The following is a 232779-nucleotide window of genomic DNA, read 5'->3' on the forward strand; positions in this document are numbered from 1 at the left end:
GAAGAGCAGGGTGAAGAACGCAGCGCTGTGCAAATTCCTCTTAAGTCACGCCCGGTGGGCCGTCAAATCACGTCGGAACATTGCGCACTTTGAACGCAGAATCATCCCGGTTTGGAACATTTTCAAAAACATGGTCAAAAAACAAACACATTACAGACTGACGCACGGCGATGCGGACTTCACCCGGCTCTTCATCAGAGACAGCCATCTCCTCTCCCTCAACAGGAGGGGGGAGATTGTGTGGAACTGGTGAGGGAGGGAGGGAGGGAGGGAGGGGAGGAAAAAGTCTGAAATAATGTGAACGGAAAATGATGATTATTGGAAGTGTAAATATAAACAGAGTTAAAGACGCGTTACGGTTTTCTTTTAACTTTCTCTGTTATGTTTTATTGAAGTTAAGGGGAGGATGGGATCATTCTGTTTAATGTGGAATGTGTGTCATTTAAAATCTCAAAGTGGTATTTTAATGTCACTTTCTTTTAAAAACACAGTCTAAGGTTTGTTCAAAAGGGCTGATTTGTTTCATTTTCTGTTCTGATTCCAAAGCGCTGATTTAAGTTGATGATTTGGAAAGCATGGCTTTATTTTATGTATAAAGAGAGACGGATACTATCTTGTGTAAGCGAAACAAAGTGTAAAACAAATGTAACAATGTGGAATTGATGGACAATACATGCAATCAAAAATGTATTTTTGTTCCCAAAAATATATTTTCATAATAAAAGACAAAAAAAAAAAAAAAAAATAACGCCCGATCTCGTCCGATCTCGGAAGCCAAGCAGGGTCGGGCCTGGTTAGTACTTGGATGGGAGACCGCCTGGGAATACCAGGTGCTGTAAGCCTTTTATCCCCCCGCCCCAACTATGATCCACAAAGCAAACGTATAGGAAAAACCAGACATACATTTTGGTCAAAGATCACTACAAGCTACTCAATGGCCACCTCTTATGTTTTAGTCTTATTCTGTCACAGTCTCTCGCCCTTGACATCAAAGCGATCGCCCTTGACACCTGCTGACCCCCCCCCCCCTTCACCGCGGTACACCAGTTGGCCATCAAAGGAATCGCCGCTCACCGTTGACATCAAAGCGATCGCCATCACCCTTAAAAAGCCTCCACTGTGAACCAGTCTGCGCTGGAACGTCGCCTTTCATGGACTTCTGCCTGCCCGCCTGCCTACCAGCCACTGAGCGAACTCCTGCTCTACCCCTGAGATCGGTTACTTCCATAAAGACTTGATTTCTTCCCTTACCTGGTTGTCCCGTCTGCTTTTGGGTTCTTTCCTGACACGTGACATATTCTTACACTTAACACTTGACTCTTTCCACAGCAAACGCAATAAGATGTCACGTAGCTGGTCATAAACGCAGAAACTGGTGAAATAAGCTGATAGCAGAAAGAAGAAGCGCGGAGGCCGAATTATATATAAAAGAGCGGCACGGTGCCGGCTCAACGGCTTACGGCCATACCACTCTGATAACTTCCGGGTTGGCGTGGTGGCGGCGGAGCGGACGAAAAAGACATTAAATCGACGGGGAAACGAGAGCAGTCTCTGAAAATCACGTTTCTAACTCCCCCCCAGCAGCTTTCTGCTGCACGGGGGAAACTTTTGTGGCTTTAGAAGCACGAAAATGGCACAGACGGCAAGGACACTCGGACCGGACAAGACTTACGACGACGGGCAGACGGACAAACAAAATGGAGGTATAGCGGCGGAAACAAAGAAGCCCCAGCAGGACGCGAATCCGACTGAGGCAGAAAGCGTGATGGAGAAGGGGGAGAGAGGAGAATTTGTGGTGGTGGAGAGTCGAGCGGAGAAACGAAAAGAGAGACGAGGTGGAGGGGCCACAGCAATGGGGTTGGTGAAAGAGACGGCGGTCGCAGCGGAAGCGGCGGGGAGGGAGGGGGAAGGGAGAGAGATGGACAGAGACCTGGTGGTTAATGTGGACGTGGAGGGAGAAGACAAAATCTCCATGATGGAGCTTCTGCGTGCGGTTGACAACACGTGTGGGAGAGTATTGGGCTGCAGGTCGAAAAGCGACAAACGATGGGAGCTCACGATGAGTAACCCGAAAGGGAAAACAAGACTGCTGGACGGCTTCAAGATTAGAAACTCCAGAGTGGTGGCATCGGAAGTTACGAGGGACACCAGGATCGTCTCCTTTTTGAACCTTCCCCTGTATGTCACAGACAATCAAATTGTTACTAAACTGGAGCAGTGGGGCGTGGAGCCGGTGTCTCCTATCAAGCGGAGGAAGTGGGCCGGGACGGACGTTTTTGACGGGACGAGATTCCTCAAAGTCCGTTTCAATGAAAATGTCTCCTCTTTACCTTACAGCACCAAATTTGAGACGCTGGAAGGGATTGAATACTTCAGAGTGCTGCACGATAATCAATCTAAAGTTTGCAGGCTGTGCCTCCAGCCCGGACACATCCTACGGGAGTGCCCGGAGTTCAAGTGCTTCAAGTGCGGGGAGATCGGACACTACGCACGAGAATGCGCAGCCATGCCTGGAGCAGATCCCAAAGAGGAGACAGAGAGGGACACCGGCGAGGGAGTAGAGGACGGGGCAGAAGAGACGGAGACAGGAAATCATCCTGATGGCATTGCGACTGATGGCGAAGCAGAGGGGCCCCAGTCAGCTGCACGCCATGAGATGGAGGAGGAGAGCGAGGTCGAGGAGGAAGAGGAGGAGGAGGAGGAGAAAAGAGGAAGCGGCGGTTTGACTGCGGCCTCTGAGAGGGTGGGGAGGATGCCGACGAGCGTCTCCACTCTGGCGCACGGGTCGCTGAGGGGTCAGGCTGTAACAACATCAGGGGACAGGAGCCGCAGCAACCAGAGGGAGGGCAGTTCGGCCAGCCTTGCGTCCTTGCCTTGCGGGCAGCCGGGGCAGAGAGGGCCTCTACACGGGCAGGGGAGTGAGAGACGACAGCCGAACCCTAAGGCTTCGGAATGGGATGGAGTTAGTAAGGGGAGGGAAGAGGGAACAAGCAGAAAGGGCAAGACTAAGAGGGGTAAATAATAATGGACTGAAAAGGGTGTGCATCATGTTTTTTGTTTGGGGATTATTTTTCTCTGTCTTTCCCACTCACCATGGTCAAAATAGCATCATTCAACGTACGTGGACTACGTGACATGGACAAGTTCACTAAAGTCGTAAAAATGTGTGATGCAGAAATAATCTGTCTCCAAGAAACCCACTGGGACACTGACTGTGAAACTCAGTGCAAGAAAAGGTGGCCTGGATCCTACTTTTCAAGCCATGGGACTCAGCGGGCACGAGGAGTAAGCATCATGGTGAGTAGCCACATTGAGGCTGATGCCACTCTAATAGACAAAGACATTGGGGGGAGGTGGGTTAAAGTGGGCTTTGTTTTTGAAGACACTGTCTACAAATTACTGAACATTTATGCGCCCAACCACGAGGGGGACAGGTCTTCTTTCTTTCGAGAATTGAATATCATAGCTAAAGACTGTGACGTCATAGTTGGGGATTTCAATGTCAAGATGAGCAGGCTTGACATTAGCGATAACGGTAGCTATAAACACGACTGTTCCAGAGCGGCCCTGAATCTGTTTATGGCCAAGAATAATTTCTGTGATTTATGGAGAACCAGAAATCCCATAACACGAGAGTACTCGAGAGTACAGCCACAAATGGACACTGTACGGCAAAGTCGGATTGATTTTTGTTTAGTCAAGAAACCGCAGATCGACCTTTTCGATACTGTGCGCTATTGTTTAAATTTCATTAGTGATCATGCCATCCTGCGTGTGGGAATGGGGGGTAAAAGGAGGGGGAGGGGGGGAGGCGTGTGGCACCTTAATGCTAGCCTGCTGAACAGAAGGGATTATGTTGACTGTATCTCTAAATTGATCTCATTTGAATGTTCACAGCCTGAGTTTGGGGAAAATATCATAGAGGGGTGGGAGAAATTAAAAGTGAGAATTAAACAAAAAAGTATTCAGTTTGCGAAAAGATTGAACTTTAAAACTAGAGAAAAAGAAAGATCATTAAGAAATACAATTGCTAAATTAAATGCACAACCGGTTGTCAATGTTGAAAGGCTTGTGAATATTCAAAATGAAATAAATGAAATTGAAAGGATAAAATGTGAAGGTGCTATAGTGAGGAGCCGTGCTCAATATGCAGTAGAAGGGGAGAAAAGTACAGCTTTTTTCCTCAACTTGGAAAAAAGGAAACAAAATCAGTGTTATTTGCAAGAAATCAAAAATAAAGAAGGTAAAGTAGTGACCAATTTCGTAGACATTCTGGAAACAGTACAAACTTTTTATAGTGACTTGTTTAAAACTGAGAGTTCAGACATACAAGCTACAAATGACATATTGGAAGAGATGACTGCTAAATTAAATGATGAGGATAAATCAGCGTGTGAACAGGAAATAACTGAGGAAGATATAGAGTGTGCAATAAATCAAATGATGTCAAATAAAAGCCCAGGTAGTGATGGGTTGACGGCAAACTTCTATAAAGCTTTCTGCAACACGCTCAAACCAACACTACTGAAATTGAATAAAACAATGGAAAAAGAACAGAAGGTACCGGAGTCAATGACTCTAGGCTTGATCACTTTAATTTTTAAGAAAGGGGAGAAGAATAAACTAACAAATTATAGGCCCATTACTCTGTTGAACAATGACTACAAAATACTAATGAAAATATTGGCAAACAGAGTCAAACAAATATTACATACAATAATAGAAGCCACCCAGGCTTATACTGTGCCAGGGAGAGAAGTCACTGACACAGTACGCACCATAAGAGATGTGGTGGAGTATTTAAAAGAGACAGATCAAGCAGGTGTCCTTCTGGCCATTGACTTCAATAAAGCCTTTGACCGAGTAGAGCATCAATTTATGTTTAATGTACTGGAGAAGGTAGGTTTTGGAGACAGATTTCTAACTTGGGTAAAATTATTATATAGCAAAGCTACAGGTAAGGTCAAATGCAACGGTGCAACCACTGATGCGTTTCCTCTGGAAAGGTCGGTCAGACAAGGCTGTCCACTATCCTCAATCCTGTACACAATAATAGCAGAGCCACTAGGAATTCTATTAAAACAAGACAAGGGTATTAGAGGTATTGAGTTACCAGGGGGAGGATCCTGTGTCGTCCAGCAATTTGCTGATGACACCACCCTAACAGTAAAGGACATGGCAAGCATAGAGAGAGCAATGGCAGTAATAAACATGTACGGTCGAGCCTCTGGCTCCCGCATAAATGTAGGTAAGTCAGAAATCATGTTCATTAACATGGCTGAGCCTCAGCAGGAGACCACACCTTTTAAAATACAAAGCAAGCATATAAAAATTCTAGGTACCTACATCGGTAAAGATGTAGTGGCAGCTCGTGATCTGTCATGGACGGAAATTATTAGTAAAATAGAAAAATGTCTAAATTATTGGAAACTGAGAGACCTAAAACTCAAAGGTAGAGTAGTGGTTCTAAACAACTTAATATTGTCAAAACTAAACTATACATTAGCAGTTATAGAACTACCCTTATGGGTATTAAACAGAATAAATGAAATTATAACCAATTTTTTGTGGAGGGCAAAAGTAAGTAAAATAGCACGAAAAACATTAATAAGTAAGTACAGAGAGGGAGGACTTCAATTAGTAGATATAGAAAGCAAAAAAAGGGCGTTCAGGATCAAAACTGTGCAAAAATATCTGTGTGACTCCACAGCCCACGGCTGGAAAAGCCTGATGGCTTACTTCATAAACAAGGTATTTCACATAGGCGATTTTGTGCTGCTGATGCAACTAAAGCGACCGATGATGGCGGGGCTTCCAGGTTTCTATAGAGAAGTCCTGTCCGCTCACGCGGAATTTCTAAAGCATATAGACTATGCATGTGACTCGGTAAACGTCATCAGAGAAATGCCAATCTTTCTAAATAAGAAAATTCAAAAGACAGGTAAGCTTCTATGTAATAATGACATGTTAACAGCAGGTTTGGTCCAGTTGAAGGACGTCATGTATGAACTGATGCCGGGTTTTCTCCCCCCCCAAGCCATATATGACAGTATAAAGGAGATAAACTATGAGGCCAAAATTACGGAGACAACAAGCTATTATAACGACTTAAAGGAAAGCATCCCAAAAGAATGGCGGACAACCATAGAGCGGAGAGTGGTACAGAACAGAGAGGGGGAGCTCCCAGCCATGTTGGTGGAGCAAGGAGGAGAGTGGAGGAGTATACACAGGTTGACAAGCAAACAGATCTATGGAAAGTTTCTGGCACAGGCGTCGCAACGTCCGACCTCTCTGCCGTTCTGGGGCAAAGTTATGCCCAATTTGAATGTGGGACAAATCTGGGGACAATGGAGGGTGAGAGGGAACAGCATTGAGGCAGAAGACAACGACTACAAAATCCGACACAACAAAGTGTTCACGAACGTTATTCTGCACCAATTTGACAAGGGGGTCGGCAGGGAGTGCGACGTCTGTGGCCTGCTGCCTGAAACACTATTGCACATGTACCGCCACTGCTCGGAGCTGGCGAGCTTCTTTGAAACCCTGAAAAAGTGCTTAGTCAACAAACTGGGATTAATTTGGGACAGCGGGGATTCGTGGGATGTATTCTTTGTGTTTGGAGTGTGGGAGAAGAGCAGGGTGAAGAACGCAGCGCTGTGCAAATTCCTCTTAAGTCACGCCCGGTGGGCCGTCAAATCACGTCGGAACATTGCGCACTTTGAACGCAGAATCATCCCGGTTTGGAACATTTTCAAAAACATGGTCAAAAAACAAACACATTACAGACTGACGCACGGCGATGCGGACTTCACCCGGCTCTTCATCAGAGACAGCCATCTCCTCTCCCTCAACAGGAGGGGGGAGATTGTGTGGAACTGGTGAGGGAGGGAGGGAGGGAGGGAGGGGAGGGAAAAAGTCTGAAATGATGTGAACGGAAAATGATGATTATTGGAAGTGTAAATATAAACAAAGTTAAAGACGCGTTACGGTTTTCTTTTAACTTTCTCTGTTATGTTTTATTGAAGTTAAGGGGAGGATGGGATCATTCTGTTTAATGTGGAATGTGTGTCATTTAAAATCTCAAAGTGGTGTTTTAATGTCACTTTCTTTTAAAAACACAGTCTAAGGTTTGTTCAAAAGGGCTGATTTGTTTCATTTTCTGTTCTGATTCCAAAGCGCTGATTTAAGTTGATGATTTGGAAAGCATGGCTTTATTTTATGTATAAAGAGAGACGGATACTATCTTGTGTAAGCGAAACAAAGTGTAAAACAAATGTAACAATGTGGAATTGATGGACAATACATGCAATCAAAAATGTATTTTTGTTCCCAAAAATATATTTTCATAATAAAAGACAAAAAAAAAAATAAAAAAAAAATAACGCCCGATCTCGTCCGATCTCGGAAGCTAAGCAGGGTCGGGCCTGGTTAGTACTTGGATGGGAGACCGCCTGGGAATACCAGGTGCTGTAAGCCTTTTATCCCCCCGCCCCAACTATAATCCACAAAGCAAACGTATAGGAAAAACCAGACATACATTTTGGTCAAAGATCACTACAAGCTACTCAATGGCCACCTCTTATGTTTTAGTCTTATTCTGTCACAGTCTCTCGCCCTTGACATCAAAGCGATCGCCCTTGACACCTGCTGACCCCCCCCCCTTCACCGCGGTACACCAGTTGGCCATCAAAGGAATCGCCGCTCTCCGTTGACATCAAAGCGATCGCCATCACCCTTAAAAAGCCTCCACTGTGAACCAGTCTGCGCTGGAACGTCGCCTTTCATGGACTTCTGCCTGCCCGCCTGCCTACCAGCCACTGAGCGAACTCCTGCTCTACCCCTGAGATCGGTTACTTCCATAAAGACTTGATTTCTTCCCTTACCTGGTTGTCCCGTCTGCTTTTGGGTTCTTTCCTGACACGTGACATATTCTTAAACTTAACACTTGACTCTTTCCACAGCAAACGCAATAAGATGTCACGTAGCTGGTCATAAACGCAGAAACTGGTGAAATAAGCTGATCGCAGAAAGAAGAAGCGCGGAGGCCGAATTATATATAAAAGAGCGGCACGGTGCCGGCTCAATGGCTTACGGCCATACCACTCTGATAACTTCCGGGTTGGCGTGGTGGCGGCGGAGCGGACGAAAAAGACATTAAATCGACGGGGAAACGAGAGCAGTCTCTGAAAATAACGTTTCTAACTTCCCCCCAGCAGCTTTCTGCTGCACGGGGGAAACTTTTGTGGCTTTAGAAGCACGAAAATGGCACAAACGGCAAGGACACTCGGACCGGACAAGACTTACGACGACGGGCAGACGGACAAACAAAATGGAGGTATGGCGGCGGAAACAAAGAAGCCCCAGCAGGACGCGAATCCGACTGAGGCAGATAGCGTGATGGAGAAGGGGGAGAGAGGAGAATTTGTGGTGGTGGAGAGTCGAGCGGAGAAACGAAAAGAGAGACGAGGTGGAGGGGTCACAGCAATGGGGTTGGTGAAAGAGACGGCGGTCGCAGCGGAAGCGGCGGGGAGGGAGGGGGAAGGGAGAGAGTTGGACAGAGACCTGGTGGTTAATGTGGACGTGGAGGGAGAAGACAAAATCTCCATGATGGAGCTTCTGCGTGCGGTTGACAACACGTGTGGGAGAGTATTGGGCTGCAGGTCGAAAAGCGACAAACGATGGGAGCTCACGATGAGTAACCCGAAAGGGAAAACAAGACTGCTGGACGGCTTCAAGATTAGAAACTCCAGAGTGGTGGCATCGGAAGTTACGAGGGACACCAGGATCGTCTCCTTTTTGAACCTTCCCCTGTATGTCACAGACAATCAAATTGTTACTAAACTGGAGCAGTGGGGCGTGGAGCCGGTGTCTCCTATCAAGCGGAGGAAGTGGGCCGGGACGGACGTTTTTGACGGGACGAGATTCCTCAAAGTCCGTTTCAATGAAAATGTCTCCTCTTTACCTTACAGCACCAAATTTGAGACGCTGGAAGGGATTGAATACTTCAGAGTGCTGCACGATAACCAATCTAAAGTTTGCAGGCTGTGCCTCCAGCCCGGACACATCCTACGGGAGTGCCCGGAGTTCAAGTGCTTCAAGTGCGGGGAGATCGGACACTACGCACGAGAATGCGCAGCCATGCCTGGAGCAGATCCCAAAGAGGAGACAGAGAGGGACACCGGCGAGGGAGTGGAGGACGGGGCAGAAGAGACGGAGACAGGAGATCATCCTGATGGCATTGCGACTGATGGCGAAGCAGAGGGGCCCCAGTCAGCTGCACGCCATGAGATGGAGGAGGAGAGCGAGGTCGAGGAGGAAGAGGAGGAGAAAAGAGGAAGCGGCGGTTTGACTGCGGCCTCTGAGAGGGTGGGGAGGATGCCGACGAGCGTCTCCACTCTGGCGCACGGGTCGCTGAGGGGTCAGGCTGTAACAACATCAGGGGACAGGAGCCGCAGCAACCAGAGGGAGGGCAGTTCGGCCAGCCTTGCGTCCTTGCCTTGCGGGCAGCCGGGGCAGAAAGGGCCTCTACACGGGCAGGGGAGTGAGAGACGACAGCCGAACCCTAAGGCTTCGGAATGGGATGGAGTTAGTAAGGGGAGGGAAGAGGGAACAAGCAGAAAGGGCAAGACTAAGAGGGGTAAATAATAATGGACTGAAAAGGGTGTGCATCATGTTTTTTGTTTGGGGATTATTTTTCTCTGTCTTTCCCACTCACCATGGTCAAAATAGCATCATTCAACGTACGTGGACTACGTGACATGGACAAGTTCACTAAAGTCGTAAAAATGTGTGATGCAGAAATAATCTGTCTCCAAGAAACCCACTGGGACACTGACTGTGAAACTCAGTGCAAGAAAAGGTGGCCTGGATCCTACTTTTCAAGCCATGGGACTCAGCGGGCACGAGGAGTAAGCATCATGGTGAGTAGCCACATTGAGGCTGATGCCACTCTAATAGACAAAGACATTGGGGGGAGGTGGGTTAAAGTGGGCTTTGTTTTTGAAGACACTGTCTACAAATTACTGAACATTTATGCGCCCAACCACGAGGGGGACAGGTCTTCTTTCTTTCGAGAATTGAATATCATAGCTAAAGACTGTGACATCATAGTTGGGGATTTCAATGTCAAGATGAGCAGGCTTGACATTAGCGATAACGGTAGCTATAAACACGACTGTTCTAGAGCGGCCCTGAATCTGTTTATGGCCAAGAATAATTTCTGTGATTTATGGAGAACCAGAAATCCCATAACACGAGAGTACTCGAGAGTACAGCCACAAATGGACACTGTACGGCAAAGTCGGATTGATTTTTGTTTAGTCAAGAAACCGCAGATCGACCTTTTCGATACTGTGCGCTATTGTTTAAATTTCATTAGTGATCATGCCATCCTGCGTGTGGGAATGGGGGGTAAAAGGAGGGGGAGGGGGGGAGGCGTGTGGCACCTTAATGCTAGCCTGCTGAACAGAAGGGATTATGTTGAATGCATCTCTAAAGTGATCTCATTTGAATGTTCACAGCCTGAGTTTGGGGAAAATATCATAGAGGGGTGGGAGAAATTAAAAGTGAGAATTAAACAAAAAAGTATTCAGTTTGCGAAAAGATTGAACTTTAAAACTAGAGAAAAAGAAAGATCATTAAGAAATACAATTGCTAAATTAAATGCACAACCGGTTGTCAATGTTGAAAGGCTTGTGAATATTCAAAATGAAATAAATGAAATTGAAAGGATAAAATGTGAAGGTGCTATAGTGAGGAGCCGTGCTCAATATGCAGTAGAAGGGGAGAAAAGTACAGCTTTTTTCCTCAACTTGGAAAAAAGGAAACAAAATCAGTGTTATTTGCAAGAAATCAAAAATAAAGAAGGTAAAGTAGTGACCAATTTCGTAGACATTCTGGAAACAGTACAAACTTTTTATAGTGACTTGTTTAAAACTGAGAGTTCAGACATACAAGCTACAAATGACATATTGGAAGAGATGACTGCTAAATTAAATGATGAGGATAAATCAGCGTGTGAACAGGAAATAACTGAGGAAGATATAGAGTGTGCAATAAATCAAATGATGTCAAATAAAAGCCCAGGTAGTGATGGGTTGACGGCAAACTTCTATAAAGCTTTCTGCAACACGCTCAAACCAACACTACTGAAATTGTATAAAACAATGGAAAAAGAACAGAAGGTACCGGAGTCAATGACTCTAGGCTTGATCACTTTAATTTTTAAGAAAGGGGAGAAGAATAAACTAACAAATTATAGGCCCATTACTCTGTTGAACAATGACTACAAAATACTAATGAAAATATTGGCAAACAGAGTCAAACAAATATTACATACAATAATAGAAGCCACCCAGGCTTATAGTGTGCCAGGGAGAGAAGTCACTGACACAGTACGCACCATAAGAGATGTGGTGGAGTATTTAAAAGAGACAGATCAAGCAGGTGTCCTTATGGCCATTGACTTCAATAAAGCCTTTGACCGAGTAGAGCATCAATTTATGTTTAATGTACTGGAGAAGGTAGGTTTTGGAGACAGATTTCTAACTTGGGTAAAATTATTATATAGCAAAGCTACAGGTAAGGTCAAATGCAACGGTGCAACCACTGATGCGTTTCCTCTGGAAAGGTCGGTCAGACAAGGCTGTCCACTATCCTCAATCCTGTACACAATAATAGCAGAGCCACTAGGAATTCTATTAAAACAAGACAAGGGTATTAGAGGTATTGAGTTACCAGGGGGAGGATCCTGTGTCGTCCAGCAATTTGCTGATGACACCACCCTAACAGTAAAGGACATGGCAAGCATAGAGAGAGCAATGGCAGTAATAAACATGTACGGTCGAGCCTCTGGCTCCCGCATAAATGTAGGTAAGTCAGAAATCATGTTCATTAACATGGCTGAGCCTCAGCAGGAGACCACACCTTTTAAAATACAAAGCAAGCATATAAAAATTCTAGGTACCTACATCGGTAAAGATGTAGTGGCAGCTCGTGATCTGTCATGGACGGAAATTATTAGTAAAATAGAAAAATGTCTAAATTATTGGAAACTGAGAGACCTAAAACTCAAAGGTAGAGTAGTGGTTCTAAACAACTTAATATTGTCAAAACTAAACTATACATTAGCAGTTATAGAACTACCCTTATGGGTATTAAACAGAATAAATGAAATTATAACCAATTTTTTGTGGAGGGCAAAAGTAAGTAAAATAGCACGAAAAACATTAATAAGTAAGTACAGAGAGGGAGGACTTCAATTAGTAGATATAGAAAGCAAAAAAAGGGCGTTCAGGATCAAAACTGTGCAAAAATATCTGTGTGACTCCACAGCCCACGGCTGGAAAAGCCTGATGGCTTACTTCATAAACAAGGTATTTCACATAGGCGATTTTGTGCTGCTGATGCAACTAAAGCGACCGATGATGGCGGGGCTTCCAGGTTTCTATAGAGAAGTCCTGTCCGCTCACGCGGAATTTCTAAAGCATATAGACTATGCATGTGACTCGGTAAACGTCATCAGAGAAATGCCAATCTTTCTAAATAAGAAAATTCAAAAGACAGGTAAGCTTCTATGTAATAATGACATGTTAACAGCAGGTTTGGTCCAGTTGAAGGACGTCATGTATGAACTGATGCCGGGTTTTCTCCCCCCCCAAGCCATATATGACAGTATAAAGGAGATAAACTATGAGGCCAAAATTACGGAGACAACAAGCTATTATAACGACTTAAAGGAAAGCATCCCAAAAGAATGGCGGACAACCATAGAGCGGAGAGTGGTACAGAACAGAGAGGGGAAGCTCCCAGCCATGTTGGTGGAGCAAGGAGGAGAGTGGAGGAGTATACACAGGTTGACAAGCAAACAGATCTATGGAAAGTTTCTGGCACAGGCGTCGCAACGTCCGACCTCTCTGCCGTTCTGCGGCAAAGTTATGCCCAATTTGAATGTGGGACAAATCTGGGGACAATGGAGGGTGAGAGGGAACAGCATTGAGGCAGAAGACAACGACTACAAAATCCGACACAACAAAGTGTTCACTAACGTTATTCTGCACCAATTTGACAAGGGGGTCGGCAGGGAGTGCGACGTCTGTGGCCTGCTGCCTGAAACACTATTGCACATGTACCGCCACTGCTCGGAGCTGGCGAGCTTCTTTGAAACCCTGAAAAAGTGCTTAGTCAACAAACTGGGATTAATTTGGGACAGCGGGGATTCGTGGGATGTATTCTTTGTGTTTGGAGTGTGGGAGAAGAGCAGGGTGAAGAACGCAGCGCTGTGCAAATTCCTCTTAAGTCACGCCCGGTGGGCCGTCAAATCACGTCGGAACATTGCGCACTTTGAACGCAGAATCATCCCGGTTTGGAACATTTTCAAAAACATGGTCAAAAAACAAACACATTACAGACTGACGCACGGCGATGCGGACTTCACCCGGCTCTTCATCAGAGACAGCCATCTCCTCTCCCTCAACAGGAGGGGGGAGATTGTGTGGAACTGGTGAGGGAGGGAGGGAGGGAGGGAGGGAGGGGAGGAAAAAGTCTGAAATGATGTGAACGGAAAATGATGATTATTGGAAGTGTAAATATAAACAGAGTTAAAGACGCGTTACGGTTTTCTTTGAACTTTCTCTGTTATGTTTTATTGAAGTTAAGGGGAGGATGGGATCATTCTGTTTAATGTGGAATGTGTGTCATTTAAAATCTCAAAGTGGTGTTTTAATGTCACTTTCTTTTAAAAACACAGTCTAAGGTTTGTTCAAAAGGGCTGATTTGTTTCATTTTCTGTTCTGGTTCCAAAGCGCTGATTTAAGTTGATGATTTGGAAAGCATGGCTTTATTTTATGTATAAAGAGAGACGGATACTATCTTGTGTAAGCGAAACAAAGTGTAAAACAAATGTAACAATGTGGAATTGATGGACAATACATGCAATCAAAAATGTATTTTTGTTCCCAAAAATATATTTTCATAATAAAAGACAAAAAAAAAAAAAAAAAATAACGCCCGATCTCGTCCGATCTCGGAAGCTAAGCAGGGTCGGGCCTTGTTAGTACTTGGATGGGAGACCGCCTGGGAATACCAGGTGCTGTAAGCCTTTTATCCCCCCGCCCCAACTATAATCCACAAAGCAAACGTATAGGAAAAACCAGACATACATTTTGGTCAAAGATCACTACAAGCTACTCAATGGCCACCTCTTATGTTTTAGTCTTATTCTGTCACAGTCTCTCGCCCTTGACATCAAAGCGATCGCCCTTGACACCTGCTGACCCCCCCCCCCTTCACCGCGGTACACCAGTTGGCCATCAAAGGAATCGCCGCTCTCCGTTGACATCAAAGCGATCGCCATCACCCTTAAAAAGCCTCCACTGTGAACCAGTCTGCGCTGGAACGTCGCCTTTCATGGACTTCTGCCTGCCCGCCTGCCTACCAGCCACTGAGCGAACTCCTGCTCTACCCCTGAGATCGGTTACTTCCATAAAGACTTGATTTCTTCCCTTACCTGGTTGTCCCGTCTGCTTTTGGGTTCTTTCCTGACACGTGACATATTCTTACACTTAACACTTGACTCTTTCCACAGCAAACGCAATAAGATGTCACGTAGCTGGTCATAAACGCAGAAACTGGTGAAATAAGCTGATAGCAGAAAGAAGAAGCGCGGAGGCCGAATTATATATAAAAGAGCGGCACGGTGCCGGCTCAACGGCTTACGGCCATACCACTCTGATAACGCCCGATCTCGTCCGATCTCGGAAGCTAAGCAGGGTCGGGCCTGGTTAGTACTTGGATGGGAGACCGCCTGGGAATACCAGGTGCTGTAAGCCTTTTATCCCCCCGCCCCAACTATAATCCACAAAGCAAACGTATAGGAAAAACCAGACATACATTTTGGTCAAAGATCACTACAAGCTACTCAATGGCCACCTCTTATGTTTTAGTCTTATTCTTAAACTTAACACTTGACTCTTTCCACAGCAAACGCAATAAGATGTCACGTAGCTGGTCATAAACGCAGAAACTGGTGAAATAAGCTGATCGCAGAAAGAAGAAGCGCGGAGGCCGAATTATATATAAAAGAGCGGCACGGTGCCGGCTCAACGGCTTACGGCCATACCACTCTGATAACTTCCGGGTTGGCGTGGTGGCGGCGGAGCGGACGAAAAAGACATTAAATCGACGGGGAAACGAGAGCAGTCTCTGAAAATCACGTTTCTAACTCCCCCCCAGCAGCTTTCTGCTGCACGGGGGAAACTTTTGTGGCTTTAGAAGCACGAAAATGGCACAGACGGCAAGGACACTCGGACCGGACAAGACTTACGACGACGGGCAGACGGACAAACAAAATGGAGGTATAGCGGCGGAAACAAAGAAGCCCCAGCAGGACGCGAATCCGACTGAGGCAGAAAGCGTGATGGAGAAGGGGGAGAGAGGAGAATTTGTGGTGGTGGAGAGTCGAGCGGAGAAACGAAAAGAGAGACGAGGTGGAGGGGCCACAGCAATGGGGTTGGTGAAAGAGACGGCGGTCGCAGCGGAAGCGGCGGGGAGGGAGGGGGAAGGGAGAGAGATGGATAGAGACCTGGTGGTTAATGTGGACGTGGAGGGAGAAGACAAAATCTCCATGATGGAGCTTCTGCGTGCGGTTGACAACACGTGTGGGAGAGTATTGGGCTGCAGGTCGAAAAGCGACAAGCGATGGGAGCTCACGATGAGTAACCCGAAAGGGAAAACAAGACTGCTGGACGGCTTCAAGATTAGAAACTCCAGAGTGGTGGCATCGGAAGTTACGAGGGACACCAGGATCGTCTCCTTTTTGAACCTTCCCCTGTATGTCACAGACAATCAAATTGTTACTAAACTGAAGCAGTGGGGCGTGGAGCCGGTGTCTCCTATCAAGCGGAGGAAGTGGGCCGGGACGGACGTTTTTGACGGGACGAGATTCCTCAAAGTCCGTTTCAATGAAAATGTCTCCTCTTTACCTTACAGCACCAAATTTGAGACGCTGGAAGGGATTGAATACTTCAGAGTGCTGCACGATAATCAATCTAAAGTTTGCAGGCTGTGCCTCCAGCCCGGACACATCCTACGGGAGTGCCCGGAGTTCAAGTGCTTCAAGTGCGGGGAGATCGGACACTACGCACGAGAATGCGCAGCCATGCCTGGAGCAGATCCCAAAGAGGAGACAGAGAGGGACACCGGCGAGGGAGTGGAGGACGGGGCAGAAGAGACGGAGACAGGAAATCATCCTGATGGCATTGCGACTGATGGCGAAGCAGAGGGGCCCCAGTCAGCTGCACGCCATGAGATGGAGGAGGAGAGCGAGGTCGAGGAGGAAGAGGAGGAGGAGGAGGAGAAAAGAGGAAGCGGCGGTTTGACTGCGGCCTCTGAGAGGGTGGGGAGGATGCCGACGAGCGTCTCCACTCTGGCGCACGGGTCGCTGAGGGGTCAGGCTGTAACAACATCAGGGGACAGGAGCCGCAGCAACCAGAGGGAGGGCAGTTCGGCCAGCCTTGCGTCCTTGCCTTGCGGGCAGCCGGGGCAGAGAGGGCCTCTACACGGGCAGGGGAGTGAGAGACGACAGCCGAACCCTAAGGCTTCGGAATGGGATGGAGTCAGTAAGGGGAGGGAAGAGGGAACAAGCAGAAAGGGCAAGACTAAGAGGGGTAAATAATAATGGACTGAAAAGGGTGTGCATCATGTTTTTTGTTTGGGGATTATTTTTCTCTGTCTTTCCCACTCACCATGGTCAAAATAGCATCATTCAACGTACGTGGACTACGTGACATGGACAAGTTCACTAAAGCCGTAAAAATGTGTGATGCAGAAATAATCTGTCTCCAAGAAACCCACTGGGACACTGACTGTGAAACTCAGTGCAAGAAAAGGTGGCCTGGATCCTACTTTTCAAGCCATGGGACTCAGCGGGCACGAGGAGTAAGCATCATGGTGAGTAGCCACATTGAGGCTGATGCCACTCTAATAGACAAAGACATTGGGGGGAGGTGGGTTAAAGTGGGCTTTGTTTTTGAAGACACTGTCTACAAATTACTGAACATTTATGCGCCCAACCACGAAGGGGACAGGTCTTCTTTCTTTCGAGAATTGAATATCATAGCTAAAGACTGTGACATCATAGTTGGGGATTTCAATGTCAAGATGAGCAGGCTTGACATTAGCGATAACGGTAGCTATAAACACGACTGTTCCAGAGCGGCCCTGAATCTGTTTATGGCCAAGAATAATTTCTGTGATTTATGGAGAACCAGAAATCCCATAACACGAGAGTACTCGAGAGTACAGCCACAAATGGACACTGTACGGCAAAGTCGGATTGATTTTTGTTTAGTCAAGAAACCGCAGATCGACCTTTTCGATACTGTGCGCTATTGTTTAAATTTCATTAGTGATCATGCCATCCTGCGTGTGGGAATGGGGGGTAAAAGGAGGGGGAGGGGGGGAGGCGTGTGGCACCTTAATGCTAGCCTGCTGAACAGAAGGGATTATGTTGAATGCATCTCTAAATTGATCTCATTTGAATGTTCACAGCCTGAGTTTGGGGAAAATATCATAGAGGGGTGGGAGAAATTAAAAGTGAGAATTAAACAAAAAAGTATTCAGTTTGCGAAAAGATTGAACTTTACAACTAGAGAAAAAGAAAGATCATTAAGAAATACAATTGCTAAATTAAATGCACAACCGGTTGTCAATGTTGAAAGGCTTGTGAATATTCAAAATGAAATAAATGAAATTGAAAGGATAAAATGTGAAGGTGCTATAGTGAGGAGCCGTGCTCAATATGCAGTAGAAGGGGAGAAAAGTACAGCTTTTTTCCTCAACTTGGAAAAAAGGAAACAAAATCAGTGTTATTTGCAAGAAATCAAAAATAAAGAAGGTAAAGTAGTGACCAATTTCGTAGACATTCTGGAAACAGTACAAACTTTTTATAGTGACTTGTTTAAAACTGAGAGTTCAGACATACAAGCTACAAATGACATATTGGAAGAGATGACTGCTAAATTAAATGATGAGGATAAATCAGCGTGTGAACAGGAAATAACTGAGGAAGATATAGAGTGTGCAATAAATCAAATGATGTCAAATAAAAGCCCAGGTAGTGATGGGTTGACGGCAAACTTCTATAAAGCTTTCTGCAACACGCTCAAACCAACACTACTGAAATTGTACAAAACAATGGAAAAAGAACAGAAGGTACCGGAGTCAATGACTCTAGGCTTGATCACTTTAATTTTTAAGAAAGGGGACAAGGATGAACTAACAAATTATAGGCCCATTACTCTGTTGAACAATGACTACAAAATACTAATGAAAATATTGGCAAACAGAGTCAAACAAATATTACATACAATAATAGAAGCCACCCAGGCTTATAGTGTGCCAGGGAGAGAAGTCACTGACACAGTACGCACCATAAGAGATGTGGTGGAGTATTTAAAAGAGACAGATCAAGCAGGTGTCCTTCTGGCCATTGACTTCAATAAAGCCTTTGACCGAGTAGAGCATCAATTTATGTTTAATGTACTGGAGAAGGTAGGTTTTGGAGACAGATTTCTAACTTGGGTAAAATTGTTATATAGCAAAGCTACAGGTAAGGTCAAATGCAACGGTGCAACCACTGATGCGTTTCCTCTGGAAAGGTCGGTCAGACAAGGCTGTCCACTATCCTCAATCCTGTACACAATAATAGCAGAGCCACTAGGAATTCTATTAAAACAAGACAAGGGTATTAGAGGTATTGAGTTACCAGGGGGAGGATCCTGTGTCGTCCAGCAATTTGCTGATGACACCACCCTAACAGTAAAGGACATGGCAAGCATAGAGAGAGCAATGGCAGTAATAAACATGTACGGTCGAGCCTCTGGCTCCCGCATAAATGTAGGTAAGTCAGAAATCATGTTCATTAACATGGCTGAGCCTCAGCAGGAGACCACACCTTTTAAAATACAAAGCAAGCATATAAAAATTCTAGGTACCTACATCGGTAAAGATGTAGTGGCAGCTCGTGATCTGTCATGGACGGAAATTATTAGTAAAATAGAAAAATGTCTAAATTATTGGAAACTGAGAGACCTAAAACTCAAAGGTAGAGTAGTGGTTCTAAACAACTTAATATTGTCAAAACTAAACTATACATTAGCAGTTATAGAACTACCCTTATGGGTATTAAACAGAATAAATGAAATTATAACCAATTTTTTGTGGAGGGCAAAAGTAAGTAAAATAGCACGAAAAACATTAATAAGTAAGTACAGAGAGGGAGGACTTCAATTAGTAGATATAGAAAGCAAAAAAAGGGCGTTCAGGATCAAAACTGTGCAAAAATATCTGTGTGACTCCACAGCCCACGGCTGGAAAAGCCTGATGGCTTACTTCATAAACAAGGTACTTCACATAGGCGATTTTGTGCTGCTGATGCAACTAAAGAGACCGATGATGGCGGGGCTTCCAGGTTTCTATAGAGAAGTCCTGTCCGCTCACGCGGAATTTCTAAAGCATATAGACTATGCATGTGACTCGGTAAACGTCATCAGAGAAATGCCAATCTTTCTAAATAAGAAAATTCAAAAGACAGGTAAGCTTCTATGTAATAATGACATGTTAACAGCAGGTTTGGTCCAGTTGAAGGACGTCATGTATGAACTGATGCCGGGTTTTCTCCCCCCCCAAGCCATATATGACAGTATAAAGGAGATAAACTATGAGGCCAAAATTACGGAGACAACAAGCTATTATAACGATTTAAAGGAAAGCATCCCAAAAGAATGGCGGACAACCATAGAGCAGAGAGTGGTACAGAACAGAGAGGGGAAGCTCCCAGCCATGTTGGTGGAGCAAGGAGGAGAGTGGAGGAGTATACACAGGTTGACAAGCAAACAGATCTATGAAAAGTTTCTGGCACAGGCGTCGCAACGTCCGACCTCTCTGCCGTTCTGGGGCAAAGTTATGCCCAATTTGAATGTGGGACAAATCTGGGGACAATGGAGGGTGAGAGGGAACAGCATTGAGGCAGAAGACAACGACTACAAAATCCGACACAACAAAGTGTTCACTAACGTTATTCTGCACCAGTTTGACAAGGGGGTCGGCAGGGAGTGCGACGTCTGTGGCCTGCTGCCTGAAACACTATTGCACATGTACCGCCACTGCTCGGAGCTGGCGAGCTTCTTTGAAACCCTGAAAAAGTGCTTAGTCAACAAACTGGGATTAATTTGGGACAGCGGGGATTCGTGGGATGTATTCTTTGTGTTTGGAGTGTGGGAGAAGAGCAGGGTGAAGAACGCAGCGCTGTGCAAATTGCTCTTAAGTCACGCCCGGTGGGCCGTCAAATCACGTCGGAACATTGCGCACTTTGAACGCAGAATCATCCCGGTTTGGAACATTTTCAAAAACATGGTCAAAAAACAAACACATTACAGACTGACGCACGGCGATGCGGACTTCACCCGGCTCTTCATCAGAGACAGCCATCTCCTCTCCCTCAACAGGAGGGGGGAGATTGTGTGGAACTGGTGAGGGAGGGAGGGAGGGGAGGAAAAAGTCTGAAATGATGTGAACGGAAAATGATGATTATTGGAAGTGTAAATATAAACAGAGTTAAAGACGCGTTACGGTTTTCTTTTAACTTTCTCTGTTATGTTTTATTGAAGTTAAGGGGAGGATGGGATCATTCTGTTTAATGTGGAATGTGTGTCATTTAAAATCTCAAAGTGGTGTTTTAATGTCACTTTCTTTTAAAAACACAGTCTAAGGTTTGTTCAGAAGGGCTGATTTGTTTCATTTTCTGTTCTGATTCCAAAGCGCTGATTTAAGTTGATGATTTGGAAAGCATGGCTTTATTTTATGTATAAAGAGAGACGGATACTATCTTGTGTAAGCGAAACAAAGTGTAAAACAAATGTAACAATGTGGAATTGATGGACAATACATGCAATCAAAAATGTATTTTTGTTCCCAAAAATATATTTTCATAATAAAAGACAAAAAAATAAAATAAAAAAATAACGCCCGATCTCGTCCGATCTCGGAAGCTAAGCAGGGTCGGGCCTGGTTAGTACTTGGATGGGAGACCGCCTGGGAATACCAGGTGCTGTAAGCCTTTTATCCCCCCGCCCCAACTATAATCCACAAAGCAAACGTATAGGAAAAACCAGACATACATTTTGGTCAAAGATCACTACAAGCTACTCAATGGCCACCTCTTATGTTTTAGTCTTATTCTTAAACTTAACACTTGACTCTTTCCACAGCAAACGCAATAAGATGTCACGTAGCTGGTCATAAACGCAGAAACTGGTGAAATAAGCTGATCGCAGAAAGAAGAAGCGCGGAGGCCGAATTATATATAAAAGAGCGGCACGGTGCCGGCTCAACGGCTTACGGCCATACCACTCCGATAACGCCCGATCTCGTCCGATCTCGGAAGCCAAGCAGGGTCGGGCCTGGTTAGTACTTGGATGGGAGACCGCCTGGGAATACCAGGTGCTGTAAGCCTTTTATCCCCCCGCCCCAACTATAATCCACAAAGCAAACGTATAGGAAAAACCAGACATACATTTTGGTCAAAGATCACTACAAGCTACTCAATGGCCACCTCTTATGTTTTAGTCTTATTCTGTCACAGTCTCTCGCCCTTGACATCAAAGCGATCGCCCTTGACACCTGCTGACCCCCCCCCCCTTCACCGCGGTACACCAGTTGGCCATCAAAGGAATCGCCGCTCTCCCTTGACATCAAAGCGATCGCCATCACCCTTAAAAAGCCTCCACTGTGAACCAGTCTGCGCTGGAACGTCGCCTTTCATGGACTTCTGCCTGCCCGCCTGCCTACCAGCCACTGAGCGAACTCCTGCTCTACCCCTGAGATCGGTTACTTCCATAAAGACTTGATTTCCTCCCTTACCTGGTTGTCCCGTCTGCTTTTGGGTTCTTTCCTGACACGTGACATATTCTTACACTTAACACTTGACTCTTTCCACAGCAAACGCAATAAGATGTCACGTAGCTGGTCATAAACGCAGAAACTGGTGAAATAAGCTGATAGCAGAAAGAAGAAGCGCGGAGGCCGAATTATATATAAAAGAGCGGCACGGTGCCGGCTCAACGGCTTACGGCCATACCACTCTGATAACGCCCGATCTGATAACTTCCGGGTTGGCGTGGTGGCGGCGGAGCGGACGAAAAAGACATTAAATCGACGGGGAAACGAGAGCAGTCTCTGAAAATAACGTTTCTAACTTCCCCCCAGCAGCTTTCTGCTGCACGGGGGAAACTTTTGTGGCTTTAGAAGCACGAAAATGGCACAAACGGCAAGGACACTCGGACCGGACAAGACTTACGACGACGGGCAGACGGACAAACAAAATGGAGGTATGGAGGCGGAAACAAAGAAGCCCCAGCAGGACGCGAATCCGACTGAGGCAGAAAGCGTGATGGAGAAGGGGGAGAGAGGAGAATTTGTGGTGGTGGAGAGTCGAGCGGAGAAACGAAAAGAGAGACGAGGTGGAGGGGTCACAGCAATGGGGTTGGTGAAAGAGACGGCGGTCGCAGCGGAAGCGGCGGGGAGGGAGGGGGAAGGGAGAGAGATGGACAGAGACCTGGTGGTTAATGTGGACGTGGAGGGAGAAGACAAAATCTCCATGATGGAGCTTCTGCGTGCGGTTGACAACACGTGTGGGAGAGTATTGGGCTGCAGGTCGAAAAGCGACAAACGATGGGAGCTCACGATGAGTAACCCGAAAGGGAAAACAAGACTGCTGGACGGCTTCAAGATTGGAAACTCCAGAGTGGTGGCATCGGAAGTTACGAGGGACACCAGGATCGTCTCCTTTTTGAACCTTCCCCTGTATGTCACAGACAATCAAATTGTTACTAAACTGGAGCAGTGGGGCGTGGAGCCGGTGTCTCCTATCAAGCGGAGGAAGTGGGCCGGGACGGACGTTTTTGACGGGACGAGATTCCTCAAAGTCCGTTTCAATGAAAATGTCTCCTCTTTACCTTACAGCACCAAATTTGAGACGCTGGAAGGGATTGAATACTTCAGAGTGCTGCACGATAACCAATCTAAAGTTTGCAGGCTGTGCCTCCAGCCCGGACACATCCTACGGGAGTGCCCGGAGTTCAAGTGCTTCAAGTGCGGGGAGATCGGACACTACGCACGAGAATGCGCAGCCATGCCTGGAGCAGATCCCAAAGAGGAGACAGAGAGGGACACCGGCGAGGGAGTGGAGGACGGGGCAGAAGAGACGGAGACAGGAAATCATCCTGATGGCATTGCGACTGATGGCGAAGCAGAGGGGCCCCAGTCAGCTGCACGCCATGAGATGGAGGAGGAGAGCGAGGTCGAGGAGGAAGAGGAGGAGAAAAGAGGAAGCGGCGGTTTGACTGCGGCCTCTGAGAGGGTGGGGAGGATGCCGACGAGCGTCTCCACTCTGGCGCACGGGTCGCTGAGGGGTCAGGCTGTAACAACATCAGGGGACAGGAGCCGCAGCAACCAGAGGGAGGGCAGTTCGGCCAGCCTTGCGTCCTTGCCTTGCGGGCAGCCGGGGCAGAAAGGGCCTCTACACGGGCAGGGGAGTGAGAGACGACAGCCGAACCCTAAGGCTTCGGAATGGGATGGAGTTAGTAAGGGGAGGGAAGAGGGAACAAGCAGAAAGGGCAAGACTAAGAGGGGAAAATAATAATGGACTGAAAAGGGTGTGCATCATGTTTTTTGTTTGGGGATTATTTTTCTCTGTCTTTCCCACTCACCATGGTCAAAATAGCATCATTCAACGTACGTGGACTACGTGACATGGACAAGTTCACTAAAGTCGTAAAAATGTGTGATGCAAAAATAATCTGTCTCCAAGAAACCCACTGGGACACTGACTGTGAAACTCAGTGCAAGAAAAGGTGGCCTGGATCCTACTTTTCAAGCCATGGGACTCAGCGGGCACGAGGAGTAAGCATCATGGTGAGTAGCCACATTGAGGCTGATGCCACTCTAATAGACAAAGACATTGGGGGGAGGTGGGTTAAAGTGGGCTTTGTTTTTGAAGACACTGTCTACAAATTACTGAACATTTATGCGCCCAACCACGAGGGGGACAGGTCTTCTTTCTTTCGAGAATTGAATATCATAGCTAAAGACTGTGACGTCATAGTTGGGGATTTCAATGTCAAGATGAGCAGGCTTGACATTAGCGATAACGGTAGCTATAAACACGACTGTTCCAGAGCGGCCCTGAATCTGTTTATGGCCAAGAATAATTTCTGTGATTTATGGAGAACCAGAAATCCCATAACACGAGAGTACTCGAGAGTACAGCCACAAATGGACACTGTACGGCAAAGTCGGATTGATTTTTGTTTAGTCAAGAAACCGCAGATCGACCTTTTCGATACTGTGCGCTATTGTTTAAATTTCATTAGTGATCATGCCATCCTGCGTGTGGGAATGGGGGGTAAAAGGAGGGGGAGGGGGGGAGGCGTGTGGCACCTTAATGCTAGCCTGCTGAACAGAAGGGATTATGTTGACTGTATCTCTAAATTGATCTCATTTGAATGTTCACAGCCTGAGTTTGGGGAAAATATCATAGAGGGGTGGGAGAAATTAAAAGTGAGAATTAAACAAAAAAGTATTCAGTTTGCGAAAAGATTGAACTTTAAAACTAGAGAAAAAGAAAGATCATTAAGAAATACAATTGCTAAATTAAATGCACAACCGGTTGTCAATGTTGAAAGGCTTGTGAATATTCAAAATGAAATAAATGAAATTGAAAGGATAAAATGTGAAGGTGCTATAGTGAGGAGCCGTGCTCAATATGCAGTAGAAGGGGAGAAAAGTACAGCTTTTTTCCTCAACTTGGAAAAAAGGAAACAAAATCAGTGTTATTTGCAAGAAATCAAAAATAAAGAAGGTAAAGTAGTGACCAATTTCGTAGACATTCTGGAAACAGTACAAACTTTTTATAGTGACTTGTTTAAAACTGAGAGTTCAGACATACAAGCTACAAATGACATATTGGAAGAGATGACTGCTAAATTAAATGATGAGGATAAATCAGCGTGTGAACAGGAAATAACTGAGGAAGATATAGAGTGTGCAATAAATCAAATGATGTCAAATAAAAGCCCAGGTAGTGATGGGTTGACGGCAAACTTCTATAAAGCTTTCTGCAACACGCTCAAACCAACACTACTGAAATTGTATAAAACAATGGAAAAAGAACAGAAGGTACCGGAGTCAATGACTCTAGGCTTGATCACTTTAATTTTTAAGAAAGGGGAGAAGAATAAACTAACAAATTATAGGCCCATTACTCTGTTGAACAATGACTACAAAATACTAATGAAAATATTGGCAAACAGAGTCAAACAAATATTACATACAATAATAGAAGCCACCCAGGCTTATAGTGTGCCAGGGAGAGAAGTCACTGACACAGTACGCACCATAAGAGATGTGGTGGAGTATTTAAAAGAGACAGATCAAGCAGGTGTCCTTCTGGCCATTGACTTCAATAAAGCCTTTGACCGAGTAGAGCATCAATTTATGTTTAATGTACTGGAGAAGGTAGGTTTTGGAGACAGATTTCTAACTTGGGTAAAATTATTATATAGCAAAGCTACAGGTAAGGTCAAATGCAACGGTGCAACCACTGATGCGTTTCCTCTGGAAAGGTCGGTCAGACAAGGCTGTCCACTATCCTCAATCCTGTACACAATAATAGCAGAGCCACTAGGAATTCTATTAAAACAAGACAAGGGTATTAGAGGTATTGAGTTACCAGGGGGAGGATCCTGTGTCGTCCAGCAATTTGCTGATGACACCACCCTAACAGTAAAGGACATGGCAAGCATAGAGAGAGCAATGGCAGTAATAAACATGTACGGTCGAGCCTCTGGCTCCCGCATAAATGTAGGTAAGTCAGAAATCATGTTCATTAACATGGCTGAGCCTCAGCAGGAGACCACACCTTTTAAAATACACAGCAAGCATATAAAAATTCTAGGTACCTACATCGGTAAAGATGTAGTGGCAGCTCGTGATCTGTCATGGACGGAAATTATTAGTAAAATAGAAAAATGTCTAAATTATTGGAAACTGAGAGACCTAAAACTCAAAGGTAGAGTAGTGGTTCTAAACAACTTAATATTGTCAAAACTAAACTATACATTAGCAGTTATAGAACTACCCTTATGGGTATTAAACAGAATAAATGAAATTATAACCAATTTTTTGTGGAGGGCAAAAGTAAGTAAAATAGCACGAAAAACATTAATAAGTAAGTACAGAGAGGGAGGACTTCAATTAGTAGATATAGAAAGCAAAAAAAGGGCGTTCAGGATCAAAACTGTGCAAAAATATCTGTGTGACTCCACAGCCCACGGCTGGAAAAGCCTGATGGCTTACTTCATAAACAAGGTATTTCACATAGGTGATTTTGTGCTGCTGATGCAACTAAAGCGACCGATGATGGCGGGGCTTCCAGGTTTCTATAGAGAAGTCCTGTCCGCTCACGCGGAATTTCTAAAGCATATAGACTATGCATGTGACTCGGTAAACGTCATCAGAGAAATGCCAATCTTTCTAAATAAGAAAATTCAAAAGACAGGTAAGCTTCTATGTAATAATGACATGTTAAGAGCAGGTTTGGTCCAGTTGAAGGACGTCATGTATGAACTGATGCCGGGTTTTCTCCCCCCCCAAGCCATATATGACAGTATAAAGGAGATAAACTATGAGGCCAAAATTACGGAGACAACAAGCTATTATAACGACTTAAAGGAAAGCATCCCAAAAGAATGGCGGACAACCATAGAGCGGAGAGTGGTACAGAACAGAGAGGGGAAGCTCCCAGCCATGTTGGTGGAGCAAGGAGGAGAGTGGAGGAGTATACACAGGTTGACAAGCAAACAGATCTATGGAAAGTTTCTGGCACAGGCGTCGCAACGTCCGACCTCTCTGCCGTTCTGGGGCAAAGTTATGCCCAATTTGAATGTGGGACAAATCTGGGGACAATGGAGGGTGAGAGGGAACAGCATTGAGGCAGAAGACAACGACTACAAAATCCGACACAACAAAGTGTTCACTAACGTTATTCTGCACCAATTTGACAAGGGGGTCGGCAGGGAGTGCGACGTCTGTGGCCTGCTGCCTGAAACACTATTGCACATGTACCGCCACTGCTCGGAGCTGGCGAGCTTCTTTGAAACCCTGAAAAAGTGCTTAGTCAACAAACTGGGATTAATTTGGGACAGCGGGGATTCGTGGGATGTATTCTTTGTGTTTGGAGTGTGGGAGAAGAGCAGGGTGAAGAACGCAGCGCTGTGCAAATTCCTCTTAAGTCACGCCCGGTGGGCCGTCAAATCACGTCGGAACATTGCGCACTTTGAACGCAGAATCATCCCGGTTTGGAACATTTTCAAAAACATGGTCAAAAAACAAACACATTACAGACTGACGCACGGCGATGCGGACTTCACCCGGCTCTTCATCAGAGACAGCCATCTCCTCTCCCTCAACAGGAGGGGGGAGATTGTGTGGAACTGGTGAGGGAGGGAGGGAGGGAGGGAGGGGAGGAAAAAGTCTGAAATAATGTGAACGGAAAATGATGATTATTGGAAGTGTAAATATAAACAGAGTTAAAGACGCGTTACGGTTTTCTTTTAACTTTCTCTGTTATGTTTTATTGAAGTTAAGGGGAGGATGGGATCATTCTGTTTAATGTGGAATGTGTGTCATTTAAAATCTCAAAGTGGTATTTTAATGTCACTTTCTTTTAAAAACACAGTCTAAGGTTTGTTCAAAAGGGCTGATTTGTTTCATTTTCTGTTCTGATTCCAAAGCGCTGATTTAAGTTGATGATTTGGAAAGCATGGCTTTATTTTATGTATAAAGAGAGACGGATACTATCTTGTGTAAGCGAAACAAAGTGTAAAACAAATGTAACAATGTGGAATTGATGGACTTTACATGCAATCAAAAATGTATTTTTGTTCCCAAAAATATATTTTCATAATAAAAGACAAAAAAAAAAAAAAAAAAAAAAATAACGCCCGATCTCGTCCGATCTCGGAAGCCAAGCAGGGCCGGGCCTGGTTAGTACTTGGATGGGAGACCGCCTGGGAATACCAGGTGCTGTAAGCCTTTTATCCCCCCGCCCCAACTATAATCCACAAAGCAAACGTATAGGAAAAACCAGACATACATTTTGGTCAAAGATCACTACAAGCTACTCAATGGCCACCTCTTATGTTTTAGTCTTATTCTTAAACTTAACACTTGACTCTTTCCACAGCAAACGCAATAAGATGTCACGTAGCTGGTCATAAACGCAGAAACTGGTGAAATAAGCTGATCGCAGAAAGAAGAAGCGCGGAGGCCGAATTATATATAAAAGAGCGGCACGGTGCCGGCTCAATGGCTTACGGCCATACCACTCTGATAACGCCCGATCTCGTCCGATCTCGGAAGCCAAGCAGGGTCGGGCCTGGTTAGTACTTGGATGGGAGACCGCCTGGGAATACCAGGTGCTGTAAGCCTTTTATCCCCCCGCCCCAACTATGATCCACAAAGCAAACGTATAGGAAAAGCCAGACATACATTTTGGTCAAATATCACTACAAGCTACTCAATGGCCACCTCTTATGTTTTAGTCTTATTCTGTCACAGTCTCTCGCCCTTGACATCAAAGCGATCGCCCTTGACACCTGCTGACCCCCCCCCTTCACCGCGGTACACCAGTTGGCCATCAAAGGAATCGCCGCTCTCCCTTGACATCAAAGCGATCGCCATCACCCTTAAAAAGCCTCCACTGTGAACCAGTCTGCGCTGGAACGTCGCCTTTCATGGACTTCTGCCTGCCCGCCTGCCTACCAGCCACTGAGCGAACTCCTGCTCTACCCCTGAGATCGGTTACTTCCATAAAGACTTGATTTCTTCCCTTACCTGGTTGTCCCGTCTGCTTTTGGGTTCTTTCCTGACACGTGACATATTCTTACACTTAACACTTGACTCTTTCCACAGCAAACGCAATAAGATGTCACGTAGCTGGTCATAAACGCAGAAACTGGTGAAATAAGCTGATAGCAGAAAGAAGAAGCGCGGAGGCCGAATTATATATAAAAGAGCGGCACGGTGCCGGCTCAACGGCTTACGGCCATACCACTCTGATAACTTCCGGGTTGGCGTGGTGGCGGCGGAGCGGACGAAAAAGACATTAAATCGACGGGGAAACGAGAGCAGTCTCTGAAAATCACGTTTCTAACTCCCCCCCAGCAGCTTTCTGCTGCACGGGGGAAACTTTTGTGGCTTTAGAAGCACGAAAATGGCACAGACGGCAAGGACACTCGGACCGGACAAGACTTACGACGACGGGCAGACGGACAAACAAAATGGAGGTATAGCGGCGGAAACAAAGAAGCCCCAGCAGGACGCGAATCCGACTGAGGCAGAAAGCGTGATGGAGAAGGGGGAGAGAGGAGAATTTGTGGTGGTGGAGAGTCGAGCGGAGAAACGAAAAGAGAGACGAGGTGGAGGGGCCACAGCAATGGGGTTGGTGAAAGAGACGGCGGTCGCAGCGGAAGCGGCGGGGAGGGAGGGGGAAGGGAGAGAGATGGATAGAGACCTGGTGGTTAATGTGGACGTGGAGGGAGAAGACAAAATCTCCATGATGGAGCTTCTGCGTGCGGTTGACAACACGTGTGGGAGAGTATTGGGCTGCAGGTCGAAAAGCGACAAGCGATGGGAGCTCACGATGAGTAACCCGAAAGGGAAAACAAGACTGCTGGACGGCTTCAAGATTAGAAACTCCAGAGTGGTGGCATCGGAAGTTACGAGGGACACCAGGATCGTCTCCTTTTTGAACCTTCCCCTGTATGTCACAGACAATCAAATTGTTACTAAACTGAAGCAGTGGGGCGTGGAGCCGGTGTCTCCTATCAAGCGGAGGAAGTGGGCCGGGACGGACGTTTTTGACGGGACGAGATTCCTCAAAGTCCGTTTCAATGAAAATGTCTCCTCTTTACCTTACAGCACCAAATTTGAGACGCTGGAAGGGATTGAATACTTCAGAGTGCTGCACGATAATCAATCTAAAGTTTGCAGGCTGTGCCTCCAGCCCGGACACATCCTACGGGAGTGCCCGGAGTTCAAGTGCTTCAAGTGCGGGGAGATCGGACACTACGCACGAGAATGCGCAGCCATGCCTGGAGCAGATCCCAAAGAGGAGACAGAGAGGGACACCGGCGAGGGAGTGGAGGACGGGGCAGAAGAGACGGAGACAGGAAATCATCCTGATGGCATTGCGACTGATGGCGAAGCAGAGGGGCCCCAGTCAGCTGCACGCCATGAGATGGAGGAGGAGAGCGAGGTCGAGGAGGAAGAGGAGGAGGAGGAGAAAAGAGGAAGCGGCGGTTTGACTGCGGCCTCTGAGAGGGTGGGGAGGATGCCGACGAGCGTCTCCACTCTGGCGCACGGGTCGCTGAGGGGTCAGGCTGTAACAACATCAGGGGACAGGAGCCGCAGCAACCAGAGGGAGGGCAGTTCGGCCAGCCTTGCGTCCTTGCCTTGCGGGCAGCCGGGGCAGAGAGGGCCTCTACACGGGCAGGGGAGTGAGAGACGACAGCCGAACCCTAAGGCTTCGGAATGGGATGGAGTTAGTAAGGGGAGGGAAGAGGGAACAAGCAGAAAGGGCAAGACTAAGAGGGGTAAATAATAATGGACTGAAAAGGGTGTGCATCATGTTTTTTGTTTGGGGATTATTTTTCTCTGTCTTTCCCACTCACCATGGTCAAAATAGCATCATTCAACGTACGTGGACTACGTGACATGGACAAGTTCACTAAAGTCGTAAAAATGTGTGATGCAGAAATAATCTGTCTCCAAGAAACCCACTGGGACACTGACTGTGAAACTCAGTGCAAGAAAAGGTGGCCTGGATCCTACTTTTCAAGCCATGGGACTCAGCGGGCACGAGGAGTAAGCATCATGGTGAGTAGCCACATTGAGGCTGATGCCACTCTAATAGACAAAGACATTGGGGGGAGGTGGGTTAAAGTGGGCTTTGTTTTTGAAGACACTGTCTACAAATTACTGAACATTTATGCGCCCAACCACGAGGGGGACAGGTCTTCTTTCTTTCGAGAATTGAATATCATAGCTAAAGACTGTGACATCATAGTTGGGGATTTCAATGTCAAGATGAGCAGGCTTGACATTAGCGATAACGGTAGCTATAAACACGACTGTTCTAGAGCGGCCCTGAATCTGTTTATGGCCAAGAATAATTTCTGTGATTTATGGAGAACCAGAAATCCCATAACACGAGAGTACTCGAGAGTACAGCCACAAATGGACACTGTACGGCAAAGTCGGATTGATTTTTGTTTAGTCAAGAAACCGCAGATCGACCTTTTCGATACTGTGCGCTATTGTTTAAATTTCATTAGTGATCATGCCATCCTGCGTGTGGGAATGGGGGGGTAAAAGGAGGGGGAGGGGGGGAGGCGTGTGGCACCTTAATGCTAGCCTGCTGAACAGAAGGGATTATGTTGAATGCATCTCTAAAGTGATCTCATTTGAATGTTCACAGCCTGAGTTTGGGGAAAATATCATAGAGGGGTGGGAGAAATTAAAAGTGAGAATTAAACAAAAAAGTATTCAGTTTGCGAAAAGATTGAACTTTAAAACTAGAGAAAAAGAAAGATCATTAAGAAATACAATTGCTAAATTAAATGCACAACCGGTTGTCAATGTTGAAAGGCTTGTGAATATTCAAAATGAAATAAATGAAATTGAAAGGATAAAATGTGAAGGTGCTATAGTGAGGAGCCGTGCTCAATATGCAGTAGAAGGGGAGAAAAGTACAGCTTTTTTCCTCAACTTGGAAAAAAGGAAACAAAATCAGTGTTATTTGCAAGAAATCAAAAATAAAGAAGGTAAAGTAGTGACCAATTTCGTAGACATTCTGGAAACAGTACAAACTTTTTATAGTGACTTGTTTAAAACTGAGAGTTCAGACATACAAGCTACAAATGACATATTGGAAGAGATGACTGCTAAATTAAATGATGAGGATAAATCAGCGTGTGAACAGGAAATAACTGAGGAAGATATAGAGTGTGCAATAAATCAAATGATGTCAAATAAAAGCCCAGGTAGTGATGGGTTGACGGCAAACTTCTATAAAGCTTTCTGCAACACGCTCAAACCAACACTACTGAAATTGTATAAAACAATGGAAAAAGAACAGAAGGTACCGGAGTCAATGACTCTAGGCTTGATCACTTTAATTTTTAAGAAAGGGGAGAAGAATAAACTAACAAATTATAGGCCCATTACTCTGTTGAACAATGACTACAAAATACTAATGAAAATATTGGCAAACAGAGTCAAACAAATATTACATACAATAATAGAAGCCACCCAGGCTTATAGTGTGCCAGGGAGAGAAGTCACTGACACAGTACGCACCATAAGAGATGTGGTGGAGTATTTAAAAGAGACAGATCAAGCAGGTGTCCTTCTGGCCATTGACTTCAATAAAGCCTTTGACCGAGTAGAGCATCAATTTATGTTTAATGTACTGGAGAAGGTAGGTTTTGGAGACAGATTTCTAACTTGGGTAAAATTATTATATAGCAAAGCTACAGGTAAGGTCAAATGCAACGGTGCAACCACTGATGCGTTTCCTCTGGAAAGGTCGGTCAGACAAGGCTGTCCACTATCCTCAATCCTGTACACAATAATAGCAGAGCCACTAGGAATTCTATTAAAACAAGACAAGGGTATTAGAGGTATTGAGTTACCAGGGGGAGGATCCTGTGTCGTCCAGCAATTTGCTGATGACACCACCCTAACAGTAAAGGACATGGCAAGCATAGAGAGAGCAATGGCAGTAATAAACATGTACGGTCGAGCCTCTGGCTCCCGCATAAATGTAGGTAAGTCAGAAATCATGTTCATTAACATGGCTGAGCCTCAGCAGGAGACCACACCTTTTAAAATACAAAGCAAGCATATAAAAATTCTAGGTACCTACATCGGTAAAGATGTAGTGGCAGCTCGTGATCTGTCATGGACGGAAATTATTAGTAAAATAGAAAAATGTCTAAATTATTGGAAACTGAGAGACCTAAAACTCAAAGGTAGAGTAGTGGTTCTAAACAACTTAATATTGTCAAAACTAAACTATACATTAGCAGTTATAGAACTACCCTTATGGGTATTAAACAGAATAAATGAAATTATAACCAATTTTTTGTGGAGGGCAAAAGTAAGTAAAATAGCACGAAAAACATTAATAAGTAAGTACAGAGAGGGAGGACTTCAATTAGTAGATATAGAAAGCAAAAAAAGGGCGTTCAGGATCAAAACTGTGCAAAAATATCTGTGTGACTCCACAGCCCACGGCTGGAAAAGCCTGATGGCTTACTTCATAAACAAGGTATTTCACATAGGCGATTTTGTGCTGCTGATGCAACTAAAGCGACCGATGATGGCGGGGCTTCCAGGTTTCTATAGAGAAGTCCTGTCCGCTCACGCGGAATTTCTAAAGCATATAGACTATGCATGTGACTCGGTAAACGTCATCAGAGAAATGCCAATCTTTCTAAATAAGAAAATTCAAAAGACAGGTAAGCTTCTATGTAATAATGACATGTTAACAGCAGGTTTGGTCCAGTTGAAGGACGTCATGTATGAACTGATGCCGGGTTTTCTCCCCCCCCAAGCCATATATGACAGTATAAAGGAGATAAACTATGAGGCCAAAATTACGGAGACAACAAGCTATTATAACGACTTAAAGGAAAGCATCCCAAAAGAATGGCGGACAACCATAGAGCGGAGAGTGGTACAGAACAGAGAGGGGGAGCTCCCAGCCATGTTGGTGGAGCAAGGAGGAGAGTGGAGGAGTATACACAGATTGACAAGCAAACAGATCTATGGAAAGTTTCTGGCACAGGCGTCGCAACGTCCGACCTCTCTGCCGTTCTGGGGCAAAGTTATGCCCAATTTGAATGTGGGACAAATCTGGGGACAATGGAGGGTGAGAGGGAACAGCATTGAGGCAGAAGACAACGACTACAAAATCCGACACAACAAAGTGTTCACTAACGTTATTCTGCACCAATTTGACAAGGGGGTCGGCAGGGAGTGCGACGTCTGTGGCCTGCTGCCTGAAACACTATTGCACATGTACCGCCACTGCTCGGAGCTGGCGAGCTTCTTTGAAACCCTGAAAAAGTGCTTAGTCAACAAACTGGGATTAATTTGGGACAGCGGGGATTCGTGGGATGTATTCTTTGTGTTTGGAGTGTGGGAGAAGAGCAGGGTGAAGAACGCAGCGCTGTGCAAATTCCTCTTAAGTCACGCCCGGTGGGCCGTCAAATCACGTCGGAACATTGCGCACTTTGAACGCAGAATCATCCCGGTTTGGAACATTTTCAAAAACATGGTCAAAAAACAAACACATTACAGACTGACGCACGGCGATGCGGACTTCACCCGGCTCTTCATCAGAGACAGCCATCTCCTCTCCCTCAACAGGAGGGGGGAGATTGTGTGGAACTGGTGAGGGAGGGAGGGAGGGAGGGAGGGAGGGGAGGGAAAAAGTCTGAAATGATGTGAACGGAAAATGATGATTATTGGAAGTGTAAATATAAACAAAGTTAAAGACGCGTTACGGTTTTCTTTTAACTTTCTCTGTTATGTTTTATTGAAGTTAAGGGGAGGATGGGATCATTCTGTTTAATGTGGAATGTGTGTCATTTAAAATCTCAAAGTGGTGTTTTAATGTCACTTTCTTTTAAAAACACAGTCTAAGGTTTGTTCAAAAGGGCTGATTTGTTTCATTTTCTGTTCTGATTCCAAAGCGCTGATTTAAGTTGATGATTTGGAAAGCATGGCTTTATTTTATGTATAAAGAGAGACGGATACTATCTTGTGTAAGCGAAACAAAGTGTAAAACAAATGTAACAATGTGGAATTGATGGACAATACATGCAATCAAAAATGTATTTTTGTTCCCAAAAATATATTTTCATAATAAAAGACAAAAAAAAAAAAAAAAAAAAAATAACGCCCGATCTCGTCCGATCTCGGAAGCCAAGCAGGGTCGGGCCTGGTTAGTACTTGGATGGGAGACCGCCTGGGAATACCAGGTGCTGTAAGCCTTTTATCCCCCCGCCCCAACTATAATCCACAAAGCAAACGTATAGGAAAAACCAGACATACATTTTGGTCAAAGATCACTACAAGCTACTCAATGGCCACCTCTTATGTTTTAGTCTTATTCTTAAACTTAACACTTGACTCTTTCCACAACAAACGCAATAAGATGTCACGTAGCTGGTCATAAACGCAGAAACTGGTGAAATAAGCTGATCGCAGAAAGAAGAAGCGCGGAGGCCGAATTATATATAAAAGAGCGGCACGGTGCCGGCTCAATGGCTTACGGCCATACCACTCTGATAACGCCCGATCTCGTCCGATCTCGGAAGCCAAGCAGGGTCGGGCCTGGTTAGTACTTGGATGGGAGACCGCCTGGGAATACCAGGTGCTGTAAGCCTTTTATCCCCCCGCCCCAACTATGATCCACAAAGCAAACGTATAGGAAAAGCCAGACATACATTTTGGTCAAAGATCACTACAAGCTACTCAATGGCCACCTCTTATGTTTTAGTCTTATTCTGTCACAATCTCTCGCCCTTGACATCAAAGCGATCGCCCTTGACACCTGCTGACCCCCCCCCCTTCACCGCGGTACACCAGTTGGCCATCAAAGGAATCGCCGCTCTCCCTTGACATCAAAGCGATCGCCATCACCCTTAAAAAGCCTCCACTGTGAACCAGTCTGCGCTGGAACGTCGCCTTTCATGGACTTCTGCCTGCCCGCCTGCCTACCAGCCACTGAGCGAACTCCTACTCTACCCCTGAGATCGGTTACTTCCATAAAGATTGATTTCTTCCCTTACCTGGTTGTCCCGTCTGCTTTTGGGTTCTTTCCTGACACGTGACATATTCTTACACTTAACACTTGACTCTTTCCACAGCAAACGCAATAAGATGTCACGTAGCTGGTCATAAACGCAGAAACTGGTGAAATAAGCTGATAGCAGAAAGAAGAAGCGCGGAGGCCGAATTATATATAAAAGAGCGGCACGGTGCCGGCTCAACGGTTTACGGCCATACCACTCTGATAACGCCCGATCTCGTCCGATCTCGGAAGCCAAGCAGGGTCGGGCCTGGTTAGTACTTGGATGGGAGACCGCCTGGGAATACCAGGTGCTGTAAGCCTTTTATCCCCCCGCCCCAACTATAATCCACAAAGCAAACGTATAGGAAAAATCAGACATACATTTTGGTCAAAGATCACTACAAGCTACTCAATGGCCACCTCTTATGTTTTAGTCTTATTCTTAAACTTAACACTTGACTCTTTCCACAGCAAACGCAATAAGATGTCACGTAGCTGGTCATAAACGCAGAAACTGGTGAAATAAGCTGATCGCAGAAAGAAGAAGCGCGGAGGCCGAATTATATATAAAAGAGCGGCACGGTGCCGGCTCAATGGCTTACGGCCATACCACTCTGATAACGCCCGGGTTGGCGTGGTGGCGGCGGAGCGGACGAAAAAGACATTAAATCGACGGGGAAACGAGAGCAGTCTCTGAAAATAACGTTTCTAACATCCCCCCAGCAGCTTTCTGCTGCACGGGGGAAACTTTTGTGGCTTTAGAAGCACGAAAATGGCACAGACGGCAAGGACACTCGGACCGGACAAGACTTACGACGACGGGCAGACGGACAAACAAAATGGACGTATAGCGGCGGAAACAAAGAAGCCCCAGCAGGACGCGAATCCGACTGAGGCAGAAAGCGTGATGGAGAAGGGGGAGAGAGGAGAATTTGTGGTGGTGGAGAGTCGAGCGGAGAAACGAAAAGAGAGACGAGGTGGAGGGGCCACAGCAATGGGGTTGGTGAAAGAGACGGCGGTCGCAGCGGAAGCGGCGGGGAGGGAGGGGGAAGGGAGAGAGATGGATAGAGACCTGGTGGTTAATGTGGACGTGGAGGGAGAAGACAAAATCTCCATGATGGAGCTTCTGCGTGCGGTTGACAACACGTGTGGGAGAGTATTGGGCTGCAGGTCGAAAAGCGACAAGCGATGGGAGCTCACGATGAGTAACCCGAAAGGGAAAACAAGACTGCTGGACGGCTTCAAGATTAGAAACTCCAGAGTGGTGGCATCGGAAGTTACGAGGGACACCAGGATCGTCTCCTTTTTGAACCTTCCCCTGTATGTCACAGACAATCAAATTGTTACTAAACTGAAGCAGTGGGGCGTGGAGCCGGTGTCTCCTATCAAGCGGAGGAAGTGGGCCGGGACGGACGTTTTTGACGGGACGAGATTCCTCAAAGTCCGTTTCAATGAAAATGTCTCCTCTTTACCTTACAGCACCAAATTTGAGACGCTGGAAGGGATTGAATACTTCAGAGTGCTGCACGATAATCAATCTAAAGTTTGCAGGCTGTGCCTCCAGCCCGGACACATCCTACGGGAGTGCCCGGAGTTCAAGTGCTTCAAGTGCGGGGAGATCGGACACTACGCACGAGAATGCGCAGCCATGCCTGGAGCAGATCCCAAAGAGGAGACAGAGAGGGACACCGGCGAGGGAGTGGAGGACGGGGCAGAAGAGACGGAGACAGGAAATCATCCTGATGGCATTGCGACTGATGGCGAAGCAGAGGGGCCCCAGTCAGCTGCACGCCATGAGATGGAGGAGGAGAGCGAGGTCGAGGAGGAAGAGGAGGAGGAGGAGAAAAGAGGAAGCGGCGGTTTGACTGCGGCCTCTGAGAGGGTGGGGAGGATGCCGACGAGCGTCTCCACTCTGGCGCACGGGTCGCTGAGGGGTCAGGCTGTAACAACATCAGGGGACAGGAGCCGCAGCAACCAGAGGGAGGGCAGTTCGGCCAGCCTTGCGTCCTTGCCTTGCGGGCAGCCGGGGCAGAGAGGGCCTCTACACGGGCAGGGGAGTGAGAGACGACAGCCGAACCCTAAGGCTTCGGAATGGGATGGAGTTAGTAAGGGGAGGGAAGAGGGAACAAGCAGAAAGGGCAAGACTAAGAGGGGTAAATAATAATGGACTGAAAAGGGTGTGCATCATGTTTTTTGTTTGGGGATTATTTTTCTCTGTCTTTCCCACTCACCATGGTCAAAATAGCATCATTCAACGTACGTGGACTACGTGACATGGACAAGTTCACTAAAGTCGTAAAAATGTGTGATGCAGAAATAATCTGTCTCCAAGAAACCCACTGGGACACTGACTGTGAAACTCAGTGCAAGAAAAGGTGGCCTGGATCCTACTTTTCAAGCCATGGGACTCAGCGGGCACGAGGAGTAAGCATCATGGTGAGTAGCCACATTGAGGCTGATGCCACTCTAATAGACAAAGACATTGGGGGGAGGTGGGTTAAAGTGGGCTTTGTTTTTGAAGACACTGTCTACAAATTACTGAACATTTATGCGCCCAACCACGAGGGGGACAGGTCTTCTTTCTTTCGAGAATTGAATATCATAGCTAAAGACTGTGACATCATAGTTGGGGATTTCAATGTCAAGATGAGCAGGCTTGACATTAGCGATAACGGTAGCTATAAACACGACTGTTCTAGAGCGGCCCTGAATCTGTTTATGGCCAAGAATAATTTCTGTGATTTATGGAGAACCAGAAATCCCATAACACGAGAGTACTCGAGAGTACAGCCACAAATGGACACTGTACGGCAAAGTCGGATTGATTTTTGTTTAGTCAAGAAACCGCAGATCGACCTTTTCGATACTGTGCGCTATTGTTTAAATTTCATTAGTGATCATGCCATCCTGCGTGTGGGAATGGGGGGTAAAAGGAGGGGGAGGGGGGGAGGCGTGTGGCACCTTAATGCTAGCCTGCTGAACAGAAGGGATTATGTTGAATGCATCTCTAAAGTGATCTCATTTGAATGTTCACAGCCTGAGTTTGGGGAAAATATCATAGAGGGGTGGGAGAAATTAAAAGTGAGAATTAAACAAAAAAGTATTCAGTTTGCGAAAAGATTGAACTTTAAAACTAGAGAAAAAGAAAGATCATTAAGAAATACAATTGCTAAATTAAATGCACAACCGGTTGTCAATGTTGAAAGGCTTGTGAATATTCAAAATGAAATAAATGAAATTGAAAGGATAAAATGTGAAGGTGCTATAGTGAGGAGCCGTGCTCAATATGCAGTAGAAGGGGAGAAAAGTACAGTTTTTTTCCTCAACTTGGAAAAAAGGAAACAAAATCAGTGTTATTTGCAAGAAATCAAAAATAAAGAAGGTAAAGTAGTGACCAATTTCGTAGACATTCTGGAAACAGTACAAACTTTTTATAGTGACTTGTTTAAAACTGAGAGTTCAGACATACAAGCTACAAATGACATATTGGAAGAGATGACTGCTAAATTAAATGATGAGGATAAATCAGCGTGTGAACAGGAAATAACTGAGGAAGATATAGAGTGTGCAATAAATCAAATGATGTCAAATAAAAGCCCAGGTAGTGATGGGTTGACGGCAAACTTCTATAAAGCTTTCTGCAACACGCTCAAACCAACACTACTGAAATTGTATAAAACAATGGAAAAAGAACAGAAGGTACCGGAGTCAATGACTCTAGGCTTGATCACTTTAATTTTTAAGAAAGGGGAGAAGGATGACCTAACAAATTATAGGCCCATTACTCTGTTGAACAATGACTACAAAATACTAATGAAAATATTGGCAAACAGAGTCAAACAAATATTACATACAATAATAGAAGCCACCCAGGCTTATAGTGTGCCAGGGAGAGAAGTCACTGACACAGTACGCACCATAAGAGATGTGGTGGAGTATTTAAAAGAGACAGATCAAGCAGGTGTCCTTCTGGCCATTGACTTCAATAAAGCCTTTGACCGAGTAGAGCATCAATTTATGTTTAATGTACTGGAGAAGGTAGGTTTTGGAGACAGATTTCTAACTTGGGTAAAATTATTATATAGCAAAGCTACAGGTAAGGTCAAATGCAACGGTGCAACCACTGATGCGTTTCCTCTGGAAAGGTCGGTCAGACAAGGCTGTCCACTATCCTCAATCCTGTACACAATAATAGCAGAGCCACTAGGAATTCTATTAAAACAAGACAAGGGTATTAGAGGTATTGAGTTACCAGGGGGAGGATCCTGTGTCGTCCAGCAATTTGCTGATGACACCACCCTAACAGTAAAGGACATGGCAAGCATAGAGAGAGCAATGGCAGTAATAAACATGTACGGTCGAGCCTCTGGCTCCCGCATAAATGTAGGTAAGTCAGAAATCATGTTCATTAACATGGCTGAGCCTCAGCAGGAGACCACACCTTTTAAAATACAAAGCAAGCATATAAAAATTCTAGGTACCTACATCGGTAAAGATGTAGTGGCAGCTCGTGATCTGTCATGGACGGAAATTATTAGTAAAATAGAAAAATGTCTAAATTATTGGAAACTGAGAGACCTAAAACTCAAAGGTAGAGTAGTGGTTCTAAACAACTTAATATTGTCAAAACTAAACTATACATTAGCAGTTATAGAACTACCCTTATGGGTATTAAACAGAATAAATGAAATTATAACCAATTTTTTGTGGAGGGCAAAAGTAAGTAAAATAGCACGAAAAACATTAATAAGTAAGTACAGAGAGGGAGGACTTCAATTAGTAGATATAGAAAGCAAAAAAAGGGCGTTCAGGATCAAAACTGTGCAAAAATATCTGTGTGACTCCACAGCCCACGGCTGGAAAAGCCTGATGGCTTACTTCATAAACAAGGTATTTCACATAGGCGATTTTGTGCTGCTGATGCAACTAAAGCGACCGATGATGGCGGGGCTTCCAGGTTTCTATAGAGAAGTCCTGTCCGCTCACGCGGAATTTCTAAAGCATATAGACTATGCATGTGACTCGGTAAACGTCATCAGAGAAATGCCAATCTTTCTAAATAAAAAAATTCAAAAGACAGGTAAGCTTCTATGTAATAATGACATGTTAACAGCAGGTTTGGTCCAGTTGAAGGACGTCATGTATGAACTGATGCCGGGTTTTCTCCCCCCCCAAGCCATATATGACAGTATAAAGGAGATAAACTATGAGGCCAAAATTACGGAGACAACAAGCTATTATAACGACTTAAAGGAAAGCATCCCAAAAGAATGGCGGACAACCATAGAGCGGAGAGTGGTACAGAACAGAGAGGGGGAGCTCCCAGCCATGTTGGTGGAGCAAGGAGGAGAGTGGAGGAGTATACACAGATTGACAAGCAAACAGATCTATGGAAAGTTTCTGGCACAGGCGTCGCAACGTCCGACCTCTCTGCCGTTCTGGGGCAAAGTTATGCCCAATTTGAATGTGGGACAAATCTGGGGACAATGGAGGGTGAGAGGGAACAGCATTGAGGCAGAAGACAACGACTACAAAATCCGACACAACAAAGTGTTCACTAACGTTATTCTGCACCAATTTGACAAGGGGGTCGGCAGGGAGTGCGACGTCTGTGGCCTGCTGCCTGAAACACTATTGCACATGTACCGCCACTGCTCGGAGCTGGCGAGCTTCTTTGAAACCCTGAAAAAGTGCTTAGTCAACAAACTGGGATTAATTTGGGACAGCGGGGATTCGTGGGATGTATTCTTTGTGTTTGGAGTGTGGGAGAAGAGCAGGGTGAAGAACGCAGCGCTGTGCAAATTGCTCTTAAGTCACGCCCGGTGGGCCGTCAAATCACGTCGGAACATTGCGCACTTTGAACGCAGAATCATCCCGGTTTGGAACATTTTCAAAAACATGGTCAAAAAACAAACACATTACAGACTGACGCACGGCGATGCGGACTTCACCCGGCTCTTCATCAGAGACAGCCATCTCCTCTCCCTCAACAGGAGGGGGGAGATTGTGTGGAACTGGTGAGGGAGGGAGGGAGGGAGGGAGGGGAGGGAAAAAGTCTGAAATGATGTGAACGGAAAATGATGATTATTGGAAGTGTAAATATAAACAAAGTTAAAGACGCGTTACGGTTTTCTTTTAACTTTCTCTGTTATGTTTTATTGAAGTTAAGGGGAGGATGGGATCATTCTGTTTAATGTGGAATGTGTGTCATTTAAAATCTCAAAGTGGTGTTTTAATGTCACTTTCTTTTAAAAACACAGTCTAAGGTTTGTTCAAAAGGGCTGATTTGTTTCATTTTCTGTTCTGATTCCAAAGCGCTGATTTAAGTTGATGATTTGGAAAGCATGGCTTTATTTTATGTATAAAGAGAGACGGATACTATCTTGTGTAAGCGAAACAAAGTGTAAAACAAATGTAACAATGTGGAATTGATGGACAATACATGCAATCAAAAATGTATTTTTGTTCCCAAAAATATATTTTCATAATAAAAGACAAAAAAAAAAAAATAACGCCCGATCTCGTCCGATCTCGGAAGCCAAGCAGGGTCGGGCCTGGTTAGTACTTGGATGGGAGACCGCCTGGGAATACCAGGTGCTGTAAGCCTTTATCCCCCCGCCCCAACTATGATCCACAAAGCAAACGTATAGGAAAAACCAGACATACATTTTGGTCAAAGATCACTACAAGCTACTCAATGGCCACCTCTTATGTTTTAGTCTTATTCTGTCACAGTCTCTCGCCCTTGACATCAAAGCGATCGCCCTTGACACCTGCTGACCCCCCCCCCTTCACCGCGGTACACCAGTTGGCCATCAAAGGAATCGCCGCTCTCCGTTGACATCAAAGCGATCGCCATCACCCTTAAAAAGCCTCCACTGTGAACCAGTCTGCGCTGGAACGTCGCCTTTCATGGACTTCTGCCTGCCCGCCTGCCTACCAGCCACTGAGCGAACTCCTGCTCTACCCCTGAGATCGGTTACTTCCATAAAGACTTGATTTCTTCCCTTACCTGGTTGTCCCGTCTGCTTTTGGGTTCTTTCCTGACACGTGACATATTCTTACACTTAACACTTGACTCTTTCCACAGCAAACGCAATAAGATGTCACGTAGCTGGTCATAAACGCAGAAACTGGTGAAATAAGCTGATAGCAGAAAGAAGAAGCGCGGAGGCCGAATTATATATAAAAGAGCGGCACGGTGCCGGCTCAACGGCTTACGGCCATACCACTCTGATAACGCCCGATCTCGTCCGATCTCGGAAGCTAAGCAGGGTCGGGCCTGGTTAGTACTTGGATGGGAGACCGCCTGGGAATACCAGGTGCTGTAAGCCTTTTATCCCCCCGCCCCAACTATAATCCACAAAGCAAACGTATAGGAAAAACCAGACATACATTTTGGTCAAAGATCACTACAAGCTACTCAATGGCCACCTCTTATGTTTTAGTCTTATTCTTAAACTTAACACTTGACTCTTTCCACAGCAAACGCAATAAGATGTCACGTAGCTGGTCATAAACGCAGAAACTGGTGAAATAAGCTGATCGCAGAAAGAAGAAGCGCGGAGGCCGAATTATATATAAAAGAGCGGCACGGTGCCGGCTCAACGGCTTACGGCCATACCACTCCGATAACGCCCGATCTCGTCCGATCTCGGAAGCCAAGCAGGGCCGGGCCTGGTTAGTACTTGGATGGGAGACCGCCTGGGAATACCAGGTGCTGTAAGCCTTTTATCCCCCCGCCCCAACTATAATCCACAAAGCAAACGTATAGGAAAAACCAGACATACATTTTGGTCAAAGATCACTACAAGCTACTCAATGGCCACCTCTTATGTTTTAGTCTTATTCTGTCACAGTCTCTCGCCCTTGACATCAAAGCGATCGCCCTTGACACCTGCTGACCCCCCCCCCTTCACCGCGGTACACCAGTTGGCCATCAAAGGAATCGCCGCTCTCCGTTGACATCAAAGCGATCGCCATCACCCTTAAAAAGCCTCCACTGTGAACCAGTCTGCGCTGGAACGTCGCCTTTCATGGACTTCTGCCTGCCCGCCTGCCTACCAGCCACTGAGCGAACTCCTGCTCTACCCCTGAGATCGGTTACTTCCATAAAGACTTGATTTCTTCCCTTACCTGGTTGTCCCGTCTGCTTTTGGGTTCTTTCCTGACACGTGACATATTCTTACACTTAACACTTGACTCTTTCCACAGCAAACGCAATAAGATGTCACGTAGCTGGTCATAAACGCAGAAACTGGTGAAATAAGCTGATAGCAGAAAGAAGAAGCGCGGAGGCCGAATTATATATAAAAGAGCGGCACGGTGCCGGCTCAACGGCTTACGGCCATACCACTCTGATAACTTCCGGGTTGGCGTGGTGGCGGCGGAGCGGACGAAAAAGACATTAAATCGACGGGGAAACGAGAGCAGTCTCTGAAAATCACGTTTCTAACTCCCCCCCAGCAGCTTTCTGCTGCACGGGGGAAACTTTTGTGGCTTTAGAAGCACGAAAATGGCACAGACGGCAAGGACACTCGGACCGGACAAGACTTACGACGACGGGCAGACGGACAAACAAAATGGAGGTATAGCGGCGGAAACAAAGAAGCCCCAGCAGGACGCGAATCCGACTGAGGCAGAAAGCGTGATGGAGAAGGGGGAGAGAGGAGAATTTGTGGTGGTGGAGAGTCGAGCGGAGAAACGAAAAGAGAGACGAGGTGGAGGGGCCACAGCAATGGGGTTGGTGAAAGAGACGGCGGTCGCAGCGGAAGCGGCGGGGAGGGAGGGGGAAGGGAGAGAGATGGACAGAGACCTGGTGGTTAATGTGGACGTGGAGGGAGAAGACAAAATCTCCATGATGGAGCTTCTGCGTGCGGTTGACAACACGTGTGGGAGAGTATTGGGCTGCAGGTCGAAAAGCGACAAGCGATGGGAGCTCACGATGAGTAACCCGAAAGGGAAAACAAGACTGCTGGACGGCTTCAAGATTAGAAACTCCAGAGTGGTGGCATCGGAAGTTACGAGGGACACCAGGATCGTCTCCTTTTTGAACCTTCCCCTGTATGTCACAGACAATCAAATTGTTACTAAACTGAAGCAGTGGGGCGTGGAGCCGGTGTCTCCTATCAAGCGGAGGAAGTGGGCCGGGACGGACGTTTTTGACGGGACGAGATTCCTCAAAGTCCGTTTCAATGAAAATGTCTCCTCTTTACCTTACAGCACCAAATTTGAGACGCTGGAAGGGATTGAATACTTCAGAGTGCTGCACGATAATCAATCTAAAGTTTGCAGGCTGTGCCTCCAGCCCGGACACATCCTACGGGAGTGCCCGGAGTTCAAGTGCTTCAAGTGCGGGGAGATCGGACACTACGCACGAGAATGCGCAGCCATGCCTGGAGCAGATCCCAAAGAGGAGACAGAGAGAGACACCGGCGAGGGAGTGGAGGACGGGGCAGAAGAGACGGAGACAGGAAATCATCCTGATGGCATTGCGACTGATGGCGAAGCAGAGGGGCCCCAGTCAGCTGCACGCCATGAGATGGAGGAGGAGAGCGAGGTCGAGGAGGAAGAGGAGGAGGAGGAGAAAAGAGGAAGCGGCGGTTTGACTGCGGCCTCTGAGAGGGTGGGGAGGATGCCGACGAGCGTCTCCACTCTGGCGCACGGGTCGCTGAGGGGTCAGGCTGTAACAACATCAGGGGACAGGAGCCGCAGCAACCAGAGGGAGGGCAGTTCGGCCAGCCTTGCGTCCTTGCCTTGCGGGCAGCCGGGGCAGAGAGGGCCTCTACACGGGCAGGGGAGTGAGAGACGACAGCCGAACCCTAAGGCTTCGGAATGGGATGGAGTTAGTAAGGGGAGGGAAGAGGGAACAAGCAGAAAGGGCAAGACTAAGAGGGGTAAATAATAATGGACTGAAAAGGGTGTGCATCATGTTTTTTGTTTGGGGATTATTTTTCTCTGTCTTTCCCACTCACCATGGTCAAAATAGCATCATTCAACGTACGTGGACTACGTGACATGGACAAGTTCACTAAAGTCGTAAAAATGTGTGATGCAGAAATAATCTGTCTCCAAGAAACCCACTGGGACACTGACTGTGAAACTCAGTGCAAGAAAAGGTGGCCTGGATCCTACTTTTCAAGCCATGGGACTCAGCGGGCACGAGGAGTAAGCATCATGGTGAGTAGCCACATTGAGGCTGATGCCACTCTAATAGACAAAGACATTGGGGGGAGGTGGGTTAAAGTGGGCTTTGTTTTTGAAGACACTGTCTACAAATTACTGAACATTTATGCGCCCAACCACGAGGGGGACAGGTCTTCTTTCTTTCGAGAATTGAATATCATAGCTAAAGACTGTGACATCATAGTTGGGGATTTCAATGTCAAGATGAGCAGGCTTGACATTAGCGATAACGGTAGCTATAAACACGACTGTTCCAGAGCGGCCCTGAATCTGTTTATGGCCAAGAATAATTTCTGTGATTTATGGAGAACCAGAAATCCCATAACACGAGAGTACTCGAGAGTACAGCCACAAATGGACACTGTACGGCAAAGTCGGATTGATTTTTGTTTAGTCAAGAAACCGCAGATCGACCTTTTCGATACTGTGCGCTATTGTTTAAATTTCATTAGTGATCATGCCATCCTGCGTGTGGGAATGGGGGGTAAAAGGAGGGGGAGGGGGGGAGGCGTGTGGCACCTTAATGCTAGCCTGCTGAACAGAAGGGATTATGTTGAATGCATCTCTAAAGTGATCTCATTTGAATGTTCACAGCCTGAGTTTGGGGAAAATATCATAGAGGGGTGGGAGAAATTAAAAGTGAGAATTAAACAAAAAAGTATTCAGTTTGCGAAAAGATTGAACTTTAAAACTAGAGAAAAAGAAAGATCATTAAGAAATACAATTGCTAAATTAAATGCACAACCGGTTGTCAATGTTGAAAGGCTTGTGAATATTCAAAATGAAATAAATGAAATTGAAAGGATAAAATGTGAAGGTGCTATAGTGAGGAGCCGTGCTCAATATGCAGTAGAAGGGGAGAAAAGTACAGCTTTTTTCCTCAACTTGGAAAAAAGGAAACAAAATCAGTGTTATTTGCAAGAAATCAAAAATAAAGAAGGTAAAGTAGTGACCAATTTCGTAGACATTCTGGAAACAGTACAAACTTTTTATAGTGACTTGTTTAAAACTGAGAGTTCAGACATACAAGCTACAAATGACATATTGGAAGAGATGACTGCTAAATTAAATGATGAGGATAAATCAGCGTGTGAACAGGAAATAACTGAGGAAGATATAGAGTGTGCAATAAATCAAATGATGTCAAATAAAAGCCCAGGTAGTGATGGGTTGACGGCAAACTTCTATAAAGCTTTCTGCAACACGCTCAAACCAACACTACTGAAATTGTATAAAACAATGGAAAAAGAACAGAAGGTACCGGAGTCAATGACTCTAGGCTTGATCACTTTAATTTTTAAGAAAGGGGAGAAGAATAAACTAACAAATTATAGGCCCATTACTCTGTTGAACAATGACTACAAAATACTAATGAAAATATTGGCAAACAGAGTCAAACAAATATTACATACAATAATAGAAGCCACCCAGGCTTATAGTGTGCCAGGGAGAGAAGTCACTGACACAGTACGCACCATAAGAGATGTGGTGGAGTATTTAAAAGAGACAGATCAAGCAGGTGTCCTTCTGGCCATTGACTTCAATAAAGCCTTTGACCGAGTAGAGCATCAATTTATGTTTAATGTACTGGAGAAGGTAGGTTTTGGAGACAGATTTCTAACTTGGGTAAAATTATTATATAGCAAAGCTACAGGTAAGGTCAAATGCAACGGTGCAACCACTGATGCGTTTCCTCTGGAAAGGTCGGTCAGACAAGGCTGTCCACTATCCTCAATCCTGTACACAATAATAGCAGAGCCACTAGGAATTCTATTAAAACAAGACAAGGGTATTAGAGGTATTGAGTTACCAGGGGGAGGATCCTGTGTCGTCCAGCAATTTGCTGATGACACCACCCTAACAGTAAAGGACATGGCAAGCATAGAGAGAGCAATGGCAGTAATAAACATGTACGGTCGAGCCTCTGGCTCCCGCATAAATGTAGGTAAGTCAGAAATCATGTTCATTAACATGGCTGAGCCTCAGCAGGAGACCACACCTTTTAAAATACAAAGCAAGCATATAAAAATTCTAGGTACCTACATCGGTAAAGATGTAGTGGCAGCTCGTGATCTGTCATGGACGGAAATTATTAGTAAAATAGAAAAATGTCTAAATTATTGGAAACTGAGAGACCTAAAACTCAAAGGTAGAGTAGTGGTTCTAAACAACTTAATATTGTCAAAACTAAACTATACATTAGCAGTTATAGAACTACCCTTATGGGTATTAAACAGAATAAATGAAATTATAACCAATTTTTTGTGGAGGGCAAAAGTAAGTAAAATAGCACGAAAAACATTAATAAGTAAGTACAGAGAGGGAGGACTTCAATTAGTAGATATAGAAAGCAAAAAAAGGGCGTTCAGGATCAAAACTGTGCAAAAATATCTGTGTGACTCCACAGCCCACGGCTGGAAAAGCCTGATGGCTTACTTCATAAACAAGGTATTTCACATAGGCGATTTTGTGCTGCTGATGCAACTAAAGCGACCGATGATGGCGGGGCTTCCAGGTTTCTATAGAGAAGTCCTGTCCGCTCACGCGGAATTTCTAAAGCATATAGACTATGCATGTGACTCGGTAAACGTCATCAGAGAAATGCCAATCTTTCTAAATAAGAAAATTCAAAAGACAGGTAAGCTTCTATGTAATAATGACATGTTAACAGCAGGTTTGGTCCAGTTGAAGGACGTCATGTATGAACTGATGCCGGGTTTTCTCCCCCCCCAAGCCATATATGACAGTATAAAGGAGATAAACTATGAGGCCAAAATTACGGAGACAACAAGCTATTATAACGACTTAAAGGAAAGCATCCCAAAAGAATGGCGGACAACCATAGAGCGGAGAGTGGTACAGAACAGAGAGGGGAAGCTCCCAGCCATGTTGGTGGAGCAAGGAGGAGAGTGGAGGAGTATACACAGGTTGACAAGCAAACAGATCTATGGAAAGTTTCTGGCACAGGCGTCGCAACGTCCGACCTCTCTGCCGTTCTGGGGCAAAGTTATGCCCAATTTGAATGTGGGACAAATCTGGGGACAATGGAGGGTGAGAGGGAACAGCATTGAGGCAGAAGACAACGACTACAAAATCCGACACAACAAAGTGTTCACTAACGTTATTCTGCACCAATTTGACAAGGGGGTCGGCAGGGAGTGCGACGTCTGTGGCCTGCTGCCTGAAACACTATTGCACATGTACCGCCACTGCTCGGAGCTGGCGAGCTTCTTTGAAACCCTGAAAAAGTGCTTAGTCAACAAACTGGGATTAATTTGGGACAGCGGGGATTCGTGGGATGTATTCTTTGTGTTTGGAGTGTGGGAGAAGAGCAGGGTGAAGAACGCAGCGCTGTGCAAATTCCTCTTAAGTCACGCCCGGTGGGCCGTCAAATCACGTCGGAACATTGCGCACTTTGAACGCAGAATCATCCCGGTTTGGAACATTTTCAAAAACATGGTCAAAAAACAAACACATTACAGACTGACGCACGGCGATGCGGACTTCACCCGGCTCTTCATCAGAGACAGCCATCTCCTCTCCCTCAACAGGAGGGGGGAGATTGTGTGGAACTGGTGAGGGAGGGAGGGAGGGGAGGAAAAAGTCTGAAATGATGTGAACGGAAAATGATGATTATTGGAAGTGTAAATATAAACAGAGTTAAAGACGCGTTACGGTTTTCTTTGAACTTTCTCTGTTATGTTTTATTGAAGTTAAGGGGAGGATGGGATCATTCTGTTTAATGTGGAATGTGTGTCATTTAAAATCTCAAAGTGGTGTTTTAATGTCACTTTCTTTTAAAAACACAGTCTAAGGTTTGTTCAAAAGGGCTGATTTGTTTCATTTTCTGTTCTGATTCCAAAGCGCTGATTTAAGTTGATGATTTGGAAAGCATGGCTTTATTTTATGTATAAAGAGAGACGGATACTATCTTGTGTAAGCGAAACAAAGTGTAAAACAAATGTAACAATGTGGAATTGATGGACAATACATGCAATCAAAAATGTATTTTTGTTCCCAAAAATATATTTTCATAATAAAAGACAAAAAAAAAAAAAAAATAAAAAATAACGCCCGATCTCGTCCGATCTCGGAAGCTAAGCAGGGTCGGGCCTGGTTAGTACTTGGATGGGAGACCGCCTGGGAATACCAGGTGCTGTAAGCCTTTTATCCCCCCGCCCCAACTATAATCCACAAAGCAAACGTATAGGAAAAACCAGACATACATTTTGGTCAAAGATCACTACAAGCTACTCAATGGCCACCTCTTATGTTTTAGTCTTATTCTTAAACTTAACACTTGACTCTTTCCACAGCAAACGCAATAAGATGTCACGTAGCTGGTCATAAACGCAGAAACTGGTGAAATAAGCTGATCGCAGAAAGAAGAAGCGCGGAGGCCGAATTATATATAAAAGAGCGGCACGGTGCCGGCTCAACGGCTTACGGCCATACCACTCCGATAACGCCCGATCTCGTCCGATCTCGGAAGCCAAGCAGGGCCGGGCCTGGTTAGTACTTGGATGGGAGACCGCCTGGGAATACCAGGTGCTGTAAGCCTTTTATCCCCCCGCCCCAACTATAATCCACAAAGCAAACGTATAGGAAAAACCAGACATACATTTTGGTCAAAGATCACTACAAGCTACTCAATGGCCACCTCTTATGTTTTAGTCTTATTCTGTCACAGTCTCTCGCCCTTGACATCAAAGCGATCGCCCTTGACACCTGCTGACCCCCCCCCCTTCACCGCGGTACACCAGTTGGCCATCAAAGGAATCGCCGCTCTCCCTTGACATCAAAGCGATCGCCATCACCCTTAAAAAGCCTCCACTGTGAACCAGTCTGCGCTGGAACGTCGCCTTTCATGGACTTCTGCCTGCCCGCCTGCCTACCAGCCACTGAGCGAACTCCTGCTCTACCCCTGAGATCGGTTACTTCCATAAAGACTTGATTTCTTCCCTTACCTGGTTGTCCCGTCTGCTTTTGGGTTCTTTCCTGACACGTGACATATTCTTACACTTAACACTTGACTCTTTCCACAGCAAACGCAATAAGATGTCACGTAGCTGGTCATAAACGCAGAAACTGGTGAAATAAGCTGATAGCAGAAAGAAGAAGCGCGGAGGCCGAATTATATATAAAAGAGCGGCACGGTGCCGGCTCAACGGCTTACGGCCATACCACTCTGATAACGCCCGATCTCGTCCGATCTCGGAAGCCAAGCAGGGCCGGGCCTGGTTAGTACTTGGATGGGAGACCGCCTGGGAATACCAGGTGCTGTAAGCCTTTTATCCCCCCGCCCCAACTATAATCCACAAAGCAAACGTATAGGAAAAACCAGACATACATTTTGGTCAAAGATCACTACAAGCTACTCAATGGCCACCTCTTATGTTTTAGTCTTATTCTTAAACTTAACACTTGACTCTTTCCACAGCAAACGCAATAAGATGTCACGTAGCTGGTCATAAACGCAGAAACTGGTGAAATAAGCTGATCGCAGAAAGAAGAAGCGCGGAGGCCGAATTATATATAAAAGAGCGGCACGGTGCCGGCTCAACGGCTTACGGCCATACCACTCCGATAACGCCCGATCTCGTCCGATCTCGGAAGCCAAGCAGGGCCGGGCCTGGTTAGTACTTGGATGGGAGACCGCCTGGGAATACCAGGTGCTGTAAGCCTTTTATCCCCCCGCCCCAACTATAATCCACAAAGCAAACGTATAGGAAAAACCAGACATACATTTTGGTCAAAGATCACTACAAGCTACTCAATGGCCACCTCTTATGTTTTAGTCTTATTCTGTCACAGTCTCTCGCCCTTGACATCAAAGCGATCGCCCTTGACACCTGCTGACCCCCCCCCCTTCACCGCGGTACACCAGTTGGCCATCAAAGGAATCGCCGCTCTCCGTTGACATCAAAGCGATCGCCATCACCCTTAAAAAGCCTCCACTGTGAACCAGTCTGCGCTGGAACGTCGCCTTTCATGGACTTCTGCCTGCCCGCCTGCCTACCAGCCACTGAGCGAACTCCTGCTCTACCCCTGAGATCGGTTACTTCCATAAAGACTTGATTTCTTCCCTTACCTGGTTGTCCCGTCTGCTTTTGGGTTCTTTCCTGACACGTGACATATTCTTACACTTAACACTTGACTCTTTCCACAGCAAACGCAATAAGATGTCACGTAGCTGGTCATAAACGCAGAAACTGGTGAAATAAGCTGATAGCAGAAAGAAGAAGCGCGGAGGCCGAATTATATATAAAAGAGCGGCACGGTGCCGGCTCAACGGCTTACGGCCATACCACTCTGATAACGCCCGATCTCGTCCGATCTCGGAAGCCAAGCAGGGCCGGGCCTGGTTAGTACTTGGATGGGAGACCGCCTGGGAATACCAGGTGCTGTAAGCCTTTTATCCCCCCGCCCCAACTATAATCCACAAAGCAAACGTATAGGAAAAACCAGACATACATTTTGGTCAAAGATCACTACAAGCTACTCAATGGCCACCTCTTATGTTTTAGTCTTATTCTTAAACTTAACACTTGACTCTTTCCACAGCAAACGCAATAAGATGTCACGTAGCTGGTCATAAACGCAGAAACTGGTGAAATAAGCTGATCGCAGAAAGAAGAAGCGCGGAGGCCGAATTATATATAAAAGAGCGGCACGGTGCCGGCTCAACGGCTTACGGCCATACCACTCCGATAACGCCCGATCTCGTCCGATCTCGGAAGCCAAGCAGGGTCGGGCCTGGTTAGTACTTGGATGGGAGACCGCCTGGGAATACCAGGTGCTGTAAGCCTTTTATCCCCCCGCCCCAACTATAATCCACAAAGCAAACGTATAGGAAAAACCAGACATACATTTTGGTCAAAGATCACTACAAGCTACTCAATGGCCACCTCTTATGTTTTAGTCTTATTCTGTCACAGTCTCTCGCCCTTGACATCAAAGCGATCGCCCTTGACACCTGCTGACCCCCCCCCCTTCACCGCGGTACACCAGTTGGCCATCAAAGGAATCGCCGCTCTCCGTTGACATCAAAGCGATCGCCATCACCCTTAAAAAGCCTCCACTGTGAACCAGTCTGCGCTGGAACGTCGCCTTTCATGGACTTCTGCCTGCCCGCCTGCCTACCAGCCACTGAGCGAACTCCTGCTCTACCCCTGAGATCGGTTACTTCCATAAAGACTTGATTTCTTCCCTTACCTGGTTGTCCCGTCTGCTTTTGGGTTCTTTCCTGACACGTGACATATTCTTACACTTAACACTTGACTCTTTCCACAGCAAACGCAATAAGATGTCACGTAGCTGGTCATAAACGCAGAAACTGGTGAAATAAGCTGATAGCAGAAAGAAGAAGCGCGGAGGCCGAATTATATATAAAAGAGCGGCACGGTGCCGGCTCAACGGCTTACGGCCATACCACTCTGATAACGCCCGATCTCGTCCGATCTCGGAAGCTAAGCAGGGTCGGGCCTGGTTAGTACTTGGATGGGAGACCGCCTGGGAATACCAGGTGCTGTAAGCCTTTTATCCCCCCGCCCCAACTATAATCCACAAAGCAAACGTATAGGAAAAACCAGACATACATTTTGGTCAAAGATCACTACAAGCTACTCAATGGCCACCTCTTATGTTTTAGTCTTATTCTTAAACTTAACACTTGACTCTTTCCACAGCAAACGCAATAAGATGTCACGTAGCTGGTCATAAACGCAGAAACTGGTGAAATAAGCTGATCGCAGAAAGAAGAAGCGCGGAGGCCGAATTATATATAAAAGAGCGGCACGGTGCCGGCTCAACGGCTTACGGCCATACCACTCCGATAACGCCCGATCTCGTCCGATCTCGGAAGCCAAGCAGGGCCGGGCCTGGTTAGTACTTGGATGGGAGACCGCCTGGGAATACCAGGTGCTGTAAGCCTTTTATCCCCCCGCCCCAACTATAATCCACAAAGCAAACGTATAGGAAAAACCAGACATACATTTTGGTCAAAGATCACTACAAGCTACTCAATGGCCACCTCTTATGTTTTAGTCTTATTCTGTCACAGTCTCTCGCCCTTGACATCAAAGCGATCGCCCTTGACACCTGCTGACCCCCCCCCCTTCACCGCGGTACACCAGTTGGCCATCAAAGGAATCGCCGCTCTCCGTTGACATCAAAGCGATCGCCATCACCCTTAAAAAGCCTCCACTGTGAACCAGTCTGCGCTGGAACGTCGCCTTTCATGGACTTCTGCCTGCCCGCCTGCCTACCAGCCACTGAGCGAACTCCTGCTCTACCCCTGAGATCGGTTACTTCCATAAAGACTTGATTTCTTCCCTTACCTGGTTGTCCCGTCTGCTTTTGGGTTCTTTCCTGACACGTGACATATTCTTACACTTAACACTTGACTCTTTCCACAGCAAACGCAATAAGATGTCACGTAGCTGGTCATAAACGCAGAAACTGGTGAAATAAGCTGATAGCAGAAAGAAGAAGCGCGGAGGCCGAATTATATATAAAAGAGCGGCACGGTGCCGGCTCAACGGCTTACGGCCATACCACTCTGATAACTTCCGGGTTGGCGTGGTGGCGGCGGAGCGGACGAAAAAGACATTAAATCGACGGGGAAACGAGAGCAGTCTCTGAAAATCACGTTTCTAACTCCCCCCCAGCAGCTTTCTGCTGCACGGGGGAAACTTTTGTGGCTTTAGAAGCACGAAAATGGCACAGACGGCAAGGACACTCGGACCGGACAAGACTTACGACGACGGGCAGACGGACAAACAAAATGGAGGTATAGCGGCGGAAACAAAGAAGCCCCAGCAGGACGCGAATCCGACTGAGGCAGAAAGCGTGATGGAGAAGGGGGAGAGAGGAGAATTTGTGGTGGTGGAGAGTCGAGCGGAGAAACGAAAAGAGAGACGAGGTGGAGGGGCCACAGCAATGGGGTTGGTGAAAGAGACGGCGGTCGCAGCGGAAGCGGCGGGGAGGGAGGGGGAAGGGAGAGAGATGGACAGAGACCTGGTGGTTAATGTGGACGTGGAGGGAGAAGACAAAATCTCCATGATGGAGCTTCTGCGTGCGGTTGACAACACGTGTGGGAGAGTATTGGGCTGCAGGTCGAAAAGCGACAAGCGATGGGAGCTCACGATGAGTAACCCGAAAGGGAAAACAAGACTGCTGGACGGCTTCAAGATTAGAAACTCCAGAGTGGTGGCATCGGAAGTTACGAGGGACACCAGGATCGTCTCCTTTTTGAACCTTCCCCTGTATGTCACAGACAATCAAATTGTTACTAAACTGAAGCAGTGGGGCGTGGAGCCGGTGTCTCCTATCAAGCGGAGGAAGTGGGCCGGGACGGACGTTTTTGACGGGACGAGATTCCTCAAAGTCCGTTTCAATGAAAATGTCTCCTCTTTACCTTACAGCACCAAATTTGAGACGCTGGAAGGGATTGAATACTTCAGAGTGCTGCACGATAATCAATCTAAAGTTTGCAGGCTGTGCCTCCAGCCCGGACACATCCTACGGGAGTGCCCGGAGTTCAAGTGCTTCAAGTGCGGGGAGATCGGACACTACGCACGAGAATGCGCAGCCATGCCTGGAGCAGATCCCAAAGAGGAGACAGAGAGAGACACCGGCGAGGGAGTGGAGGACGGGGCAGAAGAGACGGAGACAGGAAATCATCCTGATGGCATTGCGACTGATGGCGAAGCAGAGGGGCCCCAGTCAGCTGCACGCCATGAGATGGAGGAGGAGAGCGAGGTCGAGGAGGAAGAGGAGGAGGAGGAGAAAAGAGGAAGCGGCGGTTTGACTGCGGCCTCTGAGAGGGTGGGGAGGATGCCGACGAGCGTCTCCACTCTGGCGCACGGGTCGCTGAGGGGTCAGGCTGTAACAACATCAGGGGACAGGAGCCGCAGCAACCAGAGGGAGGGCAGTTCGGCCAGCCTTGCGTCCTTGCCTTGCGGGCAGCCGGGGCAGAGAGGGCCTCTACACGGGCAGGGGAGTGAGAGACGACAGCCGAACCCTAAGGCTTCGGAATGGGATGGAGTTAGTAAGGGGAGGGAAGAGGGAACAAGCAGAAAGGGCAAGACTAAGAGGGGTAAATAATAATGGACTGAAAAGGGTGTGCATCATGTTTTTTGTTTGGGGATTATTTTTCTCTGTCTTTCCCACTCACCATGGTCAAAATAGCATCATTCAACGTACGTGGACTACGTGACATGGACAAGTTCACTAAAGTCGTAAAAATGTGTGATGCAGAAATAATCTGTCTCCAAGAAACCCACTGGGACACTGACTGTGAAACTCAGTGCAAGAAAAGGTGGCCTGGATCCTACTTTTCAAGCCATGGGACTCAGCGGGCACGAGGAGTAAGCATCATGGTGAGTAGCCACATTGAGGCTGATGCCACTCTAATAGACAAAGACATTGGGGGGAGGTGGGTTAAAGTGGGCTTTGTTTTTGAAGACACTGTCTACAAATTACTGAACATTTATGCGCCCAACCACGAGGGGGACAGGTCTTCTTTCTTTCGAGAATTGAATATCATAGCTAAAGACTGTGACATCATAGTTGGGGATTTCAATGTCAAGATGAGCAGGCTTGACATTAGCGATAACGGTAGCTATAAACACGACTGTTCTAGAGCGGCCCTGAATCTGTTTATGGCCAAGAATAATTTCTGTGATTTATGGAGAACCAGAAATCCCATAACACGAGAGTACTCGAGAGTACAGCCACAAATGGACACTGTACGGCAAAGTCGGATTGATTTTTGTTTAGTCAAGAAACCGCAGATCGACCTTTTCGATACTGTGCGCTATTGTTTAAATTTCATTAGTGATCATGCCATCCTGCGTGTGGGAATGGGGGGTAAAAGGAGGGGGAGGGGGGGAGGCGTGTGGCACCTTAATGCTAGCCTGCTGAACAGAAGGGATTATGTTGAATGCATCTCTAAAGTGATCTCATTTGAATGTTCACAGCCTGAGTTTGGGGAAAATATCATAGAGGGGTGGGAGAAATTAAAAGTGAGAATTAAACAAAAAAGTATTCAGTTTGCGAAAAGATTGAACTTTAAAACTAGAGAAAAAGAAAGATCATTAAGAAATACAATTGCTAAATTAAATGCACAACCGGTTGTCAATGTTGAAAGGCTTGTGAATATTCAAAATGAAATAAATGAAATTGAAAGGATAAAATGTGAAGGTGCTATAGTGAGGAGCCGTGCTCAATATGCAGTAGAAGGGGAGAAAAGTACAGCTTTTTTCCTCAACTTGGAAAAAAGGAAACAAAATCAGTGTTATTTGCAAGAAATCAAAAATAAAGAAGGTAAAGTAGTGACCAATTTCGTAGACATTCTGGAAACAGTACAAACTTTTTATAGTGACTTGTTTAAAACTGAGAGTTCAGACATACAAGCTACAAATGACATATTGGAAGAGATGACTGCTAAATTAAATGATGAGGATAAATCAGCGTGTGAACAGGAAATAACTGAGGAAGATATAGAGTGTGCAATAAATCAAATGATGTCAAATAAAAGCCCAGGTAGTGATGGGTTGACGGCAAACTTCTATAAAGCTTTCTGCAACACGCTCAAACCAACACTACTGAAATTGTATAAAACAATGGAAAAAGAACAGAAGGTACCGGAGTCAATGACTCTAGGCTTGATCACTTTAATTTTTAAGAAAGGGGAGAAGAATAAACTAACAAATTATAGGCCCATTACTCTGTTGAACAATGACTACAAAATACTAATGAAAATATTGGCAAACAGAGTCAAACAAATATTACATACAATAATAGAAGCCACCCAGGCTTATAGTGTGCCAGGGAGAGAAGTCACTGACACAGTACGCACCATAAGAGATGTGGTGGAGTATTTAAAAGAGACAGATCAAGCAGGTGTCCTTCTGGCCATTGACTTCAATAAAGCCTTTGACCGAGTAGAGCATCAATTTATGTTTAATGTACTGGAGAAGGTAGGTTTTGGAGACAGATTTCTAACTTGGGTAAAATTATTATATAGCAAAGCTACAGGTAAGGTCAAATGCAACGGTGCAACCACTGATGCGTTTCCTCTGGAAAGGTCGGTCAGACAAGGCTGTCCACTATCCTCAATCCTGTACACAATAATAGCAGAGCCACTAGGAATTCTATTAAAACAAGACAAGGGTATTAGAGGTATTGAGTTACCAGGGGGAGGATCCTGTGTCGTCCAGCAATTTGCTGATGACACCACCCTAACAGTAAAGGACATGGCAAGCATAGAGAGAGCAATGGCAGTAATAAACATGTACGGTCGAGCCTCTGGCTCCCGCATAAATGTAGGTAAGTCAGAAATCATGTTCATTAACATGGCTGAGCCTCAGCAGGAGACCACACCTTTTAAAATACAAAGCAAGCATATAAAAATTCTAGGTACCTACATCGGTAAAGATGTAGTGGCAGCTCGTGATCTGTCATGGACGGAAATTATTAGTAAAATAGAAAAATGTCTAAATTATTGGAAACTGAGAGACCTAAAACTCAAAGGTAGAGTAGTGGTTCTAAACAACTTAATATTGTCAAAACTAAACTATACATTAGCAGTTATAGAACTGCCCTTATGGGTATTAAACAGAATAAATGAAATTATAACCAATTTTTTGTGGAGGGCAAAAGTAAGTAAAATAGCACGAAAAACATTAATAAGTAAGTACAGAGAGGGAGGACTTCAATTAGTAGATATAGAAAGCAAAAAAAGGGCGTTCAGGATCAAAACTGTGCAAAAATATCTGTGTGACTCCACAGCCCACGGCTGGAAAAGCCTGATGGCTTACTTCATAAACAAGGTATTTCACATAGGCGATTTTGTGCTGCTGATGCAACTAAAGCGACCGATGATGGCGGGGCTTCCAGGTTTCTATAGAGAAGTCCTGTCCGCTCACGCGGAATTTCTAAAGCATATAGACTATGCATGTGACTCGGTAAACGTCATCAGAGAAATGCCAATCTTTCTAAATAAGAAAATTCAAAAGACAGGTAAGCTTCTATGTAATAATGACATGTTAACAGCAGGTTTGGTCCAGTTGAAGGACGTCATGTATGAACTGATGCCGGGTTTTCTCCCCCCCCAAGCCATATATGACAGTATAAAGGAGATAAACTATGAGGCCAAAATTACGGAGACAACAAGCTATTATAACGACTTAAAGGAAAGCATCCCAAAAGAATGGCGGACAACCATAGAGCGGAGAGTGGTACAGAACAGAGAGGGGGAGCTCCCAGCCATGTTGGTGGAGCAAGGAGGAGAGTGGAGGAGTATACACAGATTGACAAGCAAACAGATCTATGGAAAGTTTCTGGCACAGGCGTCGCAACGTCCGACCTCTCTGCCGTTCTGGGGCAAAGTTATGCCCAATTTGAATGTGGGACAAATCTGGGGACAATGGAGGGTGAGAGGGAACAGCATTGAGGCAGAAGACAACGACTACAAAATCCGACACAACAAAGTGTTCACTAACGTTATTCTGCACCAATTTGACAAGGGGGTCGGCAGGGAGTGCGACGTCTGTGGCCTGCTGCCTGAAACACTATTGCACATGTACCGCCACTGCTCGGAGCTGGCGAGCTTCTTTGAAACCCTGAAAAAGTGCTTAGTCAACAAACTGGGATTAATTTGGGACAGCGGGGATTCGTGGGATGTATTCTTTGTGTTTGGAGTGTGGGAGAAGAGCAGGGTGAAGAACGCAGCGCTGTGCAAATTCCTCTTAAGTCACGCCCGGTGGGCCGTCAAATCACGTCGGAACATTGCGCACTTTGAACGCAGAATCATCCCGGTTTGGGACATTTTCAAAAACATGGTCAAAAAACAAACACATTACAGACTGACGCACGGCGATGCGGACTTCACCCGGCTCTTCATCAGAGACAGCCATCTCCTCTCCCTCAACAGGAGGGGGGAGATTGTGTGGAACTGGTGAGGGAGGGAGGGAGGGAGGGAGGGAGGGAGGGAGGGGAGGGAAAAAGTCTGAAATGATGTGAACGGAAAATGATGATTATTGGAAGTGTAAATATAAACAAAGTTAAAGACGCGTTACGGTTTTCTTTTAACTTTCTCTGTTATGTTTTATTGAAGTTAAGGGGAGGATGGGATCATTCTGTTTAATGTGGAATGTGTGTCATTTAAAATCTCAAAGTGGTGTTTTAATGTCACTTTCTTTTAAAAACACAGTCTAAGGTTTGTTCAAAAGGGCTGATTTGTTTCATTTTCTGTTCTGATTCCAAAGCGCTGATTTAAGTTGATGATTTGGAAAGCATGGCTTTATTTTATGTATAAAGAGAGACGGATACTATCTTGTGTAAGCGAAACAAAGTGTAAAACAAATGTAACAATGTGGAATTGATGGACAATACATGCAATCAAAAATGTATTTTTGTTCCCAAAAATATATTTTCATAATAAAAGACAAAAAAAAATAACGCCCGATCTCGTCCGATCTCGGAAGCCAAGCAGGGCCGGGCCTGGTTAGTACTTGGATGGGAGACCGCCTGGGAATACCAGGTGCTGTAAGCCTTTTATCCCCCCGCCCCAACTATAATCCACAAAGCAAACGTATAGGAAAAACCAGACATACATTTTGGTCAAAGATCACTACAAGCTACTCAATGGCCACCTCTTATGTTTTAGTCTTATTCTTAAACTTAACACTTGACTCTTTCCACAGCAAACGCAATAAGATGTCACGTAGCTGGTCATAAACGCAGAAACTGGTGAAATAAGCTGATCGCAGAAAGAAGAAGCGCGGAGGCCGAATTATATATAAAAGAGCGGCACGGTGCCGGCTCAACGGCTTACGGCCATACCACTCCGATAACGCCCGATCTCGTCCGATCTCGGAAGCCAAGCAGGGTCGGGCCTGGTTAGTACTTGGATGGGAGACCGCCTGGGAATACCAGGTGCTGTAAGCCTTTTATCCCCCCGCCCCAACTATAATCCACAAAGCAAACGTATAGGAAAAACCAGACATACATTTTGGTCAAAGATCACTACAAGCTACTCAATGGCCACCTCTTATGTTTTAGTCTTATTCTGTCACAGTCTCTCGCCCTTGACATCAAAGCGATCGCCCTTGACACCTGCTGACCCCCCCCCCTTCACCGCGGTACACCAGTTGGCCATCAAAGGAATCGCCGCTCTCCGTTGACATCAAAGCGATCGCCATCACCCTTAAAAAGCCTCCACTGTGAACCAGTCTGCGCTGGAACGTCGCCTTTCATGGACTTCTGCCTGCCCGCCTGCCTACCAGCCACTGAGCGAACTCCTGCTCTACCCCTGAGATCGGTTACTTCCATAAAGACTTGATTTCTTCCCTTACCTGGTTGTCCCGTCTGCTTTTGGGTTCTTTCCTGACACGTGACATATTCTTACACTTAACACTTGACTCTTTCCACAGCAAACGCAATAAGATGTCACGTAGCTGGTCATAAACGCAGAAACTGGTGAAATAAGCTGATAGCAGAAAGAAGAAGCGCGGAGGCCGAATTATATATAAAAGAGCGGCACGGTGCCGGCTCAACGGCTTACGGCCATACCACTCTGATAACGCCCGATCTCGTCCGATCTCGGAAGCTAAGCAGGGTCGGGCCTGGTTAGTACTTGGATGGGAGACCGCCTGGGAATACCAGGTGCTGTAAGCCTTTTATCCCCCCGCCCCAACTATAATCCACAAAGCAAACGTATAGGAAAAACCAGACATACATTTTGGTCAAAGATCACTACAAGCTACTCAATGGCCACCTCTTATGTTTTAGTCTTATTCTTAAACTTAACACTTGACTCTTTCCACAGCAAACGCAATAAGATGTCACGTAGCTGGTCATAAACGCAGAAACTGGTGAAATAAGCTGATAGCAGAAAGAAGAAGCGCGGAGGCCGAATTATATATAAAAGAGCGGCACGGTGCCGGCTCAATGGCTTACGGCCATACCACTCTGATAACGCCCGATCTCGTCCGATCTCGGAAGCCAAGCAGGGTCGGGCCTGGTTAGTACTTGGATGGGAGACCGCCTGGGAATACCAGGTGCTGTAAGCCTTTATCCCCCCGCCCCAACTATGATCCACAAAGCAAACGTATAGGAAAAACCAGACATACATTTTGGTCAAAGATCACTACAAGCTACTCAATGGCCACCTCTTATGTTTTAGTCTTATTCTGTCACAGTCTCTCGCCCTTGACATCAAAGCGATCGCCCTTGACACCTGCTGACCCCCCCCCCCTTCACCGCGGTACACCAGTTGGCCATCAAAGGAATCGCCGCTCTCCCTTGACATCAAAGCGATCGCCATCACCCTTAAAAAGCCTCCACTGTGAACCAGTCTGCGCTGGAACGTCGCCTTTCATGGACTTCTGCCTGCCCGCCTGCCTACCAGCCACTGAGCGAACTCCTGCTCTACCCCTGAGATCGGTTACTTCCATAAAGACTTGATTTCTTCCCTTACCTGGTTGTCCCGTCTGCTTTTGGGTTCTTTCCTGACACGTGACATATTCTTACACTTAACACTTGACTCTTTCCACAGCAAACGCAATAAGATGTCACGTAGCTGGTCATAAACGCAGAAACTGGTGAAATAAGCTGATAGCAGAAAGAAGAAGCGCGGAGGCCGAATTATATATAAAAGAGCGGCACGGTGCCGGCTCAACGGCTTACGGCCATACCACTCTGATAACTTCCGGGTTGGCGTGGTGGCGGCGGAGCGGACGAAAAAGACATTAAATCGACGGGGAAACGAGAGCAGTCTCTGAAAATCACGTTTCTAACTCCCCCCCAGCAGCTTTCTGCTGCACGGGGGAAACTTTTGTGGCTTTAGAAGCACGAAAATGGCACAGACGGCAAGGACACTCGGACCGGACAAGACTTACGACGACGGGCAGACGGACAAACAAAATGGAGGTATAGCGGCGGAAACAAAGAAGCCCCAGCAGGACGCGAATCCGACTGAGGCAGAAAGCGTGATGGAGAAGGGGGAGAGAGGAGAATTTGTGGTGGTGGAGAGTCGAGCGGAGAAACGAAAAGAGAGACGAGGTGGAGGGGTCACAGCAATGGCGTTGGTGAAAGAGACGGCGGTCGCAGCGGAAGCGGCGGGGAGGGAGGGGGAAGGGAGAGAGATGGATAGAGACCTGGTGGTTAATGTGGACGTGGAGGGAGAAGACAAAATCTCCATGATGGAGCTTCTGCGTGCGGTTGACAACACGTGTGGGAGAGTATTGGGCTGCAGGTCGAAAAGCGACAAGCGATGGGAGCTCACGATGAGTAACCCGAAAGGGAAAACAAGACTGCTGGACGGCTTCAAGATTAGAAACTCCAGAGTGGTGGCATCGGAAGTTACGAGGGACACCAGGATCGTCTCCTTTTTGAACCTTCCCCTGTATGTCACAGACAATCAAATTGTTACTAAACTGAAGCAGTGGGGCGTGGAGCCGGTGTCTCCTATCAAGCGGAGGAAGTGGGCCGGGACGGACGTTTTTGACGGGACGAGATTCCTCAAAGTCCGTTTCAATGAAAATGTCTCCTCTTTACCTTACAGCACCAAATTTGAGACGCTGGAAGGGATTGAATACTTCAGAGTGCTGCACGATAATCAATCTAAAGTTTGCAGGCTGTGCCTCCAGCCCGGACACATCCTACGGGAGTGCCCGGAGTTCAAGTGCTTCAAGTGCGGGGAGATCGGACACTACGCACGAGAATGCGCAGCCATGCCTGGAGCAGATCCCAAAGAGGAGACAGAGAGGGACACCGGCGAGGGAGTGGAGGACGGGGCAGAAGAGACGGAGACAGGAAATCATCCTGATGGCATTGCGACTGATGGCGAAGCAGAGGGGCCCCAGTCAGCTGCACGCCATGAGATGGAGGAGGAGAGCGAGGTCGAGGAGGAAGAGGAGGAGGAGGAGAAAAGAGGAAGCGGCGGTTTGACTGCGGCCTCTGAGAGGGTGGGGAGGATGCCGACGAGCGTCTCCACTCTGGCGCACGGGTCGCTGAGGGGTCAGGCTGTAACAACATCAGGGGACAGGAGCCGCAGCAACCAGAGGGAGGGCAGTTCGGCCAGCCTTGCGTCCTTGCCTTGCGGGCAGCCGGGGCAGAGAGGGCCTCTACACGGGCAGGGGAGTGAGAGACGACAGCCGAACCCTAAGGCTTCGGAATGGGATGGAGTTAGTAAGGGGAGGGAAGAGGGAACAAGCAGAAAGGGCAAGACTAAGAGGGGTAAATAATAATGGACTGAAAAGGGTGTGCATCATGTTTTTTGTTTGGGGATTATTTTTCTCTGTCTTTCCCACTCACCATGGTCAAAATAGCATCATTCAACGTACGTGGACTACGTGACATGGACAAGTTCACTAAAGTCGTAAAAATGTGTGATGCAGAAATAATCTGTCTCCAAGAAACCCACTGGGACACTGACTGTGAAACTCAGTGCAAGAAAAGGTGGCCTGGATCCTACTTTTCAAGCCATGGGACTCAGCGGGCACGAGGAGTAAGCATCATGGTGAGTAGCCACATTGAGGCTGATGCCACTCTAATAGACAAAGACATTGGGGGGAGGTGGGTTAAAGTGGGCTTTGTTTTTGAAGACACTGTCTACAAATTACTGAACATTTATGCGCCCAACCACGAGGGGGACAGGTCTTCTTTCTTTCGAGAATTGAATATCATAGCTAAAGACTGTGACATCATAGTTGGGGATTTCAATGTCAAGATGAGCAGGCTTGACATTAGCGATAACGGTAGCTATAAACACGACTGTTCTAGAGCGGCCCTGAATCTGTTTATGGCCAAGAATAATTTCTGTGATTTATGGAGAACCAGAAATCCCATAACACGAGAGTACTCGAGAGTACAGCCACAAATGGACACTGTACGGCAAAGTCGGATTGATTTTTGTTTAGTCAAGAAACCGCAGATCGACCTTTTCGATACTGTGCGCTATTGTTTAAATTTCATTAGTGATCATGCCATCCTGCGTGTGGGAATGGGGGGTAAAAGGAGGGGGAGGGGGGGAGGCGTGTGGCACCTTAATGCTAGCCTGCTGAACAGAAGGGATTATGTTGAATGCATCTCTAAAGTGATCTCATTTGAATGTTCACAGCCTGAGTTTGGGGAAAATATCATAGAGGGGTGGGAGAAATTAAAAGTGAGAATTAAACAAAAAAGTATTCAGTTTGCGAAAAGATTGAACTTTAAAACTAGAGAAAAAGAAAGATCATTAAGAAATACAATTGCTAAATTAAATGCACAACCGGTTGTCAATGTTGAAAGGCTTGTGAATATTCAAAATGAAATAAATGAAATTGAAAGGATAAAATGTGAAGGTGCTATAGTGAGGAGCCGTGCTCAATATGCAGTAGAAGGGGAGAAAAGTACAGCTTTTTTCCTCAACTTGGAAAAAAGGAAACAAAATCAGTGTTATTTGCAAGAAATCAAAAATAAAGAAGGTAAAGTAGTGACCAATTTCGTAGACATTCTGGAAACAGTACAAACTTTTTATAGTGACTTGTTTAAAACTGAGAGTTCAGACATACAAGCTACAAATGACATATTGGAAGAGATGACTGCTAAATTAAATGATGAGGATAAATCAGCGTGTGAACAGGAAATAACTGAGGAAGATATAGAGTGTGCAATAAATCAAATGATGTCAAATAAAAGCCCAGGTAGTGATGGGTTGACGGCAAACTTCTATAAAGCTTTCTGCAACACGCTCAAACCAACACTACTGAAATTGTATAAAACAATGGAAAAAGAACAGAAGGTACCGGAGTCAATGACTCTAGGCTTGATCACTTTAATTTTTAAGAAAGGGGAGAAGAATAAACTAACAAATTATAGGCCCATTACTCTGTTGAACAATGACTACAAAATACTAATGAAAATATTGGCAAACAGAGTCAAACAAATATTACATACAATAATAGAAGCCACCCAGGCTTATAGTGTGCCAGGGAGAGAAGTCACTGACACAGTACGCACCATAAGAGATGTGGTGGAGTATTTAAAAGAGACAGATCAAGCAGGTGTCCTTCTGGCCATTGACTTCAATAAAGCCTTTGACCGAGTAGAGCATCAATTTATGTTTAATGTACTGGAGAAGGTAGGTTTTGGAGACAGATTTCTAACTTGGGTAAAATTATTATATAGCAAAGCTACAGGTAAGGTCAAATGCAACGGTGCAACCACTGATGCGTTTCCTCTGGAAAGGTCGGTCAGACAAGGCTGTCCACTATCCTCAATCCTGTACACAATAATAGCAGAGCCACTAGGAATTCTATTAAAACAAGACAAGGGTATTAGAGGTATTGAGTTACCAGGGGGAGGATCCTGTGTCGTCCAGCAATTTGCTGATGACACCACCCTAACAGTAAAGGACATGGCAAGCATAGAGAGAGCAATGGCAGTAATAAACATGTACGGTCGAGCCTCTGGCTCCCGCATAAATGTAGGTAAGTCAGAAATCATGTTCATTAACATGGCTGAGCCTCAGCAGGAGACCACACCTTTTAAAATACAAAGCAAGCATATAAAAATTCTAGGTACCTACATCGGTAAAGATGTAGTGGCAGCTCGTGATCTGTCATGGACGGAAATTATTAGTAAAATAGAAAAATGTCTAAATTATTGGAAACTGAGAGACCTAAAACTCAAAGGTAGAGTAGTGGTTCTAAACAACTTAATATTGTCAAAACTAAACTATACATTAGCAGTTATAGAACTACCCTTATGGGTATTAAACAGAATAAATGAAATTATAACCAATTTTTTGTGGAGGGCAAAAGTAAGTAAAATAGCACGAAAAACATTAATAAGTAAGTACAGAGAGGGAGGACTTCAATTAGTAGATATAGAAAGCAAAAAAAGGGCGTTCAGGATCAAAACTGTGCAAAAATATCTGTGTGACTCCACAGCCCACGGCTGGAAAAGCCTGATGGCTTACTTCATAAACAAGGTATTTCACATAGGCGATTTTGTGCTGCTGATGCAACTAAAGCGACCGATGATGGCGGGGCTTCCAGGTTTCTATAGAGAAGTCCTGTCCGCTCACGCGGAATTTCTAAAGCATATAGACTATGCATGTGACTCGGTAAACGTCATCAGAGAAATGCCAATCTTTCTAAATAAGAAAATTCAAAAGACAGGTAAGCTTCTATGTAATAATGACATGTTAACAGCAGGTTTGGTCCAGTTGAAGGACGTCATGTATGAACTGATGCCGGGTTTTCTCCCCCCCCAAGCCATATATGACAGTATAAAGGAGATAAACTATGAGGCCAAAATTACGGAGACAACAAGCTATTATAACGACTTAAAGGAAAGCATCCCAAAAGAATGGCGGACAACCATAGAGCGGAGAGTGGTACAGAACAGAGAGGGGAAGCTCCCAGCCATGTTGGTGGAGCAAGGAGGAGAGTGGAGGAGTATACACAGATTGACAAGCAAACAGATCTATGGAAAGTTTCTGGCACAGGCGTCGCAACGTCCGACCTCTCTGCCGTTCTGGGGCAAAGTTATGCCCAATTTGAATGTGGGACAAATCTGGGGACAATGGAGGGTGAGAGGGAACAGCATTGAGGCAGAAGACAACGACTACAAAATCCGACACAACAAAGTGTTCACTAACGTTATTCTGCACCAATTTGACAAGGGGGTCGGCAGGGAGTGCGACGTCTGTGGCCTGCTGCCTGAAACACTATTGCACATGTACCGCCACTGCTCGGAGCTGGCGAGCTTCTTTGAAACCCTGAAAAAGTGCTTAGTCAACAAACTGGGATTAATTTGGGACAGCGGGGATTCGTGGGATGTATTCTTTGTGTTTGGAGTGTGGGAGAAGAGCAGGGTGAAGAACGCAGCGCTGTGCAAATTGCTCTTAAGTCACGCCCGGTGGGCCGTCAAATCACGTCGGAACATTGCGCACTTTGAACGCAGAATCATCCCGGTTTGGAACATTTTCAAAAACATGGTCAAAAAACAAACACATTACAGACTGACGCACGGCGATGCGGACTTCACCCGGCTCTTCATCAGAGACAGCCATCTCCTCTCCCTCAACAGGAGGGGGGAGATTGTGTGGAACTGGTGAGGGAGGGAGGGAGGGAGGGGAGGGAAAAAGTCTGAAATGATGTGAACGGAAAATGATGATTATTGGAAGTGTAAATATAAACAAAGTTAAAGACGCGTTACGGTTTTCTTTTAACTTTCTCTGTTATGTTTTATTGAAGTTAAGGGGAGGATGGGATCATTCTGTTTAATGTGGAATGTGTGTCATTTAAAATCTCAAAGTGGTGTTTTAATGTCACTTTCTTTTAAAAACACAGTCTAAGGTTTGTTCAAAAGGGCTGATTTGTTTCATTTTCTGTTCTGATTCCAAAGCGCTGATTTAAGTTGATGATTTGGAAAGCATGGCTTTATTTTATGTATAAAGAGAGACGGATACTATCTTGTGTAAGCGAAACAAAGTGTAAAACAAATGTAACAATGTGGAATTGATGGACAATACATGCAATCAAAAATGTATTTTTGTTCCCAAAAATATATTTTCATAATAAAAGACAAAAAAAAAAAAAAAAAAAAAAAATAACGCCCGATCTCGTCCGATCTCGGAAGCTAAGCAGGGTCGGGCCTGGTTAGTACTTGGATGGGAAACCGCCTGGGAATACCAGGTGCTGTAAGCCTTTTATCCCCCCGCCCCAACTATAATCCACAAAGCAAACGTATAGGAAAAACCAGACATACATTTTGGTCAAAGATCACTACAAGCTACTCAATGGCCACCTCTTATGTTTTAGTCTTATTCTTAAACTTAACACTTGACTCTTTCCACAGCAAACGCAATAAGATGTCACGTAGCTGGTCATAAACGCAGAAACTGGTGAAATAAGCTGATCGCAGAAAGAAGAAGCGCGGAGGCCGAATTATATATAAAAGAGCGGCACGGTGCCGGCTCAACGGCTTACGGCCATACCACTCCGATAACGCCCGATCTCGTCCGATCTCGGAAGCCAAGCAGGGTCGGGCCTGGTTAGTACTTGGATGGGAGACCGCCTGGGAATACCAGGTGCTGTAAGCCTTTTATCCCCCCGCCCCAACTATAATCCACAAAGCAAACGTATAGGAAAAACCAGACATACATTTTGGTCAAAGATCACTACAAGCTACTCAATGGCCACCTCTTATGTTTTAGTCTTATTCTGTCACAGTCTCTCGCCCTTGACATCAAAGCGATCGCCCTTGACACCTGCTGACCCCCCCCCCTTCACCGCGGTACACCAGTTGGCCATCAAAGGAATCGCCGCTCTCCGTTGACATCAAAGCGATCGCCATCACCCTTAAAAAGCCTCCACTGTGAACCAGTCTGCGCTGGAACGTCGCCTTTCATGGACTTCTGCCTGCCCGCCTGCCTACCAGCCACTGAGCGAACTCCTGCTCTACCCCTGAGATCGGTTACTTCCATAAAGACTTGATTTCTTCCCTTACCTGGTTGTCCCGTCTGCTTTTGGGTTCTTTCCTGACACGTGACATATTCTTACACTTAACACTTGACTCTTTCCACAGCAAACGCAATAAGATGTCACGTAGCTGGTCATAAACGCAGAAACTGGTGAAATAAGCTGATAGCAGAAAGAAGAAGCGCGGAGGCCGAATTATATATAAAAGAGCGGCACGGTGCCGGCTCAACGGCTTACGGCCATACCACTCTGATAACTTCCGGGTTGGCGTGGTGGCGGCGGAGCGGACGAAAAAGACATTAAATCGACGGGGAAACGAGAGCAGTCTCTGAAAATCACGTTTCTAACTCCCCCCCAGCAGCTTTCTGCTGCACGGGGGAAACTTTTGTGGCTTTAGAAGCACGAAAATGGCACAGACGGCAAGGACACTCGGACCGGACAAGACTTACGACGACGGGCAGACGGACAAACAAAATGGAGTTATAGCGGCGGAAACAAAGAAGCCCCAGCAGGACGCGAATCCGACTGAGGCAGATAGCGTGATGGAGAAGGGGGAGAGAGGAGAATTTGTGGTGGTGGAGAGTCGAGCGGAGAAACGAAAAGAGAGACGAGGTGGAGGGGCCACAGCAATGGGGTTGGTGAAAGAGACGGCGGTCGCAGCGGAAGCGGCGGGGAGGGAGGGGGAAGGGAGAGAGATGGATAGAGACCTGGTGGTTAATGTGGACGTGGAGGGAGAAGACAAAATCTCCATGATGGAGCTTCTGCGTGCGGTTGACAACACGTGTGGGAGAGTATTGGGCTGCAGGTCGAAAAGCGACAAGCGATGGGAGCTCACGATGAGTAACCCGAAAGGGAAAACAAGACTGCTGGACGGCTTCAAGATTAGAAACTCCAGAGTGGTGGCATCGGAAGTTACGAGGGACACCAGGATCGTCTCCTTTTTGAACCTTCCCCTGTATGTCACAGACAATCAAATTGTTACTAAACTGAAGCAGTGGGGCGTGGAGCCGGTGTCTCCTATCAAGCGGAGGAAGTGGGCCGGGACGGACGTTTTTGACGGGACGAGATTCCTCAAAGTCCGTTTCAATGAAAATGTCTCCTCTTTACCTTACAGCACCAAATTTGAGACGCTGGAAGGGATTGAATACTTCAGAGTGCTGCACGATAATCAATCTAAAGTTTGCAGGCTGTGCCTCCAGCCCGGACACATCCTACGGGAGTGCCCGGAGTTCAAGTGCTTCAAGTGCGGGGAGATCGGACACTACGCACGAGAATGCGCAGCCATGCCTGGAGCAGATCCCAAAGAGGAGACAGAGAGGGACACCGGCGAGGGAGTGGAGGACGGGGCAGAAGAGACGGAGACAGGAAATCATCCTGATGGCATTGCGACTGATGGCGAAGCAGAGGGGCCCCAGTCAGCTGCACGCCATGAGATGGAGGAGGAGAGCGAGGTCGAGGAGGAAGAGGAGGAGGAGGAGAAAAGAGGAAGCGGCGGTTTGACTGCGGCCTCTGAGAGGGTGGGGAGGATGCCGACGAGCGTCTCCACTCTGGCGCACGGGTCGCTGAGGGGTCAGGCTGTAACAACATCAGGGGACAGGAGCCGCAGCAACCAGAGGGAGGGCAGTTCGGCCAGCCTTGCGTCCTTGCCTTGCGGGCAGCCGGGGCAGAGAGGGCCTCTACACGGGCAGGGGAGTGAGAGACGACAGCCGAACCCTAAGGCTTCGGAATGGGATGGAGTTAGTAAGGGGAGGGAAGAGGGAACAAGCAGAAAGGGCAAGACTAAGAGGGGTAAATAATAATGGACTGAAAAGGGTGTGCATCATGTTTTTTGTTTGGGGATTATTTTTCTCTGTCTTTCCCACTCACCATGGTCAAAATAGCATCATTCAACGTACGTGGACTACGTGACATGGACAAGTTCACTAAAGTCGTAAAAATGTGTGATGCAGAAATAATCTGTCTCCAAGAAACCCACTGGGACACTGACTGTGAAACTCAGTGCAAGAAAAGGTGGCCTGGATCCTACTTTTCAAGCCATGGGACTCAGCGGGCACGAGGAGTAAGCATCATGGTGAGTAGCCACATTGAGGCTGATGCCACTCTAATAGACAAAGACATTGGGGGGAGGTGGGTTAAAGTGGGCTTTGTTTTTGAAGACACTGTCTACAAATTACTGAACATTTATGCGCCCAACCACGAGGGGGACAGGTCTTCTTTCTTTCGAGAATTGAATATCATAGCTAAAGACTGTGACATCATAGTTGGGGATTTCAATGTCAAGATGAGCAGGCTTGACATTAGCGATAACGGTAGCTATAAACACGACTGTTCTAGAGCGGCCCTGAATCTGTTTATGGCCAAGAATAATTTCTGTGATTTATGGAGAACCAGAAATCCCATAACACGAGAGTACTCGAGAGTACAGCCACAAATGGACACTGTACGGCAAAGTCGGATTGATTTTTGTTTAGTCAAGAAACCGCAGATCGACCTTTTCGATACTGTGCGCTATTGTTTAAATTTCATTAGTGATCATGCCATCCTGCGTGTGGGAATGGGGGGTAAAAGGAGGGGGAGGGGGGGAGGCGTGTGGCACCTTAATGCTAGCCTGCTGAACAGAAGGGATTATGTTGAATGCATCTCTAAAGTGATCTCATTTGAATGTTCACAGCCTGAGTTTGGGGAAAATATCATAGAGGGGTGGGAGAAATTAAAAGTGAGAATTAAACAAAAAAGTATTCAGTTTGCGAAAAGATTGAACTTTAAAACTAGAGAAAAAGAAAGATCATTAAGAAATACAATTGCTAAATTAAATGCACAACCGGTTGTCAATGTTGAAAGGCTTGTGAATATTCAAAATGAAATAAATGAAATTGAAAGGATAAAATGTGAAGGTGCTATAGTGAGGAGCCGTGCTCAATATGCAGTAGAAGGGGAGAAAAGTACAGCTTTTTTCCTCAACTTGGAAAAAAGGAAACAAAATCAGTGTTATTTGCAAGAAATCAAAAATAAAGAAGGTAAAGTAGTGACCAATTTCGTAGACATTCTGGAAACAGTACAAACTTTTTATAGTGACTTGTTTAAAACTGAGAGTTCAGACATACAAGCTACAAATGACATATTGGAAGAGATGACTGCTAAATTAAATGATGAGGATAAATCAGCGTGTGAACAGGAAATAACTGAGGAAGATATAGAGTGTGCAATAAATCAAATGATGTCAAATAAAAGCCCAGGTAGTGATGGGTTGACGGCAAACTTCTATAAAGCTTTCTGCAACACGCTCAAACCAACACTACTGAAATTGTATAAAACAATGGAAAAAGAACAGAAGGTACCGGAGTCAATGACTCTAGGCTTGATCACTTTAATTTTTAAGAAAGGGGAGAAGGATGACCTAACAAATTATAGGCCCATTACTCTGTTGAACAATGACTACAAAATACTAATGAAAATATTGGCAAACAGAGTCAAACAAATATTACATACAATAATAGAAGCCACCCAGGCTTATAGTGTGCCAGGGAGAGAAGTCACTGACACAGTACGCACCATAAGAGATGTGGTGGAGTATTTAAAAGAGACAGATCAAGCAGGTGTCCTTCTGGCCATTGACTTCAATAAAGCCTTTGACCGAGTAGAGCATCAATTTATGTTTAATGTACTGGAGAAGGTAGGTTTTGGAGACAGATTTCTAACTTGGGTAAAATTATTATATAGCAAAGCTACAGGTAAGGTCAAATGCAACGGTGCAACCACTGATGCGTTTCCTCTGGAAAGGTCGGTCAGACAAGGCTGTCCACTATCCTCAATCCTGTACACAATAATAGCAGAGCCACTAGGAATTCTATTAAAACAAGACAAGGGTATTAGAGGTATTGAGTTACCAGGGGGAGGATCCTGTGTCGTCCAGCAATTTGCTGATGACACCACCCTAACAGTAAAGGACATGGCAAGCATAGAGAGAGCAATGGCAGTAATAAACATGTACGGTCGAGCCTCTGGCTCCCGCATAAATGTAGGTAAGTCAGAAATCATGTTCATTAACATGGCTGAGCCTCAGCAGGAGACCACACCTTTTAAAATACAAAGCAAGCATATAAAAATTCTAGGTACCTACATCGGTAAAGATGTAGTGGCAGCTCGTGATCTGTCATGGACGGAAATTATTAGTAAAATAGAAAAATGTCTAAATTATTGGAAACTGAGAGACCTAAAACTCAAAGGTAGAGTAGTGGTTCTAAACAACTTAATATTGTCAAAACTAAACTATACATTAGCAGTTATAGAACTACCCTTATGGGTATTAAACAGAATAAATGAAATTATAACCAATTTTTTGTGGAGGGCAAAAGTAAGTAAAATAGCACGAAAAACATTAATAAGTAAGTACAGAGAGGGAGGACTTCAATTAGTAGATATAGAAAGCAAAAAAAGGGCGTTCAGGATCAAAACTGTGCAAAAATATCTGTGTGACTCCACAGCCCACGGCTGGAAAAGCCTGATGGCTTACTTCATAAACAAGGTATTTCACATAGGCGATTTTGTGCTGCTGATGCAACTAAAGCGACCGATGATGGCGGGGCTTCCAGGTTTCTATAGAGAAGTCCTGTCCGCTCACGCGGAATTTCTAAAGCATATAGACTATGCATGTGACTCGGTAAACGTCATCAGAGAAATGCCAATCTTTCTAAATAAGAAAATTCAAAAGACAGGTAAGCTTCTATGTAATAATGACATGTTAACAGCAGGTTTGGTCCAGTTGAAGGACGTCATGTATGAACTGATGCCGGGTTTTCTCCCCCCCCAAGCCATATATGACAGTATAAAGGAGATAAACTATGAGGCCAAAATTACGGAGACAACAAGCTATTATAACGACTTAAAGGAAAGCATCCCAAAAGAATGGCGGACAACCATAGAGCGGAGAGTGGTACAGAACAGAGAGGGGGAGCTCCCAGCCATGTTGGTGGAGCAAGGAGGAGAGTGGAGGAGTATACACAGATTGACAAGCAAACAGATCTATGGAAAGTTTCTGGCACAGGCGTCGCAACGTCCGACCTCTCTGCCGTTCTGGGGCAAAGTTATGCCCAATTTGAATGTGGGACAAATCTGGGGACAATGGAGGGTGAGAGGGAACAGCATTGAGGCAGAAGACAACGACTACAAAATCCGACACAACAAAGTGTTCACTAACGTTATTCTGCACCAGTTTGACAAGGGGGTCGGCAGGGAGTGCGACGTCTGTGGCCTGCTGCCTGAAACACTATTGCACATGTACCGCCACTGCTCGGAGCTGGCGAGCTTCTTTGAAACCCTGAAAAAGTGCTTAGTCAACAAACTGGGATTAATTTGGGACAGCGGGGATTCGTGGGATGTATTCTTTGTGTTTGGAGTGTGGGAGAAGAGCAGGGTGAAGAACGCAGCGCTGTGCAAATTGCTCTTAAGTCACGCCCGGTGGGCCGTCAAATCACGTCGGAACATTGCGCACTTTGAACGCAGAATCATCCCGGTTTGGAACATTTTCAAAAACATGGTCAAAAAACAAACACATTACAGACTGACGCACGGCGATGCGGACTTCACCCGGCTCTTCATCAGAGACAGCCATCTCCTCTCCCTCAACAGGAGGGGGGAGATTGTGTGGAACTGGTGAGGGAGGGAGGGAGGGAGGGAGGGGAGGGAAAAAGTCTGAAATGATGTGAACGGAAAATGATGATTATTGGAAGTGTAAATATAAACAAAGTTAAAGACGCGTTACGGTTTTCTTTTAACTTTCTCTGTTATGTTTTATTGAAGTTAAGGGGAGGATGGGATCATTCTGTTTAATGTGGAATGTGTGTCATTTAAAATCTCAAAGTGGTGTTTTAATGTCACTTTCTTTTAAAAACACAGTCTAAGGTTTGTTCAAAAGGGCTGATTTGTTTCATTTTCTGTTCTGATTCCAAAGCGCTGATTTAAGTTGATGATTTGGAAAGCATGGCTTTATTTTATGTATAAAGAGAGACGGATACTATCTTGTGTAAGCGAAACAAAGTGTAAAACAAATGTAACAATGTGGAATTGATGGACAATACATGCAATCAAAAATGTATTTTTGTTCCCAAAAATATATTTTCATAATAAAAGACAAAAAAAAAAATAACGCCCGATCTCGTCCGATCTCGGAAGCCAAGCAGGGCCGGGCCTGGTTAGAACTTGGATGGGAGACCGCCTGGGAATACAAGGTGCTGTAAGCCTTTTATCCCCCCGCCCCAACTATAATCCACAAAGCAAACGTATAGGAAAAACCAGACATACATTTTGGTCAAAGATCACTACAAGCTACTCAATGGCCACCTCTTATGTTTTAGTCTTATTCTTAAACTTAACACTTGACTCTTTCCACAGCAAACGCAATAAGATGTCACGTAGCTGGTCATAAACGCAGAAACTGGTGAAATAAGCTGATCGCAGAAAGAAGAAGCGCGGAGGCCGAATTATATATAAAAGAGCGGCACGGTGCCGGCTCAACGGCTTACGGCCATACCACTCCGATAACGCCCGATCTCGTCCGATCTCGGAAGCCAAGCAGGGTCGGGCCTGGTTAGTACTTGGATGGGAGACCGCCTGGGAATACCAGGTGCTGTAAGCCTTTTATCCCCCCGCCCCAACTATAATCCACAAAGCAAACGTATAGGAAAAACCAGACATACATTTTGGTCAAAGATCACTACAAGCTACTCAATGGCCACCTCTTATGTTTTAGTCTTATTCTGTCACAGTCTCTCGCCCTTGACATCAAAGCGATCGCCCTTGACACCTGCTGACCCCCCCCCTTCACCGCGGTACACCAGTTGGCCATCAAAGGAATCGCCGCTCTCCCTTGACATCAAAGCGATCGCCATCACCCTTAAAAAGCCTCCACTGTGAACCAGTCTGCGCTGGAACGTCGCCTTTCATGGACTTCTGCCTGCCCGCCTGCCTACCAGCCACTGAGCGAACTCCTGCTCTACCCCTGAGATCGGTTACTTCCATAAAGACTTGATTTCTTCCCTTACCTGGTTGTCCCGTCTGCTTTTGGGTTCTTTCCTGACACGTGACATATTCTTACACTTAACACTTGACTCTTTCCACAGCAAACGCAATAAGATGTCACGTAGCTGGTCATAAACGCAGAAACTGGTGAAATAAGCTGATAGCAGAAAGAAGAAGCGCGGAGGCCGAATTATATATAAAAGAGCGGCACGGTGCCGGCTCAACGGCTTACGGCCATACCACTCTGATAACGCCCGATCTCGTCCGATCTCGGAAGCCAAGCAGGGCCGGGCCTGGTTAGTACTTGGATGGGAGACCGCCTGGGAATACCAGGTGCTGTAAGCCTTTTATCCCCCCGCCCCAACTATAATCCACAAAGCAAACGTATAGGAAAAACCAGACATACATTTTGGTCAAAGATCACTACAAGCTACTCAATGGCCACCTCTTATGTTTTAGTCTTATTCTTAAACTTAACACTTGACTCTTTCCACAGCAAACGCAATAAGATGTCACGTAGCTGGTCATAAACGCAGAAACTGGTGAAATAAGCTGATCGCAGAAAGAAGAAGCGCGGAGGCCGAATTATATATAAAAGAGCGGCACGGTGCCGGCTCAATGGCTTACGGCCATACCACTCTGATAACGCCCGATCTCGTCCGATCTCGGAAGCCAAGCAGGGTCGGGCCTGGTTAGTACTTGGATGGGAGACCGCCTGGGAATACCAGGTGCTGTAAGCCTTTTATCCCCCCGCCCCAACTATAATCCACAAAGCAAACGTATAGGAAAAACCAGACATACATTTTGGTCAAAGATCACTACAAGCTACTCAATGGCCACCTCTTATGTTTTAGTCTTATTCTGTCACAGTCTCTCGCCCTTGACATCAAAGCGATCGCCCTTGACACCTGCTGACCCCCCCCCCCTTCACCGCGGTACACCAGTTGGCCATCAAAGGAATCGCCGCTCTCCGTTGACATCAAAGCGATCGCCATCACCCTTAAAAAGCCTCCACTGTGAACCAGTCTGCGCTGGAACGTCGCCTTTCATGGACTTCTGCCTGCCCGCCTGCCTACCAGCCACTGAGCGAACTCCTGCTCTACCCCTGAGATCGGTTACTTCCATAAAGACTTGATTTCTTCCCTTACCTGGTTGTCCCGTCTGCTTTTGGGTTCTTTCCTGACACGTGACATATTCTTACACTTAACACTTGACTCTTTCCACAGCAAACGCAATAAGATGTCACGTAGCTGGTCATAAACGCAGAAACTGGTGAAATAAGCTGATAGCAGAAAGAAGAAGCGCGGAGGTAGAATTATATATAAACGAGCGGCACGGTGCCGGCTCAACGGCTTACGGCCATACCACTCTGATAACGCCCGATCTCGTCCGATCTCGGAAGCTAAGCAGGGTCGGGCCTGGTTAGTACTTGGATGGGAGACCGCCTGGGAATACCAGGTGCTGTAAGCCTTTTATCCCCCCGCCCCAACTATAATCCACAAAGCAAACGTATAGGAAAAACCAGACATACATTTTGGTCAAAGATCACTACAAGCTACTCAATGGCCACCTCTTATGTTTTAGTCTTATTCTTAAACTTAACACTTGACTCTTTCCACAGCAAACGCAATAAGATGTCACGTAGCTGGTCATAAACGCAGAAACTGGTGAAATAAGCTGATCGCAGAAAGAAGAAGCGCGGAGGCCGAATTATATATAAAAGAGCGGCACGGTGCCGGCTCAACGGCTTACGGCCATACCACTCCGATAACGCCCGATCTCGTCCGATCTCGGAAGCCAAGCAGGGTCGGGCCTGGTTAGTACTTGGATGGGAGACCGCCTGGGAATACCAGGTGCTGTAAGCCTTTTATCCCCCCGCCCCAACTATGATCCACAAAGCAAACGTATAGGAAAAGCCAGACATACATTTTGGTCAAAGATCACTACAAGCTACTCAATGGCCACCTCTTATGTTTTAGTCTTATTCTGTCACAGTCTCTCGCCCTTGACATCAAAGCGATCGCCCTTGACACCTGCTGACCCCCCCCCCCTTCACCGCGGTACACCAGTTGGCCATCAAAGGAATCGCCGCTCTCCGTTGACATCAAAGCGATCGCCATCACCCTTAAAAAGCCTCCACTGTGAACCAGTCTGCGCTGGAACGTCGCCTTTCATGGACTTCTGCCTGCCCGCCTGCCTACCAGCCACTGAGCGAACTCCTACTCTACCCCTGAGATCGGTTACTTCCATAAAGATTGATTTCTTCCCTTACCTGGTTGTCCCGTCTGCTTTTGGGTTCTTTCCTGATACGTGACATATTCTTACACTTAACACTTGACTCTTTCCACAGCAAACGCAATAAGATGTCACGTAGCTGGTCATAAACGCAGAAACTGGTGAAATAAGCTGATAGCAGAAAGAAGAAGCGCGGAGGCCGAATTATATATAAAAGAGCGGCACGGTGCCGGCTCAACGGCTTACGGCCATACCACTCTGATAACTTCCGGGTTGGCGTGGTGGCGGCGGAGCGGACGAAAAAGACATTAAATCGACGGGGAAACGAGAGCAGTCTCTGAAAATCACGTTTCTAACACCCCCCAGCAGCTTTCTGCTGCACGGGGGAAACTTTTGTGGCTTTAGAAGCACGAAAATGGCACAGACGGCAAGGACACTCGGACCGGACAAGACTTACGACGACGGGCAGACGGACAAACAAAATGGAGGTATAGCGGCGGAAACAAAGAAGCCCCAGCAGGACGCGAATCCGACTGAGGCAGAAAGCGTGATGGAGAAGGGGGAGAGAGGAGAATTTGTGGTGGTGGAGAGTCGAGCGGAGAAACGAAAAGAGAGACGAGGTGGAGGGGCCACAGCAATGGGGTTGGTGAAAGAGACGGCGGTCGCAGCGGAAGCGGCGGGGAGGGAGGGGGAAGGGAGAGAGATGGATAGAGACCTGGTGGTTAATGTGGACGTGGAGGGAGAAGACAAAATCTCCATGATGGAGCTTCTGCGTGCGGTTGACAACACGTGTGGGAGAGTATTGGGCTGCAGGTCGAAAAGCGACAAGCGATGGGAGCTCACGATGAGTAACCCGAAAGGGAAAACAAGACTGCTGGACGGCTTCAAGATTAGAAACTCCAGAGTGGTGGCATCGGAAGTTACGAGGGACACCAGGATCGTCTCCTTTTTGAACCTTCCCCTGTATGTCACAGACAATCAAATTGTTACTAAACTGAAGCAGTGGGGCGTGGAGCCGGTGTCTCCTATCAAGCGGAGGAAGTGGGCCGGGACGGACGTTTTTGACGGGACGAGATTCCTCAAAGTCCGTTTCAATGAAAATGTCTCCTCTTTACCTTACAGCACCAAATTTGAGACGCTGGAAGGGATTGAATACTTCAGAGTGCTGCACGATAATCAATCTAAAGTTTGCAGGCTGTGCCTCCAGCCCGGACACATCCTACGGGAGTGCCCGGAGTTCAAGTGCTTCAAGTGCGGGGAGATCGGACACTACGCACGAGAATGCGCAGCCATGCCTGGAGCAGATCCCAAAGAGGAGACAGAGAGGGACACCGGCGAGGGAGTGGAGGACGGGGCAGAAGAGACGGAGACAGGAAATCATCCTGATGGCATTGCGACTGATGGCGAAGCAGAGGGGCCCCAGTCAGCTGCACGCCATGAGATGGAGGAGGAGAGCGAGGTCGAGGAGGAAGAGGAGGAGGAGGAGAAAAGAGGAAGCGGCGGTTTGACTGCGGCCTCTGAGAGGGTGGGGAGGATGCCGACGAGCGTCTCCACTCTGGCGCACGGGTCGCTGAGGGGTCAGGCTGTAACAACATCAGGGGACAGGAGCCGCAGCAACCAGAGGGAGGGCAGTTCGGCCAGCCTTGCGTCCTTGCCTTGCGGGCAGCCGGGGCAGAGAGGGCCTCTACACGGGCAGGGGAGTGAGAGACGACAGCCGAACCCTAAGGCTTCGGAATGGGATGGAGTTAGTAAGGGGAGGGAAGAGGGAACAAGCAGAAAGGGCAAGACTAAGAGGGGTAAATAATAATGGACTGAAAAGGGTGTGCATCATGTTTTTTGTTTGGGGATTATTTTTCTCTGTCTTTCCCACTCACCATGGTCAAAATAGCATCATTCAACGTACGTGGACTACGTGACATGGACAAGTTCACTAAAGTCGTAAAAATGTGTGATGCAGAAATAATCTGTCTCCAAGAAACCCACTGGGACACTGACTGTGAAACTCAGTGCAAGAAAAGGTGGCCTGGATCCTACTTTTCAAGCCATGGGACTCAGCGGGCACGAGGAGTAAGCATCATGGTGAGTAGCCACATTGAGGCTGATGCCACTCTAATAGACAAAGACATTGGGGGGAGGTGGGTTAAAGTGGGCTTTGTTTTTGAAGACACTGTCTACAAATTACTGAACATTTATGCGCCCAACCACGAGGGGGACAGGTCTTCTTTCTTTCGAGAATTGAATATCATAGCTAAAGACTGTGACATCATAGTTGGGGATTTCAATGTCAAGATGAGCAGGCTTGACATTAGCGATAACGGTAGCTATAAACACGACTGTTCTAGAGCGGCCCTGAATCTGTTTATGGCCAAGAATAATTTCTGTGATTTATGGAGAACCAGAAATCCCATAACACGAGAGTACTCGAGAGTACAGCCACAAATGGACACTGTACGGCAAAGTCGGATTGATTTTTGTTTAGTCAAGAAACCGCAGATCGACCTTTTCGATACTGTGCGCTATTGTTTAAATTTCATTAGTGATCATGCCATCCTGCGTGTGGGAATGGGGGGTAAAAGGAGGGGGAGGGGGGGAGGCGTGTGGCACCTTAATGCTAGCCTGCTGAACAGAAGGGATTATGTTGAATGCATCTCTAAAGTGATCTCATTTGAATGTTCACAGCCTGAGTTTGGGGAAAATATCATAGAGGGGTGGGAGAAATTAAAAGTGAGAATTAAACAAAAAAGTATTCAGTTTGCGAAAAGATTGAACTTTAAAACTAGAGAAAAAGAAAGATCATTAAGAAATACAATTGCTAAATTAAATGCACAACCGGTTGTCAATGTTGAAAGGCTTGTGAATATTCAAAATGAAATAAATGAAATTGAAAGGATAAAATGTGAAGGTGCTATAGTGAGGAGCCGTGCTCAATATGCAGTAGAAGGGGAGAAAAGTACAGCTTTTTTCCTCAACTTGGAAAAAAGGAAACAAAATCAGTGTTATTTGCAAGAAATCAAAAATAAAGAAGGTAAAGTAGTGACCAATTTCGTAGACATTCTGGAAACAGTACAAACTTTTTATAGTGACTTGTTTAAAACTGAGAGTTCAGACATACAAGCTACAAATGACATATTGGAAGAGATGACTGCTAAATTAAATGATGAGGATAAATCAGCGTGTGAACAGGAAATAACTGAGGAAGATATAGAGTGTGCAATAAATCAAATGATGTCAAATAAAAGCCCAGGTAGTGATGGGTTGACGGCAAACTTCTATAAAGCTTTCTGCAACACGCTCAAACCAACACTACTGAAATTGTATAAAACAATGGGAAAAGAACAGAAGGTACCGGAGTCAATGACTCTAGGCTTGATCACTTTAATTTTTAAGAAAGGGGAGAAGAATAAACTAACAAATTATAGGCCCATTACTCTGTTGAACAATGACTACAAAATACTAATGAAAATATTGGCAAACAGAGTCAAACAAATATTACATACAATAATAGAAGCCACCCAGGCTTATAGTGTGCCAGGGAGAGAAGTCACTGACACAGTACGCACCATAAGAGATGTGGTGGAGTATTTAAAAGAGACAGATCAAGCAGGTGTCCTTCTGGCCATTGACTTCAATAAAGCCTTTGACCGAGTAGAGCATCAATTTATGTTTAATGTACTGGAGAAGGTAGGTTTTGGAGACAGATTTCTAACTTGGGTAAAATTATTATATAGCAAAGCTACAGGTAAGGTCAAATGCAACGGTGCAACCACTGATGCGTTTCCTCTGGAAAGGTCGGTCAGACAAGGCTGTCCACTATCCTCAATCCTGTACACAATAATAGCAGAGCCACTAGGAATTCTATTAAAACAAGACAAGGGTATTAGAGGTATTGAGTTACCAGGGGGAGGATCCTGTGTCGTCCAGCAATTTGCTGATGACACCACCCTAACAGTAAAGGACATGGCAAGCATAGAGAGAGCAATGGCAGTAATAAACATGTACGGTCGAGCCTCTGGCTCCCGCATAAATGTAGGTAAGTCAGAAATCATGTTCATTAACATGGCTGAGCCTCAGCAGGAGACCACACCTTTTAAAATACAAAGCAAGCATATAAAAATTCTAGGTACCTACATCGGTAAAGATGTAGTGGCAGCTCGTGATCTGTCATGGACGGAAATTATTAGTAAAATAGAAAAATGTCTAAATTATTGGAAACTGAGAGACCTAAAACTCAAAGGTAGAGTAGTGGTTCTAAACAACTTAATATTGTCAAAACTAAACTATACATTAGCAGTTATAGAACTACCCTTATGGGTATTAAACAGAATAAATGAAATTATAACCAATTTTTTGTGGAGGGCAAAAGTAAGTAAAATAGCACGAAAAACATTAATAAGTAAGTACAGAGAGGGAGGACTTCAATTAGTAGATATAGAAAGCAAAAAAAGGGCGTTCAGGATCAAAACTGTGCAAAAATATCTGTGTGACTCCACAGCCCACGGCTGGAAAAGCCTGATGGCTTACTTCATAAACAAGGTATTTCACATAGGCGATTTTGTGCTGCTGATGCAACTAAAGCGACCGATGATGGCGGGGCTTCCAGGTTTCTATAGAGAAGTCCTGTCCGCTCACGCGGAATTTCTAAAGCATATAGACTATGCATGTGACTCGGTAAACGTCATCAGAGAAATGCCAATCTTTCTAAATAAGAAAATTCAAAAGACAGGTAAGCTTCTATGTAATAATGACATGTTAACAGCAGGTTTGGTCCAGTTGAAGGACGTCATGTATGAACTGATGCCGGGTTTTCTCCCCCCCCAAGCCATATATGACAGTATAAAGGAGATAAACTATGAGGCCAAAATTACGGAGACAACAAGCTATTATAACGACTTAAAGGAAAGCATCCCAAAAGAATGGCGGACAACCATAGAGCGGAGAGTGGTACAGAACAGAGAGGGGGAGCTCCCAGCCATGTTGGTGGAGCAAGGAGGAGAGTGGAGGAGTATACACAGATTGACAAGCAAACAGATCTATGGAAAGTTTCTGGCACAGGCGTCGCAACGTCCGACCTCTCTGCCGTTCTGGGGCAAAGTTATGCCCAATTTGAATGTGGGACAAATCTGGGGACAATGGAGGGTGAGAGGGAACAGCATTGAGGCAGAAGACAACGACTACAAAATCCGACACAACAAAGTGTTCACTAACGTTATTCTGCACCAATTTGACAAGGGGGTCGGCAGGGAGTGCGACGTCTGTGGCCTGCTGCCTGAAACACTATTGCACATGTACCGCCACTGCTCGGAGCTGGCGAGCTTCTTTGAAACCCTGAAAAAGTGCTTAGTCAACAAACTGGGATTAATTTGGGACAGCGGGGATTCGTGGGATGTATTCTTTGTGTTTGGAGTGTGGGAGAAGAGCAGGGTGAAGAACGCAGCGCTGTGCAAATTGCTCTTAAGTCACGCCCGGTGGGCCGTCAAATCACGTCGGAACATTGCGCACTTTGAACGCAGAATCATCCCGGTTTGGAACATTTTCAAAAACATGGTCAAAAAACAAACACATTACAGACTGACGCACGGCGATGCGGACTTCACCCGGCTCTTCATCAGAGACAGCCATCTCCTCTCCCTCAACAGGAGGGGGGAGATTGTGTGGAACTGGTGAGGGAGGGAGGGAGGGAGGGAGGGGAGGGAAAAAGTCTGAAATGATGTGAACGGAAAATGATGATTATTGGAAGTGTAAATATAAACAAAGTTAAAGACGCGTTACGGTTTTCTTTGAACTTTCTCTGTTATGTTTTATTGAAGTTAAGGGGAGGATGGGATCATTCTGTTTAATGTGGAATGTGTGTCATTTAAAATCTCAAAGTGGTGTTTTAATGTCACTTTCTTTTAAAAACACAGTCTAAGGTTTGTTCAAAAGGGCTGATTTGTTTCATTTTCTGTTCTGATTCCAAAGCGCTGATTTAAGTTGATGATTTGGAAAGCATGGCTTTATTTTATGTATAAAGAGAGACGGATACTATCTTGTGTAAGCGAAACAAAGTGTAAAACAAATGTAACAATGTGGAATTGATGGACAATACATGCAATCAAAAATGTATTTTTGTTCCCAAAAATATATTTTCATAATAAAAGACAAAAAAAAAAAAAAAATAACGCCCGATCTCGTCCGATCTCGGAAGCTAAGCAGGGTCGGGCCTGGTTAGTACTTGGATGGGAGACCGCCTGGGAATACCAGGTGCTGTAAGCCTTTTATCCCCCCGCCCCAACTATAATCCACAAAGCAAACGTATAGGAAAAACCAGACATACATTTTGGTCAAAGATCACTACAAGCTACTCAATGGCCACCTCTTATGTTTTAGTCTTATTCTTAAACTTAACACTTGACTCTTTCCACAGCAAACGCAATAAGATGTCACGTAGCTGGTCATAAACGCAGAAACTGGTGAAATAAGCTGATCGCAGAAAGAAGAAGCGCGGAGGCCGAATTATATATAAAAGAGCGGCACGGTGCCGGCTCAATGGCTTACGGCCATACCACTCTGATAACGTCCGATCTCGGAAGCCAAGCAGGGTCGGGCCTGGTTAGTACTTGGATGGGAGACCGCCTGGGAATACCAGGTGCTGTAAGCCTTTTATCCCCCCGCCCCAACTATGATCCACAAAGCAAACGTATAGGAAAAACCAGACATACATTTTGGTCAAAGATCACTACAAGCTACTCAATGGCCACCTCTTATGTTTTAGTCTTATTCTGTCACAGTCTCTCGCCCTTGACATCAAAGCGATCGCCCTTGACACCTGCTGACCCCCCCCCCTTCACCGCGGTACACCAGTTGGCCATCAAAGGAATCGCCGCTCTCCCTTGACATCAAAGCGATCGCCATCACCCTTAAAAAGCCTCCACTGTGAACCAGTCTGCGCTGGAACGTCGCCTTTCATGGACTTCTGCCTGCCCGCCTGCCTACCAGCCACTGAGCGAACTCCTGCTCTACCCCTGAGATCGGTTACTTCCATAAAGACTTGATATCTTCCCTTACCTGGTTGTCCCGTCTGCTTTTGGGTTCTTTCCTGACACGTGACATATTCTTACACTTAACACTTGACTCTTTCCACAGCAAACGCAATAAGATGTCACGTAGCTGGTCATAAACGCAGAAACTGGTGAAATAAGCTGATAGCAGAAAGAAGAAGCGCGGAGGCCGAATTATATATAAAAGAGCGGCACGGTGCCGGCTCAACGGCTTACGGCCATACCACTCTGATAACGCCCGATCTCGTCCGATCTCGGAAGCTAAGCAGGGTCGGGCCTGGTTAGTACTTGGATGGGAGACCGCCTGGGAATACCAGGTGCTGTAAGCCTTTTATCCCCCCGCCCCAACTATAATCCACAAAGCAAACGTATAGGAAAAACCAGACATACATTTTGGTCAAAGATCACTACAAGCTACTCAATGGCCACCTCTTATGTTTTAGTCTTATTCTGTCACAGTCTCTCGCCCTTGACATCAAAGCGATCGCCCTTGACACCTGCTGACCCCCCCCCCCTTCACCGCGGTACACCAGTTGGCCATCAAAGGAATCGCCGCTCTCCGTTGACATCAAAGCGATCGCCATCACCCTTAAAAAGCCTCCACTGTGAACCAGTCTGCGCTGGAACGTCGCCTTTCATGGACTTCTGCCTGCCCGCCTGCCTACCAGCCACTGAGCGAACTCCTGCTCTACCCCTGAGATCGGTTACTTCCATAAAGACTTGATTTCTTCCCTTACCTGGTTGTCCCGTCTGCTTTTGGGTTCTTTCCTGACACGTGACATATTCTTACACTTAACACTTGACTCTTTCCACAGCAAACGCAATAAGATGTCACGTAGCTGGTCATAAACGCAGAAACTGGTGAAATAAGCTGATAGCAGAAAGAAGAAGCGCGGAGGCCGAATTATATATAAAAGAGCGGCACGGTGCCGGCTCAACGGCTTACGGCCATACCACTCTGATAACTTCCGGGTTGGCGTGGTGGCGGCGGAGCGGACGAAAAAGACATTAAATCGACGGGGAAACGAGAGCAGTCTCTGAAAATAACGTTTCTAACTTCCCCCCAGCAGCTTTCTGCTGCACGGGGGAAACTTTTGTGGCTTTAGAAGCACGAAAATGGCACAAACGGCAAGGACACTCGGACCGGACAAGACTTACGACGACGGGCAGACGGACAAACAAAATGGACGTATAGCGGCGGAAACAAAGAAGCCCCAGCAGGACGCGAATCCGACTGAGGCAGAAAGCGTGATGGAGAAGGGGGAGAGAGGAGAATTTGTGGTGGTGGAGAGTCGAGCGGAGAAACGAAAAGAGAGACGAGGTGGAGGGGCCACAGCAATGGGGTTGGTGAAAGAGACGGCGGTCGCAGCGGAAGCGGCGGGGAGGGAGGGGGAAGGGAGAGAGATGGACAGAGACCTGGTGGTTAATGTGGACGTGGAGGGAGAAGACAAAATCTCCATGATGGAGCTTCTGCGTGCGGTTGACAACACGTGTGGGAGAGTATTGGGCTGCAGGTCGAAAAGCGACAAACGATGGGAGCTCACGATGAGTAACCCGAAAGGGAAAACAAGACTGCTGGACGGCTTCAAGATTAGAAACTCCAGAGTGGTGGCATCGGAAGTTACGAGGGACACCAGGATCGTCTCCTTTTTGAACCTTCCCCTGTATGTCACAGACAATCAAATTGTTACTAAACTGGAGCAGTGGGGCGTGGAGCCGGTGTCTCCTATCAAGCGGAGGAAGTGGGCCGGGACGGACGTTTTTGACGGGACGAGATTCCTCAAAGTCCGTTTCAATGAAAATGTCTCCTCTTTACCTTACAGCACCAAATTTGAGACGCTGGAAGGGATTGAATACTTCAGAGTGCTGCACGATAATCAATCTAAAGTTTGCAGGCTGTGCCTCCAGCCCGGACACATCCTACGGGAGTGCCCGGAGTTCAAGTGCTTCAAGTGCGGGGAGATCGGACACTACGCACGAGAATGCGCAGCCATGCCTGGAGCAGATCCCAAAGAGGAGACAGAGAGGGACACCGGCGAGGGAGTGGAGGACGGGGCAGAAGAGACGGAGACAGGAAATCATCCTGATGGCATTGCGACTGATGGCGAAGCAGAGGGGCCCCAGTCAGCAGCACGCCATGAGATGGAGGAGGAGAGCGAGGTCGAGGAGGAGGAGGAGAAAAGAGGAAGCGGCGGTTTGACTGCGGCCTCTGAGAGGGTGGGGAGGATGCCGACGAGCGTCTCCACTCTGGCGCACGGGTCGCTGAGGGGTCAGGCTGTAACAACATCAGGGGACAGGAGCCGCAGCAACCAGAGGGAGGGCAGTTCGGCCAGCCTGGCGTCCTTGCCTTGCGGGCAGCCGGGGCAGAGAGGGCCTCTACACGGGCAGGGGAGTGAGAGACGACAGCCGAACCCTAAGGCTTCGGAATGGGATGGAGTTAGTAAGGGGAGGGAAGAGGGAACAAGCAGAAAGGGCAAGACTAAGAGGGGTAAATAATAATGGACTGAAAAGGGTGTGCATCATGTTTTTTGTTTGGGGATTATTTTTCTCTGTCTTTCCCACTCACCATGGTCAAAATAGCATCATTCAACGTACGTGGACTACGTGACATGGACAAGTTCACTAAAGTCGTAAAAATGTGTGATGCAGAAATAATCTGTCTCCAAGAAACCCACTGGGACACTGACTGTGAAACTCAGTGCAAGAAAAGGTGGCCTGGATCCTACTTTTCAAGCCATGGGACTCAGCGGGCACGAGGAGTAAGCATCATGGTGAGTAGCCACATTGAGGCTGATGCCACTCTAATAGACAAAGACATTGGGGGGAGGTGGGTTAAAGTGGGCTTTGTTTTTGAAGACACTGTCTACAAATTACTGAACATTTATGCGCCCAACCACGAGGGGGACAGGTCTTCTTTCTTTCGAGAATTGAATATCATAGCTAAAGACTGTGACATCATAGTTGGGGATTTCAATGTCAAGATGAGCAGGCTTGACATTAGCGATAACGGTAGCTATAAACACGACTGTTCTAGAGCGGCCCTGAATCTGTTTATGGCCAAGAATAATTTCTGTGATTTATGGAGAACCAGAAATCCCATAACACGAGAGTACTCGAGAGTACAGCCACAAATGGACACTGTACGGCAAAGTCGGATTGATTTTTGTTTAGTCAAGAAACCGCAGATCGACCTTTTCGATACTGTGCGCTATTGTTTAAATTTCATTAGTGATCATGCCATCCTGCGTGTGGGAATGGGGGGTAAAAGGAGGGGGAGGGGGGGAGGCGTGTGGCACCTTAATGCTAGCCTGCTGAACAGAAGGGATTATGTTGAATGCATCTCTAAATTGATCTCATTTGAATGTTCACAGCCTGAGTTTGGGGAAAATATCATAGAGGGGTGGGAGAAATTAAAAGTGAGAATTAAACAAAAAAGTATTCAGTTTGCGAAAAGATTGAACTTTAAAACTAGAGAAAAAGAAAGATCATTAAGAAATACAATTGCTAAATCAAATGCACAACCGGTTGTCAATGTTGAAAGGCTTGTGAATATTCAAAATGAAATAAATGAAATTGAAAGGATAAAATGTGAAGGTGCTATAGTGAGGAGCCGTGCTCAATATGCAGTAGAAGGGGAGAAAAGTACAGCTTTTTTCCTCAACTTGGAAAAAAGGAAACAAAATCAGTGTTATTTGCAAGAAATCAAAAATAAAGAAGGTAAAGTAGTGACCAATTTCGTAGACATTCTGGAAACAGTACAAACTTTTTATAGTGACTTGTTTAAAACTGAGAGTTCAGACATACAAGCTACAAATGACATATTGGAAGAGATGACTGCTAAATTAAATGATGAGGATAAATCAGCGTGTGAACAGGAAATAACTGAGGAAGATATAGAGTGTGCAATAAATCAAATGATGTCAAATAAAAGCCCAGGTAGTGATGGGTTGACGGCAAACTTCTATAAAGCTTTCTGCAACACGCTCAAACCAACACTACTGAAATTGTATAAAACAATGGAAAAAGAACAGAAGGTACCGGAGTCAATGACTCTAGGCTTGATCACTTTAATTTTTAAGAAAGGGGAGAAGAATAAACTAACAAATTATAGGCCCATTACTCTGTTGAACAATGACTACAAAATACTAATGAAAATATTGGCAAACAGAGTCAAACAAATATTACATACAATAATAGAAGCCACCCAGGCTTATAGTGTGCCAGGGAGAGAAGTCACTGACACAGTACGCACCATAAGAGATGTGGTGGAGTATTTAAAAGAGACAGATCAAGCAGGTGTCCTTCTGGCCATTGACTTCAATAAAGCCTTTGACCGAGTAGAGCATCAATTTATGTTTAATGTACTGGAGAAGGTAGGTTTTGGAGACAGATTTCTAACTTGGGTAAAATTATTATATAGCAAAGCTACAGGTAAGGTCAAATGCAACGGTGCAACCACTGATGCGTTTCCTCTGGAAAGGTCGGTCAGACAAGGCTGTCCACTATCCTCAATCCTGTACACAATAATAGCAGAGCCACTAGGAATTCTATTAAAACAAGACAAGGGTATTAGAGGTATTGAGTTACCAGGGGGAGGATCCTGTGTCGTCCAGCAATTTGCTGATGACACCACCCTAACAGTAAAGGACATGGCAAGCATAGAGAGAGCAATGGCAGTAATAAACATGTACGGTCGAGCCTCTGGCTCCCGCATAAATGTAGGTAAGTCAGAAATCATGTTCATTAACATGGCTGAGCCTCAGCAGGAGACCACACCTTTTAAAATACAAAGCAAGCATATAAAAATTCTAGGTACCTACATCGGTAAAGATGTAGTGGCAGCTCGTGATCTGTCATGGACGGAAATTATTAGTAAAATAGAAAAATGTCTAAATTATTGGAAACTGAGAGACCTAAAACTCAAAGGTAGAGTAGTGGTTCTAAACAACTTAATATTGTCAAAACTAAACTATACATTAGCAGTTATAGAACTACCCTTATGGGTATTAAACAGAATAAATGAAATTATAACCAATTTTTTGTGGAGGGCAAAAGTAAGTAAAATAGCACGAAAAACATTAATAAGTAAGTACAGAGAGGGAGGACTTCAATTAGTAGATATAGAAAGCAAAAAAAGGGCGTTCAGGATCAAAACTGTGCAAAAATATCTGTGTGACTCCACAGCCCACGGCTGGAAAAGCCTGATGGCTTACTTCATAAACAAGGTATTTCACATAGGCGATTTTGTGCTGCTGATGCAACTAAAGCGACCGATGATGGCGGGGCTTCCAGGTTTCTATAGAGAAGTCCTGTCCGCTCACGCGGAATTTCTAAAGCATATAGACTATGCATGTGACTCGGTAAACGTCATCAGAGAAATGCCAATCTTTCTAAATAAGAAAATTCAAAAGACAGGTAAGCTTCTATGTAATAATGACATGTTAACAGCAGGTTTGGTCCAGTTGAAGGACGTCATGTATGAACTGATGCCGGGTTTTCTCCCCCCCCAAGCCATATATGACAGTATAAAGGAGATAAACTATGAGGCCAAAATTACGGAGACAACAAGCTATTATAACGACTTAAAGGAAAGCATCCCAAAAGAATGGCGGACAACCATAGAGCGGAGAGTGGTACAGAACAGAGAGGGGGAGCTCCCAGCCATGTTGGTGGAGCAAGGAGGAGAGTGGAGGAGTATACACAGATTGACAAGCAAACAGATCTATGGAAAGTTTCTGGCACAGGCGTCGCAACGTCCGACCTCTCTGCCGTTCTGGGGCAAAGTTATGCCCAATTTGAATGTGGGACAAATCTGGGGACAATGGAGGGTGAGAGGGAACAGCATTGAGGCAGAAGACAACGACTACAAAATCCGACACAACAAAGTGTTCACTAACGTTATTCTGCACCAATTTGACAAGGGGGTCGGCAGGGAGTGCGACGTCTGTGGCCTGCTGCCTGAAACACTATTGCACATGTACCGCCACTGCTCGGAGCTGGCGAGCTTCTTTGAAACCCTGAAAAAGTGCTTAGTCAACAAACTGGGATTAATTTGGGACAGCGGGGATTCGTGGGATGTATTCTTTGTGTTTGGAGTGTGGGAGAAGAGCAGGGTGAAGAACGCAGCGCTGTGCAAATTGCTCTTAAGTCACGCCCGGTGGGCCGTCAAATCACGTCGGAACATTGCGCACTTTGAACGCAGAATCATCCCGGTTTGGAACATTTTCAAAAACATGGTCAAAAAACAAACACATTACAGACTGACGCACGGCGATGCGGACTTCACCCGGCTCTTCATCAGAGACAGCCATCTCCTCTCCCTCAACAGGAGGGGGGAGATTGTGTGGAACGAGGGAGGGAGGGAGGGAGGGGAGGGAAAAAGTCTGAAATGATGTGAACGGAAAATGATGATTATTGGAAGTGTAAATATAAACAAAGTTAAAGACGCGTTACGGTTTTCTTTTAACTTTCTCTGTTATGTTTTATTGAAGTTAAGGGGAGGATGGGATCATTCTGTTTAATGTGGAATGTGTGTCATTTAAAATCTCAAAGTGGTGTTTTAATGTCACTTTCTTTTAAAAACACAGTCTAAGGTTTGTTCAAAAGGGCTGATTTGTTTCATTTTCTGTTCTGATTCCAAAGCGCTGATTTAAGTTGATGATTTGGAAAGCATGGCTTTATTTTATGTATAAAGAGAGACGGATACTATCTTGTGTAAGCGAAACAAAGTGTAAAACAAATGTAACAATGTGGAATTGATGGACAATACATGCAATCAAAAATGTATTTTTGTTCCCAAAAATATATTTTCATAATAAAAGACAAAAAAAAAAAAAAAAAAAAAAAAAATAACGCCCGATCTCGTCCGATCTCGGAAGCTAAGCAGGGTCGGGCCTGGTTAGTACTTGGATGGGAGACCGCCTGGGAATACCAGGTGCTGTAAGCCTTTTATCCCCCCGCCCCAACTATAATCCACAAAGCAAACGTATAGGAAAAACCAGACATACATTTTGGTCAAAGATCACTACAAGCTACTCAATGGCCACCTCTTATGTTTTAGTCTTATTCTTAAACTTAACACTTGACTCTTTCCACAGCAAACGCAATAAGATGTCACGTAGCTGGTCATAAACGCAGAAACTGGTGAAATAAGCTGATCGCAGAAAGAAGAAGCGCGGAGGCCGAATTATATATAAAAGAGCGGCACGGTGCCGGCTCAATGGCTTACGGCCATACCACTCTGATAACTTCCGGGTTGGCGTGGTGGCGGCGGAGCGGACGAAAAAGACATTAAATCGACGGGGAAACGAGAGCAGTCTCTGAAAATAACGTTTCTAACTTCCCCCCAGCAGCTTTCTGCTGCACGGGGGAAACTTTTGTGGCTTTAGAAGCACGAAAATGGCACAAACGGCAAGGACACTCGGACCGGACAAGACTTACGACGACGGGCAGACGGACAAACAAAATGGAGGTATGGCGGCGGAAACAAAGAAGCCCCAGCAGGACGCGAATCCGACTGAGGCAGATAGCGTGATGGAGAAGGGGGAGAGAGGAGAATTTGTGGTGGTGGAGAGTCGAGCGGAGAAACGAAAAGAGAGACGAGGTGGAGGGGTCACAGCAATGGGGTTGGTGAAAGAGACGGCGGTCGCAGCGGAAGCGGCGGGGAGGGAGGGGGAAGGGAGAGAGTTGGACAGAGACCTGGTGGTTAATGTGGACGTGGAGGGAGAAGACAAAATCTCCATGATGGAGCTTCTGCGTGCGGTTGACAACACGTGTGGGAGAGTATTGGGCTGCAGGTCGAAAAGCGACAAACGATGGGAGCTCACGATGAGTAACCCGAAAGGGAAAACAAGACTGCTGGACGGCTTCAAGATTAGAAACTCCAGAGTGGTGGCATCGGAAGTTACGAGGGACACCAGGATCGTCTCCTTTTTGAACCTTCCCCTGTATGTCACAGACAATCAAATTGTTACTAAACTGGAGCAGTGGGGCGTGGAGCCGGTGTCTCCTATCAAGCGGAGGAAGTGGGCCGGGACGGACGTTTTTGACGGGACGAGATTCCTCAAAGTCCGTTTCAATGAAAATGTCTCCTCTTTACCTTACAGCACCAAATTTGAGACGCTGGAAGGGATTGAATACTTCAGAGTGCTGCACGATAACCAATCTAAAGTTTGCAGGCTGTGCCTCCAGCCCGGACACATCCTACGGGAGTGCCCGGAGTTCAAGTGCTTCAAGTGCGGGGAGATCGGACACTACGCACGAGAATGCGCAGCCATGCCTGGAGCAGATCCCAAAGAGGAGACAGAGAGGGACACCGGCGAGGGAGTGGAGGACGGGGCAGAAGAGACGGAGACAGGAGATCATCCTGATGGCATTGCGACTGATGGCGAAGCAGAGGGGCCCCAGTCAGCTGCACGCCATGAGATGGAGGAGGAGAGCGAGGTCGAGGAGGAAGAGGAGGAGAAAAGAGGAAGCGGCGGTTTGACTGCGGCCTCTGAGAGGGTGGGGAGGATGCCGACGAGCGTCTCCACTCTGGCGCACGGGTCGCTGAGGGGTCAGGCTGTAACAACATCAGGGGACAGGAGCCGCAGCAACCAGAGGGAGGGCAGTTCGGCCAGCCTTGCGTCCTTGCCTTGCGGGCAGCCGGGGCAGAGAGGGCCTCTACACGGGCAGGGGAGTGAGAGACGACAGCCGAACCCTAAGGCTTCGGAATGGGATGGAGTTAGTAAGGGGAGGGAAGAGGGAACAAGCAGAAAGGGCAAGACTAAGAGGGGTAAATAATAATGGACTGAAAAGGGTGTGCATCATGTTTTTTGTTTGGGGATTATTTTTCTCTGTCTTTCCCACTCACCATGGTCAAAATAGCATCATTCAACGTACGTGGACTACGTGACATGGACAAGTTCACTAAAGTCGTAAAAATGTGTGATGCAGAAATAATCTGTCTCCAAGAAACCCACTGGGACACTGACTGTGAAACTCAGTGCAAGAAAAGGTGGCCTGGATCCTACTTTTCAAGCCATGGGACTCAGCGGGCACGAGGAGTAAGCATCATGGTGAGTAGCCACATTGAGGCTGATGCCACTCTAATAGACAAAGACATTGGGGGGAGGTGGGTTAAAGTGGGCTTTGTTTTTGAAGACACTGTCTACAAATTACTGAACATTTATGCGCCCAACCACGAGGGGGACAGGTCTTCTTTCTTTCGAGAATTGAATATCATAGCTAAAGACTGTGACATCATAGTTGGGGATTTCAATGTCAAGATGAGCAGGCTTGACATTAGCGATAACGGTAGCTATAAACACGACTGTTCTAGAGCGGCCCTGAATCTGTTTATGGCCAAGAATAATTTCTGTGATTTATGGAGAACCAGAAATCCCATAACACGAGAGTACTCGAGAGTACAGCCACAAATGGACACTGTACGGCAAAGTCGGATTGATTTTTGTTTAGTCAAGAAACCGCAGATCGACCTTTTCGATACTGTGCGCTATTGTTTAAATTTCATTAGTGATCATGCCATCCTGCGTGTGGGAATGGGGGGTAAAAGGAGGGGGAGGGGGGGAGGCGTGTGGCACCTTAATGCTAGCCTGCTGAACAGAAGGGATTATGTTGAATGCATCTCTAAAGTGATCTCATTTGAATGTTCACAGCCTGAGTTTGGGGAAAATATCATAGAGGGGTGGGAGAAATTAAAAGTGAGAATTAAACAAAAAAGTATTCAGTTTGCGAAAAGATTGAACTTTAAAACTAGAGAAAAAGAAAGATCATTAAGAAATACAATTGCTAAATTAAATGCACAACCGGTTGTCAATGTTGAAAGGCTTGTGAATATTCAAAATGAAATAAATGAAATTGAAAGGATAAAATGTGAAGGTGCTATAGTGAGGAGCCGTGCTCAATATGCAGTAGAAGGGGAGAAAAGTACAGCTTTTTTCCTCAACTTGGAAAAAAGGAAACAAAATCAGTGTTATTTGCAAGAAATCAAAAATAAAGAAGGTAAAGTAGTGACCAATTTCGTAGACATTCTGGAAACAGTACAAACTTTTTATAGTGACTTGTTTAAAACTGAGAGTTCAGACATACAAGCTACAAATGACATATTGGAAGAGATGACTGCTAAATTAAATGATGAGGATAAATCAGCGTGTGAACAGGAAATAACTGAGGAAGATATAGAGTGTGCAATAAATCAAATGATGTCAAATAAAAGCCCAGGTAGTGATGGGTTGACGGCAAACTTCTATAAAGCTTTCTGCAACACGCTCAAACCAACACTACTGAAATTGTATAAAACAATGGGAAAAGAACAGAAGGTACCGGAGTCAATGACTCTAGGCTTGATCACTTTAATTTTTAAGAAAGGGGAGAAGAATAAACTAACAAATTATAGGCCCATTACTCTGTTGAACAATGACTACAAAATACTAATGAAAATATTGGCAAACAGAGTCAAACAAATATTACATACAATAATAGAAGCCACCCAGGCTTATAGTGTGCCAGGGAGAGAAGTCACTGACACAGTACGCACCATAAGAGATGTGGTGGAGTATTTAAAAGAGACAGATCAAGCAGGTGTCCTTCTGGCCATTGACTTCAATAAAGCCTTTGACCGAGTAGAGCATCAATTTATGTTTAATGTACTGGAGAAGGTAGGTTTTGGAGACAGATTTCTAACTTGGGTAAAATTATTATATAGCAAAGCTACAGGTAAGGTCAAATGCAACGGTGCAACCACTGATGCGTTTCCTCTGGAAAGGTCGGTCAGACAAGGCTGTCCACTATCCTCAATCCTGTACACAATAATAGCAGAGCCACTAGGAATTCTATTAAAACAAGACAAGGGTATTAGAGGTATTGAGTTACCAGGGGGAGGATCCTGTGTCGTCCAGCAATTTGCTGATGACACCACCCTAACAGTAAAGGACATGGCAAGCATAGAGAGAGCAATGGCAGTAATAAACATGTACGGTCGAGCCTCTGGCTCCCGCATAAATGTAGGTAAGTCAGAAATCATGTTCATTAACATGGCTGAGCCTCAGCAGGAGACCACACCTTTTAAAATACAAAGCAAGCATATAAAAATTCTAGGTACCTACATCGGTAAAGATGTAGTGGCAGCTCGTGATCTGTCATGGACGGAAATTATTAGTAAAATAGAAAAATGTCTAAATTATTGGAAACTGAGAGACCTAAAACTCAAAGGTAGAGTAGTGGTTCTAAACAACTTAATATTGTCAAAACTAAACTATACATTAGCAGTTATAGAACTACCCTTATGGGTATTAAACAGAATAAATGAAATTATAACCAATTTTTTGTGGAGGGCAAAAGTAAGTAAAATAGCACGAAAAACATTAATAAGTAAGTACAGAGAGGGAGGACTTCAATTAGTAGATATAGAAAGCAAAAAAAGGGCGTTCAGGATCAAAACTGTGCAAAAATATCTGTGTGACTCCACAGCCCACGGCTGGAAAAGCCTGATGGCTTACTTCATAAACAAGGTATTTCACATAGGCGATTTTGTGCTGCTGATGCAACTAAAGCGACCGATGATGGCGGGGCTTCCAGGTTTCTATAGAGAAGTCCTGTCCGCTCACGCGGAATTTCTAAAGCATATAGACTATGCATGTGACTCGGTAAACGTCATCAGAGAAATGCCAATCTTTCTAAATAAGAAAATTCAAAAGACAGGTAAGCTTCTATGTAATAATGACATGTTAACAGCAGGTTTGGTCCAGTTGAAGGACGTCATGTATGAACTGATGCCGGGTTTTCTCCCCCCCCAAGCCATATATGACAGTATAAAGGAGATAAACTATGAGGCCAAAATTACGGAGACAACAAGCTATTATAACGACTTAAAGGAAAGCATCCCAAAAGAATGGCGGACAACCATAGAGCGGAGAGTGGTACAGAACAGAGAGGGGGAGCTCCCAGCCATGTTGGTGGAGCAAGGAGGAGAGTGGAGGAGTATACACAGATTGACAAGCAAACAGATCTATGGAAAGTTTCTGGCACAGGCGTCGCAACGTCCGACCTCTCTGCCGTTCTGGGGCAAAGTTATGCCCAATTTGAATGTGGGACAAATCTGGGGACAATGGAGGGTGAGAGGGAACAGCATTGAGGCAGAAGACAACGACTACAAAATCCGACACAACAAAGTGTTCACTAACGTTATTCTGCACCAATTTGACAAGGGGGTCGGCAGGGAGTGCGACGTCTGTGGCCTGCTGCCTGAAACACTATTGCACATGTACCGCCACTGCTCGGAGCTGGCGAGCTTCTTTGAAACCCTGAAAAAGTGCTTAGTCAACAAACTGGGATTAATTTGGGACAGCGGGGATTCGTGGGATGTATTCTTTGTGTTTGGAGTGTGGGAGAAGAGCAGGGTGAAGAACGCAGCGCTGTGCAAATTGCTCTTAAGTCACGCCCGGTGGGCCGTCAAATCACGTCGGAACATTGCGCACTTTGAACGCAGAATCATCCCGGTTTGGAACATTTTCAAAAACATGGTCAAAAAACAAACACATTACAGACTGACGCACGGCGATGCGGACTTCACCCGGCTCTTCATCAGAGACAGCCATCTCCTCTCCCTCAACAGGAGGGGGGAGATTGTGTGGAACTGGTGAGGGAGGGAGGGAGGGAGGGAGGGGAGGGAAAAAGTCTGAAATGATGTGAACGGAAAATGATGATTATTGGAAGTGTAAATATAAACAAAGTTAAAGACGCGTTACGGTTTTCTTTTAACTTTCTCTGTTATGTTTTATTGAAGTTAAGGGGAGGATGGGATCATTCTGTTTAATGTGGAATGTGTGTCATTTAAAATCTCAAAGTGGTGTTTTAATGTCACTTTCTTTTAAAAACACAGTCTAAGGTTTGTTCAAAAGGGCTGATTTGTTTCATTTTCTGTTCTGATTCCAAAGCGCTGATTTAAGTTGATGATTTGGAAAGCATGGCTTTATTTTATGTATAAAGAGAGACGGATACTATCTTGTGTAAGCGAAACAAAGTGTAAAACAAATGTAACAATGTGGAATTGATGGACAATACATGCAATCAAAAATGTATTTTTGTTCCCAAAAATATATTTTCATAATAAAAGACAAAAAAAAAAAAAAAATAACGCCCGATCTCGTCCGATCTCGGAAGCTAAGCAGGGTCGGGCCTGGTTAGTACTTGGATGGGAGACCGCCTGGGAATACCAGGTGCTGTAAGCCTTTTATCCCCCCGCCCCAACTATAATCCACAAAGCAAACGTATAGGAAAAACCAGACATACATTTTGGTCAAAGATCACTACAAGCTACTCAATGGCCACCTCTTATGTTTTAGTCTTATTCTTAAACTTAACACTTGACTCTTTCCACAGCAAACGCAATAAGATGTCACGTAGCTGGTCATAAACGCAGAAACTGGTGAAATAAGCTGATCGCAGAAAGAAGAAGCGCGGAGGCCGAATTATATATAAAAGAGCGGCACGGTGCCGGCTCAATGGCTTACGGCCATACCACTCTGATAACGTCCGATCTCGGAAGCCAAGCAGGGTCGGGCCTGGTTAGTACTTGGATGGGAGACCGCCTGGGAATACCAGGTGCTGTAAGCCTTTTATCCCCCCGCCCCAACTATGATCCACAAAGCAAACGTATAGGAAAAACCAGACATACATTTTGGTCAAAGATCACTACAAGCTACTCAATGGCCACCTCTTATGTTTTAGTCTTATTCTGTCACAGTCTCTCGCCCTTGACATCAAAGCGATCGCCCTTGACACCTGCTGACCCCCCCCCCTTCACCGCGGTACACCAGTTGGCCATCAAAGGAATCGCCGCTCTCCCTTGACATCAAAGCGATCGCCATCACCCTTAAAAAGCCTCCACTGTGAACCAGTCTGCGCTGGAACGTCGCCTTTCATGGACTTCTGCCTGCCCGCCTGCCTACCAGCCACTGAGCGAACTCCTGCTCTACCCCTGAGATCGGTTACTTCCATAAAGACTTGATATCTTCCCTTACCTGGTTGTCCCGTCTGCTTTTGGGTTCTTTCCTGACACGTGACATATTCTTACACTTAACACTTGACTCTTTCCACAGCAAACGCAATAAGATGTCACGTAGCTGGTCATAAACGCAGAAACTGGTGAAATAAGCTGATAGCAGAAAGAAGAAGCGCGGAGGCCGAATTATATATAAAAGAGCGGCACGGTGCCGGCTCAACGGCTTACGGCCATACCACTCTGATAACGCCCGATCTCGTCCGATCTCGGAAGCTAAGCAGGGTCGGGCCTGGTTAGTACTTGGATGGGAGACCGCCTGGGAATACCAGGTGCTGTAAGCCTTTTATCCCCCCGCCCCAACTATAATCCACAAAGCAAACGTATAGGAAAAACCAGACATACATTTTGGTCAAAGATCACTACAAGCTACTCAATGGCCACCTCTTATGTTTTAGTCTTATTCTGTCACAGTCTCTCGCCCTTGACATCAAAGCGATCGCCCTTGACACCTGCTGACCCCCCCCCCCTTCACCGCGGTACACCAGTTGGCCATCAAAGGAATCGCCGCTCTCCGTTGACATCAAAGCGATCGCCATCACCCTTAAAAAGCCTCCACTGTGAACCAGTCTGCGCTGGAACGTCGCCTTTCATGGACTTCTGCCTGCCCGCCTGCCTACCAGCCACTGAGCGAACTCCTGCTCTACCCCTGAGATCGGTTACTTCCATAAAGACTTGATTTCTTCCCTTACCTGGTTGTCCCGTCTGCTTTTGGGTTCTTTCCTGACACGTGACATATTCTTACACTTAACACTTGACTCTTTCCACAGCAAACGCAATAAGATGTCACGTAGCTGGTCATAAACGCAGAAACTGGTGAAATAAGCTGATAGCAGAAAGAAGAAGCGCGGAGGCCGAATTATATATAAAAGAGCGGCACGGTGCCGGCTCAACGGCTTACGGCCATACCACTCTGATAACTTCCGGGTTGGCGTGGTGGCGGCGGAGCGGACGAAAAAGACATTAAATCGACGGGGAAACGAGAGCAGTCTCTGAAAATAACGTTTCTAACTTCCCCCCAGCAGCTTTCTGCTGCACGGGGGAAACTTTTGTGGCTTTAGAAGCACGAAAATGGCACAAACGGCAAGGACACTCGGACCGGACAAGACTTACGACGACGGGCAGACGGACAAACAAAATGGACGTATAGCGGCGGAAACAAAGAAGCCCCAGCAGGACGCGAATCCGACTGAGGCAGAAAGCGTGATGGAGAAGGGGGAGAGAGGAGAATTTGTGGTGGTGGAGAGTCGAGCGGAGAAACGAAAAGAGAGACGAGGTGGAGGGGCCACAGCAATGGGGTTGGTGAAAGAGACGGCGGTCGCAGCGGAAGCGGCGGGGAGGGAGGGGGAAGGGAGAGAGATGGACAGAGACCTGGTGGTTAATGTGGACGTGGAGGGAGAAGACAAAATCTCCATGATGGAGCTTCTGCGTGCGGTTGACAACACGTGTGGGAGAGTATTGGGCTGCAGGTCGAAAAGCGACAAACGATGGGAGCTCACGATGAGTAACCCGAAAGGGAAAACAAGACTGCTGGACGGCTTCAAGATTAGAAACTCCAGAGTGGTGGCATCGGAAGTTACGAGGGACACCAGGATCGTCTCCTTTTTGAACCTTCCCCTGTATGTCACAGACAATCAAATTGTTACTAAACTGGAGCAGTGGGGCGTGGAGCCGGTGTCTCCTATCAAGCGGAGGAAGTGGGCCGGGACGGACGTTTTTGACGGGACGAGATTCCTCAAAGTCCGTTTCAATGAAAATGTCTCCTCTTTACCTTACAGCACCAAATTTGAGACGCTGGAAGGGATTGAATACTTCAGAGTGCTGCACGATAATCAATCTAAAGTTTGCAGGCTGTGCCTCCAGCCCGGACACATCCTACGGGAGTGCCCGGAGTTCAAGTGCTTCAAGTGCGGGGAGATCGGACACTACGCACGAGAATGCGCAGCCATGCCTGGAGCAGATCCCAAAGAGGAGACAGAGAGGGACACCGGCGAGGGAGTGGAGGACGGGGCAGAAGAGACGGAGACAGGAAATCATCCTGATGGCATTGCGACTGATGGCGAAGCAGAGGGGCCCCAGTCAGCAGCACGCCATGAGATGGAGGAGGAGAGCGAGGTCGAGGAGGAGGAGGAGAAAAGAGGAAGCGGCGGTTTGACTGCGGCCTCTGAGAGGGTGGGGAGGATGCCGACGAGCGTCTCCACTCTGGCGCACGGGTCGCTGAGGGGTCAGGCTGTAACAACATCAGGGGACAGGAGCCGCAGCAACCAGAGGGAGGGCAGTTCGGCCAGCCTGGCGTCCTTGCCTTGCGGGCAGCCGGGGCAGAGAGGGCCTCTACACGGGCAGGGGAGTGAGAGACGACAGCCGAACCCTAAGGCTTCGGAATGGGATGGAGTTAGTAAGGGGAGGGAAGAGGGAACAAGCAGAAAGGGCAAGACTAAGAGGGGTAAATAATAATGGACTGAAAAGGGTGTGCATCATGTTTTTTGTTTGGGGATTATTTTTCTCTGTCTTTCCCACTCACCATGGTCAAAATAGCATCATTCAACGTACGTGGACTACGTGACATGGACAAGTTCACTAAAGTCGTAAAAATGTGTGATGCAGAAATAATCTGTCTCCAAGAAACCCACTGGGACACTGACTGTGAAACTCAGTGCAAGAAAAGGTGGCCTGGATCCTACTTTTCAAGCCATGGGACTCAGCGGGCACGAGGAGTAAGCATCATGGTGAGTAGCCACATTGAGGCTGATGCCACTCTAATAGACAAAGACATTGGGGGGAGGTGGGTTAAAGTGGGCTTTGTTTTTGAAGACACTGTCTACAAATTACTGAACATTTATGCGCCCAACCACGAGGGGGACAGGTCTTCTTTCTTTCGAGAATTGAATATCATAGCTAAAGACTGTGACATCATAGTTGGGGATTTCAATGTCAAGATGAGCAGGCTTGACATTAGCGATAACGGTAGCTATAAACACGACTGTTCTAGAGCGGCCCTGAATCTGTTTATGGCCAAGAATAATTTCTGTGATTTATGGAGAACCAGAAATCCCATAACACGAGAGTACTCGAGAGTACAGCCACAAATGGACACTGTACGGCAAAGTCGGATTGATTTTTGTTTAGTCAAGAAACCGCAGATCGACCTTTTCGATACTGTGCGCTATTGTTTAAATTTCATTAGTGATCATGCCATCCTGCGTGTGGGAATGGGGGGTAAAAGGAGGGGGAGGGGGGGAGGCGTGTGGCACCTTAATGCTAGCCTGCTGAACAGAAGGGATTATGTTGAATGCATCTCTAAATTGATCTCATTTGAATGTTCACAGCCTGAGTTTGGGGAAAATATCATAGAGGGGTGGGAGAAATTAAAAGTGAGAATTAAACAAAAAAGTATTCAGTTTGCGAAAAGATTGAACTTTACAACTAGAGAAAAAGAAAGATCATTAAGAAATACAATTGCTAAATCAAATGCACAACCGGTTGTCAATGTTGAAAGGCTTGTGAATATTCAAAATGAAATAAATGAAATTGAAAGGATAAAATGTGAAGGTGCTATAGTGAGGAGCCGTGCTCAATATGCAGTAGAAGGGGAGAAAAGTACAGCTTTTTTCCTCAACTTGGAAAAAAGGAAACAAAATCAGTGTTATTTGCAAGAAATCAAAAATAAAGAAGGTAAAGTAGTGACCAATTTCGTAGACATTCTGGAAACAGTACAAACTTTTTATAGTGACTTGTTTAAAACTGAGAGTTCAGACATACAAGCTACAAATGACATATTGGAAGAGATGACTGCTAAATTAAATGATGAGGATAAATCAGCGTGTGAACAGGAAATAACTGAGGAAGATATAGAGTGTGCAATAAATCAAATGATGTCAAATAAAAGCCCAGGTAGTGATGGGTTGACGGCAAACTTCTATAAAGCTTTCTGCAACACGCTCAAACCAACACTACTGAAATTGTATAAAACAATGGAAAAAGAACAGAAGGTACCGGAGTCAATGACTCTAGGCTTGATCACTTTAATTTTTAAGAAAGGGGAGAAGAATAAACTAACAAATTATAGGCCCATTACTCTGTTGAACAATGACTACAAAATACTAATGAAAATATTGGCAAACAGAGTCAAACAAATATTACATACAATAATAGAAGCCACCCAGGCTTATAGTGTGCCAGGGAGAGAAGTCACTGACACAGTACGCACCATAAGAGATGTGGTGGAGTATTTAAAAGAGACAGATCAAGCAGGTGTCCTTCTGGCCATTGACTTCAATAAAGCCTTTGACCGAGTAGAGCATCAATTTATGTTTAATGTACTGGAGAAGGTAGGTTTTGGAGACAGATTTCTAACTTGGGTAAAATTATTATATAGCAAAGCTACAGGTAAGGTCAAATGCAACGGTGCAACCACTGATGCGTTTCCTCTGGAAAGGTCGGTCAGACAAGGCTGTCCACTATCCTCAATCCTGTACACAATAATAGCAGAGCCACTAGGAATTCTATTAAAACAAGACAAGGGTATTAGAGGTATTGAGTTACCAGGGGGAGGATCCTGTGTCGTCCAGCAATTTGCTGATGACACCACCCTAACAGTAAAGGACATGGCAAGCATAGAGAGAGCAATGGCAGTAATAAACATGTACGGTCGAGCCTCTGGCTCCCGCATAAATGTAGGTAAGTCAGAAATCATGTTCATTAACATGGCTGAGCCTCAGCAGGAGACCACACCTTTTAAAATACAAAGCAAGCATATAAAAATTCTAGGTACCTACATCGGTAAAGATGTAGTGGCAGCTCGTGATCTGTCATGGACGGAAATTATTAGTAAAATAGAAAAATGTCTAAATTATTGGAAACTGAGAGACCTAAAACTCAAAGGTAGAGTAGTGGTTCTAAACAACTTAATATTGTCAAAACTAAACTATACATTAGCAGTTATAGAACTACCCTTATGGGTATTAAACAGAATAAATGAAATTATAACCAATTTTTTGTGGAGGGCAAAAGTAAGTAAAATAGCACGAAAAACATTAATAAGTAAGTACAGAGAGGGAGGACTTCAATTAGTAGATATAGAAAGCAAAAAAAGGGCGTTCAGGATCAAAACTGTGCAAAAATATCTGTGTGACTCCACAGCCCACGGCTGGAAAAGCCTGATGGCTTACTTCATAAACAAGGTATTTCACATAGGCGATTTTGTGCTGCTGATGCAACTAAAGCGACCGATGATGGCGGGGCTTCCAGGTTTCTATAGAGAAGTCCTGTCCGCTCACGCGGAATTTCTAAAGCATATAGACTATGCATGTGACTCGGTAAACGTCATCAGAGAAATGCCAATCTTTCTAAATAAGAAAATTCAAAAGACAGGTAAGCTTCTATGTAATAATGACATGTTAACAGCAGGTTTGGTCCAGTTGAAGGACGTCATGTATGAACTGATGCCGGGTTTTCTCCCCCCCCAAGCCATATATGACAGTATAAAGGAGATAAACTATGAGGCCAAAATTACGGAGACAACAAGCTATTATAACGACTTAAAGGAAAGCATCCCAAAAGAATGGCGGACAACCATAGAGCGGAGAGTGGTACAGAACAGAGAGGGGGAGCTCCCAGCCATGTTGGTGGAGCAAGGAGGAGAGTGGAGGAGTATACACAGATTGACAAGCAAACAGATCTATGGAAAGTTTCTGGCACAGGCGTCGCAACGTCCGACCTCTCTGCCGTTCTGGGGCAAAGTTATGCCCAATTTGAATGTGGGACAAATCTGGGGACAATGGAGGGTGAGAGGGAACAGCATTGAGGCAGAAGACAACGACTACAAAATCCGACACAACAAAGTGTTCACTAACGTTATTCTGCACCAATTTGACAAGGGGGTCGGCAGGGAGTGCGACGTCTGTGGCCTGCTGCCTGAAACACTATTGCACATGTACCGCCACTGCTCGGAGCTGGCGAGCTTCTTTGAAACCCTGAAAAAGTGCTTAGTCAACAAACTGGGATTAATTTGGGACAGCGGGGATTCGTGGGATGTATTCTTTGTGTTTGGAGTGTGGGAGAAGAGCAGGGTGAAGAACGCAGCGCTGTGCAAATTGCTCTTAAGTCACGCCCGGTGGGCCGTCAAATCACGTCGGAACATTGCGCACTTTGAACGCAGAATCATCCCGGTTTGGAACATTTTCAAAAACATGGTCAAAAAACAAACACATTACAGACTGACGCACGGCGATGCGGACTTCACCCGGCTCTTCATCAGAGACAGCCATCTCCTCTCCCTCAACAGGAGGGGGGAGATTGTGTGGAACTGGTGAGGGAGGGAGGGAGGGAGGGAGGGAGGGGAGGGAAAAAGTCTGAAATGATGTGAACGGAAAATGATGATTATTGGAAGTGTAAATATAAACAAAGTTAAAGACGCGTTACGGTTTTCTTTTAACTTTCTCTGTTATGTTTTATTGAAGTTAAGGGGAGGATGGGATCATTCTGTTTAATGTGGAATGTGTGTCATTTAAAATCTCAAAGTGGTGTTTTAATGTCACTTTCTTTTAAAAACACAGTCTAAGGTTTGTTCAAAAGGGCTGATTTGTTTCATTTTCTGTTCTGATTCCAAAGCGCTGATTTAAGTTGATGATTTGGAAAGCATGGCTTTATTTTATGTATAAAGAGAGACGGATACTATCTTGTGTAAGCGAAACAAAGTGTAAAACAAATGTAACAATGTGGAATTGATGGACAATACATGCAATCAAAAATGTATTTTTGTTCCCAAAAATATATTTTCATAATAAAAGACAAAAAAAAAAAAAAAAAAAAAAAAAATAACGCCCGATCTCGTCCGATCTCGGAAGCTAAGCAGGGTCGGGCCTGGTTAGTACTTGGATGGGAGACCGCCTGGGAATACCAGGTGCTGTAAGCCTTTTATCCCCCCGCCCCAACTATAATCCACAAAGCAAACGTATAGGAAAAACCAGACATACATTTTGGTCAAAGATCACTACAAGCTACTCAATGGCCACCTCTTATGTTTTAGTCTTATTCTTAAACTTAACACTTGACTCTTTCCACAGCAAACGCAATAAGATGTCACGTAGCTGGTCATAAACGCAGAAACTGGTGAAATAAGCTGATCGCAGAAAGAAGAAGCGCGGAGGCCGAATTATATATAAAAGAGCGGCACGGTGCCGGCTCAATGGCTTACGGCCATACCACTCTGATAACTTCCGGGTTGGCGTGGTGGCGGCGGAGCGGACGAAAAAGACATTAAATCGACGGGGAAACGAGAGCAGTCTCTGAAAATAACGTTTCTAACTTCCCCCCAGCAGCTTTCTGCTGCACGGGGGAAACTTTTGTGGCTTTAGAAGCACGAAAATGGCACAAACGGCAAGGACACTCGGACCGGACAAGACTTACGACGACGGGCAGACGGACAAACAAAATGGAGGTATGGCGGCGGAAACAAAGAAGCCCCAGCAGGACGCGAATCCGACTGAGGCAGATAGCGTGATGGAGAAGGGGGAGAGAGGAGAATTTGTGGTGGTGGAGAGTCGAGCGGAGAAACGAAAAGAGAGACGAGGTGGAGGGGTCACAGCAATGGGGTTGGTGAAAGAGACGGCGGTCGCAGCGGAAGCGGCGGGGAGGGAGGGGGAAGGGAGAGAGTTGGACAGAGACCTGGTGGTTAATGTGGACGTGGAGGGAGAAGACAAAATCTCCATGATGGAGCTTCTGCGTGCGGTTGACAACACGTGTGGGAGAGTATTGGGCTGCAGGTCGAAAAGCGACAAACGATGGGAGCTCACGATGAGTAACCCGAAAGGGAAAACAAGACTGCTGGACGGCTTCAAGATTAGAAACTCCAGAGTGGTGGCATCGGAAGTTACGAGGGACACCAGGATCGTCTCCTTTTTGAACCTTCCCCTGTATGTCACAGACAATCAAATTGTTACTAAACTGGAGCAGTGGGGCGTGGAGCCGGTGTCTCCTATCAAGCGGAGGAAGTGGGCCGGGACGGACGTTTTTGACGGGACGAGATTCCTCAAAGTCCGTTTCAATGAAAATGTCTCCTCTTTACCTTACAGCACCAAATTTGAGACGCTGGAAGGGATTGAATACTTCAGAGTGCTGCACGATAACCAATCTAAAGTTTGCAGGCTGTGCCTCCAGCCCGGACACATCCTACGGGAGTGCCCGGAGTTCAAGTGCTTCAAGTGCGGGGAGATCGGACACTACGCACGAGAATGCGCAGCCATGCCTGGAGCAGATCCCAAAGAGGAGACAGAGAGGGACACCGGCGAGGGAGTGGAGGACGGGGCAGAAGAGACGGAGACAGGAGATCATCCTGATGGCATTGCGACTGATGGCGAAGCAGAGGGGCCCCAGTCAGCTGCACGCCATGAGATGGAGGAGGAGAGCGAGGTCGAGGAGGAAGAGGAGGAGAAAAGAGGAAGCGGCGGTTTGACTGCGGCCTCTGAGAGGGTGGGGAGGATGCCGACGAGCGTCTCCACTCTGGCGCACGGGTCGCTGAGGGGTCAGGCTGTAACAACATCAGGGGACAGGAGCCGCAGCAACCAGAGGGAGGGCAGTTCGGCCAGCCTTGCGTCCTTGCCTTGCGGGCAGCCGGGGCAGAGAGGGCCTCTACACGGGCAGGGGAGTGAGAGACGACAGCCGAACCCTAAGGCTTCGGAATGGGATGGAGTTAGTAAGGGGAGGGAAGAGGGAACAAGCAGAAAGGGCAAGACTAAGAGGGGTAAATAATAATGGACTGAAAAGGGTGTGCATCATGTTTTTTGTTTGGGGATTATTTTTCTCTGTCTTTCCCACTCACCATGGTCAAAATAGCATCATTCAACGTACGTGGACTACGTGACATGGACAAGTTCACTAAAGTCGTAAAAATGTGTGATGCAGAAATAATCTGTCTCCAAGAAACCCACTGGGACACTGACTGTGAAACTCAGTGCAAGAAAAGGTGGCCTGGATCCTACTTTTCAAGCCATGGGACTCAGCGGGCACGAGGAGTAAGCATCATGGTGAGTAGCCACATTGAGGCTGATGCCACTCTAATAGACAAAGACATTGGGGGGAGGTGGGTTAAAGTGGGCTTTGTTTTTGAAGACACTGTCTACAAATTACTGAACATTTATGCGCCCAACCACGAGGGGGACAGGTCTTCTTTCTTTCGAGAATTGAATATCATAGCTAAAGACTGTGACATCATAGTTGGGGATTTCAATGTCAAGATGAGCAGGCTTGACATTAGCGATAACGGTAGCTATAAACACGACTGTTCTAGAGCGGCCCTGAATCTGTTTATGGCCAAGAATAATTTCTGTGATTTATGGAGAACCAGAAATCCCATAACACGAGAGTACTCGAGAGTACAGCCACAAATGGACACTGTACGGCAAAGTCGGATTGATTTTTGTTTAGTCAAGAAACCGCAGATCGACCTTTTCGATACTGTGCGCTATTGTTTAAATTTCATTAGTGATCATGCCATCCTGCGTGTGGGAATGGGGGGTAAAAGGAGGGGGAGGGGGGGAGGCGTGTGGCACCTTAATGCTAGCCTGCTGAACAGAAGGGATTATGTTGAATGCATCTCTAAAGTGATCTCATTTGAATGTTCACAGCCTGAGTTTGGGGAAAATATCATAGAGGGGTGGGAGAAATTAAAAGTGAGAATTAAACAAAAAAGTATTCAGTTTGCGAAAAGATTGAACTTTAAAACTAGAGAAAAAGAAAGATCATTAAGAAATACAATTGCTAAATTAAATGCACAACCGGTTGTCAATGTTGAAAGGCTTGTGAATATTCAAAATGAAATAAATGAAATTGAAAGGATAAAATGTGAAGGTGCTATAGTGAGGAGCCGTGCTCAATATGCAGTAGAAGGGGAGAAAAGTACAGCTTTTTTCCTCAACTTGGAAAAAAGGAAACAAAATCAGTGTTATTTGCAAGAAATCAAAAATAAAGAAGGTAAAGTAGTGACCAATTTCGTAGACATTCTGGAAACAGTACAAACTTTTTATAGTGACTTGTTTAAAACTGAGAGTTCAGACATACAAGCTACAAATGACATATTGGAAGAGATGACTGCTAAATTAAATGATGAGGATAAATCAGCGTGTGAACAGGAAATAACTGAGGAAGATATAGAGTGTGCAATAAATCAAATGATGTCAAATAAAAGCCCAGGTAGTGATGGGTTGACGGCAAACTTCTATAAAGCTTTCTGCAACACGCTCAAACCAACACTACTGAAATTGTATAAAACAATGGGAAAAGAACAGAAGGTACCGGAGTCAATGACTCTAGGCTTGATCACTTTAATTTTTAAGAAAGGGGAGAAGAATAAACTAACAAATTATAGGCCCATTACTCTGTTGAACAATGACTACAAAATACTAATGAAAATATTGGCAAACAGAGTCAAACAAATATTACATACAATAATAGAAGCCACCCAGGCTTATAGTGTGCCAGGGAGAGAAGTCACTGACACAGTACGCACCATAAGAGATGTGGTGGAGTATTTAAAAGAGACAGATCAAGCAGGTGTCCTTCTGGCCATTGACTTCAATAAAGCCTTTGACCGAGTAGAGCATCAATTTATGTTTAATGTACTGGAGAAGGTAGGTTTTGGAGACAGATTTCTAACTTGGGTAAAATTATTATATAGCAAAGCTACAGGTAAGGTCAAATGCAACGGTGCAACCACTGATGCGTTTCCTCTGGAAAGGTCGGTCAGACAAGGCTGTCCACTATCCTCAATCCTGTACACAATAATAGCAGAGCCACTAGGAATTCTATTAAAACAAGACAAGGGTATTAGAGGTATTGAGTTACCAGGGGGAGGATCCTGTGTCGTCCAGCAATTTGCTGATGACACCACCCTAACAGTAAAGGACATGGCAAGCATAGAGAGAGCAATGGCAGTAATAAACATGTACGGTCGAGCCTCTGGCTCCCGCATAAATGTAGGTAAGTCAGAAATCATGTTCATTAACATGGCTGAGCCTCAGCAGGAGACCACACCTTTTAAAATACAAAGCAAGCATATAAAAATTCTAGGTACCTACATCGGTAAAGATGTAGTGGCAGCTCGTGATCTGTCATGGACGGAAATTATTAGTAAAATAGAAAAATGTCTAAATTATTGGAAACTGAGAGACCTAAAACTCAAAGGTAGAGTAGTGGTTCTAAACAACTTAATATTGTCAAAACTAAACTATACATTAGCAGTTATAGAACTACCCTTATGGGTATTAAACAGAATAAATGAAATTATAACCAATTTTTTGTGGAGGGCAAAAGTAAGTAAAATAGCACGAAAAACATTAATAAGTAAGTACAGAGAGGGAGGACTTCAATTAGTAGATATAGAAAGCAAAAAAAGGGCGTTCAGGATCAAAACTGTGCAAAAATATCTGTGTGACTCCACAGCCCACGGCTGGAAAAGCCTGATGGCTTACTTCATAAACAAGGTATTTCACATAGGCGATTTTGTGCTGCTGATGCAACTAAAGCGACCGATGATGGCGGGGCTTCCAGGTTTCTATAGAGAAGTCCTGTCCGCTCACGCGGAATTTCTAAAGCATATAGACTATGCATGTGACTCGGTAAACGTCATCAGAGAAATGCCAATCTTTCTAAATAAGAAAATTCAAAAGACAGGTAAGCTTCTATGTAATAATGACATGTTAACAGCAGGTTTGGTCCAGTTGAAGGACGTCATGTATGAACTGATGCCGGGTTTTCTCCCCCCCCAAGCCATATATGACAGTATAAAGGAGATAAACTATGAGGCCAAAATTACGGAGACAACAAGCTATTATAACGACTTAAAGGAAAGCATCCCAAAAGAATGGCGGACAACCATAGAGCGGAGAGTGGTACAGAACAGAGAGGGGGAGCTCCCAGCCATGTTGGTGGAGCAAGGAGGAGAGTGGAGGAGTATACACAGATTGACAAGCAAACAGATCTATGGAAAGTTTCTGGCACAGGCGTCGCAACGTCCGACCTCTCTGCCGTTCTGGGGCAAAGTTATGCCCAATTTGAATGTGGGACAAATCTGGGGACAATGGAGGGTGAGAGGGAACAGCATTGAGGCAGAAGACAACGACTACAAAATCCGACACAACAAAGTGTTCACTAACGTTATTCTGCACCAATTTGACAAGGGGGTCGGCAGGGAGTGCGACGTCTGTGGCCTGCTGCCTGAAACACTATTGCACATGTACCGCCACTGCTCGGAGCTGGCGAGCTTCTTTGAAACCCTGAAAAAGTGCTTAGTCAACAAACTGGGATTAATTTGGGACAGCGGGGATTCGTGGGATGTATTCTTTGTGTTTGGAGTGTGGGAGAAGAGCAGGGTGAAGAACGCAGCGCTGTGCAAATTGCTCTTAAGTCACGCCCGGTGGGCCGTCAAATCACGTCGGAACATTGCGCACTTTGAACGCAGAATCATCCCGGTTTGGAACATTTTCAAAAACATGGTCAAAAAACAAACACATTACAGACTGACGCACGGCGATGCGGACTTCACCCGGCTCTTCATCAGAGACAGCCATCTCCTCTCCCTCAACAGGAGGGGGGAGATTGTGTGGAACTGGTGAGGGAGGGAGGGAGGGAGGGAGGGAGGGGAGGGAAAAAGTCTGAAATGATGTGAACGGAAAATGATGATTATTGGAAGTGTAAATATAAACAAAGTTAAAGACGCGTTACGGTTTTCTTTTAACTTTCTCTGTTATGTTTTATTGAAGTTAAGGGGAGGATGGGATCATTCTGTTTAATGTGGAATGTGTGTCATTTAAAATCTCAAAGTGGTGTTTTAATGTCACTTTCTTTTAAAAACACAGTCTAAGGTTTGTTCAAAAGGGCTGATTTGTTTCATTTTCTGTTCTGATTCCAAAGCGCTGATTTAAGTTGATGATTTGGAAAGCATGGCTTTATTTTATGTATAAAGAGAGACGGATACTATCTTGTGTAAGCGAAACAAAGTGTAAAACAAATGTAACAATGTGGAATTGATGGACAATACATGCAATCAAAAATGTATTTTTGTTCCCAAAAATATATTTTCATAATAAAAGACAAAAAAAAAAAATAAATAACGCCCGATCTCGTCCGATCTCGGAAGCCAAGCAGGGTCGGGCCTGGTTAGTACTTGGATGGGAGACCGCCTGGGAATACCAGGTGCTGTAAGCCTTTTATCCCCCCGCCCCAACTATAATCCACAAAGCAAACGTATAGGAAAAGCCAGACATACATTTTGGTCAAAGATCACTACAAGCTACTCAATGGCCACCTCTTATGTTTTAGTCTTATTCTGTCACAGTCTCTCGCCCTTGACATCAAAGCGATCGCCCTTGACACCTGCTGACCCCCCCCCCTTCACCGCGGTACACCAGTTGGCCATCAGAGGAATCGCCGCTCTCCGTTGACATCAAAGCGATCGCCATCACCCTTAAAAAGCCTCCACTGTGAACCAGTCTGCGCTGGAACGTCGCCTTTCATGGACTTCTGCCTGCCCGCCTGCCTACCAGCCACTGAGCGAACTCCTGCTCTACCCCTGAGATCGGTTACTTCCATAAAGACTTGATTTCTTCCCTTACCTGGTTGTCCCGTCTGCTTTTGGGTTCTTTCCTGACACGTGACATATTCTTACACTTAACACTTGACTCTTTCCACAGCAAACGCAATAAGATGTCACGTAGCTGGTCATAAACGCAGAAACTGGTGAAATAAGCTGATAGCAGAAAGAAGAAGCGCGGAGGTAGAATTATATATAAACGAGCGGCACGGTGCCGGCTCAACGGCTTACGGCCATACCACTCTGATAACTTCCGGGTTGGCGTGGTGGCGGCGGAGCGGACGAAAAAGACATTAAATCGACGGGGAAACGAGAGCAGTCTCTGAAAATCACGTTTCTAACTCCCCCCCAGCAGCTTTCTGCTGCACGGGGGAAACTTTTGTGGCTTTAGAAGCACGAAAATGGCACAGACGGCAAGGACACTCGGACCGGACAAGACTTACGACGACGGGCAGACGGACAAACAAAATGGAGGTATAGCGGCGGAAACAAAGAAGCCCCAGCAGGACGCGAATCCGACTGAGGCAGAAAGCGTGATGGAGAAGGGGGAGAGAGGAGAATTTGTGGTGGTGGAGAGTCGAGCGGAGAAACGAAAAGAGAGACGAGGTGGAGGGGCCACAGCAATGGGGTTGGTGAAAGAGACGGCGGTCGCAGCGGAAGCGGCGGGGAGGGAGGGGGAAGGGAGAGAGATGGATAGAGACCTGGTGGTTAATGTGGACGTGGAGGGAGAAGACAAAATCTCCATGATGGAGCTTCTGCGTGCGGTTGACAACACGTGTGGGAGAGTATTGGGCTGCAGGTCGAAAAGCGACAAGCGATGGGAGCTCACGATGAGTAACCCGAAAGGGAAAACAAGACTGCTGGACGGCTTCAAGATTAGAAACTCCAGAGTGGTGGCATCGGAAGTTACGAGGGACACCAGGATCGTCTCCTTTTTGAACCTTCCCCTGTATGTCACAGACAATCAAATTGTTACTAAACTGAAGCAGTGGGGCGTGGAGCCGGTGTCTCCTATCAAGCGGAGGAAGTGGGCCGGGACGGACGTTTTTGACGGGACGAGATTCCTCAAAGTCCGTTTCAATGAAAATGTCTCCTCTTTACCTTACAGCACCAAATTTGAGACGCTGGAAGGGATTGAATACTTCAGAGTGCTGCACGATAATCAATCTAAAGTTTGCAGGCTGTGCCTCCAGCCCGGACACATCCTACGGGAGTGCCCGGAGTTCAAGTGCTTCAAGTGCGTGGAGATCGGACACTACGCACGAGAATGCGCAGCCATGCCTGGAGCAGATCCCAAAGAGGAGACAGAGAGGGACACCGGCGAGGGAGTGGAGGACGGGGCAGAAGAGACGGAGACAGGAAATCATCCTGATGGCATTGCGACTGATGGCGAAGCAGAGGGGCCCCAGTCAGCTGCACGCCATGAGATGGAGGAGGAGAGCGAGGTCGAGGAGGAAGAGGAGGAGGAGGAGGAGAAAAGAGGAAGCGGCGGTTTGACTGCGGCCTCTGAGAGGGTGGGGAGGATGCCGACGAGCGTCTCCACTCTGGCGCACGGGTCGCTGAGGGGTCAGGCTGTAACAACATCAGGGGACAGGAGCCGCAGCAACCAGAGGGAGGGCAGTTCGGCCAGCCTTGCGTCCTTGCCTTGCGGGCAGCCGGGGCAGAGAGGGCCTCTACACGGGCAGGGGAGTGAGAGACGACAGCCGAACCCTAAGGCTTCGGAATGGGATGGAGTCAGTAAGGGGAGGGAAGAGGGAACAAGCAGAAAGGGCAAGACTAAGAGGGGTAAATAATAATGGACTGAAAAGGGTGTGCATCATGTTTTTTGTTTGGGGATTATTTTTCTCTGTCTTTCCCACTCACCATGGTCAAAATAGCATCATTCAACGTACGTGGACTACGTGACATGGACAAGTTCACTAAAGCCGTAAAAATGTGTGATGCAGAAATAATCTGTCTCCAAGAAACCCACTGGGACACTGACTGTGAAACTCAGTGCAAGAAAAGGTGGCCTGGATCCTACTTTTCAAGCCATGGGACTCAGCGGGCACGAGGAGTAAGCATCATGGTGAGTAGCCACATTGAGGCTGATGCCACTCTAATAGACAAAGACATTGGGGGGAGGTGGGTTAAAGTGGGCTTTGTTTTTGAAGACACTGTCTACAAATTACTGAACATTTATGCGCCCAACCACGAAGGGGACAGGTCTTCTTTCTTTCGAGAATTGAATATCATAGCTAAAGACTGTGACATCATAGTTGGGGATTTCAATGTCAAGATGAGCAGGCTTGACATTAGCGATAACGGTAGCTATAAACACGACTGTTCCAGAGCGGCCCTGAATCTGTTTATGGCCAAGAATAATTTCTGTGATTTATGGAGAACCAGAAATCCCATAACACGAGAGTACTCGAGAGTACAGCCACAAATGGACACTGTACGGCAAAGTCGGATTGATTTTTGTTTAGTCAAGAAACCGCAGATCGACCTTTTCGATACTGTGCGCTATTGTTTAAATTTCATTAGTGATCATGCCATCCTGCGTGTGGGAATGGGGGGTAAAAGGAGGGGGAGGGGGGGAGGCGTGTGGCACCTTAATGCTAGCCTGCTGAACAGAAGGGATTATGTTGAATGCATCTCTAAATTGATCTCATTTGAATGTTCACAGCCTGAGTTTGGGGAAAATATCATAGAGGGGTGGGAGAAATTAAAAGTGAGAATTAAACAAAAAAGTATTCAGTTTGCGAAAAGATTGAACTTTACAACTAGAGAAAAAGAAAGATCATTAAGAAATACAATTGCTAAATTAAATGCACAACCGGTTGTCAATGTTGAAAGGCTTGTGAATATTCAAAATGAAATAAATGAAATTGAAAGGATAAAATGTGAAGGTGCTATAGTGAGGAGCCGTGCTCAATATGCAGTAGAAGGGGAGAAAAGTACAGCTTTTTTCCTCAACTTGGAAAAAAGGAAACAAAATCAGTGTTATTTGCAAGAAATCAAAAATAAAGAAGGTAAAGTAGTGACCAATTTCGTAGACATTCTGGAAACAGTACAAACTTTTTATAGTGACTTGTTTAAAACTGAGAGTTCAGACATACAAGCTACAAATGACATATTGGAAGAGATGACTGCTAAATTAAATGATGAGGATAAATCAGCGTGTGAACAGGAAATAACTGAGGAAGATATAGAGTGTGCAATAAATCAAATGATGTCAAATAAAAGCCCAGGTAGTGATGGGTTGACGGCAAACTTCTATAAAGCTTTCTGCAACACGCTCAAACCAACACTACTGAAATTGTACAAAACAATGGAAAAAGAACAGAAGGTACCGGAGTCAATGACTCTAGGCTTGATCACTTTAATTTTTAAGAAAGGGGACAAGGATGAACTAACAAATTATAGGCCCATTACTCTGTTGAACAATGACTACAAAATACTAATGAAAATATTGGCAAACAGAGTCAAACAAATATTACATACAATAATAGAAGCCACCCAGGCTTATAGTGTGCCAGGGAGAGAAGTCACTGACACAGTACGCACCATAAGAGATGTGGTGGAGTATTTAAAAGAGACAGATCAAGCAGGTGTCCTTCTGGCCATTGACTTCAATAAAGCCTTTGACCGAGTAGAGCATCAATTTATGTTTAATGTACTGGAGAAGGTAGGTTTTGGAGACAGATTTCTAACTTGGGTAAAATTGTTATATAGCAAAGCTACAGGTAAGGTCAAATGCAACGGTGCAACCACTGATGCGTTTCCTCTGGAAAGGTCGGTCAGACAAGGCTGTCCACTATCCTCAATCCTGTACACAATAATAGCAGAGCCACTAGGAATTCTATTAAAACAAGACAAGGGTATTAGAGGTATTGAGTTACCAGGGGGAGGATCCTGTGTCGTCCAGCAATTTGCTGATGACACCACCCTAACAGTAAAGGACATGGCAAGCATAGAGAGAGCAATGGCAGTAATAAACATGTACGGTCGAGCCTCTGGCTCCCGCATAAATGTAGGTAAGTCAGAAATCATGTTCATTAACATGGCTGAGCCTCAGCAGGAGACCACACCTTTTAAAATACAAAGCAAGCATATAAAAATTCTAGGTACCTACATCGGTAAAGATGTAGTGGCAGCTCGTGATCTGTCATGGACGGAAATTATTAGTAAAATAGAAAAATGTCTAAATTATTGGAAACTGAGAGACCTAAAACTCAAAGGTAGAGTAGTGGTTCTAAACAACTTAATATTGTCAAAACTAAACTATACATTAGCAGTTATAGAACTACCCTTATGGGTATTAAACAGAATAAATGAAATTATAACCATTTTTTTGTGGAGGGCAAAAGTAAGTAAAATAGCACGAAAAACATTAATAAGTAAGTACAGAGAGGGAGGACTTCAATTAGTAGATATAGAAAGCAAAAAAAGGGCGTTCAGGATCAAAACTGTGCAAAAATATCTGTGTGACTCCACAGCCCACGGCTGGAAAAGCCTGATGGCTTACTTCATAAACAAGGTACTTCACATAGGCGATTTTGTGCTGCTGATGCAACTAAAGAGACCGATGATGGCGGGGCTTCCAGGTTTCTATAGAGAAGTCCTGTCCGCTCACGCGGAATTTCTAAAGCATATAGACTATGCATGTGACTCGGTAAACGTCATCAGAGAAATGCCAATCTTTCTAAATAAGAAAATTCAAAAGACAGGTAAGCTTCTATGTAATAATGACATGTTAACAGCAGGTTTGGTCCAGTTGAAGGACGTCATGTATGAACTGATGCCGGGTTTTCTCCCCCCCCAAGCCATATATGACAGTATAAAGGAGATAAACTATGAGGCCAAAATTACGGAGACAACAAGCTATTATAACGATTTAAAGGAAAGCATCCCAAAAGAATGGCGGACAACCATAGAGCAGAGAGTGGTACAGAACAGAGAGGGGAAGCTCCCAGCCATGTTGGTGGAGCAAGGAGGAGAGTGGAGGAGTATACACAGGTTGACAAGCAAACAGATCTATGAAAAGTTTCTGGCACAGGCGTCGCAACGTCCGACCTCTCTGCCGTTCTGGGGCAAAGTTATGCCCAATTTGAATGTGGGACAAATCTGGGGACAATGGAGGGTGAGAGGGAACAGCATTGAGGCAGAAGACAACGACTACAAAATCCGACACAACAAAGTGTTCACTAACGTTATTCTGCACCAGTTTGACAAGGGGGTCGGCAGGGAGTGCGACGTCTGTGGCCTGCTGCCTGAAACACTATTGCACATGTACCGCCACTGCTCGGAGCTGGCGAGCTTCTTTGAAACCCTGAAAAAGTGCTTAGTCAACAAACTGGGATTAATTTGGGACAGCGGGGATTCGTGGGATGTATTCTTTGTGTTTGGAGTGTGGGAGAAGAGCAGGGTGAAGAACGCAGCGCTGTGCAAATTGCTCTTAAGTCACGCCCGGTGGGCCGTCAAATCACGTCGGAACATTGCGCACTTTGAACGCAGAATCATCCCGGTTTGGAACATTTTCAAAAACATGGTCAAAAAACAAACACATTACAGACTGACGCACGGCGATGCGGACTTCACCCGGCTCTTCATCAGAGACAGCCATCTCCTCTCCCTCAACAGGAGGGGGGAGATTGTGTGGAACTGGTGAGGGAGGGAGGGAGGGGAGGAAAAAGTCTGAAATGATGTGAACGGAAAATGATGATTATTGGAAGTGTAAATATAAACAGAGTTAAAGACGCGTTACGGTTTTCTTTTAACTTTCTCTGTTATGTTTTATTGAAGTTAAGGGGAGGATGGGATCATTCTGTTTAATGTGGAATGTGTGTCATTTAAAATCTCAAAGTGGTGTTTTAATGTCACTTTCTTTTAAAAACACAGTCTAAGGTTTGTTCAGAAGGGCTGATTTGTTTCATTTTCTGTTCTGATTCCAAAGCGCTGATTTAAGTTGATGATTTGGAAAGCATGGCTTTATTTTATGTATAAAGAGAGACGGATACTATCTTGTGTAAGCGAAACAAAGTGTAAAACAAATGTAACAATGTGGAATTGATGGACAATACATGCAATCAAAAATGTATTTTTGTTCCCAAAAATATATTTTCATAATAAAAGACAAAAAAAAAAAAAAAAAAAAAAATAACGCCCGATCTCGTCCGATCTCGGAAGCTAAGCAGGGTCGGGCCTGGTTAGTACTTGGATGGGAGACCGCCTGGGAATACCAGGTGCTGTAAGCCTTTTATCCCCCCGCCCCAACTATAATCCACAAAGCAAACGTATAGGAAAAACCAGACATACATTTTGGTCAAAGATCACTACAAGCTACTCAATGGCCACCTCTTATGTTTTAGTCTTATTCTTAAACTTAACACTTGACTCTTTCCACAGCAAACGCAATAAGATGTCACGTAGCTGGTCATAAACGCAGAAACTGGTGAAATAAGCTGATCGCAGAAAGAAGAAGCGCGGAGGCCGAATTATATATAAAAGAGCGGCACGGTGCCGGCTCAATGGCTTACGGCCATACCACTCTGATAACGTCCGATCTCGGAAGCCAAGCAGGGTCGGGCCTGGTTAGTACTTGGATGGGAGACCGCCTGGGAATACCAGGTGCTGTAAGCCTTTTATCCCCCCGCCCCAACTATGATCCACAAAGCAAACGTATAGGAAAAACCAGACATACATTTTGGTCAAAGATCACTACAAGCTACTCAATGGCCACCTCTTATGTTTTAGTCTTATTCTGTCACAGTCTCTCGCCCTTGACATCAAAGCGATCGCCCTTGACACCTGCTGACCCCCCCCCCTTCACCGCGGTACACCAGTTGGCCATCAAAGGAATCGCCGCTCTCCGTTGACATCAAAGCGATCGCCATCACCCTTAAAAAGCCTCCACTGTGAACCAGTCTGCGCTGGAACGTCGCCTTTCATGGACTTCTGCCTGCCCGCCTGCCTACCAGCCACTGAGCGAACTCCTGCTCTACCCCTGAGATCGGTTACTTCCATAAAGACTTGATATCTTCCCTTACCTGGTTGTCCCGTCTGCTTTTGGGTTCTTTCCTGACACGTGACATACTCTTACACTTAACACTTCACTCTTTCCACAGCAAACGCAATAAGATGTCACGTAGCTGGTCATAAACGCAGAAACTGGTGAAATAAGCTGATAGCAGAAAGAAGAAGCGCGGAGGCCGAATTATATATAAAAGAGCGGCACGGTGCCGGCTCAACGGCTTACGGCCATACCACTCTGATAACGCCCGATCTCGTCCGATCTCGGAAGCTAAGCAGGGTCGGGCCTGGTTAGTACTTGGATGGGAGACCGCCTGGGAATACCAGGTGCTGTAAGCCTTTTATCCCCCCGCCCCAACTATAATCCACAAAGCAAACGTATAGGAAAAACCAGACATACATTTTGGTCAAAGATCACTACAAGCTACTCAATGGCCACCTCTTATGTTTTAGTCTTATTCTGTCACAGTCTCTCGCCCTTGACATCAAAGCGATCGCCCTTGACACCTGCTGACCCCCCCCCCCTTCACCGCGGTACACCAGTTGGCCATCAAAGGAATCGCCGCTCTCCGTTGACATCAAAGCGATCGCCATCACCCTTAAAAAGCCTCCACTGTGAACCAGTCTGCGCTGGAACGTCGCCTTTCATGGACTTCTGCCTGCCCGCCTGCCTACCAGCCACTGAGCGAACTCCTGCTCTACCCCTGAGATCGGTTACTTCCATAAAGACTTGATTTCTTCCCTTACCTGGTTGTCCCGTCTGCTTTTGGGTTCTTTCCTGACACGTGACATATTCTTACACTTAACACTTGACTCTTTCCACAGCAAACGCAATAAGATGTCACGTAGCTGGTCATAAACGCAGAAACTGGTGAAATAAGCTGATAGCAGAAAGAAGAAGCGCGGAGGCCGAATTATATATAAAAGAGCGGCACGGTGCCGGCTCAATGGCTTACGGCCATACCACTCTGATAACGCCCGATCTCGTCCGATCTCGGAAGCTAAGCAGGGTCGGGCCTGGTTAGTACTTGGATGGGAGACCGCCTGGGAATACCAGGTGCTGTAAGCCTTTTATCCCCCCGCCCCAACTATAATCCACAAAGCAAACGTATAGGAAAAACCAGACATACATTTTGGTCAAAGATCACTACAAGCTACTCAATGGCCACCTCTTATGTTTTAGTCTTATTCTTAAACTTAACACTTGACTCTTTCCACAGCAAACGCAATAAGATGTCACGTAGCTGGTCATAAACGCAGAAACTGGTGAAATAAGCTGATCGCAGAAAGAAGAAGCGCGGAGGCCGAATTATATATAAAAGAGCGGCACGGTGCCGGCTCAATGGCTTACGGCCATACCACTCTGATAACTTCCGGGTTGGCGTGGTGGCGGCGGAGCGGACGAAAAAGACATTAAATCGACGGGGAAACGAGAGCAGTCTCTGAAAATAACGTTTCTAACTTCCCCCCAGCAGCTTTCTGCTGCACGGGGGAAACTTTTGTGGCTTTAGAAGCACGAAAATGGCACAAACGGCAAGGACACTCGGACCGGACAAGACTTACGACGACGGGCAGACGGACAAACAAAATGGAGGTATGGCGGCGGAAACAAAGAAGCCCCAGCAGGACGCGAATCCGACTGAGGCAGATAGCGTGATGGAGAAGGGGGAGAGAGGAGAATTTGTGGTGGTGGAGAGTCGAGCGGAGAAACGAAAAGAGAGACGAGGTGGAGGGGTCACAGCAATGGGGTTGGTGAAAGAGACGGCGGTCGCAGCGGAAGCGGCGGGGAGGGAGGGGGAAGGGAGAGAGTTGGACAGAGACCTGGTGGTTAATGTGGACGTGGAGGGAGAAGACAAAATCTCCATGATGGAGCTTCTGCGTGCGGTTGACAACACGTGTGGGAGAGTATTGGGCTGCAGGTCGAAAAGCGACAAACGATGGGAGCTCACGATGAGTAACCCGAAAGGGAAAACAAGACTGCTGGACGGCTTCAAGATTAGAAACTCCAGAGTGGTGGCATCGGAAGTTACGAGGGACACCAGGATCGTCTCCTTTTTGAACCTTCCCCTGTATGTCACAGACAATCAAATTGTTACTAAACTGGAGCAGTGGGGCGTGGAGCCGGTGTCTCCTATCAAGCGGAGGAAGTGGGCCGGGACGGACGTTTTTGACGGGACGAGATTCCTCAAAGTCCGTTTCAATGAAAATGTCTCCTCTTTACCTTACAGCACCAAATTTGAGACGCTGGAAGGGATTGAATACTTCAGAGTGCTGCACGATAACCAATCTAAAGTTTGCAGGCTGTGCCTCCAGCCCGGACACATCCTACGGGAGTGCCCGGAGTTCAAGTGCTTCAAGTGCGGGGAGATCGGACACTACGCACGAGAATGCGCAGCCATGCCTGGAGCAGATCCCAAAGAGGAGACAGAGAGGGACACCGGCGAGGGAGTGGAGGACGGGGCAGAAGAGACGGAGACAGGAAATCATCCTGATGGCATTGCGACTGATGGCGAAGCAGAGGGGCCCCAGTCAGCAGCACGCCATGAGATGGAGGAGGAGAGCGAGGTCGAGGAGGAGGAGGAGAAAAGAGGAAGCGGCGGTTTGACTGCGGCCTCTGAGAGGGTGGGGAGGATGCCGACGAGCGTCTCCACTCTGGCGCACGGGTCGCTGAGGGGTCAGGCTGTAACAACATCAGGGGACAGGAGCCGCAGCAACCAGAGGGAGGGCAGTTCGGCCAGCCTTGCGTCCTTGCCTTGCGGGCAGCCGGGGCAGAGAGGGCCTCTACACGGGCAGGGGAGTGAGAGACGACAGCCGAACCCTAAGGCTTCGGAATGGGATGGAGTTAGTAAGGGGAGGGAAGAGGGAACAAGCAGAAAGGGCAAGACTAAGAGGGGTAAATAATAATGGACTGAAAAGGGTGTGCATCATGTTTTTTGTTTGGGGATTATTTTTCTCTGTCTTTCCCACTCACCATGGTCAAAATAGCATCATTCAACGTACGTGGACTACGTGACATGGACAAGTTCACTAAAGTCGTAAAAATGTGTGATGCAGAAATAATCTGTCTCCAAGAAACCCACTGGGACACTGACTGTGAAACTCAGTGCAAGAAAAGGTGGCCTGGATCCTACTTTTCAAGCCATGGGACTCAGCGGGCACGAGGAGTAAGCATCATGGTGAGTAGCCACATTGAGGCTGATGCCACTCTAATAGACAAAGACATTGGGGGGAGGTGGGTTAAAGTGGGCTTTGTTTTTGAAGACACTGTCTACAAATTACTGAACATTTATGCGCCCAACCACGAGGGGGACAGGTCTTCTTTCTTTCGAGAATTGAATATCATAGCTAAAGACTGTGACATCATAGTTGGGGATTTCAATGTCAAGATGAGCAGGCTTGACATTAGCGATAACGGTAGCTATAAACACGACTGTTCTAGAGCGGCCCTGAATCTGTTTATGGCCAAGAATAATTTCTGTGATTTATGGAGAACCAGAAATCCCATAACACGAGAGTACTCGAGAGTACAGCCACAAATGGACACTGTACGGCAAAGTCGGATTGATTTTTGTTTAGTCAAGAAACCGCAGATCGACCTTTTCGATACTGTGCGCTATTGTTTAAATTTCATTAGTGATCATGCCATCCTGCGTGTGGGAATGGGGGGTAAAAGGAGGGGGAGGGGGGGAGGCGTGTGGCACCTTAATGCTAGCCTGCTGAACAGAAGGGATTATGTTGACTGCATCTCTAAAGTGATCTCATTTGAATGTTCACAGCCTGAGTTTGGGGAAAATATCATAGAGGGGTGGGAGAAATTAAAAGTGAGAATTAAACAAAAAAGTATTCAGTTTGCGAAAAGATTGAACTTTAAAACTAGAGAAAAAGAAAGATCATTAAGAAATACAATTGCTAAATTAAATGCACAACCGGTTGTCAATGTTGAAAGGCTTGTGAATATTCAAAATGAAATAAATGAAATTGAAAGGATAAAATGTGAAGGTGCTATAGTGAGGAGCCGTGCTCAATATGCAGTAGAAGGGGAGAAAAGTACAGCTTTTTTCCTCAACTTGGAAAAAAGGAAACAAAATCAGTGTTATTTGCAAGAAATCAAAAATAAAGAAGGTAAAGTAGTGACCAATTTCGTAGACATTCTGGAAACAGTACAAACTTTTTATAGTGACTTGTTTAAAACTGAGAGTTCAGACATACAAGCTACAAATGACATATTGGAAGAGATGACTGCTAAATTAAATGATGAGGATAAATCAGCGTGTGAACAGGAAATAACTGAGGAAGATATAGAGTGTGCAATAAATCAAATGATGTCAAATAAAAGCCCAGGTAGTGATGGGTTGACGGCAAACTTCTATAAAGCTTTCTGCAACACGCTCAAACCAACACTACTGAAATTGTATAAAACAATGGAAAAAGAACAGAAGGTACCGGAGTCAATGACTCTAGGCTTGATCACTTTAATTTTTAAGAAAGGGGAGAAGAATAAACTAACAAATTATAGGCCCATTACTCTGTTGAACAATGACTACAAAATACTAATGAAAATATTGGCAAACAGAGTCAAACAAATATTACATACAATAATAGAAGCCACCCAGGCTTATAGTGTGCCAGGGAGAGAAGTCACTGACACAGTACGCACCATAAGAGATGTGGTGGAGTATTTAAAAGAGACAGATCAAGCAGGTGTCCTTCTGGCCATTGACTTCAATAAAGCCTTTGACCGAGTAGAGCATCAATTTATGTTTAATGTACTGGAGAAGGTAGGTTTTGGAGACAGATTTCTAACTTGGGTAAAATTATTATATAGCAAAGCTACAGGTAAGGTCAAATGCAACGGTGCAACCACTGATGCGTTTCCTCTGGAAAGGTCGGTCAGACAAGGCTGTCCACTATCCTCAATCCTGTACACAATAATAGCAGAGCCACTAGGAATTCTATTAAAACAAGACAAGGGTATTAGAGGTATTGAGTTACCAGGGGGAGGATCCTGTGTCGTCCAGCAATTTGCTGATGACACCACCCTAACAGTAAAGGACATGGCAAGCATAGAGAGAGCAATGGCAGTAATAAACATGTACGGTCGAGCCTCTGGCTCCCGCATAAATGTAGGTAAGTCAGAAATCATGTTCATTAACATGGCTGAGCCTCAGCAGGAGACCACACCTTTTAAAATACAAAGCAAGCATATAAAAATTCTAGGTACCTACATCGGTAAAGATGTAGTGGCAGCTCGTGATCTGTCATGGACGGAAATTATTAGTAAAATAGAAAAATGTCTAAATTATTGGAAACTGAGAGACCTAAAACTCAAAGGTAGAGTAGTGGTTCTAAACAACTTAATATTGTCAAAACTAAACTATACATTAGCAGTTATAGAACTACCCTTATGGGTATTAAACAGAATAAATGAAATTATAACCAATTTTTTGTGGAGGGCAAAAGTAAGTAAAATAGCACGAAAAACATTAATAAGTAAGTACAGAGAGGGAGGACTTCAATTAGTAGATATAGAAAGCAAAAAAAGGGCGTTCAGGATCAAAACTGTGCAAAAATATCTGTGTGACTCCACAGCCCACGGCTGGAAAAGCCTGATGGCTTACTTCATAAACAAGGTATTTCACATAGGCGACTTTGTGCTGCTGATGCAACTAAAGCGACCGATGATGGCGGGGCTTCCAGGTTTCTATAGAGAAGTCCTGTCCGCTCACGCGGAATTTCTAAAGCATATAGACTATGCATGTGACTCGGTAAACGTCATCAGAGAAATGCCAATCTTTCTAAATAAGAAAATTCAAAAGACAGGTAAGCTTCTATGTAATAATGACATGTTAACAGCAGGTTTGGTCCAGTTGAAGGACGTCATGTATGAACTGATGCCGGGTTTTCTCCCCCCCCAAGCCATATATGACAGTATAAAGGAGATAAACTATGAGGCCAAAATTACGGAGACAACAAGCTATTATAACGACTTAAAGGAAAGCATCCCAAAAGAATGGCGGACAACCATAGAGCGGAGAGTGGTACAGAACAGAGAGGGGGAGCTCCCAGCCATGTTGGTGGAGCAAGGAGGAGAGTGGAGGAGTATACACAGATTGACAAGCAAACAGATCTATGGAAAGTTTCTGGCACAGGCGTCGCAACGTCCGACCTCTCTGCCGTTCTGGGGCAAAGTTATGCCCAATTTGAATGTGGGACAAATCTGGGGACAATGGAGGGTGAGAGGGAACAGCATTGAGGCAGAAGACAACGACTACAAAATCCGACACAACAAAGTGTTCACTAACGTTATTCTGCACCAATTTGACAAGGGGGTCGGCAGGGAGTGCGACGTCTGTGGCCTGCTGCCTGAAACACTATTGCACATGTACCGCCACTGCTCGGAGCTGGCGAGCTTCTTTGAAACCCTGAAAAAGTGCTTAGTCAACAAACTGGGATTAATTTGGGACAGCGGGGATTCGTGGGATGTATTCTTTGTGTTTGGAGTGTGGGAGAAGAGCAGGGTGAAGAACGCAGCGCTGTGCAAATTCCTCTTAAGTCACGCCCGGTGGGCCGTCAAATCACGTCGGAACATTGCGCACTTTGAACGCAGAATCATCCCGGTTTGGAACATTTTCAAAAACATGGTCAAAAAACAAACACATTACAGACTGACGCACGGCGATGCGGACTTCACCCGGCTCTTCATCAGAGACAGCCATCTCCTCTCCCTCAACAGGAGGGGGGAGATTGTGTGGAACTGGTGAGGGAGGGAGGGAGGGAGGGAGGGAGGGAGGGAGGGGAGGGAAAAAGTCTGAAATGATGTGAACGGAAAATGATGATTATTGGAAGTGTAAATATAAACAAAGTTAAAGACGCGTTACGGTTTTCTTTTAACTTTCTCTGTTATGTTTTATTGAAGTTAAGGGGAGGATGGGATCATTCTGTTTAATGTGGAATGTGTGTCATTTAAAATCTCAAAGTGGTGTTTTAATGTCACTTTCTTTTAAAAACACAGTCTAAGGTTTGTTCAAAAGGGCTGATTTGTTTCATTTTCTGTTCTGATTCCAAAGCGCTGATTTAAGTTGATGATTTGGAAAGCATGGCTTTATTTTATGTATAAAGAGAGACGGATACTATCTTGTGTAAGCGAAACAAAGTGTAAAACAAATGTAACAATGTGGAATTGATGGACAATACATGCAATCAAAAATGTATTTTTGTTCCCAAAAATATATTTTCATAATAAAAGACAAAAAAAAAATAACGCCCGATCTCGTCCGATCTCGGAAGCCAAGCAGGGTCGGGCCTGGTTAGTACTTGGATGGGAGACCGCCTGGGAATACCAGGTGCTGTAAGCCTTTTATCCCCCCGCCCCAACCATGATCCACAAAGCAAACGTATAGGAAAAACCAGACATACATTTTGGTCAAAGATCACTACAAGCTACTCAATGGCCACCTCTTATGTTTTAGTCTTATTCTGTCACAGTCTCTCGCCCTTGACATCAAAGCGATCGCCCTTGACACCTGCTGACCCCCCCCCCCTTCACCGCGGTACACCAGTTGGCCATCAAAGGAATCGCCGCTCTCCGTTGACATCAAAGCGATCGCCATCACCCTTAAAAAGCCTCCACTGTGAACCAGTCTGCGCTGGAACGTCGCCTTTCATGGACTTCTGCCTGCCCGCCTGCCTACCAGCCACTGAGCGAACTCCTGCTCTACCCCTGAGATCGGTTACTTCCATAAAGACTTGATTTCTTCCCTTACCTGGTTGTCCCGTCTGCTTTTGGGTTCTTTCCTGACACGTGACATATTCTTACACTTAACACTTGACTCTTTCCACAGCAAACGCAATAAGATGTCACGTAGCTGGTCATAAACGCAGAAACTGGTGAAATAAGCTGATAGCAGAAAGAAGAAGCGCGGAGGCCGAATTATATATAAAAGAGCGGCACGGTGCCGGCTCAACGGCTTACGGCCATACCACTCTGATAACGTCCGATCTCGGAAGCTAAGCAGGGTCGGGCCTGGTTAGTACTTGGATGGGAGACCGCCTGGGAATACTAGGTGCTGTAAGCCTTTTATCCCCCCGCCCCAACTATAATCCACAAAGCAAACGTATAGGAAAAACCAGACATACATTTTGGTCAAAGATCACTACAAGCTACTCAATGGCCACCTCTTATGTTTTAGTCTTATTCTTAAACTTAACACTTGACTCTTTCCACAGCAAACGCAATAAGATGTCACGTAGCTGGTCATAAACGCAGAAACTGGTGAAATAAGCTGATCGCAGAAAGAAGAAGCGCGGAGGCCGAATTATATATAAAAGAGCGGCACGGTGCCGGCTCAATGGCTTACGGCCATACCACTCTGATAACGCCCGATCTCGTCCGATCTCGGAAGCCAAGCAGGGTCGGGCCTGGTTAGTACTTGGATGGGAGACCGCCTGGGAATACCAGGTGCTGTAAGCCTTTTATCCCCCCGCCCCAACTATAATCCACAAAGCAAACGTATAGGAAAAACCAGACATACATTTTGGTCAAAGATCACTACAAGCTACTCAATGGCCACCTCTTATGTTTTAGTCTTATTCTGTCACAGTCTCTCGCCCTTGACATCAAAGCGATCGCCCTTGACACCTGCTGACCCCCCCCCCTTCACCGCGGTACACCAGTTGGCCATCAAAGGAATCGCCGCTCTCCCTTGACATCAAAGCGATCGCCATCACCCTTAAAAAGCCTCCACTGTGAACCAGTCTGCGCTGGAACGTCGCCTTTCATGGACTTCTGCCTGCCTGCCTGCCTACCAGCCACTGAGCGAACTCCTGCTCTACCCCTGAGATCGGTTACTTCCATAAAGACTTGATTTCTTCCCTTACCTGGTTGTCCCGTCTGCTTTTGGGTTCTTTCCTGACACGTGACATATTCTTACACTTAACACTTGACTCTTTCCACAGCAAACGCAATAAGATGTCACGTAGCTGGTCATAAACGCAGAAACTGGTGAAATAAGCTGATAGCAGAAAGAAGAAGCGCGGAGGCCGAATTATATATAAAAGAGCGGCACGGTGCCGGCTCAACGGCTTACGGCCATACCACTCTGATAACGCCCGATCTCGTCCGATCTCGGAAGCCAAGCAGGGTCGGGCCTGGTTAGTACTTGGATGGGAGACCGCCTGGGAATACCAGGTGCTGTAAGCCTTTTATCCCCCCGCCCCAACTATAATCCACAAAGCAAACGTATAGGAAAAGCCAGACATACATTTTGGTCAAAGATCACTACAAGCTACTCAATGGCCACCTCTTATGTTTTAGTCTTATTCTGTCACAGTCTCTCGCCCTTGACATCAAAGCGATCGCCCTTGACACCTGCTGACCCCCCCCCCTTCATCGCGGTACACCAGTTGGCCATCAAAGGAATCGCCGCTCTCCGTTGACATCAAAGCGATCGCCATCACCCTTAAAAAGCCTCCACTGTGAACCAGTCTGCGCTGGAACGTCGCCTTTCATGGACTTCTGCCTGCCCGCCTGCCTACCAGCCACTGAGCGAACTCCTGCTCTACCCCTGAGATCGGTTACTTCCATAAAGACTTGATTTCTTCCCTTACCTGGTTGTCCCGTCTGCTTTTGGGTTCTTTCCTGACACGTGACATATTCTTACACTTAACACTTGACTCTTTCCACAGCAAACGCAATAAGATGTCACGTAGCTGGTCATAAACGCAGAAACTGGTGAAATAAGCTGATAGCAGAAAGAAGAAGCGCGGAGGCCGAATTATATATAAAAGAGCGGCACGGTGCCGGTTCAACGGCTTACGGCCATACCACTCTGATAACTTCCGGGTTGGCGTGGTGGCGGCGGAGCGGACGAAAAAGACATTAAATCGACGGGGAAACGAGAGCAGTCTCTGAAAATCACGTTTCTAACTCCCCCCCAGCAGCTTTCTGCTGCACGGGGGAAACTTTTGTGGCTTTAGAAGCACGAAAATGGCACAGACGGCAAGGACACTCGGACCGGACAAGACTTACGACGACGGGCAGACGGACAAACAAAATGGAGGTATAGCGGCGGAAACAAAGAAGCCCCAGCAGGACGCGAATCCGACTGAGGCAGAAAGCGTGATGGAGAAGGGGGAGAGAGGAGAATTTGTGGTGGTGGAGAGTCGAGCGGAGAAACGAAAAGAGAGACGAGGTGGAGGGGTCACAGCAATGGCGTTGGTGAAAGAGACGGCGGTCGCAGCGGAAGCGGCGGGGAGGGAGGGGGAAGGGAGAGAGATGGATAGAGACCTGGTGGTTAATGTGGACGTGGAGGGAGAAGACAAAATCTCCATGATGGAGCTTCTGCGTGCGGTTGACAACACGTGTGGGAGAGTATTGGGCTGCAGGTCGAAAAGCGACAAGCGATGGGAGCTCACGATGAGTAACCCGAAAGGGAAAACAAGACTGCTGGACGGCTTCAAGATTAGAAACTCCAGAGTGGTGGCATCGGAAGTTACGAGGGACACCAGGATCGTCTCCTTTTTGAACCTTCCCCTGTATGTCACAGACAATCAAATTGTTACTAAACTGAAGCAGTGGGGCGTGGAGCCGGTGTCTCCTATCAAGCGGAGGAAGTGGGCCGGGACGGACGTTTTTGACGGGACGAGATTCCTCAAAGTCCGTTTCAATGAAAATGTCTCCTCTTTACCTTACAGCACCAAATTTGAGACGCTGGAAGGGATTGAATACTTCAGAGTGCTGCACGATAATCAATCTAAAGTTTGCAGGCTGTGCCTCCAGCCCGGACACATCCTACGGGAGTGCCCGGAGTTCAAGTGCTTCAAGTGCGGGGAGATCGGACACTACGCACGAGAATGCGCAGCCATGCCTGGAGCAGATCCCAAAGAGGAGACAGAGAGGGACACCGGCGAGGGAGTGGAGGACGGGGCAGAAGAGACGGAGACAGGAAATCATCCTGATGGCATTGCGACTGATGGCGAAGCAGAGGGGCCCCAGTCAGCTGCACGCCATGAGATGGAGGAGGAGAGCGAGGTCGAGGAGGAAGAGGAGGAGGAGGAGAAAAGAGGAAGCGGCGGTTTGACTGCGGCCTCTGAGAGGGTGGGGAGGATGCCGACGAGCGTCTCCACTCTGGCGCACGGGTCGCTGAGGGGTCAGGCTGTAACAACATCAGGGGACAGGAGCCGCAGCAACCAGAGGGAGGGCAGTTCGGCCAGCCTTGCGTCCTTGCCTTGCGGGCAGCCGGGGCAGAGAGGGCCTCTACACGGGCAGGGGAGTGAGAGACGACAGCCGAACCCTAAGGCTTCGGAATGGGATGGAGTTAGTAAGGGGAGGGAAGAGGGAACAAGCAGAAAGGGCAAGACTAAGAGGGGTAAATAATAATGGACTGAAAAGGGTGTGCATCATGTTTTTTGTTTGGGGATTATTTTTCTCTGTCTTTCCCACTCACCATGGTCAAAATAGCATCATTCAACGTACGTGGACTACGTGACATGGACAAGTTCACTAAAGTCGTAAAAATGTGTGATGCAGAAATAATCTGTCTCCAAGAAACCCACTGGGACACTGACTGTGAAACTCAGTGCAAGAAAAGGTGGCCTGGATCCTACTTTTCAAGCCATGGGACTCAGCGGGCACGAGGAGTAAGCATCATGGTGAGTAGCCACATTGAGGCTGATGCCACTCTAATAGACAAAGACATTGGGGGGAGGTGGGTTAAAGTGGGCTTTGTTTTTGAAGACACTGTCTACAAATTACTGAACATTTATGCGCCCAACCACGAGGGGGACAGGTCTTCTTTCTTTCGAGAATTGAATATCATAGCTAAAGACTGTGACATCATAGTTGGGGATTTCAATGTCAAGATGAGCAGGCTTGACATTAGCGATAACGGTAGCTATAAACACGACTGTTCTAGAGCGGCCCTGAATCTGTTTATGGCCAAGAATAATTTCTGTGATTTATGGAGAACCAGAAATCCCATAACACGAGAGTACTCGAGAGTACAGCCACAAATGGACACTGTACGGCAAAGTCGGATTGATTTTTGTTTAGTCAAGAAACCGCAGATCGACCTTTTCGATACTGTGCGCTATTGTTTAAATTTCATTAGTGATCATGCCATCCTGCGTGTGGGAATGGGGGGTAAAAGGAGGGGGAGGGGGGGAGGCGTGTGGCACCTTAATGCTAGCCTGCTGAACAGAAGGGATTATGTTGAATGCATCTCTAAAGTGATCTCATTTGAATGTTCACAGCCTGAGTTTGGGGAAAATATCATAGAGGGGTGGGAGAAATTAAAAGTGAGAATTAAACAAAAAAGTATTCAGTTTGCGAAAAGATTGAACTTTAAAACTAGAGAAAAAGAAAGATCATTAAGAAATACAATTGCTAAATTAAATGCACAACCGGTTGTCAATGTTGAAAGGCTTGTGAATATTCAAAATGAAATAAATGAAATTGAAAGGATAAAATGTGAAGGTGCTATAGTGAGGAGCCGTGCTCAATATGCAGTAGAAGGGGAGAAAAGTACAGCTTTTTTCCTCAACTTGGAAAAAAGGAAACAAAATCAGTGTTATTTGCAAGAAATCAAAAATAAAGAAGGTAAAGTAGTGACCAATTTCGTAGACATTCTGGAAACAGTACAAACTTTTTATAGTGACTTGTTTAAAACTGAGAGTTCAGACATACAAGCTACAAATGACATATTGGAAGAGATGACTGCTAAATTAAATGATGAGGATAAATCAGCGTGTGAACAGGAAATAACTGAGGAAGATATAGAGTGTGCAATAAATCAAATGATGTCAAATAAAAGCCCAGGTAGTGATGGGTTGACGGCAAACTTCTATAAAGCTTTCTGCAACACGCTCAAACCAACACTACTGAAATTGTATAAAACAATGGAAAAAGAACAGAAGGTACCGGAGTCAATGACTCTAGGCTTGATCACTTTAATTTTTAAGAAAGGGGAGAAGAATAAACTAACAAATTATAGGCCCATTACTCTGTTGAACAATGACTACAAAATACTAATGAAAATATTGGCAAACAGAGTCAAACAAATATTACATACAATAATAGAAGCCACCCAGGCTTATAGTGTGCCAGGGAGAGAAGTCACTGACACAGTACGCACCATAAGAGATGTGGTGGAGTATTTAAAAGAGACAGATCAAGCAGGTGTCCTTCTGGCCATTGACTTCAATAAAGCCTTTGACCGAGTAGAGCATCAATTTATGTTTAATGTACTGGAGAAGGTAGGTTTTGGAGACAGATTTCTAACTTGGGTAAAATTATTATATAGCAAAGCTACAGGTAAGGTCAAATGCAACGGTGCAACCACTGATGCGTTTCCTCTGGAAAGGTCGGTCAGACAAGGCTGTCCACTATCCTCAATCCTGTACACAATAATAGCAGAGCCACTAGGAATTCTATTAAAACAAGACAAGGGTATTAGAGGTATTGAGTTACCAGGGGGAGGATCCTGTGTCGTCCAGCAATTTGCTGATGACACCACCCTAACAGTAAAGGACATGGCAAGCATAGAGAGAGCAATGGCAGTAATAAACATGTACGGTCGAGCCTCTGGCTCCCGCATAAATGTAGGTAAGTCAGAAATCATGTTCATTAACATGGCTGAGCCTCAGCAGGAGACCACACCTTTTAAAATACAAAGCAAGCATATAAAAATTATAGGTACCTACATCGGTAAAGATGTAGTGGCAGCTCGTGATCTGTCATGGACGGAAATTATTAGTAAAATAGAAAAATGTCTAAATTATTGGAAACTGAGAGACCTAAAACTCAAAGGTAGAGTAGTGGTTCTAAACAACTTAATATTGTCAAAACTAAACTATACATTAGCAGTTATAGAACTACCCTTATGGGTATTAAACAGAATAAATGAAATTATAACCAATTTTTTGTGGAGGGCAAAAGTAAGTAAAATAGCACGAAAAACATTAATAAGTAAGTACAGAGAGGGAGGACTTCAATTAGTAGATATAGAAAGCAAAAAAAGGGCGTTCAGGATCAAAACTGTGCAAAAATATCTGTGTGACTCCACAGCCCACGGCTGGAAAAGCCTGATGGCTTACTTCATAAACAAGGTATTTCACATAGGCGATTTTGTGCTGCTGATGCAACTAAAGCGACCGATGATGGCGGGGCTTCCAGGTTTCTATAGAGAAGTCCTGTCCGCTCACGCGGAATTTCTAAAGCATATAGACTATGCATGTGACTCGGTAAACGTCATCAGAGAAATGCCAATCTTTCTAAATAAGAAAATTCAAAAGACAGGTAAGCTTCTATGTAATAATGACATGTTAACAGCAGGTTTGGTCCAGTTGAAGGACGTCATGTATGAACTGATGCCGGGTTTTCTCCCCCCCCAAGCCATATATGACAGTATAAAGGAGATAAACTATGAGGCCAAAATTACGGAGACAACAAGCTATTATAACGACTTAAAGGAAAGCATCCCAAAAGAATGGCGGACAACCATAGAGCGGAGAGTGGTACAGAACAGAGAGGGGAAGCTCCCAGCCATGTTGGTGGAGCAAGGAGGAGAGTGGAGGAGTATACACAGATTGACAAGCAAACAGATCTATGGAAAGTTTCTGGCACAGGCGTCGCAACGTCCGACCTCTCTGCCGTTCTGGGGCAAAGTTATGCCCAATTTGAATGTGGGACAAATCTGGGGACAATGGAGGGTGAGAGGGAACAGCATTGAGGCAGAAGACAACGACTACAAAATCCGACACAACAAAGTGTTCACTAACGTTATTCTGCACCAATTTGACAAGGGGGTCGGCAGGGAGTGCGACGTCTGTGGCCTGCTGCCTGAAACACTATTGCACATGTACCGCCACTGCTCGGAGCTGGCGAGCTTCTTTGAAACCCTGAAAAAGTGCTTAGTCAACAAACTGGGATTAATTTGGGACAGCGGGGATTCGTGGGATGTATTCTTTGTGTTTGGAGTGTGGGAGAAGAGCAGGGTGAAGAACGCAGCGCTGTGCAAATTGCTCTTAAGTCACGCCCGGTGGGCCGTCAAATCACGTCGGAACATTGCGCACTTTGAACGCAGAATCATCCCGGTTTGGAACATTTTCAAAAACATGGTCAAAAAACAAACACATTACAGACTGACGCACGGCGATGCGGACTTCACCCGGCTCTTCATCAGAGACAGCCATCTCCTCTCCCTCAACAGGAGGGGGGAGATTGTGTGGAACTGGTGAGGGAGGGAGGGAGGGAGGGAGGGGAGGGAAAAAGTCTGAAATGATGTGAACGGAAAATGATGATTATTGGAAGTGTAAATATAAACAAAGTTAAAGACGCGTTACGGTTTTCTTTTAACTTTCTCTGTTATGTTTTATTGAAGTTAAGGGGAGGATGGGATCATTCTGTTTAATGTGGAATGTGTGTCATTTAAAATCTCAAAGTGGTGTTTTAATGTCACTTTCTTTTAAAAACACAGTCTAAGGTTTGTTCAAAAGGGCTGATTTGTTTCATTTTCTGTTCTGATTCCAAAGCGCTGATTTAAGTTGATGATTTGGAAAGCATGGCTTTATTTTATGTATAAAGAGAGACGGATACTATCTTGTGTAAGCGAAACAAAGTGTAAAACAAATGTAACAATGTGGAATTGATGGACAATACATGCAATCAAAAATGTATTTTTGTTCCCAAAAATATATTTTCATAATAAAAGACAAAAAAAAAAAAATAACGCCCGATCTCGTCCGATCTCGGAAGCCAAGCAGGGTCGGGCCTGGTTAGTACTTGGATGGGAGACCGCCTGGGAATACCAGGTGCTGTAAGCCTTTTATCCCCCCGCCCCAACTATAATCCACAAAGCAAACGTATAGGAAAAACCAGACATACATTTTGGTCAAAGATCACTACAAGCTACTCAATGGCCACCTCTTATGTTTTAGTCTTATTCTTAAACTTAACACTTGACTCTTTCCACAGCAAACGCAATAAGATGTCACGTAGCTGGTCATAAACGCAGAAACTGGTGAAATAAGCTGATCGCAGAAAGAAGAAGCGCGGAGGCCGAATTATATATAAAAGAGCGGCACGGTGCCGGCTCAATGGCTTACGGCCATACCACTCTGATAACGCCCGATCTCGTCCGATCTCGGAAGCCAAGCAGGGTCGGGCCTGGTTAGTACTTGGATGGGAGACCGCCTGGGAATACCAGGTGCTGTAAGCCTTTTATCCCCCCGCCCCAACTATGATCCACAAAGCAAACGTATAGGAAAAACCAGACATACATTTTGGTCAAAGATCACTACAAGCTACTCAATGGCCAACTCTTATGTTTTAGTCTTATTCTGTCACAGTCTCTCGCCCTTGACATCAAAGCGATCGCCCTTGACACCTGCTGACCCCCCCCCCCCTTCACCGCGGTACACCAGTTGGCCATCAAAGGAATCGCCGCTCTCCGTTGACATCAAAGCGATCGCCATCACCCTTAAAAAGCCTCCACTGTGAACCAGTCTGCGCTGGAACGTCGCCTTTCATGGACTTCTGCCTGCCCGCCTGCCTACCAGCCACTGAGCGAACTCCTGCTCTACCCCTGAGATCGGTTACTTCCATAAAGACTTGATTTCTTCCCTTACCTGGTTGTCCCGTCTGCTTTTGGGTTCTTTCCTGACACGTGACATATTCTTACACTTAACACTTGACTCTTTCCACAGCAAACGCAATAAGATGTCACGTAGCTGGTCATAAACGCAGAAACTGGTGAAATAAGCTGATAGCAGAAAGAAGAAGCGCGGAGGCCGAATTATATATAAAAGAGCGGCACGGTGCCGGCTCAACGGCTTACGGCCATTCCACTCTGATAACGTCCGATCTCGGAAGCTAAGCAGGGTCGGGCCTGGTTAGTACTTGGATGGGAGACCGCCTGGGAATACTAGGTGCTGTAAGCCTTTTATCCCCCCGCCCCAACTATAATCCACAAAGCAAACGTATAGGAAAAACCAGACATACATTTTGGTCAAAGATCACTACAAGCTACTCAATGGCCACCTCTTATGTTTTAGTCTTATTCTTAAACTTAACACTTGACTCTTTCCACAGCAAACGCAATAAGATGTCACGTAGCTGGTCATAAACGCAGAAACTGGTGAAATAAGCTGATCGCAGAAAGAAGAAGCGCGGAGGCCGAATTATATATAAAAGAGCGGCACGGTGCCGGCTCAATGGCTTACGGCCATACCACTCTGATAACGCCCGATCTCGTCCGATCTCGGAAGCCAAGCAGGGTCGGGCCTGGTTAGTACTTGGATGGGAGACCGCCTGGGAATACCAGGTGCTGTAAGCCTTTTATCCCCCCGCCCCAACTATAATCCACAAAGCAAACGTATAGGAAAAACCAGACATACATTTTGGTCAAAGATCACTACAAGCTACTCAATGGCCACCTCTTATGTTTTAGTCTTATTCTGTCACAGTCTCTCGCCCTTGACATCAAAGCGATCGCCCTTGACACCTGCTGACCCCCCCCCTTCACCGCGGTACACCAGTTGGCCATCAAAGGAATCGCCGCTCTCCGTTGACATCAAAGCGATCGCCATCACCCTTAAAAAGCCTCCACTGTGAACCAGTCTGCGCTGGAACGTCGCCTTTCATGGACTTCTGCCTGCCCGCCTGCCTACCAGCCACTGAGCGAACTCCTGCTCTACCCCTGAGATCGGTTACTTCCATAAAGACTTGATTTCTTCCCTTACCTGGTTGTCCCGTCTGCTTTTGGGTTCTTTCCTGACACGTGACATATTCTTACACTTAACACTTGACTCTTTCCACAGCAAACGCAATAAGATGTCACGTAGCTGGTCATAAACGCAGAAACTGGTGAAATAAGCTGATAGCAGAAAGAAGAAGCGCGGAGGCCGAATTATATATAAAAGAGCGGCACGGTGCCGGCTCAACGGCTTACGGCCATACCACTCTGATAACGTCCGATCTGATAACTTCCGGGTTGGCGTGGTGGCGGCGGAGCGGACGAAAAAGACATTAAATCGACGGGGAAACGAGAGCAGTCTCTGAAAATAACGTTTCTAACTTCCCCCCAGCAGCTTTCTGCTGCACGGGGGAAACTTTTGTGGCTTTAGAAGCACGAAAATGGCACAAACGGCAAGGACACTCGGACCGGACAAGACTTACGACGACGGGCAGACGGACAAACAAAATGGAGGTATGGAGGCGGAAACAAAGAAGCCCCAGCAGGACGCGAATCCGACTGAGGCAGAAAGCGTGATGGAGAAGGGGGAGAGAGGAGAATTTGTGGTGGTGGAGAGTCGAGCGGAGAAACGAAAAGAGAGACGAGGTGGAGGGGTCACAGCAATGGGGTTGGTGAAAGAGACGGCGGTCGCAGCGGAAGCGGCGGGGAGGGAGGGGGAAGGGAGAGAGATGGACAGAGACCTGGTGGTTAATGTGGACGTGGAGGGAGAAGACAAAATCTCCATGATGGAGCTTCTGCGTGCGGTTGACAACACGTGTGGGAGAGTATTGGGCTGCAGGTCGAAAAGCGACAAACGATGGGAGCTCACGATGAGTAACCCGAAAGGGAAAACAAGACTGCTGGACGGCTTCAAGATTGGAAACTCCAGAGTGGTGGCATCGGAAGTTACGAGGGACACCAGGATCGTCTCCTTTTTGAACCTTCCCCTGTATGTCACAGACAATCAAATTGTTACTAAACTGGAGCAGTGGGGCGTGGAGCCGGTGTCTCCTATCAAGCGGAGGAAGTGGGCCGGGACGGACGTTTTTGACGGGACGAGATTCCTCAAAGTCCGTTTCAATGAAAATGTCTCCTCTTTACCTTACAGCACCAAATTTGAGACGCTGGAAGGGATTGAATACTTCAGAGTGCTGCACGATAACCAATCTAAAGTTTGCAGGCTGTGCCTCCAGCCCGGACACATCCTACGGGAGTGCCCGGAGTTCAAGTGCTTCAAGTGCGGGGAGATCGGACACTACGCACGAGAATGCGCAGCCATGCCTGGAGCAGATCCCAAAGAGGAGACAGAGAGGGACACCGGCGAGGGAGTGGAGGACGGGGCAGAAGAGACGGAGACAGGAAATCATCCTGATGGCATTGCGACTGATGGCGAAGCAGAGGGGCCCCAGTCAGCTGCACGCCATGAGATGGAGGAGGAGAGCGAGGTCGAGGAGGAAGAGGAGGAGAAAAGAGGAAGCGGCGGTTTGACTGCGGCCTCTGAGAGGGTGGGGAGGATGCCGACGAGCGTCTCCACTCTGGCGCACGGGTCGCTGAGGGGTCAGGCTGTAACAACATCAGGGGACAGGAGCCGCAGCAACCAGAGGGAGGGCAGTTCGGCCAGCCTTGCGTCCTTGCCTTGCGGGCAGCCGGGGCAGAAAGGGCCTCTACACGGGCAGGGGAGTGAGAGACGACAGCCGAACCCTAAGGCTTCGGAATGGGATGGAGTTAGTAAGGGGAGGGAAGAGGGAACAAGCAGAAAGGGCAAGACTAAGAGGGGAAAATAATAATGGACTGAAAAGGGTGTGCATCATGTTTTTTGTTTGGGGATTATTTTTCTCTGTCTTTCCCACTCACCATGGTCAAAATAGCATCATTCAACGTACGTGGACTACGTGACATGGACAAGTTCACTAAAGTCGTAAAAATGTGTGATGCAAAAATAATCTGTCTCCAAGAAACCCACTGGGACACTGACTGTGAAACTCAGTGCAAGAAAAGGTGGCCTGGATCCTACTTTTCAAGCCATGGGACTCAGCGGGCACGAGGAGTAAGCATCATGGTGAGTAGCCACATTGAGGCTGATGCCACTCTAATAGACAAAGACATTGGGGGGAGGTGGGTTAAAGTGGGCTTTGTTTTTGAAGACACTGTCTACAAATTACTGAACATTTATGCGCCCAACCACGAGGGGGACAGGTCTTCTTTCTTTCGAGAATTGAATATCATAGCTAAAGACTGTGACGTCATAGTTGGGGATTTCAATGTCAAGATGAGCAGGCTTGACATTAGCGATAACGGTAGCTATAAACACGACTGTTCCAGAGCGGCCCTGAATCTGTTTATGGCCAAGAATAATTTCTGTGATTTATGGAGAACCAGAAATCCCATAACACGAGAGTACTCGAGAGTACAGCCACAAATGGACACTGTACGGCAAAGTCGGATTGATTTTTGTTTAGTCAAGAAACCGCAGATCGACCTTTTCGATACTGTGCGCTATTGTTTAAATTTCATTAGTGATCATGCCATCCTGCGTGTGGGAATGGGGGGTAAAAGGAGGGGGAGGGGGGGAGGCGTGTGGCACCTTAATGCTAGCCTGCTGAACAGAAGGGATTATGTTGACTGTATCTCTAAATTGATCTCATTTGAATGTTCACAGCCTGAGTTTGGGGAAAATATCATAGAGGGGTGGGAGAAATTAAAAGTGAGAATTAAACAAAAAAGTATTCAGTTTGCGAAAAGATTGAACTTTAAAACTAGAGAAAAAGAAAGATCATTAAGAAATACAATTGCTAAATTAAATGCACAACCGGTTGTCAATGTTGAAAGGCTTGTGAATATTCAAAATGAAATAAATGAAATTGAAAGGATAAAATGTGAAGGTGCTATAGTGAGGAGCCGTGCTCAATATGCAGTAGAAGGGGAGAAAAGTACAGCTTTTTTCCTCAACTTGGAAAAAAGGAAACAAAATCAGTGTTATTTGCAAGAAATCAAAAATAAAGAAGGTAAAGTAGTGACCAATTTCGTAGACATTCTGGAAACAGTACAAACTTTTTATAGTGACTTGTTTAAAACTGAGAGTTCAGACATACAAGCTACAAATGACATATTGGAAGAGATGACTGCTAAATTAAATGATGAGGATAAATCAGCGTGTGAACAGGAAATAACTGAGGAAGATATAGAGTGTGCAATAAATCAAATGATGTCAAATAAAAGCCCAGGTAGTGATGGGTTGACGGCAAACTTCTATAAAGCTTTCTGCAACACGCTCAAACCAACACTACTGAAATTGTATAAAACAATGGAAAAAGAACAGAAGGTACCGGAGTCAATGACTCTAGGCTTGATCACTTTAATTTTTAAGAAAGGGGAGAAGAATAAACTAACAAATTATAGGCCCATTACTCTGTTGAACAATGACTACAAAATACTAATGAAAATATTGGCAAACAGAGTCAAACAAATATTACATACAATAATAGAAGCCACCCAGGCTTATAGTGTGCCAGGGAGAGAAGTCACTGACACAGTACGCACCATAAGAGATGTGGTGGAGTATTTAAAAGAGACAGATCAAGCAGGTGTCCTTCTGGCCATTGACTTCAATAAAGCCTTTGACCGAGTAGAGCATCAATTTATGTTTAATGTACTGGAGAAGGTAGGTTTTGGAGACAGATTTCTAACTTGGGTAAAATTATTATATAGCAAAGCTACAGGTAAGGTCAAATGCAACGGTGCAACCACTGATGCGTTTCCTCTGGAAAGGTCGGTCAGACAAGGCTGTCCACTATCCTCAATCCTGTACACAATAATAGCAGAGCCACTAGGAATTCTATTAAAACAAGACAAGGGTATTAGAGGTATTGAGTTACCAGGGGGAGGATCCTGTGTCGTCCAGCAATTTGCTGATGACACCACCCTAACAGTAAAGGACATGGCAAGCATAGAGAGAGCAATGGCAGTAATAAACATGTACGGTCGAGCCTCTGGCTCCCGCATAAATGTAGGTAAGTCAGAAATCATGTTCATTAACATGGCTGAGCCTCAGCAGGAGACCACACCTTTTAAAATACAAAGCAAGCATATAAAAATTCTAGGTACCTACATCGGTAAAGATGTAGTGGCAGCTCGTGATCTGTCATGGACGGAAATTATTAGTAAAATAGAAAAATGTCTAAATTATTGGAAACTGAGAGACCTAAAACTCAAAGGTAGAGTAGTGGTTCTAAACAACTTAATATTGTCAAAACTAAACTATACATTAGCAGTTATAGAACTACCCTTATGGGTATTAAACAGAATAAATGAAATTATAACCAATTTTTTGTGGAGGGCAAAAGTAAGTAAAATAGCACGAAAAACATTAATAAGTAAGTACAGAGAGGGAGGACTTCAATTAGTAGATATAGAAAGCAAAAAAAGGGCGTTCAGGATCAAAACTGTGCAAAAATATCTGTGTGACTCCACAGCCCACGGCTGGAAAAGCCTGATGGCTTACTTCATAAACAAGGTATTTCACATAGGTGATTTTGTGCTGCTGATGCAACTAAAGCGACCGATGATGGCGGGGCTTCCAGGTTTCTATAGAGAAGTCCTGTCCGCTCACGCGGAATTTCTAAAGCATATAGACTATGCATGTGACTCGGTAAACGTCATCAGAGAAATGCCAATCTTTCTAAATAAGAAAATTCAAAAGACAGGTAAGCTTCTATGTAATAATGACATGTTAAGAGCAGGTTTGGTCCAGTTGAAGGACGTCATGTATGAACTGATGCCGGGTTTTCTCCCCCCCCAAGCCATATATGACAGTATAAAGGAGATAAACTATGAGGCCAAAATTACGGAGACAACAAGCTATTATAACGACTTAAAGGAAAGCATCCCAAAAGAATGGCGGACAACCATAGAGCGGAGAGTGGTACAGAACAGAGAGGGGAAGCTCCCAGCCATGTTGGTGGAGCAAGGAGGAGAGTGGAGGAGTATACACAGGTTGACAAGCAAACAGATCTATGGAAAGTTTCTGGCACAGGCGTCGCAACGTCCGACCTCTCTGCCGTTCTGGGGCAAAGTTATGCCCAATTTGAATGTGGGACAAATCTGGGGACAATGGAGGGTGAGAGGGAACAGCATTGAGGCAGAAGACAACGACTACAAAATCCGACACAACAAAGTGTTCACTAACGTTATTCTGCACCAATTTGACAAGGGGGTCGGCAGGGAGTGCGACGTCTGTGGCCTGCTGCCTGAAACACTATTGCACATGTACCGCCACTGCTCGGAGCTGGCGAGCTTCTTTGAAACCCTGAAAAAGTGCTTAGTCAACAAACTGGGATTAATTTGGGACAGCGGGGATTCGTGGGATGTATTCTTTGTGTTTGGAGTGTGGGAGAAGAGCAGGGTGAAGAACGCAGCGCTGTGCAAATTCCTCTTAAGTCACGCCCGGTGGGCCGTCAAATCACGTCGGAACATTGCGCACTTTGAACGCAGAATCATCCCGGTTTGGAACATTTTCAAAAACATGGTCAAAAAACAAACACATTACAGACTGACGCACGGCGATGCGGACTTCACCCGGCTCTTCATCAGAGACAGCCATCTCCTCTCCCTCAACAGGAGGGGGGAGATTGTGTGGAACTGGTGAGGGAGGGAGGGAGGGAGGGAGGGGAGGAAAAAGTCTGAAATAATGTGAACGGAAAATGATGATTATTGGAAGTGTAAATATAAACAGAGTTAAAGACGCGTTACGGTTTTCTTTTAACTTTCTCTGTTATGTTTTATTGAAGTTAAGGGGAGGATGGGATCATTCTGTTTAATGTGGAATGTGTGTCATTTAAAATCTCAAAGTGGTATTTTAATGTCACTTTCTTTTAAAAACACAGTCTAAGGTTTGTTCAAAAGGGCTGATTTGTTTCATTTTCTGTTCTGATTCCAAAGCGCTGATTTAAGTTGATGATTTGGAAAGCATGGCTTTATTTTATGTATAAAGAGAGACGGATACTATCTTGTGTAAGCGAAACAAAGTGTAAAACAAATGTAACAATGTGGAATTGATGGACTTTACATGCAATCAAAAATGTATTTTTGTTCCCAAAAATATATTTTCATAATAAAAGACAAAAAAAAAAAAAAAGATAACGTCCGATCTCGGAAGCTAAGCAGGGTCGGGCCTGGTTAGTACTTGGATGGGAGACCGCCTGGGAATACCAGGTGCTGTAAGCCTTTTATCCCCCCGCCCCAACTATAATCCACAAAGCAAACGTATAGGAAAAACCAGACATACATTTTGGTCAAAGATCACTACAAGCTACTCAATGGCCACCTCTTATGTTTTAGTCTTATTCTTAAACTTAACACTTGACTCTTTCCACAGCAAACGCAATAAGATGTCACGTAGCTGGTCATAAACGCAGAAACTGGTGAAATAAGCTGATCGCAGAAAGAAGAAGCGCGGAGGCCGAATTATATATAAAAGAGCGGCACGGTGCCGGCTCAATGGCTTACGGCCATACCACTCTGATAACGCCCGATCTCGGAAGCCAAGCAGGGTCGGGCCTGGTTAGTACTTGGATGGGAGACCGCCTGGGAATACCAGGTGCTGTAAGCCTTTTATCCCCCCGCCCCAACTATGATCCACAAAGCAAACGTATAGGAAAAACCAGACATACATTTTGGTCAAAGATCACTACAAGCTACTCAATGGCCACCTCTTATGTTTTAGTCTTATTCTGTCACAGTCTCTCGCCCTTGACATCAAAGCGATCGCCCTTGACACCTGCTGACCCCCCCCCCTTCACCGCGGTACACCAGTTGGCCATCAAAGGAATCGCCGCTCTCCGTTGACATCAAAGCGATCGCCATCACCCTTAAAAAGCCTCCACTGTGAACCAGTCTGCGCTGGAACGTCGCCTTTCATGGACTTCTGCCTGCCCGCCTGCCTACCAGCCACTGAGCGAACTCCTGCTCTACCCCTGAGATCGGTTACTTCCATAAAGACTTGATTTCTTCCCTTACCTGGTTGTCCCGTCTGCTTTTGGGTTCTTTCCTGACACGTGACATATTCTTACACTTAACACTTGACTCTTTCCACAGCAAACGCAATAAGATGTCACGTAGCTGGTCATAAACGCAGAAACTGGTGAAATAAGCTGATAGCAGAAAGAAGAAGCGCGGAGGCCGAATTATATATAAAAGAGCGGCACGGTGCCGGCTCAACGGCTTACGGCCATACCACTCTGATAACGTCCGATCTCGGAAGCTAAGCAGGGTCGGGCCTGGTTAGTACTTGGATGGGAGACCGCCTGGGAATACTAGGTGCTGTAAGCCTTTTATCCCCCCGCCCCAACTATAATCCACAAAGCAAACGTATAGGAAAAACCAGACATACATTTTGGTCAAAGATCACTACAAGCTACTCAATGGCCACCTCTTATGTTTTAGTCTTATTCTTAAACTTAACACTTGACTCTTTCCACAGCAAACGCAATAAGATGTCACGTAGCTGGTCATAAACGCAGAAACTGGTGAAATAAGCTGATCGCAGAAAGAAGAAGCGCGGAGGCCGAATTATATATAAAAGAGCGGCACGGTGCCGGCTCAATGGCTTACGGCCATACCACTCTGATAACGCCCGATCTCGTCCGATCTCGGAAGCCAAGCAGGGTCGGGCCTGGTTAGTACTTGGATGGGAGACCGCCTGGGAATACCAGGTGCTGTAAGCCTTTTATCCCCCCGCCCCAACTATAATCCACAAAGCAAACGTATAGGAAAAACCAGACATACATTTTGGTCAAAGATCACTACAAGCTACTCAATGGCCACCTCTTATGTTTTAGTCTTATTCTGTCACAGTCTCTCGCCCTTGACATCAAAGCGATCGCCCTTGACACCTGCTGACCCCCCCCCTTCACCGCGGTACACCAGTTGGCCATCAAAGGAATCGCCGCTCTCCCTTGACATCAAAGCGATCGCCATCACCCTTAAAAAGCCTCCACTGTGAACCAGTCTGCGCTGGAACGTCGCCTTTCATGGACTTCTGCCTGCCCGCCTGCCTACCAGCCACTGAGCGAACTCCTGCTCTACCCCTGAGATCGGTTACTTCCATAAAGACTTGATTTCTTCCCTTACCTGGTTGTCCCGTCTGCTTTTGGGTTCTTTCCTGACACGTGACATATTCTTACACTTAACACTTGACTCTTTCCACAGCAAACGCAATAAGATGTCACGTAGCTGGTCATAAACGCAGAAACTGGTGAAATAAGCTGATAGCAGAAAGAAGAAGCGCGGAGGCCGAATTATATATAAAAGAGCGGCACGGTGCCGGCTCAACGGCTTACGGCCATACCACTCTGATAACGCCCGATCTCGTCCGATCTCGGAAGCCAAGCAGGGTCGGGCCTGGTTAGTACTTGGATGGGAGACCGCCTGGGAATACCAGGTGCTGTAAGCCTTTTATCCCCCCGCCCCAACTATAATCCACAAAGCAAACGTATAGGAAAAGCCAGACATACATTTTGGTCAAAGATCACTACAAGCTACTCAATGGCCACCTCTTATGTTTTAGTCTTATTCTGTCACAGTCTCTCGCCCTTGACATCAAAGCGATCGCCCTTGACACCTGCTGACCCCCCCCCCTTCATCGCGGTACACCAGTTGGCCATCAAAGGAATCGCCGCTCTCCGTTGACATCAAAGCGATCGCCATCACCCTTAAAAAGCCTCCACTGTGAACCAGTCTGCGCTGGAACGTCGCCTTTCATGGACTTCTGCCTGCCCGCCTGCCTACCAGCCACTGAGCGAACTCCTGCTCTACCCCTGAGATCGGTTACTTCCATAAAGACTTGATTTCTTCCCTTACCTGGTTGTCCCGTCTGCTTTTGGGTTCTTTCCTGACACGTGACATATTCTTACACTTAACACTTGACTCTTTCCACAGCAAACGCAATAAGATGTCACGTAGCTGGTCATAAACGCAGAAACTGGTGAAATAAGCTGATAGCAGAAAGAAGAAGCGCGGAGGCCGAATTATATATAAAAGAGCGGCACGGTGCCGGTTCAACGGCTTACGGCCATACCACTCTGATAACTTCCGGGTTGGCGTGGTGGCGGCGGAGCGGACGAAAAAGACATTAAATCGACGGGGAAACGAGAGCAGTCTCTGAAAATCACGTTTCTAACTCCCCCCCAGCAGCTTTCTGCTGCACGGGGGAAACTTTTGTGGCTTTAGAAGCACGAAAATGGCACAGACGGCAAGGACACTCGGACCGGACAAGACTTACGACGACGGGCAGACGGACAAACAAAATGGAGGTATAGCGGCGGAAACAAAGAAGCCCCAGCAGGACGCGAATCCGACTGAGGCAGAAAGCGTGATGGAGAAGGGGGAGAGAGGAGAATTTGTGGTGGTGGAGAGTCGAGCGGAGAAACGAAAAGAGAGACGAGGTGGAGGGGCCACAGCAATGGGGTTGGTGAAAGAGACGGCGGTCGCAGCGGAAGCGGCGGGGAGGGAGGGGGAGGGGAGAGAGATGGACAGAGACCTGGTGGTTAATGTGGACGTGGAGGGAGAAGACAAAATCTCCATGATGGAGCTTCTGCGTGCGGTTGACAACACGTGTGGGAGAGTATTGGGCTGCAGGTCGAAAAGCGACAAACGATGGGAGCTCACGATGAGTAACCCGAAAGGGAAAACAAGACTGCTGGACGGCTTCAAAATTAGAAACTCCAGAGTGGTGGCATCGGAAGTTACGAGGGACACCAGGATCGTCTCCTTTTTGAACCTTCCCCTGTATGTCACAGACAATCAAATTGTTACTAAACTGGAGCAGTGGGGCGTGGAGCCGGTGTCTCCTATCAAGCGGAGGAAGTGGGCCGGGACGGACGTTTTTGACGGGACGAGATTCCTCAAAGTCCGTTTCAATGAAAATGTCTCCTCTTTACCTTACAGCACCAAATTTGAGACGCTGGAAGGGATTGAATACTTCAGAGTGCTGCACGATAACCAATCTAAAGTTTGCAGGCTGTGCCTCCAGCCCGGACACATCCTACGGGAGTGCCCGGAGTTCAAGTGCTTCAAGTGCGGGGAGATCGGACACTACGCACGAGAATGCGCAGCCATGCCTGGAGCAGATCCCAAAGAGGAGACAGAGAGGGACACCGGCGAGGGAGTGGAGGACGGGGCAGAAGAGACGGAGACAGGAAATCATCCTGATGGCATTGCGACTGATGGCGAAGCAGAGGGGCCCCAGTCAGCTGCACGCCATGAGATGGAGGAGGAGAGCGAGGTCGAGGAGGAAGAGGAGGAGGAGGAGAAAAGAGGAAGCGGCGGTTTGACTGCGGCCTCTGAGAGGGTGGGGAGGATGCCGACGAGCGTCTCCACTCTGGCGCACGGGTCGCTGAGGGGTCAGGCTGTAACAACATCAGGGGACAGGAGCCGCAGCAACCAGAGGGAGGGCAGTTCGGCCAGCCTTGCGTCCTTGCCTTGCGGGCAGCCGGGGCAGAGAGGGCCTCTACACGGGCAGGGGAGTGAGAGACGACAGCCGAACCCTAAGGCTTCGGAATGGGATGGAGTTAGTAAGGGGAGGGAAGAGGGAACAAGCAGAAAGGGCAAGACTAAGAGGGGTAAATAATAATGGACTGAAAAGGGTGTGCATCATGTTTTTTGTTTGGGGATTATTTTTCTCTGTCTTTCCCACTCACCATGGTCAAAATAGCATCATTCAACGTACGTGGACTACGTGACATGGACAAGTTCACTAAAGTCGTAAAAATGTGTGATGCAGAAATAATCTGTCTCCAAGAAACCCACTGGGACACTGACTGTGAAACTCAGTGCAAGAAAAGGTGGCCTGGATCCTACTTTTCAAGCCATGGGACTCAGCGGGCACGAGGAGTAAGCATCATGGTGAGTAGCCACATTGAGGCTGATGCCACTCTAATAGACAAAGACATTGGGGGGAGGTGGGTTAAAGTGGGCTTTGTTTTTGAAGACACTGTCTACAAATTACTGAACATTTATGCGCCCAACCACGAGGGGGACAGGTCTTCTTTCTTTCGAGAATTGAATATCATAGCTAAAGACTGTGACATCATAGTTGGGGATTTCAATGTCAAGATGAGCAGGCTTGACATTAGCGATAACGGTAGCTATAAACACGACTGTTCCAGAGCGGCCCTGAATCTGTTTATGGCCAAGAATAATTTCTGTGATTTATGGAGAACCAGAAATCCCATAACACGAGAGTACTCGAGAGTACAGCCACAAATGGACACTGTACGGCAAAGTCGGATTGATTTTTGTTTAGTCAAGAAACCGCAGATCGACCTTTTCGATACTGTGCGCTATTGTTTAAATTTCATTAGTGATCATGCCATCCTGCGTGTGGGAATGGGGGGTAAAAGGAGGGGGAGGGGGGGAGGCGTGTGGCACCTTAATGCTAGCCTGCTGAACAGAAGGGATTATGTTGAATGCATCTCTAAAGTGATCTCATTTGAATGTTCACAGCCTGAGTTTGGGGAAAATATCATAGAGGGGTGGGAGAAATTAAAAGTGAGAATTAAACAAAAAAGTATTCAGTTTGCGAAAAGATTGAACTTTAAAACTAGAGAAAAAGAAAGATCATTAAGAAATACAATTGCTAAATTAAATGCACAACCGGTTGTCAATGTTGAAAGGCTTGTGAATATTCAAAATGAAATAAATGAAATTGAAAGGATAAAATGTGAAGGTGCTATAGTGAGGAGCCGTGCTCAATATGCAGTAGAAGGGGAGAAAAGTACAGCTTTTTTCCTCAACTTGGAAAAAAGGAAACAAAATCAGTGTTATTTGCAAGAAATCAAAAATAAAGAAGGTAAAGTAGTGACCAATTTCGTAGACATTCTGGAAACAGTACAAACTTTTTATAGTGACTTGTTTAAAACTGAGAGTTCAGACATACAAGCTACAAATGACATATTGGAAGAGATGACTGCTAAATTAAATGATGAGGATAAATCAGCGTGTGAACAGGAAATAACTGAGGAAGATATAGAGTGTGCAATAAATCAAATGATGTCAAATAAAAGCCCAGGTAGTGATGGGTTGACGGCAAACTTCTATAAAGCTTTCTGCAACACGCTCAAACCAACACTACTGAAATTGTATAAAACAATGGAAAAAGAACAGAAGGTACCGGAGTCAATGACTCTAGGCTTGATCACTTTAATTTTTAAGAAAGGGGAGAAGAATAAACTAACAAATTATAGGCCCATTACTCTGTTGAACAATGACTACAAAATACTAATGAAAATATTGGCAAACAGAGTCAAACAAATATTACATACAATAATAGAAGCCACCCAGGCTTATAGTGTGCCAGGGAGAGAAGTCACTGACACAGTACGCACCATAAGAGATGTGGTGGAGTATTTAAAAGAGACAGATCAAGCAGGTGTCCTTCTGGCCATTGACTTCAATAAAGCCTTTGACCGAGTAGAGCATCAATTTATGTTTAATGTACTGGAGAAGGTAGGTTTTGGAGACAGATTTCTAACTTGGGTAAAATTATTATATAGCAAAGCTACAGGTAAGGTCAAATGCAACGGTGCAACCACTGATGCGTTTCCTCTGGAAAGGTCGGTCAGACAAGGCTGTCCACTATCCTCAATCCTGTACACAATAATAGCAGAGCCACTAGGAATTCTATTAAAACAAGACAAGGGTATTAGAGGTATTGAGTTACCAGGGGGAGGATCCTGTGTCGTCCAGCAATTTGCTGATGACACCACCCTAACAGTAAAGGACATGGCAAGCATAGAGAGAGCAATGGCAGTAATAAACATGTACGGTCGAGCCTCTGGCTCCCGCATAAATGTAGGTAAGTCAGAAATCATGTTCATTAACATGGCTGAGCCTCAGCAGGAGACCACACCTTTTAAAATACAAAGCAAGCATATAAAAATTCTAGGTACCTACATCGGTAAAGATGTAGTGGCAGCTCGTGATCTGTCATGGACGGAAATTATTAGTAAAATAGAAAAATGTCTAAATTATTGGAAACTGAGAGACCTAAAACTCAAAGGTAGAGTAGTGGTTCTAAACAACTTAATATTGTCAAAACTAAACTATACATTAGCAGTTATAGAACTACCCTTATGGGTATTAAACAGAATAAATGAAATTATAACCAATTTTTTGTGGAGGGCAAAAGTAAGTAAAATAGCACGAAAAACATTAATAAGTAAGTACAGAGAGGGAGGACTTCAATTAGTAGATATAGAAAGCAAAAAAAGGGCGTTCAGGATCAAAACTGTGCAAAAATATCTGTGTGACTCCACAGCCCACGGCTGGAAAAGCCTGATGGCTTACTTCATAAACAAGGTATTTCACATAGGCGATTTTGTGCTGCTGATGCAACTAAAGCGACCGATGATGGCGGGGCTTCCAGGTTTCTATAGAGAAGTCCTGTCCGCTCACGCGGAATTTCTAAAGCATATAGACTATGCATGTGACTCGGTAAACGTCATCAGAGAAATGCCAATCTTTCTAAATAAGAAAATTCAAAAGACAGGTAAGCTTCTATGTAATAATGACATGTTAACAGCAGGTTTGGTCCAGTTGAAGGACGTCATGTATGAACTGATGCCGGGTTTTCTCCCCCCCCAAGCCATATATGACAGTATAAAGGAGATAAACTATGAGGCCAAAATTACGGAGACAACAAGCTATTATAACGACTTAAAGGAAAGCATCCCAAAAGAATGGCGGACAACCATAGAGCGGAGAGTGGTACAGAACAGAGAGGGGAAGCTCCCAGCCATGTTGGTGGAGCAAGGAGGAGAGTGGAGGAGTATACACAGGTTGACAAGCAAACAGATCTATGGAAAGTTTCTGGCACAGGCGTCGCAACGTCCGACCTCTCTGCCGTTCTGGGGCAAAGTTATGCCCAATTTGAATGTGGGACAAATCTGGGGACAATGGAGGGTGAGAGGGAACAGCATTGAGGCAGAAGACAACGACTACAAAATCCGACACAACAAAGTGTTCACGAACGTTATTCTGCACCAATTTGACAAGGGGGTCGGCAGGGAGTGCGACGTCTGTGGCCTGCTGCCTGAAACACTATTGCACATGTACCGCCACTGCTCGGAGCTGGCGAGCTTCTTTGAAACCCTGAAAAAGTGCTTAGTCAACAAACTGGGATTAATTTGGGACAGCGGGGATTCGTGGGATGTATTCTTTGTGTTTGGAGTGTGGGAGAAGAGCAGGGTGAAGAACGCAGCGCTGTGCAAATTCCTCTTAAGTCACGCCCGGTGGGCCGTCAAATCACGTCGGAACATTGCGCACTTTGAACGCAGAATCATCCCGGTTTGGAACATTTTCAAAAACATGGTCAAAAAACAAACACATTACAGACTGACGCACGGCGATGCGGACTTCACCCGGCTCTTCATCAGAGACAGCCATCTCCTCTCCCTCAACAGGAGGGGGGAGATTGTGTGGAACTGGTGAGGGAGGGAGGGAGGGAGGGAGGGGAGGAAAAAGTCTGAAATGATGTGAACGGAAAATGATGATTATTGGAAGTGTAAATATAAACAGAGTTAAAGACGCGTTACGGTTTTCTTTTAACTTTCTCTGTTATGTTTTATTGAAGTTAAGGGGAGGATGGGATCATTCTGTTTAATGTGGAATGTGTGTCATTTAAAATCTCAAAGTGGTGTTTTAATGTCACTTTCTTTTAAAAACACAGTCTAAGGTTTGTTCAAAAGGGCTGATTTGTTTCATTTTCTGTTCTGATTCCAAAGCGCTGATTTAAGTTGACGATTTGGAAAGCATGGCTTTATTTTATGTATAAAGAGAGACGGATACTATCTTGTGTAAGCCAAACAAAGTGTAAAACAAATGTAACAATGTGGAATTGATGGACAATACATGCAATCAAAAATGTATTTTTGTTCCCAAAAATATATTTTCATAATAAAAGACAAAAAAAAAAAAAAAAAAAAAAATAACGCCCGATCTCGTCCGATCTCGGAAGCCAAGCAGGGTCGGGCCTGGTTAGTACTTGGATGGGAGACCGCCTGGGAATACCAGGTGCTGTAAGCCTTTTATCCCCCCGCCCCAACTATAATCCACAAAGCAAACGTATAGGAAAAACCAGACATACATTTTGGTCAAAGATCACTACAAGCTACTCAATGGCCACCTCTTATGTTTTAGTCTTATTCTGTCACAGTCTCTCGCCCTTGACATCAAAGCGATCGCCCTTGACACCTGCTGACCCCCCCCCTTCACCGCGGTACACCAGTTGGCCATCAAAGGAATCGCCGCTCTCCCTTGACATCAAAGCGATCGCCATCACCCTTAAAAAGCCTCCACTGTGAACCAGTCTGCGCTGGAACGTCGCCTTTCATGGACTTCTGCCTGCCCGCCTGCCTACCAGCCACTGAGCGAACTCCTGCTCTACCCCTGAGATCGGTTACTTCCATAAAGACTTGATTTCTTCCCTTACCTGGTTGTCCCGTCTGCTTTTGGGTTCTTTCCTGACACGTGACATATTCTTACACTTAACACTTGACTCTTTCCACAGCAAACGCAATAAGATGTCACGTAGCTGGTCATAAACGCAGAAACTGGTGAAATAAGCTGATAGCAGAAAGAAGAAGCGCGGAGGCCGAATTATATATAAACGAGCGGCACGGTGCCGGCTCAACGGCTTACGGCCATACCACTCTGATAACGCCCGATCTCGTCCGATCTCGGAAGCCAAGCAGGGTCGGGCCTGGTTAGTACTTGGATGGGAGACCGCCTGGGAATACCAGGTGCTGTAAGCCTTTTATCCCCCCGCCCCAACTATAATCCACAAAGCAAACGTATAGGAAAAGCCAGACATACATTTTGGTCAAAGATCACTACAAGCTACTCAATGGCCACCTCTTATGTTTTAGTCTTATTCTGTCACAGTCTCTCGCCCTTGACATCAAAGCGATCGCCCTTGACACCTGCTGACCCCCCCCCCTTCATCGCGGTACACCAGTTGGCCATCAAAGGAATCGCCGCTCTCCGTTGACATCAAAGCGATCGCCATCACCCTTAAAAAGCCTCCACTGTGAACCAGTCTGCGCTGGAACGTCGCCTTTCATGGACTTCTGCCTGCCCGCCTGCCTACCAGCCACTGAGCGAACTCCTGCTCTACCCCTGAGATCGGTTACTTCCATAAAGACTTGATTTCTTCCCTTACCTGGTTGTCCCGTCTGCTTTTGGGTTCTTTCCTGACACGTGACATATTCTTACACTTAACACTTGACTCTTTCCACAGCAAACGCAATAAGATGTCACGTAGCTGGTCATAAACGCAGAAACTGGTGAAATAAGCTGATAGCAGAAAGAAGAAGCGCGGAGGCCGAATTATATATAAAAGAGCGGCACGGTGCCGGTTCAACGGCTTACGGCCATACCACTCTGATAACTTCCGGGTTGGCGTGGTGGCGGCGGAGCGGACGAAAAAGACATTAAATCGACGGGGAAACGAGAGCAGTCTCTGAAAATCACGTTTCTAACTCCCCCCCAGCAGCTTTCTGCTGCACGGGGGAAACTTTTGTGGCTTTAGAAGCACGAAAATGGCACAGACGGCAAGGACACTCGGACCGGACAAGACTTACGACGACGGGCAGACGGACAAACAAAATGGAGGTATAGCGGCGGAAACAAAGCAGCCCCAGCAGGACGCGAATCCGACTGAGGCAGAAAGCGTGATGGAGAAGGGGGAGAGAGGAGAATTTGTGGTGGTGGAGAGTCGAGCGGAGAAACGAAAAGAGAGACGAGGTGGAGGGGCCACAGCAATGGGGTTGGTGAAAGAGACGGCGGTCGCAGCGGAAGCGGCGGGGAGGGAGGGGGAAGGGAGAGAGATGGATAGAGACCTGGTGGTTAATGTGGACGTGGAGGGAGAAGACAAAATCTCCATGATGGAGCTTCTGCGTGCGGTTGACAACACGTGTGGGAGAGTATTGGGCTGCAGGTCGAAAAGCGACAAGCGATGGGAGCTCACGATGAGTAACCCGAAAGGGAAAACAAGACTGCTGGACGGCTTCAAGATTAGAAACTCCAGAGTGGTGGCATCGGAAGTTACGAGGGACACCAGGATCGTCTCCTTTTTGAACCTTCCCCTGTATGTCACAGACAATCAAATTGTTACTAAACTGAAGCAGTGGGGCGTGGAGCCGGTGTCTCCTATCAAGCGGAGGAAGTGGGCCGGGACGGACGTTTTTGACGGGACGAGATTCCTCAAAGTCCGTTTCAATGAAAATGTCTCCTCTTTACCTTACAGCACCAAATTTGAGACGCTGGAAGGGATTGAATACTTCAGAGTGCTGCACGATAATCAATCTAAAGTTTGCAGGCTGTGCCTCCAGCCCGGACACATCCTACGGGAGTGCCCGGAGTTCAAGTGCTTCAAGTGCGGGGAGATCGGACACTACGCACGAGAATGCGCAGCCATGCCTGGAGCAGATCCCAAAGAGGAGACAGAGAGGGACACCGGCGAGGGAGTGGAGGACGGGGCAGAAGAGACGGAGACAGGAAATCATCCTGATGGCATTGCGACTGATGGCGAAGCAGAGGGGCCCCAGTCAGCTGCACGCCATGAGATGGAGGAGGAGAGCGAGGTCGAGGAGGAAGAGGAGGAGAAAAGAGGAAGCGGCGGTTTGACTGCGGCCTCTGAGAGGGTGGGGAGGATGCCGACGAGCGTCTCCACTCTGGCGCACGGGTCGCTGAGGGGTCAGGCTGTAACAACATCAGGGGACAGGAGCCGCAGCAACCAGAGGGAGGGCAGTTCGGCCAGCCTTGCGTCCTTGCCTTGCGGGCAGCCGGGGCAGAGAGGGCCTCTACACGGGCAGGGGAGTGAGAGACGACAGCCGAACCCTAAGGCTTCGGAATGGGATGGAGTTAGTAAGGGGAGGGAAGAGGGAACAAGCAGAAAGGGCAAGACTAAGAGGGGTAAATAATAATGGACTGAAAAGGGTGTGCATCATGTTTTTTGTTTGGGGATTATTTTTCTCTGTCTTTCCCACTCACCATGGTCAAAATAGCATCATTCAACGTACGTGGACTACGTGACATGGACAAGTTCACTAAAGTCGTAAAAATGTGTGATGCAGAAATAATCTGTCTCCAAGAAACCCACTGGGACACTGACTGTGAAACTCAGTGCAAGAAAAGGTGGCCTGGATCCTACTTTTCAAGCCATGGGACTCAGCGGGCACGAGGAGTAAGCATCATGGTGAGTAGCCACATTGAGGCTGATGCCACTCTAATAGACAAAGACATTGGGGGGAGGTGGGTTAAAGTGGGCTTTGTTTTTGAAGACACTGTCTACAAATTACTGAACATTTATGCGCCCAACCACGAGGGGGACAGGTCTTCTTTCTTTCGAGAATTGAATATCATAGCTAAAGACTGTGACATCATAGTTGGGGATTTCAATGTCAAGATGAGCAGGCTTGACATTAGCGATAACGGTAGCTATAAACACGACTGTTCTAGAGCGGCCCTGAATCTGTTTATGGCCAAGAATAATTTCTGTGATTTATGGAGAACCAGAAATCCCATAACACGAGAGTACTCGAGAGTACAGCCACAAATGGACACTGTACGGCAAAGTCGGATTGATTTTTGTTTAGTCAAGAAACCGCAGATCGACCTTTTCGATACTGTGCGCTATTGTTTAAATTTCATTAGTGATCATGCCATCCTGCGTGTGGGAATGGGGGGTAAAAGGAGGGGGAGGGGGGGAGGCGTGTGGCACCTTAATGCTAGCCTGCTGAACAGAAGGGATTATGTTGAATGCATCTCTAAAGTGATCTCATTTGAATGTTCACAGCCTGAGTTTGGGGAAAATATCATAGAGGGGTGGGAGAAATTAAAAGTGAGAATTAAACAAAAAAGTATTCAGTTTGCGAAAAGATTGAACTTTAAAACTAGAGAAAAAGAAAGATCATTAAGAAATACAATTGCTAAATTAAATGCACAACCGGTTGTCAATGTTGAAAGGCTTGTGAATATTCAAAATGAAATAAATGAAATTGAAAGGATAAAATGTGAAGGTGCTATAGTGAGGAGCCGTGCTCAATATGCAGTAGAAGGGGAGAAAAGTACAGCTTTTTTCCTCAACTTGGAAAAAAGGAAACAAAATCAGTGTTATTTGCAAGAAATCAAAAATAAAGAAGGTAAAGTAGTGACCAATTTCGTAGACATTCTGGAAACAGTACAAACTTTTTATAGTGACTTGTTTAAAACTGAGAGTTCAGACATACAAGCTACAAATGACATATTGGAAGAGATGACTGCTAAATTAAATGATGAGGATAAATCAGCGTGTGAACAGGAAATAACTGAGGAAGATATAGAGTGTGCAATAAATCAAATGATGTCAAATAAAAGCCCAGGTAGTGATGGGTTGACGGCAAACTTCTATAAAGCTTTCTGCAACACGCTCAAACCAACACTACTGAAATTGTATAAAACAATGGAAAAAGAACAGAAGGTACCGGAGTCAATGACTCTAGGCTTGATCACTTTAATTTTTAAGAAAGGGGAGAAGGATGACCTAACAAATTATAGGCCCATTACTCTGTTGAACAATGACTACAAAATACTAATGAAAATATTGGCAAACAGAGTCAAACAAATATTACATACAATAATAGAAGCCACCCAGGCTTATAGTGTGCCAGGGAGAGAAGTCACTGACACAGTACGCACCATAAGAGATGTGGTGGAGTATTTAAAAGAGACAGATCAAGCAGGTGTCCTTCTGGCCATTGACTTCAATAAAGCCTTTGACCGAGTAGAGCATCAATTTATGTTTAATGTACTGGAGAAGGTAGGTTTTGGAGACAGATTTCTAACTTGGGTAAAATTATTATATAGCAAAGCTACAGGTAAGGTCAAATGCAACGGTGCAACCACTGATGCGTTTCCTCTGGAAAGGTCGGTCAGACAAGGCTGTCCACTATCCTCAATCCTGTACACAATAATAGCAGAGCCACTAGGAATTCTATTAAAACAAGACAAGGGTATTAGAGGTATTGAGTTACCAGGGGGAGGATCCTGTGTCGTCCAGCAATTTGCTGATGACACCACCCTAACAGTAAAGGACATGGCAAGCATAGAGAGAGCAATGGCAGTAATAAACATGTACGGTCGAGCCTCTGGCTCCCGCATAAATGTAGGTAAGTCAGAAATCATGTTCATTAACATGGCTGAGCCTCAGCAGGAGACCACACCTTTTAAAATACAAAGCAAGCATATAAAAATTCTAGGTACCTACATCGGTAAGGATGTAGTGGCAGCTCGTGATCTGTCATGGACGGAAATTATTAATAAAATAGAAAAATGTCTAAATTATTGGAAACTGAGAGACCTAAAACTCAAAGGTAGAGTAGTGGTTCTAAACAACTTAATATTGTCAAAACTAAACTATACATTAGCAGTTATAGAACTACCCTTATGGGTATTAAACAGAATAAATGAAATTATAACCAATTTTTTGTGGAGGGCAAAAGTAAGTAAAATAGCACGAAAAACATTAATAAGTAAGTACAGAGAGGGAGGACTTCAATTAGTAGATATAGAAAGCAAAAAAAGGGCGTTCAGGATCAAAACTGTGCAAAAATATCTGTGTGACTCCACAGCCCACGGCTGGAAAAGCCTGATGGCTTACTTCATAAACAAGGTATTTCACATAGGCGATTTTGTGCTGCTGATGCAACTAAAGCGACCGATGATGGCGGGGCTTCCAGGTTTCTATAGAGAAGTCCTGTCCGCTCACGCGGAATTTCTAAAGCATATAGACTATGCATGTGACTCGGTAAACGTCATCAGAGAAATGCCAATCTTTCTAAATAAGAAAATTCAAAAGACAGGTAAGCTTCTATGTAATAATGACATGTTAACAGCAGGTTTGGTCCAGTTGAAGGACGTCATGTATGAACTGATGCCGGGTTTTCTCCCCCCTCAAGCCATATATGACAGTATAAAGGAGATAAACTATGAGGCCAAAATTACGGAGACAACAAGCTATTATAACGACTTAAAGGAAAGCATCCCAAAAGAATGGCGGACAACCATAGAGCGGAGAGTGGTACAGAACAGAGAGGGGGAGCTCCCAGCCATGTTGGTGGAGCAAGGAGGAGAGTGGAGGAGTATACACAGATTGACAAGCAAACAGATCTATGGAAAGTTTCTGGCACAGGCGTCGCAACGTCCGACCTCTCTGCCGTTCTGGGGCAAAGTTATGCCCAATTTGAATGTGGGACAAATCTGGGGACAATGGAGGGTGAGAGGGAACAGCATTGAGGCAGAAGACAACGACTACAAAATCCGACACAACAAAGTGTTCACTAACGTTATTCTGCACCAATTTGACAAGGGGGTCGGCAGGGAGTGCGACGTCTGTGGCCTGCTGCCTGAAACACTATTGCACATGTACCGCCACTGCTCGGAGCTGGCGAGCTTCTTTGAAACCCTGAAAAAGTGCTTAGTCAACAAACTGGGTTTAATTTGGGACAGCGGGGATTCGTGGGATGTATTCTTTGTGTTTGGAGTGTGGGAGAAGAGCAGGGTGAAGAACGCAGCGCTGTGCAAATTGCTCTTAAGTCACGCCCGGTGGGCCGTCAAATCACGTCGGAACATTGCGCACTTTGAACGCAGAATCATCCCGGTTTGGAACATTTTCAAAAACATGGTCAAAAAACAAACACATTACAGACTGACGCACGGCGATGCGGACTTCACCCGGCTCTTCATCAGAGACAGCCATCTCCTCTCCCTCAACAGGAGGGGGGAGATTGTGTGGAACTGGTGAGGGAGGGAGGGAGGGAGGGAGGGAGGGAGGGGAGGGAAAAAGTCTGAAATGATGTGAACGGAAAATGATGATTATTGGAAGTGTAAATATAAACAAAGTTAAAGACGCGTTACGGTTTTCTTTTAACTTTCTCTGTTATGTTTTATTGAAGTTAAGGGGAGGATGGGATCATTCTGTTTAATGTGGAATGTGTGTCATTTAAAATCTCAAAGTGGTGTTTTAATGTCACTTTCTTTTAAAAACACAGTCTAAGGTTTGTTCAAAAGGGCTGATTTGTTTCATTTTCTGTTCTGATTCCAAAGCGCTGATTTAAGTTGATGATTTGGAAAGCATGGCTTTATTTTATGTATAAAGAGAGACGGATACTATCTTGTGTAAGCCAAACAAAGTGTAAAACAAATGTAACAATGTGGAATTGATGGACAATACATGCAATCAAAAATGTATTTTTGTTCCCAAAAATATATTTTCATAATAAAAGACAAAAAAAAAAAAAAAAAAAAAAAAATAACGCCCGATCTCGTCCGATCTCGGAAGCCAAGCAGGGTCGGGCCTGGTTAGTACTTGGATGGGAGACCGCCTGGGAATACCAGGTGCTGTAAGCCTTTTATCCCCCCGCCCCAACTATAATCCACAAAGCAAACGTATAGGAAAAACCAGACATACATTTTGGTCAAAGATCACTACAAGCTACTCAATGGCCACCTCTTATGTTTTAGTCTTATTCTGTCACAGTCTCTCGCCCTTGACATCAAAGCGATCGCCCTTGACACCTGCTGACCCCCCCCCTTCACCGCGGTACACCAGTTGGCCATCAAAGGAATCGCCGCTCTCCCTTGACATCAAAGCGATCGCCATCACCCTTAAAAAGCCTCCACTGTGAACCAGTCTGCGCTGGAACGTCGCCTTTCATGGACTTCTGCCTGCCCGCCTGCCTACCAGCCACTGAGCGAACTCCTGCTCTACCCCTGAGATCGGTTACTTCCATAAAGACTTGATTTCTTCCCTTACCTGGTTGTCCCGTCTGCTTTTGGGTTCTTTCCTGACACGTGACATATTCTTACACTTAACACTTGACTCTTTCCACAGCAAACGCAATAAGATGTCACGTAGCTGGTCATAAACGCAGAAACTGGTGAAATAAGCTGATAGCAGAAAGAAGAAGCGCGGAGGCCGAATTATATATAAAAGAGCGGCACGGTGCCGGCTCAACGGCTTACGGCCATACCACTCTGATAACTTCCGGGTTGTCGTGGTGGCGGCGGAGCGGACGAAAAAGACATTAAATCGACGGGGAAACGAGAGCAGTCTCTGAAAATCACGTTTCTAACTCCCCCCCAGCAGCTTTCTGCTGCACGGGGGAAACTTTTGTGGCTTTAGAAGCACGAAAATGGCACAGACGGCAAGGACACTCGGACCGGACAAGACTTACGACGACGGGCAGACGGACAAACAAAATGGAGGTATAGCGGCGGAAACAAAGAAGCCCCAGCAGGACGCGAATCCGACTGAGGCAGAAAGCGTGATGGAGAAGGGGGAGAGAGGAGAATTTGTGGTGGTGGAGAGTCGAGCGGAGAAACGAAAAGAGAGACGAGGTGGAGGGGCCACAGCAATGGGGTTGGTGAAAGAGACGGCGGTCGCAGCGGAAGCGGCGGGGAGGGAGGGGGAAGGGAGAGAGATGGATAGAGACCTGGTGGTTAATGTGGACGTGGAGGGAGAAGACAAAATCTCCATGATGGAGCTTCTGCGTGCGGTTGACAACACGTGTGGGAGAGTATTGGGCTGCAGGTCGAAAAGCGACAAGCGATGGGAGCTCACGATGAGTAACCCGAAAGGGAAAACAAGACTGCTGGACGGCTTCAAGATTAGAAACTCCAGAGTGGTGGCATCGGAAGTTACGAGGGACACCAGGATCGTCTCCTTTTTGAACCTTCCCCTGTATGTCACAGACAATCAAATTGTTACTAAACTGGAGCAGTGGGGCGTGGAGCCGGTGTCTCCTATCAAGCGGAGGAAGTGGGCCGGGACGGACGTTTTTGACGGGACGAGATTCCTCAAAGTCCGTTTCAATGAAAATGTCTCCTCTTTACCTTACAGCACCAAATTTGAGACGCTGGAAGGGATTGAATACTTCAGAGTGCTGCACGATAATCAATCTAAAGTTTGCAGGCTGTGCCTCCAGCCCGGACACATCCTACGGGAGTGCCCGGAGTTCAAGTGCTTCAAGTGCGGGGAGATCGGACACTACGCACGAGAATGCGCAGCCATGCCTGGAGCAGATCCCAAAGAGGAGACAGAGAGGGACACCGGCGAGGGAGTGGAGGACGGGGCAGAAGAGACGGAGACAGGAAATCATCCTGATGGCATTGCGACTGATGGCGAAGCAGAGGGGCCCCAGTCAGCAGCACGCCATGAGATGGAGGAGGAGAGCGAGGTCGAGGAGGAGGAGGAGAAAAGAGGAAGCGGCGGTTTGACTGCGGCCTCTGAGAGGGTGGGGAGGATGCCGACGAGCGTCTCCACTCTGGCGCACGGGTCGCTGAGGGGTCAGGCTGTAACAACATCAGGGGACAGGAGCCGCAGCAACCAGAGGGAGGGCAGTTCGGCCAGCCTGGCGTCCTTGCCTTGCGGGCAGCCGGGGCAGAGAGGGCCTCTACACGGGCAGGGGAGTGAGAGACGACAGCCGAACCCTAAGGCTTCGGAATGGGATGGAGTTAGTAAGGGGAGGGAAGAGGGAACAAGCAGAAAGGGCAAGACTAAGAGGGGTAAATAATAATGGACTGAAAAGGGTGTGCATCATGTTTTTTGTTTGGGGATTATTTTTCTCTGTCTTTCCCACTCACCATGGTCAAAATAGCATCATTCAACGTACGTGGACTACGTGACATGGACAAGTTCACTAAAGTCGTAAAAATGTGTGATGCAGAAATAATCTGTCTCCAAGAAACCCACTGGGACACTGACTGTGAAACTCAGTGCAAGAAAAGGTGGCCTGGATCCTACTTTTCAAGCCATGGGACTCAGCGGGCACGAGGAGTAAGCATCATGGTGAGTAGCCACATTGAGGCTGATGCCACTCTAATAGACAAAGACATTGGGGGGAGGTGGGTTAAAGTGGGCTTTGTTTTTGAAGACACTGTCTACAAATTACTGAACATTTATGCGCCCAACCACGAGGGGGACAGGTCTTCTTTCTTTCGAGAATTGAATATCATAGCTAAAGACTGTGACATCATAGTTGGGGATTTCAATGTCAAGATGAGCAGGCTTGACATTAGCGATAACGGTAGCTATAAACACGACTGTTCTAGAGCGGCCCTGAATCTGTTTATGGCCAAGAATAATTTCTGTGATTTATGGAGAACCAGAAATCCCATAACACGAGAGTACTCGAGAGTACAGCCACAAATGGACACTGTACGGCAAAGTCGGATTGATTTTTGTTTAGTCAAGAAACCGCAGATCGACCTTTTCGATACTGTGCGCTATTGTTTAAATTTCATTAGTGATCATGCCATCCTGCGTGTGGGAATGGGGGGTAAAAGGAGGGGGAGGGGGGGAGGCGTGTGGCACCTTAATGCTAGCCTGCTGAACAGAAGGGATTATGTTGAATGCATCTCTAAAGTGATCTCATTTGAATGTTCACAGCCTGAGTTTGGGGAAAATATCATAGAGGGGTGGGAGAAATTAAAAGTGAGAATTAAACAAAAAAGTATTCAGTTTGCGAAAAGATTGAACTTTAAAACTAGAGAAAAAGAAAGATCATTAAGAAATACAATTGCTAAATTAAATGCACAACCGGTTGTCAATGTTGAAAGGCTTGTGAATATTCAAAATGAAATAAATGAAATTGAAAGGATAAAATGTGAAGGTGCTATAGTGAGGAGCCGTGCTCAATATGCAGTAGAAGGGGAGAAAAGTACAGCTTTTTTCCTCAACTTGGAAAAAAGGAAACAAAATCAGTGTTATTTGCAAGAAATCAAAAATAAAGAAGGTAAAGTAGTGACCAATTTCGTAGACATTCTGGAAACAGTACAAACTTTTTATAGTGACTTGTTTAAAACTGAGAGTTCAGACATACAAGCTACAAATGACATATTGGAAGAGATGACTGCTAAATTAAATGATGAGGATAAATCAGCGTGTGAACAGGAAATAACTGAGGAAGATATAGAGTGTGCAATAAATCAAATGATGTCAAATAAAAGCCCAGGTAGTGATGGGTTGACGGCAAACTTCTATAAAGCTTTCTGCAACACGCTCAAACCAACACTACTGAAATTGTATAAAACAATGGAAAAAGAACAGAAGGTACCGGAGTCAATGACTCTAGGCTTGATCACTTTAATTTTTAAGAAAGGGGAGAAGGATGACCTAACAAATTATAGGCCCATTACTCTGTTGAACAATGACTACAAAATACTAATGAAAATATTGGCAAACAGAGTCAAACAAATATTACATACAATAATAGAAGCCACCCAGGCTTATAGTGTGCCAGGGAGAGAAGTCACTGACACAGTACGCACCATAAGAGATGTGGTGGAGTATTTAAAAGAGACAGATCAAGCAGGTGTCCTTCTGGCCATTGACTTCAATAAAGCCTTTGACCGAGTAGAGCATCAATTTATGTTTAATGTACTGGAGAAGGTAGGTTTTGGAGACAGATTTCTAACTTGGGTAAAATTATTATATAGCAAAGCTACAGGTAAGGTCAAATGCAACGGTGCAACCACTGATGCGTTTCCTCTGGAAAGGTCGGTCAGACAAGGCTGTCCACTATCCTCAATCCTGTACACAATAATAGCAGAGCCACTAGGAATTCTATTAAAACAAGACAAGGGTATTAGAGGTATTGAGTTACCAGGGGGAGGATCCTGTGTCGTCCAGCAATTTGCTGATGACACCACCCTAACAGTAAAGGACATGGCAAGCATAGAGAGAGCAATGGCAGTAATAAACATGTACGGTCGAGCCTCTGGCTCCCGCATAAATGTAGGTAAGTCAGAAATCATGTTCATTAACATGGCTGAGCCTCAGCAGGAGACCACACCTTTTAAAATACAAAGCAAGCATATAAAAATTCTAGGTACCTACATCGGTAAAGATGTAGTGGCAGCTCGTGATCTGTCATGGACGGAAATTATTAGTAAAATAGAAAAATGTCTAAATTATTGGAAACTGAGAGACCTAAAACTCAAAGGTAGAGTAGTGGTTCTAAACAACTTAATATTGTCAAAACTAAACTATACATTAGCAGTTATAGAACTACCCTTATGGGTATTAAACAGAATAAATGAAATTATAACCAATTTTTTGTGGAGGGCAAAAGTAAGTAAAATAGCACGAAAAACATTAATAAGTAAGTACAGAGAGGGAGGACTTCAATTAGTAGATATAGAAAGCAAAAAAAGGGCGTTCAGGATCAAAACTGTGCAAAAATATCTGTGTGACTCCACAGCCCACGGCTGGAAAAGCCTGATGGCTTACTTCATAAACAAGGTATTTCACATAGGCGATTTTGTGCTGCTGATGCAACTAAAGCGACCGATGATGGCGGGGCTTCCAGGTTTCTATAGAGAAGTCCTGTCCGCTCACGCGGAATTTCTAAAGCATATAGACTATGCATGTGACTCGGTAAACGTCATCAGAGAAATGCCAATCTTTCTAAATAAGAAAATTCAAAAGACAGGTAAGCTTCTATGTAATAATGACATGTTAACAGCAGGTTTGGTCCAGTTGAAGGACGTCATGTATGAACTGATGCCGGGTTTTCTCCCCCCCCAAGCCATATATGACAGTATAAAGGAGATAAACTATGAGGCCAAAATTACGGAGACAACAAGCTATTATAACGACTTAAAGGAAAGCATCCCAAAAGAATGGCGGACAACCATAGAGCGGAGAGTGGTACAGAACAGAGAGGGGGAGCTCCCAGCCATGTTGGTGGAGCAAGGAGGAGAGTGGAGGAGTATACACAGATTGACAAGCAAACAGATCTATGGAAAGTTTCTGGCACAGGCGTCGCAACGTCCGACCTCTCTGCCGTTCTGGGGCAAAGTTATGCCCAATTTGAATGTGGGACAAATCTGGGGACAATGGAGGGTGAGAGGGAACAGCATTGAGGCAGAAGACAACGACTACAAAATCCGACACAACAAAGTGTTCACTAACGTTATTCTGCACCAATTTGACAAGGGGGTCGGCAGGGAGTGCGACGTCTGTGGCCTGCTGCCTGAAACACTATTGCACATGTACCGCCACTGCTCGGAGCTGGCGAGCTTCTTTGAAACCCTGAAAAAGTGCTTAGTCAACAAACTGGGATTAATTTGGGACAGCGGGGATTCGTGGGATGTATTCTTTGTGTTTGGAGTGTGGGAGAAGAGCAGGGTGAAGAACGCAGCGCTGTGCAAATTGCTCTTAAGTCACGCCCGGTGGGCCGTCAAATCACGTCGGAACATTGCGCACTTTGAACGCAGAATCATCCCGGTTTGGAACATTTTCAAAAACATGGTCAAAAAACAAACACATTACAGACTGACGCACGGCGATGCGGACTTCACCCGGCTCTTCATCAGAGACAGCCATCTCCTCTCCCTCAACAGGAGGGGGGAGATTGTGTGGAACTGGTGAGGGAGGGAGGGAGGGGAGGAAAAAGTCTGAAATGATGTGAACGGAAAATGATGATTATTGGAAGTGTAAATATAAACAGAGTTAAAGACGCGTTACGGTTTTCTTTTAACTTTCTCTGTTATGTTTTATTGAAGTTAAGGGGAGGATGGGATCATTCTGTTTAATGTGGAATGTGTGTCATTTAAAATCTCAAAGTGGTGTTTTAATGTCACTTTCTTTTAAAAACACAGTCTAAGGTTTGTTCAAAAGGGCTGATTTGTTTCATTTTCTGTTCTGGTTCCAAAGCGCTGATTTAAGTTGACGATTTGGAAAGCATGGCTTTATTTTATGTATAAAGAGAGACGGATACTATCTTGTGTAAGCCAAACAAAGTGTAAAACAAATGTAACAATGTGGAATTGATGGACAATACATGCAATCAAAAATGTATTTTTGTTCCCAAAAATATATTTTCATAATAAAAGACAAAAAAAAAAAAATAACGCCCGATCTCGGAAGCTAAGCAGGGTCGGGCCTGGTTAGTACTTGGATGGGAGACCGCCTGGGAATACCAGGTGCTGTAAGCCTTTTATCCCCCCGCCCCAACTATAATCCACAAAGCAAACGTATAGGAAAAACCAGACATACATTTTGGTCAAAGATCACTACAAGCTACTCAATGGCCACCTCTTATGTTTTAGTCTTATTCTTAAACTTAACACTTGACTCTTTCCACAGCAAACGCAATAAGATGTCACGTAGCTGGTCATAAACGCAGAAACTGGTGAAATAAGCTGATCGCAGAAAGAAGAAGCGCGGAGGCCGAATTATATATAAAAGAGCGGCACGGTGCCGGCTCAATGGCTTACGGCCATACCACTCTGATAACGCCCGATCTGATAACTTCCGGGTTGGCGTGGTGGCGGCGGAGCGGACGAAAAAGACATTAAATCGACGGGGAAACGAGAGCAGTCTCTGAAAATAACGTTTCTAACTTCCCCCCAGCAGCTTTCTGCTGCACGGGGGAAACTTTTGTGGCTTTAGAAGCACGAAAATGGCACAAACGGCAAGGACACTCGGACCGGACAAGACTTACGACGACGGGCAGACGGACAAACAAAATGGACGTATAGCGGCGGAAACAAAGAAGCCCCAGCAGGACGCGAATCCGACTGAGGCAGAAAGCGTGATGGAGAAGGGGGAGAGAGGAGAATTTGTGGTGGTGGAGAGTCGAGCGGAGAAACGAAAAGAGAGACGAGGTGGAGGGGCCACAGCAATGGGGTTGGTGAAAGAGACGGCGGTCGCAGCGGAAGCGGCGGGGAGGGAGGGGGAAGGGAGAGAGATGGACAGAGACCTGGTGGTTAATGTGGACGTGGAGGGAGAAGACAAAATCTCCATGATGGAGCTTCTGCGTGCGGTTGACAACACGTGTGGGAGAGTATTGGGCTGCAGGTCGAAAAGCGACAAACGATGGGAGCTCACGATGAGTAACCCGAAAGGGAAAACAAGACTGCTGGACGGCTTCAAGATTAGAAACTCCAGAGTGGTGGCATCGGAAGTTACGAGGGACACCAGGATCGTCTCCTTTTTGAACCTTCCCCTGTATGTCACAGACAATCAAATTGTTACTAAACTGGAGCAGTGGGGCGTGGAGCCGGTGTCTCCTATCAAGCGGAGGAAGTGGGCCGGGACGGACGTTTTTGACGGGACGAGATTCCTCAAAGTCCGTTTCAATGAAAATGTCTCCTCTTTACCTTACAGCACCAAATTTGAGACGCTGGAAGGGATTGAATACTTCAGAGTGCTGCACGATAATCAATCTAAAGTTTGCAGGCTGTGCCTCCAGCCCGGACACATCCTACGGGAGTGCCCGGAGTTCAAGTGCTTCAAGTGCGGGGAGATCGGACACTACGCACGAGAATGCGCAGCCATGCCTGGAGCAGATCCCAAAGAGGAGACAGAGAGGGACACCGGCGAGGGAGTGGAGGACGGGGCAGAAGAGACGGAGACAGGAAATCATCCTGATGGCATTGCGACTGATGGCGAAGCAGAGGGGCCCCAGTCAGCAGCACGCCATGAGATGGAGGAGGAGAGCGAGGTCGAGGAGGAGGAGGAGAAAAGAGGAAGCGGCGGTTTGACTGCGGCCTCTGAGAGGGTGGGGAGGATGCCGACGAGCGTCTCCACTCTGGCGCACGGGTCGCTGAGGGGTCAGGCTGTAACAACATCAGGGGACAGGAGCCGCAGCAACCAGAGGGAGGGCAGTTCGGCCAGCCTGGCGTCCTTGCCTTGCGGGCAGCCGGGGCAGAGAGGGCCTCTACACGGGCAGGGGAGTGAGAGACGACAGCCGAACCCTAAGGCTTCGGAATGGGATGGAGTTAGTAAGGGGAGGGAAGAGGGAACAAGCAGAAAGGGCAAGACTAAGAGGGGTAAATAATAATGGACTGAAAAGGGTGTGCATCATGTTTTTTGTTTGGGGATTATTTTTCTCTGTCTTTCCCACTCACCATGGTCAAAATAGCATCATTCAACGTACGTGGACTACGTGACATGGACAAGTTCACTAAAGTCGTAAAAATGTGTGATGCAGAAATAATCTGTCTCCAAGAAACCCACTGGGACACTGACTGTGAAACTCAGTGCAAGAAAAGGTGGCCTGGATCCTACTTTTCAAGCCATGGGACTCAGCGGGCACGAGGAGTAAGCATCATGGTGAGTAGCCACATTGAGGCTGATGCCACTCTAATAGACAAAGACATTGGGGGGAGGTGGGTTAAAGTGGGCTTTGTTTTTGAAGACACTGTCTACAAATTACTGAACATTTATGCGCCCAACCACGAGGGGGACAGGTCTTCTTTCTTTCGAGAATTGAATATCATAGCTAAAGACTGTGACATCATAGTTGGGGATTTCAATGTCAAGATGAGCAGGCTTGACATTAGCGATAACGGTAGCTATAAACACGACTGTTCTAGAGCGGCCCTGAATCTGTTTATGGCCAAGAATAATTTCTGTGATTTATGGAGAACCAGAAATCCCATAACACGAGAGTACTCGAGAGTACAGCCACAAATGGACACTGTACGGCAAAGTCGGATTGATTTTTGTTTAGTCAAGAAACCGCAGATCGACCTTTTCGATACTGTGCGCTATTGTTTAAATTTCATTAGTGATCATGCCATCCTGCGTGTGGGAATGGGGGGTAAAAGGAGGGGGAGGGGGGGAGGCGTGTGGCACCTTAATGCTAGCCTGCTGAACAGAAGGGATTATGTTGAATGCATCTCTAAATTGATCTCATTTGAATGTTCACAGCCTGAGTTTGGGGAAAATATCATAGAGGGGTGGGAGAAATTAAAAGTGAGAATTAAACAAAAAAGTATTCAGTTTGCGAAAAGATTGAACTTTAAAACTAGAGAAAAAGAAAGATCATTAAGAAATACAATTGCTAAATTAAATGCACAACCGGTTGTCAATGTTGAAAGGCTTGTGAATATTCAAAATGAAATAAATGAAATTGAAAGGATAAAATGTGAAGGTGCTATAGTGAGGAGCCGTGCTCAATATGCAGTAGAAGGGGAGAAAAGTACAGCTTTTTTCCTCAACTTGGAAAAAAGGAAACAAAATCAGTGTTATTTGCAAGAAATCAAAAATAAAGAAGGTAAAGTAGTGACCAATTTCGTAGACATTCTGGAAACAGTACAAACTTTTTATAGTGACTTGTTTAAAACTGAGAGTTCAGACATACAAGCTACAAATGACATATTGGAAGAGATGACTGCTAAATTAAATGATGAGGATAAATCAGCGTGTGAACAGGAAATAACTGAGGAAGATATAGAGTGTGCAATAAATCAAATGATGTCAAATAAAAGCCCAGGTAGTGATGGGTTGACGGCAAACTTCTATAAAGCTTTCTGCAACACGCTCAAACCAACACTACTGAAATTGTATAAAACAATGGAAAAAGAACAGAAGGTACCGGAGTCAATGACTCTAGGCTTGATCACTTTAATTTTTAAGAAAGGGGAGAAGAATAAACTAACAAATTATAGGCCCATTACTCTGTTGAACAATGACTACAAAATACTAATGAAAATATTGGCAAACAGAGTCAAACAAATATTACATACAATAATAGAAGCCACCCAGGCTTATAGTGTGCCAGGGAGAGAAGTCACTGACACAGTACGCACCATAAGAGATGTGGTGGAGTATTTAAAAGAGACAGATCAAGCAGGTGTCCTTCTGGCCATTGACTTCAATAAAGCCTTTGACCGAGTAGAGCATCAATTTATGTTTAATGTACTGGAGAAGGTAGGTTTTGGAGACAGATTTCTAACTTGGGTAAAATTATTATATAGCAAAGCTACAGGTAAGGTCAAATGCAACGGTGCAACCACTGATGCGTTTCCTCTGGAAAGGTCGGTCAGACAAGGCTGTCCACTATCCTCAATCCTGTACACAATAATAGCAGAGCCACTAGGAATTCTATTAAAACAAGACAAGGGTATTAGAGGTATTGAGTTACCAGGGGGAGGATCCTGTGTCGTCCAGCAATTTGCTGATGACACCACCCTAACAGTAAAGGACATGGCAAGCATAGAGAGAGCAATGGCAGTAATAAACATGTACGGTCGAGCCTCTGGCTCCCGCATAAATGTAGGTAAGTCAGAAATCATGTTCATTAACATGGCTGAGCCTCAGCAGGAGACCACACCTTTTAAAATACAAAGCAAGCATATAAAAATTCTAGGTACCTACATCGGTAAAGATGTAGTGGCAGCTCGTGATCTGTCATGGACGGAAATTATTAGTAAAATAGAAAAATGTCTAAATTATTGGAAACTGAGAGACCTAAAACTCAAAGGTAGAGTAGTGGTTCTAAACAACTTAATATTGTCAAAACTAAACTATACATTAGCAGTTATAGAACTACCCTTATGGGTATTAAACAGAATAAATGAAATTATAACCAATTTTTTGTGGAGGGCAAAAGTAAGTAAAATAGCACGAAAAACATTAATAAGTAAGTACAGAGAGGGAGGACTTCAATTAGTAGATATAGAAAGCAAAAAAAGGGCGTTCAGGATCAAAACTGTGCAAAAATATCTGTGTGACTCCACAGCCCACGGCTGGAAAAGCCTGATGGCTTACTTCATAAACAAGGTATTTCACATAGGCGATTTTGTGCTGCTGATGCAACTAAAGCGACCGATGATGGCGGGGCTTCCAGGTTTCTATAGAGAAGTCCTGTCCGCTCACGCGGAATTTCTAAAGCATATAGACTATGCATGTGACTCGGTAAACGTCATCAGAGAAATGCCAATCTTTCTAAATAAGAAAATTCAAAAGACAGGTAAGCTTCTATGTAATAATGACATGTTAACAGCAGGTTTGGTCCAGTTGAAGGACGTCATGTATGAACTGATGCCGGGTTTTCTCCCCCCCCAAGCCATATATGACAGTATAAAGGAGATAAACTATGAGGCCAAAATTACGGAGACAACAAGCTATTATAACGACTTAAAGGAAAGCATCCCAAAAGAATGGCGGACAACCATAGAGCGGAGAGTGGTACAGAACAGAGAGGGGGAGCTCCCAGCCATGTTGGTGGAGCAAGGAGGAGAGTGGAGGAGTATACACAGATTGACAAGCAAACAGATCTATGGAAAGTTTCTGGCACAGGCGTCGCAACGTCCGACCTCTCTGCCGTTCTGGGGCAAAGTTATGCCCAATTTGAATGTGGGACAAATCTGGGGACAATGGAGGGTGAGAGGGAACAGCATTGAGGCAGAAGACAACGACTACAAAATCCGACACAACAAAGTGTTCACTAACGTTATTCTGCACCAATTTGACAAGGGGGTCGGCAGGGAGTGCGACGTCTGTGGCCTGCTGCCTGAAACACTATTGCACATGTACCGCCACTGCTCGGAGCTGGCGAGCTTCTTTGAAACCCTGAAAAAGTGCTTAGTCAACAAACTGGGATTAATTTGGGACAGCGGGGATTCGTGGGATGTATTCTTTGTGTTTGGAGTGTGGGAGAAGAGCAGGGTGAAGAACGCAGCGCTGTGCAAATTGCTCTTAAGTCACGCCCGGTGGGCCGTCAAATCACGTCGGAACATTGCGCACTTTGAACGCAGAATCATCCCGGTTTGGAACATTTTCAAAAACATGGTCAAAAAACAAACACATTACAGACTGACGCACGGCGATGCGGACTTCACCCGGCTCTTCATCAGAGACAGCCATCTCCTCTCCCTCAACAGGAGGGGGGAGATTGTGTGGAACTGGTGAGGGAGGGAGGGAGGGAGGGAGGGGAGGGAAAAAGTCTGAAATGATGTGAACGGAAAATGATGATTATTGGAAGTGTAAATATAAACAAAGTTAAAGACGCGTTACGGTTTTCTTTTAACTTTCTCTGTTATGTTTTATTGAAGTTAAGGGGAGGATGGGATCATTCTGTTTAATGTGGAATGTGTGTCATTTAAAATCTCAAAGTGGTGTTTTAATGTCACTTTCTTTTAAAAACACAGTCTAAGGTTTGTTCAAAAGGGCTGATTTGTTTCATTTTCTGTTCTGATTCCAAAGCGCTGATTTAAGTTGATGATTTGGAAAGCATGGCTTTATTTTATGTATAAAGAGAGACGGATACTATCTTGTGTAAGCGAAACAAAGTGTAAAACAAATGTAACAATGTGGAATTGATGGACAATACATGCAATCAAAAATGTATTTTTGTTCCCAAAAATATATTTTCATAATAAAAGACAAAAAAAAAAAATAACGCCCGATCTCGTCCGATCTCGGAAGCCAAGCAGGGTCGGGCCTGGTTAGTACTTGGATGGGAGACCGCCTGGGAATACCAGGTGCTGTAAGCCTTTTATCCCCCCGCCCCAACTATGATCCACAAAGCAAACGTATAGGAAAAGCCAGACATACATTTTGGTCAAAGATCACTACAAGCTACTCAATGGCCACCTCTTATGTTTTAGTCTTATTCTGTCACAGTCTCTCGCCCTTGACATCAAAGCGATCGCCCTTGACACCTGCTGACCCCCCCCCCCCTTCACCGCGGTACACCAGTTGGCCATCAAAGGAATCGCCGCTCTCCGTTGACATCAAAGCGATCGCCATCACCCTTAAAAAGCCTCCACTGTGAACCAGTCTGCGCTGGAACGTCGCCTTTCATGGACTTCTGCCTGCCCGCCTGCCTACCAGCCACTGAGCGAACTCCTACTCTACCCCTGAGATCGGTTACTTCCATAAAGATTGATTTCTTCCCTTACCTGGTTGTCCCGTCTGCTTTTGGGTTCTTTCCTGATACGTGACATATTCTTACACTTAACACTTGACTCTTTCCACAGCAAACGCAATAAGATGTCACGTAGCTGGTCATAAACGCAGAAACTGGTGAAATAAGCTGATAGCAGAAAGAAGAAGCGCGGAGGCCGAATTATATATAAAAGAGCGGCACGGTGCCGGCTCAACGGCTTACGGCCATACCACTCTGATAACGCCCGATCTCGTCCGATCTCGGAAGCCAAGCAGGGTCGGGCCTGGTTAGTACTTGGATGGGAGACCGCCTGGGAATACCAGGTGCTGTAAGCCTTTTATCCCCCCGCCCCAACTATAATCCACAAAGCAAACGTATAGGAAAAACCAGACATACATTTTGGTCAAAGATCACTACAAGCTACTCAATGGCCACCTCTTATGTTTTAGTCTTATTCTTAAACTTAACACTTGACTCTTTCCACAGCAAACGCAATAAGATGTCACGTAGCTGGTCATAAACGCAGAAACTGGTGAAATAAGCTGATCGCAGAAAGAAGAAGCGCGGAGGCCGAATTATATATAAAAGAGCGGCACGGTGCCGGCTCAATGGCTTACGGCCATACCACTCTGATAACGCCCGATCTCGTCCGATCTCGGAAGCCAAGCAGGGTCGGGCCTGGTTAGTACTTGGATGGGAGACCGCCTGGGAATACCAGGTGCTGTAAGCCTTTTATCCCCCCGCCCCAACTATGATCCACAAAGCAAACGTATAGGAAAAGCCAGACATACATTTTGGTCAAAGATCACTACAAGCTACTCAATGGCCACCTCTTATGTTTTAGTCTTATTCTGTCACAGTCTCTCGCCCTTGACATCAAAGCGATCGCCCTTGACACCTGCTGACCCCCCCCCCCTTCACCGCGGTACACCAGTTGGCCATCAAAGGAATCGCCGCTCTCCGTTGACATCAAAGCGATCGCCATCACCCTTAAAAAGCCTCCACTGTGAACCAGTCTGCGCTGGAACGTCGCCTTTCATGGACTTCTGCCTGCCCGCCTGCCTACCAGCCACTGAGCGAACTCCTACTCTACCCCTGAGATCGGTTACTTCCATAAAGATTGATTTCTTCCCTTACCTGGTTGTCCCGTCTGCTTTTGGGTTCTTTCCTGATACGTGACATATTCTTACACTTAACACTTGACTCTTTCCACAGCAAACGCAATAAGATGTCACGTAGCTGGTCATAAACGCAGAAACTGGTGAAATAAGCTGATAGCAGAAAGAAGAAGCGCGGAGGCCGAATTATATATAAAAGAGCGGCACGGTGCCGGCTCAACGGCTTACGGCCATACCACTCTGATAACGCCCGATCTCGTCCGATCTCGGAAGCCAAGCAGGGTCGGGCCTGGTTAGTACTTGGATGGGAGACCGCCTGGGAATACCAGGTGCTGTAAGCCTTTTATCCCCCCGCCCCAACTATAATCCACAAAGCAAACGTATAGGAAAAGCCAGACATACATTTTGGTCAAAGATCACTACAAGCTACTCAATGGCCACCTCTTATGTTTTAGTCTTATTCTGTCACAGTCTCTCGCCCTTGACATCAAAGCGATCGCCCTTGACACCTGCTGACCCCCCCCCTTCACCGCGGTACACCAGTTGGCCATCAAAGGAATCGCCGCTCTCCGTTGACATCAAAGCGATCGCCATCACCCTTAAAAAGCCTCCACTGTGAACCAGTCTGCGCTGGAACGTCGCCTTTCATGGACTTCTGCCTGCCCGCCTGCCTACCAGCCACTGAGCGAACTCCTGCTCTACCCCTGAGATCGGTTACTTCCATAAAGACTTGATTTCTTCCCTTACCTGGTTGTCCCGTCTGCTTTTGGGTTCTTTCCTGACACGTGACATATTCTTACACTTAACACTTGACTCTTTCCACAGCAAACGCAATAAGATGTCACGTAGCTGGTCATAAACGCAGAAACTGGTGAAATAAGCTGATAGCAGAAAGAAGAAGCGCGGAGGTAGAATTATATATAAACGAGCGGCACGGTGCCGGCTCAACGGCTTACGGCCATACCACTCTGATAACTTCCGGGTTGGCGTGGTGGCGGCGGAGCGGACGAAAAAGACATTAAATCGACGGGGAAACGAGAGCAGTCTCTGAAAATCACGTTTCTAACTCCCCCCCAGCAGCTTTCTGCTGCACGGGGGAAACTTTTGTGGCTTTAGAAGCACGAAAATGGCACAGACGGCAAGGACACTCGGACCGGACAAGACTTACGACGACGGGCAGACGGACAAACAAAATGGAGGTATAGCGGCGGAAACAAAGAAGCCCCAGCAGGACGCGAATCCGACTGAGGCAGAAAGCGTGATGGAGAAGGGGGAGAGAGGAGAATTTGTGGTGGTGGAGAGTCGAGCGGAGAAACGAAAAGAGAGACGAGGTGGAGGGGCCACAGCAATGGGGTTGGTGAAAGAGACGGCGGTCGCAGCGGAAGCGGCGGGGAGGGAGGGGGAAGGGAGAGAGATGGATAGAGACCTGGTGGTTAATGTGGACGTGGAGGGAGAAGACAAAATCTCCATGATGGAGCTTCTGCGTGCGGTTGACAACACGTGTGGGAGAGTATTGGGCTGCAGGTCGAAAAGCGACAAGCGATGGGAGCTCACGATGAGTAACCCGAAAGGGAAAACAAGACTGCTGGACGGCTTCAAGATTAGAAACTCCAGAGTGGTGGCATCGGAAGTTACGAGGGACACCAGGATCGTCTCCTTTTTGAACCTTCCCCTGTATGTCACAGACAATCAAATTGTTACTAAACTGAAGCAGTGGGGCGTGGAGCCGGTGTCTCCTATCAAGCGGAGGAAGTGGGCCGGGACGGACGTTTTTGACGGGACGAGATTCCTCAAAGTCCGTTTCAATGAAAATGTCTCCTCTTTACCTTACAGCACCAAATTTGAGACGCTGGAAGGGATTGAATACTTCAGAGTGCTGCACGATAATCAATCTAAAGTTTGCAGGCTGTGCCTCCAGCCCGGACACATCCTACGGGAGTGCCCGGAGTTCAAGTGCTTCAAGTGCGGGGAGATCGGACACTACGCACGAGAATGCGCAGCCATGCCTGGAGCAGATCCCAAAGAGGAGACAGAGAGGGACACCGGCGAGGGAGTGGAGGACGGGGCAGAAGAGACGGAGACAGGAAATCATCCTGATGGCATTGCGACTGATGGCGAAGCAGAGGGGCCCCAGTCAGCTGCACGCCATGAGATGGAGGAGGAGAGCGAGGTCGAGGAGGAAGAGGAGGAGGAGGAGAAAAGAGGAAGCGGCGGTTTGACTGCGGCCTCTGAGAGGGTGGGGAGGATGCCGACGAGCGTCTCCACTCTGGCGCACGGGTCGCTGAGGGGTCAGGCTGTAACAACATCAGGGGACAGGAGCCGCAGCAACCAGAGGGAGGGCAGTTCGGCCAGCCTTGCGTCCTTGCCTTGCGGGCAGCCGGGGCAGAGAGGGCCTCTACACGGGCAGGGGAGTGAGAGACGACAGCCGAACCCTAAGGCTTCGGAATGGGATGGAGTTAGTAAGGGGAGGGAAGAGGGAACAAGCAGAAAGGGCAAGACTAAGAGGGGTAAATAATAATGGACTGAAAAGGGTGTGCATCATGTTTTTTGTTTGGGGATTATTTTTCTCTGTCTTTCCCACTCACCATGGTCAAAATAGCATCATTCAACGTACGTGGACTACGTGACATGGACAAGTTCACTAAAGTCGTAAAAATGTGTGATGCAGAAATAATCTGTCTCCAAGAAACCCACTGGGACACTGACTGTGAAACTCAGTGCAAGAAAAGGTGGCCTGGATCCTACTTTTCAAGCCATGGGACTCAGCGGGCACGAGGAGTAAGCATCATGGTGAGTAGCCACATTGAGGCTGATGCCACTCTAATAGACAAAGACATTGGGGGGAGGTGGGTTAAAGTGGGCTTTGTTTTTGAAGACACTGTCTACAAATTACTGAACATTTATGCGCCCAACCACGAGGGGGACAGGTCTTCTTTCTTTCGAGAATTGAATATCATAGCTAAAGACTGTGACATCATAGTTGGGGATTTCAATGTCAAGATGAGCAGGCTTGACATTAGCGATAACGGTAGCTATAAACACGACTGTTCTAGAGCGGCCCTGAATCTGTTTATGGCCAAGAATAATTTCTGTGATTTATGGAGAACCAGAAATCCCATAACACGAGAGTACTCGAGAGTACAGCCACAAATGGACACTGTACGGCAAAGTCGGATTGATTTTTGTTTAGTCAAGAAACCGCAGATCGACCTTTTCGATACTGTGCGCTATTGTTTAAATTTCATTAGTGATCATGCCATCCTGCGTGTGGGAATGGGGGGTAAAAGGAGGGGGAGGGGGGGAGGCGTGTGGCACCTTAATGCTAGCCTGCTGAACAGAAGGGATTATGTTGAATGCATCTCTAAAGTGATCTCATTTGAATGTTCACAGCCTGAGTTTGGGGAAAATATCATAGAGGGGTGGGAGAAATTAAAAGTGAGAATTAAACAAAAAAGTATTCAGTTTGCGAAAAGATTGAACTTTAAAACTAGAGAAAAAGAAAGATCATTAAGAAATACAATTGCTAAATTAAATGCACAACCGGTTGTCAATGTTGAAAGGCTTGTGAATATTCAAAATGAAATAAATGAAATTGAAAGGATAAAATGTGAAGGTGCTATAGTGAGGAGCCGTGCTCAATATGCAGTAGAAGGGGAGAAAAGTACAGCTTTTTTCCTCAACTTGGAAAAAAGGAAACAAAATCAGTGTTATTTGCAAGAAATCAAAAATAAAGAAGGTAAAGTAGTGACCAATTTCGTAGACATTCTGGAAACAGTACAAACTTTTTATAGTGACTTGTTTAAAACTGAGAGTTCAGACATACAAGCTACAAATGACATATTGGAAGAGATGACTGCTAAATTAAATGATGAGGATAAATCAGCGTGTGAACAGGAAATAACTGAGGAAGATATAGAGTGTGCAATAAATCAAATGATGTCAAATAAAAGCCCAGGTAGTGATGGGTTGACGGCAAACTTCTATAAAGCTTTCTGCAACACGCTCAAACCAACACTACTGAAATTGTATAAAACAATGGAAAAAGAACAGAAGGTACCGGAGTCAATGACTCTAGGCTTGATCACTTTAATTTTTAAGAAAGGGGAGAAGAATAAACTAACAAATTATAGGCCCATTACTCTGTTGAACAATGACTACAAAATACTAATGAAAATATTGGCAAACAGAGTCAAACAAATATTACATACAATAATAGAAGCCACCCAGGCTTATAGTGTGCCAGGGAGAGAAGTCACTGACACAGTACGCACCATAAGAGATGTGGTGGAGTATTTAAAAGAGACAGATCAAGCAGGTGTCCTTCTGGCCATTGACTTCAATAAAGCCTTTGACCGAGTAGAGCATCAATTTATGTCTAATGTACTGGAGAAGGTAGGTTTTGGAGACAGATTTCTAACTTGGGTAAAATTATTATATAGCAAAGCTACAGGTAAGGTCAAATGCAACAGTGCAACCACTGATGCGTTTCCTCTGGAAAGGTCGGTCAGACAAGGCTGTCCACTATCCTCAATCCTGTACACAATAATAGCAGAGCCACTAGGAATTCTATTAAAACAAGACAAGGGTATTAGAGGTATTGAGTTACCAGGGGGAGGATCCTGTGTCGTCCAGCAATTTGCTGATGACACCACCCTAACAGTAAAGGACATGGCAAGCATAGAGAGAGCAATGGCAGTAATAAACATGTACGGTCGAGCCTCTGGCTCCCGCATAAATGTAGGTAAGTCAGAAATCATGTTCATTAACATGGCTGAGCCTCAGCAGGAGACCACACCTTTTAAAATACAAAGCAAGCATATAAAAATTCTAGGTACCTACATCGGTAAAGATGTAGTGGCAGCTCGTGATCTGTCATGGACGGAAATTATTAGTAAAATAGAAAAATGTCTAAATTATTGGAAACTGAGAGACCTAAAACTCAAAGGTAGAGTAGTGGTTCTAAACAACTTAATATTGTCAAAACTAAACTATACATTAGCAGTTATAGAACTACCCTTATGGGTATTAAACAGAATAAATGAAATTATAACCAATTTTTTGTGGAGGGCAAAAGTAAGTAAAATAGCACGAAAAACATTAATAAGTAAGTACAGAGAGGGAGGACTTCAATTAGTAGATATAGAAAGCAAAAAAAGGGCGTTCAGGATCAAAACTGTGCAAAAATATCTGTGTGACTCCACAGCCCACGGCTGGAAAAGCCTGATGGCTTACTTCATAAACAAGGTATTTCACATAGGCGATTTTGTGCTGCTGATGCAACTAAAGCGACCGATGATGGCGGGGCTTCCAGGTTTCTATAGAGAAGTCCTGTCCGCTCACGCGGAATTTCTAAAGCATATAGACTATGCATGTGACTCGGTAAACGTCATCAGAGAAATGCCAATCTTTCTAAATAAGAAAATTCAAAAGACAGGTAAGCTTCTATGTAATAATGACATGTTAACAGCAGGTTTGGTCCAGTTGAAGGACGTCATGTATGAACTGATGCCGGGTTTTCTCCCCCCCCAAGCCATATATGACAGTATAAAGGAGATAAACTATGAGGCCAAAATTACGGAGACAACAAGCTATTATAACGACTTAAAGGAAAGCATCCCAAAAGAATGGCGGAAAACCATAGAGCGGAGAGTGGTACAGAACAGAGAGGGGAAGCTCCCAGCCATGTTGGTGGAGCAAGGAGGAGAGTGGAGGAGTATACACAGGTTGACAAGCAAACAGATCTATGGAAAGTTTCTGGCACAGGCGTCGCAACGTCCGACCTCTCTGCCGTTCTGGGGCAAAGTTATGCCCAATTTGAATGTGGGACAAATCTGGGGACAATGGAGGGTGAGAGGGAACAGCATTGAGGCAGAAGACAACGACTACAAAATCCGACACAACAAAGTGTTCACTAACGTTATTCTGCACCAATTTGACAAGGGGGTCGGCAGGGAGTGCGACGTCTGTGGCCTGCTGCCTGAAACACTATTGCACATGTACCGCCACTGCTCGGAGCTGGCGAGCTTCTTTGAAACCCTGAAAAAGTGCTTAGTCAACAAACTGGGATTAATTTGGGACAGCGGGGATTCGTGGGATGTATTCTTTGTGTTTGGAGTGTGGGAGAAGAGCAGGGTGAAGAACGCAGCGCTGTGCAAATTGCTCTTAAGTCACGCCCGGTGGGCCGTCAAATCACGTCGGAACATTGCGCACTTTGAACGCAGAATCATCCCGGTTTGGAACATTTTCAAAAACATGGTCAAAAAACAAACACATTACAGACTGACGCACGGCGATGCGGACTTCACCCGGCTCTTCATCAGAGACAGCCATCTCCTCTCCCTCAACAGGAGGGGGGAGATTGTGTGGAACTGGTGAGGGAGGGAGGGAGGGAGGGAGGGGAGGGAAAAAGTCTGAAATGATGTGAACGGAAAATGATGATTATTGGAAGTGTAAATATAAACAAAGTTAAAGACGCGTTACGGTTTTCTTTTAACTTTCTCTGTTATGTTTTATTGAAGTTAAGGGGAGGATGGGATCATTCTGTTTAATGTGGAATGTGTGTCATTTAAAATCTCAAAGTGGTGTTTTAATGTCACTTTCTTTTAAAAACACAGTCTAAGGTTTGTTCAAAAGGGCTGATTTGTTTCATTTTCTGTTCTGATTCCAAAGCGCTGATTTAAGTTGATGATTTGGAAAGCATGGCTTTATTTTATGTATAAAGAGAGACGGATACTATCTTGTGTAAGCGAAACAAAGTGTAAAACAAATGTAACAATGTGGAATTGATGGACAATACATGCAATCAAAAATGTATTTTTGTTCCCAAAAATATATTTTCATAATAAAAGACAAAAAAAAAATAACGCCCGATCTCGTCCGATCTCGGAAGCCAAGCAGGGTCGGGCCTGGTTAGTACTTGGATGGGAGACCGCCTGGGAATACCAGGTGCTGTAAGCCTTTTATCCCCCCGCCCCAACTATAATCCACAAAGCAAACGTATAGGAAAAACCAGACATACATTTTGGTCAAAGATCACTACAAGCTACTCAATGGCCACCTCTTATGTTTTAGTCTTATTCTTAAACTTAACACTTGACTCTTTCCACAGCAAACGCAATAAGATGTCACGTAGCTGGTCATAAACGCAGAAACTGGTGAAATAAGCTGATCGCAGAAAGAAGAAGCGCGGAGGCCGAATTATATATAAAAGAGCGGCACGGTGCCGGCTCAATGGCTTACGGCCATACCACTCTGATAACTTCCGGGTTGGCGTGGTGGCGGCGGAGCGGACGAAAAAGACATTAAATCGACGGGGAAACGAGAGCAGTCTCTGAAAATAACGTTTCTAACTTCCCCCCAGCAGCTTTCTGCTGCACGGGGGAAACTTTTGTGGCTTTAGAAGCACGAAAATGGCACAAACGGCAAGGACACTCGGACCGGACAAGACTTACGACGACGGGCAGACGGACAAACAAAATGGAGGTATGGCGGCGGAAACAAAGAAGCCCCAGCAGGACGCGAATCCGACTGAGGCAGATAGCGTGATGGAGAAGGGGGAGAGAGGAGAATTTGTGGTGGTGGAGAGTCGAGCGGAGAAACGAAAAGAGAGACGAGGTGGAGGGGTCACAGCAATGGGGTTGGTGAAAGAGACGGCGGTCGCAGCGGAAGCGGCGGGGAGGGAGGGGGAAGGGAGAGAGTTGGACAGAGACCTGGTGGTTAATGTGGACGTGGAGGGAGAAGACAAAATCTCCATGATGGAGCTTCTGCGTGCGGTTGACAACACGTGTGGGAGAGTATTGGGCTGCAGGTCGAAAAGCGACAAACGATGGGAGCTCACGATGAGTAACCCGAAAGGGAAAACAAGACTGCTGGACGGCTTCAAGATTAGAAACTCCAGAGTGGTGGCATCGGAAGTTACGAGGGACACCAGGATCGTCTCCTTTTTGAACCTTCCCCTGTATGTCACAGACAATCAAATTGTTACTAAACTGGAGCAGTGGGGCGTGGAGCCGGTGTCTCCTATCAAGCGGAGGAAGTGGGCCGGGACGGACGTTTTTGACGGGACGAGATTCCTCAAAGTCCGTTTCAATGAAAATGTCTCCTCTTTACCTTACAGCACCAAATTTGAGACGCTGGAAGGGATTGAATACTTCAGAGTGCTGCACGATAACCAATCTAAAGTTTGCAGGCTGTGCCTCCAGCCCGGACACATCCTACGGGAGTGCCCGGAGTTCAAGTGCTTCAAGTGCGGGGAGATCGGACACTACGCACGAGAATGCGCAGCCATGCCTGGAGCAGATCCCAAAGAGGAGACAGAGAGGGACACCGGCGAGGGAGTGGAGGACGGGGCAGAAGAGACGGAGACAGGAGATCATCCTGATGGCATTGCGACTGATGGCGAAGCAGAGGGGCCCCAGTCAGCTGCACGCCATGAGATGGAGGAGGAGAGCGAGGTCGAGGAGGAAGAGGAGGAGAAAAGAGGAAGCGGCGGTTTGACTGCGGCCTCTGAGAGGGTGGGGAGGATGCCGACGAGCGTCTCCACTCTGGCGCACGGGTCGCTGAGGGGTCAGGCTGTAACAACATCAGGGGACAGGAGCCGCAGCAACCAGAGGGAGGGCAGTTCGGCCAGCCTTGCGTCCTTGCCTTGCGGGCAGCCGGGGCAGAAAGGGCCTCTACACGGGCAGGGGAGTGAGAGACGACAGCCGAACCCTAAGGCTTCGGAATGGGATGGAGTTAGTAAGGGGAGGGAAGAGGGAACAAGCAGAAAGGGCAAGACTAAGAGGGGTAAATAATAATGGACTGAAAAGGGTGTGCATCATGTTTTTTGTTTGGGGATTATTTTTCTCTGTCTTTCCCACTCACCATGGTCAAAATAGCATCATTCAACGTACGTGGACTACGTGACATGGACAAGTTCACTAAAGTCGTAAAAATGTGTGATGCAGAAATAATCTGTCTCCAAGAAACCCACTGGGACACTGACTGTGAAACTCAGTGCAAGAAAAGGTGGCCTGGATCCTACTTTTCAAGCCATGGGACTCAGCGGGCACGAGGAGTAAGCATCATGGTGAGTAGCCACATTGAGGCTGATGCCACTCTAATAGACAAAGACATTGGGGGGAGGTGGGTTAAAGTGGGCTTTGTTTTTGAAGACACTGTCTACAAATTACTGAACATTTATGCGCCCAACCACGAGGGGGACAGGTCTTCTTTCTTTCGAGAATTGAATATCATAGCTAAAGACTGTGACATCATAGTTGGGGATTTCAATGTCAAGATGAGCAGGCTTGACATTAGCGATAACGGTAGCTATAAACACGACTGTTCTAGAGCGGCCCTGAATCTGTTTATGGCCAAGAATAATTTCTGTGATTTATGGAGAACCAGAAATCCCATAACACGAGAGTACTCGAGAGTACAGCCACAAATGGACACTGTACGGCAAAGTCGGATTGATTTTTGTTTAGTCAAGAAACCGCAGATCGACCTTTTCGATACTGTGCGCTATTGTTTAAATTTCATTAGTGATCATGCCATCCTGCGTGTGGGAATGGGGGGTAAAAGGAGGGGGAGGGGGGGAGGCGTGTGGCACCTTAATGCTAGCCTGCTGAACAGAAGGGATTATGTTGAATGCATCTCTAAATTGATCTCATTTGAATGTTCACAGCCTGAGTTTGGGGAAAATATCATAGAGGGGTGGGAGAAATTAAAAGTGAGAATTAAACAAAAAAGTATTCAGTTTGCGAAAAGATTGAACTTTAAAACTAGAGAAAAAGAAAGATCATTAAGAAATACAATTGCTAAATTAAATGCACAACCGGTTGTCAATGTTGAAAGGCTTGTGAATATTCAAAATGAAATAAATGAAATTGAAAGGATAAAATGTGAAGGTGCTATAGTGAGGAGCCGTGCTCAATATGCAGTAGAAGGGGAGAAAAGTACAGCTTTTTTCCTCAACTTGGAAAAAAGGAAACAAAATCAGTGTTATTTGCAAGAAATCAAAAATAAAGAAGGTAAAGTAGTGACCAATTTCGTAGACATTCTGGAAACAGTACAAACTTTTTATAGTGACTTGTTTAAAACTGAGAGTTCAGACATACAAGCTACAAATGACATATTGGAAGAGATGACTGCTAAATTAAATGATGAGGATAAATCAGCGTGTGAACAGGAAATAACTGAGGAAGATATAGAGTGTGCAATAAATCAAATGATGTCAAATAAAAGCCCAGGTAGTGATGGGTTGACGGCAAACTTCTATAAAGCTTTCTGCAACACGCTCAAACCAACACTACTGAAATTGTATAAAACAATGGAAAAAGAACAGAAGGTACCGGAGTCAATGACTCTAGGCTTGATCACTTTAATTTTTAAGAAAGGGGAGAAGAATAAACTAACAAATTATAGGCCCATTACTCTGTTGAACAATGACTACAAAATACTAATGAAAATATTGGCAAACAGAGTCAAACAAATATTACATACAATAATAGAAGCCACCCAGGCTTATAGTGTGCCAGGGAGAGAAGTCACTGACACAGTACGCACCATAAGAGATGTGGTGGAGTATTTAAAAGAGACAGATCAAGCAGGTGTCCTTCTGGCCATTGACTTCAATAAAGCCTTTGACCGAGTAGAGCATCAATTTATGTTTAATGTACTGGAGAAGGTAGGTTTTGGAGACAGATTTCTAACTTGGGTAAAATTATTATATAGCAAAGCTACAGGTAAGGTCAAATGCAACGGTGCAACCACTGATGCGTTTCCTCTGGAAAGGTCGGTCAGACAAGGCTGTCCACTATCCTCAATCCTGTACACAATAATAGCAGAGCCACTAGGAATTCTATTAAAACAAGACAAGGGTATTAGAGGTATTGAGTTACCAGGGGGAGGATCCTGTGTCGTCCAGCAATTTGCTGATGACACCACCCTAACAGTAAAGGACATGGCAAGCATAGAGAGAGCAATGGCAGTAATAAACATGTACGGTCGAGCCTCTGGCTCCCGCATAAATGTAGGTAAGTCAGAAATCATGTTCATTAACATGGCTGAGCCTCAGCAGGAGACCACACCTTTTAAAATACAAAGCAAGCATATAAAAATTATAGGTACCTACATCGGTAAAGATGTAGTGGCAGCTCGTGATCTGTCATGGACGGAAATTATTAGTAAAATAGAAAAATGTCTAAATTATTGGAAACTGAGAGACCTAAAACTCAAAGGTAGAGTAGTGGTTCTAAACAACTTAATATTGTCAAAACTAAACTATACATTAGCAGTTATAGAACTACCCTTATGGGTATTAAACAGAATAAATGAAATTATAACCAATTTTTTGTGGAGGGCAAAAGTAAGTAAAATAGCACGAAAAACATTAATAAGTAAGTACAGAGAGGGAGGACTTCAATTAGTAGATATAGAAAGCAAAAAAAGGGCGTTCAGGATCAAAACTGTGCAAAAATATCTGTGTGACTCCACAGCCCACGGCTGGAAAAGCCTGATGGCTTACTTCATAAACAAGGTATTTCACATAGGCGATTTTGTGCTGCTGATGCAACTAAAGCGACCGATGATGGCGGGGCTTCCAGGTTTCTATAGAGAAGTCCTGTCCGCTCACGCGGAATTTCTAAAGCATATAGACTATGCATGTGACTCGGTAAACGTCATCAGAGAAATGCCAATCTTTCTAAATAAGAAAATTCAAAAGACAGGTAAGCTTCTATGTAATAATGACATGTTAACAGCAGGTTTGGTCCAGTTGAAGGACGTCATGTATGAACTGATGCCGGGTTTTCTCCCCCCCCAAGCCATATATGACAGTATAAAGGAGATAAACTATGAGGCCAAAATTACGGAGACAACAAGCTATTATAACGACTTAAAGGAAAGCATCCCAAAAGAATGGCGGACAACCATAGAGCGGAGAGTGGTACAGAACAGAGAGGGGAAGCTCCCAGCCATGTTGGTGGAGCAAGGAGGAGAGTGGAGGAGTATACACAGGTTGACAAGCAAACAGATCTATGGAAAGTTTCTGGCACAGGCGTCGCAACGTCCGACCTCTCTGCCGTTCTGGGGCAAAGTTATGCCCAATTTGAATGTGGGACAAATCTGGGGACAATGGAGGGTGAGAGGGAACAGCATTGAGGCAGAAGACAACGACTACAAAATCCGACACAACAAAGTGTTCACTAACGTTATTCTGCACCAATTTGACAAGGGGGTCGGCAGGGAGTGCGACGTCTGTGGCCTGCTGCCTGAAACACTATTGCACATGTACCGCCACTGCTCGGAGCTGGCGAGCTTCTTTGAAACCCTGAAAAAGTGCTTAGTCAACAAACTGGGATTAATTTGGGACAGCGGGGATTCGTGGGATGTATTCTTTGTGTTTGGAGTGTGGGAGAAGAGCAGGGTGAAGAACGCAGCGCTGTGCAAATTCCTCTTAAGTCACGCCCGGTGGGCCGTCAAATCACGTCGGAACATTGCGCACTTTGAACGCAGAATCATCCCGGTTTGGAACATTTTCAAAAACATGGTCAAAAAACAAACACATTACAGACTGACGCACGGCGATGCGGACTTCACCCGGCTCTTCATCAGAGACAGCCATCTCCTCTCCCTCAACAGGAGGGGGGAGATTGTGTGGAACTGGTGAGGGAGGGAGGGAGGGGAGGAAAAAGTCTGAAATGATGTGAACGGAAAATGATGATTATTGGAAGTGTAAATATAAACAGAGTTAAAGACGCGTTACGGTTTTCTTTGAACTTTCTCTGTTATGTTTTATTGAAGTTAAGGGGAGGATGGGATCATTCTGTTTAATGTGGAATGTGTGTCATTTAAAATCTCAAAGTGGTGTTTTAATGTCACTTTCTTTTAAAAACACAGTCTAAGGTTTGTTCAAAAGGGCTGATTTGTTTCATTTTCTGTTCTGATTCCAAAGCGCTGATTTAAGTTGATGATTTGGAAAGCATGGCTTTATTTTATGTATAAAGAGAGACGGATACTATCTTGTGTAAGCGAAACAAAGTGTAAAACAAATGTAACAATGTGGAATTGATGGACAATACATGCAATCAAAAATGTATTTTTGTTCCCAAAAATATATTTTCATAATAAAAGACAAAAAAAAAAAAAAAAAAAAAAAATAACGCCCGATCTCGTCCGATCTCGGAAGCCAAGCAGGGTCGGGCCTGGTTAGTACTTGGATGGGAGACCGCCTGGGAATACCAGGTGCTGTAAGCCTTTTATCCCCCCGCCCCAACTATGATCCACAAAGCAAACGTATAGGAAAAACCAGACATACATTTTGGTCAAAGATCACTACAAGCTACTCAATGGCCACCTCTTATGTTTTAGTCTTATTCTGTCACAGTCTCTCGCCCTTGACATCAAAGCGATCGCCCTTGACACCTGCTGACCCCCCCCCCTTCACCGCGGTACACCAGTTGGCCATCAAAGGAATCGCCGCTCTCCGTTGACATCAAAGCGATCGCCATCACCCTTAAAAAGCCTCCACTGTGAACCAGTCTGCGCTGGAACGTCGCCTTTCATGGACTTCTGCCTGCCCGCCTGCCTACCAGCCACTGAGCGAACTCCTGCTCTACCCCTGAGATCGGTTACTTCCATAAAGACTTGATTTCTTCCCTTACCTGGTTGTCCCGTCTGCTTTTGGGTTCTTTCCTGACACGTGACATATTCTTACACTTAACACTTGACTCTTTCCACAGCAAACGCAATAAGATGTCACGTAGCTGGTCATAAACGCAGAAACTGGTGAAATAAGCTGATAGCAGAAAGAAGAAGCGCGGAGGCCGAATTATATATAAAAGAGCGGCACGGTGCCGGCTCAACGGCTTACGGCCATACCACTCTGATAACGCCCGATCTCGTCCGATCTCGGAAGCCAAGCAGGGTCGGGCCTGGTTAGTACTTGGATGGGAGACCGCCTGGGAATACCAGGTGCTGTAAGCCTTTTATCCCCCCGCCCCAACTATAATCCACAAAGCAAACGTATAGGAAAAACCGGACATACATTTTGGTCAAAGATCACTACAAGCTACTCAATGGCCACCTCTTATGTTTTAGTCTTATTCTTAAACTTAACACTTGACTCTTTCCACAGCAAACGCAATAAGATGTCACGTAGCTGGTCATAAACGCAGAAACTGGTGAAATAAGCTGATCGCAGAAAGAAGAAGCGCGGAGGCCGAATTATATATAAAAGAGCGGCACGGTGCCGGCTCAACGGCTTACGGCCATACCACTCCGATAACGCCCGATCTCGTCCGATCTCGGAAGCCAAGCAGGGTCGGGCCTGGTTAGTACTTGGATGGGAGACCGCCTGGGAATACCAGGTGCTGTAAGCCTTTTATCCCCCCGCCCCAACTATAATCCACAAAGCAAACGTATAGGAAAAACCAGACATACATTTTGGTCAAAGATCACTACAAGCTACTCAATGGCCACCTCTTATGTTTTAGTCTTATTCTGTCACAGTCTCTCGCCCTTGACATCAAAGCGATCGCCCTTGACACCTGCTGACCCCCCCCCCTTCACCGCGGTACACCAGTTGGCCATCAAAGGAATCGCCGCTCTCCGTTGACATCAAAGCGATCGCCATCACCCTTAAAAAGCCTCCACTGTGAACCAGTCTGCGCTGGAACGTCGCCTTTCATGGACTTCTGCCTGCCCGCCTGCCTACCAGCCACTGAGCGAACTCCTGCTCTACCCCTGAGATCGGTTACTTCCATAAAGACTTGATTTCTTCCCTTACCTGGTTGTCCCGTCTGCTTTTGGGTTCTTTCCTGACACGTGACATATTCTTACACTTAACACTTGACTCTTTCCACAGCAAACGCAATAAGATGTCACGTAGCTGGTCATAAACGCAGAAACTGGTGAAATAAGCTGATAGCAGAAAGAAGAAGCGCGGAGGCCGAATTATATATAAAAGAGCGGCACGGTGCCGGCTCAACGGCTTACGGCCATACCACTCTGATAACGCCCGATCTCGTCCGATCTCGGAAGCCAAGCAGGGTCGGGCCTTGTTAGTACTTGGATGGGAGACCGCCTGGGAATACCAGGTGCTGTAAGCCTTTTATCCCCCCGCCCCAACTATAATCCACAAAGCAAACGTATAGGAAAAGCCAGACATACATTTTGGTCAAAGATCACTACAAGCTACTCAATGGCCACCTCTTATGTTTTAGTCTTATTCTGTCACAGTCTCTCGCCCTTGACATCAAAGCGATCGCCCTTGACACCTGCTGACCCCCCCCCTTCATCGCGGTACACCAGTTGGCCATCAAAGGAATCGCCGCTCTCCGTTGACATCAAAGCGATCGCCATCACCCTTAAAAAGCCTCCACTGTGAACCAGTCTGCGCTGGAACGTCGCCTTTCATGGACTTCTGCCTGCCCGCCTGCCTACCAGCCACTGAGCGAACTCCTGCTCTACCCCTGAGATCGGTTACTTCCATAAAGACTTGATTTCTTCCCTTACCTGGTTGTCCCGTCTGCTTTTGGGTTCTTTCCTGACACGTGACATATTCTTACACTTAACACTTGACTCTTTCCACAGCAAACGCAATAAGATGTCACGTAGCTGGTCATAAACGCAGAAACTGGTGAAATAAGCTGATAGCAGAAAGAAGAAGCGCGGAGGCCGAATTATATATAAAAGAGCGGCACGGTGCCGGCTCAACGGCTTACGGCCATACCACTCTGATAACGCCCGATCTCGTCCGATCTCGGAAGCTAAGCAGGGTCGGGCCTGGTTAGTACTTGGATGGGAGACCGCCTGGGAATACCAGGTGCTGTAAGCCTTTTATCCCCCCGCCCCAACTATAATCCACAAAGCAAACGTATAGGAAAAACCAGACATACATTTTGGTCAAAGATCACTACAAGCTACTCAATGGCCACCTCTTATGTTTTAGTCTTATTCTTAAACTTAACACTTGACTCTTTCCACAGCAAACGCAATAAGATGTCACGTAGCTGGTCATAAACGCAGAAACTGGTGAAATAAGCTGATAGCAGAAAGAAGAAGCGCGGAGGCCGAATTATATATAAAAGAGCGGCACGGTGCCGGCTCAACGGCTTACGGCCATACCACTCTGATAACTTCCGGGTTGGCGTGGTGGCGGCGGAGCGGACGAAAAAGACATTAAATCGACGGGGAAACGAGAGCAGTCTCTGAAAATCACGTTTCTAACTCCCCCCCAGCAGCTTTCTGCTGCACGGGGGAAACTTTTGTGGCTTTAGAAGCACGAAAATGGCACAGACGGCAAGGACACTCGGACCGGACAAGACTTACGACGACGGGCAGACGGACAAACAAAATGGAGGTATAGCGGCGGAAACAAAGAAGCCCCAGCAGGACGCGAATCCGACTGAGGCAGAAAGCGTGATGGAGAAGGGGGAGAGAGGAGAATTTGTGGTGGTGGAGAGTCGAGCGGAGAAACGAAAAGAGAGACGAGGTGGAGGGGCCACAGCAATGGGGTTGGTGAAAGAGACGGCGGTCGCAGCGGAAGCGGCGGGGAGGGAGGGGGAAGGGAGAGAGATGGATAGAGACCTGGTGGTTAATGTGGACGTGGAGGGAGAAGACAAAATCTCCATGATGGAGCTTCTGCGTGCGGTTGACAACACGTGTGGGAGAGTATTGGGCTGCAGGTCGAAAAGCGACAAGCGATGGGAGCTCACGATGAGTAACCCGAAAGGGAAAACAAGACTGCTGGACGGCTTCAAGATTAGAAACTCCAGAGTGGTGGCATCGGAAGTTACGAGGGACACCAGGATCGTCTCCTTTTTGAACCTTCCCCTGTATGTCACAGACAATCAAATTGTTACTAAACTGAAGCAGTGGGGCGTGGAGCCGGTGTCTCCTATCAAGCGGAGGAAGTGGGCCGGGACGGACGTTTTTGACGGGACGAGATTCCTCAAAGTCCGTTTCAATGAAAATGTCTCCTCTTTACCTTACAGCACCAAATTTGAGACGCTGGAAGGGATTGAATACTTCAGAGTGCTGCACGATAATCAATCTAAAGTTTGCAGGCTGTGCCTCCAGCCCGGACACATCCTACGGGAGTGCCCGGAGTTCAAGTGCTTCAAGTGCGGGGAGATCGGACACTACGCACGAGAATGCGCAGCCATGCCTGGAGCAGATCCCAAAGAGGAGACAGAGAGGGACACCGGCGAGGGAGTGGAGGACGGGGCAGAAGAGACGGAGACAGGAAATCATCCTGATGGCATTGCGACTGATGGCGAAGCAGAGGGGCCCCAGTCAGCTGCACGCCATGAGATGGAGGAGGAGAGCGAGGTCGAGGAGGAAGAGGAGGAGGAGGAGAAAAGAGGAAGCGGCGGTTTGACTGCGGCCTCTGAGAGGGTGGGGAGGATGCCGACGAGCGTCTCCACTCTGGCGCACGGGTCGCTGAGGGGTCAGGCTGTAACAACATCAGGGGACAGGAGCCGCAGCAACCAGAGGGAGGGCAGTTCGGCCAGCCTTGCGTCCTTGCCTTGCGGGCAGCCGGGGCAGAGAGGGCCTCTACACGGGCAGGGGAGTGAGAGACGACAGCCGAACCCTAAGGCTTCGGAATGGGATGGAGTTAGTAAGGGGAGGGAAGAGGGAACAAGCAGAAAGGGCAAGACTAAGAGGGGTAAATAATAATGGACTGAAAAGGGTGTGCATCATGTTTTTTGTTTGGGGATTATTTTTCTCTGTCTTTCCCACTCACCATGGTCAAAATAGCATCATTCAACGTACGTGGACTACGTGACATGGACAAGTTCACTAAAGTCGTAAAAATGTGTGATGCAGAAATAATCTGTCTCCAAGAAACCCACTGGGACACTGACTGTGAAACTCAGTGCAAGAAAAGGTGGCCTGGATCCTACTTTTCAAGCCATGGGACTCAGCGGGCACGAGGAGTAAGCATCATGGTGAGTAGCCACATTGAGGCTGATGCCACTCTAATAGACAAAGACATTGGGGGGAGGTGGGTTAAAGTGGGCTTTGTTTTTGAAGACACTGTCTACAAATTACTGAACATTTATGCGCCCAACCACGAGGGGGACAGGTCTTCTTTCTTTCGAGAATTGAATATCATAGCTAAAGACTGTGACATCATAGTTGGGGATTTCAATGTCAAGATGAGCAGGCTTGACATTAGCGATAACGGTAGCTATAAACACGACTGTTCCAGAGCGGCCCTGAATCTGTTTATGGCCAAGAATAATTTCTGTGATTTATGGAGAACCAGAAATCCCATAACACGAGAGTACTCGAGAGTACAGCCACAAATGGACACTGTACGGCAAAGTCGGATTGATTTTTGTTTAGTCAAGAAACCGCAGATCGACCTTTTCGATACTGTGCGCTATTGTTTAAATTTCATTAGTGATCATGCCATCCTGCGTGTGGGAATGGGGGGTAAAAGGAGGGGGAGGGGGGGAGGCGTGTGGCACCTTAATGCTAGCCTGCTGAACAGAAGGGATTATGTTGAATGCATCTCTAAAGTGATCTCATTTGAATGTTCACAGCCTGAGTTTGGGGAAAATATCATAGAGGGGTGGGAGAAATTAAAAGTGAGAATTAAACAAAAAAGTATTCAGTTTGCGAAAAGATTGAACTTTAAAACTAGAGAAAAAGAAAGATCATTAAGAAATACAATTGCTAAATTAAATGCACAACCGGTTGTCAATGTTGAAAGGCTTGTGAATATTCAAAATGAAATAAATGAAATTGAAAGGATAAAATGTGAAGGTGCTATAGTGAGGAGCCGTGCTCAATATGCAGTAGAAGGGGAGAAAAGTACAGCTTTTTTCCTCAACTTGGAAAAAAGGAAACAAAATCAGTGTTATTTGCAAGAAATCAAAAATAAAGAAGGTAAAGTAGTGACCAATTTCGTAGACATTCTGGAAACAGTACAAACTTTTTATAGTGACTTGTTTAAAACTGAGAGTTCAGACATACAAGCTACAAATGACATATTGGAAGAGATGACTGCTAAATTAAATGATGAGGATAAATCAGCGTGTGAACAGGAAATAACTGAGGAAGATATAGAGTGTGCAATAAATCAAATGATGTCAAATAAAAGCCCAGGTAGTGATGGGTTGACGGCAAACTTCTATAAAGCTTTCTGCAACACGCTCAAACCAACACTACTGAAATTGTATAAAACAATGGAAAAAGAACAGAAGGTACCGGAGTCAATGACTCTAGGCTTGATCACTTTAATTTTTAAGAAAGGGGAGAAGAATAAACTAACAAATTATAGGCCCATTACTCTGTTGAACAATGACTACAAAATACTAATGAAAATATTGGCAAACAGAGTCAAACAAATATTACATACAATAATAGAAGCCACCCAGGCTTATAGTGTGCCAGGGAGAGAAGTCACTGACACAGTACGCACCATAAGAGATGTGGTGGAGTATTTAAAAGAGACAGATCAAGCAGGTGTCCTTCTGGCCATTGACTTCAATAAAGCCTTTGATCGAGTAGAGCATCAATTTATGTTTAATGTACTGGAGAAGGTAGGTTTTGGAGACAGATTTCTAACTTGGGTAAAATTATTATATAGCAAAGCTACAGGTAAGGTCAAATGCAACGGTGCAACCACTGATGCGTTTCCTCTGGAAAGGTCGGTCAGACAAGGCTGTCCACTATCCTCAATCCTGTACACAATAATAGCAGAGCCACTAGGAATTCTATTAAAACAAGACAAGGGTATTAGAGGTATTGAGTTACCAGGGGGAGGATCCTGTGTCGTCCAGCAATTTGCTGATGACACCACCCTAACAGTAAAGGACATGGCAAGCATAGAGAGAGCAATGGCAGTAATAAACATGTACGGTCGAGCCTCTGGCTCCCGCATAAATGTAGGTAAGTCAGAAATCATGTTCATTAACATGGCTGAGCCTCAGCAGGAGACCACACCTTTTAAAATACAAAGCAAGCATATAAAAATTCTAGGTACCTACATCGGTAAAGATGTAGTGGCAGCTCGTGATCTGTCATGGACGGAAATTATTAGTAAAATAGAAAAATGTCTAAATTATTGGAAACTGAGAGACCTAAAACTCAAAGGTAGAGTAGTGGTTCTAAACAACTTAATATTGTCAAAACTAAACTATACATTAGCAGTTATAGAACTACCCTTATGGGTATTAAACAGAATAAATGAAATTATAACCAATTTTTTGTGGAGGGCAAAAGTAAGTAAAATAGCACGAAAAACATTAATAAGTAAGTACAGAGAGGGAGGACTTCAATTAGTAGATATAGAAAGCAAAAAAAGGGCGTTCAGGATCAAAACTGTGCAAAAATATCTGTGTGACTCCACAGCCCACGGCTGGAAAAGCCTGATGGCTTACTTCATAAACAAGGTATTTCACATAGGCGATTTTGTGCTGCTGATGCAACTAAAGCGACCGATGATGGCGGGGCTTCCAGGTTTCTATAGAGAAGTCCTGTCCGCTCACGCGGAATTTCTAAAGCATATAGACTATGCATGTGACTCGGTAAACGTCATCAGAGAAATGCCAATCTTTCTAAATAAGAAAATTCAAAAGACAGGTAAGCTTCTATGTAATAATGACATGTTAACAGCAGGTTTGGTCCAGTTGAAGGACGTCATGTATGAACTGATGCCGGGTTTTCTCCCCCCCCAAGCCATATATGACAGTATAAAGGAGATAAACTATGAGGCCAAAATTACGGAGACAACAAGCTATTATAACGACTTAAAGGAAAGCATCCCAAAAGAATGGCGGACAACCATAGAGCGGAGAGTGGTACAGAACAGAGAGGGGGAGCTCCCAGCCATGTTGGTGGAGCAAGGAGGAGAGTGGAGGAGTATACACAGATTGACAAGCAAACAGATCTATGGAAAGTTTCTGGCACAGGCGTCGCAACGTCCGACCTCTCTGCCGTTCTGGGGCAAAGTTATGCCCAATTTGAATGTGGGACAAATCTGGGGACAATGGAGGGTGAGAGGGAACAGCATTGAGGCAGAAGACAACGACTACAAAATCCGACACAACAAAGTGTTCACTAACGTTATTCTGCACCAATTTGACAAGGGGGTCGGCAGGGAGTGCGACGTCTGTGGCCTGCTGCCTGAAACACTATTGCACATGTACCGCCACTGCTCGGAGCTGGCGAGCTTCTTTGAAACCCTGAAAAAGTGCTTAGTCAACAAACTGGGATTAATTTGGGACAGCGGGGATTCGTGGGATGTATTCTTTGTGTTTGGAGTGTGGGAGAAGAGCAGGGTGAAGAACGCAGCGCTGTGCAAATTGCTCTTAAGTCACGCCCGGTGGGCCGTCAAATCACGTCGGAACATTGCGCACTTTGAACGCAGAATCATCCCGGTTTGGAACATTTTCAAAAACATGGTCAAAAAACAAACACATTACAGACTGACGCACGGCGATGCGGACTTCACCCGGCTCTTCATCAGAGACAGCCATCTCCTCTCCCTCAACAGGAGGGGGGAGATTGTGTGGAACTGGTGAGGGAGGGAGGGAGGGAGGGAGGGAGGGGAGGGAAAAAGTCTGAAATGATGTGAACGGAAAATGATGATTATTGGAAGTGTAAATATAAACAAAGTTAAAGACGCGTTACGGTTTTCTTTTAACTTTCTCTGTTATGTTTTATTGAAGTTAAGGGGAGGATGGGATCATTCTGTTTAATGTGGAATGTGTGTCATTTAAAATCTCAAAGTGGTGTTTTAATGTCACTTTCTTTTAAAAACACAGTCTAAGGTTTGTTCAAAAGGGCTGATTTGTTTCATTTTCTGTTCTGATTCCAAAGCGCTGATTTAAGTTGATGATTTGGAAAGCATGGCTTTATTTTATGTATAAAGAGAGACGGATACTATCTTGTGTAAGCGAAACAAAGTGTAAAACAAATGTAACAATGTGGAATTGATGGACAATACATGCAATCAAAAATGTATTTTTGTTCCCAAAAATATATTTTCATAATAAAAGACAAAAAAAAAAAAAAAAAAATAACGCCCGATCTCGTCCGATCTCGGAAGCCAAGCAGGGTCGGGCCTGGTTAGTACTTGGATGGGAGACCGCCTGGGAATACCAGGTGCTGTAAGCCTTTTATCCCCCCGCCCCAACTATAATCCACAAAGCAAACGTATAGGAAAAACCAGACATACATTTTGGTCAAAGATCACTACAAGCTACTCAATGGCCACCTCTTATGTTTTAGTCTTATTCTTAAACTTAACACTTGACTCTTTCCACAGCAAACGCAATAAGATGTCACGTAGCTGGTCATAAACGCAGAAACTGGTGAAATAAGCTGATCGCAGAAAGAAGAAGCGCGGAGGCCGAATTATATATAAAAGAGCGGCACGGTGCCGGCTCAATGGCTTACGGCCATACCACTCTGATAACGCCCGGGTTGGCGTGGTGGCGGCGGAGCGGACGAAAAAGACATTAAATCGACGGGGAAACGAGAGCAGTCTCTGAAAATAACGTTTCTAACTCCCCCCCAGCAGCTTTCTGCTGCACGGGGGAAACTTTTGTGGCTTTAGAAGCACGAAAATGGCACAAACGGCAAGGACACTCGGACCGGACAAGACTTACGACGACGGGCAGACGGACAAACAAAATGGAGGTATGGCGGCGGAAACAAAGAAGCCCCAGCAGGACGCGAATCCGACTGAGGCAGAAAGCGTGATGGAGAAGGGGGAGAGAGGAGAATTTGTGGTGGTGGAGAGTCGAGCGGAGAAACGAAAAGAGAGACGAGGTGGAGGGGCCACAGCAATGGGGTTGGTGAAAGAGACGGCGGTCGCAGCGGAAGCGGCGGGGAGGGAGGGGGAAGGGAGAGAGATGGACAGAAACCTGGTGGTTAATGTGGACGTGGAGGGAGAAGACAAAATCTCCATGATGGAGCTTCTGCGTGCGGTTGACAACACGTGTGGGAGAGTATTGGGCTGCAGGTCGAAAAGCGACAAACGATGGGAGCTCACGATGAGTAACCCGAAAGGGAAAACAAGACTGCTTGACGGCTTCAAGATTAGAAACTCCAGAGTGGTGGCATCGGAAGTTACGAGGGACACCAGGATCGTCTCCTTTTTGAACCTTCCCCTGTATGTCACAGACAATCAAATTGTTACTAAACTGGAGCAGTGGGGCGTGGAGCCGGTGTCTCCTATCAAGCGGAGGAAGTGGGCCGGGACGGACGTTTTTGACGGGACGAGATTCCTCAAAGTCCGTTTCAATGAAAATGTCTCCTCTTTACCTTACAGCACCAAATTTGAGACGCTGGAAGGGATTGAATACTTCAGAGTGCTGCACGATAACCAATCTAAAGTTTGCAGGCTGTGCCTCCAGCCCGGACACATCCTACGGGAGTGCCCGGAGTTCAAGTGCTTCAAGTGCGGGGAGATCGGACACTACGCACGAGAATGCGCAGCCATGCCTGGAGCAGATCCCAAAGAGGAGACAGAGAGGGACACCGGCGAGGGAGTGGAGGACGGGGCAGAAGAGACGGAGACAGGAAATCATCCTGATGGCATTGCGACTGATGGCGAAGCAGAGGGGCCCCAGTCAGCTGCACGCCATGAGATGGAGGAGGAGAGCGAGGTCGAGGAGGAAGAGGAGGAGGAGGAGAAAAGAGGAAGCGGCGGTTTGACTGCGGCCTCTGAGAGGGTGGGGAGGATGCCGACGAGCGTCTCCACTCTGGCGCACGGGTCGCTGAGGGGTCAGGCTGTAACAACATCAGGGGACAGGAGCCGCAGCAACCAGAGGGAGGGCAGTTCGGCCAGCCTTGCGTCCTTGCCTTGCGGGCAGCCGGGGCAGAGAGGGCCTCTACACGGGCAGGGGAGTGAGAGACGACAGCCGAACCCTAAGGCTTCGGAATGGGATGGAGTTAGTAAGGGGAGGGAAGAGGGAACAAGCAGAAAGGGCAAGACTAAGAGGGGTAAATAATAATGGACTGAAAAGGGTGTGCATCATGTTTTTTGTTTGGGGATTATTTTTCTCTGTCTTTCCCACTCACCATGGTCAAAATAGCATCATTCAACGTACGTGGACTACGTGACATGGACAAGTTCACTAAAGTCGTAAAAATGTGTGATGCAGAAATAATCTGTCTCCAAGAAACCCACTGGGACACTGACTGTGAAACTCAGTGCAAGAAAAGGTGGCCTGGATCCTACTTTTCAAGCCATGGGACTCAGCGGGCACGAGGAGTAAGCATCATGGTGAGTAGCCACATTGAGGCTGATGCCACTCTAATAGACAAAGACATTGGGGGGAGGTGGGTTAAAGTGGGCTTTGTTTTTGAAGACACTGTCTACAAATTACTGAACATTTATGCGCCCAACCACGAGGGGGACAGGTCTTCTTTCTTTCGAGAATTGAATATCATAGCTAAAGACTGTGACATCATAGTTGGGGATTTCAATGTCAAGATGAGCAGGCTTGACATTAGCGATAACGGTAGCTATAAACACGACTGTTCTAGAGCGGCCCTGAATCTGTTTATGGCCAAGAATAATTTCTGTGATTTATGGAGAACCAGAAATCCCATAACACGAGAGTACTCGAGAGTACAGCCACAAATGGACACTGTACGGCAAAGTCGGATTGATTTTTGTTTAGTCAAGAAACCGCAGATCGACCTTTTCGATACTGTGCGCTATTGTTTAAATTTCATTAGTGATCATGCCATCCTGCGTGTGGGAATGGGGGGTAAAAGGAGGGGGAGGGGGGGAGGCGTGTGGCACCTTAATGCTAGCCTGCTGAACAGAAGGGATTATGTTGAATGCATCTCTAAAGTGATCTCATTTGAATGTTCACAGCCTGAGTTTGGGGAAAATATCATAGAGGGGTGGGAGAAATTAAAAGTGAGAATTAAACAAAAAAGTATTCAGTTTGCGAAAAGATTGAACTTTAAAACTAGAGAAAAAGAAAGATCATTAAGAAATACAATTGCTAAATTAAATGCACAACCGGTTGTCAATGTTGAAAGGCTTGTGAATATTCAAAATGAAATAAATGAAATTGAAAGGATAAAATGTGAAGGTGCTATAGTGAGGAGCCGTGCTCAATATGCAGTAGAAGGGGAGAAAAGTACAGCTTTTTTCCTCAACTTGGAAAAAAGGAAACAAAATCAGTGTTATTTGCAAGAAATCAAAAATAAAGAAGGTAAAGTAGTGACCAATTTCGTAGACATTCTGGAAACAGTACAAACTTTTTATAGTGACTTGTTTAAAACTGAGAGTTCAGACATACAAGCTACAAATGACATATTGGAAGAGATGACTGCTAAATTAAATGATGAGGATAAATCAGCGTGTGAACAGGAAATAACTGAGGAAGATATAGAGTGTGCAATAAATCAAATGATGTCAAATAAAAGCCCAGGTAGTGATGGGTTGACGGCAAACTTCTATAAAGCTTTCTGCAACACGCTCAAACCAACACTACTGAAATTGTATAAAACAATGGAAAAAGAACAGAAGGTACCGGAGTCAATGACTCTAGGCTTGATCACTTTAATTTTTAAGAAAGGGGAGAAGAATAAACTAACAAATTATAGGCCCATTACTCTGTTGAACAATGACTACAAAATACTAATGAAAATATTGGCAAACAGAGTCAAACAAATATTACATACAATAATAGAAGCCACCCAGGCTTATAGTGTGCCAGGGAGAGAAGTCACTGACACAGTACGCACCATAAGAGATGTGGTGGAGTATTTAAAAGAGACAGATCAAGCAGGTGTCCTTCTGGCCATTGACTTCAATAAAGCCTTTGACCGAGTAGAGCATCAATTTATGTTTAATGTACTGGAGAAGGTAGGTTTTGGAGACAGATTTCTAACTTGGGTAAAATTATTATATAGCAAAGCTACAGGTAAGGTCAAATGCAACGGTGCAACCACTGATGCGTTTCCTCTGGAAAGGTCGGTCAGACAAGGCTGTCCACTATCCTCAATCCTGTACACAATAATAGCAGAGCCACTAGGAATTCTATTAAAACAAGACAAGGGTATTAGAGGTATTGAGTTACCAGGGGGAGGATCCTGTGTCGTCCAGCAATTTGCTGATGACACCACCCTAACAGTAAAGGACATGGCAAGCATAGAGAGAGCAATGGCAGTAATAAACATGTACGGTCGAGCCTCTGGCTCCCGCATAAATGTAGGTAAGTCAGAAATCATGTTCATTAACATGGCTGAGCCTCAGCAGGAGACCACACCTTTTAAAATACAAAGCAAGCATATAAAAATTATAGGTACCTACATCGGTAAAGATGTAGTGGCAGCTCGTGATCTGTCATGGACGGAAATTATTAGTAAAATAGAAAAATGTCTAAATTATTGGAAACTGAGAGACCTAAAACTCAAAGGTAGAGTAGTGGTTCTAAACAACTTAATATTGTCAAAACTAAACTATACATTAGCAGTTATAGAACTACCCTTATGGGTATTAAACAGAATAAATGAAATTATAACCAATTTTTTGTGGAGGGCAAAAGTAAGTAAAATAGCACGAAAAACATTAATAAGTAAGTACAGAGAGGGAGGACTTCAATTAGTAGATATAGAAAGCAAAAAAAGGGCGTTCAGGATCAAAACTGTGCAAAAATATCTGTGTGACTCCACAGCCCACGGCTGGAAAAGCCTGATGGCTTACTTCATAAACAAGGTATTTCACATAGGCGATTTTGTGCTGCTGATGCAACTAAAGCGACCGATGATGGCGGGGCTTCCAGGTTTCTATAGAGAAGTCCTGTCCGCTCACGCGGAATTTCTAAAGCATATAGACTATGCATGTGACTCGGTAAACGTCATCAGAGAAATGCCAATCTTTCTAAATAAGAAAATTCAAAAGACAGGTAAGCTTCTATGTAATAATGACATGTTAACAGCAGGTTTGGTCCAGTTGAAGGACGTCATGTATGAACTGATGCCGGGTTTTCTCCCCCCCCAAGCCATATATGACAGTATAAAGGAGATAAACTATGAGGCCAAAATTACGGAGACAACAAGCTATTATAACGACTTAAAGGAAAGCATCCCAAAAGAATGGCGGACAACCATAGAGCGGAGAGTGGTACAGAACAGAGAGGGGGAGCTCCCAGCCATGTTGGTGGAGCAAGGAGGAGAGTGGAGGAGTATACACAGATTGACAAGCAAACAGATCTATGGAAAGTTTCTGGCACAGGCGTCGCAACGTCCGACCTCTCTGCCGTTCTGGGGCAAAGTTATGCCCAATTTGAATGTGGGACAAATCTGGGGACAATGGAGGGTGAGAGGGAACAGCATTGAGGCAGAAGACAACGACTACAAAATCCGACACAACAAAGTGTTCACTAACGTTATTCTGCACCAATTTGACAAGGGGGTCGGCAGGGAGTGCGACGTCTGTGGCCTGCTGCCTGAAACACTATTGCACATGTACCGCCACTGCTCGGAGCTGGCGAGCTTCTTTGAAACCCTGAAAAAGTGCTTAGTCAACAAACTGGGATTAATTTGGGACAGCGGGGATTCGTGGGATGTATTCTTTGTGTTTGGAGTGTGGGAGAAGAGCAGGGTGAAGAACGCAGCGCTGTGCAAATTCCTCTTAAGTCACGCCCGGTGGGCCGTCAAATCACGTCGGAACATTGCGCACTTTGAACGCAGAATCATCCCGGTTTGGAACATTTTCAAAAACATGGTCAAAAAACAAACACATTACAGACTGACGCACGGCGATGCGGACTTCACCCGGCTCTTCATCAGAGACAGCCATCTCCTCTCCCTCAACAGGAGGGGGGAGATTGTGTGGAACTGGTGAGGGAGGGAGGGAGGGAGGGAGGGGAGGGAAAAAGTCTGAAATGATGTGAACGGAAAATGATGATTATTGGAAGTGTAAATATAAACAAAGTTAAAGACGCGTTACGGTTTTCTTTTAACTTTCTCTGTTATGTTTTATTGAAGTTAAGGGGAGGATGGGATCATTCTGTTTAATGTGGAATGTGTGTCATTTAAAATCTCAAAGTGGTGTTTTAATGTCACTTTCTTTTAAAAACACAGTCTAAGGTTTGTTCAAAAGGGCTGATTTGTTTCATTTTCTGTTCTGATTCCAAAGCGCTGATTTAAGTTGATGATTTGGAAAGCATGGCTTTATTTTATGTATAAAGAGAGACGGATACTATCTTGTGTAAGCGAAACAAAGTGTAAAACAAATGTAACAATGTGGAATTGATGGACAATACATGCAATCAAAAATGTATTTTTGTTCCCAAAAATATATTTTCATAATAAAAGACAAAAAAAAAAAAAAAAAAAAAAATAACGCCCGATCTCGTCCGATCTCGGAAGCCAAGCAGGGTCGGGCCTGGTTAGTACTTGGATGGGAGACCGCCTGGGAATACCAGGTGCTGTAAGCCTTTATCCCCCCGCCCCAACTATGATCCACAAAGCAAACGTATAGGAAAAACCAGACATACATTTTGGTCAAAGATCACTACAAGCTACTCAATGGCCACCTCTTATGTTTTAGTCTTATTCTGTCACAGTCTCTCGCCCTTGACATCAAAGCGATCGCCCTTGACACCTGCTGACCCCCCCCCCTTCACCGCGGTACACCAGTTGGCCATCAAAGGAATCGCCGCTCTCCCTTGACATCAAAGCGATCGCCATCACCCTTAAAAAGCCTCCACTGTGAACCAGTCTGCGCTGGAACGTCGCCTTTCATGGACTTCTGCCTGCCCGCCTGCCTACCAGCCACTGAGCGAACTCCTGCTCTACCCCTGAGATCGGTTACTTCCATAAAGACTTGATTTCTTCCCTTACCTGGTTGTCCCGTCTGCTTTTGGGTTCTTTCCTGACACGTGACATATTCTTACACTTAACACTTGACTCTTTCCACAGCAAACGCAATAAGATGTCACGTAGCTGGTCATAAACGCAGAAACTGGTGAAATAAGCTGATAGCAGAAAGAAGAAGCGCGGAGGCCGAATTATATATAAAAGAGCGGCACGGTGCCGGCTCAACGGCTTACGGCCATACCACTCTGATAACTTCCGGGTTGGCGTGGTGGCGGCGGAGCGGACGAAAAAGACATTAAATCGACGGGGAAACGAGAGCAGTCTCTGAAAATAACGTTTCTAACTTCCCCCCAGCAGCTTTCTGCTGCACGGGGGAAACTTTTGTGGCTTTAGAAGCACGAAAATGGCACAAACGGCAAGGACACTCGGACCGGACAAGACTTACGACGACGGGCAGACGGACAAACAAAATGGAGGTATGGCGGCGGAAACAAAGAAGCCCCAGCAGGACGCGAATCCGACTGAGGCAGATAGCGTGATGGAGAAGGGGGAGAGAGGAGAATTTGTGGTGGTGGAGAGTCGAGCGGAGAAACGAAAAGAGAGACGAGGTGGAGGGGTCACAGCAATGGGGTTGGTGAAAGAGACGGCGGTCGCAGCGGAAGCGGCGGGGAGGGAGGGGGAAGGGAGAGAGTTGGACAGAGACCTGGTGGTTAATGTGGACGTGGAGGGAGAAGACAAAATCTCCATGATGGAGCTTCTGCGTGCGGTTGACAACACGTGTGGGAGAGTATTGGGCTGCAGGTCGAAAAGCGACAAACGATGGGAGCTCACGATGAGTAACCCGAAAGGGAAAACAAGACTGCTGGACGGCTTCAAGATTAGAAACTCCAGAGTGGTGGCATCGGAAGTTACGAGGGACACCAGGATCGTCTCCTTTTTGAACCTTCCCCTGTATGTCACAGACAATCAAATTGTTACTAAACTGGAGCAGTGGGGCGTGGAGCCGGTGTCTCCTATCAAGCGGAGGAAGTGGGCCGGGACGGACGTTTTTGACGGGACGAGATTCCTCAAAGTCCGTTTCAATGAAAATGTCTCCTCTTTACCTTACAGCACCAAATTTGAGACGCTGGAAGGGATTGAATACTTCAGAGTGCTGCACGATAACCAATCTAAAGTTTGCAGGCTGTGCCTCCAGCCCGGACACATCCTACGGGAGTGCCCGGAGTTCAAGTGCTTCAAGTGCGGGGAGATCGGACACTACGCACGAGAATGCGCAGCCATGCCTGGAGCAGATCCCAAAGAGGAGACAGAGAGGGACACCGGCGAGGGAGTGGAGGACGGGGCAGAAGAGACGGAGACAGGAGATCATCCTGATGGCATTGCGACTGATGGCGAAGCAGAGGGGCCCCAGTCAGCTGCACGCCATGAGATGGAGGAGGAGAGCGAGGTCGAGGAGGAAGAGGAGGAGAAAAGAGGAAGCGGCGGTTTGACTGCGGCCTCTGAGAGGGTGGGGAGGATGCCGACGAGCGTCTCCACTCTGGCGCACGGGTCGCTGAGGGGTCAGGCTGTAACAACATCAGGGGACAGGAGCCGCAGCAACCAGAGGGAGGGCAGTTCGGCCAGCCTTGCGTCCTTGCCTTGCGGGCAGCCGGGGCAGAAAGGGCCTCTACACGGGCAGGGGAGTGAGAGACGACAGCCGAACCCTAAGGCTTCGGAATGGGATGGAGTTAGTAAGGGGAGGGAAGAGGGAACAAGCAGAAAGGGCAAGACTAAGAGGGGTAAATAATAATGGACTGAAAAGGGTGTGCATCATGTTTTTTGTTTGGGGATTATTTTTCTCTGTCTTTCCCACTCACCATGGTCAAAATAGCATCATTCAACGTACGTGGACTACGTGACATGGACAAGTTCACTAAAGTCGTAAAAATGTGTGATGCAGAAATAATCTGTCTCCAAGAAACCCACTGGGACACTGACTGTGAAACTCAGTGCAAGAAAAGGTGGCCTGGATCCTACTTTTCAAGCCATGGGACTCAGCGGGCACGAGGAGTAAGCATCATGGTGAGTAGCCACATTGAGGCTGATGCCACTCTAATAGACAAAGACATTGGGGGGAGGTGGGTTAAAGTGGGCTTTGTTTTTGAAGACATTGTCTACAAATTACTGAACATTTATGCGCCCAACCACGAGGGGGACAGGTCTTCTTTCTTTCGAGAATTGAATATCATAGCTAAAGACTGTGACATCATAGTTGGGGATTTCAATGTCAAGATGAGCAGGCTTGACATTAGCGATAACGGTAGCTATAAACACGACTGTTCTAGAGCGGCCCTGAATCTGTTTATGGCCAAGAATAATTTCTGTGATTTATGGAGAACCAGAAATCCCATAACACGAGAGTACTCGAGAGTACAGCCACAAATGGACACTGTACGGCAAAGTCGGATTGATTTTTGTTTAGTCAAGAAACCGCAGATCGACCTTTTCGATACTGTGCGCTATTGTTTAAATTTCATTAGTGATCATGCCATCCTGCGTGTGGGAATGGGGGGTAAAAGGAGGGGGAGGGGGGGAGGCGTGTGGCACCTTAATGCTAGCCTGCTGAACAGAAGGGATTATGTTGAATGCATCTCTAAATTGATCTCATTTGAATGTTCACAGCCTGAGTTTGGGGAAAATATCATAGAGGGGTGGGAGAAATTAAAAGTGAGAATTAAACAAAAAAGTATTCAGTTTGCGAAAAGATTGAACTTTAAAACTAGAGAAAAAGAAAGATCATTAAGAAATACAATTGCTAAATTAAATGCACAACCGGTTGTCAATGTTGAAAGGCTTGTGAATATTCAAAATGAAATAAATGAAATTGAAAGGATAAAATGTGAAGGTGCTATAGTGAGGAGCCGTGCTCAATATGCAGTAGAAGGGGAGAAAAGTACAGCTTTTTTCCTCAACTTGGAAAAAAGGAAACAAAATCAGTGTTATTTGCAAGAAATCAAAAATAAAGAAGGTAAAGTAGTGACCAATTTCGTAGACATTCTGGAAACAGTACAAACTTTTTATAGTGACTTGTTTAAAACTGAGAGTTCAGACATACAAGCTACAAATGACATATTGGAAGAGATGACTGCTAAATTAAATGATGAGGATAAATCAGCGTGTGAACAGGAAATAACTGAGGAAGATATAGAGTGTGCAATAAATCAAATGATGTCAAATAAAAGCCCAGGTAGTGATGGGTTGACGGCAAACTTCTATAAAGCTTTCTGCAACACGCTCAAACCAACACTACTGAAATTGTATAAAACAATGGAAAAAGAACAGAAGGTACCGGAGTCAATGACTCTAGGCTTGATCACTTTAATTTTTAAGAAAGGGGAGAAGAATAAACTAACAAATTATAGGCCCATTACTCTGTTGAACAATGACTACAAAATACTAATGAAAATATTGGCAAACAGAGTCAAACAAATATTACATACAATAATAGAAGCCACCCAGGCTTATAGTGTGCCAGGGAGAGAAGTCACTGACACAGTACGCACCATAAGAGATGTGGTGGAGTATTTAAAAGAGACAGATCAAGCAGGTGTCCTTCTGGCCATTGACTTCAATAAAGCCTTTGACCGAGTAGAGCATCAATTTATGTTTAATGTACTGGAGAAGGTAGGTTTTGGAGACAGATTTCTAACTTGGGTAAAATTATTATATAGCAAAGCTACAGGTAAGGTCAAATGCAACGGTGCAACCACTGATGCGTTTCCTCTGGAAAGGTCGGTCAGACAAGGCTGTCCACTATCCTCAATCCTGTACACAATAATAGCAGAGCCACTAGGAATTCTATTAAAACAAGACAAGGGTATTAGAGGTATTGAGTTACCAGGGGGAGGATCCTGTGTCGTCCAGCAATTTGCTGATGACACCACCCTAACAGTAAAGGACATGGCAAGCATAGAGAGAGCAATGGCAGTAATAAACATGTACGGTCGAGCCTCTGGCTCCCGCATAAATGTAGGTAAGTCAGAAATCATGTTCATTAACATGGCTGAGCCTCAGCAGGAGACCACACCTTTTAAAATACAAAGCAAGCATATAAAAATTCTAGGTACCTACATCGGTAAAGATGTAGTGGCAGCTCGTGATCTGTCATGGACGGAAATTATTAGTAAAATAGAAAAATGTCTAAATTATTGGAAACTGAGAGACCTAAAACTCAAAGGTAGAGTAGTGGTTCTAAACAACTTAATATTGTCAAAACTAAACTATACATTAGCAGTTATAGAACTACCCTTATGGGTATTAAACAGAATAAATGAAATTATAACCAATTTTTTGTGGAGGGCAAAAGTAAGTAAAATAGCACGAAAAACATTAATAAGTAGGTACAGAGAGGGAGGACTTCAATTAGTAGATATAGAAAGCAAAAAAAGGGCGTTCAGGATCAAAACTGTGCAAAAATATCTGTGTGACTCCACAGCCCACGGCTGGAAAAGCCTGATGGCTTACTTCATAAACAAGGTATTTCACATAGGCGATTTTGTGCTGCTGATGCAACTAAAGCGACCGATGATGGCGGGGCTTCCAGGTTTCTATAGAGAAGTCCTGTCCGCTCACGCGGAATTTCTAAAGCATATAGACTATGCATGTGACTCGGTAAACGTCATCAGAGAAATGCCAATCTTTCTAAATAAGAAAATTCAAAAGACAGGTAAGCTTCTATGTAATAATGACATGTTAACAGCAGGTTTGGTCCAGTTGAAGGACGTCATGTATGAACTGATGCCGGGTTTTCTCCCCCCCCAAGCCATATATGACAGTATAAAGGAGATAAACTATGAGGCCAAAATTACGGAGACAACAAGCTATTATAACGACTTAAAGGAAAGCATCCCAAAAGAATGGCGGACAACCATAGAGCGGAGAGTGGTACAGAACAGAGAGGGGAAGCTCCCAGCCATGTTGGTGGAGCAAGGAGGAGAGTGGAGGAGTATACACAGGTTGACAAGCAAACAGATCTATGGAAAGTTTCTGGCACAGGCGTCGCAACGTCCGACCTCTCTGCCGTTCTGGGGCAAAGTTATGCCCAATTTGAATGTGGGACAAATCTGGGGACAATGGAGGGTGAGAGGGAACAGCATTGAGGCAGAAGACAACGACTACAAAATCCGACACAACAAAGTGTTCACTAACGTTATTCTGCACCAATTTGACAAGGGGGTCGGCAGGGAGTGCGACGTCTGTGGCCTGCTGCCTGAAACACTATTGCACATGTACCGCCACTGCTCGGAGCTGGCGAGCTTCTTTGAAACCCTGAAAAAGTGCTTAGTCAACAAACTGGGATTAATTTGGGACAGCGGGGATTCGTGGGATGTATTCTTTGTGTTTGGAGTGTGGGAGAAGAGCAGGGTGAAGAACGCAGCGCTGTGCAAATTCCTCTTAAGTCACGCCCGGTGGGCCGTCAAATCACGTCGGAACATTGCGCACTTTGAACGCAGAATCATCCCGGTTTGGAACATTTTCAAAAACATGGTCAAAAAACAAACACATTACAGACTGACGCACGGCGATGCGGACTTCACCCGGCTCTTCATCAGAGACAGCCATCTCCTCTCCCTCAACAGGAGGGGGGAGATTGTGTGGAACTGGTGAGGGAGGGAGGGAGGGGAGGAAAAAGTCTGAAATGATGTGAACGGAAAATGATGATTATTGGAAGTGTAAATATAAACAGAGTTAAAGACGCGTTACGGTTTTCTTTGAACTTTCTCTGTTATGTTTTATTGAAGTTAAGGGGAGGATGGGATCATTCTGTTTAATGTGGAATGTGTGTCATTTAAAATCTCAAAGTGGTGTTTTAATGTCACCTTCTTTTAAAAACACAGTCTAAGGTTTGTTCAAAAGGGCTGATTTGTTTCATTTTCTGTTCTGATTCCAAAGCGCTGATTTAAGTTGATGATTTGGAAAGCATGGCTTTATTTTATGTATAAAGAGAGACGGATACTATCTTGTGTAAGCGAAACAAAGTGTAAAACAAATGTAACAATGTGGAATTGATGGACAATACATGCAATCAAAAATGTATTTTTGTTCCCAAAAATATATTTTCATAATAAAAGACAAAAAAAAAAAAAAAAATAACGCCCGATCTCGTCCGATCTCGGAAGCTAAGCAGGGTCGGGCCTGGTTAGTACTTGGATGGGAGACCGCCTGGGAATACCAGGTGCTGTAAGCCTTTTATCCCCCCGCCCCAACTATAATCCACAAAGCAAACGTATAGGAAAAACCAGACATACATTTTGGTCAAAGATCACTACAAGCTACTCAATGGCCACCTCTTATGTTTTAGTCTTATTCTTAAACTTAACACTTGACTCTTTCCACAGCAAACGCAATAAGATGTCACGTAGCTGGTCATAAACGCAGAAACTGGTGAAATAAGCTGATCGCAGAAAGAAGAAGCGCGGAGGCCGAATTATATATAAAAGAGCGGCACGGTGCCGGCTCAACGGCTTACGGCCATACCACTCCGATAACTTCCGGGTTGGCGTGGTGGCGGCGGAGCGGACGAAAAAGACATTAAATCGACGGGGAAACGAGAGCAGTCTCTGAAAATAACGTTTCTAACTTCCCCCCAGCAGCTTTCTGCTGCACGGGGGAAACTTTTGTGGCTTTAGAAGCACGAAAATGGCACAAACGGCAAGGACACTCGGACCGGACAAGACTTACGACGACGGGCAGACGGACAAACAAAATGGAGGTATGGCGGCGGAAACAAAGAAGCCCCAGCAGGACGCGAATCCGACTGAGGCAGATAGCGTGATGGAGAAGGGGGAGAGAGGAGAATTTGTGGTGGTGGAGAGTCGAGCGGAGAAACGAAAAGAGAGACGAGGTGGAGGGGTCACAGCAATGGGGTTGGTGAAAGAGACGGCGGTCGCAGCGGAAGCGGCGGGGAGGGAGGGGGAAGGGAGAGAGTTGGACAGAGACCTGGTGGTTAATGTGGACGTGGAGGGAGAAGACAAAATCTCCATGATGGAGCTTCTGCGTGCGGTTGACAACACGTGTGGGAGAGTATTGGGCTGCAGGTCGAAAAGCGACAAACGATGGGAGCTCACGATGAGTAACCCGAAAGGGAAAACAAGACTGCTGGACGGCTTCAAGATTAGAAACTCCAGAGTGGTGGCATCGGAAGTTACGAGGGACACCAGGATCGTCTCCTTTTTGAACCTTCCCCTGTATGTCACAGACAATCAAATTGTTACTAAACTGGAGCAGTGGGGCGTGGAGCCGGTGTCTCCTATCAAGCGGAGGAAGTGGGCCGGGACGGACGTTTTTGACGGGACGAGATTCCTCAAAGTCCGTTTCAATGAAAATGTCTCCTCTTTACCTTACAGCACCAAATTTGAGACGCTGGAAGGGATTGAATACTTCAGAGTGCTGCACGATAACCAATCTAAAGTTTGCAGGCTGTGCCTCCAGCCCGGACACATCCTACGGGAGTGCCCGGAGTTCAAGTGCTTCAAGTGCGGGGAGATCGGACACTACGCACGAGAATGCGCAGCCATGCCTGGAGCAGATCCCAAAGAGGAGACAGAGAGGGACACCGGCGAGGGAGTGGAGGACGGGGCAGAAGAGACGGAGACAGGAAATCATCCTGATGGCATTGCGACTGATGGCGAAGCAGAGGGGCCCCAGTCAGCAGCACGCCATGAGATGGAGGAGGAGAGCGAGGTCGAGGAGGAGGAGGAGAAAAGAGGAAGCGGCGGTTTGACTGCGGCCTCTGAGAGGGTGGGGAGGATGCCGACGAGCGTCTCCACTCTGGCGCACGGGTCGCTGAGGGGTCAGGCTGTAACAACATCAGGGGACAGGAGCCGCAGCAACCAGAGGGAGGGCAGTTCGGCCAGCCTTGCGTCCTTGCCTTGCGGGCAGCCGGGGCAGAGAGGGCCTCTACACGGGCAGGGGAGTGAGAGACGACAGCCGAACCCTAAGGCTTCGGAATGGGATGGAGTTAGTAAGGGGAGGGAAGAGGGAACAAGCAGAAAGGGCAAGACTAAGAGGGGTAAATAATAATGGACTGAAAAGGGTGTGCATCATGTTTTTTGTTTGGGGATTATTTTTCTCTGTCTTTCCCACTCACCATGGTCAAAATAGCATCATTCAACGTACGTGGACTACGTGACATGGACAAGTTCACTAAAGTCGTAAAAATGTGTGATGCAGAAATAATCTGTCTCCAAGAAACCCACTGGGACACTGACTGTGAAACTCAGTGCAAGAAAAGGTGGCCTGGATCCTACTTTTCAAGCCATGGGACTCAGCGGGCACGAGGAGTAAGCATCATGGTGAGTAGCCACATTGAGGCTGATGCCACTCTAATAGACAAAGACATTGGGGGGAGGTGGGTTAAAGTGGGCTTTGTTTTTGAAGACACTGTCTACAAATTACTGAACATTTATGCGCCCAACCACGAGGGGGACAGGTCTTCTTTCTTTCGAGAATTGAATATCATAGCTAAAGACTGTGACATCATAGTTGGGGATTTCAATGTCAAGATGAGCAGGCTTGACATTAGCGATAACGGTAGCTATAAACACGACTGTTCTAGAGCGGCCCTGAATCTGTTTATGGCCAAGAATAATTTCTGTGATTTATGGAGAACCAGAAATCCCATAACACGAGAGTACTCGAGAGTACAGCCACAAATGGACACTGTACGGCAAAGTCGGATTGATTTTTGTTTAGTCAAGAAACCGCAGATCGACCTTTTCGATACTGTGCGCTATTGTTTAAATTTCATTAGTGATCATGCCATCCTGCGTGTGGGAATGGGGGGTAAAAGGAGGGGGAGGGGGGGAGGCGTGTGGCACCTTAATGCTAGCCTGCTGAACAGAAGGGATTATGTTGACTGCATCTCTAAAGTGATCTCATTTGAATGTTCACAGCCTGAGTTTGGGGAAAATATCATAGAGGGGTGGGAGAAATTAAAAGTGAGAATTAAACAAAAAAGTATTCAGTTTGCGAAAAGATTGAACTTTAAAACTAGAGAAAAAGAAAGATCATTAAGAAATACAATTGCTAAATTAAATGCACAACCGGTTGTCAATGTTGAAAGGCTTGTGAATATTCAAAATGAAATAAATGAAATTGAAAGGATAAAATGTGAAGGTGCTATAGTGAGGAGCCGTGCTCAATATGCAGTAGAAGGGGAGAAAAGTACAGCTTTTTTCCTCAACTTGGAAAAAAGGAAACAAAATCAGTGTTATTTGCAAGAAATCAAAAATAAAGAAGGTAAAGTAGTGACCAATTTCGTAGACATTCTGGAAACAGTACAAACTTTTTATAGTGACTTGTTTAAAACTGAGAGTTCAGACATACAAGCTACAAATGACATATTGGAAGAGATGACTGCTAAATTAAATGATGAGGATAAATCAGCGTGTGAACAGGAAATAACTGAGGAAGATATAGAGTGTGCAATAAATCAAATGATGTCAAATAAAAGCCCAGGTAGTGATGGGTTGACGGCAAACTTCTATAAAGCTTTCTGCAACACGCTCAAACCAACACTACTGAAATTGTATAAAACAATGGAAAAAGAACAGAAGGTACCGGAGTCAATGACTCTAGGCTTGATCACTTTAATTTTTAAGAAAGGGGAGAAGAATAAACTAACAAATTATAGGCCCATTACTCTGTTGAACAATGACTACAAAATACTAATGAAAATATTGGCAAACAGAGTCAAACAAATATTACATACAATAATAGAAGCCACCCAGGCTTATAGTGTGCCAGGGAGAGAAGTCACTGACACAGTACGCACCATAAGAGATGTGGTGGAGTATTTAAAAGAGACAGATCAAGCAGGTGTCCTTCTGGCCATTGACTTCAATAAAGCCTTTGACCGAGTAGAGCATCAATTTATGTTTAATGTACTGGAGAAGGTAGGTTTTGGAGACAGATTTCTAACTTGGGTAAAATTATTATATAGCAAAGCTACAGGTAAGGTCAAATGCAACGGTGCAACCACTGATGCGTTTCCTCTGGAAAGGTCGGTCAGACAAGGCTGTCCACTATCCTCAATCCTGTACACAATAATAGCAGAGCCACTAGGAATTCTATTAAAACAAGACAAGGGTATTAGAGGTATTGAGTTACCAGGGGGAGGATCCTGTGTCGTCCAGCAATTTGCTGATGACACCACCCTAACAGTAAAGGACATGGCAAGCATAGAGAGAGCAATGGCAGTAATAAACATGTACGGTCGAGCCTCTGGCTCCCGCATAAATGTAGGTAAGTCAGAAATCATGTTCATTAACATGGCTGAGCCTCAGCAGGAGACCACACCTTTTAAAATACAAAGCAAGCATATAAAAATTCTAGGTACCTACATCGGTAAAGATGTAGTGGCAGCTCGTGATCTGTCATGGACGGAAATTATTAGTAAAATAGAAAAATGTCTAAATTATTGGAAACTGAGAGACCTAAAACTCAAAGGTAGAGTAGTGGTTCTAAACAACTTAATATTGTCAAAACTAAACTATACATTAGCAGTTATAGAACTACCCTTATGGGTATTAAACAGAATAAATGAAATTATAACCAATTTTTTTGTGGAGGGCAAAAGTAAGTAAAATAGCACGAAAAACATTAATAAGTAAGTACAGAGAGGGAGGACTTCAATTAGTAGATATAGAAAGCAAAAAAAGGGCGTTCAGGATCAAAACTGTGCAAAAATATCTGTGTGACTCCACAGCCCACGGCTGGAAAAGCCTGATGGCTTACTTCATAAACAAGGTATTTCACATAGGCGACTTTGTGCTGCTGATGCAACTAAAGCGACCGATGATGGCGGGGCTTCCAGGTTTCTATAGAGAAGTCCTGTCCGCTCACGCGGAATTTCTAAAGCATATAGACTATGCATGTGACTCGGTAAACGTCATCAGAGAAATGCCAATCTTTCTAAATAAGAAAATTCAAAAGACAGGTAAGCTTCTATGTAATAATGACATGTTAACAGCAGGTTTGGTCCAGTTGAAGGACGTCATGTATGAACTGATGCCGGGTTTTCTCCCCCCCCAAGCCATATATGACAGTATAAAGGAGATAAACTATGAGGCCAAAATTACGGAGACAACAAGCTATTATAACGACTTAAAGGAAAGCATCCCAAAAGAATGGCGGACAACCATAGAGCGGAGAGTGGTACAGAACAGAGAGGGGGAGCTCCCAGCCATGTTGGTGGAGCAAGGAGGAGAGTGGAGGAGTATACACAGATTGACAAGCAAACAGATCTATGGAAAGTTTCTGGCACAGGCGTCGCAACGTCCGACCTCTCTGCCGTTCTGGGGCAAAGTTATGCCCAATTTGAATGTGGGACAAATCTGGGGACAATGGAGGGTGAGAGGGAACAGCATTGAGGCAGAAGACAACGACTACAAAATCCGACACAACAAAGTGTTCACTAACGTTATTCTGCACCAATTTGACAAGGGGGTCGGCAGGGAGTGCGACGTCTGTGGCCTGCTGCCTGAAACACTATTGCACATGTACCGCCACTGCTCGGAGCTGGCGAGCTTCTTTGAAACCCTGAAAAAGTGCTTAGTCAACAAACTGGGATTAATTTGGGACAGCGGGGATTCGTGGGATGTATTCTTTGTGTTTGGAGTGTGGGAGAAGAGCAGGGTGAAGAACGCAGCGCTGTGCAAATTCCTCTTAAGTCACGCCCGGTGGGCCGTCAAATCACGTCGGAACATTGCGCACTTTGAACGCAGAATCATCCCGGTTTGGAACATTTTCAAAAACATGGTCAAAAAACAAACACATTACAGACTGACGCACGGCGATGCGGACTTCACCCGGCTCTTCATCAGAGACAGCCATCTCCTCTCCCTCAACAGGAGGGGGGAGATTGTGTGGAACTGGTGAGGGAGGGAGGGAGGGAGGGAGGGGAGGGAAAAAGTCTGAAATGATGTGAACGGAAAATGATGATTATTGGAAGTGTAAATATAAACAAAGTTAAAGACGCGTTACGGTTTTCTTTTAACTTTCTCTGTTATGTTTTATTGAAGTTAAGGGGAGGATGGGATCATTCTGTTTAATGTGGAATGTGTGTCATTTAAAATCTCAAAGTGGTGTTTTAATGTCACTTTCTTTTAAAAACACAGTCTAAGGTTTGTTCAAAAGGGCTGATTTGTTTCATTTTCTGTTCTGATTCCAAAGCGCTGATTTAAGTTGATGATTTGGAAAGCATGGCTTTATTTTATGTATAAAGAGAGACGGATACTATCTTGTGTAAGCGAAACAAAGTGTAAAACAAATGTAACAATGTGGAATTGATGGACAATACATGCAATCAAAAATGTATTTTTGTTCCCAAAAATATATTTTCATAATAAAAGACAAAAAAAAAAAAAAAAAAATAACGCCCGATCTCGTCCGATCTCGGAAGCCAAGCAGGGTCGGGCCTGGTTAGTACTTGGATGGGAGACCGCCTGGGAATACCAGGTGCTGTAAGCCTTTTATCCCCCCGCCCCAACTATAATCCACAAAGCAAACGTATAGGAAAAACCAGACATACATTTTGGTCAAAGATCACTACAAGCTACTCAATGGCCACCTCTTATGTTTTAGTCTTATTCTGTCACAGTCTCTCGCCCTTGACATCAAAGCGATCGCCCTTGACACCTGCTGACCCCCCCCCCTTCACCGCGGTACACCAGTTGGCCATCAAAGGAATCGCCGCTCTCCGTTGACATCAAAGCGATCGCCATCACCCTTAAAAAGCCTCCACTGTGAACCAGTCTGCGCTGGAACGTCGCCTTTCATGGACTTCTGCCTGCCCGCCTGCCTACCAGCCACTGAGCGAACTCCTGCTCTACCCCTGAGATCGGTTACTTCCATAAAGACTTGATTTCTTCCCTTACCTGGTTGTCCCGTCTGCTTTTGGGTTCTTTCCTGACACGTGACATATTCTTACACTTAACACTTGACTCTTTCCACAGCAAACGCAATAAGATGTCACGTAGCTGGTCATAAACGCAGAAACTGGTGAAATAAGCTGATAGCAGAAAGAAGAAGCGCGGAGGCCGAATTATATATAAAAGAGCGGCACGGTGCCGGCTCAACGGCTTACGGCCATACCACTCTGATAACTTCCGGGTTGGCGTGGTGGCGGCGGAGCGGACGAAAAAGACATTAAATCGACGGGGAAACGAGAGCAGTCTCTGAAAATCACGTTTCTAACTCCCCCCCAGCAGCTTTCTGCTGCACGGGGGAAACTTTTGTGGCTTTAGAAGCACGAAAATGGCACAGACGGCAAGGACACTCGGACCGGACAAGACTTACGACGACGGGCAGACGGACAAACAAAATGGAGGTATAGCGGCGGAAACAAAGAAGCCCCAGCAGGACGCGAATCCGACTGAGGCAGAAAGCGTGATGGAGAAGGGGGAGAGAGGAGAATTTGTGGTGGTGGAGAGTCGAGCGGAGAAACGAAAAGAGAGACGAGGTGGAGGGGTCACAGCAATGGCGTTGGTGAAAGAGACGGCGGTCGCAGCGGAAGCGGCGGGGAGGGAGGGGGAAGGGAGAGAGATGGATAGAGACCTGGTGGTTAATGTGGACGTGGAGGGAGAAGACAAAATCTCCATGATGGAGCTTCTGCGTGCGGTTGACAACACGTGTGGGAGAGTATTGGGCTGCAGGTCGAAAAGCGACAAGCGATGGGAGCTCACGATGAGTAACCCGAAAGGGAAAACAAGACTGCTGGACGGCTTCAAGATTAGAAACTCCAGAGTGGTGGCATCGGAAGTTACGAGGGACACCAGGATCGTCTCCTTTTTGAACCTTCCCCTGTATGTCACAGACAATCAAATTGTTACTAAACTGAAGCAGTGGGGCGTGGAGCCGGTGTCTCCTATCAAGCGGAGGAAGTGGGCCGGGACGGACGTTTTTGACGGGACGAGATTCCTCAAAGTCCGTTTCAATGAAAATGTCTCCTCTTTACCTTACAGCACCAAATTTGAGACGCTGGAAGGGATTGAATACTTCAGAGTGCTGCACGATAATCAATCTAAAGTTTGCAGGCTGTGCCTCCAGCCCGGACACATCCTACGGGAGTGCCCGGAGTTCAAGTGCTTCAAGTGCGGGGAGATCGGACACTACGCACGAGAATGCGCAGCCATGCCTGGAGCAGATCCCAAAGAGGAGACAGAGAGGGACACCGGCGAGGGAGTGGAGGACGGGGCAGAAGAGACGGAGACAGGAAATCATCCTGATGGCATTGCGACTGATGGCGAAGCAGAGGGGCCCCAGTCAGCTGCACGCCATGAGATGGAGGAGGAGAGCGAGGTCGAGGAGGAAGAGGAGGAGGAGGAGAAAAGAGGAAGCGGCGGTTTGACTGCGGCCTCTGAGAGGGTGGGGAGGATGCCGACGAGCGTCTCCACTCTGGCGCACGGGTCGCTGAGGGGTCAGGCTGTAACAACATCAGGGGACAGGAGCCGCAGCAACCAGAGGGAGGGCAGTTCGGCCAGCCTTGCGTCCTTGCCTTGCGGGCAGCCGGGGCAGAGAGGGCCTCTACACGGGCAGGGGAGTGAGAGACGACAGCCGAACCCTAAGGCTTCGGAATGGGATGGAGTTAGTAAGGGGAGGGAAGAGGGAACAAGCAGAAAGGGCAAGACTAAGAGGGGTAAATAATAATGGACTGAAAAGGGTGTGCATCATGTTTTTTGTTTGGGGATTATTTTTCTCTGTCTTTCCCACTCACCATGGTCAAAATAGCATCATTCAACGTACGTGGACTACGTGACATGGACAAGTTCACTAAAGTCGTAAAAATGTGTGATGCAGAAATAATCTGTCTCCAAGAAACCCACTGGGACACTGACTGTGAAACTCAGTGCAAGAAAAGGTGGCCTGGATCCTACTTTTCAAGCCATGGGACTCAGCGGGCACGAGGAGTAAGCATCATGGTGAGTAGCCACATTGAGGCTGATGCCACTCTAATAGACAAAGACATTGGGGGGAGGTGGGTTAAAGTGGGCTTTGTTTTTGAAGACACTGTCTACAAATTACTGAACATTTATGCGCCCAACCACGAGGGGGACAGGTCTTCTTTCTTTCGAGAATTGAATATCATAGCTAAAGACTGTGACATCATAGTTGGGGATTTCAATGTCAAGATGAGCAGGCTTGACATTAGCGATAACGGTAGCTATAAACACGACTGTTCTAGAGCGGCCCTGAATCTGTTTATGGCCAAGAATAATTTCTGTGATTTATGGAGAACCAGAAATCCCATAACACGAGAGTACTCGAGAGTACAGCCACAAATGGACACTGTACGGCAAAGTCGGATTGATTTTTGTTTAGTCAAGAAACCGCAGATCGACCTTTTCGATACTGTGCGCTATTGTTTAAATTTCATTAGTGATCATGCCATCCTGCGTGTGGGAATGGGGGGTAAAAGGAGGGGGAGGGGGGGAGGCGTGTGGCACCTTAATGCTAGCCTGCTGAACAGAAGGGATTATGTTGAATGCATCTCTAAAGTGATCTCATTTGAATGTTCACAGCCTGAGTTTGGGGAAAATATCATAGAGGGGTGGGAGAAATTAAAAGTGAGAATTAAACAAAAAAGTATTCAGTTTGCGAAAAGATTGAACTTTAAAACTAGAGAAAAAGAAAGATCATTAAGAAATACAATTGCTAAATTAAATGCACAACCGGTTGTCAATGTTGAAAGGCTTGTGAATATTCAAAATGAAATAAATGAAATTGAAAGGATAAAATGTGAAGGTGCTATAGTGAGGAGCCGTGCTCAATATGCAGTAGAAGGGGAGAAAAGTACAGCTTTTTTCCTCAACTTGGAAAAAAGGAAACAAAATCAGTGTTATTTGCAAGAAATCAAAAATAAAGAAGGTAAAGTAGTGACCAATTTCGTAGACATTCTGGAAACAGTACAAACTTTTTATAGTGACTTGTTTAAAACTGAGAGTTCAGACATACAAGCTACAAATGACATATTGGAAGAGATGACTGCTAAATTAAATGATGAGGATAAATCAGCGTGTGAACAGGAAATAACTGAGGAAGATATAGAGTGTGCAATAAATCAAATGATGTCAAATAAAAGCCCAGGTAGTGATGGGTTGACGGCAAACTTCTATAAAGCTTTCTGCAACACGCTCAAACCAACACTACTGAAATTGTATAAAACAATGGAAAAAGAACAGAAGGTACCGGAGTCAATGACTCTAGGCTTGATCACTTTAATTTTTAAGAAAGGGGAGAAGAATAAACTAACAAATTATAGGCCCATTACTCTGTTGAACAATGACTACAAAATACTAATGAAAATATTGGCAAACAGAGTCAAACAAATATTACATACAATAATAGAAGCCACCCAGGCTTATAGTGTGCCAGGGAGAGAAGTCACTGACACAGTACGCACCATAAGAGATGTGGTGGAGTATTTAAAAGAGACAGATCAAGCAGGTGTCCTTCTGGCCATTGACTTCAATAAAGCCTTTGACCGAGTAGAGCATCAATTTATGTTTAATGTACTGGAGAAGGTAGGTTTTGGAGACAGATTTCTAACTTGGGTAAAATTATTATATAGCAAAGCTACAGGTAAGGTCAAATGCAACGGTGCAACCACTGATGCGTTTCCTCTGGAAAGGTCGGTCAGACAAGGCTGTCCACTATCCTCAATCCTGTACACAATAATAGCAGAGCCACTAGGAATTCTATTAAAACAAGACAAGGGTATTAGAGGTATTGAGTTACCAGGGGGAGGATCCTGTGTCGTCCAGCAATTTGCTGATGACACCACCCTAACAGTAAAGGACATGGCAAGCATAGAGAGAGCAATGGCAGTAATAAACATGTACGGTCGAGCCTCTGGCTCCCGCATAAATGTAGGTAAGTCAGAAATCATGTTCATTAACATGGCTGAGCCTCAGCAGGAGACCACACCTTTTAAAATACAAAGCAAGCATATAAAAATTCTAGGTACCTACATCGGTAAAGATGTAGTGGCAGCTCGTGATCTGTCATGGACGGAAATTATTAGTAAAATAGAAAAATGTCTAAATTATTGGAAACTGAGAGACCTAAAACTCAAAGGTAGAGTAGTGGTTCTAAACAACTTAATATTGTCAAAACTAAACTATACATTAGCAGTTATAGAACTACCCTTATGGGTATTAAACAGAATAAATGAAATTATAACCAATTTTTTGTGGAGGGCAAAAGTAAGTAAAATAGCACGAAAAACATTAATAAGTAAGTACAGAGAGGGAGGACTTCAATTAGTAGATATAGAAAGCAAAAAAAGGGCGTTCAGGATCAAAACTGTGCAAAAATATCTGTGTGACTCCACAGCCCACGGCTGGAAAAGCCTGATGGCTTACTTCATAAACAAGGTATTTCACATAGGCGATTTTGTGCTGCTGATGCAACTAAAGCGACCGATGATGGCGGGGCTTCCAGGTTTCTATAGAGAAGTCCTGTCCGCTCACGCGGAATTTCTAAAGCATATAGACTATGCATGTGACTCGGTAAACGTCATCAGAGAAATGCCAATCTTTCTAAATAAGAAAATTCAAAAGACAGGTAAGCTTCTATGTAATAATGACATGTTAACAGCAGGTTTGGTCCAGTTGAAGGACGTCATGTATGAACTGATGCCGGGTTTTCTCCCCCCCCAAGCCATATATGACAGTATAAAGGAGATAAACTATGAGGCCAAAATTACGGAGACAACAAGCTATTATAACGACTTAAAGGAAAGCATCCCAAAAGAATGGCGGACAACCATAGAGCGGAGAGTGGTACAGAACAGAGAGGGGAAGCTCCCAGCCATGTTGGTGGAGCAAGGAGGAGAGTGGAGGAGTATACACAGATTGACAAGCAAACAGATCTATGGAAAGTTTCTGGCACAGGCGTCGCAACGTCCGACCTCTCTGCCGTTCTGGGGCAAAGTTATGCCCAATTTGAATGTGGGACAAATCTGGGGACAATGGAGGGTGAGAGGGAACAGCATTGAGGCAGAAGACAACGACTACAAAATCCGACACAACAAAGTGTTCACTAACGTTATTCTGCACCAATTTGACAAGGGGGTCGGCAGGGAGTGCGACGTCTGTGGCCTGCTGCCTGAAACACTATTGCACATGTACCGCCACTGCTCGGAGCTGGCGAGCTTCTTTGAAACCCTGAAAAAGTGCTTAGTCAACAAACTGGGATTAATTTGGGACAGCGGGGATTCGTGGGATGTATTCTTTGTGTTTGGAGTGTGGGAGAAGAGCAGGGTGAAGAACGCAGCGCTGTGCAAATTGCTCTTAAGTCACGCCCGGTGGGCCGTCAAATCACGTCGGAACATTGCGCACTTTGAACGCAGAATCATCCCGGTTTGGAACATTTTCAAAAACATGGTCAAAAAACAAACACATTACAGACTGACGCACGGCGATGCGGACTTCACCCGGCTCTTCATCAGAGACAGCCATCTCCTCTCCCTCAACAGGAGGGGGGAGATTGTGTGGAACTGGTGAGGGAGGGAGGGAGGGAGGGAGGGGAGGGAAAAAGTCTGAAATGATGTGAACGGAAAATGATGATTATTGGAAGTGTAAATATAAACAAAGTTAAAGACGCGTTACGGTTTTCTTTTAACTTTCTCTGTTATGTTTTATTGAAGTTAAGGGGAGGATGGGATCATTCTGTTTAATGTGGAATGTGTGTCATTTAAAATCTCAAAGTGGTGTTTTAATGTCACTTTCTTTTAAAAACACAGTCTAAGGTTTGTTCAAAAGGGCTGATTTGTTTCATTTTCTGTTCTGATTCCAAAGCGCTGATTTAAGTTGATGATTTGGAAAGCATGGCTTTATTTTATGTATAAAGAGAGACGGATACTATCTTGTGTAAGCGAAACAAAGTGTAAAACAAATGTAACAATGTGGAATTGATGGACAATACATGCAATCAAAAATGTATTTTTGTTCCCAAAAATATATTTTCATAATAAAAGACAAAAAAAAAAAAAAAAAAAAAAAAATAACGCCCGATCTCGTCCGATCTCGGAAGCCAAGCAGGGTCGGGCCTGGTTAGTACTTGGATGGGAGACCGCCTGGGAATACCAGGTGCTGTAAGCCTTTTATCCCCCCGCCCCAACTATAATCCACAAAGCAAACGTATAGGAAAAACCGGACATACATTTTGGTCAAAGATCACTACAAGCTACTCAATGGCCACCTCTTATGTTTTAGTCTTATTCTGTCACAGTCTCTCGCCCTTGACATCAAAGCGATCGCCCTTGACACCTGCTGACCCCCCCCCCTTCACCGCGGTACACCAGTTGGCCATCAAAGGAATCGCCGCTCTCCGTTGACATCAAAGCGATCGCCATCACCCTTAAAAAGCCTCCACTGTGAACCAGTCTGCGCTGGAACGTCGCCTTTCATGGACTTCTGCCTGCCCGCCTGCCTACCAGCCACTGAGCGAACTCCTGCTCTACCCCTGAGATCGGTTACTTCCATAAAGACTTGATTTCTTCCCTTACCTGGTTGTCCCGTCTGCTTTTGGGTTCTTTCCTGACACGTGACATATTCTTACACTTAACACTTGACTCTTTCCACAGCAAACGCAATAAGATGTCACGTAGCTGGTCATAAACGCAGAAACTGGTGAAATAAGCTGATAGCAGAAAGAAGAAGCGCGGAGGCCGAATTATATATAAAAGAGCGGCACGGTGCCGGCTCAACGGCTTACGGCCATACCACTCTGATAACGCCCGATCTCGTCCGATCTCGGAAGCTAAGCAGGGTCGGGCCTGGTTAGTACTTGGATGGGAGACCGCCTGGGAATACCAGGTGCTGTAAGCCTTTTATCCCCCCGCCCCAACTATAATCCACAAAGCAAACGTATAGGAAAAACCAGACATACATTTTGGTCAAAGATCACTACAAGCTACTCAATGGCCACCTCTTATGTTTTAGTCTTATTCTTAAACTTAACACTTGACTCTTTCCACAGCAAACGCAATAAGATGTCACGTAGCTGGTCATAAACGCAGAAACTGGTGAAATAAGCTGATAGCAGAAAGAAGAAGCGCGGAGGCCGAATTATATATAAAAGAGCGGCACGGTGCCGGCTCAACGGCTTACGGCCATACCACTCTGATAACTTCCGGGTTGGCGTGGTGGCGGCGGAGCGGACGAAAAAGACATTAAATCGACGGGGAAACGAGAGCAGTCTCTGAAAATCACGTTTCTAACTCCCCCCCAGCAGCTTTCTGCTGCACGGGGGAAACTTTTGTGGCTTTAGAAGCACGAAAATGGCACAGACGGCAAGGACACTCGGACCGGACAAGACTTACGACGACGGGCAGACGGACAAACAAAATGGAGGTATAGCGGCGGAAACAAAGAAGCCCCAGCAGGACGCGAATCCGACTGAGGCAGAAAGCGTGATGGAGAAGGGGGAGAGAGGAGAATTTGTGGTGGTGGAGAGTCGAGCGGAGAAACGAAAAGAGAGACGAGGTGGAGGGGCCACAGCAATGGGGTTGGTGAAAGAGACGGCGGTCGCAGCGGAAGCGGCGGGGAGGGAGGGGGAAGGGAGAGAGATGGATAGAGACCTGGTGGTTAATGTGGACGTGGAGGGAGAAGACAAAATCTCCATGATGGAGCTTCTGCGTGCGGTTGACAACACGTGTGGGAGAGTATTGGGCTGCAGGTCGAAAAGCGACAAGCGATGGGAGCTCACGATGAGTAACCCGAAAGGGAAAACAAGACTGCTGGACGGCTTCAAGATTAGAAACTCCAGAGTGGTGGCATCGGAAGTTACGAGGGACACCAGGATCGTCTCCTTTTTGAACCTTCCCCTGTATGTCACAGACAATCAAATTGTTACTAAACTGAAGCAGTGGGGCGTGGAGCCGGTGTCTCCTATCAAGCGGAGGAAGTGGGCCGGGACGGACGTTTTTGACGGGACGAGATTCCTCAAAGTCCGTTTCAATGAAAATGTCTCCTCTTTACCTTACAGCACCAAATTTGAGACGCTGGAAGGGATTGAATACTTCAGAGTGCTGCACGATAATCAATCTAAAGTTTGCAGGCTGTGCCTCCAGCCCGGACACATCCTACGGGAGTGCCCGGAGTTCAAGTGCTTCAAGTGCGGGGAGATCGGACACTACGCACGAGAATGCGCAGCCATGCCTGGAGCAGATCCCAAAGAGGAGACAGAGAGGGACACCGGCGAGGGAGTGGAGGACGGGGCAGAAGAGACGGAGACAGGAAATCATCCTGATGGCATTGCGACTGATGGCGAAGCAGAGGGGCCCCAGTCAGCTGCACGCCATGAGATGGAGGAGGAGAGCGAGGTCGAGGAGGAAGAGGAGGAGGAGGAGAAAAGAGGAAGCGGCGGTTTGACTGCGGCCTCTGAGAGGGTGGGGAGGATGCCGACGAGCGTCTCCACTCTGGCGCACGGGTCGCTGAGGGGTCAGGCTGTAACAACATCAGGGGACAGGAGCCGCAGCAACCAGAGGGAGGGCAGTTCGGCCAGCCTTGCGTCCTTGCCTTGCGGGCAGCCGGGGCAGAGAGGGCCTCTACACGGGCAGGGGAGTGAGAGACGACAGCCGAACCCTAAGGCTTCGGAATGGGATGGAGTTAGTAAGGGGAGGGAAGAGGGAACAAGCAGAAAGGGCAAGACTAAGAGGGGTAAATAATAATGGACTGAAAAGGGTGTGCATCATGTTTTTTGTTTGGGGATTATTTTTCTCTGTCTTTCCCACTCACCATGGTCAAAATAGCATCATTCAACGTACGTGGACTACGTGACATGGACAAGTTCACTAAAGTCGTAAAAATGTGTGATGCAGAAATAATCTGTCTCCAAGAAACCCACTGGGACACTGACTGTGAAACTCAGTGCAAGAAAAGGTGGCCTGGATCCTACTTTTCAAGCCATGGGACTCAGCGGGCACGAGGAGTAAGCATCATGGTGAGTAGCCACATTGAGGCTGATGCCACTCTAATAGACAAAGACATTGGGGGGAGGTGGGTTAAAGTGGGCTTTGTTTTTGAAGACACTGTCTACAAATTACTGAACATTTATGCGCCCAACCACGAGGGGGACAGGTCTTCTTTCTTTCGAGAATTGAATATCATAGCTAAAGACTGTGACATCATAGTTGGGGATTTCAATGTCAAGATGAGCAGGCTTGACATTAGCGATAACGGTAGCTATAAACACGACTGTTCCAGAGCGGCCCTGAATCTGTTTATGGCCAAGAATAATTTCTGTGATTTATGGAGAACCAGAAATCCCATAACACGAGAGTACTCGAGAGTACAGCCACAAATGGACACTGTACGGCAAAGTCGGATTGATTTTTGTTTAGTCAAGAAACCGCAGATCGACCTTTTCGATACTGTGCGCTATTGTTTAAATTTCATTAGTGATCATGCCATCCTGCGTGTGGGAATGGGGGGTAAAAGGAGGGGGAGGGGGGGAGGCGTGTGGCACCTTAATGCTAGCCTGCTGAACAGAAGGGATTATGTTGAATGCATCTCTAAAGTGATCTCATTTGAATGTTCACAGCCTGAGTTTGGGGAAAATATCATAGAGGGGTGGGAGAAATTAAAAGTGAGAATTAAACAAAAAAGTATTCAGTTTGCGAAAAGATTGAACTTTAAAACTAGAGAAAAAGAAAGATCATTAAGAAATACAATTGCTAAATTAAATGCACAACCGGTTGTCAATGTTGAAAGGCTTGTGAATATTCAAAATGAAATAAATGAAATTGAAAGGATAAAATGTGAAGGTGCTATAGTGAGGAGCCGTGCTCAATATGCAGTAGAAGGGGAGAAAAGTACAGCTTTTTTCCTCAACTTGGAAAAAAGGAAACAAAATCAGTGTTATTTGCAAGAAATCAAAAATAAAGAAGGTAAAGTAGTGACCAATTTCGTAGACATTCTGGAAACAGTACAAACTTTTTATAGTGACTTGTTTAAAACTGAGAGTTCAGACATACAAGCTACAAATGACATATTGGAAGAGATGACTGCTAAATTAAATGATGAGGATAAATCAGCGTGTGAACAGGAAATAACTGAGGAAGATATAGAGTGTGCAATAAATCAAATGATGTCAAATAAAAGCCCAGGTAGTGATGGGTTGACGGCAAACTTCTATAAAGCTTTCTGCAACACGCTCAAACCAACACTACTGAAATTGTATAAAACAATGGAAAAAGAACAGAAGGTACCGGAGTCAATGACTCTAGGCTTGATCACTTTAATTTTTAAGAAAGGGGAGAAGAATAAACTAACAAATTATAGGCCCATTACTCTGTTGAACAATGACTACAAAATACTAATGAAAATATTGGCAAACAGAGTCAAACAAATATTACATACAATAATAGAAGCCACCCAGGCTTATAGTGTGCCAGGGAGAGAAGTCACTGACACAGTACGCACCATAAGAGATGTGGTGGAGTATTTAAAAGAGACAGATCAAGCAGGTGTCCTTCTGGCCATTGACTTCAATAAAGCCTTTGACCGAGTAGAGCATCAATTTATGTTTAATGTACTGGAGAAGGTAGGTTTTGGAGACAGATTTCTAACTTGGGTAAAATTATTATATAGCAAAGCTACAGGTAAGGTCAAATGCAACGGTGCAACCACTGATGCGTTTCCTCTGGAAAGGTCGGTCAGACAAGGCTGTCCACTATCCTCAATCCTGTACACAATAATAGCAGAGCCACTAGGAATTCTATTAAAACAAGACAAGGGTATTAGAGGTATTGAGTTACCAGGGGGAGGATCCTGTGTCGTCCAGCAATTTGCTGATGACACCACCCTAACAGTAAAGGACATGGCAAGCATAGAGAGAGCAATGGCAGTAATAAACATGTACGGTCGAGCCTCTGGCTCCCGCATAAATGTAGGTAAGTCAGAAATCATGTTCATTAACATGGCTGAGCCTCAGCAGGAGACCACACCTTTTAAAATACAAAGCAAGCATATAAAAATTCTAGGTACCTACATCGGTAAAGATGTAGTGGCAGCTCGTGATCTGTCATGGACGGAAATTATTAGTAAAATAGAAAAATGTCTAAATTATTGGAAACTGAGAGACCTAAAACTCAAAGGTAGAGTAGTGGTTCTAAACAACTTAATATTGTCAAAACTAAACTATACATTAGCAGTTATAGAACTACCCTTATGGGTATTAAACAGAATAAATGAAATTATAACCAATTTTTTGTGGAGGGCAAAAGTAAGTAAAATAGCACGAAAAACATTAATAAGTAAGTACAGAGAGGGAGGACTTCAATTAGTAGATATAGAAAGCAAAAAAAGGGCGTTCAGGATCAAAACTGTGCAAAAATATCTGTGTGACTCCACAGCCCACGGCTGGAAAAGCCTGATGGCTTACTTCATAAACAAGGTATTTCACATAGGCGATTTTGTGCTGCTGATGCAACTAAAGCGACCGATGATGGCGGGGCTTCCAGGTTTCTATAGAGAAGTCCTGTCCGCTCACGCGGAATTTCTAAAGCATATAGACTATGCATGTGACTCGGTAAACGTCATCAGAGAAATGCCAATCTTTCTAAATAAGAAAATTCAAAAGACAGGTAAGCTTCTATGTAATAATGACATGTTAACAGCAGGTTTGGTCCAGTTGAAGGACGTCATGTATGAACTGATGCCGGGTTTTCTCCCCCCCCAAGCCATATATGACAGTATAAAGGAGATAAACTATGAGGCCAAAATTACGGAGACAACAAGCTATTATAACGACTTAAAGGAAAGCATCCCAAAAGAATGGCGGACAACCATAGAGCGGAGAGTGGTACAGAACAGAGAGGGGGAGCTCCCAGCCATGTTGGTGGAGCAAGGAGGAGAGTGGAGGAGTATACACAGATTGACAAGCAAACAGATCTATGGAAAGTTTCTGGCACAGGCGTCGCAACGTCCGACCTCTCTGCCGTTCTGGGGCAAAGTTATGCCCAATTTGAATGTGGGACAAATCTGGGGACAATGGAGGGTGAGAGGGAACAGCATTGAGGCAGAAGACAACGACTACAAAATCCGACACAACAAAGTGTTCACTAACGTTATTCTGCACCAATTTGACAAGGGGGTCGGCAGGGAGTGCGACGTCTGTGGCCTGCTGCCTGAAACACTATTGCACATGTACCGCCACTGCTCGGAGCTGGCGAGCTTCTTTGAAACCCTGAAAAAGTGCTTAGTCAACAAACTGGGATTAATTTGGGACAGCGGGGATTCGTGGGATGTATTCTTTGTGTTTGGAGTGTGGGAGAAGAGCAGGGTGAAGAACGCAGCGCTGTGCAAATTCCTCTTAAGTCACGCCCGGTGGGCCGTCAAATCACGTCGGAACATTGCGCACTTTGAACGCAGAATCATCCCGGTTTGGAACATTTTCAAAAACATGGTCAAAAAACAAACACATTACAGACTGACGCACGGCGATGCGGACTTCACCCGGCTCTTCATCAGAGACAGCCATCTCCTCTCCCTCAACAGGAGGGGGGAGATTGTGTGGAACTGGTGAGGGAGGGAGGGAGGGAGGGAGGGGAGGGAAAAAGTCTGAAATGATGTGAACGGAAAATGATGATTATTGGAAGTGTAAATATAAACAAAGTTAAAGACGCGTTACGGTTTTCTTTTAACTTTCTCTGTTATGTTTTATTGAAGTTAGGGGGAGGATGGGATCATTCTGTTTAATGTGGAATGTGTGTCATTTAAAATCTCAAAGTGGTGTTTTAATGTCACTTTCTTTTAAAAACACAGTCTAAGGTTTGTTCAAAAGGGCTGATTTGTTTCATTTTCTGTTCTGATTCCAAAGCGCTGATTTAAGTTGATGATTTGGAAAGCATGGCTTTATTTTATGTATAAAGAGAGACGGATACTATCTTGTGTAAGCGAAACAAAGTGTAAAACAAATGTAACAATGTGGAATTGATGGACAATACATGCAATCAAAAATGTATTTTTGTTCCCAAAAATATATTTTCATAATAAAAGACAAAAAAAAAAAAAAAAAAATAACGCCCGATCTCGTCCGATCTCGGAAGCCAAGCAGGGTCGGGCCTGGTTAGTACTTGGATGGGAGACCGCCTGGGAATACCAGGTGCTGTAAGCCTTTTATCCCCCCGCCCCAACTATAATCCACAAAGCAAACGTATAGGAAAAACCAGACATACATTTTGGTCAAAGATCACTACAAGCTACTCAATGGCCACCTCTTATGTTTTAGTCTTATTCTTAAACTTAACACTTGACTCTTTCCACAGCAAACGCAATAAGATGTCACGTAGCTGGTCATAAACGCAGAAACTGGTGAAATAAGCTGATCGCAGAAAGAAGAAGCGCGGAGGCCGAATTATATATAAAAGAGCGGCACGGTGCCGGCTCAATGGCTTACGGCCATACCACTCTGATAACGCCCGGGTTGGCGTGGTGGCGGCGGAGCGGACGAAAAAGACATTAAATCGACGGGGAAACGAGAGCAGTCTCTGAAAATAACGTTTCTAACTCCCCCCCAGCAGCTTTCTGCTGCACGGGGGAAACTTTTGTGGCTTTAGAAGCACGAAAATGGCACAAACGGCAAGGACACTCGGACCGGACAAGACTTACGACGACGGGCAGACGGACAAACAAAATGGAGGTATGGCGGCGGAAACAAAGAAGCCCCAGCAGGACGCGAATCCGACTGAGGCAGAAAGCGTGATGGAGAAGGGGGAGAGAGGAGAATTTGTGGTGGTGGAGAGTCGAGCGGAGAAACGAAAAGAGAGACGAGGTGGAGGGGCCACAGCAATGGGGTTGGTGAAAGAGACGGCGGTCGCAGCGGGAGCGGCGGGGAGGGAGGGGGAAGGGAGAGAGATGGACAGAAACCTGGTGGTTAATGTGGACGTGGAGGGAGAAGACAAAATCTCCATGATGGAGCTTCTGCGTGCGGTTGACAACACGTGTGGGAGAGTATTGGGCTGCAGGTCGAAAAGCGACAAACGATGGGAGCTCACGATGAGTAACCCGAAAGGGAAAACAAGACTGCTTGACGGCTTCAAGATTAGAAACTCCAGAGTGGTGGCATCGGAAGTTACGAGGGACACCAGGATCGTCTCCTTTTTGAACCTTCCCCTGTATGTCACAGACAATCAAATTGTTACTAAACTGGAGCAGTGGGGCGTGGAGCCGGTGTCTCCTATCAAGCGGAGGAAGTGGGCCGGGACGGACGTTTTTGACGGGACGAGATTCCTCAAAGTCCGTTTCAATGAAAATGTCTCCTCTTTACCTTACAGCACCAAATTTGAGACGCTGGAAGGGATTGAATACTTCAGAGTGCTGCACGATAACCAATCTAAAGTTTGCAGGCTGTGCCTCCAGCCCGGACACATCCTACGGGAGTGCCCGGAGTTCAAGTGCTTCAAGTGCGGGGAGATCGGACACTACGCACGAGAATGCGCAGCCATGCCTGGAGCAGATCCCAAAGAGGAGACAGAGAGGGACACCGGCGAGGGAGTGGAGGACGGGGCAGAAGAGACGGAGACAGGAAATCATCCTGATGGCATTGCGACTGATGGCGAAGCAGAGGGGCCCCAGTCAGCTGCACGCCATGAGATGGAGGAGGAGAGCGAGGTCGAGGAGGAAGAGGAGGAGGAGGAGAAAAGAGGAAGCGGCGGTTTGACTGCGGCCTCTGAGAGGGTGGGGAGGATGCCGACGAGCGTCTCCACTCTGGCGCACGGGTCGCTGAGGGGTCAGGCTGTAACAACATCAGGGGACAGGAGCCGCAGCAACCAGAGGGAGGGCAGTTCGGCCAGCCTTGCGTCCTTGCCTTGCGGGCAGCCGGGGCAGAGAGGGCCTCTACACGGGCAGGGGAGTGAGAGACGACAGCCGAACCCTAAGGCTTCGGAATGGGATGGAGTTAGTAAGGGGAGGGAAGAGGGAACAAGCAGAAAGGGCAAGACTAAGAGGGGTAAATAATAATGGACTGAAAAGGGTGTGCATCATGTTTTTTGTTTGGGGATTATTTTTCTCTGTCTTTCCCACTCACCATGGTCAAAATAGCATCATTCAACGTACGTGGACTACGTGACATGGACAAGTTCACTAAAGTCGTAAAAATGTGTGATGCAGAAATAATCTGTCTCCAAGAAACCCACTGGGACACTGACTGTGAAACTCAGTGCAAGAAAAGGTGGCCTGGATCCTACTTTTCAAGCCATGGGACTCAGCGGGCACGAGGAGTAAGCATCATGGTGAGTAGCCACATTGAGGCTGATGCCACTCTAATAGACAAAGACATTGGGGGGAGGTGGGTTAAAGTGGGCTTTGTTTTTGAAGACACTGTCTACAAATTACTGAACATTTATGCGCCCAACCACGAGGGGGACAGGTCTTCTTTCTTTCGAGAATTGAATATCATAGCTAAAGACTGTGACATCATAGTTGGGGATTTCAATGTCAAGATGAGCAGGCTTGACATTAGCGATAACGGTAGCTATAAACACGACTGTTCTAGAGCGGCCCTGAATCTGTTTATGGCCAAGAATAATTTCTGTGATTTATGGAGAACCAGAAATCCCATAACACGAGAGTACTCGAGAGTACAGCCACAAATGGACACTGTACGGCAAAGTCGGATTGATTTTTGTTTAGTCAAGAAACCGCAGATCGACCTTTTCGATACTGTGCGCTATTGTTTAAATTTCATTAGTGATCATGCCATCCTGCGTGTGGGAATGGGGGGTAAAAGGAGGGGGAGGGGGGGAGGCGTGTGGCACCTTAATGCTAGCCTGCTGAACAGAA

The 232779-nt window shown here is 45.9% G+C and overlaps 42 non-coding genes and 7 pseudogenes across 42 annotated transcripts; all 49 read left to right on the forward strand.

The window, feature by feature from the left end:
• Positions 1 to 14709: 14709 nt before the first annotated feature.
• On the forward strand, positions 14710 to 14828 carry LOC130125792 (5S ribosomal RNA). Its single transcript, XR_008811638.1, has one exon. It is a non-coding gene; the product is annotated as a 5S ribosomal RNA (ribosomal RNA).
• A 6563-nt stretch (positions 14829 to 21391) lies between these two features.
• Positions 21392 to 21510, forward strand: LOC130125617 (5S ribosomal RNA). The gene has a single exon (XR_008811489.1). It is a non-coding gene; the product is annotated as a 5S ribosomal RNA (ribosomal RNA).
• Positions 21511 to 28425: 6915 nt separating this feature from the next.
• LOC130125679 (5S ribosomal RNA) lies at positions 28426 to 28544 on the forward strand. Its single transcript, XR_008811528.1, has one exon. It is a non-coding gene; the product is annotated as a 5S ribosomal RNA (ribosomal RNA).
• Positions 28545 to 35453: 6909 nt separating this feature from the next.
• LOC130125680 (5S ribosomal RNA) lies at positions 35454 to 35572 on the forward strand. Its single transcript, XR_008811529.1, has one exon. It is a non-coding gene; the product is annotated as a 5S ribosomal RNA (ribosomal RNA).
• Positions 35573 to 36181: 609 nt separating this feature from the next.
• On the forward strand, positions 36182 to 36300 carry LOC130125615 (5S ribosomal RNA). Its single transcript, XR_008811487.1, has one exon. It is a non-coding gene; the product is annotated as a 5S ribosomal RNA (ribosomal RNA).
• Positions 36301 to 43195: 6895 nt separating this feature from the next.
• On the forward strand, positions 43196 to 43314 carry LOC130125852 (5S ribosomal RNA). Its single transcript, XR_008811687.1, has one exon. It is a non-coding gene; the product is annotated as a 5S ribosomal RNA (ribosomal RNA).
• A 276-nt stretch (positions 43315 to 43590) lies between these two features.
• LOC130125635 (5S ribosomal RNA) lies at positions 43591 to 43709 on the forward strand. Its single transcript, XR_008811507.1, has one exon. It is a non-coding gene; the product is annotated as a 5S ribosomal RNA (ribosomal RNA).
• Positions 43710 to 50606: 6897 nt separating this feature from the next.
• LOC130125636 (5S ribosomal RNA) lies at positions 50607 to 50725 on the forward strand. Its single transcript, XR_008811508.1, has one exon. It is a non-coding gene; the product is annotated as a 5S ribosomal RNA (ribosomal RNA).
• A 610-nt stretch (positions 50726 to 51335) lies between these two features.
• On the forward strand, positions 51336 to 51454 carry LOC130125608 (5S ribosomal RNA). The gene has a single exon (XR_008811481.1). It is a non-coding gene; the product is annotated as a 5S ribosomal RNA (ribosomal RNA).
• A 276-nt stretch (positions 51455 to 51730) lies between these two features.
• Positions 51731 to 51849, forward strand: LOC130125637 (5S ribosomal RNA). The gene has a single exon (XR_008811509.1). It is a non-coding gene; the product is annotated as a 5S ribosomal RNA (ribosomal RNA).
• A 610-nt stretch (positions 51850 to 52459) lies between these two features.
• On the forward strand, positions 52460 to 52578 carry LOC130125609 (5S ribosomal RNA). Its single transcript, XR_008811482.1, has one exon. It is a non-coding gene; the product is annotated as a 5S ribosomal RNA (ribosomal RNA).
• A 276-nt stretch (positions 52579 to 52854) lies between these two features.
• LOC130125618 (5S ribosomal RNA) lies at positions 52855 to 52973 on the forward strand. The gene has a single exon (XR_008811490.1). It is a non-coding gene; the product is annotated as a 5S ribosomal RNA (ribosomal RNA).
• Positions 52974 to 53583: 610 nt separating this feature from the next.
• LOC130125595 (5S ribosomal RNA) lies at positions 53584 to 53702 on the forward strand. Its single transcript, XR_008811469.1, has one exon. It is a non-coding gene; the product is annotated as a 5S ribosomal RNA (ribosomal RNA).
• A 276-nt stretch (positions 53703 to 53978) lies between these two features.
• On the forward strand, positions 53979 to 54097 carry LOC130125638 (5S ribosomal RNA). The gene has a single exon (XR_008811510.1). It is a non-coding gene; the product is annotated as a 5S ribosomal RNA (ribosomal RNA).
• Positions 54098 to 61001: 6904 nt separating this feature from the next.
• On the forward strand, positions 61002 to 61120 carry LOC130125620 (5S ribosomal RNA). Its single transcript, XR_008811492.1, has one exon. It is a non-coding gene; the product is annotated as a 5S ribosomal RNA (ribosomal RNA).
• Positions 61121 to 61730: 610 nt separating this feature from the next.
• LOC130125607 (5S ribosomal RNA) lies at positions 61731 to 61849 on the forward strand. Its single transcript, XR_008811480.1, has one exon. It is a non-coding gene; the product is annotated as a 5S ribosomal RNA (ribosomal RNA).
• Positions 61850 to 62125: 276 nt separating this feature from the next.
• LOC130125681 (5S ribosomal RNA) lies at positions 62126 to 62244 on the forward strand. The gene has a single exon (XR_008811530.1). It is a non-coding gene; the product is annotated as a 5S ribosomal RNA (ribosomal RNA).
• Positions 62245 to 69147: 6903 nt separating this feature from the next.
• LOC130125621 (5S ribosomal RNA) lies at positions 69148 to 69266 on the forward strand. The gene has a single exon (XR_008811493.1). It is a non-coding gene; the product is annotated as a 5S ribosomal RNA (ribosomal RNA).
• A 6894-nt stretch (positions 69267 to 76160) lies between these two features.
• Positions 76161 to 76279, forward strand: LOC130125622 (5S ribosomal RNA). The gene has a single exon (XR_008811494.1). It is a non-coding gene; the product is annotated as a 5S ribosomal RNA (ribosomal RNA).
• Positions 76280 to 76888: 609 nt separating this feature from the next.
• Positions 76889 to 77007, forward strand: LOC130125610 (5S ribosomal RNA). The gene has a single exon (XR_008811483.1). It is a non-coding gene; the product is annotated as a 5S ribosomal RNA (ribosomal RNA).
• Positions 77008 to 77283: 276 nt separating this feature from the next.
• On the forward strand, positions 77284 to 77402 carry LOC130125682 (5S ribosomal RNA). The gene has a single exon (XR_008811531.1). It is a non-coding gene; the product is annotated as a 5S ribosomal RNA (ribosomal RNA).
• A 611-nt stretch (positions 77403 to 78013) lies between these two features.
• On the forward strand, positions 78014 to 78132 carry LOC130125619 (5S ribosomal RNA). The gene has a single exon (XR_008811491.1). It is a non-coding gene; the product is annotated as a 5S ribosomal RNA (ribosomal RNA).
• A 276-nt stretch (positions 78133 to 78408) lies between these two features.
• On the forward strand, positions 78409 to 78527 carry LOC130125623 (5S ribosomal RNA). The gene has a single exon (XR_008811495.1). It is a non-coding gene; the product is annotated as a 5S ribosomal RNA (ribosomal RNA).
• A 6898-nt stretch (positions 78528 to 85425) lies between these two features.
• On the forward strand, positions 85426 to 85534 carry LOC130125662 (5S ribosomal RNA; annotated as a pseudogene).
• A 610-nt stretch (positions 85535 to 86144) lies between these two features.
• On the forward strand, positions 86145 to 86263 carry LOC130125630 (5S ribosomal RNA). The gene has a single exon (XR_008811502.1). It is a non-coding gene; the product is annotated as a 5S ribosomal RNA (ribosomal RNA).
• A 13176-nt stretch (positions 86264 to 99439) lies between these two features.
• On the forward strand, positions 99440 to 99548 carry LOC130125663 (5S ribosomal RNA; annotated as a pseudogene).
• Positions 99549 to 100158: 610 nt separating this feature from the next.
• Positions 100159 to 100277, forward strand: LOC130125641 (5S ribosomal RNA). Its single transcript, XR_008811513.1, has one exon. It is a non-coding gene; the product is annotated as a 5S ribosomal RNA (ribosomal RNA).
• A 19816-nt stretch (positions 100278 to 120093) lies between these two features.
• LOC130125664 (5S ribosomal RNA) lies at positions 120094 to 120202 on the forward strand (annotated as a pseudogene).
• Positions 120203 to 120812: 610 nt separating this feature from the next.
• On the forward strand, positions 120813 to 120931 carry LOC130125653 (5S ribosomal RNA). Its single transcript, XR_008811518.1, has one exon. It is a non-coding gene; the product is annotated as a 5S ribosomal RNA (ribosomal RNA).
• Positions 120932 to 121542: 611 nt separating this feature from the next.
• Positions 121543 to 121661, forward strand: LOC130125665 (5S ribosomal RNA). Its single transcript, XR_008811519.1, has one exon. It is a non-coding gene; the product is annotated as a 5S ribosomal RNA (ribosomal RNA).
• A 6897-nt stretch (positions 121662 to 128558) lies between these two features.
• On the forward strand, positions 128559 to 128667 carry LOC130125666 (5S ribosomal RNA; annotated as a pseudogene).
• Positions 128668 to 128943: 276 nt separating this feature from the next.
• Positions 128944 to 129062, forward strand: LOC130125683 (5S ribosomal RNA). Its single transcript, XR_008811532.1, has one exon. It is a non-coding gene; the product is annotated as a 5S ribosomal RNA (ribosomal RNA).
• A 610-nt stretch (positions 129063 to 129672) lies between these two features.
• LOC130125684 (5S ribosomal RNA) lies at positions 129673 to 129791 on the forward strand. Its single transcript, XR_008811533.1, has one exon. It is a non-coding gene; the product is annotated as a 5S ribosomal RNA (ribosomal RNA).
• Positions 129792 to 136687: 6896 nt separating this feature from the next.
• Positions 136688 to 136806, forward strand: LOC130125686 (5S ribosomal RNA). Its single transcript, XR_008811535.1, has one exon. It is a non-coding gene; the product is annotated as a 5S ribosomal RNA (ribosomal RNA).
• A 612-nt stretch (positions 136807 to 137418) lies between these two features.
• LOC130125668 (5S ribosomal RNA) lies at positions 137419 to 137527 on the forward strand (annotated as a pseudogene).
• Positions 137528 to 137803: 276 nt separating this feature from the next.
• Positions 137804 to 137922, forward strand: LOC130125693 (5S ribosomal RNA). The gene has a single exon (XR_008811542.1). It is a non-coding gene; the product is annotated as a 5S ribosomal RNA (ribosomal RNA).
• A 6897-nt stretch (positions 137923 to 144819) lies between these two features.
• Positions 144820 to 144928, forward strand: LOC130125650 (5S ribosomal RNA; annotated as a pseudogene).
• A 610-nt stretch (positions 144929 to 145538) lies between these two features.
• On the forward strand, positions 145539 to 145647 carry LOC130125667 (5S ribosomal RNA; annotated as a pseudogene).
• A 276-nt stretch (positions 145648 to 145923) lies between these two features.
• LOC130125704 (5S ribosomal RNA) lies at positions 145924 to 146042 on the forward strand. Its single transcript, XR_008811553.1, has one exon. It is a non-coding gene; the product is annotated as a 5S ribosomal RNA (ribosomal RNA).
• A 609-nt stretch (positions 146043 to 146651) lies between these two features.
• Positions 146652 to 146770, forward strand: LOC130125715 (5S ribosomal RNA). Its single transcript, XR_008811564.1, has one exon. It is a non-coding gene; the product is annotated as a 5S ribosomal RNA (ribosomal RNA).
• Positions 146771 to 154008: 7238 nt separating this feature from the next.
• LOC130125727 (5S ribosomal RNA) lies at positions 154009 to 154127 on the forward strand. The gene has a single exon (XR_008811575.1). It is a non-coding gene; the product is annotated as a 5S ribosomal RNA (ribosomal RNA).
• A 20127-nt stretch (positions 154128 to 174254) lies between these two features.
• LOC130125739 (5S ribosomal RNA) lies at positions 174255 to 174373 on the forward strand. Its single transcript, XR_008811586.1, has one exon. It is a non-coding gene; the product is annotated as a 5S ribosomal RNA (ribosomal RNA).
• A 276-nt stretch (positions 174374 to 174649) lies between these two features.
• On the forward strand, positions 174650 to 174768 carry LOC130125751 (5S ribosomal RNA). Its single transcript, XR_008811597.1, has one exon. It is a non-coding gene; the product is annotated as a 5S ribosomal RNA (ribosomal RNA).
• A 610-nt stretch (positions 174769 to 175378) lies between these two features.
• LOC130125762 (5S ribosomal RNA) lies at positions 175379 to 175497 on the forward strand. Its single transcript, XR_008811610.1, has one exon. It is a non-coding gene; the product is annotated as a 5S ribosomal RNA (ribosomal RNA).
• A 13508-nt stretch (positions 175498 to 189005) lies between these two features.
• LOC130125774 (5S ribosomal RNA) lies at positions 189006 to 189124 on the forward strand. The gene has a single exon (XR_008811621.1). It is a non-coding gene; the product is annotated as a 5S ribosomal RNA (ribosomal RNA).
• Positions 189125 to 189400: 276 nt separating this feature from the next.
• On the forward strand, positions 189401 to 189519 carry LOC130125624 (5S ribosomal RNA). Its single transcript, XR_008811496.1, has one exon. It is a non-coding gene; the product is annotated as a 5S ribosomal RNA (ribosomal RNA).
• A 610-nt stretch (positions 189520 to 190129) lies between these two features.
• LOC130125640 (5S ribosomal RNA) lies at positions 190130 to 190248 on the forward strand. Its single transcript, XR_008811512.1, has one exon. It is a non-coding gene; the product is annotated as a 5S ribosomal RNA (ribosomal RNA).
• Positions 190249 to 190857: 609 nt separating this feature from the next.
• Positions 190858 to 190976, forward strand: LOC130125670 (5S ribosomal RNA). The gene has a single exon (XR_008811520.1). It is a non-coding gene; the product is annotated as a 5S ribosomal RNA (ribosomal RNA).
• A 32726-nt stretch (positions 190977 to 223702) lies between these two features.
• Positions 223703 to 223821, forward strand: LOC130125671 (5S ribosomal RNA). The gene has a single exon (XR_008811521.1). It is a non-coding gene; the product is annotated as a 5S ribosomal RNA (ribosomal RNA).
• Positions 223822 to 232779: the final 8958 nt, after the last annotated feature.

The sequence above is a fragment of the Lampris incognitus genome, chromosome 15, assembly GCF_029633865.1.
Source record: "Lampris incognitus isolate fLamInc1 chromosome 15, fLamInc1.hap2, whole genome shotgun sequence".
NCBI classification, from domain to species: Eukaryota; Metazoa; Chordata; class Actinopteri; order Lampriformes; family Lampridae; genus Lampris; species Lampris incognitus.